The sequence below is a fragment of the Ambystoma mexicanum genome, chromosome 13 (assembly GCF_040938575.1).
Source record: "Ambystoma mexicanum isolate Mex_15411 chromosome 13, UKY_AmexF1_1, whole genome shotgun sequence".
In the NCBI taxonomy this organism is placed as follows: domain Eukaryota; kingdom Metazoa; phylum Chordata; class Amphibia; order Caudata; family Ambystomatidae; genus Ambystoma; species Ambystoma mexicanum.
In genome coordinates, this window is record NC_090938.1 from 746,248,442 (window position 1) to 746,536,799 (window position 288,358).

Genomic DNA, 288,358 nt, shown 5'->3' on the forward strand with positions numbered 1-288,358 from the left:
GAAGCATTCCAAATGCATGCTTAAAGAATGTTGATGGTAAATGTAACAGCAAGTGACTTTCATGTATTTATAAAGAGCATGTTTATTTGATGAATACTAATATTAGGCCCAGTGGAGCGGAAGAAAGAAGCAATTTTATAAAACGTGTTGTTCCTGCAGGAAGAATAACAAAAAGTAGTTTAGCAACCAACAATGAATTTACTTTTATGCCTATAATTTGCTGCATTAGCAAAACATATTTAGAGGCAAGCTTACACTTTCAAACATATATTGGGGCACGTTGAAATAGTTACTTCAAACATATGCCATTGTAGGAATATTAAGCCTTAATTGTAGTTCTGTTATGCATCTGGCTGGTTATCTTCTGAAGACTCAAAACTGACCTGGATTGTCCGAGTTTGCCTGGCTCTACGAGGCAGCTATTGGGTTAATTGGATAAGACTGAAATTCTCCCTGGTGAGGTCATGAAATCTGCCATTCGTTCCATTCAGACCAATGTAATGGAAAATATATTATGGGTAGTACATTTGGGGCAGGGTAGCAGTCTGATTGTATTGTGGACCTGTGTGTGCTTGTCTATGGTCACCCTGCAGTGCTGATATTAAAGATTTGACCCAACAACCTCACCAGAGATCGAGTTGCACATCTGTTTTCCGCAACAATTTTGGACCCTTTATTCTCAGATTTCATTGGCTGATAGGTGCCCCAGAGAAATCTCAGGTGAGCCCTTACCCGAGAGAAGGCAATATGATATGCCTTAATGGGCATCTTGCAGAAGGGAATGTCCGTGGTTCAGGGAGCCTTTGGTCAACTGAAGAATGAGCCCGTTTTCTTCATAGGACGGTTCAGTAAATATATAAAATTGCAATGCGTGTGTCTTTATTTGTTTTATTGGGTCTTTCTCTCGGAATAGTTATTCTGGGTCTGTCGGGACGAGTACTCTTAAAACCCCACTTGGGCAGGGGACAGTTGACTGTCAGTAGAATTAAGCACTTGCATCCATACACTATAGTCTAAAAGGGGTTTTCGTAGTGTTGCAAGTCCGTATTCTTGCAAGAATGTTTCCTAGTTAAATGTAAAAAATAAAAAAAGAGGTCCACACATAATACAAACCATCTGGACAGCCTCACACCTGTCCTGCAAGTCTCACCAAACATTATAACTGGGAATAGGTTGTGTAATAGGGCAGACAGCAGAGAATATCATACAGGTTCCAAAAGGTGACCAGTGTGAAAGAGCTTGTTGTCTACCCATCTACACTTCCCAAACCCAATTCATTTGTGCAGCCATAGTCCGGCTGCTTTGACATATGCGACTTTGGTGAACACTTTATTGCAGTTTCTGCTGAGTCACCTCAACTTCAGTGTTCTCTGGTGAAAGAGCCAGTGAGAGGGACACTTATTTAGGTTGCCCCAGTTCCAGTGGCTTTTGTAAAGGAGACCCTAGTGAAAGACACTTGTCCTTTTACTAGTTTTCTATTTCGGTTCGGTCTAGGCTAGCAATGGGATCTGATCAGGCTCATCTATCTTTTGCCCTTATTTGAGTGAAACCCTCGTCTCCTTCCCTACACCGCCCGTGACATAGATCATGTCTCGACACAATAGCATGGGGCACAGTAAATGAGCTGGTGCCGGGTTTGGCAGTGTCTCGCCGCTATAGCATGGGGCATTGCAAAGAGCGGCACACACTTCCTCATGAGCAAGTCCTTGTCTTAACCCTGGGAGAACGGAAACAAGTCAGTTGAAGCAAGTGCCCCTCCCTCATAAAGGGAGTCCAGATTATTTTATGGACAGAAGTTATTCAGCCAAGATTTTTACTTGTATCAATGGCACTATTTTTCAAGGGGTGACATCACAATGCAATTCCCAGATGAAGGTACATTCAATCTTGATAAGATTGTCTCTCAGGGGAGCGCTAGAGTCCCTGTGATTGAAAGTCCACCAAAGACAGTGGAATGTTGAGAGGCTACGAAAAGACCCCCAAATGAAAGATCAGAGGCCTGAAGGAGGGAAATTCCAAGAACAGATGAAAGAGTTAAAAGCAGAACAAGAAAAACGTGTCAGTCCATAAAAGTAGAACAGACTTCAGTTGGCTTTATCTGCCACTCCAGGGGTATCTGTGATTAAAGGACTACTGCTCTACAGGAGTACAGTGATGGGTAGTGGCTTAACCTCCAACTCAACCCACACTATTAAACCAGCAGTTATACCAATGATAATGGTGAAAGAAACACAGCCTGAACGGTATACCTCCTTCCCCTCTTTGGTAACGCGGGCTGAAGACGGGCTATGTCTTCAGGAGGGGTGTGAGCCGATAGCAGTAGCAACCCAAACAGCTTTAGTGCAATAGTTCCAAAATAAAATAATGTCCAATCAAGGTTCTAATAAAAATAAGAGATAAAATGCAAACAACTTAATTAAAAACAATAAAAACGCCCCATGAAAATGAAACACAGAATGCAGAAATGTATGTGAAAGGGGCACCCTGAGTGGATAAGCAGGAGTGTTCAGGCAAGGATTTTTGTAAATGCCAATGTTTAAGGATACATTTTTGTAGAAAGAGGTAAAGGGGGGCTTAAAAGTCACGGAGGTCCTTTAAGGTGCACCAGGGGAAAGGGCCTCTTCAAACACCTATGTCTTCTGCTTTTGGGGGCTCAACAGTATTGAGCCAGGCTTCTAGGAGCTTCCTGAGGTGGCGATTCAGCATTGAGTCGGTTGACTCGGTCCAACACGTGGCGCTGTCCAAGCGGCAACAGGCATGTGGCACAAAGAAACTTGGGACAGGCAGGCGATGCCAGTGTAGCTCACTAGTAGAGAGACGCAGGAAAAAGGGCCCAGGGCTGATCTGTGACTTCTGGGAGATTCAGTACAAGGTCTTCAGGGGCAAGGTGAAGCCTTTCTTCTGCACCTCCCAACCAGGAAGGTTTGTAGAGGCGGCATTTGCAGGGGTGCTGGGTACCAGTGCCTCAGTTGCAGTAGGCCTTTCCCACACAGCAGTTCACCCATAATGTGCTTTTGGAATGGGTAAGGACAACAGCTTTCTTCTTCCTTGGACCGTCCTGTCTTCAACTCTTCAAAAAACTGTATCCCCAACAGAGGCCAGGCAAAATAATTATTTCAGGCTCCAAATACGAATCAAAGAATGAGGGGGTGTCCCTCTCCTTTTAAAAGGCAACATGTCACAGGGGATTCGTCTAAAGCAAGCCTGCTGTAAGGTGCCCAATCCTTGTTGTAACAAGCGATACTTGCCTTCTGATATCATACCCAGAGTGCCTAGCCTTCCAGAAATGTGGAGGGCTCAGTAGTAGAGAGCCCTAACAGAAATCAAGATGGTGGACCCCCTCTCACAGCCACCTCTCCCTTCTGGCTACTCTAACTCCACTCCTTAACAGTGGTCAATACCCTGGTGGTAATGTGGCTTTAGGTCAGTGATGCATTTGGAGTAATGATTCCTAGGAGATCTCCTGATGAGGATCCCTGAACCCTGAGAGTAAGGTGTTGCCCTGCCTCCAGGAGGATCAAAAGGCAAGATCCTGTCCATTGTTCCGCATGGCAGTCAGACCAGACAACTGTCCTTTCATAGACAAATGTGATATAAAATTGCTATGGCTGTATAAGTGTGTGCTTTTAGTAGTCAACATGCCCTAACCAGGCATAGCTTATAATTAAAGATCCACATGCTACCAGACTCACTAAAGCATACAATAATGAAGTTTGGAAAAATAGGTCCAGACGATTAAAAATCCACCTCTGCCTGCAGAAACCTTGTGTTCCAGCAGCTGTCGGGTATTAACATGTGCCATTTGATCCTGTCCTATGCCATTGCAGGCCTGGTGCTACTGGCGAGCAAGCCAAGATGCTGCCTCAACAAAGGCCCGTGTATGCACTATAGTTTTGCCATAGAGCATAACCTCCCTTTCAGAAACCAGGTTACCTGCATAATGTTATATACCTATCAAAAAGGCAAGGGCTTTCACACCCTTCCAGATGGCAATCCATCACAGAATCCCCACTGAAAGGATATCCTCAATCCGTACAATCCTGCTATATTAAATCATGTACCTGATTAGGAACCCAATCAGCCCCAAAAGGCGGCATCTACTTCGTCAATGCCATCCGGTGGATAGGTGCAATTATAGAGCCCAGATTTATCAGTCAATAAACCCCCTGCATATAGTCAATTCACCCCTATAAGATGTTGGGGAGGAGCTAGCGCTTTGGCTAGCACCTTCCTGCACCCCTCAAGCGCTTTACAATGAGGCAAGATTTCTCTAAGCACTATAGCACTGAGAAAGCTTTTTTCATGCAAATATAATCACCTACAGTCATGGCCAGCCACTAAATGAAAATAGTATTAAATATAAGGCACAAATAATTATTTAGCTAAATATATTAGTAAAACTGTTAAAGGGCTTAAAGCACACAGTGAATGCAGCCCGTTCTAAAAATAGAATGCATGCATTGCGTGGGGAACCGGCTAGCTCTAGCAGAAAGCACGAGGTAACTCAACAGTTGTTCCTGTCCATCACAAGCCAATGGAGACTAAAAAAGATTCAATGCATGACATACAGAGTACTAGGAAGACCAGGGTTTTTCGTAGGAATTACTGTGTTGAGAGAATGGCGGGAAGATGTGTTTATGTATGAATGTTTATAACATAGCATATTATGCTAAACAAGAGCGACGATGTATTCCTGCATAGGCAGCACAATGTTATGTAACTTGTCCCAAACGGAACCCAGCCATGCCAGAAGGAAGAACTGCAGCGTCCCTTTTAAGGAAGAAGAACAGTTTTGGATGAGCTCTGCCAGTATCCAGTGACCAAGTTGAAGAGTATAAAGGCGCCCGCTTGCCATTAAGTCTGCAGGAGCCAGCCATGGAAGACAGAATGCTGGTCGGAATAGCAGAGTTTTGCCATTCCCCTCAATCCTCATCTTTGTAAGGATTAAATTTTGTTATCTCTTGCAAGATAGACTCATGACCTTAATTCCCTAGAGGGGTGCATTTACTCTGGTTTGAGCGTGATCAGGGGGTACCACAAAATATTTAAGGGGTGCTCCTGTAAGTTGGGGTTCCCTTTCAAAGAACAATGGGAGGCTCTACTTTGCAATTGTTTCCAGCTATTGATGTAATATGCGATGGGTGGTTGATATCTAACTTTTGTGGCACCCCACCCGCAGCAGCAGTTCAACAACCTCTGCATACCCAAAGATCCATTGTCTACAGTGCCCTGCCATGCCCAGGGAAGCCCGCATCTGAGTAATCGTCATAGGCTTGAGCCCTTTAAGAGTGAATTTAGTGTGGTATTCAATACCCTAGGACGTTGTGCCCTAAATAATGTACTCTTTCTCTACATAGCTGCAACTTCAGTTTGGATGCTTTTGGCCCTAACTAGCTAATGCAGTAAACAATACTAAGGTATCTTGCTTACAAGCGTTGTAGGAGGGTGATGCTAGGAGTAGTTCATCTACATGCTGAATTAATACAGAGTGCCCTGAGAATTTCTTAACAAGGTCTTTCTTCAGCTGTTGATTGAACATGGTCAGAGATTCAGTGTTGCTCTAAGGAAGGCGAGTCCAAGTATACTGGATGGCATGATAACAAAAAGCAAACATGGATCTATTGTCTGGGTGGATCATTATATAGAGGCAAAAAGCAGAGCAGAGATTTACAAATGTAAAGTGTGTCGCTGTCTGTGGGATACAGGACAATATAGTCGCTGGATTTGATTCTAGCAGAAATAAGGATAGCACTAGTGAGTTTACAGCACAGAGATCTTACAGAAAGCATTAGGTGTCCTTTCCTGGCTCCCACACAGGGAGTATTGGATTGTCACAGGGGTTGTCTGGATTATAATTCTCTGTGTGGCAATCCCTGTTCCTGCTTTACATCGCAACTGATATTGGTGAATTCTGGGTAGTAGTTTGGATTGGTCAACTTCAATTTAGATGGGCTCTGCATCCCGAACACATCCCACATCATTATTGTGCACTGACCATAAGCAATAAGGGACCTGGGATAACGATTCAGTGAGCTCTAGAGACATAACTTCCTTTGGGTCTGTGTTAGGCAGAAACCTGTGCAGTTCCCTTGGGGAACACTGCAAAAGATTTAAGACTACAGGTAGAGCAGTAAACCCCTTTGGTAGCAGTCTGTACCACCCAGATTTACCTGGTAGCTGTGGCTGAGCAGTCAGACTTCTCTCAAGAAGAGTTAGGCAGTATGCAAAGTATACACAATATGTACCAACATACAATAGCACAAGCAAACACTGACCAGAGCTTGGTTTCAAAAGTATATAGTTATTTATTTAAAATACACATAAGTTAAAAACACTCTAGCAAAATATAGTAAACACTTCAAACACAGTTATAACGAAAGTAGATTCAATCCTTTCTCCTATCTAGACAACTCTAGGTTAACACCACTTAATTAAAACAGAGGTGAGTGCTTAACTTTAGATGACACTCTAGTAGTTTCCAAGAAAGGGAGAGAAAAAGCAGAAATGGGTTAAACACACCACTCTAAGGTCCAGAACACTTGCAATAGGCTCAAAGAAGCACAAAGTCACAGGTGAGCAAAAGTCACTAGGCAGGGCCCACTCTTAGAGTAGCCGGAGCAAAAATGTGCCCAAGATCACACTGTTATTAGGGATTCAAAGTCTTGCAAAGAGTTAGGAAGAGGTTAGAGTGGCTTAGAAAGTTTAGCCAGGGTGTCCCAGGCACTCCCAGGTTCGAAAGCCGGGGGCTAAATCTACCCCGTACAGTCGGTAGCAAGGGAAGCCAGGCGGAACACGGTACCTTAAGCGGAAAGGATCCTCCAGCGGTGGCAGTTGTTCCAGGCAGTGGCAGCAGGGCTCGACGTCGGTCAGGGGAGAAGAAGTTCTCGCTGAAGAGCAGAAGAAGAGGGTCGTTGCACTGCCCGGGAAGAAACCAGCCGCGGAGTCCTCCGGTTAAAGGGTTGTACCGACTTTCGTGGTTGGGGTAAAAGTGGTGGGGTTCCGGTTGCCGGGGTGCTTGGCACTGGCAAGGCGGCCACGAGATACCTCGAGAAGCGAAAAGAAGGCGAAAACTGGTTGTCCCCACCAGTCAAGGGAAGGAGCCACTCCGTTAAGAGTTCTCCTCGGTCGTCGGGAAAAGTGGTGAGACGGTTCAGCAGGGCTCCACCGGGTGGTGTCGTCGAAGCAGGTCGGCTCAGCTCTTCCCTCGTCGGATTCTTGGTCCTGTGGCGACTTCTGAAGTCCCAGTCCCCAAAGCCCTGCTTTTATGCAGTAAACCCCCATTCACCCAGCCTGGCTGTCACTCAAACATGCTAAGTGGTGAGCCGGGCGGCTCACCACTTGGGCCAATCAGGACGGAGTGCGACTTGAGTTACCAAGGTAACTCAGTCCAGGGTGCCTAAATCCCCCTCCACCCCTCCTAAGTACCCCAGACAGAGTGGCACCACTTTGGAGGGCTTCTGTGGAGAAGCCCGCCAAAAGTGGAACAAAGGGCTCCACTTTGGGTCAGAGCTACAGAGGCGAACACCAACGCCATTTTAGAATCAAGTTTTGGCAAAAAGTCCCAACCGGAGTTATAAAAATAAATATATAAACCGGCGGTATGTTTAAGGCTACCGTAAATAAATAATTAAATGTGTTAGCCTAAAACAATGGGAAATCCCATAGGGAAATATTCGCGGTCGAATATAAAAAGTAGTTTCCACTGCCACCAGCCAAAACTCGATCAGGGGGGACGGAGACGTGCCCCCTCGACTAACAGACCCTGGGGCAATCGAATTGCCCCAGCCAGTACGTCCACAATATGATGGTTTGTACTGGTTCTGTTCAGGATTCAAGACTAGCAAAGTCTTTGGTGACTTTACATGCCCTGGGAGACAGTAGTCAGTCCCAGGGTATGGAGTCTATGTTGGGGAGTCCCTAGGACACCCCTGGGTCACGGCACAGAGGGTGCTGTGTGACCCACATCACAAAAATACATGAGGCCCTATGGAGTAAAAGACCCCATAGCCCATTCAACACAAGGTTTAACCAAGAAAACACACTTCAACATGTCCAAGAGTGAGGGTAAAAGAGTCTCACTCTTGGCAGGAGAAAAAAATTAAACCCCAGAAATCCAGCAAAGCTGCTGGGGGACTCACTAGGTAGGGAAATTCAGCCTAAACAGAGAATTCTCCCTAACACTCGCCCCCCCCAGACTAAGGGACAGGAGGATTTAATCCACTCCTGGATGAACCTCATACCTCTAGTCGATGATATACATCCTAGAGAGTCCATCAGCATTTTGATGGTGACACCCTGACCTGTGCTCAATGGTGAAATCAAACCCTTGCAGGCAGATTGACCATCTCAATAGTTTTGGATTTTCCCCTTTCATTTGCATTAACCATCTCAAGGGTTGGTGGTCAGTCTGAATAACAAAAGTAGAACCATACAAGTATGGCCTAAACTTCTTCAGTGCCCACACAATAGCAAAGCATTCTCTTTCGATAGTTGCCCACCTTGTCTCAGGATCCTTCAGTTTTTCAAAGGCCTGATTGCACTCCTCATTCCATTTTACCTTTTTAGGGAATTTGGGAGAGGAGATTACATTCAGTGGAGAAGCTATGGTCCCATAGTTCTCAATGAAATTCCTGTAATATCCAGTGAGGCCTAAAAAAGCTCTCACTTGGGTTTGAGTAGTTGGTGTTGTCCAATTTTGCACAGCTTCAATCTTGCTGGGCAAAGGCCTTATTTCTCCACCTCCTACCTCATGTCCAAGGTAGACCACTTTACTTTGACCAATCTGGCACTTACTGGCTTTGATTGTCAAATGGGCCTGTTCCAGAGCCTGCAACACATGTCCTAGGTGGTTCACATGTTCTTCCCAGGAGTGGCTGAAGACTGCAATGTCATCCAAGTATGCCATGCAGAAATCTTCCATCCCAGCCAGAACTTGGTTCACCATCCTTTGGAATGTGGCAGGTGCATTTTTTAGTCCAAAAGGCATGACCTTAAACTGGTACAAGCCAACTGGGGTCGAAAATGCAGTTTTCTCCTTGGCATGGTCTGTCAGGGCTATTTGCCAATAGCCTGACGTCAGGTCAAATGTGCTGAGGTACTTGGCTGCACCAAGTTTATCCACCAACTCATCTGTCCTGGGCAAAGGGTGGGCATCAGTCTTGGTGACTGCATTTAGAGCTCTATAGTCCACACAGAATCTCAAGTCTTTGGATCCTGCCTTTGGTACTAACACCACTGGGCTAGACCATGGACTAGTAGAGGGCTCTATTACCCCGAGATCAAGCATCTTCTTGACCTCTCCTTTGATGTGGGCTCTGATATGTTCTGACATTCTGTATCCTCTGCTTTTGACTGGCAGACAGTCACCAGTGAGTATCTCATGCTGGCCCCAAGGGGTCAAGCCTGGTGACAGTGAGAACAGGGAGGCAAACTGATTTAACATAGATTTGCACTCCTCTTGTTGCTCAGGTGTCAGGTCTGAAGAGAGATTGACTCCTTCAACTTTTTCATCTAAAGGTACACCTCTGAGGAGATCAGGGAGAGATTCACTCTCTTCCTCCTCTGCAGCTGAAGCTAGAAGCAAGGCTCCTACATCAGGTCTGGAGATGTAGGCTTTTAGTCGGTTGGTGTGGAAGACTCTAGGAGCTTCCCTGGGTCTGCCCAGATCCACCAGATAGTTGACCTCTCCAAGTTTTCCCACGACCTTGAAGGGTCCCATCCATTTGTCTTGCAAGGCCCTCTGCCTTGTTGGGAGCATAACTAGAACTAGCTGGTCTTGAGTAAACTCAACCATGTTAGCCTTCTGGTCGTGCCAATGTTTGACCAGGGCTTGACCAGCTTTCAAGTTGTCACTTGCTTCTGCCATCATGTGTGACATTCTCCTCCGGAGACCTATCACATAGTCAGTCACTCTGACTGGCTTGAGGGGAGGAGCACCTTCCAACCCCTCCTTAATCAGGGCCAATGGACCTCTGACTGGATGGCCATAGAGAAGCTCAAAGGGAGAATAACCTACTCCCTCCTGAGGGACTTCTCTATAAGCAAAGAGAAGGCATGGCAGTAGAAGGTCCCACTTTTTCTTAAGGGGTTCTTCCAAAGCACCTATCATGCTCTTCATGGTTCTGTTAAACCTTTCAACCAACCCGTTTGTCTGAGGGTGGTAGGCGGTTGAGAACTTGTAGGTAACTCCACAGGTTTTCCACATGGCCTTCATGTAGTGGGACATAAAGTTTGACCCCCTGTCAGAGATTACCTCCTTAGGAAACCCAACCCTGGTAAAAATACCAAGGAGGGCCTTAGCCACAGCCGGAGCTGTAACAGTCCTCATAGGAATGGCCTCAGGGTACCTAGTAGCATGGTCTACTACAACAAGGATAAACCTGTTGCCTGAGGAGGTTGGAGGATCAAGGGGACCAACAATGTCAATCCCTACCCTCTCAAATGGGACTCCCACAACTGGGAGAGGCACTAAAGGTGCCACATTCTTGGAACCAACCTTACCAGAAGTCTGGCAGGTATGGCAGCTCTTACAATATCTATCTACTTCGGCCCCCATCTTTGGCCAATAAAAGTAGAGTGAGAGCCTTTCCTTGGTCTTCTTGAAACTCAAGTGGCCAGCCAAAGGTATCTCATGGGCTAGTTGTAAGAACTGTTGTCTGTTTTCTTGTGGGACTACAAGGCGTTTGTAGTCTCCAGGTTCAGACTCAGTGGGTTCACTGTAGAAGAGGCCATCTTCCCAGTGCAACCTATACTTCCCAGGCTCTTGCCCATCAGCTTGAGAAGCTGCCTGGTGGCGGAGACCTTCCAGAGTTGGACATTCTCTTTGCCCCTTACGAAAAGCTGCCCTGCTAGGCCCACCTTCTGCCAGTAAAGACTGCAGCTCAGGATGGTCCTCAGGGTCCAAATCTCCAATAAGGTTGGGGCCTCCTTCTAGCTCTTCCTCAGAGTCTAGCTCAACCACACAGGGTTGTACCTCCCTCTCAGCCTCAGCTGGAGGGGGAGTTACAGGTGTAACTTTGGACAACCTAGGGGAAGTCCTTGTTGGAAGCACTGGAGTGCTTGCTGCTGGCTTTTTCCTAGGAGTCTTGGGTTGCCCCTTTGCTCCTGATCTGGTAGTTACTGCAGTAAGTTGCTCCAGTGGTAGAGGAGTGATTTCTGTCATCATCTCCTGAGATAACCCTCTCAGGGTTTTCTCCCTTGCAGGTTTTGTGAGTTCCTGGAACCTTTTGCTAGGAGGTCTGGGGGTATGAGATACAACTCCAAGAGCTTTGAGGTCATTACCCAACAGAACCCTACCTGGCACTTCACATTGTACACTGACAGGTATTTTTACAGCCATATCATTACATTGGATGAGAACTGGTAACTGGGGACACATCTGCACAGGCCCACCAGCTAACTTGGTGAGGCATTTGGGTGCCTTAGCAACATCCTCTGCCTTGAAAAATGATTCATCCACCACAGTTATGCTGGCTCCAGTGTCCCTAATGGCAGGAGTCTCCTGACCATTCACCTGGACACTGTCCTTATAATACTCTTTAGTATTATCTGGGATAGAGTTATAGACATCTAGATTCTGTTGCTCCCACAACCCCAGAGAGACTAAAGAAACACTAGCTGAGACTCCAGTGGGTTCATCAGCTAGTAATAGAAAGTTTCCACTTGCCATATGTACTTCCTCTTCTGGAGCGAAGGCTAAGGAGGCAAGCTGGACCCCTGAAGGTTTACCCTTACATCTGGGATCTCCTTTCACATGGTCAGTAGCCTTACAAACAAAGCATGAGCCAAAGGCTCGCTGGAATGGAGGCTTGTTCTGACCTCCTTCTGGTCTGGGACCAGAAGGTACACTAGCCTGATTTGGTTTCCCTTGTGGCTTACCCTTATAGTTTTGTTTGGGGCCCTCTTTGGAATTTGTAGTATTAGAATTCTCTTTGGAGTCCTTCTTAGACTGTTTTTCCCCATCCTTCTTCTGAGTTACCCCAGAATCCTTGTGAGTGGCCCTGTTGGCAACCCACAAGTCAGCAGCCTTAGCTAGTTTCCGGGAATCCAATTCCCTGGAATCAGCCAAGTGTTGTCTGAGCTCAGGAGAGCAGGCATCATAAATAGTCTCCAACATAAACAAATTCTTCATACCTTCATAAGTGTTCACCTTGTAACCCTTAATCCATCCCTCTAAGTTTTTCAAACATTCACTCACCCAGGTAGCCCAAGGGGTACCATCATGCTTTTTGAGGTTCCTAAACCTCTTAAGATACTGGGAAGGGGTTTTCCCAAACCTAGCTATCAAAGCTAGTTTCACACATTCATAGTCCTTCCTATCCTCCTCCCCCATCTCCATTACCACATCAGTTGCAACAGGGGGAAGCCTAGAGAACAACCAGGTGAGTAAGTCATTTCCTGTGATGTTCTGGAGCCCATGATTATATTCAAACAGAGACAACCAATCCAACACATCCAACTTAGGCTCATACATACCAACCAATTCTTTAGGCATCCGGGGTCTTTTAGGACTGGAACTTCTAGAGGAGCCAGAGAGAGAAACATTCTCAACAGATAATTTCTTCATTTCTAAGTCATACTTGAGCTCCATTTCCCTTAGCCTTAGTTCTTTGTCAGTTTGAGCATTAAGTTTCTTATACTCCAATTCTAGCTTCATTTTCTCCAGTTCAAAGTACTGAGGACTAAATGTGGGACCTGGTAAAGGTCCAGTAGGCACAGCAGGTAGAGCAGGCAGAGGCCTAGGGGGGACAGTTACAACAGCCTCACCCTCCTCTTCTGACTCTTCCTCAGAATCATCAACATTTTGCTCCATGTTAATTTCAACACTGTCATCTACAGTTGCTGGAGTGGTAGGTTCCTCTGAACCATCACCCAGACTTTGGTTAGCTAACAATCTTTCAATCAGCTCCATTTTCTTGCCCTTAGTCAGGAGATCCTTATGTTTACAGAGCACTCTTAAACAATCAGCAGTTTTGGCTGCAAGGGACTCTTGACTATAGCTTTCTATAACTGACATGTTAGAGGTTTTACTTTTTCAGTGCTAAGCTTTGTGGTTAGTTGCACTAAGGTATCTAAAGCACAATAAAATGTATACTCAATACAAATCCCACCGCTGCCACCAGTGTTAGGCAGAAACCTGTGCAGTTCCCTTGGGGAACACTGCAAAAGATTTAAGACTACAGGTAGAGCAGTAAACCCCTTTGGTAGCAGTCTGTACCACCCAGATTTACCTGGTAGCTGTGGCTGAGCAGTCAGACTTCTCTCAAGAAGAGTTAGGCAGTATGCAAAGTATACACAATATGTACCAACATACAATAGCACAAGCAAACACTGACCAGAGCTTGGTTTCAAAAGTATATAGTTATTTATTTAAAATACACATAAGTTAAAAACACTCTAGCAAAATATAGTAAACACTTCAAACACAGTTATAACGAAAGTAGATTCAATCCTTTCTCCTATCTAGACAACTCTAGGTTAACACCACTTAATTAAAACAGAGGTGAGTGCTTAACTTTAGATGACACTCTAGTAGTTTCCAAGAAAGGGAGAGAAAAAGCAGAAATGGGTTAAACACACCACTCTAAGGTCCAGAACACTTGCAATAGGCTCAAAGAAGCACAAAGTCACAGGTGAGCAAAAGTCACTAGGCAGGGCCCACTCTTAGAGTAGCCGGAGCAAAAATGTGCCCAAGATCACACTGTTATTAGGGATTCAAAGTCTTGCAAAGAGTTAGGAAGAGGTTAGAGTGGCTTAGAAAGTTTAGCCAGGGTGTCCCAGGCACTCCCAGGTTCGAAAGCCGGGGGCTAAATCTACCCCGTACAGTCGGTAGCAAGGGAAGCCAGGCGGAACACGGTACCTTAAGCGGAAAGGATCCTCCAGCGGTGGCAGTTGTTCCAGGCAGTGGCAGCAGGGCTCGACGTCGGTCAGGGGAGAAGAAGTTCTCGCTGAAGAGCAGAAGAAGAGGGTCGTTGCACTGCCCGGGAAGAAACCAGCCGCGGAGTCCTCCGGTTAAAGGGTTGTACCGACTTTCGTGGTTGGGGTAAAAGTGGTGGGGTTCCGGTTGCCGGGGTGCTTGGCACTGGCAAGGCGGCCACGAGATACCTCGAGAAGCGAAAAGAAGGCGAAAACTGGTTGTCCCCACCAGTCAAGGGAAGGAGCCACTCCGTTAAGAGTTCTCCTCGGTCGTCGGGAAAAGTGGTGAGACGGTTCAGCAGGGCTCCACCGGGTGGTGTCGTCGAAGCAGGTCGGCTCAGCTCTTCCCTCGTCGGATTCTTGGTCCTGTGGCGACTTCTGAAGTCCCAGTCCCCAAAGCCCTGCTTTTATGCAGTAAACCCCCATTCACCCAGCCTGGCTGTCACTCAAACATGCTAAGTGGTGAGCCGGGCGGCTCACCACTTGGGCCAATCAGGACGGAGTGCGACTTGAGTTACCAAGGTAACTCAGTCCAGGGTGCCTAAATCCCCCTCCACCCCTCCTAAGTACCCCAGACAGAGTGGCACCACTTTGGAGGGCTTCTGTGGAGAAGCCCGCCAAAAGTGGAACAAAGGGCTCCACTTTGGGTCAGAGCTACAGAGGCGAACACCAACGCCATTTTAGAATCAAGTTTTGGCAAAAAGTCCCAACCGGAGTTATAAAAATAAATATATAAACCGGCGGTATGTTTAAGGCTACCGTAAATAAATAATTAAATGTGTTAGCCTAAAACAATGGGAAATCCCATAGGGAAATATTCGCGGTCGAATATAAAAAGTAGTTTCCACTGCCACCAGCCAAAACTCGATCAGGGGGGACGGAGACGTGCCCCCTCGACTAACAGACCCTGGGGCAATCGAATTGCCCCAGCCAGTACGTCCACAATATGATGGTTTGTACTGGTTCTGTTCAGGATTCAAGACTAGCAAAGTCTTTGGTGACTTTACATGCCCTGGGAGACAGTAGTCAGTCCCAGGGTATGGAGTCTATGTTGGGGAGTCCCTAGGACACCCCTGGGTCACGGCACAGAGGGTGCTGTGTGACCCACATCACAAAAATACATGAGGCCCTATGGAGTAAAAGACCCCATAGCCCATTCAACACAAGGTTTAACCAAGAAAACACACTTCAACATGTCCAAGAGTGAGGGTAAAAGAGTCTCACTCTTGGCAGGAGAAAAAAATTAAACCCCAGAAATCCAGCAAAGCTGCTGGGGGACTCACTAGGTAGGGAAATTCAGCCTAAACAGAGAATTCTCCCTAACAGTCTGAATCTAGGGACGGGGCCCCCTGAAGTGTACCTGACACAGCCTTGGTAATACTGCCAGAGATGTCCAGGAATACTCTGTCTGAAGTGTAAAAGATAACATATTTCAGTTTGCAGAGAAGGTCAATGCCTGAAAAACCGGCCATTGCAGAAGGACTTAGCAAGAAAGCATGCTTGCCCGTGATAGGACCCAAGGTAATTGATACTGGTTCAGTAACATGGTGTGGGACTGGAGTGTTGGAAATACCCACTGTATTAATCATAGTACACGACAGAGGGACAACTGGACAACAATCGGATTAGGCAGACGTTCCATCTCATATCTACCACACATGAAATGGATTGCCCTTCAATTGTACACTTTGCATAGGGACTTTCCTGATCTACAGGTATCGATTCATGATGAGTTTTCCTCTTGGGCTCTCCACGTTCCGATCATCTTGGGCAGCAGGCCATACATTGCTCGAGGTAAATCATAGCACATCCGGGTTAGGGAATCGGGTGGATTTAGGAGTAGGGGTGAAAAGTTCTTTTGGGGCCTGTTAGGGAACTCAGTTTTCCAGAGGCTCTCCTGCTTACAATAATTACAGACTGTGAGGCTCACAAATCTGCTACTCTGGGGATCCTGTACAACACCTTGTCCTCTCCCTCGGATGCTTATTTTCCACATCCTCTGGGCAACCCATTTCCCCTTTTGTTCCCGTTAGGGCCTTGAAAGGGATGAAACCCCTCCTCTACGCATTCCCAGGTAAACTAGCAGCAGGGGCATCACGTCTCGCTCAAACCTTACCATCCAATCCTAACATGAAAACACTCAGTCCACACCCTGCTCCCATGCACGTCCAACTCACAGAACCTCAACCACATTCCTCTTATCACTACCCACATGCCACCTCCAAAACACACATGCAAACTCATGCTCATCAATGCTCATTCTGTAGTACCAAATGCAGTAGACATTGCTGACCTCATCACCACCCAACTTCGATGCACATTTTATCACAGAGACATGTTTTACCCCCACCTCTTCGCACATCCTGTACTACTCCCGACAGGTTACAGCATGCAACTCAACAGTGCTACAACTGTTGACTAAAATCGAGGCCAACCTGTAAAGTCAATTATAACATTTATTGGAACGTAAAATACTATTTTGACTTGTGAGCGTGTTGCAATCCAGTTTTATGTGCAAGATTGTGCATTCTTGCCAGCTGGCAGCTACTGAAGACCCTCTTGACCTCTCCCAAACCCAGGACAGAGTTTACAAATATAAAGTACTCTCAGGACGGGGGTGGGACAGAACACCCAATTCCGGGACAGTCCCGACAAAGACTGGAAGTCTGGTCACTCTAAATAAGAGTCATTTTGGGAGGCGGATTAGAGAGAGAGTGACTAGGGGAGGGACCTCACCTCAGTGCACAGACTCAAAAGGGAGAAGGGGAGAGAGGGTGAGAGGAAAGAGAAAATACATTGCATACTACAGACATCGTGGCCCCCGAGTGAGAGGGGGTGGAAAGACAGGGAGGGAGTGTGAGACGGGGACAGTCTCAGAGAGAAACACAGAGATAGGGAGAGACAGAGCGGTAAAGAGAGACAAGGGCATAGAGAGCGACACACACAGGTAGACAGAGACAGACATGAAGAGACAGGAACACACACAAGCGCACACACACTCTTTCTCTCATAAAAAAAAACAACGGCACAAAGCACTGGGGGCTGTTTGGTAACGAGAGCATTTCTTGCCATCAGAAGTGTCATGGGAAGTGCCTTATTTCTTGTTTTATTCCAAGGTAACACGATTCATTGTATACACTGCCCGGGTTATACTTGGTCCTGTAAACTTGAGAAAGTGCTACAGAGGCAGGTGTGAGGAGGCTGGTGATGAGCCCAAGTGTGTAACCTGTGAGAGATCAAGTAAAATTGAGCAATTTGTGAGTACCGGCTCACCAGAAACAGCAGAGATGAGCCAAGCCTTAAATGTTTTAAACATTCCTGAAAAAAACACTGCTTTTGACAAGAAACAAACCAAAATCATGTCTGTATGGATGTTTCCGGGTTAGAGGAGTGCTGATCTCTAAGAACTAGAAATCCAATACACAGCCACAAACCCTTCCCATGCTCAAGACAGAATTCTGCCCCCAACCACCCCCTCCTATGGTGACTTCACAAATAAAGAATGACAAAAAGGGTGTAGAAAAAAAGAGAATAACCCATGTGGAAATGACATCACAACTCAAATGTAACTATGCAACATTGAGATGACACTGCAGTGACAATACACACCGTTTCATCAGGCTCAGAAAGGCGTCAGACATTTTAGACATTGCTTCTTTTAACCCTATTCAAAACATGTCCCTGTTGCTGCTTATAGCTTTCAATATTGTATAAAATGGATGACACCATGCAATCGCTTATGTTCAATCAAAAGAATATTTATTTATTGGCTAGTTATTGGTTTGTTTGAATTTCACATATTGGCAAACATCCAGCATAGGAAAGCAGGATAATATTAATCATTTTTAATAAATCGTATATACCAGGATAGAATGATAGTTTGAAGAGGATGAATTTGTCATCTCCAGCTTCTTTCATACTGCTCCGCAGACTTCTCTCAATTATTGTTATCCTTTATTCATTTCCCCACAAGCATTGTCAATGAAACGGAAACTCTGGTCTCCCTGAAGAGGGAACATGTGAAGTAAATGTTTTGGAAAATTGATTTGATCAGGACGCCATGTTTTCTCTTTGATGGAGAACCTCCTCTCGCGGAATGGCAAGGCATGTTCTCCCAGGATGGGACACCCACCTCTGTCGCCATGGACACCAAGTTTACTCATCACAGACGCCTTGTTCTCTGCGGAGGAATATTAAAGACAAAATGCAACCATTTTAGGATCAGTGAAGCAATGGCAGGAACACATCTTTATACTTTAACTACTTTTAGAATATTTCCATTCTAGTTCTGCATGTTAAGAAGAGCCTTGCCTTAAAAATATAAATGTATGTTTCTTGTGAATGAGGATAGTCAGTGCTCTAATACTTTGCTTATGCACACTATGGAATTGCGTTCCAATCCATTCTAGGCAAAATGTGTTGCAAATGCATTTCCTGCAACATCAGTACACCCAAGATTTTATAAGATACTTCGATAATCACATTTTATTGGCCACCCGGATAACGGAGATGAAGTCCATAGCTTCTCTGGAACGATGAACATACAGATATCCAGAGTAAGGACTGCATTATAAATCAACATGTGGAAAATTCTTGCAAGCTACTTCCCCTGGCGATTCTGCATAATTTGCATGGTTTTATAACATAATATGGGGACTTTGGCTAACTGTCTATTGAGACATAGACATAAAAGATATCCGTGAATATCATGTGACCTCTCCAGCATATCTGGAATCGAGCTTGCCCGCTCTAGTGTAGCGGCTCAGACATGGAGATGGACACAGGAACATTTCATTTCATGAGCGTCACAGAAGTGCGCACGTTGGAATGAAGGAACGAGAAAGAGGGCTGTGGATTGACATGAGGAACAGGGATGCAGATATCACTACTTGTAGCGCGAGATGCAATAAGCACATTCACACGAGCATGTCGTGTACACTCTGTGCTTAAGCTATAAGGGTGAATTCTACAGTCTTTGGCATTTTTGAATTACAGACATGGCTATGACCAAATTAAGAAATCTTGAAAGTTAGAATATATCAAAAAACATGTCAATGATATACATAGGTTTTCTTGAAGCTGCCGGAAGACGGTTAAGGGGACCGAAACATGTACCCGGAGTGGCATGATATACTGTGGTAGTCATTAAGGAGTTTTTTTATTTATTGAATGGGCTAAAATTAATGGATCATCAAATCAAAGATGATAAAATGAACAGCTGGATGAATAGACCGGAACATCACGCTAAGAGTGTTAACCCCCTATGCTAGGGTACTCTATGCATAACCTTGTACCCCATATGTGATTTCTTTAGGGAAAGTGCACATAGGTGTGCCAGTCATTGCTAGGTTTGCATGGCATGCACATGTACAGGCTTTACAGCTAAACTATCCCCCCCCGCATCAGAGGTACGAAGGTCCAGATTTTGCTGTTAGATCGATGATTTATCCAACATTGAACAGACTGACAAAAACTCCTTTAAACAACCATAGACACTGGATACAGACTATACTAAAAACCAATGTAACCCTTCAAGTGTCCTTAGTACCTGGGTATAAACACGAAAAGAGGGGTCTTGATTTGCTACAACATATATGGCATACATTACTTACCATAATTGTATTTCTGATGCTTGTATCTGCTTAGATTCACATGCTTTGGATAGGTCGACATCTAGTGGTTAGTGTGGAGTATTGCATTACTTGTTTTCGAAGTTCGAAAAGGGACGTCGACAGGGCGCGTCTGTAATACTATCCCTAGTGTGACATACACTGTACACATGGTTCTTCATGCGTCAAGGTCCTCAGATTGTTTGTTTCTGACAGGAGGGAGCATGAAATGTGTATGCGAGTACAGGAAGGTAAAGAAAGGTGTAAGATGTCTATGTTCTTTCAACTCCTAAGAGGAGAGGAAGGGTGGGCACATGTGAATCTAAGCAGAGACGCATCAGAAAGACAATTACAGGTATTTAATATTTGTCTTCTGAGGCTTGTGGATCTGCTTAGAATCACATGCGTTGCATAGACTAGTGAGCAGTACCTGGAGAAAGAGGTGGGTTTTAGATACAGCAGCAAAATGTCAGCACCGCTTACCCCACCTGAGAATCACTCCTTGTATGAGTATCCACACAGTAATGTTGCTTGAAAGTGTGAACTGAACTCCATGTTGTTGCTTTGCAAATGCCTCCAATGGCACATTTGCAATGAAAGCCAGAGTACCACCGGTACCTCGAGTTGAGTGTGTTCTGGGTTTAAATGGCAAACTGTTCTTGGACAGAGAGTAGCAGAATTGGTTCAATTTACAATCCATCTTGAAATCACTGATTTAGAAACAGGATCCCCCTTCTCTTCCTGCAGCTAAGGAGACAAAGAATTGATCTGTCTTCGTTAATGGCTTGGTCTCATCTAGATAGTAGATTACTGCCCTTCCCTCTCTGCCAGGTTTTTGCGGGTTTTGAAAGAACGCTGGAAGTTCTATTGACTGATTAATATGAAATTTGGAAATAAATTAACAGCACTATCTTTATGAAAGAGCTTGCAGTTCCCAGACTCTTCTTATTGAAGTGATGGCTATTATAAAAGCATTCTTATAGGTGAGGGCCTTAAGACTAACCTTGTGTATAGGCTCAAAGGGGGGCCCATAAGCTTAGAAAGGATTACATTTAAGTCCCACCCTAGGGGCGGTGTTGAAATTGGGTGATACAGTCTTTTGAACCCCTATATGAAAGCTTTAACCACGGAAACCCTCCAACAAGATACATTGCTGTGTGAGGTGTCCTCCTGGCTGCTCCCCCCTCACAGCGCCAAGATACCCTTGGGTGACCGAGCGCTTAATAAATACTATTAAGGTATGCTGAGAACGCGGCTAGATGGACTTTAAGAGAGTTAAACACTAACCCCGATTCCAATAAATACAGCAGGTAGTGTATTATATTAGAAGGTGAACAGCCAATGGGGTTGACATTACTTGCAACATAACACAAAGTGTTTCCACTTGTTGAAATTACAATGCCTTGTGTTCGGTTTACGTGCTTCCTTTAAGATGTCCATGCATCTTTGAGGTAAGTTTAAATGTCCAAGCTCTATGACCTCAGGAGCAAAGCAGCCACATTCAGTGCTTGAGGCTGTGGATGGAGGTTTGACCCCCGATGCTGGGACATGTTGAAAGAGATCTGCAGTTTGACTGGTGGGAGAAGGGACATTTTGAGCAGGTGTGAGAACCATGTTTGATGTGCCCACATTGGAGCTATTAGGATCATTTTGAGATGTTCCTGGTGCATCTTGTGAACTATTTTGTTGAGAAGAAGTGTTGGGGTGGGGGGAAAGCGTACACACATTTTCCAGACCAACTGATCTACAGTGCGTTCCCCTTGGACTCCGTTTGGGGAAACCTGGATGCGCAATCGTGGCATTTTGCATTCTCTTGTGTTGTGAAGAGATCCATGTCTGGATGCCCCCAGTCTTTGAAGACGTTGTGTTGAATGTTTGAGTGCAACTCCCATTCATGTTCAGTGGGAAGCTACATGTTTCTGCTTAACACGTCTACTAGACAGTTGCGTTCCCCTGGAACATGTTGTAATAGGAGGAAGATGCTCTTGTTGAGAGGCAAATTCCAAATCGTCTAAGCAAGTTTGGACAGACTTGGAGAGTGTGTTCCTCCCTGTTTATGTAAAACATGGCTGTTGTGCTGTTCGTGAGGACTAAAACGGTCTTCCCTGACAGTTGGTGTTGAAATACTTGAAGGGCTTTGAACACCACTAACGATTCTAGAAGGTTGATATGCTGTTTTGACATCAATTGTGTCCACACGATGTGCACTGTCTGATGGAGATAATGTGCTCCCCACCCTGAACGTGATGCGTCTGTTGTTAGAGTGGCTTCCACTGCAGGGTTGAGAAAGTTTGCCCTTTAATCATTTTTCTATGGACCACCACTGCAGAGCCTGGACTACAGCTTGCGAAACGACCCCAAGATCGTCCCAGGGACTATTTGCTTGAAACCTATGGTTCGGCAGCCACTCTTGTATTGGACGCATGTGCAACTTTGCGTGTGGCACTAGAAAGATACAGGACGCCATCATTACAAGGCGGCGCATTGCCTTTCGAACAGTTATCTGACGACCGGCTGTATAATGAGGACATTGAAGCAGTATGTTTTGGACCCTCTAGTTGGAGGGAAAGACTAAGGAGTCTTCGGTTTGAATTATTGCACCCAGGAACTCTTATTTGGCTGGGGACGAGACTTGACTTCTTCTCATCGTTTGAAAACCCCAACTGAAATACAAGGTGCATTGGGTCCAGAGTGTGCTGCAGACATATCTGTGGTGTTCCTCCTGTTATGAGCCAGTCGTCTAGATAAGGGTACACTGGGATGGATTGCCTGTGTAAGTGAGCTGCCACCACTGCCAGTACTTTTGTGAATACCTGAGGTGCTGAGGCAATGCTGAAGGGTAGCACTTTGAACTGGTAGTGAGTGGACCCTACCTTATGTGGTTTGACATATCTGTTTGCTGGACGCAGGTCTAACACAGGGTGCATAGTTGAGTCCTCCTTTGGTACAAGGAAGTACACTGAATACATACTCTTTTTTACCTCGTGTAAGGGATCCAGCTCTATTGCTCCTTTTTCAAAAGAAACTATTTCTGTCTGGAGTATCAACTGATGCTCTTGCGACATCTGGATCTTGGCAGATGGCAGCACGTTTTTTTCAGAAATTTTATGGAGTAGTCTTTGGACATGGTTGACAGCACCCACTGGTCTGTTGTGATTCCCTCCCATGCGTAGGCGAATTGTGAAATGCAACCCCCTACTGAGGAACCATGGGAGGGAACCTGAATGTATTTGTCATTGCTTACAAGGGGCTGAAGAGCCTCTGAGGCTGCACTTCTACCCCAGACTTCCCCCTCCTACCCCCCCCCATCTATAACACCTTTGAAAGGAGGACTGAAAGGGTGTTGTCTGTGCCTAAGATGAGTACCACGGGGAAAATGTAGACCCATGCCCAAAATGGGATTGCGATGTTCTTGGATACGGAATCTAATTGTTCTTGAATAATATCCCATTGGGCTCTATTGTAGCTGGCAATTACTGTTGTGTTGTTTGCTATTCTAGTTTGGTATCCCGCCGAGGGTGCAATCTTTTTATCTAAAGCATAGAGCTATATCCGGGGGAGCTTCCGCTGTTGACAACGGCTATCAGCTCTCTCCATGTTGGTGACAACCATGGAATCAACCATGGAATCTAGTTTTAAATGCCCCCTAATTCACAATGTCTGAAGGTGTTGGTTTAAAGCTTTTTTCAATTCTAGGATGGACAGCTCTAGTGAGTGGGTGAGTTGTTAAAGATGGTAAAACCTGTTTTTTTATTGATTGTAATAAAGGGTTATATTGCCCCACAGACTCTTCATCTACGCATCTTCTTCAAATTCGTGAGTTTGAATTTTAAAGGGGTCTGTGGCTTTTTAAGCAGATCATTGAGTAAGATTTGGTCAACTATGGGTGAGTTTGCAACGGGTTCATCTGGGACATCGGGTGATTACTGTAAGTAATCATCTGGGTCATTGTACATTGATCCTCAATGAAAACATCACCATCAATATTATTGACACTATGTGAATGTGTTTGTGACACTCTCTACCATGGGTGTTTTTACTGGGGGTTCTCTTGCTCTCATGGAAACATACATTTCTTTGATGGGGTGTTTTTCAAGAAAGTCAACAAAGGAAGACACCCTGACCATGGTTTCTTCAAAACGTTGTTTGGTCCATGTGCCTGTTTTGGGGGTTTTATGTAAAGGAAACACTATTGCCTGTGGATTAACATTGTGGGAATCCTCATGTAAAGCATCAGATAGGCCTGATGAAGCCTTGTATTGTGTGGTCTTCGAAACGCTTTCTGTTGGTTTCAACAGTGGTTTTGGTGTACCGACAATGGTTTCAGTGCCTGCTTCGGTGCGAGCATATGTCAAACCGTGATAGTTCAGGGTTTTAGGCACGGTAACCGTTATGCCCGGTGTCCGTTTATTCTTCGAGTCATGCGCCCAACCTGAGGGTCTAGGCGCAGCGTACGTCTGACGCATCGAGTCAGTAGCACTGGAAATGCTGTTTGGTACCGGGGGGTCAACCTTTGAGGGTTTTGTTGAGGTGTTGCTGGGAGTTGTGTGTTTAACGTGCTTGTGTGTACCCCGTGTTTGTGTCTGAGTGCTTTTGTCACCAGGTGTTGCCTCCACAGCAGAGCGCTGAGCTGGGGACGAGCATGCAGGAGTCTGCCGACTCCTACACAGTGTCTTCGGCATCACTAAAGGCGCCGTAGCTGCCGGTTCTCCCTCTGACTCCTCTGCTCTGGTGGGGCAATCTGACCAGGCCTCAGCCTGCATGCCAAGCCAAAAACAAGTAATTCAATACTCTGCACTAACCACTAGATGTCAGCCTATTGCAGAGAATCCTACGGATCACCAACTAAAACCCTATATAGAGTCTTGTCCCAGGTGGCCAGGAGGGCAGCTGCTTCCTGATCCCAATCCTGGGGGTGTTGTACTGTGGGAGGATCACCTGGGTGGAGACCAGGCCTAGGGAAGTGGGGAGATTGTGCAAGGTGAGACACAGTATTTTTCCTTTGAGAGGAACATTAGTGATCCAGACACACAGGAGTAATTGGCCCATTGCCATTTTTATACATCTCAATCGTCTATTGAAGATTGTAAGGAACTCATGGTGGCAACAGTAAAGACAGACACAAGTGAATATGCTTCAAGGGTGTTTATTTTAACAGTATGCAGGTTGGAAAAACGCCTAATCTAACCTAAAGCTAAGATGGGAGCAAGCTTTGACCATCAAATTAATAATAAGGCAGTCCTTGTGAAGTCTGGGCAAAACAAAAGGGCCTATACTACACAACCTATTGCCAGTCCTTGCAACTAATATAGAAAGAGTGTGGGATAAGAGCTACAATAAAGAAAAGAAGTGTTCTCAAATGATAGTCAGCATGTGCTAGCCAGGGGACACCCTTCCCCACGTTTTGAGCACGGGATAAGGTGGCACTTCTGAGCACAGCACAAACTCGAGCTTTCCCCAGCATGAGTTGACAGTTCTGCTTTCAAGCTATCAGGCTTTTCCGATGGTCTCTTGGCACAAAAGCCCCCTTCCTTCGAGGACCTGATGTATTGCACAAACTTAAATTTCCTTTCAAACGATCGTTAGGGGAGAGTGGTTCACCCCTGAGTCCCCCTCTTCAGTGCGAAGATGTCTCTCGATTTTCAGCCTCCCTCAGTCGGGTTCACTGTGGCTATTGCTTTACTCATTTTCTCCTTTAATATTCTCCAGTCTTTTAGGTGACAACTTCACCTATGGATCTCCCTCGGCCAGGCTCAGATCCCTTCTTGACTGTTCGCCTCCCTCTGTTAGGACAACACTTGTTCCTATTGTATTCACAGGCCTTAATGTCTTTTTAAACAACACTCCGTGGATATTTCACCGCCTTCCTCAGTCGGGTTCACTACGGCCAATCACACAGAGTTCCTTCTACCTTCTTTCTGCTTTGCTGGTCAAAGACTTTCGACTGTACAGAGAATTTGACAAGACCCCTGTATGACTACTTTGACCCCTCTGGTTAAATCCCCCCTAAGACCTTCTGGTATAGGTAGTTCGGGATTTACCAGTGTCTCGAGTGAGCATTCACGTGGTGCTGGACCCCTCTTGTAGCTGGTTTTCCCTTAACGTTAAATGTTCTTTGAACTTACCTTCTTTAGCCACTTTGCAACTTTCATTCAACACAGTTCGGTTTCTTATTTGCTCTCCTCTCGACTCACCGACTGTGATGAATTGCTTGGCTTCTTTGGCATCCGGAGTAAAGGACGGTACCATGGTAGCAGGCCCCTCTCGCTGTCCTGCTTAGGTAGGCTCTGTGTACTGTTGACATCTGCCGCCACACACAATAGCTAGTTTCCGCTGCCTTATAGTTCTGTGGAGGGAGGTTTTGCGGGTCTGAATTGGAAAGGGCAAGGTCGCTTCTCTCCTTGTTGCCCCTTCGATGTTCGCCGCCTTTCTCCTCCTCTTGAATTACCGTGCTGCAATAGCTGTTTCATTGTGCGGTCACCCTTGCTCGTACTCTGCTCTTGTGCTCCACATTTTATCCCTGTGGGAAAGGGCCATCAGGTGTGTGTGTGTGTGTTTCTGGTCAATTGCCTGACTTTGCCTGACCCTTGTGTTGGGACATGTTAGATAAACGGCTCTGGTGTTAGTCCATTGTCTTTCGTAGTGTGTGAAAGAGTTTGTGTCAGAAAAGGGGGGGCAGTGTTTCGGGACATCCTACGTGGTAGGATGGGGAAAGGTGTTGAAGGAAGGGGGTTACCGCATCTCACCCATCGGTGTCCCACTCCCCGGGGACACCTGGAGGACAGATCCCAGGGACTAGCTAGGGAGACGCCTTCAGGTTTTTCACAGGATGAAAAGGTAAAATCTGAAGGAGTAATTCCACTTCGTGTTCAACCCAAGCCCATCTGAGGGACATAAAAGGCTGCAGCTTTTTTGCCCCTTTTGTTCCCCAAAGGACTAAATCCCATAATTCTTCTCTTCATAATATCTGGGGAAGAAAGTCCATTTAAATCCATGTGAAGAATTATAGAAATTGAATTTTCTAAAAATAAACTAGAAGTCCCAGAATCCCTCAGGACTGAGAAGAAGAGGGCTGAAGAGGCAGGCAGGTGTCCAGTTCAGGCAGGCAAGCCTAATGGTTCTAAACAAGGTTAGGGAATTATTCCTGAGGGCCTATACCTGAAACCAATTAGCCCATCTGAGGGGCATAAAAGGCTGCAGCAGGGAGGACCAGTAGAAAGAAGCTGGGGCAGGAGCTGGATGGTCGGCAGTAGCAGAAGTAGAAGTAGAAGAAGCGGAGCATGCAGTCAGCAGTTCACAAGGAAGTGTGACCACAACAGGGACGCTGGACTAGAGAGGAGGCAGATTTCACCTGCAGAGTTGGTCCTGTGCTTGCAGACCTTATATAGCTCCGATAACACTGGAAGGGAGTGCATGCAAATGGCAGTCTTTCAAGGTGCGCCTTATTGCTGTGAATGCAGAGCTGAAGTTGCCGTGATTCCCAAGGCCCGTGTGCATAAGCAAGCCGAGGGAAACTGATGCGTAGGAGTCTCTCCATTGATGAGGCCGGATCGGAGACACCCGTGCAGCAGAGGGGTGTGGATCCCGAGAGAGCCCACAGAAGTAGCAGGAGAAGAAGCACAGTCGGGAAGCAGCAGCAGCCAGCAATCGTATTTAGGAGTCTGAAAGAGAAGCTCCATACTTCCAAACAGAAGAATTTCCTTGCCAGTAACTGCAACCAACTTTAATTGTACTTGTGCTGTCATCTAAGTGAGTGAATGTTAACCACATAACTGGGAGGTCTTTTCTTAAGGGGAAAGTCACATGCGCTGATATAGAAAGTTTGCTTATAGTGACAGCCTTTCTTTCCCTAAAATCAGTATTACTTTGTTGCTGGGTGGTCGCGTGTCTCCAGTTAATACGCAGAACGTCATTGGCAGCCTGACTCAAATAAAACAGACTTTCCTAAAGTGTTGCAAACAACATTTTCAAAGCCCGCACATGAGACAATGTTTCCAATACCTTGGAGACTGAGTGCTGACCGAAAGATGGGAACGAGTCTCCCCTTTAAAGTGGCAGTTCGAGAGGGAAATTAAATAGTGTGTGCCTTATTTCATTTCTAGATTAACATATATATCATGCAACACATTAAAACCTGAAGTAGCAGTTGTAGAAAAAGTTGAGGCTGAAGCCAGAGCAAGTATTACCCAAGCCTATAGAGCGAACTCTATGGAAGTAAAAACCTTCTCTCCAAAGAATGATACACCACTGTTCTGAAGTTGTTATCCTCATCTGCCCTAAACATTGTGCTCCTATCTTTTATTTGTTTATTCGATAATGTGGTGCATGAGGTTAGGGCAAATTCAGCCTCTTTGAATGAAATTCGTACTCTTCTATTGGCTTCAAGAATACAGGCTTTCGAATCCCCGAACGACTTGTCCTCGGGCTGCGGTGCTAAGGAGGTGGCCCAGGTGCCAATCCTTTCACCCAATTCCCCTCAAAGAAGCTCTAAATCGCCTGGTGACAAAGCCTCCATTATCATTATGGATAGTGAACCAACCACCTCGGCAAAACATCGGTTTTCAAGCAACAAGAAAAAAAACAAAAATCATCAAGGGGTCCTCCCGCCATAGGAACCAAGGGTTGAGGAAATACCAGAGAACCCTATTTTGGGATGAGAGTTTCCATTCTGGATATGGCAATTTCCAGAAACAGACAGCACTCGACTTCTAAAAAAGGTGTTACTCGGTCGCCTCCTAAATCCTTAGTCCGGGAATGTGGAAAAACGAAACCAGTGACCAAATTGATTCCTACCAACGTAGTGGAAAATGGACCATCTGTAATACACAACGGCACGGTCCGGCAGCCAGGACCGAGGAAAAAAACGGAAGGGAACTTTCGAAAAAGCTCCTCAATTAGAGCTAAGGCAAGAGACCACTATGCCTATCGGGGTATCTTGAAATCCTCAACAAATCCAGGTGGGCGCTCTCATTCCATCCTTCGTTCTACTGCTAACTGCAATGAGAAAGAAGGACCCGTGAGATTTTCAGAGGCTTATAAATCTACATCTCATCCAAACACCGCAGCATCCACTTTTAAGGATGATGCTTCTTCTGCAATATTCAGAACTGGTCAATCCCCAACTCACTAGGATTCTACGCAAGGGCTGTATGAGAACTAGAAATCTAGGCGAAGTGATCCTGGTTAAGTTGATTTCTCAGCCAGCCCCCTGACTCCGCTGTACTTGGATTCAGTTCTCGGGATGACTGGTCTATTCCATTAAGTAGAAAGGCTGCTGTCGCTCCTCTCTTCTATTCCGGAATTGTCGTCGATATTATCGTCAGATATTACATTTATTCATCTTTTTGACAGAAGTCAGTTGGGTAGATGTGAGGTTTACTTCCATTCGAAGTTGATAGAAACCCTGGTATTCCAACATCAGGAGGACTTTTTTCTTAATGGATTTGATTGCTACTAAAAAAAACAGCTATTCTGGAGGGCGCACACAAACACAATCTGTCGATAAAATGTCACTTTGAATATGATCGTCAGTGGCGCTTGCATAGGCTCCGGCCTGGCGCTGGTTGGGGATGGCTTCCAGACACCTTGCCACCCGTCCCAGCTGTCAGACCCGGATCCTAGGACTTCAATCTTATGCTGGAATACTCGGGGACATCAATCATGTTTACATGCGCATCACTCTTCTTCTTGGGTTGATTTTGATATCATAATGTTGCAAGAAACCTGGCTCTTAGAAATGCCAGGTATTGACAGTCGAATGACATGCATTAATTACCGTAATAGCATTTCTGATGATTGTATCTGCTTAGATTCACATGCTGTGCATATGGTCCGACATCCAGTGGTAACCACAGAGTATTGCATCATGTATTTCGGGGACGTCGGCATAGGCATGTCTGTAACACTATCCCTATCGTGATGTGTAGTCTACCCAAAATCCCTCACGCGCTGAGGTCCCTCTGATTGTATTTTCTCTGCCATGAGGGAGCCCAAGGCTATAGTGAGTGAGTACATAAAGAGAGAAAGTAGTAAGACGTCTATGTTCCTTCCACCCCAAGCGGGGAGGTAGGGAGGGCGCATGTGAATCTAAGCAGATACAATCATCAGAAATGCTATTACGGTAAGTAATGCATGTCTTCTGATGCTTGTTAATCTGCTTAGAATCACATGCTGTGCATAGACTAGCGAGCAGTACCCGGAGTTGGAGGTGGGTTGTGAGAAGGAACAGTAGAGAAAAGATGTCTTACTGCTTGTCCCACCTGAGAAAAAGACCTAGAATGAGTGTCTAGGCAATAGTGTTTTGTAAAGGTGTGTACAGAACTCCAGGTTGTCGCTTTGCAAATGGACTCTAGGGGAACATTTGCAATGAATGCTATGGATGCCCCAGTGCCCCAAGTAGAATGTGCTCTAGGCTTGAAGGGCAGTTCTCTCTTAGCAAGAGTGTAACATAGTGTGATGCATTTGACAATCCACCTTGAGATAGCTGATTTAGAGACAGGATCCCCCTCTCTACCAGCTGCCACTGACTCAAAAAACTGGTTTGTTTTCCTCAGTGGTTTAGTTCTTTCCAGGTAGAACATGACTGCCCTGCGCACATCTAGTGTGTGTAGGCTTCTTTCGGCCATGCTAGTGGGATTCTAGAAAAAGGTAGGTAGTTCAATCGATTGGTTCACATGGAACTTCGAGATACATTTAGGCGTGAATCTCAGATGAGTGCGCAGAACTACCTTATCCCCGTGGACTGTAACAAAGGGGTCTAGCACAGAAAGGGCCTGTAGGTCGCTAACCCTTCTGATAGAAGTGATAGCCACTAGGAAGGCCGTCATATAAGTAAGGTCTTTTAGACTTGCGTTATGCATTGGCTCAAAGGGAGCTCCCATGAGCCTGGTTAAAACCACATTTAGATCCCATCCAGGAGCTGGGTGAGAAATGGGAGGATAAATACTCTTAACCCCTTCCATGAAGGCCTTAATCACCAGTATTTTCCACCACGACACCTTTTGTTGTGATGTGGTGTAGGCTGAAAGAGCAGCCAGATGAACCTTCAGGGAATTGAAGACCAACCCTGTGTCCAACAAATGGGTTAGGTACAGCACAATGTGTGTGGGTGAGCAATCGATGGGATTGACGCCCTTGGTATTACACCAGATAACAAAACTTTTCCATTTGCTGGCATAGCAATAACGAATGTTAGGTTTTCTGGCTTCCCCGAGTATGTCCATGCACCTCTGAGGGAGCGGTAGATGTCCAAACTCTATGACCTGAGGAGCCAGGCTGCTAAGTTCAGAGTTTGTGGGCATGGGTGTAGGGTCTCTCCCCTGCCCTGAGACAACATGTTGTACGGGCAGGATAGTTTTACTGGTGGGGAGAGGGACATTTCCATTAGATGAGCGAACCAGGGTTGGCGGGCCCACATGGGGGCCAACAGTATCATGGTAAGTGGTTCCTGGTGCATCTTGTGCACTATCCTGTTGAGAAGGGGAGTCGGGGGGGGTGGGGGGGAAAGCGTAGACAAATTTACCTGACCATGTTATCCAGAGACCGTTCCCCTTGGAGCGGTTCTGGAGGTACCTGGAGGCGTAGTCTTGGCATTGGGCGTTCTCCTGAGTCGCGAACAGGTTGATCTCTGGGAAGCCCCATTCTGCGAAGACGTTGGACACGATGTCTTCGTGCAGACGCCATTCATATTCTATGGGCAGAGGGAAATCTCTGCTGAGCACGTCTGCCAGAAGATTGAGTTCCCCTGCAACATGTTGGGACAACAGAAACATCTTGTGTTTGAGAGCCCACATCCAAATGTTTTGGGACAGCTTGGATAGCCCTGGAGAGTGAGTGCCCCCCTGTTTGTTCAGGTAATTCATGGCTGTAGTGCTGTCTGTAAGATTCAGCACTGTCTTCCCTTGTAGTTGCATCTGAAAAGCCTTTAATGCCTTGGACACCGCTAATAGCTCCAGTAAGTTTATATGATTGGACGCTACTCGTGGGGACCACACACCATGCGCTGTCTGCTGAAGCAGGTGAGCCCCCCCACCCCATGAGAGATGAGTCTGTCGTGAGAGTGGCTTCCACTGCAGGGGTGGTGAAGGTTTTGCCCTTCAGAAGGTTTTCCCTTGACCACCACTGCAGAGAGAACGAGGGCTGGCGAGACAACTACCAGATCTTCCCATTGTCCGCTGGCCTAACACCACTGGCTGTTGAGCCACTCTTGCATGGGACGCATGCACAGCCGTGCGTGGGGAACCAAGTATATGCATGACACCATCATTCCTAGCGAACGCATGGCTTTGCAAACCATCACCTCCTGACTGGCTACATATTGAGGGATCTGAAAAAGCATGTTCTGAACCCTCTCGGAGGGGAAGACGAGGCCGTCTTTCGTCCGGATTAGAGCTCCCAGAAATTGTTTTATTTTACTGGGGACTAAACTGGATTTTTTCTCGTTGATAGAGAAACTCAGACTGAACAGAAGGTCTACGGTCTTTTGGGTGTTCAAAAAGCATGTGTCGTACGCATCCCCTGTTATGAGCCAGTCTTCGAGGTAAGGGTAAACTGGGACGGACAGTCTGCGCAGGTGTGCTGCTGCTACTGGCAGGACTTTAGTAAACACCCTTGGCGCCGAAGCGATGCCGAAGGGCAGCACTTTGAATTGGTAATGCCTGTCCTCTATCATGAACCTTAGATATTTCCTGTGCGCTGGCAACATTGAAATATGAAAGTATGCATCTTTCATGTCCAATCTTGCCATGTAGTCCCCCTGTTTCAACGGTTTAGGACGATTTTCCCGAATAAAAATGGTCGCAATGACCAAAAGTTCTAATAGTGCTACCACCAAAGGTTCGAACACCAAAAGTTCGAACCTTTGGTGGTAGCATTGTAAAAAAAAAAAAAAAAAAGAAAACAGGGTCTGCGGGGGTGTCCCCCGCATCGCCCCACTCACTATACTTTATGGTATAGTGAGCGGGGGCTGCGGGGGACACCCCGCAGCCTTCCGTTTAAAAAAAAAAAAGAAAAAAGAAAAGGACCCTGCACCGCCGGTTCCCGATCACAGATGTTAAAAGGGAATTGGCGCTGCAGGAACCCAGCGTGAAGATGAAGGTAAGTGGGGTTTGTTTATGTTGGGGGTGTGGGTGTGCTGAGGGTGTGGTTGTGAGAATGTATGCGTGTTCGCATGAGAAACGTGCAAACTTTTGGTAGTTCGCACCTTTCTCATGCAGACGTTTTGCCCGCGGGCAAATCACTTGGATTCGTTTCAACAGTGGGATCACCTCCTGTAGCGTTACCATGCGAAACCTCTGAGGTTTTATGCACTTGTTCGCTGGGCGCAAGTCTAGAACTGGGTGCATGGTGAGGTCCTTTTTGGGGTACAAGGAAGTACACTGAATAAATACCCTTGTTTACCTGAAGAATAGGGACGGCTTCTATGGCGTCCTTTCCCAGCAGCGCTTCCACCTCTTGATTCAGGATCTCCAGATGGTCCGGTGAGAGGCGCCGTGAGCGCAGTGGTCTGAATTGTGGAGGTTGGCCGAATTCCACGCAGTACCCGTGGGCGACCATCTTTATGACCCATTGGTCTGAAGTTATCCCCTCCCATGCCCTGAGGAAAGATGTTTAGCACCCCCCGACATGGGAGGTGTTAGGGAGAATTCTCTGTTTAGGCTGAATTTCCTAACCTAGTGAGTCCCCCAGCAGCTTTGCTGGGTTTTTGGGGTTTATTTCTCCTGCCAAGAGTGAGACTCTTTTTATCCCACTCTTGGACATGATTTGAGGTGTTCCTTTGACTATGTTTGTGTTTTATGGGCTTTGGGGTCTTTTACTCCATAGGGTTTCATGTGGTTTTGCTATGTGTGTTACAAAGCGCCCTCCGTGCAGTAACACAGGGATGTCATAGTGGCTCCCAAACAGACTCCATACCCTGGGACTGACTACTGTCTCCCAGGGCATGTAAAGTCACCATTGGCTTTACTAGTCCCAAATGACCAACAGAACCAGTACAAACCATCCTATTGTGGACGTACTGGTAGGGGCAATTCGATTGCCCCTGGGTCTGTTGTTCGAGGGGGTACTGTCCCGTCCCCCCTCATCGAGTTTTGGCTGGTGGCAGTGGATACTACTCTTTATATTCGACCGCGAATATATTCCTATGGGATTTTCCCATTGTTCGAGACTAATACTTTTTTACATAGCCTCTAACAAACCACCGTTTTTTTTATTTAATATTAATTCACCGGTTGGTATTTTTTGCCAGAACTCTGTTTTAAAATGGCGTTTGTGTTCGCCTCTGTAACTCCAAACCAAAGGTCAAGCCCTTTGTTCCACTTTTAGCAGGCTTCTACACAGAAGCCCTCCAAAGTGGTGCCACTCTGTCTGGGTACCACAGGGGTTGTGGGAGGGGGTTTAGGCACCCTGGACTGAGTTGCATCGGCAACTCAAGTCGCACTCTTGTGTGATTGGCCCAAGTGGTGAGCATGTTTGATTGACAGCTAAGCTGTGTGAATGGGGGTTTTCTGCATAAAAGCAGGGCTTTGGGGACTGGAACTTCAGACAACACCACAGGACCAAAGAATCCAAAGAGGGAGAAGCTAAGCCGACCTGCAACGACGACACCATCGGTGGAGCCCTCCTGAACCGACTCACCACTTCTTCCAACGACAGAGGAGATCTTCAATCCGAAGAGTCTTCTTCCTTTGACTGGTGAGGATAACCAGTTTGCCCGCCTTTTCGTCTGCCTGGAACCCCTCATGGCCGCCTTGCCAGTGCCCAGCACCCCGGCAACCGGGATACCACGTTTGCACCACTACCGCGAAAAAGGGTAGTACCTTTTCACCGGAGAACTCCGCGGCTGGCTTCTTCCCAGGCAGTGCAACGACCTTCAGCTTTCACCCAAGTCGAGATCTTCTCTTCATCTGGACATCGCCACGACTTGCACCCGCTGCCAGGAACAACTACCACCGCTGGAGGATTCTCTCCACTTTCAAGGTACTTTGTCCGCCTAGCCTCCCTCGCTCCGGTTTGTGTGGGGTGTCTCTTAAATCCTCAACTTACCACTTGGGTTGGCCATAGGCTGACTAACTGAACTTTTCTGAATTGAACTCATTCCTTTTCGAACTCTCTGCAAGACTTTACCAGCCTTTTAAACTGCGTGATCTTGGGCACATTTGTGTCTTACTCTCTCCAAGAGGGAGCTGAGCCTCTAAACTTTTTGCTCATCAGTAGACTTTGACTTTCCTGCCTTGCTACGAACTTCTAAAGTGTTGTGTTGCGTGCTGTTCTAATTTCTGCCTTTTCCCTCCCTTTTTTGATAACTTATTGGAGTGCCATATTTAGTTAAGCGCTCACCTCTGTCTGAAAATAAGTGGTGTTAACTAAGACTTGTCTGATAAGGACTAAGGGAGGTGTATATATTTCTAAGTGACTGTGTTTGGAACTTGCTTGACATATTAGTGTTAGTGTATTTTACAAGTGTGTTTTTAAATAAATAATTATATACTTTATACCTAAGCTCTGGTCAGTGTTTGCTTGTGCTACTGTATCCTTATACCTAATGAGTATACTCTATATACTGTCTAACTCTTCTTGAGAGAAGTCTGGCTGCTCAGCCACAGCTACCAGGTAAAACTGGGTAGTACAGACTGCTACCAATTGGGTTTACTGCCAACACCTGTAGTCCTAAGCCTTTTGCAGTGGTCCCTAAGGGAACTGCACAGATTTCTGCCTAACACTGGTGTATAGCGGTGGGATTTGTATTGAGTATACATTCTAGTGTGCCTATAGATACCTTAGTGCAACTAACCACAAAGCTTAACACTAAAAAGTTTATTTTCTGAAAAAACCTGTCTACTATGGAAACTTATAGTCAAGAGTCCCTTGCTACAAAAACTACTGATTGTCTAAGAGTTCTCTGTCAGCATAAAAATCTCCTGACTAAAGGCAAGAAAATGGAGCTAATAGAAAGGTTGTTAGCAAACCAAAGTCTGGATGGTGGTTCAGAGGAACCTACCACTCCAGCAAATGTAGATACCAGTAATGATATTGATATTGATCAAAGTATTGATAACCTTGAGTCAGAGCCAGAAGAGGAGGGTGAGGCGGGTGAAACTGTCCCCCTAGGCCTCTGTCTGCTCTGCCAGCTGTACCTACTTGACCCTTACCAGGTCCCACATGTAATCCTGCATATTTTGAACTAGAAAAAATGAAGCTTGAATTAGAATTCAAAAGAATTAATGCTCAAACAGAACAACGGCACCAAGAACTAAGGCTCAGAGAAATGGAGCTTAACCATGCACTTGAAATGAAAAAAATTGTCTGTTGAGAATGCTTCTCTCTCTGGCTCCTCTAGAAGTTCCAGTCCCAAAAAACCACAGATGCCAAAGGAGTTGATTGGTATGTATGAGCCTAAATTGGATGTGTTGGATTGGTTGAGTTTGTTTGAATATAATCATGGGCTCCAGGACATCACAGGTAATGCTTTACTTACCTGGTTGTTCTCTAGGCTTCCCCCTGTTGCAACTGATGCAGTAATGGAGTTGGGGGAGGAGGATAGAAAGGATTATGAATGTGTGAAGCTAGCTTTAATAGCTAGATTTGGGAAGACCCCTTCCCAGTATCTTAAGAGCTTTAGAACCTCAAAAAGCATGATGGTACCCCTTGGGCTACCTGGGTGAGTGAAGGGTTGAAAAACCGAGGGATGGATTAAGGGTTACAAGGTGAACACTTATGAGGGAATGAAGAATCTTTTTATGTTGGAGTCAATTTATGATGCCTGCTCTCCTGAGCTCAGACAGCACTTGGCTGATTCAAAGGAATTAGATTCCAGAAAACGAGCTAAGGCTGCTGACTTGTGGGTTGCCAACAGGGCTACTCACAAGGATTCTGAGGCTACTCAGAAGAAGGATGAGGGGAAACAGCCTAAAAAGGACTCCAAAGAGAATTCTAATAATTCCAATCCCAAAGAGGGCCCCAAACAGAACCATAAGGGTAAGCAACAAGGGAAACCTAGTGTACCTTCTGGTGTCAAACCAGAAGGAGGTCAGAACAAGCCACCATTCCAGAAAGCATTTAGTAAATGTTTTGTTTGTGGTTCTACTGACCATGTGAAAGGAGATCCCAGATGTAAGGGTAAACCTTCAGGGGTCCAGCTTGTCTCCTTAGCCTTCGCTCCAGAGGAAGAAGTACAAATGGCAAGTGGAAACATTCTACTACTGGCTGATGAACCCATTGGAGTCTCAGCCAGTGTTTCTTTAGTGTCTCTGGGTTTGTGGGAACAACAGAATTTAGATGTCTATAATTCTATCCCAGATAATACTAAAGGAGTATTATAAGGACAGTGTCCAGGTGAATGGTCAGGAGACTCCGGCTATTAGGGACACTGGGGCCAGCATAACTGTGGTGGACAAATCTTCTTTTCAGGCTGAGGATGTTGCTAAGGCACCCAAACGCCTCACCAGGTTAGCTGGAGGGCCTGTGCAGATGCTTCCCCAATTACCAGTTCTCATCCAGTATAATGACATGACTGTGAAGATACCTGTCAGCATACAAAGTGGGGTACCAGGAAGGGCTCTGTTGGGTAATGACTTGAAGACTCTTGGAGTTGTGTCACGTACCCCCAGACCTCCTAGTAAAAGGTTACAGGAGCTAACCAGACCTGCAAGAGAGAGGACCATGAGGGGTACTCTCCAGGAGATGATGAAGAAGGATATCACTCCTACTCCACCGGAGTTGCAACTTGCTATAACAGAAAAACCTGAAGCAAAGTGGAAACCTAAAGCTTACAGAACCTCTAAACCAGCAACCAGCACTCCGGTGCTGCCAACCAAGACTTCTCCTAGGTTGTCCAAAGTTACACCTGTAACTCCCCCTCCAGCTGAGGCTGAGAGGGTGGTACAACCCTGTGTGGTTGAACTAGACTCTGAGGAAGAGCTAGTGGAAGGCCAGGAACTCATTAGAGATCTGGATCCTGTTGACCATCCTGAGCTGCAGTCTTTACTGGCAGAAGGTGGACCCAACAGGGCAGACTTCATGAAGGGACATAGAGAATGTCCAACTCTGGAAGGTCTTCGCCACCAGGCAGCTTCTCAGGCTGACGGGCAAGAGCCTGGGAAGTATAGGTTGCACTGGGAAGATGGCCTCTTCTACAGTGAACCGACTGAGTCTGCACCTGGAGACTACAAACGACTTGTAGTGCCCCAAGGGAACAGACAACAGTTCTTGCAACTAGCCCATGAGATTCCTTTGGCTGGTCACTTGAGTTTTAAGAAGACTAAGGAAAGGATCTCTCTCTACATTTATTGGCCAAAGATGGGGGCTGAAGCAGATAAGTACTGCAAGAGCTGCCACACCTGCCAGACTTCTGGTAAGGTTGGCTCCAAGAATGTGGCACCTTTAGTGCCTCTCCCAGTTGTGGGAGTCCCATTTGAGAGAGTAGGGATTGACATTGTTGGTCCCCTTGATCCTCCAACCTCCTCAGGCAACAGGTTTATACTTGTTGTAGTAGACCATGCTACTAGGTACCCTGAGGCAATTCCTATGAGGACTGTTACAGCTCCGGCTGTGGCTAAGGCCCTCCTTGGTATTTTTACCAGGGTTGGTATTCCTAAGGAGGTAATCTCTGACAGGGGGTCACATTTTATGTCCCACTCCATGAAAGCCATGTGGAAAACCTGCAGAGTTACTTACAAGTTCTCAACAGCTTACCACCCTCAGACAAATGGGTTGGTTGAAAGGTTCAACAGAACTATGAAGAGCATGATAGGTGCTTTAGAGGACCCACCTTCTACTGCCATGCCTTCTCTTTGCTTATAGAGAAGTCCCTCAGGAGGGAGTAGGTTATTCTCCCTTTGAACTTCTTTATGGCCATCCAGTCAGAGGTCCATTGGCCCTGATTAAGGCGGGGTTGGAGAGTGCTCCTACCCCCAAGCCAGTCAAAGTGATTGACTACGTGATAGGTCTCTGGAGGAGAATGTCACATATGATGGCAGAAGCTAGTGATAACCTGAAGGCTAGTCAAGCTTTGGTCAAGCACTGGCATGATGCCATGCCAGTGCTCAGCCACAGCTACCAGGTAAAACTGGGTAGTACAGACTGCTACCAATTGGGTTTACTGCCAACACCTGTAGTCCTAAGCCTTTTGCAGTGGTCCTTAAGGGAACTGCACAGGTTTCTGCCTAACAGGAGGGGACCTGGATCTGATGGTCATTTCTGACCAGAGGCTGCGGCTCCTCTAGGGTTGGGGCCTCTGGCTTTGCCGCGACGCTGACCCCTTGGTGGGTAGTATGCAGGGCTTCCTGATGTTTGTCCAGCATTAATGTTTCCTGTGGTGTAGTAGTTCTGACTTGCATGGGACTGCCCTCGAAAGGACCGACGGGAATTACCTCCCCTTTGGGGGGGAAGGTTTTTGAGTAATTTGTTGCAAAGAGTCTCATGCTCTTTTATGGCTGTTTCTAGGGCCTCATCGGCCACCTTCCCGAAGAGGTTCGTTTCTTCAATGGGTTTGTTGATGAGAGCGGCCTGTGTATCAGGCTTAAAACCCGAGTTACGAAGCCTAGTGTGCTGCTTAAGTAAAGTGCCCTGGGCCAGAGACCTGCCTGCTGTTTCAGCCGTGTCCAGAGTCTTTTTTATTACATTCTGGTTTACTTTTCTGCCTTCGGCCACAATGGTGAGAAGCTTGGACCTGACGGGTTCTGGGACCTCCTGGAGACCTTCCTGTACTAGGTTCCACTGAGCATCAGCATAACTCGCCAGCAGCGTAGTGTTATTCGCTATGCGTGTGGTATATGCAGCAGCCGAGGTGACCTGCTTACCTAAGGCATACAACCTCTTGGATTCTCTATCCGGAGGCGCCTCCCCCGTAGCAAGGGGTACTCCTGCCCGTTTCCGGGTGGCAGTCACTACCAGGGAATCGGGGGTGGCATGACCTTTGATGTATTGAGGGTCCGAAGGAGCTGGCCAAAATAATTTTTCTAATCTTGGGTTCACTGCACGGGTCTGAGCTAGTGACACCAGGGAGGGGGCCCATCTTCTTTTAACAGAATTAAGGAGGGGAATGGCCTGGCTTGAGGGAGGTTTCTCCTTGAGAATGTCTTCTACAAAATCCTGCTCAGGTACCGCCTCTTGAGTAGTGATTTGAAAGTGATCAGCTGCCTTCCTTAACATGGCATTGAAGTCCATTTGGTCGACTACAGGCGAGGCCTGGAGAGCCGGGGTGGACGGAGGAGAATCCAGGCACAGAACATCAGTGTCCTGATCTTGTTGGGGGGAGCGTCCATGGGTCCGTCCCCACTTGCTGGGTTTCTTCCCAATTGTCCGTGGCATCCGCCTGGTCCTCATTGTAGCCCTGCAGGAAGGAAGGTTCTTCATCTTCACTGTAAATGTCCTGATAAGTATCCATCTGAACGATGTCTTCATGATGGACGGGGACAGAGGGCTGATCTTCTTGGAAAAGTGAAGCAGATTCAAGATTAGGTTCTCCACAAGATCTTTTCGGGGAAGGATGTTCAGAAAAATGGATAATTTTTTCAAGACGATCCATACACCCTTCAAATTTCTCCCTTGTCCACTTAGAGGAACCAGAAGGGCTTACGGGTGGAAAAACGTCGTCTTCCGCCCTTTGACGCTGAAATTTGTCACTCAGGGTGTTGGAAAGAGGCTCTTGACTGTCCTCATAAGTCTCGCGAGAATCAGGGCACCATGGCATATCTATAGATTTGTCTGCGGCCTGCCCCATGTTTTTCAACGGAACAGGTATAAGCCCAACCGCCGAAGTAATTCTTGCGATACAGTGTTCGATTATCACCGAATCGGCATGAGTTAGTCGGTCCGGAGGCCCATCGGTAGATTTACCGCCTACCGTGGCGTTAGAGAGCCTAGAGGTCGGTTTTTCGCCTTGAGGCCTAGTCGTAATTTTTGGGCCTACCGGGCTTTTCGGGACCATCGGAGTGTCGAAATTCTGCGCTTCGATGTGTAAACCTGATTTAGGGCTAGCGGGCTTGTTTGTTTTGGAATGCCCAGTCGCAAAACGCTGCTGCGGATGCGGGGAAGGCTGTTGATCTGAACGATCAGAGGAATCAGCCGACATTTTCGACAGCCCTGCTGGCGCTTTCACCTTTTTCGATGTACCCGCCAAAATAGGTGGAGGGGTGGTGTGTTTAGTGTAATGCGTTCTTTGAATGCCCCTGTAGCGAGACTAGTGTCAGACCTTGAAGGGTCAGGGACGGGCGTGGCAGACCTAGAAGTGTCGCCTTGAGGTCTATGACACCCACAACAGATGTTTAGTCATCAGAGGTGCCCCTGTCACTTTTCGTCGGTTGTGGCGGTGGAGGGTCTTAGGCTCCTTAAGGGTCTTAGGCCGAAGGAGTTTACAAGCCGCATACTGCTTCTCGTCGTGATCTAAGGGGAGACAGGAGTTGCACGTCCTGTGTTCGTCCTTCCACGGGTATCTGACCCTACACTTAGGGCAGAAGCTAAAAGGAGTCCTTTCCATAGCAAAAGGGAAAGATGACCGGACCTAGAGGGTATAGAGGGGGAAAGAGGAAAGACATAACGAAAATATGGCCACCCGACCCCACTCTCCCTACTGTGAAGGCCGGCCAGAGGCCCGGCCACGTGGATGCTTCAGCCGCCGGATCTTAGGCGCCGAAATCCACCGCCGTAGACAAATCCCCTGCAGTCTTCGTCAAAGTTGTTCCTGCCGTCGAAGTGACTTAACGGGGAATAACCAACACGTCGGTTTAAGATAAACAATGTCTCTTATGTAAGAGCTCCGCTATAGGGCGACCAATTATCTGGGGGAAAAAAACAATCTGAGGGATTTCGTCGCGTGAGGGATTTTGGGTACACTACACATCACGATAGGGATAGTGTTACAGACACGCCTATGCCGACGTCCCCTTTCGGTCCCCGAAAGACAAGATGCAATACTCTGCGGTTACCACTGGATGTCGGACCATATGCACACCATGTGATTCTAAGCAGATTAACAAGCATCAGAAGGTTAATTACAAATCAGCTAGGAAAGGGAAATGAGGCCGACCTAAAGGAGGGCTGTTGACTGCAATCAGAGTTAGTTGTGGTCGCTCGATCAAGAACTGGTGTTGTAAATCAGAGGCCTTATTGGCAACAGAACTAATTGATAAATCCGGTCCAACTAAAATACATTTTTTGATTATCAACATCTATTTTAACTCGATTTTCTCTCCAATTGAGGGGCTATTAGAGGACTTAGACAATCTACTCCAGGATTGTATCAGCTTACCATCTTAGTGGTAAGGGCTCCAGAGATACACACGGTAGGGCCTGGTCATCTTTGTTTTCAAGATGGGGATTCAGCCAAACAAACTTACTTTTTAATGGTCGCTGGGCAAAAACACCTACTTTAAAATACTTTTCCAGAATCAACACAAAGCTAGTAGATACTCTTTAAAGATGCTTTTTAGACACTTCCTACAACCGGAGGTGACTTCACTAGGACAGTAATGGCATTTATACATCACTAGTACATTTTGTAGATTCTGGGGTTTGTAGAAAGGAAAGGTTAAGGGAAGGAAAAAGCTTAAACAGTTTCTCAGAGCATGTGAGCACTTCAATCTTTCAATGACGTCTAGATAAAAACCTTTCCCAGCAATAATAGTTAAAACCCAAGTTATCACCTATGAGGGACAGGAAGTATCAAAGTCAAATGGACTAGAGGAGTCTGCAGGGAGCCAGGACAGCCAAAGTCAACTGGAGCAGTGTCTATGGAGCTGAGGCACTTCTTAGATAGCAAAGTCTTGCACAAAGTTAGAGAGTTTGTTGAAGAAAAATCACTGTAGGGTCACAAGCTGTTATACTTGTGAAGGGTAGAGCTGAAATCAACTCTAGCAAGGTAGCTACTGCAAGTCGCAACTGAGAAGAGTAAAGCTAAAGACACTGAGGTAAGTACCCCAAGTCAGAACAGTACCTTTGGTTAGAAGAAGAGTGGTCCAGCTGGCTTCTGTCTGGTTTCAGCTATGCAGATCCTGGGTTCCTGGGCCCCAGTCATGGGGACAAGAGGGAGGACTTTGGAGGACTCCTGCGGCAGCAATTCAGAGGTCGGCGGCAGCTATGGGCTCTTTTCAGGTCAGCGGCACTTTGCGGTTTCAGCGCACGGTAAACGGCACCACTGCGGATCTTGGATACCAGTTGGGCTTCCTTCACTTCTTGAGTACTGCACTCTGGTGAGGGGACTTGAGCTCTGGTTGCCCTGCTTCTGGAGGGTCCTGGGGAGACTCCTGGAGCTTCTGGCCGGATCACAGACGTTGCACTCGACTACGGATTTCTCGACCCCTGGCACTCGGGTTCCTGTAGCAGCGAAGAAGTACAGCCAGTCGGGGAAGATGGTCCAGTGGAGTTCGTCTCGGGGTTAATTGGTCCCACTAACCCAAGGGAAGAAGTCGTCCCTTCCGGAGCTTCTCTTGTCGATTAGAAAAAGGAGTGTCAGCACAGCAGCAGGGCTTCACCCGGCAATTCAAAGGTCCAGGAGGATGCAGCAAGCTTCGCTCACGGTTTCTTCGTCGGGTTGTTCTTCCCAGTGGTCGACTGTCTTCAGTCCCAAAACCCTCGCCTTTTAAGCAGGTTTCTCCCAATCAGGAATGGGTGCATTCAGGCATTCCTAAAGACAAAATACAGGGGTGTTTCGGGAACCTCCCTCACTTCCTGTTCTTCCAGGCACACTGGAGCCAGTGGCAGGTTTCAGTACTGAAGCCCGCCAAAGGCAAAATTAACAAAGGGCTCAAACCTGGCTTGGCGCGCAGAGTAAAACCCAAGAAAGACCTCACAAACAGAAAATGGCGAAAAAAGAAGACCGGGCCATTTTGACAAAATGGTCACCCATGGGTGCTATACTGCAGCTGAGTATTCACCCTGCGGTAGGAAAACACAATGGTAGGAAAATTAAACCACTGCCACCAGCCATTTAAAGTAGTGAGGGTAACATAAAAAAGTTACATGAGTAGGTGGGAAAAGGGGCCACTAAGTAACCCCCCATCACTCCACAGAAGATGGTGTGTGCTTGACCTACAAAGATAAAAAAGGTAGGTAAAGTAAATTTCAGTTTACTATTCTTGGGAACTGTAGTTCACACAAGAAAAGGTATTTAAACCTTATGAGAAATCTAAAGGATTTCTCTGTGACACTGCACTGAAGGTGCTGCGTCACCATACAAAAAGTAGATGACTATGGAGTTTGTCAGACTCCAAAAACAAGTATAGACACACGTCTACAATTTACACTTGAAATTGGTGATCCTAATGTACACTATCTAGACGTACAAACAGTGATTAATGGGAACAGGATCGATACCACACTTTACACAAAAAAGACTGATCGCAACAATCTCCTTCACCGTATGAGCTTTCACCCTCCGAATATGTTACGCAATTTACCTTTTGGTCAAATGCTAAGAATAAAAAGGATTGTTAGCAATCCAGAAGATTGCGAGAGACAATTGGAATATCTTAAAGAAAGATTGAAAGAAAGAGGTTACCCTGAATCAGATTTGCAAGCAGCAACTGTCAAGACAGGAACAATGACCAGAGAAGAATTGCTCACACAAAGAAAAGAAAAGACTACACCTGAACTTGTTTTCGTCACTACATATGCTATACAAAGTAACAAAATAAAAGACATCATTCGGAGCAGGTGGAATGTCCTGACGAGTGACTCCCGAATTAAGGATCTGTTCCCACAACCACCTATTTTTGCTTACAAGAGAAGCAACAACTTACGGAATATGCTGGTGAACACAAGAGGTAAAGACTCGACCAGAAAACCAGATAAACACCCTGGTACTTATCCTTGCATGAGTTGCAACAATTGTAACAATGTGATGAAGGGAAACACAATAATGCATCCTAAAACTGGCGCAAAAATTAAGTTGAGGTTCCATGCTACTTGTTTGTCAGAGAACGTTGTCTATGCTATTAGATGCCCTTGTAGCATCTATTATGTAGGAGAAACAGCACGGAAAATAAGGATAAGAATAAATGAACATAAATCGTGCATCCGCAATAACAACATGACTTCGGCTGTGGCCAGACATTTTAAAGCAAAAGGACATTCTCTCGCACAATTGAGATATGCAGTATTGGAGGTGTTACCCACGAAAAAATATAACAGAGATATGAAGAAATGGAGGGCACAGCAAGAAGCTTTTTGGATTGATAAATTGGACGCTCTTGCTCCTGATGGAATTAACGAGGAGTTTGATTTGAGTTGCTTCCTATGAGAATGTTTTCATTTTTGAGATGCTATAAATGTGTTAGAACTCTTTGAAAGTCCAGGCTAGCATATATATCCTACTCTCGCATTTTTATTCTTGATCTTATCACTTTTTTTCTTTTTTTTTTTCTTTTCTTTATTGTATTACGTGCACGTGACAAGCAAGTAGTCATTTTTCTTCTTCTTTTTCTTTTCTTCTTTTTTTTCGCTTTTATATATTGAAGACTCATCACTATATCAGTTTGGTTAAGTATAGATTTTATTTTATGTAAGGAGATTTTTTCTGAATTTTGTAAGCTATATTTCAGAATTAGAACGCATTGATTTATGTGTTAATCCTAAATTAGATGATTTAGGTAGTGTTACGATGCACATTTGAATTTTCACTAATATTTACTCTAGATAGGTAGCGAACACACCACTCTAATATGGCCGCCATATTCGGTTGACCTAGCAAAGGTACTATTACCATGGGGACCCATGGTTACCTTTAAACAACATTAGATATTCATGGAAACGCGCGTTTCTGAGTTTGATTTGAGTTGTTTTCTATGTGAATGTTTTCGTTTTTTGAGATGCTATAATTATGTGTTAGAATTCATTGAAAGTCCAGGCTAATATATATATCCTATTCTCGCATTTTCATTTTTTGATCTTACCACTTTTTTTCTGTATTGTACTACATGCACGTGACAAGCGAATAGTCATTTTCCTTTTTATCCCTTTTCTTTCCTTTTTTTTGCATTTGTATATTGAAGACTCATCACTATATCAGCTTGGTCAAGTATAGTTTTAATTTTATTTTATTTTATTTTATGTAAGGATATTTTTCCTAAATTTTATAAGCTATATCTCAGAATCAGAATGCATAGATTTAAGTGTGAATTCTAAATTAGATGATTTAGGTAGTGTTATGATGCACATTCGAATTTCCACTAACATTCACTTTAGATAGGTAGCGAACACACCACTTTAACATGGCCGCCATATTTGGTTGACTTAGCAAAGGTATTATCACCATGGGGTTCCCATGGTAACCTTTGAAAAACACTAGATATTTAGTGAGACGCGCGTTTCTGCGGTTTCACCGTGTATTGAGACGAGTTTGTATACAGCACTAGGTAAGCTTGTGCCTACAGCCGTAAGGATGATAACTAGAGTAGACCTAGAGTACCACCTAATGGATACATATATTTGCAGATTGTTGTTTCGAGAATTGTTCGTGTCAGAGGAATTACTGCGATCTCTGCTAGCGAACGCGCAGCCATTTTTGGAGGCTTCATTTTTTTACAGGGAGACCAGGTCAGTGTATATATCAGTTCCCTAGCATTATGTCTAAGTGATGTGACTCTGGGTAATGACTAAATGACATTTCTGTTTTCTCTCCATTGGTATGGTTATACGCTTAATTTCTCAACATTCCAATTTTCCGTACGTATATTTAATATCTTATCTGGTTTGTGCACTGATGGGTATGAAATGGTGGCACATTTTATTGGTGATGCATATTTACGTTTCTTTTACATGTGGGATTAATGTTCTGGAAATGCGGTATTTATTGACTGCTATGTTTCGCACTTCCGTGCATACTTGCCAACCGTGACTATGGACTTGATATTGCTTGTTTGATAATTCTTTTTGGTATTTTCGTGACTTCAACTTGTGTGACTTATGACTATATACAGGCCCTGATGAAGGATCTAGTCCGAAATGCATTGGCCTATCCCAGAAAGCATTTGCATTAAGAAGAAATATTAATTGATGACATTTGTTTGTTTTTTTGTTCGAATAAACAGTATATATATAATATAAGCATTTTTGCATCAGATTGTGAGTACTAGTGAGATGGTTTTTTGACTCACTGAAAATAAGCCACTTTGCAGTGGACATAGGAGTGCAGCCCGCACCGCTGGCCTCACGGCCAAGGTCTTTGAACATTGTCCAAAAACAAAGGAAACACATAATCCAAATCAGGTCAAAACACATGAGAGAGTGAGAAAAAGGGGTCACTCACTCCAGGGTTAAAAATAAAAAGTCCTTAAGTCCAGCAAAAGAGCTGGGGGTTTCTAAGGTGGGAGCAATTAAGCACAAAAATGAAAATTCTCCCCAACATGGGATTTCAAACCAATTCTTTAAAGACAACGCCCCTTTGTGGGCTGACATCTTTTTTAGACTATTCCCCCACATTTCGGCTGGTGCAAATTGTCCTGCCTTCTGGAACAAAGCTATTATAGCCCCAATCTTCAAATCTGGGACGAGAACAGATCCAGCAAATTACCGTTCAATAGCCCTAATTGATTAATCGGGAAAGGTATTTGCTAAAATAACCTTGAAAGATCTCACAAAGTGGGTTGAGAGCAAGAATCTGTTAAACCCTTTGCAAAACGGGCTCAAGAAAGGGGTGGGGCATTGATAAGTGCCCTGGCACTGTCTACCTGCACCTCGGCAGAATTTTTTGTAAATCCCTATATGTCGCAGTATTAGATCTAACCACAGCGTTCAATAACATCGATATAGCCAGCCTCGCTGCCCGAGAACGATGATGAGCTAAAAAACTGGAACTGGATCCCGGTCGCGTTGACAAAATCCAATAGAAAAAATTAACGCCAGGCCGCTCCAGCTAAATCAACAATTAGCTGTGGATCATGGAACACACGAGGATACAAACATCTTTTCCAACAGGAGTGGATGAAAGGGCTAGGAATTATATGTCTCCAGGAAACCTGGATGATCGATCCTCCCATTTCTGATGCATATGACATCTGTTTTAACCCAGCCATTAAAAACGAGAAAGGAAGACCGATGGCTGGCTTAATCACGATGGTCAAGAAAGAGCTAGGATACAGGATAACTGAAGCTACAAATGTAAATGCGTACATACAAGTGATCCATATGTCCAAACAAGATGAAGATCAAAGGGCTATAGATTCAATCCATCTTATTAACATCTACTGGCAACATAAAATAATGAAGCCAACATGCTTTATTGACATGATAACGCAATTGCTCGATGAAATCAATGAGCAAGTTGATTCGGCTAATATTGTACTCTGTGGTGACTTAAACATCAAGTGCATAGAAGATAACAAACACATCAGCGTACAGGAGCGAGTCTACCATAGCTAAGCAATGGTGTATAGAGATGGAAGCACGAAAGATGCATATGCTAAATGGAAACAGGCCAGGGGATATACCAGCTAACATGACCTGGAGAAGAGACAATCAGAAATCCATTTTAGACTACTTCTTTGTATCTGAGACTTTGCATTGGAGAATAAAGACCATGCAAATCCATGAAAAGCAAGAAAGCGACCACAACTTGTTGGAAATAACTCTGACTGATATAACTTCAGAACCCCGAGCTTACTGGAAACATGATGTTGTCATTGATTCCACAAGATTACGTCTGAAGCTTGAGGATTCCGATGTTAAAGACTATACAGCAATGTACAAATACGAAAAAGATGTACTGGAATATATGATCATATTCTCGCTCAATTCAAGGAAAAAAATCATGGCCTTAAAAGATCAGGCTTTGTACCAAAACATACATTTGATCTAGAAATTCTAAAACAAAAACGCAAAATGAGATCTCAAATACGAGCTATGCAAATAACGAATACTCCAGAAAAACAAACAAAAAAAACCAACACATTATGCAAATGTACAAAAATTGGTTACAGTACCATAAATCGATCGTGAAGCAAGGCAATGCTGAAATGATGTTATTAAAGCTCGATAAAACAAACACCCGAGACTTCTGAAGTGTAATTAACCAACATAGTACCTCTCAACAAGCAATCATGACAAATGCAGTAAAAGAAAAAGACTGGATAACTCATTACACCACCGTATACAGTAAAAAAGAAAATGCAAAAGAGCTAAAATTCGCACCCGTAACATCGTGGGATTTAACCTTTGATCATGATGAGATCCTAACAATCATTAAAAATCTAAATCTCTCAAGAGCTCCGGGCCCAGATGGGCTTAGCAATCACATATTAAAACAGAATCCGGATGAATGGGCCAGTTTCTGTCATGTACTTATTTGCGACTTCATGCTGTACCCCGAAATCCTGGAAAGGTGCTATTGTAGTCCCTATCTTCAAAAAGGGAGATAGAAGCAATCTGAAGGACTACTGTCCAATAGCACTTTTAGATGTCTTGGGAAAGGTATATGCAACAATGCTAACACGTAAATTAAATCAATGGATCCACACTACAAACCAACTGGACCCAAGACAGACAGGATTCGTGAAAGGAGTCGGATGTGCCTTGAATTTGCTAATTGTAAACATTCTAAAAATGGAAATGATAAGATCGGGCAAAAAAATATACATCGCTGTCATAGATTTTGCTCATGCTTTTGATAGCATTCCTCGAGAAAAGGTATGGGCCAAATTACACGCTTGGAAATGTCCCATAAATCTTCTATTGGCAATACGGGAACTGCACACTGAAACTAATATACAGATTAGACTTGACAGAGCTGGTAAATTATCGGATTCTATACCTACACATTGTGGAGCTAAGCAGGGATGCCCATTGGCATCCATAATTTTCAATTTATTTCTTTCTGACATAGATGTCACTCTTGTTCACATCCAGTCATTTCTACCAAAAATAAATGGTCAGCAAATAAGCCGTCTTCTCTATGCGGATGATCTAATTTTATTAGATCTTACTTCTATAGGCCTGCAAAGAAAACTAAATGCCATAGAGAGATATTTTCAAACTAAGGGACTTACCATCAACACGACAAAATCTGAAATTCTCGTGCTAGAAAATCTTAGAGGCAGAAACAAAGGCAGAGTATTTAAATTCCGCTGGTCATTAGAAAAGACGTTCCTTCAAAACACACCATCAACAAGATACTTAGGAATGATCATCAATTCAAGTATTAATGACGCACCTTGGATTGCTAGTGTTAAATCTAAATGCCAACAATTGGCAAATCGAGCATGCATCATCCACAAAAAACATGGACAATACTCACTCCTCCCAGCCTTGGCGTTTTACAAACAAAAAGCAGTTCCAGCACTCATATGGAGCAGAATGTGCATTTGGCGCCCCATGGCAGCTGTGGAATTCCCTTGAAAATACCTTTTGGACTAAGGTCCTTCATTTACCCCAAGGAACTCCGACGGCGTGCATCAGATACGAACTTGGGCTAATATCAATCCACGCCAGAATCTGTTGGAACACACTAAATCTCTATTCGAAAATAACTAACATAAATACTCATATCCAATTTGAGATTTTAAAAAATATTGAAAACTCCAAGGAACAAAATGTGCTAACATCATGGCTAGAGAGTTGCAAGATGATTTTGAAGAATCTTGATACTGATACTGAAACCTTACACACTAACCCAAACTTGGTAAAAAAATACCTATGGAGAAGTGACTGGATCGTAACAGAAGATAAAAGAAGAACTCACAAATTGATGGAAAATGTACCATATGAAAAACGAGCATATAATGAAATTCCAAACTACCTAAAATTATTTCCAGAGGCTCGGCGACGAGATCTGTACTTTAAATTCAAACTGAACCTATTTAAGACACTAGAGCGAAAAAGTTTATGGCAGAAAAATAAAAACATGCCAAAGAGCTGCAGATTCTGTGGACTATGTGAGGAGACTTTAAAACATCTTACTTTGTTATGCACAGCCCTCAGAAAGGAACGAACTAGCTGTCTTGGAGACTTGATCACAAAAAGACCTTTTTTAAATGCTGATGATTGGTGGCAAATTTAGTTTGATGAGACAGAAAGGAAATTTTGCCCTTACCTTTTTTATAGACATTGTGGAAATTAAATGAAATAACTTTGAAAAGGAAATTGCCTGAGTAAACGGCCGAAAAAAACTGTTGAGCAAAAATGCAACAATCTGCTGAATGGAAATGTTTTATGTTATGTTGATTGGATTTGATGATGTAATCATATTTTAAAGGTTTGTAAAAAACCATATAAAATAAAAAAAATAAAAATAGCCATCCTTTGGGAGAAGCTAGAGAAGTGGGGTATTTGCCAAGGACTTCTGCCAATGATTCAGCTACTCTATAGTAATAACTCCCTAAGGGTAAGGCTAAACACGCAGGGAGATCTATCTAGTTCTATTGCTGTTACCAGAGGGGTCCGCCAAAGGTTGTGTGCTCGGCCCCATTCTCTTTAATCTTTTCATGGAGGATTTATGGAAGGAGTCTTTGTCATGGGAAGGGCACGCGCCAAAATGGAGTGAGCTAGGGGCACATTTTATTAATAGATTATACTCCCACTAGCCTACAAAGAATTTTGGACGCGGTATACAGTTACATGGAGAGGAACCATGCCGAAATGTGGGGGAATAGTCCAAACAACCATCTAAAAATGAACCCTCAGAAGTCTTTAGTTCTGGCATACTCAACAAAGCATAAGCCAAAAGCTTATTCCTGGAACCTGAACCAGTCCAAAATTGTACAAGTTACCACCGCAATCTAAGGTATGCGCTCTCGTCAAAAATAAATTCCAGCTGGAAAGAGATAGAATGACGACTAAACTTGGGTTCGGTATCACTCTTATGTAGGCCCTATGGAGTAAACTCTGTGCTTTCTCCTCGCTGCTACTGATTGAATTGTATAAACTAAACATTGTCGCAACGGTTGAGAATTGATGCCTTTTCTTAATAGAACCTTTTTTGAAAGACTGGAAGGGAAGGTTTGGAAGACCGTTCTAGCCCTCCCAAATTCTACACCTATAGGTGCCATCAGGTTGGAACTGGGCCTCACATCTTGGTGGGCCCAGTACATAAAAAGATGCTTGTCCTTGCACTCAAAAATAATGGCAGCCGATGGAAATTCCCTTTGCTCTTATATGAAAGATCTGCTAAAGGGCAAATTGTCCCACCCTTCATTCTTGTTTAGGTTTCACAAGAGATGCGTGAACTTAGCCAGCATGATCTCACTTGCTCCCTCAGATAGTGATTATGTAAAAAAGAGGAAGATCATTGTTTGGCACGGAATCAACGACCACAACGACCTAAACAGATAGGTATTGTTCAAAGAAAACCACCATTTGTTCACACCATCACGCAAGTTGAGATCCTACTAGCAGAAGCTCCCCTCCAAAAAATTGTGATCTCTACCTTAAGTTTCCCCTCAATGCCTTTCCTACTTTTGGAAGCTATAGGGCCAAAGCTGGGGATACCAAGAGATATGTGGGGGTGCCGGATGAGCAGCTTAGTTCCACTCAAATCATTGCCCCATCTGGTATTAGAGTGCCCCTTCTTTTTGGACCTGAGAACTAGTTACTTGGGGGGCTTCTTACAATGAACGGCCCTAGTCCTGATCAAATACCTATGGGTAAGGCTAATGCTGATCTCGAATGAAGCCTTAAAAACTGCTTTGACAACACTCATTGAAAAAATAAAATAAAATGTAAGGTCTGAAGAGTAGAATGGCTGAGGGGGAAGCAGCTTGGAGGGAAATATGGGATTAATTGTATGCCGAATGACAGAACTTACACCGAGAACGCCCGGCTAACTAAATTTCAAATTGTGATCAAGTAGATGAAATTTTGTGTACATTTGGTTGTATTATTTCATTTTATCCATTTGTTTTTATCTACTTACATAAATTAGGATAAGGGGCTACTAAGTAACCCCCCAGCACTAAACATACAATGGTGTGTGCTGGATCTACAAAGAGACAAAGAGAAAAGTTAAGGAAAGTCAATTTCACTTTACTATTCTTGGGAACTGTAGTTCACCCAAGAAAAGGTATTTAAACCTTAAGAGAAATCTAAAGGATTTATCTGTGACACTGAACTAAAGGTGCTGTGTGTCACCATGCAAAAAGCAGATGCCTATGGAGTTTGTCAGACTCCAAAAACAGTGAAAACACAAAATCCAAATCAGGTAGAAACACATGCGAGAGTGAGAAAAAAGTAGTTCGCCGACTCGTATTATAGAAGTGATAGCGATAAGAAAAGAAGTTTTTGTAAGTTAAATGCTTTATACTGGCTTTGTGCATCGGTTCAAAGGGTGGACCCATGAGTTTTGGGAGTACAACATTAAGGTCCCAACCAGGTGGTGGATTTGAGATGGAGAGAATATAGTATTTTAACTCCTTCCATGAATGCTTTGATTACTGGTACTTTCCACCAGGATACCTTGCTTTGAGATGTAGTGTAAGCAGAGAGTGATGCTAAGTGTACCTTGAGAGAATTAAAGGCTAGACCTGAGTCTAGAAGGTAGACATATAATGCACTGTGTGCGATGGAGAAGAGTCAACTGGATTGATGTTACGGGACTTGCACCAAATGACAAATCTCCTCCACTTGTTAAAATAACAGTGGCTTGTGTTGGGTTTCCGTGCCTCTTTTAGAACATCCATACACCTTTGTGGAAGATTTCAGTGCTCAAACTATGACTTCAGGAGCCAGGCTGGAGCCAGGCTGCATGTTGAATGTGTACGGAGGTTTGATTGGTTTGCACGTTGCTAGTTTGAGTAGGTTTGGAAACCATGGTTGTCAAGCCCATATTGGAGCTATCAGAATTAGTGGGACTTGTTCTTGGTGCATTTTGTGCACTATTTTGTTCAGGATTGGTGTTGGTGGAAAAGCGTAAGCACATTTCCCTGACCAACTCATCCCCAGGGTGTTCCCTTTGGATCTTGGTTGGGGAAACCTGGATGCGAAGTCTGGGAATTGTGTGTTTTTGTTTATTGCGAAAAAGTCTAGAGGTGAATGTCCCCATTGGGTGAAGCCATTGTTTAAAATATCTTTGTGAATTTGTCACTCGAGTTCTGCGGGGAGTTGTAGACTTCGGCTCAGTGTGTCTGCTAGTAAATTGTGTTCCCCTGGAACATGTTGCGACACTAGGTAAATGTTTCATTTGAGAGACCACTTCCAAATCTTTTGTGCTAACCTCGACAAACTTCGAGAGTGTGTCCCGCCTTGTTTATTCGGATAGAACATGGCAGTACTACTGTCCGTGAGGACAAGAACTGTTTGTCTTGCTAAGTGCTGTTGAAAAGCTTAAAGGGCTTTGAGGACTGCCATCAACTCTAGTAGGTTTATGTGTTTTTTTGCTGTTTGTGTCCACACGCCTTGTGCAGTATGATGAAGGTAATGAGCCCCCCAACCCGAGAGTGATGAGTCTGTTGTGAGAGTGGCTTGTACTGGTGGTTTGCGAAAAGGTTTCCCTTTTAACATGGTCAAACAACCACTAGGTTGTCCCACTGACCTGAGACCATTGTTGTGTGATAATCAAATTCTGCTACCCCTAACTGGCAACTATCTAGATGACTCCCACGTTCTAAATTCAATCTACTCTAACATCCAGGCTTGGATGAACAACAACGGCCTCTGTCTAAATGACGAAAAGACAGACCTTGATGGTCTGGCCACCATCAGTCTTAAGAAACCTCCCCCCATAAAATGCCAACTTCAGTATTGACAATCTACAGATTCCAGTCTCCTCCTTGGTAAAGACCATAGCGGTTTACCCGGATTCCTCACTCTCCTTGACGTGTCAGGTTAACGCCATCGCGACAACTGCTGCCTACACAACGAAGCTCATTAATGCGACCAGACCTTTCCTGGCTCCAGGCCTTACCATTGCGAGGGCCATCGTCGGAGCCAGACGGGATTACTGCTATGCCCTCTTTGCTGGCACCTCCTCTCTAACATTCACAAACTACAAGTCATCCAGAACAATGCCAGCCGTGCGGCCCTCAATAGCCCCAAAAGAGACCACATCTCAGAAGAAAGAATGAATTCCCACTGGCTGCCAGTTAAGGAAAGGATTATCTTTAAAACTCTTTCGCACTAATGCCCGTCGAACTCTGCACCACCGTACCTCGCACAAAGCTCTGCTAAAGCCCATTCCACCAGACCCATCAGAAGAGTTTATGCCCACCACAGACTTGTCTTATTTAAATTCAAGCTAGCCGGGGGGTGAGGTGAGGGGTACCAGCGTCCCTTCCGTTGCCATTCATCAATGGAACTCTGTTAGGGAGAATTTACATTTTAGTGTTTAATTCCTCCCTCCTTAGAGACCCCCAGCTCTTTTGCTGAACTTTGGGACTTTTTACTTTTATCCTTGGAGTGAGTGAGCTCTTTTTCTCCCTCGCCCAGGTGTTTTAATCTGATTTGAACTGAGAAGTCTTTTGGATTTTTCTCAAGGTTTAAATACCTTCTCTTGGATAAACTACTGTTTCCAAGAGCAGTATAGTGAAATTGACTTTACTTACCTTTTTGTAACTTTGTAGACCCAGCACACACTATCTTACATAAGAGTGTTGTAGGAGTTACTTAGTATCCCCTTTGTCTACTTTCTCATGTAACATTTTTATGTTATCCTTTCTACAATTATTGGCTGGTGGCAGTGGTTTACTTGTTCCTACCATTGTGCGCGTTTACCGCAGGCTGAATCCTCAGCTGCAGTATTGCACCCATGGGTGCCCATTTTGTCAAAATTGCCCGGGCTTCTTTTTTAGCCATTTCTTGTTGTAAAGGTCCCTCTTGAGATTTACTCTGCACGGCAAACCAGGTTTGGTCCCTTTGTTCATTTTGTCTTTGGCAGGGTTCACTGCGGAAGCCCGCTTCTGGCTCCAGCGTGTCTGGCAGGGCAGGAAGCAAGGTAGGATCCCGAATCTCCCTGTGCTTAGTCTCGTTGGTTACCAGAATGCACCCCAAGGTGATTGGTTGCCTAGCTGTCCTTGCTGGACAGCCAACCTGCTGTGTAAGTGACAGCTAGGGTGCGAATGAATGGGAGAAACATGCATAAAAGGCGAGGTCTTTTGCAAGGAAGGCAGAGTCGACCACTGGACGAAGGAATCCAAAGAACATGATGGAAGAGAAGCTTGCTGTAACTCCTGGAACGTTGGTTTGCCCGGTGAAGCCCTGCTGCATTGCTAAAGCTCTGAATTCTGATTGACAAGGGAAGCCCTGCAAGGACGACTTCTCCCCTTGGGTTGGTGGGACCAATCAGCCCCAAGACGAGCTCGACTGGAACCCCTCTCTCTGCTGGCTGTACTTTCATTGCTGCTGCAGGAACCGAGTGCCAGGGGACAGGAACACCAGAATAGAGTGCATCCTTTATAAGTCAGACCCAAGCTACAGGAGGATCCTCCGGACGCCCTCGAAGCAGGACTAACCAAGCCTGAGCCACCTCAACAGAGTGCTGGACCCCAGAATCGAGGAAAGTCCACAATGTATCTGAGAACCAAGGTGGTGCCATTTGCGAGTAGCTGAAACTGCTAAGTGCTGCTGATCTGAAGTGTGCCCATTGCTGCCACCGACCTTCAAACCGCAGTGCAGGAGTCCCCAGACGTCCTCCCTTTTGTCCCCACAACTGAGGCCCAGGAACAACGGGATCTGCAGGAACTACAACGGGAACAGAAGCCAGCTGGAACCTTTTCTTCAGACTCAAGGTACTGTGAACTAAGGGAACTTACCTCTTGTTGTGTGTAGCCTGCTTGCTCTCAGTTGAGACTCGCATTTGCTACCTTTTGCAGAATTGCTTGCAGCTTTGCCCTTCACAAGCCTCCCAGCTTGTGGCCCAACAGTGATTTCTTTTCAACAAACTATCTTTAACATTGTGCAAGCCTTTTGTGCTAATCTTCAAGAAGAGCCTCAGCTCTCCTAGACTTTGCTCAATTGACATTGGCTGTCCTGGCTCCCTGAAGACTCTTCTTACCCTCTGACTTTGCGTTTAACTGTCCCTCCAAAAAGTCATACATTCTTTACTTGTATAGATGGGAAAGGCTTAACCTGCATTGTATTGGGGGATACTAAAAGTGCTTTCCTGTTTGAGAAACTTGTTAACCATTGTTTCCTCCCCTAACCTTTTTCCTTTTGACAGCAAACTCAGTATTGCTTTAAATGTACAAGTGATATATTAATGTCCACAGTGTCCTAACTATTGAAGTCACCTCAGGGTGTAGGAAGTGTCTGTGTGCCATCCCAAAAGGGTATCTACTTATTTACTGAAACTGAGAGTGTGTATTTTTGAAGTATATTTAAGTGTTGCATATTGCTCCCTTCTAAAGAAGGCTTATTTTAAAACTGACTGTTAAATTAATTAATAATTATTTTACCAAGAAACTTTGCGTATAAGTGTTATTTGAATACATGTCACCGTGAATCTCTATGTTGCAACCCTACAGCTCACATTGACCCCCCTTGAGATAAGCCTGGCTGCTCAGTCACTCTACCAACCTGTGTAGTACAGGCCTATACCAAAGGTTGGGTTACTTATTGCCAAGAGGACAAGGTTGGTGTAGTCCCCCACAGGGTTATTATATACACATCTTGCCTAACAAACTCTCAAACTTATTCGGCCTTCGGGAAAAGCTCTGAAAACTTGGCTTTTCACCTAGCGCCACTGACACTATTTTACTTGTTATCCGGTTTTCGGCCCTCCTGCCTGTCCATACTGTAAGAGTACCTGGTTGTAACAGCACCTCGATGCCCACAGGTTTGTGCGCTTAATAAATGTAAAAATAAATAAATAGTTTCCCTACCCACTCTTGCATTGGGCACACGCGCAGCCGGCCGTGTGGAACAAGATGAATGCATGAAGCCATCATCCAAGCAGGTGCATTGCCTTGCGCACGGTTATCCGATGACCGGCTATGTAGTGAGGTACTTGAAAAAGCATGTTTTGTACTCTCTCGTTTGAAGGGAAGACCCAACTCCTCTTGAGACTTTATAAATGCTCCTAGGAATTGTTTTATTTGACTGGGGACAAGACTTGATTTTCTCTCGTTGATGGAGAACCCTAATTTGAACAACAGATATTGTGCTTTGGGTGTTTTTACCAACTTTACTCAATTGGGGAGTCAGCAGTAGGCTGGTCCTTGTCTTCTGGGGATGCCATTATATATATCCGGATCGTCATCGAACTGGTCTTGTGTATATTGGTCATCTTGTGAGATTTGATCACTTTGATGAGAAGGGTCAATAACGTACAGGCCGTCTGAAGTGTCCTGACTAAGAAAAGGTTGGTTTGTGGAGGTGCTAGGCTGAGAGCTGTCTAGCCTATGTACTTTAGAAGGTGGTTCCCCACTACCTTGTGGTGTTCCAGTACCCTGTTGTCCGAATTTTTCTTGGTGCCGGTCCATAAAATCTACAAAGTATGAAATCGTGTTCATAACCTTCTTTCTGTGGTCCACTCTCTTGGAAAAGGGTTGTGTCCAGAGGGTGAGGGTTGTGGCTGAGATGCAGGTTTACCATGTTGTAATGCTTCTGTTAATGTGTCTTGAGAGGGTGTGTAACGGGTTTCTTGAGAATATCTGAAATCTGGACAATTTCAATGTTTTACTTTAAAGAAGTGTCTTGGGGACATGTTTTATTCTTAACTGTTGTATTTTCGACAGGCCTAAACTCTGCGTCAAAGATATATGTTTCAACGTTTGTTCTTCCGCGCATGAAAGAAGGGCCTTTTTTGGAGCAGTGTCGGTAACTGGCCTACTCAACGCATGTTTGGGAGTTTTGTCTTGCAGTGATCACGAGTGCGAGGACGCAGTGGACAATGAGTGTTTGGAACTTTCTTTCGCCCTCAACACTGTGTGGCCATGTTTTACCGATGACGTGGCCGTCGTATGGCTCGGGGTTGTGCGTTTAGTCTGGTGATGGTTATGTGTGCTTTTACCGCCGGGGATTGTCTCCATCAGAGGGCCGCCGGCCTGCTTACCGGAGTCATTTCGAAAAGATTTTTAGGGGGATATCCAGTAGGGAAATGGGTCTGTAACATTTAAGGTTGTCCACCGCACCCTTTTTGAAAAGGAGGACAATAATCCCACACCTCCCGAGTGCCGGCACTTTGGCACCCTCCGAACAGTTTGCCCAGAACCGGTGCCCACCACTCTGGGGAACACAAAGAAATATCTGAGGTCAACCCATTTGGGCCTGCGGCTTTGCCGAGTTTCATTTAACCAATTGCCCCTAGAACTTCAGCATTCGAGAACTTTATATCTCCAACAGACTCTCCCACTTTGCCCCCTGCATCACTTCGAGACTTATCGAAAAAGAACCTGTGAAAATGCGCCATCCAGGTATCCTTGGCGATCGCACCTCCATCGGATCTCAGACCCATGTCGATACCCTCCGCGACCAGTTTCCAAAAGTTTATGGCCATTATTAGAAACCATTGTTGCCAGAAGGTGCCACTGGGTCTCTATAGAGGGAACGTGCACTGGGATGTCATTGCTTCGAGGCAGAGGAGCCTCTAGTACCGGAGGCTCTTCCTCTACCTCTAGCCCTTCTATAGACCCTTTGAAAATTGAATTGATAAGGAGTGGACTGAACCTGGGAATTACCCCAGGATGAGGACTGTCCCCGATTGGATCCCTGTGAACGTGGGTATCATTGGTTGCAAAAAGAGTAGTGTGTATTAAACACCCCCATTGTATAAAAGGTTTCTAGGTGATTTGACCCAATGACTATGTTTTCATGTTCTTCTTTTGCACTCTTTAGTGTATCATCGACAGATTTACCAAACAGGACATTTGGCTTGATGGGCATCCAAGGTAGCCTGGGTTTCCAATTTGAAACCGGATTGACGAAGCCATGCATGGCGTTTTATAAAAGTTTGTTCCGCTATAATGCGTCCAGCATTGTCTGCTGCGTCCAAGTTATTTTTTAAGATGCAGCTGGCAACCAGTTTACCATCAGAGACTGACTTTAATATTTGTGTTTTTAAAGGTTCTGGGATGTTGTCACGTTCGCCGTGTTCCAGCGATGGCAATTATAACTGGACAATAGGGTTGTATTGTTGGCGATGCATGTTTGGTACGCTGCCGATGTTGCCACTTTCCTGCCCATAGTGTATATCTTCTTACTCTCCTTGTCAGGGGGGCCTCTGCGGATGCTAATGGGGTGCCAGCCCTTTTCCTTGTGTTTCTTGCCAGCAAGGAGTCCGGTTTTATTTGTCCTCTTATGTAGAGGGTATCTGTTGGAGCAGGTTTAAGACAATGTTCAATCCTAGTATTAACAGCTCTGGTTAAAGCGGGAGTAAGTAAAGACGGGTGAATTCGTCTTTCCACAGATTGGAGCAAGGGAATGAACTGTGTTACTGCTCTTATCTCTCAAAATGTCATCCACGAAATCTGCATCTTGCAGGGCTTCTTGAGTATCAATTTGAAACTGTTGGGCGGCTTTAATTAGAAGGTCATTGTACTACATTAGATTGTCTATCGGGGAATCAGCAATTTGCTAGTCTTGGTCCTCTGGAGACGGTAATAGATATAAATCTGGGTCATCGTAATCATAAAATTGGTCTTGGGTGTATTGGTTGTCCTGCGAGTACTGATCACCCCGCTGTGGAGAAGAGGGGGGGTCATGAAGTATAAATCACCAGAGGTGTCTTGATTAGGACTAGGTATGGCCTGGGCTGAAGTAGTATTTGGCTCAGAAGTGTTTAACCTTTGTTCCCCACTACCCTGCAGGTTTGAGAATTCTTCTGGGTGTCTGGCCATGAAGGCTACAAAGCATGAAATACGTTTCATGACTTTTTCAAATTTGTCTGTAGTCCACTCAGTGGATCTTGGTAATGGGATTGACCCTAAAGGAGAGGGTTCTGGGCAAGAGGCATGTTTCTCCTGATGTAAAGTCTCTGTTAAAGTTGTTTTAGAAGGCGTTTAAGGTTTGTCCTTTGACGTGACCTCAACAGGGTTCTAAATAATTAAGAGTTTAGTTTCATGAAACATTTTCAGGAGATGTTTTAACTGCTATTATTGCATTTTAGACCTGCCAAAGCCTAGCGTTGAGAGTTTAACTTTCGGCATTTGTTCTTATACGCTCAAAATAAAGGATTTTTTTTTTTTAGGAGCATTGTCAGTAATGGGCTTATTTGGCATCTGTTTTGAAATGTTGTAGTTCGGTGATCACGAGTGCGAGGACCCAGAGGACAAAGGACGCTTAGTGGAAAAGGTTTTTTCCCTCTCTTTCGAAACCGCGTGGCTGTGTGTTCCAGGCGATGTAGTCTGTGTACGGCTAGGGGTTGTGTGCCTAGTGTGATGATGGCTGTGGGTGCTCTTGTTATGTTATCGAGTTTTATAGAGTGCTCATTCACCCAAGGGCATATTGGCGCTAAGGGGCATCCAGAAGACAGCCAACACCAATCTAAAAAAGTAGCGTCTTAAGCAGATGTCTGAATTCCAAATGGTAACAGGTACAGCTGAGTGCGAGAGGCAGACCATTCCACAATTTACCAGCAGCAGTAGAAAATGTCTGGCCTCCCACTCGAGAAAGACAGAGCCTAGGTATCACCACCAGGCAGGCATTGGCAGAGCGAAGGTCACCACCGCGCGGTAAGGGACAAATCTGTCCCAAAGATAGTCTGCTCCCTGCTGATAAAAAGCTTGATGAGCTAAGCAGAGCCTTAAATTCAATGCCCCTGGCCACCGGAAGCCAGTGAAGTGAACCCAGGACTGGCAAAATAAGAGAGTACCATAGGTCGAGTTTGTAGCAATTCAAGCTGCTAGGTTTTGCAATACCTGGAGACGGTGGATCAGTCCCACAGGTTGAGCCAAAAACAAAGCATTACAACAATCCAGTCGGCTAAGCACAAGCAGCCACTACTGGAGGACGGAGGCGACTAGGCAAAAACGGTGGAACCCTCCGTAGTATCCTCAGATGAAAATGGCCAGCTTTACAAACTGTGCCTACCAGACGGGCCATAGAAAGAGTAGAAGAAAGGGCAACCCTCAGGTTTTTCACCACAGTCACTGGAAAAGGACAATTACCCAATGCAGGAGGCAAAAGCGAAGGAGTCCAAAGAGTAGGATTAGGGGGAGAACCCACCACCAAGACCGACGTCTTGTCCCCATTCAGTTTCAGCCAATTGCTGTTCACCCACTCCCCAACAGCTGTCAGGCACCGACGCAACTATCACGACCCCTCCAACGGATTAAGATTGTCATGAACCTGTATTTGGGTGTCGTCGGCATATGAGTAGCACCTGAGGCGAAAAGAGCATTCGAGACAGACAAGAGGCTGAATATAGATGTTAAAAACCATAGGGGACAAGGCAGAGCCCTGAGGAACGCCATAGGATAGCGCGTGAGAAGGGGAAGAAAAAGGAAGGAGGTAAAGCGATTGGAAAGGAAAGAGGTAAACCAAGCCAGAACGGACCAGGAGAGGCCCGCCTAGGCCATGCCAGACTGCAGGATGGAGTGGTTGACAGGGTCAAAAGCCGCTGAAAGATCTAACAAAATTAGGGCACCCACACCCCCGCTGTCTACCAGCCTGGCCATATCATCAACCACAGATACCAGAACACTCTCGGTACCACGCCCCAGACGGAACGCTGACTGGAAGGGGTCCAAGAACCCAGAAGATTCCAAGAAGAAAGAAGAGGAGAAACCAGAGCTTCAAGTAGCTTCATAACAAGGTAGGAGAGCGATAGGATGAAAGTTAGCGGGGACTAAAGGATCCATTGCCGGTTTTTCCCCAAGAGAAGAATAGCCACCGCTTGTTTAAGCTCCAGCGGGATATGTCCAGATTGACAAGACAGATGGACTGCTTGCGATACCTGTCTGACTATACCAGACATGATGTCTTTAAGCACCTCAGGTGGGATAGGATCCGAAGGGGCTGTGGATTTTGAGTGCATCATAGTCTGACCCACTATTTCATCCAAAAATAAAGGGAAATCAGACCAAGTGTGAAGTGTATCCACCATTACAGGCACTGAGTAGCTACACATAGCAGATTGCTGGGCCAATTGGATATTGGCGCGTGGCAATTTTAGTGACAAATTATAAAGCTAGTGCGTCACTGAGCACCTGCGAGGGCAGTACTGAGGGCAAAAGATTAGTGGTGGAGGATGGGGACCTGACCACTGTAAAGAGCTCTTGGGGCTGATTAAGGGCCTTTTCACATTGTAAGAGTATAGTGGCCCTGTTCAATAGCTATATGGTAGCCTGTAATAAGTTGACGATAAGTCACTTTTGCCAGTGACCCATATGAGTGACGCAATTTGCGTTCTGCCTGTCTCCACTTGAGATGGGCAGATTTCAGATCATCAGATAACAAGGGTTTAGAGGGGCGCCTACAAAGTTGAATAGATGTGAGAGGGGCCACAACGTCAGCCGCTGCCCTGAGAAATTCTGTTAGTAAGGAGAAATCCACAGAAGTGTTAACATTGCACTGTGAATTAAGAATAGATGCAAAAATGTTGCGATCTGCTCGGCGCCAGTTTCACTGCCAGGCAGTGACAGGCGGAATTTTTAACAGAGGAGAGGGCAGTTTGAGCAAAAAAGGAACTAATTAATCGTCAGACCAGACCACCGGTCCAGCAGAGGAGGTAGAGATAGACTCATCAGACAGGACTAAGTCGAGAGTGTTACCCAGAACACGTGTGGACTCATTAATAGCTTGGTGAAGACCGAGATCAGATAACAGCTCAAAACAATGGGTGACAATAGGAGGGCGGGGCTGATTAAATGTAATGTTAAAATCACCAACGACAGTGAATGTGTTTATTTTACCTGAGGTTTGGCTATTAGTTCAAGAAAAGGTTTAAGAAACCCTGTATGGGAGCCAGGGGGCCTATATACAATAAGGAAGTGCCAAAAGAGTGTTGCTGATATCGTGAAACAGATCAGCAAAGCTTCCATATCAATGTCTTGCACTAGTGGGGTCTGGGATGGTTGAAGATCAGATTTAAACATCATTGCCACCCCACCTCCCGGGTGGGCTGGCATTCTATCCAAGTGAATGATTTTGTAATGATCCGACAGCACATTATTTTTTTTATTTTATTTATTTGTTAAACGCCCAAACCCTTGGGTATCACGGCGGTGTTACAGACATCTTACAGGAAAATTCAAACAGTGTTCCAATAACTTCCAGTGAGACACTGGTACAAGGATACATAGGTTAAAACATTACATGGTCACTTTCATTATATACAATTTCTAGTTCACTATATACCAAATCCCTATATACAAATATACAATTTCTGGTGACAGTCAACTGGGGAGGCATCAACCTGGGCCTGAGAGGGTCGATATTTGATCACGTGTAGTTTTACTAGTATTGGTTGAATAGCCAGGTTTTTAGTGCTTTTTTAAAGCACTGGAAGGATTCTTCATTTTGTAATTTAATTGGAAGCTCGTTCCAAAGTTTCGGGGCCATGACTAGGAAGCTGCTGCCTCCTGCTCTGGAACTTTTGAACCGGGAGACAGCAAGGGGCGACTCATTGTTAGATCTGAGCGCTCTGTTGGAGGCTTTTTTGCTTAATGAGTTATTTAAGTAGATAGGCGCTTTGTTGGTAAGGCATTTATGGGTGGTACACAGTGATTTGAAGATGATGCTAGCCTTAATGGGTAGCCAAAGAGTCTCCCTCCTGATGTTAGATATATGGTCAAATGTTTTGATTCCTAAGGCTGCTCGTAGCGCTTTATTTTGCATTAACTGTAGTTTCCCTAGGTTGGCATTGGAGGTCCCTTATCGGAGTATGTTACAATAGTCCAGTTTGGATAGAATTAGGGCTCTGGCTAGGGTGATACAGTTAGTGGGTGTAAGGAACTGGTGGCTCAGGGCAATCAGTTTGGAGGTGTAGGATGTAGACGACGATAACGCGCTTACATGTCTAGTCATAGTTAGATCGGCATCTAAATATACACCTACTGTTTTGACCTGTTTTGATACTGAAATCAGAGAACCATCAATGTTGATTGATGAGTAGTCTGGGTGGAGAGCATTGATTTTGGCTTGGGAGCCCACAATGGGAATGTCCGTTTTCTCATCGTTGAGGCAAAGACTATTGAAAGCCACCCAATTATGGATTATTGCGTAAATCCTATTGATGGTTATCGTATCCTGGGCATAGTCCCCTGAGAGCGGTATAAGGATCTGGGTGTCATCTGCGAAGTTGGTGTAGATGACACCCATGGCGTCCAGAGCCGAGAAGAGAAGTTTAGTGTAGGCATTATATAGTGTGGGAGAGAGGCAGGACCCTTGGGGTACTCTTATGGGGACTGGTATGGGGTTGGCTGCCCCTTTACCAATGCTTACTCTAGAAGTGCGTTCGGCTAGGAAAGATTTCACCCATAGGGTGGCATCCTTAGAAAAACAAATACCCTCAGCTAGTGTAGCACATCATTTATTGTGGTCCACTAAGTCGAATGCTGCAGATAAATCTAACAGCAGTAATATACAGAGTTTACCTGAATCCCTGATGGTATCTATCTGGATTTTCAGGTCCAGGAGAGCCGTTTCTGTGCTGTGGTTGGGCCTGAACCCCGATTGTCTGGCTCCAAGGAGATGGTTTTGTTCAAGGTGTGTTTAAATTTGATTATAAGCTATTCAATAATCTCGAGTAAAAACGGTACCGTTGTTATTGGTCAGTAGTTGGTGGGAACTGTAGGATCCAGAGAAGGGTTTGTTTAGTAATGGGGTTACCCACGCTTCTTTTATGCTTGCCGGGACTGTATTTGTTTTAAATGAGGCGTTCACAAAGTTTGTGAGAATAGGGACAAGGAGGGGGGCGCATAGTTTAACTAGGTGGGCTGGGAAGCGATCCCCTTTACAGTTAGAGGCTTTTAGTTTGGAGATCGTATCTGCCACTATGGCTTCAGTCACTGGAGTGAATTGGAATTGCAGGTTCGCATGTTCCTTAGTTTTAGTGAGATTGGTATTAGGAACATTTTTGCCAGTTAGGATTTTTGTTTTTGTGCAGATTTTGTTTTGGAGTAGCTCAATTTTGGATGCTAAAGCATTTTGGATGGTAGTGCACCACTCCTTACTGGAGTTGGCAGGAGTAGTGGTTGGGGTTGAGTTTTCCAATTCTTTGAGAACAGAAAAGAGATCTTTAGAATTGGAGGAGGCGTTGCTAATGTGTGTGTTATATACCTTAGCTTTGTGAGATATAATTGCAGCTTTGTATGTTTTGTTGGATTCTATAGTGGGAGATTTTTGGTTGATATTTTCAAGCGCTCTTTTTGTTCGTCTTAGCGAAACAAATTCTTCATTAAACCAAAAACGTGTGCGTTTGTCTGCACGTCGTGTTTTGGTTGTTAGAGGTGCTACCGAGTCGATAGTGGTGGTGGGACACCTAAGGTAGGTCTCTGCCAGCTGATTGGGGTTGTTGTTTATGACTAAAATGGATGGCAATGAATCGGTTATAATGGGGGCTAGATTCTCAGCTGTTAGCTTGCGAATATTTCTGGTTTCATAGGTATCCGTTGCCTTGGTCATTACAGGGCTAATCTCCTTCCTAGTAAGGGAGAAGTTGATGCTATGGTGGTCAGTCCAGTCAAGGGGAACAATTGACTCGATGGATATTTTAGAGTTGAGCGTAAGTATCCAATCCAATGTTCGACCTTTGTTATGGGTGGGGGCATTCCCCAGCTGTGTAAAGTTCCTATCTTTGAGTGCAGTGTGTAGGGCTTCTGCTTTAGGGTCCTGCTGATCATTAAATCCTAGATTAATACATTATGCAGCACCGGTGCACCAGCTGCAGTAAGCCAAGTCTTTGTGAGACACATTAAGTCAGGGAAATAGTCAACTAATACATCATGAACGTGGGCCGCATGGGCTACTAAAGAGCGTGTGTTGGATAAAATAACCTTGAGAGTAGGACCTACCACTTTCAAACAAATCAGAGAAGCATCAACAGTATGGGTCCAATTCAATGGAAACAAGGTATCAGCTGGGGCGAGAGCTAAGATATTTTTCTGCTTAAGTCTAGCAGCAAGTGCCATGTCCTGCCTGTCCGATACCCAGACACATTTGCCTTAAGCGTGCCTTAGGCGCGCTCAAGGTGCGCCCGCTGCGCCTGTGCTCTTGTCGCCAGGTGTTGTCTCCATCACAGGGCCACCAGCCTGCTTGCCGGAGGCGGGGACTAGCACATGGGAGCTAACGGAATCCCCATCGTCTTCGGCATTACTATGTGCGCCAATGCTGCCTTGATCGCCGTCGGACGCTTCTGCCTGCATGGCGTGGGCTGTCCAATGTTTAGTGCGGCGGTACTTCAACGTTTTGGGTTTGAAAAGCTTACAAGACTAAGTGTTTTTCTGCATGGTCTCTAGGGAGACAATGATTGTAGACACAGTACATGTTCTTTCAGGGATATTTGCGGTTTCAGGACGGACTAAATTTAAAAGGTTTATTTTCCATGTTTAATGTGAAAGGCAGCTTGACGATTAGTGGAAAGTGGTGGAATGGTAAAAGGCATTCTATAGATAAAAGAGTAAATGTCCACCCCCCACTTTCCCTGCTACAACAGGCTGGATCTTGGTGATGGTCTGGTGTAGGCCGCAGTCAGCGGTTGTCCAGAGACAAAGATCTCCTGTCAAAGGTGGTAACTGCAGCTGTCTGTCTAAGGTCGCTGAAGACTGGTTGTTGAGCGATGGCCGAACAAATATCAAACGGCTATTATATCTGTATAACTTTATAATAATGCCGTTAGCCAAGAACTCCACAACACGCAACAGATTATGATGGTGGAAAAAAAACAATCCAAGGGATCTAGACACGTGAAGGACCATGGGTACAGTAGACGTCACACTAGGGATAGTATTACAAACACACCCAGTCGACATCCCTTTTTGAATTTTGAAAAAAAGTCATGCAATACTTCGCGACTACCACTAGATGTCGGCTTATAATTATCATGCGATTCTAAGCAGATCCACAAGCTTCAGAAATATATTTGAGATACATTTCTCACCTTAATTGTATTCCTTGTGCTTGTATCTGCTTAGATTCACATGCTCTGCATAGTCTGACATCTAGTTGTAGTCGCACAGTATTACAAGATTTGTTTTGGAAACTCGAAAACGGACGTCGACAGGGCGTGTTAGTAATACTATCCCTAGTGTGATGTGTACTGCACCCATGGTCCTTCATGTGTCGCGGCCCCTCAGATTGTTTGTTTCTGACATGAGGTTGCCTGAAGTGTAGAGCGAGTATAGATGTGATAAAACAGAAACGGTGATAACTCAGAAGAAAATCTACTTCAGTAGAAGGCGCCTTGAAACACTTCAGTAGAAGGCGCCTTGAAACACTTGTGTATAGGCGCGTTATAAATGCCATATCATATCAGTAGGGGAGGAAGGGTGGGTGCATGTGAATCTAAGCAGATACAAGCACTAGAAATATGATTACGGTGAGAAATGCATCCCTTCCGGAGCTTGTGGATCTACTTAGATCACATGCTCTGCATAGATTAGCGAGCAGTATCTGGAGAAGGAGGTGGGAAGTGAGAAGGTAAAGCAGCAAAGCTGTTTTAGAACCGCTTGTCCCACCTGTGAATCTGCTTTAGAGTGAGTGTGTTAGGGAGAATTCTCATTTCTATGCTAATTCGCTTCAACCTTAGAGACCCCCAGCACTTTTGCTGGACTTTAGGTCTTTTTAATTTTAACCCTGGAGCGAGTGAGCTGTTTTTCTCACTCTCTCATGAGTTTTGATCTGATTTTGATTATGAGTTTCCTTTGTTTTTGGAGTCTAAAAAACTCCATAGGCATCTACTTTTTGTATGGTGAGACACAGCACCTTCAGTGCAGTGCCACAGAAAAATGTTTAAATACCTTTTCTTGTGTAAACTACTGTTACCAAGAATAGTAAAGTGAAATTGACTTTACTTACCTTTTTTCTTTGTAGGTCCTGCACACCCCATTTTATGTGGAGTTTTGGGGGGTTACTTAGTAGCCCCTTTTCCTACTTACTCATATAAAAAATGTTATGTTACCCTCACTACTTTAAATGGCTGATGGCAGTGGTTTAATTTTCCTACCATTGTGCTTTTCTACAGCAGGCTGAATCCTCAGCTGTAGTATAGCACCCATTGGTGACCATTTTGTCAAAATGGCCCCGGTCGTCTTTTTTCGCCATTTTCAGTCTGTGCGGTCTTTCTTGGGGTTTACTCTGCACGACCAACCAAGTTTGAGCCCTTTGTTCATTTTGCCTTTGGCGGTCTTCAAAACTGAAACCCGCCTCTGGCTTCAGTGTGTCTGGGAGGGCAGGAAGTGATGGAGGTTCCCGAAACTCCCCTGTCCTTTGTCTTTAAGAATGCCTGAATGCACCCAATCCTGATTGACTGGCTAGCTGTTCTTGCAGGACAGCCACCCTGCTCTTTGAGTGAAACCGGCTTAAAGGCGAGGGTTTTGGGACTGAAGACAGAGTCGACCACTGGGAAGAACAACCTAATGAAGAAACCGTGAACAAAGCTTGCTGCATCCTCCTGGACCGTTGAACTGCCCAGTGAAGTCCTGCTGCTGTGCTGACACTCCTTTTTCTGATCGACAAGAGAAGCTTTGGAAGGGACGACTTCTTCCCTTGGGTTAGTGAGACGAACTAACCCTGAGACGAACTCCACTGGACCATCTTCCCCGTCTGGCTGTACTGTTCTGACTTGGGGTACTTACCTCAGTGTCTATAGCTTGCTTTTCTCAGTTGAGACTTGCAGTAGCTACTTTGCTAGAGTGGATTTCAGCTCTACTCTTCACAACTGTAACAGCTTGTGACCCTACAGTGATTTTTCTTCAACAAACTCTAACTTTGTGCAAGACTTTTACTATCTAAGAAGTGCCTCTGCTCTATAGACTTTGGCTGTCCTGGCTCCCTGCAGACTCTTCTACTCCATTTGACTTTGATACTTACTGTACTATAAATCATAGGGCACCTGGCGGGGTCCCGATTTACCCAGGTGGGTATACGTATCATAAACAAATAATCAGGATGAGGAGATCCAATACAGAGACACAAAAGTGGTGTGTGTGTGTGTTTATTATGTAATCACACAGGAAGTAGTTAGTGGCTCAACAATTTACTTTACATTTCTTCCGATAAGCACGAAAGATGGTTGAAACAAACGAACGGACAAAGTTAGTTATACAGTAGTAACACAAATAGGTGTCGGCCTCTGGAGTGTAGAGGTCAAAACTACATTGGGATACATGTTTCCTTACAGATCGAGGGGGGTACAAGAACCCGCTGGTACAGGAAAAACACGAGCCTGAGACTGGGGATGGTTTGAGGCGTGGTAAACAAAAAGTGCACACAACAATCTTTGAATATGACATACAAAGTAGTGATACAGTTGTGTCATGTAGTTCGACACAGGGTGTGTTTCGGCCAAAGAGAGTGGCTCAGTTAGAGCCTGTCTTTATGCTGGCCTTTGTCAGGAAAAGGCACCGGTCGGTTAAAAACGGTTTAAATATAACCGTTGAATGGAAACACTTCTAGAAAACAACCAGTGCTCCGTAAACATGGCACCATCATGGCCGTCAACACCCTCCCCAGGTGTCTGACCCTCAAGTAACACCTAAAGACACTCTAGCTCACCCATCATGGGTCCTGCCTCCTCTCGGAGGGAGCACTACAGATACCACCTTCATCATTGGGTTCATCAATACATCATTCATGGATTTTCAGCCACAGCACCGAGACTACAGCAACAGTAATTGATTTCACTTATGTCCCCTGAGAGCACCGGAGACCCAAAGTGAAAGCCACAGCAGGCAGAAACACACGCGGTTGTGTTGGAAAACGCTGCGGTTTTTCTTTCCAAGTTTCTCAGGCTCCTCCGAGCCGGAGGAGCCTGAGAAACTTGGAACGAAAAACCGCAGCGTTTTCCAACACAATAACGTTGTATTTATGTTACAACGTTTTTAAAGCTGCAGTTTTATTTCTAAGTTTTCCGGGCTCCTCCAGCCCGGAAAACTTAGAAAAAAACCCACAGCTAGTGCTTATTTTTTGTAAAAAAAATAAATAGCACTTACCGAGATTCAGCTGCAGCTTTCCTGCTCTGGTCTCCGGTCCGCGTCCTCCGAGTCCCGGCACTAATGAAGGGAAAGCCACCCAGCGGTAGACTTTGTTTACTACAGCTGGCTGGCTTTTCCTTCATTAGTGCCGCAAAAGCCAGCACAGGAGGGCCTCCATTTCACAAAATGGCGGCGCCCCTGTGCTTGCTTTTTCGAATTTTGAGCTTGAATAGCTCAAAATTTTACATAGGCAGTTTTAAAACGGAGGATGCTAGTATTTTTTAATGTGGCCTATCTATTTTTGAAATAAAATTTTATACTAGACTATCCCTTTAAATACCTTTTCTTGTGTTAACTACTGTTCCGAAGAATAGTAAAGTGAAATTGACGTTACTTAACTTTTCTCTTTGTAGGTCCAGCACACCCCATCTTATGTGGAGTGCTGGGGGGTTACTTACTAGTACCTTTTCCTACTTACTCATGTAAAAAAATGTATGTTACCCTCACTACTTAATGGCTGATGGCAGTGGTTTAATTTTCCTACCATTGTGCTTTTCTACCGCAGGTTGAATCCTCAGCTGCAGTATAGCACCCATGGGTGACCATTTTGTCCAAAGGGCCCCGGTCCTCTTTTTTTGCCATTTTCTGTTTGTGAGGTCTTTCTTGGGTTTTACTCTGCGCTCGAAAACAGATTTGAGTCCTTTGTTCGTTTTTTCTTTGGCGGCTTGAGCACTGAAACCCGCCTCTGGCTCCAGTGTGTCTGGAAGGGCAGGAAGTGAGGGAGGTTCCCGAAACTCCCCTGTCCTTTGTCTTTAGGAATGCCTGAATGCACCCCGTCCTGATCGGCTGGCACAGCCACCCTGCTGTTTGTGTGACTCATGTCCTATGTGGTGAAGTACGTAGATTAATGTGTGGTATCATTAAGTGACAGATTGATTGATATGAACACTAATGAGCTATTGACTTACAACAAATTATGTAAGTAGCGGAACCAGGGAAGCTATAACCATCCTTGGAGAAGCTACGTGTCATTTTCATTTCTGTGATTTTACTTCAGTCGATGCCACAAGTACATGTACGTTAGAACAGGAAATATAAATGCACATCTTTAATTTTCGCGCATTATTCCTGAATCCCCTTCATGTTAGAGTCTGTGTTTGAAGGCAGGGCAGGCAGCAGGCCGTGGTAATTGGATATGCTGTAAATTTTGCATTGGGTACAATTCAAAATTATATTAATTCAAAGATTGATAAAGCGCAATAATAGGACGTACACAAATACCTGCATTTAAGATATTCTATGGTAACCTATGCAACCATAACTCGTGCCCCCAGATGCACTGCTCACACCAACACCCATGCCAAAGATGACATCACACATGGCATCATCAATGACATCACTCATTTCTAACAATCTAGACAAAGCCCTGGCACATGGGTGTGTTTAGGGTATTGTTACCAATATATGATGGGTGTAGGTCAGCCTCTCATGAATAGTTCATGTACCACAAAATGTACTTATTCAAACAGACACTGTGTGGATAATATAGCAATCTAACAATCCATGAATATAGGCAATGATCCAGCATGGATTAGACGAGTAGATCCAGATCTGGTGGATTAGAAGTCCAAGCCTATCAGGACCTTGAGTGACGTTACACTTGGAGCCAAGGGCCGAGTATACAGGAATTACTAGACACATGGGTGGATAATACAGCAATCTAACAATCCATGAATATAGGTGGACTAGACAAGTAGATCCAGATCTGGTGGATTAGAAGCCTAAGCCTATTAGGACCTTGAGTGACGTTACACTTGGAGCCAAGGGCTGAGTATACAGGAATTACTAGACACATGGGTGGATAATACAGCAATCTAACAATCCATGAATATAGGCAATGGGTCCAGCATGGACTAGACAAGTAGAGTAGGTCCAGATCTGGTGGATTAGAAGTCCAAGCCTATCAGGACTTTGAGTGACGTTACACATGGAGCCAAGGGCCGAGTATACAGGAATTACTAGACGCGTGGGTGGATAATACAGCAATCTAACAATCCATGGATATAGGCAATGGGTCCAGCATGATATGATATGATGTGGCATTTAGAACGCACCTGTCCACAAGTGTTTCTAGGCGCGACAAGACCAGGAGGGGGAAACAAGGGAGGGCAAATTGCCTTGTGTCATTCAGATCGCGCAAGTGCGGGGAAGAGAAATGGGGAGAAGTGCCAGGGGGAGGGGAAGGGGGGAGTGCAGTTAACTCAAGTGCAGCCAGCGTGTGGCTCATAAGTGCAGAGAGAAGGGACTGTAGGGTTGCAGATACAGACCCTTAAGTGCCGGGGAGCACGGAGGCAGTGCGAGGGCAACAGGACATGCAGGAGCCTGGGCCAGAGTTCAGAGGGTGACCAGGTGACCAGTGCATGGAGCAGTCAGGTGCATCAGCTGGGAAGAGGAAGAGAGAAAGCAGAAGCGAAAAGGAAGGTCTTGAGTTGCTTCCGGAACCTGAGGTGGTTCTGCTCAAGTTTGTGAGAGGCAGGGAGGCTGTTCCAGAGGGAGGCCCCAGCCGAAGAGATAGATCTGCCCCCAACTCTCTGCATGGACTAGATGAGTAGAGTAGCTCCAGATCTGGTGGATTAGAAGTCCAAGCCTATCAGGACCTTGAGTGACGTTACACTTGGAGCCAAGGGCTAAGTATACAGGGATTACTAGACACGTGGGTGGATGCGCACAGACAGGTAACATCTAGCAAGTGGGAAACCAATACTACAGCCAGCGAATTAATCTAAGATTAGTGTCAGTCATCACACAAATAAAAGATAAACTGTATTATCTGTCTGGGTCCTGTTATTGTTCCATGTATGTGCACCATGTGCTCAGGCCAAACCCCAAGGAAATTAACTTTGGAACATGCTGCAAGGTGAAGGCTTACATATATAGCACTTTCAAAGTATGACTGTCATGCTTGAATGCGGTACATCCAGGTAATGCTTTAGCTGCTTACTATGTGATGTCATCAGTGATGCCATTTGTGATGTCATCTTTGATGTTCTGGGTGTTATTCTGAGCAGTGCATGGTAGGGGCGCGAGTTATGGTTGCATAGCTTACGAGAACTGGTGAATTTCTTTGACTTTCCGATTTTGCGCTGTAACCATAACGTCCCTTTAACGTTGTTTTTCTGAATTTCAAAGATTTTTATGGGAGCAACTAAACCATAACGTCCCTTTAACGTTTCTTTCACTGCATATATCACGCAGACTGTTAATGTGATGAACTGGAGAAGATATAAGAAGTAAGTGAAGAAAGTAAGATAAGGCGGTAAAAGGAGCAAAGAGAAAAATTATCCAAGTTTTGTGCAAATGTTTAGAGAAGGGGAGATGGTCAGAGGTAAGTGCGAGTAGTTAGTAAAAGTATCTCAGAAAATAAAATAATAATTTGATAGTTGCCAAGAGTCAATAAATAGTGAGACATAAGTACAATGCAAACATAGAAAGGAACATATCATTGCACACATGAATGTGTATGTAGTTAGCGCAGCTGTCTAACAGGATTAAATAAAACAAATATAGAGCTGAAGACGATGTGGTTTGAAAAGATGTCACCAAGAAAGAGAACAGCAAAAAGAAAACTAGAAAACAGTTTTGAAATAAATACTAAGATGTGCTAAGACCTACCAATAGATGTAAATAAACCCTTCCTAAATGTGCCACTAGGGGTCAGTGTTGTCTGGGGAATGGAAGACTAGCAGTTACCGAGAAATCCCAGATCATGCACATTAAAAGGGGGAAAACCAGGTGGGGGGTCACAATAGAAGTCTAAATCAATTCATTAACAAAAGACCCCACTGTGCCTCCCAGCCCCCTCTCCTCCTGTGTAGACCACAAGTGAAATCTACCAAACCACAGGAGCCGCTCTAACGAGGCACCCGCCAAAACCCTTACCCCCTCCCGCACAAAAAAATATATATTACACGACCTCCATCAAAATAACAGTGCCCCTCCCTTTCAGATACAGGACAGTAACCCCAGCCCCTCTGGCCCACCCAAACAGAGGATAGTGCCCAAGCCCCCTCCCTCATCACCGCCCCCACTAAAAAGAGGCAAAAGTACCCGCACTTCTTAAATATTCCAGGACAGCGCCCGAACGCGCGAATCAAGTAACCCCCCCCCCCTTTATAAGAACTCCAGTTTCACCTCCCCCACCCCGTAGAAGTAAAGTGACAGATGAGCCCCCCTACAACGGACACTACAAGGGGGGCCCCGGGGGGAACGCGTAGCGTTTCCCCCCGGGGAGATTTTTGGCGCTGCACACGCCCAGCGAGTGGCCGTGGGAGGCAGAGTGCCTCCCGGGGTATTTAAGGGGCTCAGGGAAGGTTCGGGAGCCAGGCGACGGTTAGGGCTTGAAGATTGTCCCGCCCTCCCACCCCTTCATTTTGGGTTTAGGAATAGGTCTGTTTGAAGCCGAGAGAGGGTCCAGGGTACATTTTGGGGGGGGTTTTTGCTAGAGGTAGGGGTGGTAGTTTTTTGTGACAGGTCAGGGCAGTGCGAAGATGTGATGTGATTTCAGTTGCTGATGTGGCAGGTCAGGCTGGCTGCAGGTCAGAGGAAAGGGGGAGATTGGTGTAGAGGGGAGTATAATGGGGTTGGAGTGTTCGGGGCGCCGGGGGCATGGCCCCTTTTGATGTGAGGGGAGGGAAGCACAATGGGGAATGACACGGGAAAGGAGGGGGTGGCGCTGTTTGCACAAGCAGGTCACCCCGGGGGAGCAGGTATTGAGCCTGGAGGGGCATGGCCCCTGGGAGAAAGCGGGACGCCTGGGAAAAGGGCAAGGAGACGGTAGGCTCCAAGGGGTAAGTAGGGAGGAGATAGATGAGTTATTTATTTAATTGTTGGGAAGATGAAAATGAAAATGGAGAATGTTTAATTATTTAATTGTTTGTTGTAATATTTATTTAGTTTGTTAGGCCATGGAGCCAGTTAAGCATTTTGAATTGTAAGCTTTGGCCTGTCACATTAAAGCGACCTTTTCCACTTTTAAATGAGTCTGGGTTTTTGTGCAGTAAGCCAAAAGGGCGAGCAGTGCCCCCCCGCCCCCAATAAAGACGAGCCACTGTTCCCACCCCATTATACACCGCTAGTGAGGGCCCCAATCTCTCCCCACAGACACCCCCCCTTTCCTGCAACCCCCTCACAGACACAGCCCCCCTTACCTGCAGCCCCCACCCCCACAGACACAGCCCCCCTTACCTGCATGCCCCACAGACACAGCCCCCCGCCCCCACAGACACAGCCCCACCCCCACAGACACAGCCCCCCTTACCTGCAGCCCCCATGCCCCACCCCCACAGACAGAGCCCCACCCCCACAGACACAGCCCCCTTACCTGCAGCCTCCCCGTGCTCCCCCCCCCCCCAGACACAGCCCCCTCTTACCTGCTGCCGGGTTCCACTGCTCTCAGTCCCCTCCGGCCCCCGGGAGGATCCGCAGCCCCCCCCCCCCCTCCATGTACTGAAGAAGGGCCGCAGGGTGCGGGGGAAGGAGGCCCCGGGGAAGGTGAAGAGCAGAGCCCGGCCCTGAGCATCGTAGACCGAGAGCCTGCCCGCCTCATAGTCCAGGAAGAAGCCCAGGACCCTGGGGGGAGCGCGGGGGGTCAGGGGGGTGGCAGGGGAGGTGAGAGCCTTGTATTTACCATCCCAGAGCCCCACTGCCCAGAGTCCTCCCTCAGGTGATAGTGTGAGCCGCTCCTTCCTGGGCACAGACTCATCACACACCCCCAGGACCCAGTCTCTGCTGCCCCCCACCTCCACCTCCCAGTAATGCCGCCCGGAGCTCAGCCCCTCCCTCCCCAGGACACTGGGGTATATAGTGAATCTCTGGGGGGTGTCGGGCAGGTCCTGGGCTCGGGGTCCCCATCTCACGCTTCTCCCGTCCGCGGACACGATGAGCCGGGGATGAGCGGTGCCAGGATCCAGAGTCACCTCACCTGCAAGAGAGAAGCCCGGCTCAGAAACCAGCCAATCACAGGGCGCCAACAGCCTGTCAATCACACCCACAGCGAGAGCTCAGCCAATCACAGCCTCCGATCACCAGACACCTGCAGACCCCGCCCACAGCCCAGGGGAATGCGGCTGTTCCTCGATTCTTCAATGAAACCCCAAGTGACCCCCAAATTCCAGAGATAACGGGGAGAGCTCCGCTCCACCCCCCCATCCCCACAATTCCCCATTCTCCACCTCCACCAGGCCCCTTCATCTCAGGCCCCAGGGGGTCTTCGGGTCGGCAAGGAATGGGGGGAGCGAGGGGGTGCGATGGAAACGAAGAAACAGAGAAGAACGCAAGAGACAGCCAGAGGAGAGAGCGAGAAAGGAAAGGAGAGGGACACAGAAGAGACAGGCAGAGAGGAGAGAGAGGGACACAGAAGAGACAGCCAGAGGAGAGAGCGAGAAAGGAAAGGAGAGGGACACAGAAGAGACAGGCAGAGAGGAGAGAGAGGGACACAGAAGAGACAGCCAGAGAGGAGAGAGAGGGACACAGAAGAGACACGCAGAGAGGAGAGAGAGGGACACAGAAGAGACAGCCAGAGGAGAGAGCGAGACAGGAAAGGAGAGGGACACAGAAGAGACAGGCAGAGAGGAGGGAGAGGGACACAGAAGAGACAGGCAGAGGGGAGAGAGAGGGACACAGAAGAGACAGCCAGAGAGGAGAGAGAGGGACACAGAAGAGACAGGCAGAGAGGAGAGAGAGGGAGAGGGACACAGAAGAGACAGGCAGAGAGGAGAGAGAGGGACACAGAAGAGACAGCCAGAGAGGAGAGAGAGGGACACAGAAGAGACAGGCAGAGAGGAGAGAGAGGGACACAGAAGAGACAGGCAGAGAGGAGAGAGAGGGACACAGAAGAGACAGCCAGAGAGGAGAGAGAGGGACACAGAAGAGACAGGCGGAGAGGAGAGAGAGGGACACAGAAGAGACAGGCAGAGAGGAGAGAGAGAGGCGGGTACAAGAGATCTGCAGGGAAAAGAGGGAGAGACGAGACAGCAGAGAAGAGACACTGACAGAACGGAGAGACAGACAGTAGAGAGACTCAGAAAGGTAGACTGAAAAACAAGCAGAGAGGAGACCGACTATGAATGTCGGATAGAAATAAAGAAATATTGCAGATTAAAGACAGAAAAGAGAGAGCAATAGCGACAGAGAGACACGAGACGGGAACCGCCGAAGATGCAGAGAGAGCGGAACATGGAGGAAAGGATGAGTGGAAGAGAGACACGTGAAGAGGAAGAGAGCAACATGGACATGATGGGAAGCAGAGAGAGGAAGAGAGGAGAGACAGTGAAGGGGAGAGAGAGGTGGTGGAACAGAGAGAGGCACTTATAATCCCTGTCACATTATTCAGAGAGTCCCCCCACCTCGCAGGCAGCCTCGTGATACAACAGAGTGAACTCCTGGAAAATCCCCCCAAATCCCCAAACCCCCTTCTCTTCTGACATCTTTACACACCTCACTCCCGGCCAGAGAGTGACCTGCAGCTCTGCCGAGCAAAGGAAGTGAAGGGGTGAAGAGAGAGCACAGAGACAGCCAAGAAAGAGACATGTAGTGACGGGAGATCAGAGACAGCGACAGACAAAGACTGGGAGAAAAAGACAGAGCAGGGCAGGCAGAGGTGAAAGAGGGGGAGACCGAGCAGAGATGCGCGAGAGAAACAATAGGAAAGACAGAGAGACAGACTAACACAGACAAACAGGAAAGATGGAGACAGACTAACCCAGAATAACAACAGAAAAGAGAGACAGACTAACAGAGAGAAGCAACAGGAACGAGAGAGACAGATCAACACAGAGAAACAACAGGAAAGAGACAAACTAGCACAGAGAAACAACAGGAGAGAGACAGACTAGCACAGAGAAACAACAGGAGAGAGAGACAGACTAACACAGAGAAACAACAGGAAAGAGAGAAAAGATGGAGAGAAGGTTGAGTGGGAGAGGAAGACAGAGGGGCCAGAGAGTGGGGAGAATGAAAGGGAGATAGGGGGATAATAGGAAAAGGCAGAGAAAAAGACATGCAGAGAGGAAATAGAGGAGCCGGTGATCAATAGGCAGACAGCAAGGGAGATAGAAATCCCAGCAGAGGGAGAGAGGCAGGGGGGATAGAGGGAAGGAGACAGAACACTAAAGAGGAGGGAGGGAAATGAAGAAATAAAGGTAGGACTGTCACCTTGGTGCCCCATCCACACCCCTCTGCACTCGTTTAGAGGAAAGACAGGCGTTTCTCTCGTGTTTTTAATGCAAATGCTGGATATTGCTTGAGATTCCAAAAGTGAGGGATTGGATGAAAGTATGAAATAAACCCAGAAGGGCAGAGAGAGAAACACAGCAAGAAAGAAAGATTAGCAGGCAGAGAGAAACACAGCAAGAAAGAAACAGGCAGAGAGAAACACAGCAAGAAAGAAAGATTAGCAGAGAAACACAGCAAGAGAGAAAGACAGGCAGAGAGAAACACAGCAAGAAAGACCCGCAGAGAGAAACACAGCAAGAAAGAACAATTAGCAAGCAGAGAAAGACAGCAAGAAAGAGAGACAGGCAGAGAGAAGCAGAGCAAGAAAGAGACAGGCAGAGAGAAACAAAGCAAGAAAGAGGCAGGCAGAGACAAACACAGCAAGAAAGAGGCAGGCAGAGAGAAACACAGCAAGAAAGAAAGACAGGCAGAGGGAAACACAGCAAGAAAGAGGCAGGCAGAGAGAAACGCAGCAAGAAAGAAAGACAGAGAGAAACGCAGCAAGAAAGAGGCAGGCAGAGAGAAACAAAGCAATAGGGCCCAGTAACGATTCTAAGGCAAGTATAGCTGCACCCACAGGGCCCTGAGGGTCCGGAGTTTGTTCTGTGGCCAGGACACTTTAGTTTTGAATCGTGCCCATATACTGCACTTGTTCCACGCTATTATCCCTCTACGATATTTATTGAGCAGTGTGCTGGTGGAAACGGAGTATGGCACGAGATATCATTTGGACGTATGGGATACGAGCGTGTGCCGGTGGAAACGGAGTATGGCACGAGATATCATTTGGACGTATGGGATACGAGCGTGTGCCGGTGGAAACGGAGTATGGCACGAGATATCATTGGACGTATGTGATATGAGCGTGTGCTGGTGGAAACGGAGTATAGCAGGAGATATCGTTTGGATTTATGGGATACGAGCGTGTTCTGGTGGAAACGGAGTATGGCACAAGATATTTGGATTTATGGGATACGAGCGTGTGCTGGTGGAAACGGAGTATGGCACGAGATATCATTTGGACGTATGGGATACGAGCGTGTGCCGGTGGAAACGGAGTATGGCACAAGATATTTGGATTTATGGGATACGAGCGTGTGCCGGTGGAAACGGAGTATGGCACGAGATATCATTTGGACGTATGGGATACGAGCGTGTGCTGGTGGAAACGGAGTATGGCACGAGATGTCATTGGACGTATGTGATATGAGCGTGTGCTGGTGGAAACGGAGTATGGCACAAGATATTTGGATTTATGGGATACGAGCGTGTGCTGGTGGAAACGGAGTATGACACGAGATATCATTTGGACGTATGGGATACGAGCGTGTGCCGGTGGAAACGGAGTATGGCACGAGATATCATTTGGACGTATGGGATATGAGTGTGTGCCGGTGGAAACGGAGTAGGGCACGAGATATCATTTGGACGTATGGGATATGAGTGTGCTGGTGGAAACGGAGTATGGCACGAGATATCATTTGGGCGTATGGGATATGAGCGTGTGCCGGTGGAAAGGGAGTATGACACGAGATATCATTTGGACGTATGGGATACGAGCGTGTGCCGGTGGAAACGGAGTATGGCACGAGATATCATTTGGACGTATGGGATTATTTTTATTTATTTATTTATTTGTTTATATAGCGCTAAAGCCCGCGGGCATCAGAACGCTAACAAATAGACAAAGACAACAATAAAGGTGACGGGACTAGACGGAAGAGATCTGAGTTAACTCAAAGTGGTTCTAGGTGTTTCTAGGTTTTACTTAAAAAGAAAAGTTTTCAGTTTTTTCCTGAAGATGAGGTAGTTGGGTTCAAGTTTAAGTAAGGTGGGTAGGTCGTTCCATTTCCCGATGACTATAGTCGGGAAAGCCTTACCAAGGCCCTGTTGTTTTTTAGTGGTTATGGTTTGTAATTTGCCTGTGTTTGATGATCTGAGGCTCCGGGATGGTTCATACCATTTAAAATGTTTCTTGAGGTAGGCCGGGGCTGTGCCGTAGAGGCAACGATGTACCATGGTAAGAGACTTGAAGGAGATTCTCTCCTCCATAGCCAGCCAGTGGAGGGCTTTCCTTTCTCCAGAGATGTGTTCTCTCCATGTTTTTCCAGTGATCGTTCTGATGGCGTTGTTTTGAATGATTTGGCATCTTTTCAGGCACTTGCTATTTGGGATACGAGCGTGTGCTGGTGGAAACGGAGTATGGCACGAGATGTCATTGGACGTATGTGATATGAGCGTGTGCTGGTGGAAACGGAGTATGGCACAAGATATTTGGATTTATGGGATACGAGCGTGTGCTGGTGGAAACGGAGTATGACACGAGATATCATTTGGACGTATGGGATACGAGCGTGTGCCGGTGGAAACGGAGTATGGCACGAGATATCATTTGGACGTATGGGATATGAGTGTGTGCCGGTGGAAACGGAGTAGGGCACGAGATATCATTTGGACGTATGGGATATGAGTGTGCTGGTGGAAACGGAGTATGGCACGAGATATCATTTGGGCGTATGGGATATGAGTGTGTGCCGGTGGAAAGGGAGTATGCACGAGATATCATTGTTTTGTGATAAATGGGAATATCATCCCAGTGAGCGATTCAGTTAAGACGCGTGGAGTCTTTTTTGATTCTCATCTTTCTTTCATATTTGAAATCCTCGTGCTCCTATCATGTGTACCACCTGCTGTGGCAGATTCGCCGCGACTTATCAGAGGCTAATAGGGCCCTGATTACAGCAGCCATAGTGAACACAAAGCTGGACTATTGCAACAGTCTCTTGGTGGGCACGTCTCAAGCAAATATTAAGAAGCTCCAGGTAACGCAGAATGGAGCGGTGCGTGCTGTTTGCGGCCTTGGCCACCATGCACAGTTCTCTGAATCCCGCAGTAGAATGCACTGGCTCCCAGTTGAGCAGCACATTCAGTTCAAGGGCTCTGTCCTAGTGTTTAAATGCCTGGCAGGTGAAGTCCTGCTGCATCTCTCCACTAGAGTGAAAAAAACTCCCATTAGACGGGTTCTCCATTCAAATAATAGGGTAACCTTGGATCAACCGCGTGTCATCCTAAAAAAGATCGGAGGGGCCGGATTTAATGCCTGGGCCCCCCCCCTCCCTTTGGAGCTCGCTCCCGCCAGACATTAGGGGATGCGTATCTACAATACATTTTAAAAAACGTTTGAAAACCTCTCTCTTTGACAGAAAAGCTGATTAATATGAACTTATGAGCGCAGGTTTCTCCCCAAGGGCTTGTCCCTCAAATGGAGTGGCCTAGCTCACCCTTGTTCTTCTCTTTATGTGTTCATGTTTGTAAGTCCTGTGAGCGCTCTGAGGCCTTTGGGCGAGTGGCGCCATATACATTTCTTTTAGATAGATAGATATGACAACGGGTTACCCGGCATTAAAGAATTAAACTTAAATAAAATCCCAGTTGCCCCCGAAGTTAACTATGAGGCTGGATTTCCAGCCCGTTCTGAGGGGGAAAAATCTCATTGGACTTGGCTGGCAAAATTGGTGGCTCTACACGGGGGGCCAGGCCCTTAGCACATGTCCCTGACCAAATGGCGAGTCTGCTCAGTTGGAACACACGCGGACATCACCATTTATTGGAGGGGGGTGTTACACTTTTCCGCCGCTGGTCATGGTGGCAGCACTGGCGACTATGCAGTGCAACATTCATGAATACACCCAACATGGCCGATAATCACGAGACGTTCCTGAATAGTCACGTGACTCCATATACGGATTACATCTTTGTTGCGAATTCCTGCTCATTGATACTTGACATGAGTGTGATCTTCAGATTGGAGAGCGATCACTTTCCGCTTCTAGTGAGTCTGAACTGACATGAAGCACCTCAGACTGTGTCAGCCGACAAGGAGCTTAGAGTCAATGCCGCCTTGAATCGTGTCTCACGGAACACACAAAATCTTTCTTCGATCCTGGCCCCTATGCGGTCGGCTCTGCTTGGATACAAAGAGGATTGCAAAGTAACTCCCCTCGAATGCTCTAAGACCTGCGCCATTAATGCCGTTATGGATTTTGCTGTCCTGATCCAGTCGGTTATTACTAATTTCCTCATTGAGAGGAACTCTAAGGCTCGTGTGTCTACTGCTGGGTCCCACAAACACTCGTTTGATAAGCAAACCACCATGAGGCGAAAGGAACTCTGTTCTCCTTAGAGAACTAGCTCGTAAGGAAAGACTGCTACAGAACATGCCTCACGGGTCAAAGAGGCCAATATTGTAAATGGTTGAGGCGCCGTAGATATGAACTGGAATGCCTTTGCTGGCGTTCATTGGTGGATTGTGCTATATCTAATGACACTCGCCAGTTTTGGAAGATCGTTGATGGCGATTCCCACGTGACAGGTGATTTCGTCAGCGTTTCGGAAACAGCTTGGGTTGATTTCATTGGCAACACCTTGGGGAGAGTTGCCACAGTGGATATAGTCGGGAGTGGTGCGACGATGGACACCCTCACAAACTTATCTGAGAATAAGTGGACTTACTCCAAGGGTCAGGCTGATGTTCTCAGCCTAATCGGGAGAAGTAAAACCTCCAGAGCACCCGGGCCGGATGGTATTTGTAGCACTCTGATCAAAGCCGATGCTACCCATTGGGCTAATGCCCTTCACTCGTTATTTTGCTGGATCACAGAAGCGCAATTGATTCCGCGATCCTAGCGGGACAGTACTATTGTGCCTATTTGGAAGAAGGGCAATAGGATTGATCCGAGCAATTACCGGCTGCTGGCCATGCTAGACACCCCATTAAAAAACTTCACTTGTCTCTTTATTGGAGGAATTGTGGAATTGGTTAGACAGCTTGAACCTAATACCGTTCCACCAAACTGGGGCCTGAGAACATCCACCAATTGCCTTGCACTGTTAACGGTGATCGAACAACCCTGGAGTATTCGTCGGAGAACAGTATATGTGGCATTTATAGACTACAGCGCTGCCTTCGACTCTGTTGATAGGCATAGGCTTTGGAATAAGCTGGCGAGTTGGAATATTCCAGCAGGTCTCCACTCTATGATAGTCGCACTTCACGATGGGACTAGAGTCAGAGTACGCCTGGACAAAGCAGGTAGGACATTGCGGTGGATTTAAACCTACCAGGGTTTAAAACAAGGATGCATACTAGGGCCCCTGCTCTACAATCTCTACAAGGCCGACATGGGATCGGCGCTGCATAACCCTACCTCTATCCTGCCTAAATTGGGGAATCTTTCACTACAATGGATGGGTTATGCGGGTGATATTGTCCTGCTCGACCTCACTCCTGTAGGGCTGCAGGCTGCTTTGTCTAAACTTAAGGAATATTCTGACCTGAACTCCTTGTCTATTAATCCTAATAAATCTAAAATCCTAAAATCCTAAAAGCCCAGCGTTTTGAATGGTACCTTGAAGAAAAAAAACTAGAGGTCGTCGACGAATATAAATATCTTGGAGTTGTGCTCGACAGGAGGTTAATCGGGGCATTCCATCTTGAGATACTTGAGGGGAAATGCGCCCAGGCCCTAGGGGGATTGTTCAAGATGGCCAGGGGTGGAGGGGGATATTCCCTCGGGATACTGGCACAATTGTATGTGGCCAGGATCCTACCTATACTCCTGTATGGCGCCGAGGTTTGGGCTTTTGGGAACATTGCGTCGCTAAGCAGATTGGAGAGTAAGCTTTTAAAGAAACTCTTTCGCCTTCCTGCGCGTGCTCCTGTAGAGCCGATTTACCTTGAACTCGAACTGGCCCCATGGGATGCGAGATTTCAGCTGTCTTGTGCTAACATCCACTGGAAACTGACTCCCTAAACTGGCAAGCTGAGATGAAAGACAGAGAGACCGGGAGAAACAAGCAGATATGATAGACAGGGAGAAACAAGTAGAGATGAGAGACAGCGAGACCTTGAGAAACAAGCAGAGATGAGAGACCGTGAGAAACAAGCAAAGATTTGTAAAATTTAAAATATAATTAATCTCCACTATTAAGAAAGTTAAACAGCCGTGGAGGAAAGGCTCATGTTGTAACCTACGAAAACGTACTCCAGCGGCACTAGCTCTGCTCTTTGCTCCCTACTTAGCCAATCTCACTCAGTACAAGTCTGCAGCTGATCTGCCAGGAATATATAATAAAATGATGACTAAAGTTGTTGATAGTTTAGCCCCTCAAAAACTAAGACCAGAAAGGTCTATTCCTTCAAAAATCTGGTATTCATCAGAAATACAAAATCTGAAAATTAAGAAACACAAGAAACTGTGGAAATGGCAGAAAACACAATCTGCTGTTGACAAATCCGACTATAGCTGTGCAGCTAAAGAGCACAAAGATGCTGTCTGCACCGCAAACAAATGCTCCTATGAGAAAAGAATTAAGACCGCCGCGTCAGACACAAGAGCACTTTTTAGGATTCTAAAAGAAGTGGAAGACCCCTGACCCATCAATGTTACAGTCGTGAACAACTCAGACTGGTGTACCCAAATTGAAAAGGCTATGGCTAGCAAGATCCTAATGATTAAAGAGAACATTGAAACCAAGCTTGCTCAATTGAATCCATCATCTGTTTCCGCTCATGTTCACCACCAATCACCCAAGATCAATCCTTTAACCTTTGTAGAAGTGACCGAAGAGGAGGTCCTGGGTATATTAAGAAGGCAAAACCCACCAGGTGTAGAGGAGACATCTGTCCGGCTAAAATGGTGAAAGCTTGTGCCCAGTTGCTTGCCCCTCTGATCACTAAATGTGTAAATGCATAATTTAAAGATATGTCAGTACCACGAGACGCCAAGCAAGCATGGATCACTCCTCTCTTGAAGAAGCCTACACTGGAACCATCTATAGCGGGCAATTATCGCCCGATTACTAACTCCCCCTTCCTTTTGAAGGTACTGGACAAAATAGCACATGGACAGATTCTGGCATTTCTGAGTGCACATGGCATACTAGGCCATAAACAATCAGGCTTCCGGAGTGCCCATAGCACTGAGTCCACCTTGTTGGACCTTAAATCTAACATTCTTCAATTCTATGAAAATGGCAAGACATCTCTGCTGATGCTGCTCGATCTGGCAGCCGCGTTTGACCTGGTAGATCATTCCATCTTAGTCAGCAGACTGCTAGAGCGGGCCTTTTTCTCCAAGGAAGCAGTCAACTGGGCCCTATGGTTTCTGTCAGACAGGACTGCTAAGGTTTTCCATGAGGAAGCTGTCAGAGGGACTGGCCCTGGAATGCGGAGTGCCACAGGGCGCGTGCCCATCTCCCACTCTCTTCAATCTATTCATGCTCACACTTTTTGATCAACTTGAAAAAGATGGTATCTGTTACGCTAACTATGCTGAGGGTACTCAGTGTCTCTTTCCACTTTCAGGTGATCACCTCACACTGAGATCATCAATGCAACATACAACCAAATTCACCTCTGGATGTTGCTTAGTGGCCTAGCCCTGAACAACTCGAAAACAGAGATCATAATCTTGGGCACTGGCCCTAAGCTTCGCCATCTTGATCAAGCCTACTCTTCCTTCCAAATCGCAGACTGTCTTCTACCTACCCTTCAGAAAGTGAAAACCTTGGGTGTTACCATTAACCAAGAACTCTCAATGAGGGCATATATCAGCTGCCTGGTGTCAAACGTGACGTAATACATCAAATTACTGGCACAAATCAGACCCTACTTGGATGTAACCAGCTGTGCCACTTTAGCCAGGGCTATCATCGGGAGCGCCTTGACTAGTGTGCCAGTACCTTACTGGGCGTTGGTAAAGGGGAGCTAAACAGTCTGCAAGTTGTTCAGAACAACGCAATGAGGGTTGTAGTAAGTCTGCCAGAACCGGATCATGTGTCACCAGACAGGAGAGCGTTACACTGGCTTCTTATAGCAAAGAGAGTCATGTTTTGCACGCTTTACATCTCAAACAGATGTTTTCCATTCTCGTCCCCGTCCCTATGGAACATCCTTCCGCTCGACCGGAGGCTATGTTCTAGCTTACCAAGTTTCAAACGAAACCTAAAAACATTCCTTTTGAATGAAGATTGAACCTTTGCCTGGCTTACCCTCCTCTGGCCCTCTTTGACTCCCTGCTATTTTGCGCTCCTATGCCTCAGGGCTCTTGTTCCAGCACTCTAGAAATAAAATAAATAAATAAAGATGAGAGACAGGGAGAAACAAGTAGAGATGAGAGACAGAGAGGCTGGGAGAAACAAGCAGAGATGAGCAACAGAGAGACCGGGAGAAACAAGCAGAGATGAGAGACAGAAAGACCGGGAGAAACAAGCAGAGGTGAGAGACTGAGATACCGGGATAAGCAAGCAGAGATGAGAGACAGGGAAAAACAAGTAGAGAAGAGAGAGAGAGACCGGGAGAAACAAGCAGAGATGAAAAACAAGTAGAGATGAGAGACAGAGAGACCGGGAGAAACAAGCAGAGATGAGAGACAGACCGGGAGAAACAAGCAGAGATGAGAGACAGACCGGGAGAAACAAGTAGAGATGAGCGACAGGGGGGTGGGAGAAACAGGCAGAGATGAGAGACAGGGAGAAACAAGTAGAGATGAGAGACAGAGAGAAACAAGAAGAGATGAGAGACAGGGAGAAACAAGCAGAGATAAGAGACAGAGAGACCAGGAGAAACAAGCAGAGATGAGAGACAGGGAGACCGGGAGAAACAAGCAGAGATAAGAGACAGAGAGACCAGGAGAGACAGGCAGAGATGAGAGACAGGGAGAAACAAGTAGAGATGAGAGACAGAGAGAAACAAGAAGAGATGAGAGACCGAGAGAAACGAGCGGAGATAAGAGACAGAGAGACCAGGAGAAACAAGCAGAGATGAGAGACAGGGAGAAATAAGCAGATATAAGAGACTGAGATACCGGGATAAGCAAGCAGAGATGAGAGACAGGGAAAAACAAGTAGAGATGAGAGAGAGAGACCGGGAGAAACAAGCAGAGATGAAAAACAAGTAGAGATGAGAGACAGAGAGACCGGGAGAAACAAGCAGAGATGAGAGACAGACCGGGAGAAACAAGCAGAGATGAGAGACAGACCGGGAGAAACAAGTAGAGATGAGCGACAGGGGGGTGGGAGAAACAGGCAGAGATGAGAGACCAGGAGAAACAAGCAGAGATGAGAGACAGGGAGACCGGGAGAAACAAGCAGAGATAAGAGACAGAGAGACCAGGAGAGACAGGCAGAGATGAAAGACAGGGAGAAACAAGTAGAGATGAGAGACAGAGAGAAACAAGAAGAGACGAGAGACCGAGAGAAACGAGCGGAGATAAGAGACAGAGAGACCAGGAGAAACAAGCAGAGATGAGAGACAGGGAGAAATAAGCAGATATAAGAGACAGAGAGACCAGGAGAAACAAGCAGAGGTGAGAGACCGGGAGAAACAAGCAGAGATGACAGACAGGGAAAAACAAGTAGAGATGAGAGACAGAGAGACCGAGAGACCGAGAGAAACAAGCAGAGATGAGAGACAGAGAGACCGGAAGAAACAAGCAGAGATGAGAAAAAAGTAGAAATGAGAGACAGAGAGACTGAGAGGAACAAGCAGATGAGAGACCGGGAGAAACAAGCAGAGATGAGACAGGGAGACCGGGAGAAACAAGCAGATATGAGAGACAGTTAGACCAGGAGAAACAAGTAGAGATGAGCGACAGGGGGGCGGGAGAAACAAGCAGAGATGAGAGGCAGAGAGACCAGGAGAAACAAGCAGAGATGAGAGACAGGGAGAAACAAGTAGGGATGAGAGACAGGGAGAAACAAGCAGAGATAAGAGGCAGAGAGACCAGGAGAAACAAGCAGAGATGAGAGACAGGGAGAAACAAGTAGGGATGAGAGACAGAGGGACCGGGAGAAACAAGCAGAGATGAGAGACCAGTAGAAACAAGTAGAGATGAGAGACAGAGAGACCGGGAGAAACAAGCATAGATGAGAAACAGATAAATGAGAGCGAGTGATGGGAGAATATGGACATAAAGAAAAAGCAGCAAGGGAAAAGTTGGAAAGAGGGATGATAAAGAGAATGAAAGAGAGAGAGAGTAAGGAAGAAAGACAGCGGGTCATTTTGCAAAACCCTGGATGAGAAAAAGTGTAAAGACAGGCATTACACATGAAATCCTTTCTTTTTTCCAATATGTGGGATTTTTTTGTTTGTTTTCAGGAGACTGGGGAACTGAACAAAATAACACTGTCCATCATATATCCTTGCTCCACCCCAAAACAGCACATGGTCTAACACCAGCACAGATTCCATGCTGGCATTAAACCAATGGATTCCTATGGACTCCGCCTGCTATTTACACCTGGTAAATGCCGGCGGATTCCACAGGAGCTCATTGTCAAGGACTCCTGCAATTGTTTAATGTGGGAGGCGATTACGCTCATTCCTTAAGCTTGGATAACTGTGTGATTATCGACAACGAGTCAAAGGAGTGATCAATCACTAATGAACCTGCTAACAAATAAAATAAGGGTAAAAAGAGCCAGAAGAAGGCGCCCAAGAAAAAGGCTCATACTAAATAGGATGATTTTAGCTGCAATCCAGCCTGAGCAACAAGCCTGGCTTGATTAATTCCAGCTGAATAGTTACTACCCTTGTGATCAGTGATCAGGGCTCATATGACACTCTACCATTAGAAGGAAATAAGACCAAAGTCTCCGCCTAACATCCTACTAAAAAACAAAACTACATCAAAAGGCTTCCAGCTGCTGAGTCCAATACTCTTTCTACTAGAGGTGTCTCCAGAAATAAAGACAACATCGGCAGGAACTCCTGTTCACCCTAAAAGCACTGGTTCATTTATACAGATTACAGAAACTATTAAGTGCCAACCATTACCAGAAGATTCCCACACTCTGCAAGACTTGGAAAACCCTTTTCAAGAGGACAATCATGGGATAACATCTAACGCCATTGCTTCAGACACGCAACCTAAACGGCTCCACCTAATATCCGTCCATGAGGAAAATGGCGTCGTTAAATAAGTAAATGGGAAGAGGGGCCTCTACCAACCTAATTCTAATTCGGATGCTGACTGCTTGGCCCTCAAAGTAAAGAGACGTTTTTATGTTAGTCAGGACTATTATCCAAATCGAACAACCATCTTCCATTTAGTCCATGACATCATTCCTCTGCGGTGTCTACAAACGGAGGACATCGTGATTGTTGACCTCATAGAAGACGTACTATGCTAGCGCAATAGTTTATTTTCACAATACCGCTGGACTAGATTGTGTCACGTCACATTATGCTATTTGGGAAAATTAGGTTAAAACTGTTCTATTGTTAAAGCTCCATCTAGAAAGTTTGGGCTGAATCTAGATAGGGGGGTACTGAAATCTAGTAGACCTGTTCCTTTGCTTTCAACTAGACCCCTAAATCAAAACTATCTCCCAGCTCACAAGCCAACGCTATTTCTGTCGCCATTGATGCTCTTGGGTTAAGACATGTTAGTGTTCACTCTCCCTTAGAAGAGAAAGAAGGGTTGGCTGCTACCAGCTGACAGTGGTTATCTTCAATTCTACAACCACAAAATCCACGCAGATCCTAGCCTGTCTTTTACCATTTTCTCCTGGAACACCCGAGGCTTCTCCCACTTCACTGAACCGGATGGTTTATTTGAGAACATCCCCAATTTCTGTGTAGTGGCATTACAGGAAACCTGGCTCCAGGATAACTTGGAAATCGGCGGCCGCCATTCCATTCAAACTATGGCCACAAGGGGACTCAAGGGTGACCAAAAGGAGGATTGATCATTAGTGTTGATAACACTTACCAAATCACCAAGATCAGCACTCCGGGCAACTAAGTGCTTGCTGCTATTATTAATTGGGTCCCGAAGTGTGGCAATACAACTTCTCTATTAATCATCAACATTTATGATTTACTCCCGAGGCTTTATCATGCTAAACGGTCTTTGGCCAGGCGTTTCGCCGGAGTATACCAGATTAACTGATAATAGTGCATCGACTATCGAGTAGGTCTTTGTAAACATCAACATGTACCCAAATGTGAAGATCTTAACAAGAAAAGAAAGGGACCACTTTCCCCTACTCTCCTACATACATTACACTGAGCCGGTTCATGATAGTGACCCTATCAGCAACATTACTATAAACCAAGGGTGAATTGGAATCCAGGTAATATCAAGGCCGTTTGCTTGATAAGCGATTTTGAATTATATTCACAAGCCACTTGCCGTGCAGAGGCCTTAATCAACCGCAGCATCGCTTTCCTGCGAGTTGCATTGCAGACGTGGGCCTGATTCAGAGGTGCATGTTAAAATGGAAAAGTGCTGTCACTCTAGGCCTGATTCAGAGATGCATGATAAAATGGAAAAGTGTCGTGTCTCAGTTGAATGACACATGTTTCCATGAAGAAATGGATTCTGATGTAATCCGAGAGTGGCGGCAATATATCAAGTCTGCCACTCCTGCAAAGCCGTGATTTACAGCCTAGCCTTGCCAACCACCTCATGTGCAAGGGGCTGGCAAGGACTGTATTCTGAAGTTTAGAGCACCCTTTCTGCACCAGCCTAAAGAGGCGTTAATTAACGGCACCCTGGAGGTGTTGTTAGTAATGAAAAGAGGCAGCATTCCTTACTGTTAGCTTTTTCGTAAAAAAATTCTAGGACTGTCTGAAATAAGTTTTCTTTTCAAGCTGCCAGCGCCACATTTTCTGCGTTACAGAAAGTGCTGCCGAGACTCTTCAAGCTCGCCGACACTTTCTGTACTGTAGAAATATGTCTTTTCTTTTTGCATTTTGACCAGAGGTGCTCTGCACACGGTAACCCGGCAGCGCTCCATCTGCACATATTTTACATGTTTTTTCATGTCTGCTGCCCGACATCTCTCCTCCACGCTTCCTATCACCCTCAGAATGCAGGTGGGAGGATTTGGGGGGGGATCTCGTATTACTGTTTCCTTTCCTATGACCAAGTGTCGCTGCAGGGGACTCAAGCTGCCTCAACTACTGGTGACTCTCTGTGACTCATGTTCCTTTCCTATGACCGAGCGTCACTGCAGGGGACTGTGGCTGCCTCGCCTAACAGTGACTCCTGAGATCCAGGAGGCCTCATGGAGGGTTAGAGTTTGGGATTTGTAAATCACAAGTACTCACGTTCACAGGATTTCACGTATCTCCAATCTGAAAGTAAGAAGAAAATTTAGGGTTTGTGAAATCAGACAAACCAGCGAGGCATTGAAGTATGTTAAATATATTTATTACCATTAATTAAACGTACCCATTTCTGCAGGAAATGTTTCTGTAGTAAAAGAAAAACAAGTGATGTATTAGATCCCAAACTTTTCTACTGTAAAACATAACCCAGCACTCCCTGCCCTTCCCCCAATGCCTCCTCTCAAGCTCCCACCACTGCACCCCCACTCCCTGCCCTTCCCATAATGCGTCCCCTCCATCTCCCACCACTGCACCCCCACTCCCTGCCCTTCGCTAATGCCTCCCCTCCAGCTCCCACCACTGCACCCCCACTCCCTGCCCTTCCCTAATGCCTCCCCTCCAGCTACCACCACTGCACCCCCACCACCTTGGGTGTCCATTGTCATGTTTTGGCTTTTCCTCCCTGGCACCCCATAGGGGAGGTCACACACCCACAGATCTCACTTTCTCAGAGCTTAACATTCTCAGCACACAGTAAAGGACCAGGGGAAAAGGGCATTAAGATCACAGATAATGTAGCCTCTTTATTGGATCAGGCATATCATGCCACTAAATCTGATAAAAAGGACCTCCTATTCTGAACCCAATACTGGCTCAGTGTCCTTGCAAGCAATACTTTGGGGGGATTTAAAAGTGACCCCCGAGGTATTGCATTACCCCCTACCTGTGCATCTCTCAAATCCGAACGATTGCAATTGACTGCATTGGGAGAGTAACTTCATGCATTGGAACAAACATACCCTATTACCCCAACACCACAAGACCTAAAGGTGTTGCCAAGTTTCAGGCTCAAGCCGACCGTGAGGCTAAATTATTATCTGAGCCGGTCCAAATCCAGAAGTCTGGGGAAGCCGATATGCCCGAGACAATGTTGGCCAGACTGTTGTGTCGCGAGTACGGTCAGACCTGTATTCAAACTATTCAGAGGCCAAGGGGTCCCTGATGCAGCGCTCTTAGGATATCATTCATGTCTTTATTGGCATTTTGGGGTTCTCTCTACTCTACTATAACCAGGAAACATGGTCTACTGAGGTGGTAAAGATACGATATTCAGAATCAGCCCTATGGAAAGATTCTCAGAGGCCACCCTATTCTGGTGAACAGGACGACACTATTGTCTAGCCAAACTCTATCAAGGTAGTGCGACTGGGCAGTAAGGCTTAGACTTGGGAGAGTGTGGGTGGTGATGGCTTTAATTAAGCACAGAATGTATACAAATGCACTACTATTTATTAGGCCTTGATCAATGAAAATCACAGGGAAGCAAAACTACTAACCGTACACTATCAACATATGTACATCCGTCATTACGACCTCCAACACATGGTATAGGGCGACAACAGCCCTTGCAGCCACGACTGCAGAACCGCTCAGTTTCCACTACAGGAAGGGAAGGGTCCAAGCCACACATATTCTACCGGATCTGTCTTTTCCTCACAATACTTCTGACCGAAATAAAATCTCTTTATTTTTGCAACACATTTTTTTAATGAAAGAAGTCTTTTGGCACGTCTCCTTTTAATATCAACAACCGTTTGGTTTATTTTTTCTGCATTATAATTTATTTTAAAGTTGTATTCCTCCCTTCTCTAAAGTAAAATGGTAAAAGACTGGTTAGCCTTTTATTGTCCCCTTCTAACTTCTCCCGCTCCCCTTCTTTAATGATTTGTGACAGTCCTTCCATTTATCCTTTTTTAGGAGTTATTTTGACTAACTAAATTGAATAATTATAATTTAATTTTCCAATTCATCTTTTTTCACACCACTACATATTTTGCTAGATTCGATGAGTTTTATGTAATGAGTTTTATGTACAAGTCAACGAGTGCATTATCAGTGAAATGTATATGCATTTAGTTTTTTCATCCAGTCATGGATGACCGGTTCATTTCTTATAATCGATTCCACAAAAAACATGGTTTTTGCTCGTCAGGAACCCCACCAATCAAATACTCATCCAATCAAACACTCATCCAATCATGGTTCATCCAATCAAACACTCATTCAATCATGGCTAGCTAACATGGACCTCGAAGAGTTAATGCCGAAGCTATCGCCAAGTGACAAAAATGCCCAGACGGCTTGGTAGCTACTAGCAGGACTGCACAAAATCAAATCTTTCTGGCCAGCCTCGGGATTCAGGGTTGCAGTAGTCCTCAGTTCTAGGCCACCTGGAAGTGGAAACCTACTCCTCTCTGACCTCCCCCCTCAACCCTCGCACCACACAAATCCTCGGCATCAAACAGTTTGACCACATTTCCCCCAACCTTTCTAACTGCTCAAATAATCTTTAAAATCGCCTTTATTACATACAAGGCTGTGGTAACCCAGCCACACCTGTACCCAGCCAAGGAACTGGTCACATTAGGAAGCCAGAGCAATTCCAGATGCCACACCCTGGCAAGACTGGAAATAAATAAATGCCCAAAAGCAAATGAACAGGAAGAGAAAGATCTCCCATTATGCGCCAGCACTGTGGCACACGATCCTAACCGCGCAGCACCATTATGCCTGCAGTTTACGAAAAGACTGAAGACCTTGCTATATAAGGAATTTCTCTAAAAACTCGGTGCACCAGGTAATAGCATTCAGGGTATGCAGCTCTCGGCACCTGGACTCAACCATTGTGACACTCCCCATTGCTTGCTATCATCTACCTGTGCGCTACACAAATACAAGAATACCGACATATTGGTTTTTCATTTAGCTGTGCATATTAACATGCATTTCAATTAAATAAGTGCGTTGAGATGGTTGGAAAAGCCTTCCCGATCAGCATCACCTCTTGGGTGGGCCTTGACTCATATCTACCTTTTAATTCTGTGAGCTTTTCCTGCAGGTGGGCATGTCGCGTGGTGCTCTGCAGCGTCGTCTCCATTCCAGCGGCATCTTCCTGGGGCTTCAGAGCCTTCACTTCACTGCACCTGAGAATTATAGAAAGATGCTGTATATAACCCTCAGCCTCCAGTGACAAGTGAGAGTAAGGGGGTCTAAATGCTGAGATAAGGGGGGGGGGAGAGAGACGCCAATCCTAAAGATGGGAAAGGAAGGCTCTGAATCAACATGCACGAAAGGCAGGGGGGGCACATCCCCCGTAAAACAGAGGGGTAGACAGCACCACATGTGTGATAAAAGAGAAACAAGAGACCGGCAGGGGAGTGAGGAAGGGCAAAGGAGCCACTACTGGGAGGCACATTCTGAATGAGAGACCCCCGGAGAGCAGAGTGTGGTCTGGGGAATCTCTACATTCTGACTGGGAGACCCCCGGGGAGGAGAGGGTGGGCTGGGGTATATCTACACTCTGAATGAGAGACCTCTGGAGAGGAGAGGGTGGGCTCAGGAATCTCGACATTCTGATACATTTTGAATGAGAGACCCCCAGGGAGGAGAGGGTGGGTTCGGGAATCTCTATATTCAGATACATTTTGAATGAGAGACCCCCAGGGAGGAGAGGGTGGGCTTGGGAATCTCTACATTCTAATACATTTTGAATGAGAGCCCTTAGCAGAGGAGAGGGTGGGCTCGGGAATCTATACATTAGGATATATTTTGAATGACAGCCCCCGGAGAGGAGAGGGTGGGCTGGGAAATCGCTACATTTGGATACATTCTGAATGAGAGACCCCAGGGGAGGAGAGGGTGGTGTGAGGAGTCAGAAATGAGAGTCGCATACAAGTCAGCCATGTTTTGGGTTAAAGACTTATTGAAAATAAAAGGGTTGGGAAAAGGCCCCTCTGACCCAGCACTAAGAGGAATTTACCTACCTAAAACCAAAACTAAAGATCTGTCTGAGTCAGGAAGTCAAAACAAACTGCGCAGTGTCCAAATCTCTATTCTGACCCTCACACTAAAACTAAACTCTATGGTGAAAAAGGGACTTGTCTTTAACCTTAAGTGATTTGAAAAAGTGTTAATAAAGTAAGAGGACTTAAATAAAAAGTGCCTTCAAGGATGACGTTCTTGACTCCAGAGGGTAATTCCCTTCCACTGGATTTTTCTTTACTCCTTGAGGGTGTTTCACACACAACTGTTCTTTGGGTCTTTCATTGCCACGTATAACACTTGCACAAAAACGGTTTGGTTTCAAAATCTCGGTTTCTCTCAAAAACAGTTCTTTGGGCCTCTTCTGGCCAAGCACAACATATGCACAATAACTCTTGGACTTTATAATTGTACTTTCTCTCCAGAACAACTGTTTGGGCCTTTTTTTGGCCAGGGCAGCACTTGCACACTTTACTTGTTTTACTTAACAATATTGGCTTCTTTCAGAACAGTTCTTTGGGCTTCTTTTGGCCAAGTACAATGCTTGCACACCAATTTTGTTCTACACACTTCAATTTGCCTGGCATACTCCCCTGCCAGGACCTCTGCGTTATACACTTGAGATTGCCTGGTGTACTCTCCTGCCAGGACTTCTACTTAATTGGGGCTTCTGCCTGTTCCAAAAGCTGCTTGTTTTTGATATTGGATAATGTATCTTCTTGATATATCATCTTCATTCTGCTCTTTTCATATTGACACTGTGTACATTTACACGTTAGAAAGGGGTTTATTTTCGATTTAAATGCCCTTTCCTACACATGTCATCTCTCTGCTTTCTCTCATGTATTGAACCTTCAATTGTTCGCTTTCGGCACTCTCGCTGACACGCCTCAGTGTCCCTGTTGCTCTCAGGAAGACTCACCGGTCTATGTAGGCGTTGGTTTCTCCTCTCGCGGGCAGCCGGTGAAGGAATCCCTGCAGACTCCCTCTCACGTTCTGCTTTCCTTCACTCGGCGGTCCTCCGTGGCTTCCACTCGACACACCTGCTGTGTTCTCGGCTCTGGTAAGCAGAATACTGCTGTTCACCAATGCCCAGGAATTCTTTACCAGCTCCAAGCATTCTCACAGCATCCCACGGCTTAGCAGTTCCTTCGTCCTCTGGTGGTGCACCGCCTGGCCCCACCATACCGGTTCTGGCTTCTCGTCTCTCCGCCTCGTGCAGAGAGGTGCACCGCTCTCTCGCCAGTCGCCACAGCAGCTGCCTTCCATTCTCAGTTTGGGATGCTTAAATTTCCCGGGCACAGGTGTGTGTCTGGAAACACTAGAGCGCTCACTAGGTTGGCAGTCTTTCCTATTCCACATTGCTCGATCTCCCTTCTTCGTCCCAGTACTTCGTGAACTCAGGGAATAGAAGTCCAATGATTTTGGAGGAGCATTAAAAGGTTTTGATGGTAAATCACTTTTGATGGACTGATAAGTGGAATTGAAAAAAGTAATTGCATCAGATTGGCAAGGTTGGTTCACAGATCTGATAAAAGGGGTTTCCCTGCTCTTCTTGGGAAAGGGAGTGTAAACATGGCAATATGCCATGAGGTTTTCAGAGTGCATCCTTCCTAGTCTGCGAGATGTGATCAGACTTTTTTATTCCTTATGCTGCCCTTAGTACTTGTTTTGCATGAGTTGTAGTTTGGCGAGGTTGGCCATTGAGCTTCCTAGCAATAGTACATTGCAATAATCCAATTTAGATAAAACCAATGCTCTGGCTAATGTGAGGCAGTTGGTTGGGGTCAGGAATTGGCGGCTTAACGCTATCAGTTTAGAAGTGTATGCGGTAGATGAAGAGAGGGTACTGATATATTTGGTCATCGTGAGGTTAGCGTCTAGGTAGACACCTAGTGTTTTGACTTGCTTGAGTACTGGAATTGGTGAGCCGTCTATATTGATAGAGGTGTAGTCCAGGTGAAGTGAAGCTATTTTGGTTGGTGATCCTACGATGAGAATTTCAGTTTTCTCATCGTTAAGACAGAGACTGTTTAATGCCATCCAGTTTTGGGTGATCGTGTAGATTTTGTTGATGACCAGGGTGTCCTGATCATAATTCCCTGAGATGGGTATACGGATATGGGTGCCATCTGCAAAATTGGTATAGATGATACCCATATCGTCAAGGGCAGAGAAGAAGAGCTTGGTGTATGCATTATACAATGTAGGGGAGAGGCATGAGCTCTGGGGGACTCCTATGAGCACTGGTATAGGATCAGCAGCTTCCTTGCCTATGGCCACTCTGGAAGTGCGTTCTGCCAGGAAAGATTTCACCCACATTGTGGCATCACTGGAAAAGTTAAAATCATTGGCTAACGAGGTGCAAAGTTTATCATGGTCCACAAGGTCAAATGCTGCAGAGAGGTCTAACAGCAGGAGGATGCAGAGTTTACCTGAATCTCTAATTGTGTCCATCTGGATTTTGAGGTCCAGGAGGGCCGTTTCCGTGCTATGGTTGGGCCTGAAGCCCGATTGTCTGGTTCCTAGCAGTTGGTTCTGTTCAAGGTGTGCTTGGATTTGTGTGTATGCTATTTTATCAATGAGTTTGAGTAGGAATGGTACCGTTGTTATTGGTCGATAGTTAGTAGGTACTGTGGGGTCCAGTGTTGGTTTTTTGAGGAGTGGGTTGACCCAGGCTTTTTTGATACTGGCTGCGACTGTATTAGAGTTAAAGGAAGAGTTGACAAAGTTGGTAATAGTGGGGGTGAGGGTACTTGCGCATGCTTTAACTAGTTTAGCTGGGACCCTATCGCCTTTGCAATTGGTAGCTTTGAGTTTGGTGATAGTGTTGAGTACTATTTCTTGTGAGACTGGGCTGAAATGAAAAGGAGGCATTGGATTATCGAGAGGGGTTGGTGAGGCGTTGGTGATTACGGAGTTTTTGTCTGCTAGAAGCAATCTTTTGGTGGTAGTTTTATTTTGTAGCAGCGTGATTTTGGCGGCGAGTGCGTCTTGAATAGTGGTGCACCATTCTTTGCTGGCCTTTTCTGTGGTGGTGTTGGGCGTTGAATTTTCTAATTCTCTGAGGATGGAAAGAGTTCTTTGGCATCAGAGGAGGCATTGTTTATACGTGAGTTGTAAGCGTTGGCTTTGTGGGATATTATGGCTGATTTATAGATTTTGTTTGAATCCTCGAAAGCTTTGGCGGAATCAGAGGTGGGATGTTTGTTGGAGGCATGTTCAAGAGAGCGTTTGGTTCTTCTTAAAGATGCTAGTTCTTCGTTGAACCAGAAGTGGGACCTTTTGTCCGTGCGGCATGTTTTACTTGTCATAGGTGCTACTTCGTCGATGGTAAGGGAGAGGCAGTTGTGGTAATAGTCTGCAATGATATTAGGATCATCACTGGTGACTGAGTTGGATAGCAGATTTTTTTGGAGGGTGGGGGTGAAGTTCTCTACAGTGAGCTTGCAGGGATTTCTGGTTTTGACGGTGTCCAGTAGTTTAGGTTTGGGAGGAGGGGGAGCATCAATCATGATGGTAAATGTTATAAAGTGATGGTCTGTCCAGCCAATTGGGGTGATAGAGTCAGTGGTTAGTCTAGTGTTTAAGGTCAGAATCCAGTCCAGAATTCTGCCCTTGATATGAGTGGGATCATTCACCATTTGGGTAAAGTTCATGTCTTTAAGAGCTGCTTGTAATATTGCAGCTTTGTGGTCTTGGTTGTCATTATATCCTAGGTTCAGGTCTCCAAGGATAATGCACTTTGTATTGGGTTTAATGAAGGGAGCGAGTAGAAGGGGATTATCTGTTTCTGGGTGACTATTTGAGCTAGGAGTTCTATATATCACTATGATATTGATAGTAGTTTTCTCATTTATGGAAAGCTTTGCGAGCAATAATTCATAACCTGAGATGTCTTCAATGGATATTGATCTGAGTTGTATGTTAGTCCTGGCTATAATGGCTACGCCTCCACCTATGGCATGTGTTCTATCCGATCCTAGGATGTTATAGTCAGGTGGTAAGGCCAAAGCAAGTAAAGGGCCTGAGGCTTGGTGAAGCCAAGATTCTGTGATTATCAGGAGATCCAGATTTTATTCAGTGATAAGATCATGTATTTCGATGGCATGGGCTCTTAGAGATCGAGCGTTGATAAGAGCGCTTTTGAAGTTGGATGGTGTCTCAGGCTTATCTATTTTGTCATTGTTAGGTGGTTGGCATTGAACCTCCTTGGGTGGGATGATCGAGGCCTGGGCATTACGTAACATTTGTTTTTTGCTAAGTATAGAGTAGTTGGACTTGCGTGGGTTGGGCGTTGTGATAGGGAGTGGGTAGTGATTGTGTTTTGGTGCGTGATCTGAGGCGAAATAATCTGGCACTGCCAACAATAGGGCTAGTATTGGGGTCTGCTGGGAGCTTAAGAGTGGAAGGGTGATTGGGTGCAAGGGTAAAGCTAGTTGCAAACGGAGGAGTGGATGGCAGGAACGGAGTTGGGCAGGGTATGGGGTGGTGTCTGGGGCATGCTAACCTAGATAATCCGTTTCTGAGGATCAATAGGTGATTACCTGTGCATAGAATGCTTTCTGGGACCACGTAGTATGGGAACATGGTGATAAATAACCAAACTAACATCACTATGTCTAGAGTGGGGTGATCCTATGAGGAGAAGTAGGTATGGCTATATTTGATATTCGTAAACTTAGCGTATGGTGTAAAGTTCAGGTGAGGTAAGGCAAGTGGGCTAGGACCGATAAGGTCTCAGGATTCTGAATTGTCAGGGTATACTAGATGCAGAGTGTCAACAATAGCGGTATTTGCAGGGCATGTTAAATGCAGTATATTAACCAAAAACAAAGAATCATGGTGTTGGCTAGAAGGCAATGCGAAGGTTGACTAATATGCAGTACAATATCAGCAGCACAAATATCAAGGTATGCTAGATGCAGAGTGTCAGCAATAGCAGTATTGTTAGGGCATCTTAAATGCAGTATATTAATCAAAACATAGAAACATGGAGGTGCAGTGAGTTGGCAGTAACGTAGTTAATGGGGTATGCTAGTTATGACAGTATATTCGGATCAGAGCATTAGTAGAGGCAAGATGATCTGGATGTAATATCCTTCCAATTAATGATTTAGATCAGTGGAGGGATCTGCGTAGACTACAGAGGGGCGAGGAGCTGTACCGCAGAGGAGACTAGGCAATTTACCAGGCTGTTACAAGTTTACATAGGCTAGTGCGGCATACAGGATGAGGATTAAATAAAAGCAGGTTGTGCTGAAGGGGGCAGTGCAGGTGGAGAGCAATGGTGTTTGTAATTTTAGAATCGATTATAAGGGTGTTCTGTCATACAACATTTCGATATCTGAGAAGAGGCACACGCTATTGTGCAGTACCTGAGTGTCTCGTAGTCCGGAGTGCATATGATGCAGTGTTTAGGTGCCGAAAGGCTAGATGAGGAGTTCCACAGACAAAATGCAGTGTGACGTGGCGTATAAGAGCGTCCTTGATACGGCCGTAGACAGACCAGAGACAGGCAAGCGCCTTATAGTGCGCGCCTTGGATTTGCGAGCCGGCTAACGCCTTCCAGCGATGACGCTGGGGTTAAAGGGGGAAGCTGGCCCAATCAGCGTGGCTTGCCGCAGTGCTTGTTGCTAGGCAGCGGCCCTAACAAAAATACATGCAGCCATTTTGCAGTAAGAAATCTTGTGTCTGCTAATGGCGGCGGCACCTTACCATTAGCTTGTCGGGTGGTTCACGGATGATACGAGTCAGCTGTTGAGGTCGCTGAAGGCTGATCTTCAGCCCGGATTGCCCAGGAAAGACAGGCTGCAGCTCAGTGCTGCTTAATGATTACTGGCGTGCTCCTCTCTGGGGGTGATGGTGAGAGGGCTCCTGCCCTCTCACGTCCTCGGTCGTTAGGATCAGGTAGCGGCTGCCGTGCCCTTGCCACATGAGAGGAGGTTACCACCAGGAGATCAGTGATGACTCAACCGGATTCATCACAGTGGGCTTGGGAATTTATACATCCTGATACATTTTGAATGAGAGACCCCCGGGGAGGAGAGGGTGGGCTCAGGGATCGCTACAGTCTGATACATTTTGAATGAGAGACCCCCCCCAGGGAGGAGAGACTGGGCTCAGGAATCTCTACATTCTTAATGAGACCCTCCGGGAGGAGAGGGTGGGCTCAGGAATCTCTACCTTTAGATGATAGATTCTGTGTGAGAGACCGCCGGGGAGCAGAGGGTGGACTCAGGGATATCTACATTCTGATGCATTTTGAATGAGAGACCCCCAGGGAGGACAGGGTGTTCTCGCAAATCTCTACATTCTGATACATTTTGAATGAGAGAACCCCAGGGATATCTACATTCTTATGCATTTTGAATGAGAGACCCCTGCGGATTAGAGGGTGGACTCGAGAATGTCTACACTCTGAATGAGAGACCCCCAGGGAGGAGAGAGTGGGGTTGGGAATCTCTACATTCTGATACATTTTGAATGAGCGACCCCCGGGAAGGAGAGAGTGGGCTCTGGAATATCTACGTTCGGATACATTTTGAATGAGAGACCCCCGGGGAGGAGAGGGTGGTGTGAGAAACCTGAAGGTGTCTCACTTATTTGTCCCCGGGGATCTGTCATCCAGGTGGCCAGGACGTGGCCATCGCTATGGGGTCCAGTTCCTGGGGATGGACCAGTGCAGGAGGATCACCTGGGTGAGGGGTCTTCGGGGAGTGGAAGTAGGACACTGAAGGGTGAGACGCGGTATCCACAGCCTCATGACACCTTTTCCCCAACCTACTCTGTAGGATATCTAAAAACTCAACCCCCGACCCCCTTTTTTGACACACACACTTTCTCGCAGACCGATTACCATGACAGACAAGGGACTAACAGCCATATACCTGACATGTCCCAACACAAGAGTCAGGCAGAGTCAGGCAATTGCCGCTAATTACACACACACCTGACTGCCCTTTCCCTTCCCCATAGGGATAAAAGGCAGAGCACGAGAACACACTCTAGGCAAGGCCAAAAGCATGAGGAAGCAGCGATTCCAAGACGGCAGTTCAAAAGAAGGAGAAAGGCGGCGAGACCTGAAAGGACGTCAAGGAGGGAGTTGCCTTTGCCCTTTTCATCCCAAACCCACAAAGCCTCTGACAAAAGAAATATAAGACTGGAATTGCAGCTGGCGAATGGTGTGACGGATGTCAGCGGTACATGGAACCCTCCTGCACTGATTGCCAAGGCGGGGAGACGAGGTTGCCATCGTGGTACCGTCCTTGACTCCAGCGGCAAAAGAAACACCAACGAGTTCAGCACAGCCGGTGAGTCGGATGAACCGGATAGGGGACCGGACTGTGTTAGGCGAAAGGTTGCAGTGGCAACATTAAGAAGATTAAAACTACAAAGCTCTTTTGTGATCGAACTTGGTACCAGTGATAGAATGGTCCGGCGTCACGTAGGCACTCGTTCGGAGGCCTCTGGCTGTTACCACCAGTCCTGAACAAAGAGACTGTGTTGAACGGAAAAGGTATAGAAACAACAAGTACCAAGACGCCATAGGGAAGGCCGACGTGAGGTGTCATGGTGGTCATACAAGTGTCCAGCCAAACCCCTTGTACAATCGAAAGTCCTTGACACGTTGATAAATGTTTAAGTATCCGAGGGAATTGTGAAACAGGCGTTTGCGCCCGACTGAGGGAAACGCTGTAGCAAACCCGTGGGTGTGTGAAACCCGCACTTGTCAGACACTAAGAGCGACCCAGCGAGACATGATTGCCCTTCAGAAGTCTCTGTGAGTGAAGTTGGCAAGTGCTTTGGAATTTCTGAGCCCAGATGAGGGGGACCTAAACTAGCTGGATGTTTAAAAAGACATTGAGACTCTCTGATATTACAGGTAAAGAGATTTCGATTGAAAATGCAGCAGATTGTGATGACAAACGTGAACCCGACTGAGGGATGTCCACAGTGAGTGGTTGGTCTGAGCCCGACTGAGGGAGGCTAACATTGTGAGAAGGATCGGAGCCCGGCTGAGGGGGATCCACGGGTGAAGAGTAATCGCACGACGTAAAGAGAAATAGAAGGAACTTTTATTTTGTCATTTTGTGATACATCAGGCCCTCTGAAGCCAGAGACTTTGCATGAAAGATTCTCGGACACAGACGGTCCTGATATAAAAAGAAAAGAAACTGTAACCTTGTGCTGGAGAAGCGCAGGAGTGTGCTGTGCTCACGAGTCCCGTCTTGCCCCATGCTAGAAAACGTTGGAAAGAGAGACCCCGGCAATAACATCTTGACTTATCATTTTGTGAACACTTTTCTTTCTTGTGAACATTATCCCACACATATTTTGTAACATAGCAGTAAGGATTGGCAATAGGTTTCTTGGTATAGGCCTTTTTTATTTGATTAGACTCCAGTTGGACAGTATTATTATCATTTGATGGCCATAGCTTGCTCCGATCTTAGATTTAGGTTTAGATAAGGCATTTATCTCACCCATTGTACAGTTTAATAAACACCCTTGAACTGTGATCACTTTTGTCTTTCTTGCTTTGATGCCATGCTTTTCTTTTTTTTCTTCTTCTTAATTAACGAACGCGTGGGCGGACCCACGCAGGCGCTTCCCCATCCAATTGGATGATGTGCACCTATCCACCATTCAGCATTCAACCAACGTAAAACTCACAATTCCTCCCACCGTCCTGTCTGCCTCACAAAATCCAACAACACACTACTCCTCCTCCTGCCACTCACCCCGTCACCTCCCAACAAAGCCTTCCCACTCAACTCAGCCACACCTTGCGCAGACAATCGAACCCTCATCAATTCTCTCTCTACAGCGTGTCTCTCACACCTAAACAGAAAATGTTCCACAGTCTCAGGCTCTCCACACACCGCACATTTCCTCGACTCTCGTTTCCCAACTCTAAACAGATATTCATTCAGCCCCACATGTCCTATTCTTAATCGATTCAGCATTACCTCCTCCCCCCTCCTCCATTCTAGACTTCCCGGATCCACCTTTACTGACACTTTCTCACGAATACCAAACATCCACCTACCTTTTACCCCACTCACCCACTTCATGCTTTTCTTTCAGTGGGCACAGGGATCTCTACATTCTGATACATTCTGAATGACAGGCCACCTGGGAGGAGAGGATGGGCTCGGGAATCTCTACATTCTCATACATTCTGAATGAGAGACCCCCGTAGAGGAGAGGGTGGGCTCGGGAATCTCTACATGATTCATTCTGAATGGGAGACGCCCGGGGAGGAGAGGGTGTGCTCAGGAATCTCTACATGATTCATTCTGAATGGGAGACGCCCGGGGAGGAGAGGGTGTGCTCAGGAATCTCTACATGATACATTCTGAATGGGAGACGCCCGGGGAGGAGAGGGTGGGCTCAGGAATTTCTACATGATACATTCTGAATGGGAGATGCCTGGGGAGGAGCGGGAGGGCTCGGGGATATCCACATTCTGATAGAATTGGGGGGTAAAGGAAGGATTGCCCCCTTTTGTATTGCTTCACTGTCATATCTTTATGTTTAAATACTAATGGCGAGATTTGGGGGGAGTCGACGTTTTTGTAAATTAAGTTTAAGTATATGAGGGCGAGATTTAGGCAAGTGATCATTTCAATACGACTTTTAGGGCAGGTGAGATTTTAGTAGGTGATTAAAAGACAGATCACTTTTTGACATATTTTTCATTGTATTTGTTTACTGCCTATTTTTCACTGAGGTGGAGGTTGCAAGGGGAGGGGTTGGCGGGCTCGGGGAACAGGGATATTAATGGGCATCCACCCATCTTTTACAGAAAGAAACAGTGAAAATCAAATCAGTGATGAAAAATGCCCGGTAAAAACACATGGAACCCACAGGGGTGGAATTTAACTTCACAATTCCTGGGATGAGAGCGGTTCTTTTAAAGATACCTCTCTCTTCCAAGTCATTCCCAGGAAAAAACTGCCAGGGACATTTTCATGGACACTAACAGGGAGAGCTTACTTCCAATTAACTATCTGAAGCGACAGGGAAAGTCTTAAGGGGCCACTAGATAACTTAGTGGCCTGCAGAGGACTATTTGTTAGAACCTCTGGCCCAAAGAAAGTGCTGTTAATAACAGTGGTACTGGAAGTAGTGTCTCTGATTCCAGTGGTAGGCTGGCTGTGCACTATAATGGAATGGACATACTAAGTATTGGAGGGAAATACCCCTCTCCCTATCCCCTTTCTGGGGCTTGACCCTCCCACATTAAGCAAAGCTGAAGACATCTCTGGGGTGTCTCCACAAGGGCAGGTCTCCCAGTGACCAGAGGCTATGCTTTAGGCACTCTGCTCATCAGGCTTTTTAGGGCAGCTAGGGTGACCTCTGGGGTGGACAGTTTTTCCACAGTCCCAGCAGGTGCTGGGGAGTCTGGGAATTACTGAGGAACCACCACTCACCTTTGAGTTAGTGGTGCCATCCTTCTTTTTGGACCCAGCCACAAGGGGTTACCCACTTCTACTTTGAGGCCCTGTAAGAAGGGAGAATGTTGGCCTGCCTTACCTGTCCCCTGATCACTGTGGTTAACTCTGTGAGAGACCCACAAGTCAGCCATCTTTGCTAGTTCCCTTGGATCGTTGATAATGGAATTAGCTAAGTGCTAATGCAAGTCAGGGAAGCAAGCATACAGGGGGTATATAGGGTTATACAGAAGGCGGGCCCTGCACTGTGAGCTTAGAGAGAGAGAGAGTGAAAGGCTTGCAAGGGGTAATGTAAAACCCACAGTCTCTATTTTTAAATCACACATAGAAATGCTAAAATTCCCAGAAGTTAAGATGGAGCCGGGGTCTGTAGTGTGTAATAAATGTGAGGAACAGAGGACATCCACCGGGATAAAAGTGAGTCCACATTGTGGGCACATCAAGGCAAGAGGAGACGTACCTGCTCAAGACACTCTTCACATCCTAGGGAGAGAAAGAGAAAGAGGACAAGATAAATAGTCATCCTACATTGTTCTAAACATTGATTTCCATTTTACAGAGACCCTGAACTGTGATTCAAGGAAGAGTTAGGCCGCTGCATTATCGAGTCTAGGAATCAGTTGAGCCTTCTGCGAGGTTTCTGGTCAGACAATGTTTGTGCTGGGAACTAGAGCCACTGAACTAAAGGTGGGGGGAGTAACATTCAGCTCAGACAAGTGGCCCAGAGCCTGACATTACTGGGATATTTGAGGTTGCACTTAGATGTAGTGACTGTCATACAAACAAGGCATTAACTGCGATTAGATGGCATCACTGAGAGGTCCTGAGGTCGCACTTTGCATCTGCAGAACCTACACAAATGGGAATGAACATGACATACAGTGGATTTACAGGCATGCCAGACACTAACTGGCATTAGAGGAGTTTGAAGCTGCACTTTGCATATGATGGCAACAACTGCACAAATGTGAGACTGCACATACGGCACTCAGCATTAGAGGGCATTTGGACTAGACTAGCTGTCATAATGCAGCATTCGCTGACCTAGCGATCTCTCTCTCTCTGCGTGCTGTCTCGCTGACAATTTCTCCCTAGATCCATGGTATGGTACAGGCTTTCTCTCCCTCTCTCTCTCTCTCTCTCGCTCTCTCTCTCTCCCCATCAGTGCTGTCTGTTTTTCTCTCACCCCATTTCCCATCGCTCTTGCTCGCTCTGTGTCTCTCTCTCTCTGCCTCCCCCTATCATTCCATCTCTCTTTCTCCTGGCTCTATCGCTGTAGCTTGCTCTCTGTCCTTTGCCAGCTCTGTGGGTGTGCCGCTCTCTTTCTCTTACTCTCTCTTCTCTCTCTCTTATCTCTCTCTTCTCTCTCTCTCCAGCTCTGTGGTTGTGCCACTCTCTGCAGGGTGGTGTGTCAGTGGGTGAGAGCAGTCTTTCATGCTGTCCCTCTCTCTCAGAGGTGTATTGTGAAGTGCACTCTCTTGGTTCTCTCTGTCTGGACAGTGTGGTGTGCTCACTGACAAGACAAGAGTTGCAGCCAGATATTTGTCAATTGAGCGAAGGTGCCACAGTATTTCACCCCATTCTGCCCTGCAGGGTAGGAGCAAAAGGTGAGACACCATCTCATTTCAGAATATCCCTTCATAATAGTAGAACAAGCATTAATAAAATATAGTGCCTTGAAGGGGATAAGCAAGTGATGTTCCTATATTGTATTCTGTGAGGATATGGCATACATTACTTAATGTAATCGTATTTCTGATGTTTGTACCTGCTTAGATTCACATGCTATGCATAGTCTGACATCTAGTGGTAGTTGCAGAGTATTGCATGACTTGTTTTCGAAATTCGAAACGGGACGTCGACTGGGCGTGTCTGTAAGAATATCCCTTGTGTGACATGTACTGTACCCATGGACGGGTATGCCCAGACGTGGGTCCCCTGCCTGCTGGGCCTAGAGACCCAGGCTACTCCTCACTGATGAGGCCTAACAAGGCCGAAACATGTTTGGGGATGCTTGTGGTCTCGTGCAGAAGGGATGTGACCTAGCAGTTCGGGCTGGACTGCCCCTTTTGGGGTGGGACCAAGCCTGATTTGCATATGGTCTTTCCCCTTCTGTAATGGCTTGGCAGGTGAAGAACGATGGTCTGGAGGGTTGCCCAGAGCAATGCCAGTGGTTAAGATTCATTCAAAACCTTCCAGCCATCACCTCTTTGTTTTCACTTCCACTTCTGCCTGGGTCACTTTATACCAGGACTTCCACTTCCACTTCTGCCTGGGACACTTTATACCAGGACTTCCACTTCCACCTCTGTCTGGGTCACCTTATACCAGGACTTCCACTTCTGCCTGGGTCACTTTATACCAGGATTTCCCCTTCGACTTCTGCCTGGGTCACTTTATACCAGGACTTCCACTTCAACTTCTGCCTGTGTCACTTTATACCAGGACTTCCACTTCCACTTCTGCCTGGGTCACTTTATACCAGGACCTCCACTTCCAATCTATCCTATGTTTTAGGATGCTCCGAGGTCCCAACTCCCCCACCCCCTCCTTTTTACAAAAACACTGGACAGAGGGTGACTGACAGTAACAACATCCACTTACACACATCATATTGGACCTGTTCCGCTAATCGGGTCAGGCAAATTCAGGCACTCGATGCCAAGTGCATACACCTGATACCTATTAGCTCTCCTCACATGAATAAAAGGCAGCACCCAAAGACACACTCTGAGCAAGGCAGAACACGAGTATGAGCAGGGCTTCTGGAAAGAAGGCAAGCCTACTGGAGCAGAACGACAGATCGAGGGACGGAAGCAGCGGGTCAGAAACCCCAAGAGTTCCTTACCAGAGGTCGTTGCCTCCGACAGGCCGCGGACAACACGTGCAGAAGGCCAGATCCCACAAGTGAAGATTGCATTTTGTTCAGAGCATGCTGGAGACCCTCTCAGAAGAGACGCTCACAGCCGGTGAGTTCGGAAAGCGATCTGAAAGACCGGTGTGTGTTAAGAGGTATTTGAAGTGGCAACATTTACCGCAAGTGGAGGCTGCGCGCGTGTGAATGAAACGCAAGGAAAGGCAGACCTCTGAATGAACTTTAAAGTGAACAAGTAGCTGCGAAGACAGCGATACTAAGGAACGGAGTGGTCTGGTGAAAGGAAGTAGCCCACTTGAAAGTCTCTGTTACAAGTGAACTGTTTGAAACATAAGCGTATGATCAGCAAAAGTGAAATAAAGAAGAGAACTCCCAGAGAAAGGGGGGAAAGTGAAAGTTGAACTGTGAACATTTAGTCGAAGTGGTCCTGCGACGGTCATAGTTAAATCCATCGCACAATCGGAAGTATTCGACTTGCTTGAATTGAAGAGACATTCTGAAAAGGAGTCCGAGCCCGACAGAGGGAGACCCAAAGTGAGACAAGCATGGGGAAGGGAACCCCATTGCTTGTTTGTGTGGAACTATATTCTGAAAAGGGGTCTGAGCCCGACAGAGGGTGACCCGAAGTGAGACAAGCTTGGGGAAGGGCGCTTCCTTGCTTGTTCGCGTTGAATTACATATGTTGAGGGGTCCAAGCCCGACAGAGGGAGACCCAAAGTGAGACAAGCTTGGGGAAAGGAGCCTCTTACTTCTTTGTGTTAATCTTTATTTTTTGTGAGTTCTGAGCCCGGCAGAGGGGGACCTTCGGGAACTGTTTTTGATGAAATCTTGTTTTGAAGCCAATGAAAAGAGACTTAAACGTGGAAGGCCAGGCGGGCCTCGATCGACGTGGTGAACTGTTTATTGTGATAGAAGCTGAGCCAGAGTGTGTCATCCTGCCTACAGGGACAGCCTTATTCCATGAGTTTTAACATGGGGAGGAGAGCTCGTTGAACCACACTTACTTATTTCAACATTGATTTTCCTTTCGCATACATTTCTTCTTTTTACACTTTTGTACAAAGAATAGGGCAGGCATTAGGTTTTGTTAACATAGGCCATTTTGATTTGACAGACTCCACTAGGACTGCGTTATTAATTATTTGATGGCCGAGACGACTCCCATCTTAGTTATAGGGCAGACTAGGAGTTTCTCCAACCCCAACCATTTCAATAAAGGTTTTACAAATTGTACCCATTGTGTCAGTGTCATACTTGTGATACCATGTCTCCCCAACAGCAAGCAATGTCTCTCTCCTGAACATCAACTTTCATATAGGTCCACTTTTCAACCACTCTTGTCTTTTTGTTAAGGCACAAGCCAAGTACTTTCAATTCAACCTCTATTGGCTTTGACAATGTTAGTTATGACTAGTTGCTGTTCCGTTCACACCATAGTCATTCATTTACAAGCTCTACCTTTAAAGATGTTATATTAGCCTCTTTTCCTCTGCTAGCAACAGTTATTCTCAAAAAAACCTTTACTTTAGCTTATTTTGGCTGAGGGCAAAGCTTATCCAACTCTTGGCTTATTGTAATGCTTGTTTTCTTTGGGTCGCAATATTGAGGTTTAACACTCGGTTTCACAGGATACAATGTTATTGTGACTTTACTCAGGTTTGGTCTTTGTGTTAAAATCACTTTTAGGCACACGCAACTATTATTAACTTTGTTAAAGCAGTCTTTTATAATGTTCAACACCTCCTTCGACAGCGTATTCGTCTATACGCGAGTGCTACAATTGTTGCACTCCATTGTCTGACACAATCCGGTCAGCTTCAGTCAATTTTACTCCCTTGCAAGTGAAAGCAACTGGTTACAGTTGCCTGCTTGACAATGCCTGAAGGCTTAAGAACACGCACAAACACTCACCGGCTTCTCGGCCCCTGTCACTGGCTGCTGGACTTCTACTACAGTGGTTTTCTCGTCCAGGCACACTTCCCTCAGCAAGCTGCCTTCGGTCCCACCACAGAGGCACAAAGTTCGGCTCAGCATGACCCCCTGGAGCACGCCAGCCTCCAGGCAGGGTCTGCTGCATGCTTCTTGCTGCGAAATCTCTCAAATCAGGTTAACAAGGGGGAAAACTTTCAAATCTTAAGCTTCCCGCTGTGCAACCTCTGCAATCAAGGCTTTGGGGGGAAAGGACCAACTCAGGGATAGTAACTGAAAAAATCCTGGTGTCCTTTATTTCCTCACACTTCTGTGGATTCTGCCAGCAACGTGCTTTCCTCTGCCACTTTCTACTGCCCCAGCTGCTTCTGCTGCAGCTACAACTGCTACTGCCCCTCCAGCCACAACCACGACTAATGGCCTGCACAAGAGAGAGCTTTTTAAGCCTCTCAGCCTCCCTCGGGTGTGCTGTTACGCCTAATTGCCTGCCCTTCAGGTCTGCATTGCTCTTCAGCCCATTTCTTCATCCAAGTACTCTTGGGATTATGCGACTTGGAGTCCCAAACAGCAATGTTAGTTCTAAATGGTGATTTTCTATTTTTGACTTTAGAACTATTTTGCTTATATATTTTTACAAATGCTTCATCCTGTTTCTTCACAGAAGGGAAAGGCAGTTCATGTAGGCCACCATTTAGAGGTTTCCTTTCTCTGTACCTTTGGGAGAAGGTTTTTTTGTTAGTTACTCCCTGTCCTGCTGCTGATACCTCTGTTCTAGCTCTGGGATCAGGCCCCTGTGGGTGGATTGCTGCTCTAGTTCTATAGGTTTCTGATCCCCTCTCACCTGCAGTAGATCCACGTCCTGCTGCTGGCACTTCCTCTCCAGCTCTGTGATCAGGTCCCTGTGGGTTCGTTGCTGCTTCTCCAGTCGGGTCAGTTTCTCCTGAATCTTCTTCATATTCTCCTCTTGCTCCTTCTCCAGTCTGCTGAGCAGCTGCTGTTTCTCCTTCTCCAGAAACTGCTTCAGATGCTCAAATGTACTAAGGATTCTCTCTCTCTGCTTCATAATGTTTCCCTTAAAAATAGATTTAAACAAACAATAAACACATATTATATGTCTGATTATTATATTAACTATCATAACATATTTTACATATAACACCTGTAGTGGTTCCCTCTCAATAACTCTTAAAATCATAAACCTAACACACATGAACTACTAATTGGCAATGATTATTTTTTATAAACCAGTTTTTATTACGTTTTTTCCATATTCCAACATTATTCCTCATATCCTTGTTCAAATAAACATTCTTTTTAGTGTTGACCATTCGTCCTATCCCATTCCTCCTTACTCTCCCTCATTTTACCCCCTCCTTCCCTTGCCCTCTATCCCCTGCCTCCCCCCTCTTGTAGTATCTTGTACCGATGTGCCCCTTCTCTCAGGCATCCATGTCCCATTTCCCCCATATCTTCGGACGCTTCCTCATGCCCCGCCCCTATTCCTGTACGTGATCTGCTCCATTCTGATGCAATGGTCCATTCCAATCTCTCAGTTTCCCAAAGTGGGCATTTCCTAGGTCTCCCATTTTGCCACTAGGTCCCTTTTTACCACCATCAATGGTATGTGTATTAGTGTCTCTTCCCCTTTACTTCCTTCAATCTACCCTCTTATATGCTTATATGCAGTAACATCATTTTAGGAATGTTCCTACTTCCCTTCTACATTTGAAACACCGGCCATGCGTTACTCTACCCCTGTTATGCAGTCTATCTCTGGAATGGTACACTCTGTGCAGAATGTTGTATTGTATGAGCCTCATCTTGGGTGATACATTAACCTCTCTTGTAGCCACTAGCGCTTCTATCTATTTTTCCTCCTCTATTGTTCCAGGGTCTCTTTCCCATCTCCCTTTCAGGTGTGACATGGGGGAGGGGGTGTTTTTATTTATGACTTGATATAGTGTGGTTATCCCTTTCCCCTCTATTTTATCCCTGAATAGATTAATCTCCGGGGGATGGGGGGTGTTTGGGGGAAGTCCAATTCCCCTTCAAATTGAGCTTGTACAGTGTGTTTTAGTCTCGTGTTTGTGAAGAATTCTTCCGGGTCCCAGTCCATATTTTTTTCCTGCATTGTTCGCAATGGGTTATCTCTTTATTATCCACTACATCTCCCAGTCTGCATATTTCCTTTTCCACCCAAAGTGGCTGCCTCCCTAGCTTTTGTATCTCTTTAATATTGGGATTTACCCACAGTGGGGACATTCTGGTAGCTTTCCCCTTCCATCCCATAGCGTGTGCGACTTCCTTCCTGATCTGCACCAATCTCGGTCCTGCTGGGGGGAGAGTACCCTCTTTAAGGGGGTTCAGCCTTCCATTCGCGACAGTTTCAGTCTCGTGTGAGCTAGATTACCCCCTCCAAATACCCACTCATTTGCTACCACCAGGTGGGCCGCCCAGTAGTATTTCCATATATCCGGCAGTCCTACCCCTCTGTCACATACCGCTTTTGAGAGCATCCGCAGGGCTATGCGTGGATTCTTGTCACCCCATAATAGTCCTCTAATTATAGCTTCGATCCTTGTGAACTGTGCCTTGGGTATTTTCACCAAAGTGTTCTGCAAGACATATAGCAGTCTAGGCAGTGCCATCATTTTTAATAAATTGACCCTTCCGAGCAGTGTTATAGGTAGGTTAGCCCAATGTTCAGCGTCTTCTTGTAGTCTGCGACTTATTGGTTCTAGATTATTTTTAAGAAACAAATGTTCATCCTTTTGCACTGTTATACCCAGATACTAAAATCCCCCTTGCTCCACCCGGAGGGGGCATTCCTCAGGGACTGCATCTTTCCCCCCTGTACTAGTATTTTGACTGATTCTCCCAGTTAACTCTCAAGACCGCAGTAAATTCCGAACTCCCGTATGGTATCCATTACCCTCTGGCCCGTTCTTCTGCGATCCCCTAGATATATCAAACGATTGTCTGCATATAGAGAGATTCTATCTTCCCAGTTCCTGAGCCATCGGAACCCTTGTATTGTTGGATCCGCTCTAATGCGCTCGGCTAGTGGTTCGATCGCTATGAGGAATAGCAGCAGCGACAGTGACATCCTTGTCTCATGCCCCTCTGGAGCGGGAAGATACGGGATGTGTGCCCATTCCCTCTAACTTTCGCGAGTGGTTGTGCATTTAGTAGTTTCTTCTATTTTATGAAGTTGGGGCCCAGGCCTACCTTTTCCATTGCTGCTCACAGGAATTCCCGTTGCACCAAACCAAAGACCTTCTCTAGTGCCATTATTGCGTGGGGACCCTCTAATGAGTCAGTAATACTAAAGTGTTATGTGCCCTTCTCATGTTCATCATTTTGCTCTTCCTGGAACAAAACCACATTGATCCGAGTTCATTAGCTTGCTTATTACCCCTACTAGCCTTGTTGCTAGTATCTTGGCTAGGACTTTTGCCTCTCCATTCAGCAAAGATATGGGACGGTACGAGGCACATTTATCGGTGGGTTTACCTTTTTTGTGTATTATCACTATTGTAGCCGTTCTCACGTCAGAGTGTGCCTTGTGCACAGCTTTCCATGAACATGTCCCACATTGGCTTGACCACCTTGTCTCCGATTCATTTCCATAATTCAGTCGGGATTCCATTTGGTCCTGGGGTTTCACGTAATTTATGCTCTTACTTGCCTCTTGTACTTCCTCCATCGTTATCTCAATATCCATTACTTGTCGCGTTTGTTCAGCTACCTGTGGCAGGTTTAACCCATCTAAGTATCTCCCAATTTCGATCCCTGTAGGCTCTGGGACCGCACTGTATAGCCCCTGGTAAAAATGTGCGAAGTCGTCTACTATTTTTTCCCCTTCCGTGTGGATTGTTCCCTCCTCATTACTGATGCCCCTAACCCATCTGGACTCCTCCTCCCTTTTCTCCAACCATGCAAGCATCCTTCCACATTTGGACCCGAGTTCATACACTCTGGCTTTCATGGCCCAGCATGCCTTTTTTGCCTCATCTGTCACCACTTCTTTGTATTGCCAAGCAACTTTTAGCATCTCTATTTTAGATTCTATTGCTTGTTCGTCTACGTGCCTCTATTCTGTCCTAGCCACCTCTTCTTCTAGTGTCTCCAGCTTTTCCTTTCTTTCTCTCCAATATCGCCTTATTGCCACCTCTGCCCTTCCCCTATTTACCGTTTTATACTTCCCAAAGTGTGCAGCCATTCTTCACTGTGCCCTCATTCAATTCAAAGTATGTCTCCGTACAGTCTTTCATCTCCTCCCGTATTGTCTCGATCCCTAGATAGTATGTGTTCAGTCTCCATTCCCTTTTCCCCTTCAGTTCCTCCCCTCTTATCGTAATATAGAGCGGGGCATAATCCAATATGCCTCTTGTCAGGTATTCCGCTTCTATTACCCTCCCGGTGATGGTACATTGAACCAAAAAGTAGTCTACGTGAGACATCGAGTCGTGTGCTGAGGAATAGTACGAGAATTGTCTTTTACCGGAGTGTAACCCTCTCCAGACATCCCGTAATCCTGTTGCCTACAAAAAGGTCACCAGCTTGGTGCGCGTCTACCCCCCGGGCGTTTCCCCCATCTGAGGACATCTATTCGCCCGTGAAGGACGTCAGTAAAGTCACCTCTCACTATGGTTACATTTGTGTTGCCAGCATCGCCTGTATTTTGTTAATTAAGTCTGGTTTTAATGGTGGAGGTGCGTACACGTTCAGTATGGTAATTGCTTCCCCCCATAATTCCCCCAGTCACTACCAAATATCGTCCTTCCCTTCTCTCTCTCCACTTGACCAACTGGAATGGAATGCTATGACTGATGTGGACTGCCACCCCGCTGGATCCTCTGTAGTATCCTTCATGTTCCACCAACGTGTATTGACCGCTGCCCAGAAACCTACACTCTGAGCCATCAAGTGCGTTTCCTGCAATAGTAATATGCAGGCTTTCTGCCTCATCAAATAGTTTGTCACCAGCCCCTCTCTTAATCTCATCATTTCGGCATTTCACAATCCTACATTCTCCTTGCATCGTTCCGTGTAGTGTCATTTGCCTCTGTGTTGTACTTTCCCAGGTGTGAGATCCCTTGCCTTGTTGTTAAGTCAAGATGTATACCGAACTGCATTTGTGCATGTCTAACTACCCATATTCTCTCGCTCCCTGCCGCTTGACCTCTCGAACAAACCCAACAACACCCCCCTCCCCCACCCTATACTTCCCCCCAACTTGAAGCATCTGTTGACCCCAAAACAACTATCGCTCGTCCCAACCCTTGATAGGGGCCTCGGGATTTGCAAGGGGGGCTATGCCTGCTGGCCGCTCTACCCGAAGTCTTGAATTTTACCCACTTGAGTTTGTTGCTTATTCACTGTTGTTGCTCTCATGCTCCCCCTTCCCACTCCACCCCCCTCCTGAGACCACATCAATGTCAATTATTTGCAGTCTATCTTGCATATATGCTGTTTCCTGACTTCCAACTGCTTTTCCCTTTTCCCTGAGGGGGCCATTTCTGTTCCTGCATTTTTGTTTTGCCCCTTCTGCTTTATCCATTGCTGCGGGCCGATTGTTTCTGTCCAGTCCCATGCATCAGTAGGGCGCGTGAAGAACCTAACTCCCTGAGGGGCGCAGTGTTGCTGGATAAATTGTGGCATACTTCATTTCTTTTCCCCCTAGCTACCTGTGCACCACGTCAAAGGATTGCTGCGCGTTTGGTACCACTTTGGTGAAGTCGGGGTATATTGCAATCCTTGCCCCATTATACTCTAGAGTTCCCTTCTTTCTTGCTGCTTGTAAGATTACATCTCGATCGCGGTAATTTAACAGTTTGGCAATGATTTGTCTTGGTGGGGCGCCTCGCAGTGGCTCCTCAGTTGGTACTATGTGCCCTTTCAATTGAGAAACAATTAGACAGCCCATGTGGTTCTTCCATCTGCTGCGTCCTTTTCTACATTTTTATCATGTCTCAACGGGGTCATAACATCTTCGACAGACGATATACGCTCTTCCGCTTCTCCTACTCGCGGCGCTGACACTTATGCAGGTACCATCTCCGGAGACTGACATCCAGACCTACTGCATCTATCCTTTGCTCCAGCTGTGTCTTTGCCTCGTGTACGGCTCTCAAGATTTCCTGGGTAGCCTGAGATTCTGCGTTTCCCCTGTCCTCCATTGTCGACTATGGTCTTGTCTCCGGTGCTTATTGTGTTTTGGGCCCTTCTGTCCTATATGCGTCAATCTTAGACTGATGGTTTGGTTTCTTGCCCTTATACTTATCCATTTTCATAATTGGGTGTAGCGTGGGTATCACTCTTTTGCCCGCTGTATAGTCTTCCAGAGAATTCCCTCCGCACTATGTCCTGCCCCGCTCCCTCTATCTCCTTTGTTGCTGTGCCTCCTGGTAATAGCGCCTTTTTCCAGCCCCTCTTATGCAGGGCTTCCCACGGCTCCCAGCGCCTGACGATGGGTTGTAGTAGCTAGTTGTGTTCCTTGCCGGTTGGCGCTGGGTACTGTGAGAAACCAGAAGGTGTCTCACCCGATAGTCCCCAGGGATCTCTCTCTCAGGTGGCCCGGTCACGGCTATCCCTTTTGGATCCAGACCCTGGGGGTGGGCCAGTGCGGGAGGATCATCTGGGTGAGGGGTCCTTGGGGAGTGGGACGCCTGATGGCGAGACGCGGTATCCCTTGCCCGCTAACACCTTTAACCCCTCCTAGCAGGTAGGATACCGGGGAACTTTAACTCCCTCCCCTTCCCTACACGAACACTGCTACACAAACTGCTCACTCTGGGAGAAAACAGACTAATACCCGAGCAATGTACCTGACCTGTCCGAATACCATGGTCAGGCAGAGTCAGGCAATTACCTTTGACAATACACACCTGACTTCAATTGAACCTCCCCACAAAGATAAAAGGCGGAGTACGAGAGCACACTTTGAGCGAGGCAAAGCACACAAAGGAGCGGTTCTTCCCAGGCAGCAACTGAGCCGATGGAGAGAGACGGCAGACCGAGAAAGGAGAACAAGGAAGGAGATACCCTTGATCTTTTTGACGAGTGAACGTTATACTCCTAGGAACTTGAAAGCAGCACGTGTAAGGCCAACAAGGGAAACCGAAGAATCCTGCATTGTGTGTCTGAGATATCCGAGGCCCGCCTGCATGAATGACTGAGTCGGGGAGGAGCAGCAGCCGCTGTGGTATCGTCCTTGGCTCCGAGATCAAAGCCGCAAACAGAGAAATCAACACAGCCGGTGAGTTGAAGGAAACTGTACGAGACCGGTCTGTGTTGAAACGAAGGTTGCAAGCAGCAACATTGTTCCCCGAAAGAGCAAACGTTGAAGCGTTTGATGAAAGACGCGGGTAAAGGCCAGACGGCTGATGAATTGTTTGAACATTTAATGTGAACTAAGATAAAAAATAGCAGAGTGGTCTGGCACCACGTGTGTGCTCAAACAAAGGTCTCTGACTGATGTATCCCACAAAGAAGTGGCAAAAGGAACTGTAATATGTCAATGTGAAAACGAAGAATAGAAATCAAATAAGAATGAATCAAAGTGGTCCTGCAAGGATATAAGTAAAATCCATTGCACAGTGGAAAGTCTTTGATTATGAATAAATGCATCAAGGTCTGAGACCGGCTGAGTGAGACCTATTGTGATTTTTTAGAACTGTGAAATAAGAAGAAAGCAAGAGTGCAAGGTCCGAGCCCGATCGAGGGAGACCTATTGTGAATCTGTGTATCAAAGGGGTCCGAGCCTGGCTGAGAGAGACCTAGGGTAAACAGTGCACCCGAGACTTTGTACGCGTGAGACTCCTGAAGAGAAAGTAACTTTGATGTTGTGTTTTGTATCCAAGCCATTTTACGAATGAGAGACTTTATTGGGAATGAGACTTTGTCGCAGAAGGCCCTGGTTTATATCCTGACCTGCATCCTCGTGCTGGAGAAGCCAGAATCTGTGCTAAGCTCGAGTGTGCCACCTTGCCCCGTGCTGAAAACGTGGGGAAGGGAAGCTAATTGACCGGCAGTCCTGAAATATTCTTACTTGAATACTCTTTCTTTTGCATACATCATTTTCCCACACCATTTGTATTTAGAAAAAGGGATTGGCAATAGGTGTATTAGCATAGGCCCTTTTGATTTTGAAAAGACTCCACTAGGACTGTGCTATTTTTACTTTGATGGTTGTAGCCTGCTCCCATCCTTACATTTAGGGTTAGATAGGCGTTCATCCAACCCATTGAAGTTCAATAAACACCCCTGAACTGTGATCACTTGTGTCTGTCTTCACTGTTTGATATCATGCCTTCCTTACAGTACCCAAGCCCACTGTAAGTATGGGTGGTTGTTATTAGTAGACCCGACCCCTCATTGGTGCTAGTGTCTGGCTGCTAGTGTACTGTGTCAGCTAGCGGTAGGTGGTAATCCATAGCTGGCTGTGGTTGTCGATGTGTTCCAGAGATACTGCAGTCTCTGGTTCTATAGTTCCGCTCCCAGGTGGGAATAGATGTGTTAGGAAGTCACGGACACTGACAGGAGTCGGACTCTGGGAGGGCGAGGTCCAGTTTGCTTCTGCAGGTAAACTTTCTGTTGTCACCGAGTCTCACTCCCTCAAAGCACTGTGAATGGAACTAAGCTTCAGGATTCAGGACTCTGTGATTCCAGGAGGGGTAGCTGGGGGGGGGGGAACTCTATCTCCCACCTCCACACAGAGGACTGTGTTGATATTCCAGCTCCAGCCTGGTTCCAGGCCCCTGTTCCCCTCTCTCTGTGTCCCAACCTACTGGTCCACTACTTTCAGCCTGAGCTCCTCCTCCCAGCCATTCCAGAGCTCACTCCGTTCACTCCTCCACAGGTCCTCCCCGACCTCCAGACTTCACCCACGTGTGCCACAAGGATTCACCTCCTCATCGATTTTGTTCCGAGGTTTAGCACTGCCGTTTTTGGTGCAAATACCTTTTGGGCCCTCAATCCCGGGGCGGGCGGCACTTCTCTGCTGCTACTCCATTTTCTGTGACACAGCACCCCCCGACCCCCAGATGGGCAATGATGTATCAGCTAATGGTCAGCAGACTGACAGTAACATTCTAGTTCATAGATTGTTCCTCTAGAAATGGCCGTCAAGTTCATGCAAGGACTGGGTGAGAGTACCGGTCTAGTCATTCCACTATTATGGATCAGAATGGGTGTTAGAGGGGCACAAATACCAGAACCTCTCTCTGTCTGGTTTAGAACATTGTTATTACCAATATGTGTACCCCTACAACTTTTTTCATTTGCACACATCCAGTTTCGCTGTGCTCAATAGTATGTGATCTCCCTCAGAGACAGTTGCTTGGTTGTTCCAGCAGCCGAATGAGATTGCTGGTCTAGCAGTGGGAATTCATCCTTGACGACAATTGCTTAGCTAGGGACATAAAATACTGGGTTTGTTCAAACGAGAAAATTCTTGGGAGGTGGAAATACTGGAGAATTCATGACGGACTGTGCCGTGATTATGGTAAGTAAGTAACTAGTTCAGTATTGTGGGTTTTTTGGCAATATGTGTCAATTTTAAGTAAATTAGATCGACAATAGGGGTAGTAACAGGTATACCTTTATCAACAGGCATGAAGTGAGGTTCAAACTGAATATCTATAACACAGAAAGTTTGATGGTCCTGTGACACAGAATTACGGTTCCATGTCATTTCATCGCGGGATGTTTTTTTGCAGGGTTTTTTACCGCATTTCTTTTTCTTGAAAAAACCCATCGAATTTTTGTTTTTATTATTTTGGGGGGGCGGGGGGTCCCCCCGAATCCCCCCATTTTCGAAAAAATTAGATGGGTTTTTTTGAAAAAAAATCGCGGTAAAAATATCCGCGAAAAAACATCCCGCGACGAAAGGACGTCGTACCAGAATTACTTACCCTAGTGCTGGGAATTCTAGACATGATCTCTTTCTAAATTAAATCCGACAAGAAAAAGAATAGTTATTTTTGACAACATTTTTTATATAAAAAATATGTTCAATGACTTTCAGATTGAAGAACTAATGCATTTCTAATGCTTGAGATCTATAAAATTAAGAAATAATCTTTGTGCAAGGATAAAAGCCAAGATAAAGACGTGACACTAAGGTATTTTTAAATTTTAAACTTTAAGATAAGGAGCGCTGTTCTTGAGTTATCAGCATCATTCGATCATATGACATATTCTTCATAAATTCATTATATGCTACAAAATTAATGGTAGCCCCTGTCATTTGTACTGAGGGGATTTACCATTATGGGACAATGATGGAGAGGATACTAAAATAGTAATCTCACCAGGAAAGGTAATTATAATCTCCTCAGAGATACATACCACATTGAAAATAAATAACAGTAATTTGAGATAATAACTCTCTCCCTTTTTTAAAATACTTTTGTCACCTGCAGATTTCTACAAAAAGGGTGTATGTGTGAACCCAGAATGTGAGGATAGAAGAAGCAGAAATGTTAAAATTGTAAAAAGAAAAATCAGCCTATCCATTACAATGCTCTGTTGAATCATTTGTGTGTTTACATAGCGTTGGAAATTATATATACTCCCAATGAATGTTCTGCAACAATGAGTTGTGAACTGAAACATGTTGAGGATTCTAAGAAACAAAGTTTCCAGGATATGGTCCCATTCTTGTGGATAAGCCTTAAACATTGCGTTTGATAGTCCATCTGGACCCGTTGCTCGTGAGTTAGTAGCTTTAGCTATAATCTCCAAGATGTCATCCAAGTCAAAGGAAAGTATCCACTCATGATTTGTCACCCTTTCCTTGAACATTGTCGTTACCAAAATCAAGGGTGAATAGTGCAATAAAATGGGCTACCCAGGTCTCGTCGGTTATGGGGTTAACTTGTAAAGCCACATGTTGTGTTTTATTCATAAAGTTTAACAGAAACCAAATCTCTGCACTGTTTTTGCTGGCAATAGCTGCCAACATGTGTTCAGCATCTCTTTGGGCTAAAATGCTCCTAGAGCCTCGCTACCAATTACCCTAAGTCTAAAGTTTGTGGGGTCTCTGGGGGGAATGGACCAGCAGCGGCTTCCATCATTATCGCTCCTGCTAAAATGGCTGAATCCAGATTGTCCGTAAACGTGATTAAGTGCTCACTTGTCACAGCATTCAAAGATTCATGGAAATCCACTGCTGGGTTTGATTGTGCTGGCACAACCCCTGTCAAAGATCCACGTGCTGCCATTTGAAGGAAGTTGCGAATGTCTGAGGATGGCCGCAGTAGAATAATCGGCGGGAAGGCACTTAGCGGTTGCAGCAGAGGCATCAATGGACAGTTAATTGTAGAATCAGTTGCAAGGCGAGGTGCTTGGAGCAACTTTGCCAGCCTTGTGCACTTCAATACATAGGCATAAGACCTATTCCCTATTAATTAAGTTATATTAGGTTAACAAAATAGTGGCCACTTACTCCTGTCTCTATACAAGGGTTGAAGTCAGAAGAGTGTTCTGTTTCAGTACGGTAAGGCCTTCGTAGGAGCTCTGCAGAAGCACCTCCCAGCCTAACAGCACTCCGAGTGCACTCTACGAGTGTACGCATGCGGGTGTGCGCGGCCCGCACCTTTTATGCAATCCCAGGTGCTTGTAGGCAGGATTTACAGCATCCAGTAGAAAAAATAAAGTCATTTGATAAAACAGCGATACAATGATTAAAAGCTCAGGGAGAGAAACATCTTCTTTCTCGCAGTCTCTGAAGTGATGCAACCAAACAGCACTCTGAGTGCAGTCTACAAGTGTTGGTTTCTCCCCTGCACCTGAAGGGCAGTGGGCCTGGAGGATGAGGTAGCCTTTGGCAGAGGGAGGTGGGGGGGAAGAGGCCAGGTATTGGGCCTGGAGGCAGCTTGGCATGTATCCTTTGGTAGATATGATGGGTTATTTATAACACGCTTAATACCCAGAGGTTTCTAAGCCCGGACCTGGGGATCGAACCTGTGTTGCTCCGTGTCGTCTTGCTTCCAAGGCGAGCACGTTGCCTCTGAGCTATCCTCCCGAGCTTGGGGGAGCTTGGGGCTTGGGCGTGCAGGGCAGTTGCCCTGAAGGCTGAGGTAGCTTGGCGTGTATCCTGTGGCAGTGTGAGCTGGAGCCGGGCGGCAGGGCAGTGGGCCTGGAGGCTGAGGTAGCTTGGTGTGTATCCTTGGCAGAGGGAGCTTTGAGATGGAGGCAGGGCAGTGGGCCTGGAGGCTGGGGTAGCTTGGTGTGTATCCATGGGCAGAGGGGCGGGGAGTGGACCTGGAGGTTGAGGTGGCTTGGCGTGTATCCTTTGGCAGAGGGGGTGCAGGGCAGTGGGACTGTTAGTGTAGAGTAGGCAGCACAATGACGGGGTGTGTGCTCTACTCTCTTAGTGGTGAGCGGGCACAGACAAGTGTGTGTCCTTTTTAGTTATACTCTTTTGGTGGGGGCAGGAAGCAATATTTTCTCTGGGCTCTGTCTCTCTCTCTCTGTATTTCTCCTGCTCCATACTGAAATGTGCTTCACAAAGTTATGTGTTGCTTGAAACGCCATCTCTCACTGGCTCTCTTGAAAGATGAAAACATTGCTCCAAATTTCTCTGTCATGCTTTCTTAATTTGTAGCACGTACCATGCATCCTATTTTAGTTTTTCATAAAAATATCTCTTATTATTTCGGTACTTACCATTCTTGTACACATCTCTCTTTACAGGGAACACATATCTAAAAAATTCTTTTATACACATTCATTTGGCCAGACAGAAAAAGGCCTTCAACATAACAGTTTATACAGTAAAAATAAAACATCTTTCTTAGACACAAAATCTGGACACTGTTGAATTACAGTGTCTTTTTCCAGTTCATTTCCTTAGTTGTATAGGGCCTACCAATTTAGAGCAGTGCTGGTGGTTGCTGTATAGAAAAGTCGACACAGTGTTTTTCGGCCGTCTCGTCACCAACGGTGGTGTATTAGATAAGCAGCCTTCATCAGGACGATGATGTGATTTTCAATTACACAAGCATATATGTATTGTGTCTTATTCAGTAGTGGCCTGTCCCGTTCTTTTAGCAGGTAGAAAACCCTATTATTGGGCGGAGTCCAAAAATGGAAAACAATGCGTCACCAATCTTAGGGAGGAAGACTGCAGCCACGAGTCTAAATGGTTGTGGGGATCCAGAATGCACGTCCCCGAGAATGGGAGTGAGTATCTTTTGGAGCCCGACACCTTTGTCACGCAAGCCCCTCCACCCCACTACAGGCTGTTGTCCCGAGAGCGATAGTCGCAGAACAGCAGCAGAAACAGTTGCAGGTGAAAGCAGCCCTTGAGAAGGCCGGTTGCAGGAAAGAGGGCGTGGGCAGCAGCACCAAGCAAACCCAGGCCTTCACTGTCAGAGCGCTGATGAAGAACTCTGTGGTGAGTGGTCCGCTACGTTTACCCACATCGGAGGCCACCGCCATATATGCTTCACATTGCAGGGAAATAAGAGGTGGATGCTCTGACAGGTGAAAGTGCAGCCTCAAATGGCTTCTTTGGGTGCAGTACGCCATGTTTTGGCATGAGCCTTTTGGCGCAACACTTAGGGCGCAGAGCCCCTTTCGCAGCAGCCAGATTGGCGCAAAAACAAATTTGGCGCTGGCCTAACAAACGGGCACAGGATAACAAACTGAATACGAACTGTGGGGTTCATAAATATATATATTGCCCCCACGAGGACAAGTTGTCCACGTATTGGGCAATAATGCCGTCCCTCGAGAGCAGTAATATCTCACATGTATGTACTTTAAATATCGAACATGTTTTTTATATATTGGCCCTTAGCCAAAATGCACTTCATCTTTGCACCTTTGCAGGGTTTGAAACTGAGATTCGATGAGAAGGAACTAAAACCAGCTCCTGGGTGTCGGGCATCACCTTGTAGGCAGGAGCACCGCAGGTGAACCAGGAGCTACCAGAGATGCTCCTTAAAATGTTTGTCCATTTTGTATGAACCATTGTGTTTGAATGTGTATTAGATGTGTTCTAATTCTTCTTTATTAACATTCTCAAATACTCAAAGTAAATGTCAGATTTACGTGTTTGGAAGGTACCAGTTTGCCCAAATGTAGCTCCTGGTAGATGTTGGTTTCAAGCTAACCAGGCCTTACTATGCTAGAAGCAGGATCTAAATAGCTTCCAGCTCCCCTCAATTTCGAACCCTGCCTTTGCATGAAAATGAAAAGCTGGAAAGAGCAATTGAGCTGAAAGCACCTAGGTCATGCCATCCAGTTGGCAGTGACGACGTGCATTTCAGATCCTAGGGTAAGTTTTCCCGGAGAGGTTTTCGCCTGACTGTCACTCCCTCCCGTATAGGGACGAGGCGTGCAGCAGGTCACTTGCAGATCTCTCGCGAAGCAGGACATTTTGGTGCGGCTGTTCTGCTCAGCATCCTGCATGCCAGGGCACCGCCACATTGATACGAAAGTCACTGCGCCAAAACATGCCGGTGCCTAACAGTCCCTGTGCCTGTCGGCTGTGCCCTAACGGCTGTGCCCTAACGGCTGCGCCCTAACGGCCGCGCCGAAACATCCTGCTTTGTCTGGGTGTGCCTTGCTGGTGGTGTGGTGTTGCTTTGTTGCCATCAAGTGGAAAAAAGTGTGAATTGATGTTACACAGACTTGCTAAGCATTATATACAGGATAATGTGAGGGTCAACCTCTGCACAGCAACGGAGGACCACTCCGTTACCAATGATAATGCCGGACACCGGTGCAGCGTGTAGACACGTCTTTATTTAACTTAACACTGAACTCCCCTTTCACCCCGGAATCCCTCCCTAGCCCTGCGTCACTTCCTTCCCCGCTTGGCCCAACGTGGCTCCTCCCCTAACCCAACAACAGCAATGGGCTGTGCTACGCTCCACAACATTACATCTCCCCCTTTTTAACACCATAGATAAACATTTTACCCCATCTCTTCAATCAGTCGATGGGGTTTTATGCAAAATCGCTGAGGGCGTCTCTCTTGTCCTGGCGCTGCTGCCTCAGGATCATCACCGGGTCTGGCAGCCTAGTCCCCTGAGTCTGAGCTATTCCGGTCAGCTCGGGTGGGGTACCACGTGTGCGTGTCTTCACCTGGGCATTTCCTGAAATGCGAGGTGTTTCATGTGATTGTCTTGCGAGACCCTCCTTGTGTCATCAGCATTGTTCCTCTCTTATGTGTTATGGCCAGCCATTCAGAGGCAAAAGTGGGATCTTCCTTCCGACCTCTAGGTTGTCGCACTACCACCTGGGCTCCCACCACTATGTTGTTTACCTTGGCTCCCCGCCTGGCATCAGCCCTGTCCTTAATTTTCTTTTTCTCCTCCCGATAACGGGCCCGGGCCGGTTATAGTGAGCTCTTGGGGAGAGTATACTGCTCTCCCAAACATGAGGTCAGCAGGACACACTCCTGTGGTGCTGGGCTCGGTGTGTCGGTACTCTCTGAGCAGCTGGTATAGGGTTTGTTCGAATGGGCTATTGGTGACGTTGGCCACCTGCAGAGATCGTTTGATGTTTGCCATGAATCGTACTGCAATTCAGTTGGCTTGTGGCCATAATGGTGTGATCCTCCTATGTTGAAAACCCATATACCTTGCAAAATTTGCAAAGTCCTGACTAGTAAATGGAGGACCATTGTTGAATTTGATGACTTTGGGGATTCCATCATATGTCGAGAGCATCTGATCCAGCACAGGTATGACACAGGTGGCAGATGTGGACTCAATCACCCGAAGGAGGGCGTGGTGGTCCGTGATGACTGAACGCTTTTCTGTAGAGAAACAAATGAAAATACTCACAGGCCCACACAAGGGCCAGGCTCCCTTTCTCGAGCCTGCAAGTATGCCTACTTTGTGTGCATGAGGCTCCGGCTGGCATATGTCACTATGTACGAGTTGTGTGGATTATTCTGGTCCTGTTGTGTCAGAATGGCACACAGGCCGACTGGGCTGGTGTCCACGACCACCTCTGTGGTTCTGTCAGTGTGGAAATAAGCCATGTTCCTCTGCCTTCAAAATGCTATTACGGATGTTCTCAAAGGCTTCCTGGCATTCCTTTGTCCTTTGAAACGCCTGGTCACATTTCATGAGGTGTCTCAGAGGCGTACTAATGGTGGCGTAGTCCTGCAGGTATCTTGAGCAATAGCTAGAAAGCCAGAGGAACGAGCGTAGCTCAGACACATTCTGCGGTCTCGAGGCGGTGTTGAGCGCTGCTACTTTGTCATGGTCAGGTCGCATGCCTCGTTCAGAAAAGAGGTGTCCGAAAAATCTTAATGAGCCCTTGCGGAACACGCATTTGTTTTTGATCATTGTCAGCCCCGCCACCTCAAGCGCTAAACATAGTCGGTACAGTACGGCATCATGTTCCTCTGTGGATCTTCCAAAGACCAGGACGTTATCCAAGTAATTTAAGCAGTTAGGGATGTCGTATGACCTTGTGAAATTCGTCCTGAAAGATTTTGTGTGCAGATGATATTCTGACACCGAGTCGTTTATATCAGAATAGGCCCATATGTATCAAGAATGTGGTGATGTATCCCGACTCAGGGACAATTTCTAGCTGGTGATATCCCTTTGTGAGTTCTAGTTTCGAGAACACCTTTGCTCCGTGGAGTAAGTGAACCATGTCTGTGATTCGAGGCACCTGATGTCTCTCTCTTTGTATTGCCTCATTTGCCCTTCTCATACCTACACATAGCCGGATGGACCCTTCGGCTGCTTTTTTGGGGACTGGAACTATGGGGGATACCCAGGGTGTGGGCTCTATGGCGGGTTCAATGGCGTGTTGGTCCAATAGTTTCTTGAGTTCGTCCTCCACCTGTTTCTGTATGTTGACTGATATGCCCCGATAGTGTTGGGCTATCGGCTAGACGTCGGGATCTATATGAAGTTGTATTTTGCAGTTTCTGAGCTTTTGCCGAGCCCTTTGAACAGTTTTGTGAATGTCCTTTCAATGTCCAAAAAGAGGTCAGGGCGCCCCTCTGCAAGAAAGAACACGGCATGATAACTTGTCCTGTGGGAATGTACCCACTCAGAATCTTCAGCCACATGTTTTACCTCACTGTACCTTTCACAAAGGAGGACTACCATTTGCATATCAGTCTTTGTCCTTCACTCTTGAGCAGTCCAGCACTGAAATGCTAGGCAATCCTCCTTTGAACAAGAGTACCAAACCAACAGCAACCCCAGACACGTGTTTCTGCTTAGTCCGGGCTCATCAGTGAGGTGGAGCTGTGCCTCTCTGAGGACAGTAAGCAAGGGGTTCACGTCTGGATAACTGTAGGTAACTTAGGGTGACCAACCCCAAGTTCCTTTTAACTTTAAAAAGAGGTCAGGGCGCCCCTCTGCATGAAAGAACACGGAATGATAACCTGTTCTGTGGGAATTAACCCACTCAGTCCGCAGCGACATGTTTTACCTCGCTGTACCTTTCACAAAGGAGGAATACCATTTGCATATCAGTCTTTGTCCCGCCCACTTGAGCAGTCCAGCACTGAAATGCTAGGCAATCCTCCTTTGAACAAGAGTACCAAACCAACAGCCACCCCAGACAGGTGTTTTCAACTGGTAGGGGACGTTTACCAGCCCCATGTCTACTGCGGTCTTGAAGCTGAGGATACACCCACTGTTGGTCTCTGTCTTGAGCACATGAAGCTGGAGGCGTGCTGCATGTGCTTTGCATGAGCAGACTGCTGAAATTACTCCTCTGCATGGCAGGGGTGTTGTGGACCCATACAGGTAGATGTCTATGGTCGAGGGTTAGCTTTGGGGGTGTGGGAGCCTGTTGTATGCCTCCACACTTAGGATGTTTACCATCGTCGATGAGGAACTCAGCAGGGATGTCATTAATGTGCATGATCAGTGTTGGGCTATGCTCCTTAGCCACATCATTGTTCAGTGTCCATATGTAGCCCTTTTTCCTCTGATCGTCTTTGGACGATAGAGAGTCACTGCTTGGCGCGGACATACTTTGATGTAGCGAACATGTCGCCTGGAGCGCCACTGTCTGTGTCCGTCAGATGCTGGTTGACTGCAGGGGTATGATCTGGTGCTCTTGAGGTCATCCAGCCTGTATCTTCTTGTCTCACTTCCAGTCCCGGCCTCGTGTGAGCTTGCCTGCGTGGCTCTCCACCTCTCTTACTATGGAATGGCATCCACAGCAGGTCTCTATGCTATTGTTCCATTATCTGTAACTTTCGGGTGACCCCTTATATCTCTGACCCCCATTTATGCTTTTTGCTACTTTCATAGGATGCCCCATGTCGGCTTTCCAGCTCATCCACCTGGCTGTGGATGTCTAATCTCTCCCGCCTCCAGCACTTCTCAGTGGATGTCTTGTATCTCTCCCCTCCAGCTCTGCTCCCCGTAATCTCAAGGGATGTCTTGTATCCCTCCCCTCCAGCTCTGCTCCCCGTACTCTCAGGGGTTGTCTCATATCTCTGCCCTCCAGCCCTGCTCACCGTACTCTCAGGGGATGTCTCGTATATCTCCCCTCCAGCTATGCTCTCTTCTGCTTCCTCACCTTGAATCAGCTGTTCTGCGCGCTCTGCACATTTGCGGTCCCTACTTCAGCTGAATCCGTGTTTCTCCCAAAGGTAAGCCACTGGGGCTCACATCTCCAGCATTGGCCCCAATATCATGCCAATAATTTAATTCTGTGTGCGAGCGCTACTGTTTCTGAATTGTTTGCCGTGGATGGAATGCTATGCATAATTGAAGTGCTTTGTTCACTATGGTCACGGAATGCCGTTTGACCGTTTAGCACTTGTTTTTTTAACCTGGTGCCTGACAATTCAAGGGCACCTCTGTTTCATCCCATATGGCCCTGTGGCACTCGGCCACATCCAAGATGGCGGCTCGCTTACTGCATTGAATCCTGCTGCATTGACTTCCTTCAGCGAGCCCGCCCCATTGGCTACTTCGTTTTCTTCTTCAACCATTGGGTGCACCAGCAGTGCGGAGCCGGCCCTTCCTCAAAGGCCTGCATCTAAGGCCACTGTCTTCTTCATGTCCACTACCAGAATGCTACTTGATGTATTTTCTTGTCACCCCTGCATTCAAACTTCCTTGACGCCGCGACCTCACTCTACCTTGAAATCTGGACTTCTATAACACTTCCTCCATAACTATGGGTGCATTCCCTACTCTTGGCACGTTTCTACCCCCTTGTGCCTCAGCCCCCCTCTCTGCTTGTCCCCCATGTTTGCACCTCTGATTACACTGCATGTTCACACCCACTTCTAACTTCTGTATCTGGGTGCTTTCCAAATTTTGCTGTGTTTTCATGTATTTAGCTTAATTCAAATTTGGCTGTGTTTTCATGCATTTAGCTTAATTCAGATTTGGCTATGTTTTCATGCATTTAGCTTAATTCAAATTTGGCTGTGTTTAAATGCATTTAGCTTAATTCAAATGTGGCTGTGTTTTCATGCATTTAGCTTAATTCAAATTTAGCTGTTTTCATGCATTTAGCTTAATTCAGATTTGGCTGTGTTTTCATGCATTTAGCATAATTCAAATCTGGCAGTGTTTTCATTCAGTTGGCTTAGTTGCAATCCTCTTTTTTGCCTATCCTTACCTCTCTTTCTATCCTTTTTCTCTAACTCCCCCTTCGTTGCCTGTATGCTTGCCTGTTGTATCTCGCCCCCCCGTTTGCTTAGATGTCTGCTTAATTAAATCCCTCTTCTTGCTGTCCCCTCATTTCTCCTCTCCCCCCTCCCTTCACTGTATCCTTAGCACTTACTATCAGAAATGTCGCCGAACTGTATGATAGCAGCTTGTTTGTCTCCTCCCCCCTCACTTGTTTTTTCCTCCCTCTCCCCCTCCAGCACTATCTGAATTGTCGTCAGGCTAAGTAGGATAGTTGCTTGTTTTGTTCTCCTTCTCCGTTTCCCCTCCCCCCACCTCTTGTTAAATTCTGGCACTACCAAAATTGTCATCAGGCCTAGTAAGGTAGCCGCTTGTCTGTCTCATTCTCCTTCCCACCCCCCCAGCCCCCTTATCACTGTCAAAAGCTCTTGCACTATCTGAAATGTCGCCAGGCCGAGTATGATAGTTAATTTCACATTCTTAATGTATCAAGGACTTATAAGAATGTCACTGTATTCTCCCTTGTTCCCTCCCTGCCTTGAAGCGCTTTGAAACACATTGTGTATAGGCGCTATATAAATAAACAATCAATTCAATTCAATACTCTCAGGGGATGTCTCCTATCTCACCCATCCAACACTGCTCCCTGTACTCTCAGGGGATGTCTCGCAATCTCACCCACCCAGCACTGCTCCATGGACTCTCGAAGGCTCCCTTGAGCCTCTCTGCCCTGAGCCGCTCTACACATATATGAAGCCATTGCTCTCACCTCAAGCTCGGATGCTTTCCTGCTTTCTTCCTCTACCCACTCCTGCAGGTCCTTCAGCTCTTGTTTCAGAAGCTCCATGTGGCTGTAAAGTTTATCCTACAAGAATAAAACCAGTTTGTTAGTCAAAAGATTTCCTGTAAATAAATAATCTACACAGACAACAAGACAGAAGGGTCCCAGGACAGCCTCGCTCTTTCCCTACACCTGTATATAGTCTATGAAGAAAGCCCCCTGTATTTTCTCTTAAGCACACTTACAGTCTACAATGTATGCTCCCTCAGACTCCCTGCTGCTCCCATAGGCTAATGGACAGTCTATAAAGAATGCTCCCTCAGGCTCCCAACTGCTCCCATAGGCTAATGGACAGACTATAAAGAATTCTCCCTCAGACTCCTAGCTTGCTTCTCCCACAGGTTAATGTATAGTCTATAACAGAGGTCTTCAAACTGTGGGGCGCGGCCCCATCCCAGAGGGGTGGCGGGGGGAGGGGGTGGCAAGAGCCCAGCATGAAATGTAAAAAAACAACTAAAAAAAAAATATATATTTTTTTTTGAGATTGGAGGAAATGGGCAGGGGCGGCTCACATGGTCGGACTGGACAATAAAACTGTCTCAGGCACCAATGAAAAAGCAGCCCACAGTTGCAAATGGATATTCATTCCTTTAGTCACAGACTGTTTGAATAGTACCCAAAGGGGTGTTTTTTGTTAAGCAAATTGTGATATTTAAAGAATTTTCATTCAGCAACAATGGTCAAAACTACCAGCTGCGTAGAGAAGTAACTCATCAAGCTGGCCCACAATGGCCAAAAAAAGGGCCGTTTTGACTGGCTTACACTAGCATTTTGCATTTTTGGTACGGGCATTGCCCTATTGCCCTATAGGCCAGTACGAACCTGGCGGCTCATCCATAATGGGCAAAGGGGCGTCCACCCAGTGGCCCCCCCACCCATTATGGAGGAGCCGAGGAGCCAGCCCAGTGAAACACTGAGCACTCCCTCGGCTGCTTTTTACAGCTGAGGGAGTGCTCCTGGGCTGGCTGAACTGTTTCCCTTTGACAGTTCAGTTCCCCAGCCATACATGCTCATTGAGCCATGCAAGGCTGGAGGCGTTTTGCTTCGCAAGCCTTCCATAGCTCATTGGAAATACTGGCTAGGGCACAGCATGTCTGTATGTGAGAGGAGGAGCTCCTGCGCCACCTCACACATACGGACAGAGCAAACTGGAGCAGGGCATTTCAGCACCCACGTGCAGGCCCCTGCAGAAGGTACGTTTATGTTCATTTATTTTTTATTTAAATATTTGTATGGATGCGTGTATGCTTGTGTTATGATTGAGTGTATGGTGATGGGTGCTTGTATGAATGATAGAGTGATTGTTGTGTGAATGTGCGTGTATTTGTGTGTGTGTGTATGTGTGTGCGTTTGTTTTGGTCCGTTGAGCTGATTTTGGCGAGTGGGGGGTAGTGGGGGGGAAGGAGGGTTGTACAACAAAGGCATTTTAAAAATGCCTTTTTTGCACAATCCCCTACCCAGCTGGCAAAATCAGCTCTCCTTCTGAGGTGCTGTGGAGCCCAGGGGATAGGAAAGGGATATTGTTTACTGGATATCTATCATAGATGTCCAGTCAAAAATATCATGCTTTCCCCCCTTGGCCCCCCATCGCCAATTGCAAACTGTTTGGCTTTTTTTTAAAGTATGCTCTAAAGTGCAACATTTTAACCCATTATTTAAAAATAATTCACGGTAGGGAAACCCCCCGAACCCCCCTTGATTGGTTCGGGCTCCCTCGCTACGCTCGGTCGCTATGGCATTTTCGTGGGGAATATTTATGATCCTCCACTTAAAAAATGTACCAGCTCCCACTGGTCCTCAGACTGTGTTGGGAACGGGGTGGGGGGAGCACAGGGACTGTGGTGGGAGCAGGAAGGGCAGGACCACTGGGATAGTGGTGGGAGCAGGGTGGGGAGAGCCCAGGGTCTGGGGTGGGGTGGGGAGAGCCCAGGAACTGGGTAGGAGTGGGATGAGGGAGACCAGCGACTGTGATGGAAGCAGGTGGGGGAGCCCAGGAACTATACTGGGAGTAGGGTGCGGTGACGGCGCGCAATAGTTCATAGCCATTTGTACATACTGCCCATTTGGCATTTTTGGGGGGGCCCGGCCTGCCCAAATTTTGCTCAGGGGGGGCCCAGGCCAAAAAAGTTTGAAGACCACTGGTCTATAAAGAATGCTCCCTCAGACTCCTTGCTGCTCCCATAGGCTAATGGAGTCTCTAAAGAATGCTCCCACAGACTCATAACTGCCCCCATAGGCTAATGCAGTCTATAAAGAATGCTCCCACAGACTCCTGGCTGCTCCCATAGGCTAATGTACAGTCTATAGAGAATGCTCTCTCAGACTCCTAGCTGCTCCCATAGGCTAATGTACAGCCTATAGAGAATACTCCCTCAGACTCCTTGCTGCCCCCATAGGCTAATGTAGAGTCTATAGAGAATGCTCCCTCAGACTCCTAGCTCCTCCCCATAGGCTAATGTACAGTCTATAGAGAATGCTCCCTCAGACTCCTAGCTGCTCCCATAGACTAATGTACATTCTATAGAGAATGCTCCCCTAGACTCCTAGCTCCTCCCCATAGGCTAATGTACAGTCTATAGAGAATGCTCCCTCAGTCTTCTAGCTGCCCCCATAGACTGGTTTACAATCCATAGCTCATCCATCTTGGAAGACACTCTGTTCATAGAGGTCCTAAGGTCATCAATCCTCATATCCTTTCCCCCATTAAATATGAATGTTGACACCACCCACGACACATATGTAACCTGATTTGAGATCCTTGACCTGCCACAAACACACCTGGTTCTCCTCAGCAGACCCTCCTACAGTGGGAGACTTATGGTCCTGGATATTGCACCCTCAGCAGGAGCACCCACAGAGAAGCTTGGGATGTCCACACATGGCACACGTGAGGTCATGTGTGAGGTCACATGCTGGGCACATGCCAGGTTACGTGCATTGCAATGATCAGAGAGTGAAGGTTAAGCAGAAACCTTAACATTGGGTGAAGGGGGGCATGGGGTGGGGGGCTGAAGTCGAGTAGCACCAGCCTCGCATGGGATGGGGCTGCGCCCCAGGGCTGGGTCCAACCATTGCCCATCTGCAGAGAGCTCGCCATTGGATGAAGTGGGGGGCTGCAGTCGAGCAAGAGGACTGGAGTCAGAAGAGGGCTGGAGTCAAAAGAAGGGAGATTTTAGGGGTTAATTGGGGGAACAGCCTCCATTTATGTATTTCCTTAAAAGAAGGGCCTCATTAGAAGTGAACCCACACCTAAAATCTGCTGCTTTGACATGGAGTTAATACTAGCATGTAAAGCGGCAGCAACTGTCCTTGCAGAATTACTGCATGTCCTGTGGGATTCCATAATGGGGAATAGCAGCAGCTGTGCAGTGTATTACTGACCAAGACATACCACACACACACCCTGTACTCTGTGGCAGCCTCCACACAGCACCTTAGGTTCTATCCATGGCATGTGTACTCTCTGGGTGCGGGGGCATCGTGGGACATGTGGTTCCTGTCTGGTCACACATGCAATTTTGAAGTGACCGCCGGTAAGGAAATGAATAGTACAAAGGGCAGCGGGTAAATAACTTTAATATATATTAAGTATATTTATTATATATGTATATATATATATATGGAGGAGGGAGACAGTGAGTCCGGCAGCAGGGGCTCGTAGCTGTTGAAATGCGAACAGCGTTCCCCATTCCAAATGATGATGTCACTCTCGTCTGCGGCACGCTCGCAGCACGCTCCCAGCACGCTCCCAGCACGCTCTCCCAGCACGCTCTCAGCCTGGGTTGCTGCATTGTTTGTCGACCTCTGTTTTCTTCTATGGTAGTGCGGATGCTACCAATTTGTACATTTGGTCAGCCTTATTCTGTGGCAACCCTTTGGTCCCAAGCTTGCTATATGAACATTGTGTGGTCTTGGGCATCTTACTATAGACGACACTGTGACCTTTGTGAGCTTAGACCCTTCACATAATATACACAGTGTGCCTTAGGCTGCCTCCTAAATTGGACAAACAGCGTGCACCCTAAGGTCACAGACCCATCTAATGCACACTGTGGTACTTTGGACAGACTCTTTGATTCCTGCCCTTTTACATACTCTACTTGTGCTCCTGGGCACCCTTATGAGGGGGCAGGGAGGGTGCCTTTTGCCACCAGTCAAGTCACACACAGTGTGCTCTTGGGCCCTTCTTTATAGGACACACTGTGTGATCTCTATGCTGCAGAGATACCTGGCACACACTCAGGTGTGTGGTTCTCTTCACTGTGCAGCTGCACGTGCTGGACCTCCTCCTTTAGGGGTTCACTGTGACTATAATGAGTGCCATCATACCCACAACGTTACCCATCTTCCTCTGGGAGGCTGGCCCCCACTATACTCCTCGATCTACATACAGCACACATACTGTGTAATCCTGGACGCCAGTGTCTGGAATGGGAAGCATTATGCACGTCCTCCTTTCGCCCCAGAGCTATAGTGCAAACTACGCAGACCTACAGCACACACACCTTGTACTCCTGGGCAGCCTCTGGAATGGGGAGCACCGTGTGAGAACCCCACCCTCCACCCAACCCCATGTCCCTATAACACACATACACCTTGTACTCCTGGACAGGCGCTGGAATGAAGAGCACTGTGTGAGAACATGCCCATGTCCCTATAGCACACTTACCTTGTACTCCTGGGCAGCCTCTAAAATGGGGAGCACTGTGTGAGGCTTATGATCACGTGACATGCTGCACACCACACAGATGGGTCTCTGGTCATCCTCGCAGAAGAGTTTCAGTTTCTCTTCATGTTCTCGGCACATATTCTCCTCCTGGGGGGTGTTGCTGGGGGCCTGAAGCTGTTTGGCTATTTCCACCATGTTCCCCAGCTGCCTGATGGGTCGGAGGGTTTTGCTCTGTGAGGTTTCCCTGCACTGAGGGCAGGGGAAGTTTGCCTCCAGTCCCTCCCAGCACTGAGTGATGCAGGACAGGCAGAAGGCATGTCCGCACTCCCCAGACACCGGCTCTGTGAAGTATTCCAGGCATATGGAGCAGGTGGCCTCCTCCTTCAGGCTCTGGAGCTGGGCGGCTGCGGCCATGTTCCTGCTCAGATGCAAACAAAAAAAACAAGTGATGTTAAGTTTCGTTTCTCATCAAAGCCCATGAAGGGGGCGTGTCAGTCACTTCTCCTTCCTTATACACCCTGGAGGAGTGTGAGGTCTTTACTGGCTGTGGGACACGCCCATCAAGCTGGGCGGGCGTGTCCTCAGTAGAGCAGGCACTGGTATGGACTTGGAACAACAAGAGACCTTGGAAAATGCTGTAGATTCCTCTCCTCCCCTCCCCCAATTACACCGAGCAGGCAAGAGCAATCCCTGTAAAGGGGAGGATTTCGAGGGATTCCCCCTGCAGAAAGCTTTTAAAATGCAGTTTCAACCAATTTTTTCAAGCACATTTTTCCATATTGGGATTTTCCTATAACGTCTTCTTTTTGTTGGTGTGTTTTCAAGCGCCGTGAGTTGTAGAGCTGCTTCGGAGCACTGTAACACTGCATAGCACCTTGAAGCACATTTGCCTCATGTTATCTTCTTTATTGTGTGCCACTTTCTTTTGCAAATGGTGTGTGGTCACAAATTGTGCGTCTGCCACAGTTTTTCCTGATTCCACTTCCGAGGTAATCCAATAAGCGACCCGGGCAGCAATGCCAGAGGCAGGATGTATTTCCATGCAGCTGCGACCCGGGCAGCAATGGTAGAGGCAGGATGTATTTCCATGCAGCTGCAACCGAGGCAGCAATGCTAGAAGGTGGATGTATTCCCATGCAGCTGCGACCCAGGCAGCGATGCTAGAGGCAGGATGTATTCCAATGCAGCTGTGACCCAGGCAGCAATGCTAGAGGCAGGATATATTTTCATGCAGCTGCGACCCAGGCAGCAATGCCAGAGGCATGATGTATTCCCAGGCAGCAATGCCAGAGGCAGGATGTATTCCCATGCAGCTGCGATCTGGGATTCAATGATAGAGGCAGGATGTATGTCCATGCAGCTGTGACCCAGGCAGCAGTGCTAGAGGCAGGATGTATTCCCATGCAGCTGTGACCCAGGCAGCAATGCTAGAGGCAGGATGTATTCACATGCAGCTGCGACCCAGGCAGCAATGCTAGAGGCGGGATGTATTTCCATGCAGCTGCAACCGAGGCAGCAATGCCAGAGGCAGGATGTATTCCAATGCAGCTGCGACCAAGGCAGCAATGCCAGAGGCAGGATATATTTTCATGCAGCTGCGACCCAGGCAGCAATGCCAGAGGCATGATGTATTCCCATGCAGCTGCGATCCGGGATTCAATGATAGAGGCAGGATGTATTCCCATGCAGTTGTGACCCGGGCAGCATGATAGAGGCCGGATGTATTCCTATGCAGCTGCGACCCAGGCAGCAATGCTAGAGACGGGATGTATTCCCATGCAGTTGTGACCCGGGCAGCATGATAGAGGCCGGATGTATTCCTATGCAGCTGCGACCCAGGCACCAATGCTAAAGGCGGGATGTATTTCCATGCAGCTGGCACCTGGGCAGCAATGCTCGGTTCTACTTTATTTCGCAGCGGTATTTTTCATCGCAGGTTTTTTCATCGCCGTTTTTATTTTAAAAAACTCATCGGTTTATTATTATTTTTTTTGGGGGGGGGTTACCCCCACAAATCCCCCTTTTTTTTTTTTTATTCCTTTACACCCCAAACCATATATTTAATTTTTTAACCACCCCCCAAAAAAAAAAAAAAACGAATTTTTTATCGAAATAAAAAGGGCGATGAAAAAGCATGCGATGAAAAATACCACGGTGTAATGCGTGTTTACCCAATGCTAGAGGCGGGATGTATTCCCATGCAGCTGCGACCCATGCAGCAATGCTAGAGGCGGGATGCATTCCCATGCAGCTGCGACCCAGGCAGCGGTGCTAGAGGCAGGATCTATCCCCATAGAGCTGCGATCCAAGCAGCAATGCTAGGAGCAGGATGTATTTGTATTTTGTATTCATTTTATTTGTAAAGCGCTCCTGGCCCTGGGGCAGCTGGGCGCATACATATCCAGTTACACAACATATGAGAACATTTTTACAAGTTACAGCGTTAAATATAAGTGTAGGATAAAAAAAGGTTACAGAAACACTTGTATATTGACAGTGGTACACAGTATACTCATTCAATACATAGTATTTAGAAGGAAGTACAATCAGAGAGTATAGTGGGGAGTTACTCATGTAATGGCAAGCCTTCTGAAATCTCTATAAGGAAGTTAGGCTATCGCTGAGTCCAAGTCCTGAAGGCAGCGTTTAGTATTGCACTTGAATAAATGGAAGGAAGGTTCTGATCTGAGGGAGGCAGGGAGCGTGTTCCATAACTTGGACGCCAGAACTGGGAAACTAGCACCCCCTGAGTTTTGAAGTTTAAATCTCGGTATGGACCTCTTGTGAACTTGGGCAGCTCTAAGTGGTCTCGAGGACGTTTGTGAAGAAAGTTGGTTGGTAAGGTAGGCTGGAGCGAGGTTAGCCCTAGCTTTGTGTATTAGAGCAAGTGTTTTAAGTGAAATTCTGTGCTTAACTGGTAGCCAGAGCAAGTTGCGTCTGGTGTCAGAAATATGAACCTTCTTCGGGATGTTGAGGGCTGCCCTGATGGCATTATTTTGAATTACTTGTAACTTGTTGATGTTTTTTTGGCTAGTCCCTAAGTAAAGGGCGTTACAGTAATCCATTTTGGACAAAACTAAAGTTCTGGCAAGTGTGATGCAGTTAGGTGTAGTGGTGAAAGGCCTGCAAGCGGTGATTCATTTGCAGGTGTATGCAGATGATGTTACTACCGCGTTTGTTTGGCTGGAGAAGGATAGGGTGGCGTCCAAGTAGATGCCAAGTGTTTTGGTGTTGTTAGAGACGGTAATGGTGTTGCCATCTATAGTAAAGGATTTAAAGGCAGTGTTCAGTTTGTTCAGTTTAGCGTGAGTACCAAGGATTAGCAGCTCAGTTTTATCGCCATTTAGACAAAGTCTGTGTTGCGCCATCCATGCTTGTATCACTGAGTAGATTTCATTTGCGCCATCCATGCTTGTATCACTGAGTAGATTTCATTAACAGTTTTGCTGTCAGTTGTATAGTCTCCAGTGATGGGAATGAGTATCTGGGTGTCGTCTGCATAAGTAGTATACGTAACACCCAGATTGTCAAGGATGTCGAAGAGAGGCTTCGTAAAGACATTGTAAAGCTTAGGGGAAACACATGAACCTTGCGGGACCCCACAAGGTACAGGGGAGGGTTCAGCGGAGTCGGTGGGAGAGAAGACCCTCATAGTTCTGTTAGCCAGGAAGGAGCTAATCCATGTAGTGGCTGAGTCAGAAAAATGTGCTGCTGTTTTCAAATGGTGGCAGAGCGTTTGATCATTGACCTAATCAAAAGCTGCTGAAAGGTCAAGCAGTAGTAGGAGGGCTAGTTTGCCATTGTCTTTTAAGGCTTGGATTTGTGGGGTGAGATCGATCAAGGCAGTTTCCGTGCCGTGTCTTGGTCGGAAACCGGATTGCCTGAGTCCCAGCAAGTTGTTGGATTTGAGGTAAGCCTGAATTTGCAGGTAAGCAGCTCGGTCCAATATTTTTAGTAAAAAGGGCACCGTTGTGATGGGCCTATAGATGGACGGGTTGGCGGGGTCAAGAGTAGGTTTTTTGATTAGAGGGATGACCCAAGCGTCTTTTAGGTTATCAGGCACTACTCCAGTTTTGAATGAGGCGTTGATAAAGTTAGTGATGAATGGCGCAAGGTCATGTGCAGATGCTTTGATAATAGGAGCAGGGCAGGAGTCACCTTGGCAATTAGATGGCTTAAGTTTCCTAATGATGTTTTCCACTTCCCAAGTTGACAAAGGTGAGAAGCTAAATTGTTTACAAGCGAACTCAGAGGTGGTGGTCTTGTTAGGATGTTGTTTGTAATCCGGATCAGAAAGTAGCATGCATTTTTTAGCATTAATTTTAGATTGTAGCAGAGATATTTTATCCAGGAGAGCCTTCTGGATGTTAGTATACCATAGGGCATTTGTGATACATTTGTCAATGGGGGCGATGGGAGATTCCATTTCTTTTAGAATCTTAAACAGTTCTTTTGTATTTGATTCAGCTTGTATGATACGTTTGTTGTAGGTGTCTTTTTTAGCAAGGATAATGGCCTCTTTGTAGTTGGACGATGCTATGGTCAGTGCACTCTTATTGGTTGCAGAAGGACACCTTTTCCAGTGTGCTTCTGCAGTTCTCTTTGTTTTGCGCAGCTCCCTTAAGTTTGGGGTGAACCAGGAATTCAGGTGACGTTGAGGTTTAGGTTTATGCAATTTTAAAGGGGCGATGGTATTTAATGCTTTCAGTATTGACTGATTATATGTGTCCACTAGGACTGTAGGGTCTGAAGAGGATGTATTATTGAGGAGGGGAAGTATTAGAGGGAGGAGTTTATCAGTAGTGATGTCTTTCTTATTCCTAGTGATGGTGGCTGGGGCAATGTTTGGTGTGGGACATAGTGTGGTGGCTTTGAAAGAGAAGGTTATTTTATGGTGATCGGACCAGATACAAGGTACGTTGGATAAAAGATCAATAGTGCAATTAAGGTTAGTAGTCAAGGGTTCTTCCTTTGTTATGTGTGGGCTCGTGAATGTTATGGGCATAACCAAAATCTGATAGAGCATTGGCCAAGTGAAGGGTGTTGGTATTCAAGGGGTCATTGAACCCTAAATTGAAGTCACCAAATAGGATACGTTGCGAGTTAGGTTTGACATTAGTCGATGGACACAATGTCCTCAGGGAATGTAGAAATGGGTCCTGGTGGTCAGTAGATAAGATGCACTGTTGCTGTGTGGTTAGGTGATAAAGGTAATTTGATGGATAGAGATTCAGCAGAAGGGATTTGTAAGTCGTGAATAAAGCAGCACCTACCCCCACCTCCGTCATCTTCATAACTTGCTGCCAGACTCAATATTGCCACCCACCACCGATTGAGCTTGACAAATCCGCCAGTCTACTGTGTCCGTTATTTTAAGCTCTACTTGACCCGCCTTTAAGACCACTCGGCTAAGTTCGTTACGTCCTACTCTGTAAACACTGTTGCCATAACCGATGTGCCGCTGTCCAATAATCGACTTTGTATTTTCTATCTACTGTTCTCCCGCCATATGACTGATCTGGTCCACATATGTATGTTGCTAAGGATGCCGTACTGCATCTTATTCTAAAGGTGTGACTTTTTATTTTCTAATATGTTACTTCTTACTGCTATCTAGCTCTGCAACCCCTGTAGTTAACATTGAGAATGAGAATGAGTGAATGCTGAGTGAGTCACCACGCGCTACTCTGTCAATGACTTTTCCTACTACTGTGATTTGTATTATCTGTCTGCCTAGGTTGTAACGTTACTATCACTGTCTGCATACCTAGTTATTCACTTAGGTTGGTCTGTAGATCACTAATACGCCAACCTCACATCTGTATGTTTATACCTGATTGGTACCTCCTATTCTTGAATATTGTGTCTCTTGCTTCTGAATAGTCTTCATTGGCCATTACTACACTGCTTTATCCGCCGTCCCTACTTGCACCTAGCTCTTCAGAGGCGGGATGTATTTCCATGCAGCTGCGACCCAGGCAGCAATGCTAGAGGCAGGATGTATTCCCATGCAGCTGCGACCCAGGCAGCAATGCTAGAGGCAGGATGTATTTCCAGGCAGCTGTGCAGAAATAGAGAAACTGGCAGAGTATCACTGTCCCAAAAATGTGGCCGCCAAGCACAAAAACATCAGGGTTTTTATAGGGTTTTACACAATGATGCTTATACAGAAAAGTCAGTAAGATATTACATTAACGATGAACTTCCTAACAGATCACCGTTGCCACTTCGGAGGGCTTGGTTTCGCAGCTGCTTATGAGACCTGCACTATTTGCTCGGCCTATCCACATGATACAGACCACCATTGACAGCGGATCCTACCATTACATGCAACAAGACCTCATCCGGGGTCTAGCATCCATGTGATCCCAGTTCTGCGTCTCAGGCACCTAAACATGCCTTCTTTGGTGATGTCTAACACATCACTGGGCGCACCAGCACCCCGGGCAGAGGCTAATGTCCTGCTTGCATTGCCTTGTGGGCTTTCCTGTATATACTAAATAATCCCACATCTCGCTGCGCGACCTCTTCAAACATGGCTGTGATTTTGCTCTCCCTGTCGCTCATGTACATTCAGGGCCTCTCAGAAATAAAATATTGTCTGTTTCAACAGCGTCCCCATATGTGTGCTCTAAGCACAACCCTCCCAAATATTTTATTTCATTCATTGCATTTTCTTGTGTAATGGGGTAAGGGACCTGACCCTGTCAGGAGGGGATGTTGGCCCCTCTCAGCCTGGGGTGGGAGGCCTACCAGGGTTTCACCAGGGCCAGTCCTACCTCATAGGTGGACTGTGAGAGCTGGGAGGGTCCCTGTCCCTTCCACATGTGCCAGCATGTCTGAAATGAGTACCACCTTTTCTTGATCCATACCTGTATTGCACAATCTACTGGACAGTCTTTCTTTTCGTCCCATAGCAATACCTTTCCCAGAAGGCAAAGTGATGGAAGAAAGAACGAGCAACCCAACCCGGAGACAGACAGCGAGAAATGATGAACTGGCGGAGCATTCCCCGCAATAAAGTGACAATTCCAGTGCAACACAGACCTGCATTCTACCTTCAACAGGACTGTGGAGTGGCCCGCACCTTGAAGTGGCGATCCCAGCGCCCTGTGCACCACAGACACTCACTTTCCCTGCAACAGGAACGCAGAGTGAAGCGGCGATCCCAGTGCTCTACGTGCCAGAGACATTAAATGCACCTGCAATGGTAACAAGGAGCAGTCCATACAGCCAAGCGGCTTTCACAATTCTCATCCCATTACAAACTGGGACAGTTCCTTTGTTGAAAGTAGGCCGCCATTCCTGAATACTGGCGGACCTGTGTTCAAAAAGTGGGTGGGTCTTAACACCCATTATATGTCTTTGCTTAACTGTAATCCCACCCCTGGAGGGAGGAAAGACAGCAGTTGGCCCAGGGAACAAGCTCTGGAAGTGACCCAATGGAGGGGGAAGGAGGAGGATAAAAAAGGTACCAAGAAACTGGACGGTGTGGTTTGTTCGGATGAGGCCAAGGGAGGAAAAGGAGGACCAAAAGACAAAGTGGAGGAAGGAGAGTGCAGAGGAGACTGTAGAAAGATTGCTGAAGTGTGCAAGGTGAGGTATTTGTTGGTGAGAAAGAGTGGCACTTGGGTGCGAGTGTGCGTTCAAGGCGCGAGAGTGAGACTATCAGAGAAGGGTTGAGTGAGAGTGAATAAGAAGGTGACTGGGGGAGTGAAAGGAGAGTGACTGTAGGAAAAGGTGTGAGTGGAGTGAGAGTCATAGTAGTTGGGGAGGGGAGAGTAGTAGTATTGTGGAGAGTAGTGATAGAAAGGAGGAGGAGAACAGGAGTAGCAAGAAAAAAATTAGTAGGACAGAAGGGAGGAGAGAGAGAGAGGAAGAGACAAAGGAGAGTGGAAGAAATGGGGGGAGAGTAGGAGGTAAGGCGAGAAAGGATAGAACATCATGGCCAGGAGCACAAGGGCGTGAAAGGAAAAGACCAAGTGGGATCCGAGTGTCTGGAAGGCATCTCTTCTTGTAGAAATGTTATTGTATGACCTTGGTTAGGTTTCACCTAGATTGTTGGCAGTTAGATGGAAAGGGTGTTTGCACTTAGACCATCACAAGCAGGCAGGCAGAATGTGAGGCAGTAGGGGTCACCGATCTCTAGAGGCCATCCTGGGGTTCAAGGACATCTGAGCTAAACAGAAAACCGCCTGCACCAGGTGAGAGAGAGAGGGAAGGCCCTTAGCAATCCTGTTTGCACTTTCTGTCTACTTTATCTACTATAAACAACTCTGTCTCATACGTTTACAGGTATCCCTTGGTAAATACACCTTGCAGCTTTCAGATCCTCACGTGTTCCCTTTTTTTAACCAACATTTCAGGCTTTTTTGAGTTGCATCTTGCGGTGTAAATGTTTTGCAACACAGTCAAAGCGTTATCAGGTATCACCTGCTGAGGGGACATTTTGAAAGACCTGTGGTATTTAGCATTATACTGATGTATAAACATCTGTAAGACTTCTTTGTAAATGTAGGCATTGCTTCTGATAAATTACGCCAAAGTATGCTTTTTAAGTTTCTATTAAAGTGTTTGATTATAGGGGCCTTGACGTCGGCATGCGTCTCTATGTGCTATATGTCAGGTTTCTTTAGCAAGGCTCTAAATTACTTGTTCAAAAACTCTTTAAGGGCTTCAGTCTGTACTTTAACGGGAATCCGTCCCTGTTTGAAAATTAATTTGAAGCATTAGTCAAGGCGATACCCATTGTGTCTTTCAGAATCTCTGCAAAGGAATACTTGGATAAGACATCTATGGCTGTCCATATATGGTTATAACCGTTGTTATGTTTTGCTGATTTGCTCAAATCAATTAAACCTGCTTGAAATTGATGTTTTAAAACCCCAATTATTGTAGCCCTGCAGGGATAATGCCTTCTAGTGGGTTATGCAATGTGTAAGAATCCTGCCTTCATAACCACTCTAGGGGTTCTATGCCCCTGTAGCTACCCACTAACTCTGCATGGTAGTAGATTGCGCATAACAGCGTGTCTGACATCTTCCTCGCCCAGCAATAAATCCACACGAGACGTTTCACACTTTAAGACTTTTATTTTATTACATTTTCTCAGAAGTATACAAGTTTGCATTCTTTAGGATTCAGGGTTATATTTTGTGATAGATGCAGTGGCTTCTTTTTTGACAGTTTTATAAAAGACCCCCCAATCATTCCTTTTGTAGGCCTGGCTAAATAAGACACTAGTAGCATTCAGCAGATTGTGCAATCAATACTGGTACAACAAATGCCCATTGACCTTTCACCCACATGCCCCGCATGGATAGGGCCCGCCGTTTTGTTATATGTCTTCAGGCAATAAAACGACCTTGATCCAAAAAACACGTTCTATAAAAAATAAATTGAATTAACTTTCATATAAAAAGAAATTAAATATTAATATCAAAAAGTAATAACTATTCAATCATTTTATTTAAACATACATTTTCTATTAAAAAGAAATAGAAAATGGCTGGGGCGGGTCATCATGCCTTTGGGGTCATCCCTCTAGGGACCACCTGTCACGTTTGATGAACGGTATCCCTATATACTATTTTGGTACATTGGAGTTCCACAATCTCCAGTCTTCCGATTACAATCCACAAGTCTCTCTTCATTGGTGGAAGGCTCCCCACGTAACGACTTGATTCTCTAGGAACTTGCAATTCACATATGTCTCAATGGACCACCCAGTCCCATCTGTATCTCTCCCACATCCCGCCATTATACAATACATTAGAGCACACGTCGCTGGAACATGCCCACACCCATTGAAGACACACCTCCCTGTCTCGCTGTTGTAGTGTCATTTGGAAAGCTTCCATGCTTTCCTCAAGGGCCTTAGCATCACTGAGACTCCCGAATCGTCATGTAATGCTATAGGCTGGGACAGGTGCTTGACGTCATCACAGATTGATCTCAGCTGTTCATCCAGGTAATCTTGCACTGCTCTGTAAACGATGCCCTGCTTGATCCTTTGTGCTGAAATTGTGATTTTGAATATTAGACTTGTTAACACTGTTTGCGTGATACTGCTTATATCCCCAATGACATGTACTTCTAAATCTTGTATCTATATTGGGCATTTGCAATCCTGTGATTAATCATTTTGCTTTCTCTAATTCCCCCAATCATTTCTCATGCATTGTTCTGCTGTACAGATTCCAGGCACAATTGATAGTAAATTGGCCCTGTCCCAGAGTAGACCTTCGAGGATTCTCTGCTTTTCAGCATCAGCATGTCCTTCTGCTGCACCAGTTGTATTGCTGCTCCTGTAGAACCATTAGGAAAATAAGATGTCATTTGAAAGTGTAAGATTGGCAAGAAGAACTGCACAGAGCCAAGGGCTGTACTTAGGATTGTCCATCTCTCTAGACTTGTTCCTTTGTTTAAGGTTCTAGAAGGGTGTCTAAGGCTTAATCAAAATTGCCCATTTCAAATGTTTTGTCTTTAGGCGTAGAAGAAGTATTCACTGGATGACAGTTTTTACACAGTGGATGTTTATTGTGAAAAAGGTCAGACCAGGGAATTAGGTTAACAAAGTGTTTCATTAATAAATATGCACAGGATTGGCCAAAATAAACAAATATGATCTGAATGAAAGAATAAATGTAACGTTTGTCAGGGTGGTTCTTCTGCTCAGTGGGGGGGGGGGGTGCTTTGGGAAAGCTTTTCCTCAAGGAAGTGTCTCTCTTGAAGTGAAGGGTCACAATGAAAAGCCTGCCAGTGCCTAGTAAGTGGCTACTAAGTCGAGGCAAATCTACACCACACTTGTGAGTTCAAAGTCCCCTGTTTTCACAGGTTCCCACACCCTATTTCCCCCATTTCTCAGGGTCACTTCTCCTTGGTTCTCAGACACTTGTGCTAGTCCCATACTTGGAGCCTATGAGTGGAATCTGTAATGGAGGCTATGAGGGAAGAGCCTTCCCAGAAGGATTGGAGCCAGAGGATTACAGGAGGCTTCCCTACCTTTGGGACAGGGTTCTTGCTAGGTCCCTCCCTCTCGGTCAAGGTTCTGCTCCTTCAGCCACCTACTCCAATCTCTATCTTCTCCAATGGGCCTTGCCTCACGCCTTGCACTCACAAAGCTTCTCACCTGGTTACCTGCCTTCCTTGGTGTACCCCTCTTGCTTCACATGGCTCTGTACTAGCTCCACTAGTCCTTTCTTTGGCATTGACTTCACCTGTTCAGTTCTGTCTACTGTCTCCTTGAGGTTACCCAAAGTTACCCAAAGTTCACCGTCACTTTTCTCAGTCACAACCTCCTTTCCTCTCTGAAGTTTCTCCACTTCTCCCCTTCTTTCAACCCATTCTATACTTCCTTTTTTCTTTCCTTACCTATCCCTCATCACTTTTGTCTTGCTGCAGCTGTCGATTCTGCTCCCCACCTTCTTATCCCCTTTGAGCATCTCTTTCAACTCTTTCGGTATGTCCCCTAGAACAATTCAGGCTTATCAATTCCTTGTTATCTCCCTCCTTCACACCCTTGAGCATCCCCCTTTAAAGTAATTCCAAATCACCAGTTCTCTACTATCCCCCTCTTCTTTATCACTTTGGGCACCTCCTTCACCTCTTTGGGTACCGTTTTCCCCCCACTCATCTGGGACCTCATCCTCCTGGCCCTCCAGGCCATTCTTCTCCCAACCTCCTTGACCTTTTCCTCTGCAACCTTCTGGGTCTTGCTCCTTCCAGCCCACTGGGTCTCTGGGTCTATTTGTCAATGTGATGGATCTCCGCAGAAATGGAACTCCTGTAACAATCATTGGGCACTCATACCCAAGTTTGTAGATGCAATAACAATGGTCCAGGACATATGATAGTGTGGTCTCTGTGGTGAAATAAACATTTGAGGTAGCCTTACTGACATCCTCACGTGTGTACAGCACAGTGTTGGGGCCATGTGTAGGCAGTGCTGGGGGTGGGTCTGTGTGCAGTTATAAAGGTGATGTGTGTGTATGCAGTGCTAAGTGTGACATGTGTGAAATTCTAGGGGTGGTATATGTGCACAGTGCTGGGGTGGTGTCTGCACTGTGCTGATATTAGTGTGTCTTCATACAGAACAATGCAGTGCTGGGGAAAGACAATGCATGTGGTGCTAAAAGTTGTTTGCGTGTGCAATAAACTACTGGGGCAGTGTGTGCAGTGCAAGAGGCTGTGAGTGTGTCTGTGTGTAGGTGTGTAGAGTGCAGTGATGCAATGTGTGCAGAGCAGTGTTGGGCTTGCGTGCCCGAATTTAGGGCAGGGATGGTGTGATTACAGGACTGGATACAGTGTGCAGAGCAGTGTTGGGACCATGGATCTTCGTGCATTGTGGAGATGGTGTGAGTGTAGAGCAGTGTGGGGCTGCAGGCATGTCTTCAGTGCATTAGGGTGTTATGAGTGCAGAGGAGTGTGGGTGTGTAGTGGGCTGGGTTTTATGTCCAGTGTGTGTGTGTGAGAGTGTGGTGGTGTGTATGATATCATATATCATATCATATGATATGGCATTTATAATGTGCCGATACACAAGTGTGACGAGGCAAGGGAGGGGAAACAGAGGGAAGACAGACAGCGATCCTACTAGGCCAGGTGACATTGAGATTGCGCAAGTGCATTGGAGGGGCGAAGGGGAAAAGTGCAGGGGGGAATGGGGAGGGGGCAGTGCAGTACATAGGAAAACAGTAGAAAAGTGTGGCCAGCTGGTGGCAAGTGCAAGGGTAAGTGCAGACATCAGGGGTCAAGTGCTAGTAGGAGCTGTAGGGATGCAGAAACAGTCCCCGAGTACAAGGATTGCCAGGGGGCAGTGTAGGTGTGCAACTGGCGGGGAGGGGACCTGGGCTCGAGATCAGAGGGTAGCCAGGTAACTAGGGCAGTTACAGATTCAGCCAGCAGATCAGCAGGGGAGAGGAGGAGAGAAAGCAGAAGCAAAGAGGAAGGTCTTTAGGTGCTTCCGGAACCAGCGATGGTTCTCGTCAAGTTTCAGAGAGGCAGGGAGGCTGTTCCACGGGGAGGCCCAGTGGAGTAACTTTGCTGAATATGTTGGGGGGGACATGACATCTGAAGAAAAGGTGCCCCAGCCAAATGAATGGGGACAAAATGGTGTGCCACGAAAGTTGGGGGGAAACAAACACCCACGCCCCCCCCTAAAATTAGGCCAATGGGGAGGCCCCAGCAGAAGAAAGAGATCTACCACCAGCTCGTTGCTTGGAGAAGCGACTGACCCTGAGGGAGTTGGAGGCGGATGAGCAAAGAGCTTGAGAAGGAAGATATGTAGGAAGAGAGAGTTGAAGGTATTGAGGTCCCAGAAGGCATTGTGGACAATGCAGAGGGTTTTGAACTTAATCCTTGCAGCCACTGGGAACCAGTGCAGAGATTTCAGTCCTGGAGAGATACGATCCCTGGGCTTGAGGCCAAGGACAAGCCTCGCAGTTCTGTTTTGGATGAGTTGCAGAGGGCGGAGCGTAGAGGAAGGCAGATTTAGAAAGAGGCTGTTGCAGTAGTCCAGCCTAGAGAGAACCAGAGCTCTGGAGACAGTGAGCTTCTGGGGGAAGGAGAGGAAAGGAAGAATACCGCTGAGGAGGTGCAGCTGGTAGTTTGACTTCTTAGAGACGTCAGAGATGTGAGGAGAGAAGGAGAGTGTGGAGTCGAAGATGACCGGGAGGTTTTTAGCCTCACAGGTGGGAGCAGGAAGAGGGCCAAGAGAGGCAGGGTTGCACACTGCGCAGGGTAGCACATTGTGGGCATGCAGTGCAGTGGGGTGGTGTGTATGCACAGTGCTGCATTGGGTGTATACAGAGTGCTGGGTGGTGTGCAGTGCAGTGGTGTGCATTTGCAGTGCTGCGTGGGGTGCATACGCAGTGATGGGACGTGCTGCCTATGCAGATCTGGCATGTTTATTGCCAAAGCATGCTTGGGCATATGCTGTGCCTGCTTCATACTTTACAATTAAAGGAGTTTCTTAATGTTGACCACATCTCAGAATATATGTCCTTTCAATGTACCCAATTAATCAACAAGAAATGCGTTCAAGTGCCTGTCTCACACCAAAATTAAAAACAAGCATTGGAAATGCCAACAGTTTGGACATTTGTGTAGGCATGGAAAATGCCCTTGCCAGTGACTGCTGTAGTGGTATTAACTTGTCATTGATGGAAGCAGGTGCAAAATGGTGTGAATACCTGGGCATATAATAGCAATACTTGATAAATGCCTAATACTTCTACAGAAGCCAAATATGTTGGCTTGGCCAATGCTTGTTTTTAATGGGACTTCAGTGAAGGACATGCACAGTGCTTATAAATCGAGTGGCTGAATGCAGACTTGGTTAAGACATTTGTATTACAACAGTTGCATGTTTACAGCTCCATTGAAGTAATTGGGCCTCATTACGAGGTGGGCGGTAAGGGGTTAATGGCGCCGCTAAAGGCCCCGGAGCCGTTAACCCCATACCTCCCTATTACGAGGTCCCCTTGCGGGACCCGCTCTGGACATCTGGTTTTACCAGACGTCCTTAGCGGGTCCCGCGAGGGGGGCACCATGCTAACAACGGGCCCGTCATTAACGGGCCCGTTGTTAGCATGCTACCCATTCCCATTGCGCCCTATGGGGGCACAAATGGGGATGGTCGGGGTCCGGGTTCCCTTAATGGGGAAATACCGGTCCTTCCAAAGTTGGAATGGTCCGGTATTTCCCCATTCAGGGAACCCGGACCCGAGTTTGGAGGCAGCCATGCCCGGGCATGGCTACATCCAAACTCGTAATGAGGCCCATTAAGTATCAGAAGACTGCTTTGAACAAACACTGGCAGGCCCTCCGAGTGCCTAGTTTGATGGTACAGCTCGATTAAAGTGAGCTCAAAGAGATCCCATGATGAGGTTATTTGGGTGAGGAGGGGCAGGAACTGGGTTGGAATGGCCATGTTCGGTGAGTGCGGTGTAGAGAGCCTTATTGCCTTAAGGCCACAAGGCGGAGGAACGAGTTGGTGCTGTGGTGAGTACATGTTCATTAAAAACACTGAAAACTGAAGTGTATGGGCTAAGAAGTAACCCGGTGCGTTCGGGTAAAGGCTTGCGTAGCCCTCCAGCGGTTTCACGACAGAACACTGATGCCCCATGTTCCAAGAAGGACAAATGGACAGTACCCCCGACATGCAACCCCAAAACACTGCTTTTCTTGGCATGGCAAGCCAAGCTTTGGAAGGAGGCACTCTCCCCGCCTCTCCAAAGCCATGACATCTCACCTGTGCTTGCTACTAACCTGTCACCACTTGTTGACATTAATAACTCTTTGCTGAACCTGTGTCTGGGGCTCCAAAGGCACCATGGGTGGCATTGAGGTGGCAAACAAATCATCAGCTCATTTTGACAATATCATCGGCACTAATCTCTCTGCCACCCCGGATCTTGGAATCATTGCTTCGCCTTCTGTTTCCTCGGATAGCGATGAGGTCTCTTCATCGTTTTCATCAGGGTTTACTCACCATGAGACCTCGCTGCCATCTCCCTCATTCACCATGAGACCTCGCTGCCATCTCCCTCACTCACCTTGAGACCTCGCTGCCATCTCCCTCATTCACCATGAGACCTCGCTGCCATCTCCCTCACTCATCATGAGACCTCGCTGCCATCTCCCTCATTCACCATGAGAGCTCGCTGCCATCTCCCTCACTCATCATGAGAGCTCGCTGCCATCTCTCTCATTCACCATGAGAGCTCGCTGCCATCTCCCTCACTCACCATGAGACCTCGCTTCCATCTCCCTCACTCACCATGAGACCTCGCTGCCACCTCCCTCACTCATCATGAGAACTCACTGCCATCTCCCTCACTCACCATGAGACCACGCTGCCATCTCCCTCATTCACCATGAGACCTCGCTGCCACCTCCCTCACTCACCATGAGACCTCGCTGCCATCTCCCTCATTCACCATGAGACCGCGCTGCCATCTCCCTCACTCACTATGAGACCTCGCTGCCATCTCCCTCATTCACCATGAGACCTCGCTGCCACCTCCCTCACTCACCATGAGACCTCGCTGCCATCTCCCTCATTCACCATGAGACCTCGCTGCCACCTCCCTCACTCACCATGAGACCGCGCTGCCATCTCCCTCACTCACCATGAGACCTCGCTGCCATCTCCCTCACTCGCCATGAGACCTCGCTGCCACCTCCCTCACTCACCATAAGACCTCGCTGCCATCTCCCTCACTCACCATGAGACCTCGCTGCCATGTCCCTCACTCACCATGAGACCTCGCTGCCATCTCCCTCATTCACCATGAGACCTCGCTGCCATCTCCCCCATTCACCATGAGACCTCGCTGCCATTTCCCTCATTCACCATGAGACCTCGCTGCCATCTCCATCATTCACCATGAGACCTCGCTGCCATTTCCCTCATTCACCATGAGACCTCGCTGCCATGTCCCTCATTCACCATGAGACCTCACTGCCATCTCCCTCACTCACCATGAGACCTCACTGCAATCTCCCTATTTAACCATGAGACCTCACTGCCATCTCCCTCATTCAGCACTATAGCTTCTACAGTCAACGCCATGTTTGTGTTGTGTTCATAGATAGCTAAGGAGCAGACTGATATTAAGCGAATCCTTGCCAAGGTAGTGGACGTTATATTGAGCAACTGTGTTGGGGATCCGGCCTTGAACTCCAGTATGTTGGATCAGAGAGGCCTGACTCCACTACCTCTACAACGAGTCCCTCATTCACCTAATCCATCTAATCAGCCCGGTGCCAGTACTTGGGATACAAATGAATTAATTTCTATGCCAACGAACACTAGGGCAGACGACAAGTCCGTTATTGCACACCTCAGGCCCTAGATATGCGGGTTCAGAAGCAGGCACACCTCAGGCCCTAAATATGCGGGTTCAGAAGCAGGCACACCTCGGGCCATATATATGCGTGTTCAGAAGCAGGCACCCCTCAGGCCCTAAATATGCGGGTTCAGAAGCAGGCACACCGCAGGCCCATAATATGCGGGTTCAGAAGCAGGCACACCTCGGCCCTGGATATGCGGTTTCAGAAACGGGCGCACCTCGGGCCCTAGATATGTGGGTTCAGAAGCAGGCGCAGCTCGGCCCTAGATATGCGGGTTCAGAAGCGAGCGCACCTCGGGCCCTAGACATGCGGGTTCAGAAGCAGGCACACCTCGGGCCCTAGATATGCGGGTTCAGAAGCAGGCACACCCTGGGCCCTAGATATGCAGGTTCAGAAGCAGGCACACCTTGGGCCCTAGATATGCGGGTTCAGAAGCAGGCACCCCTCGGGCCTAGATATGCGGGTTCAGAAGCAGGCACACATCGGGCCTAGATATGCGGGTTCAGAAGCAGGCACACCTTGGGCCCTAGATATGCGGGTTCAGAAGCAGGCACACCCTGGGCCCTAGATATGTGGGAGAAGCAGGCACACATCAGGACCTAGATATGCAGGTTCAGAAGCAGGCACATCTCGGCCCTAGATATGTGGGTTCAGAAGCAGGCGCACCTCGGGCCCTAGATATGCGGATTCAGAAACAGGCACACCTTGGGCCCTAGATATGCGGGTTCAGAAGCAGGCACATCTCGGCCCTAGATATGCGGGTTCAGAAGCAGGCGCACCTCGGGCCCTAGATATGCGGGTTCAGAAGCGGGCGCACCTCAGGCCCTAGATATGCGGGTTCAGAAGCAGGCGCACCTCGGGCCCTAGATATGCGGGTCCAGAAGCAGGCGCACCTCGGGCCCTAGATATGCGGGTTCAGAAGCAGGTGCACCTCGGGCCCTAGATATGTGGGTTCAGAAGCAGGCGCACCCTGGGCCCTAGATATGCGGATTCAGAAACAGGCACACCTTGGGCCCTAGATATGTGGGTTCAGAAGCAGGCGCACCATGGGCCCTAGATATGCGGGTTCAGAAGCAGGCACATCTCGGCCCTAGATATGCGGGTTCAGAAGCAGGCGCACCTCGGGCCCTAGATATGCGGGTTCAGAAGCAGGCGCACCTCGGGCCCTAGATATGCGGGTTCAGAAGCGGGCGCACCTCAGGCCCTAGATATGCGGGTTCAGAAGCAGGCGCACCTCGGGCCCTAGATATGCGGGTTCAGAAGCGGGCGCACCTCAGGCCGTAAATATGCAGGTTCAGAAGCAGGCACACCTCGGGCCCTAGATATGCGTGTTCAGAAGCGGGCCCACCTCAGGCCCTAGATATGCGGGTTCAGAAGCAGGCACACCTCGGGCCCTAAATATGCGTGTTCAGAAGCAGGCACACCTCAGGCCCTAAATATGCAGGTTCAGAAGCAGGCACACCTCGGGCCCATAATATGCAGGTTCAGAAACGGGCGCACCTCAGGCCGTAAATATGCAGGTTCAGAAGCGGGCGCACCTCGGGCCCTAGATATGCGGGTTCAGAAGCAGGCACACATCGAGCCCATAATATGCAGGTTCAGAAGCGGGCGCACCCTGGGCCCTAGATATGCGGGTTCAGAAACAGGCACGCCCTGGGTCCTAGATATGCGGGTTCAGAAGCAGGCACACCTTGGGCCCTAGATATGCGGGTTCAGAAGCAGGCACACCTCGGGCCCTAGATATGCGGGTTCAGAAGCAGGCACACCTTGGGCCCTAGATATGTGGGTTCAGAAGCAGGCGCAACTCGGGCCCTAGATATGCGGCTTCAGAAGCAGGCACACCTCGGGCCCTAGATATGCGGATTCAGAAGCAGGCACACCCTGGGCCCTAGATATGCGGGTTCAGAAGCAGGCGCACCTCGGGCCCTAGATATGCGGGTTCAGAAGCAGGCACACCTCGGGCCCTAGATATGCGCGTTCAGAAGCAGGCACACCCCTAGATATGCGGTTTCAGAAGTATGCGCACCTCGGGCCCTAGATATGCGGGTTCAGAAGCAGGCACACCTCGGGCCCTAGATATGCGTGTTTAGAAGCAGGCACACCTCAGGCCCTAAATATGCAGGTTCAGAAGCAGGCACACCTCGGGCCCATAATATGCAGGTTCAGAAGCGGGCGCACCTCAGGCTGTAAATATGCGGGTTCAGAAGCAGGCACACCTCGGGCCCTAGATATGCGGGTTCAGAAGCGGGCGCACCTCGGGTCCTAGATATGCGTGTTCAGAAGCGGGCCCACCTCAGGCCCTTGATATGCGGGTTCAGAAGCAGGTACACCTCTGGCCCTAGATATGTGAGTTCAGAAGCGGGCGCACCTCGGGCCCTAGATATGCGGGTTCAGAAGCAGGCACACATTGAGCCCATAATATGCAGGTTCAGAAGCGGGCGCACCTCGGGTCCTAGATATGCGTGTTCAGAAGCAGGCGCACCTCGGGCCCTAGATATGCGGGTTCAGAAGCAGGCGCACCCTGGGCCCTAGATAAGCGAGTTCAGAAGCAGGCGCACCTCGGGCCCTAGATATGCGGGTTCAGAAGCAGGCACACCCTGGGCCCTAGATATGTCGGAGAAGCAGGCACACATCAGACCCTAGATATGTGGGTTCAGAAGCAGGCACACATCGGGCTTAGATATGTGGGTTCAGAAGCAGGCGCACCTCGGGCCCTAGATATGCGCGTTCAGAAGCAGGCACACCTCGGCCCTAGATATGCGGGTTCAGAAGCAGGCACACCTCGGGCCCTAGATATGCGTGTTCAGAAGCAGGCACACGTCAGGCCCTAAATATGCGGGTTCAGAAGCAGGCACACCTCGGGCCCATAATATGCAGGTTCAGAAGCGAGCGCACCTCAGGCCGTAAATATGCGGGTTCAGACGCAGGCACACCTCGGGCCCTAGATATGCAGGTTCAGAAGCGGGCGCACATCGGGCCCTAGATATGCGGGTTCAGAAGCAGGCACACCTCGGGCCCTAGATATGTGGGTTCAGAAGCGGCCGCACCTCGGGCCCTAGATATGCGGGTTCAGAAGCGGGCACACCTCAAGCCCTAGATATGCGGGTTCAGAAGCAGGCGCAACACGGGCCCTAGATATGCGGGTTCAGAAGCAGGCGCACCTCGAGCCCTAGATATGCGGGTTCAGAAGCGGGCGCACCTCAGGCCCTAGATATGCGGGTTCAGAAGCAGCCGCACCTCGGGCCCTAGATATGCGGGTTCAGAAGCAGGCGCACCTCGGCCCTAGATATGCGGGTTCAGAAGCAGGCGCACCCTGGGCCCTAGATATGCGGGTTCAGAAGCGGGCGCACCTCGGGCCCTAGATATGCGGGTTCAGAAGCAGGCACACCCTCTGCCCTAGATATGTGCGTTCAGAAGCAGGCACACCTCGGGCCCTAGATATGCGAGTTCAGAAGCAGGCGCACCTCGGGCCCTAGATATGCGGGTTCAGAAGCAGGCACACCCTGGGCCCTAGATATGCGAGTTCAGAAGCAGGCGCACCCTGGGCCCTAGATATGCAGGTTCAGAAGCAGGCACACATCAGGTCCTAGATATGTGGGTTCAGAAGCAGGCACACCCTGTGCCCTAGATATGCGGGTTCAGAAGCAGGCACATCTCGGCCCTAGATATGTGGGTTCAGAAGCGGGCACACCCTGGGCCCTAGATATGCGGGTTCAGAAGCAGGCACACCTCGGCCCTAGATATGCGGATTCAGAAGCAGGCACACCCTGGGCCCTAGATATGCGGGTTCAGAAGCAGGCGCACCTCGTGCCCTAGAAATGCGGGTTCAGAAGCAGGCGCACCTCGGGCGCTAGATATGCGGGTTCAGAAGCAGGTGCACCTCGGGCCCTAGATATGTGGGAGAAGCAGGCACACATCAGACCCTAGATATGCAGGTTCAGAAGCAGGCACACATCGGGTCCTAGATATGTGGGTTCAGAAGCAGGCACACCCTGTGCCCTAGATATGCGGGTTCAGAAGCAGGCACATCTCGGCCCTAGATATGTGGGTTCAGAAGCAGGCGCACCTCGGGCCCTAGATATGCACGTTCAGAAGCAGGCACACCTCGGCCCTAGATATGCGGATTCAGAAGCAGGCACACCCTGGGCCCTAGAAATGCGGGTTCAGAAGCAGGCGCACCTCGGGCGCTAGATATGCGGGTTCAGAAGCAGGCGCACCTCGTGCCCTAGAAATGCGGGTTCAGAAGCAGGCGCACCTCGGGCGCTAGATATGCGGGTTCAGAAGCAGGTGCACCTCGGGCCCTAGATATGTGGGAGAAGCAGGCACACATCAGACCCTAGATATGCAGGTTCAGAAGCAGGCACACATCGGGTCCTAGATATGTGGGTTCAGAAGCAGGCACACCCTGTGCCCTAGATATGCGGGTTCAGAAGCAGGCACATCTCGGCCCTAGATATGTGGGTTCAGAAGCAGGCGCACCTCGGGCCCTAGATATGCACGTTCAGAAGCAGGCACACCTCGGCCCTAGATATGCGGATTCAGAAGCAGGCACACCCTGGGCCCTAGAAATGCGGGTTCAGAAGCAGGCGCACCTCGGGCGCTAGATATGCGGGTTCAGAAGCAGGCGCACCTCGTGCCCTAGAAATGCGGGTTCAGAAGCAGGCGCACCTCGGGCGCTAGATATGCGGGTTCAGAAGCAGGCGCACCTCGGGCGCTAGATATGTGGGTTCAGAAGCAGGCACACCTCGGGCCCTAGATATGCGTGTTCAGAAGCAGGCACACCTCGGGCCCATAATATGCAGGTTCAGAAGCGAGCGCACCTCAGGCCGTAAATATGCGGGTTCAGAAGCAGGCACACCTCGGGCCCTAGATATGCAGGTTCAGAAGCAGGCACACCTCGGGCCCTAGATATGCGAGTTCAGAAGCAGGCGCTCCTCGGGCCCTAGATATGCGGGTTCAGAAGCAGGCACACCCTAGGCCATAGATATGCGGGTTCAGAAGCAGGCACACCCTGGGCCCTAGATATGCGGGTTCAGAAGCAGGCACACCTCGGGCCCTAGATATGCAGGTTCAGAAGCAGGCACACATCGGGCCTAGATATGTGGGTTCAGAAGCAGGCGCACCCTGTGCCCTAGATATGCGGGTTCAGAAGCAGGCACATCTCGGCCCTAGATATGCGGGTTCAGAAGCAGGCGTACCTCGGGCCCTAGATATGGGGGTTCAGAAGCGGGCGCACCTTGGGCCCTAGATATGCGGGTTCAGAAGCAGGCACACCTCAGGCCATGGATATGCGGGTTCAGTGCAGGCACACCCTGGGCCCTAGATATGTGGGTTCAGAAGCAGGCACACATCAGGCCCTAGATATGTGGGTTCAGAAGCAGGCACACCTCAGGCCATGGATATGCGGGTTCAGTGCAGGCACACCCTGGGCCCTAGATATGCGGGTTCAGAAGCAGGCACATCTCGGCCCTAGATATGTGGGTTCAGAAGCAGGCGCACCCTGGGCCCTAGATATGCGGGTTCAGAAGCAGGTGCACCTCGGGCCCTAGATATGCGTGTTTAGAAGCAGGCACACCTCAGGCCCTAAATATGCAGGTTCAGAAGCAGGTACACCTGGGGCCCATAATATGCAGATTCAGAAGCGGGCGCACCTCAGGCCGTAAATATGCGGGTTCAGAAGCAGGCACACCTCAGGCCCTAGATATGCGGGTTCAGAAGCGGGCGCACCTCGGGCCCTAGATATACGTGTTCAGAAGCGGGCGCAACTCAGGCCGTAAATATGCGGGTTCAGAAGCAGGCGCACATCGGGCCTTAGATATGCGGGTTCAGAAGCGGGCGCACCTCAGGCCGTAAATATGGGGGTTCAGAAGCAGGCACACCTCGGGCCCTAGATATGTGAGTTCAGAAGCGGGCGCACCTCGGGCCCTAGATATGCGGGTTCAGAAGCAGGCACACATCGAGCCCATAATATGCAGGTTCAGAAGCGGGCGCACCCTGGGCCCTAGATATGCGGGTTCAGAAGCAGGCACACCCTGGGCCCTAGATATGCGGGTTCAGAAGCAGGCACACCTTGGGCCCTAGATATGTGGGTTCAGAAGCAGGCGCACCTCGGGCCCTAGATATGCGGGTTCAGAAGCAGGCGCACCTCGGGCCCTAGATATGTGGGTTCAGAAGCAGGCGCACCCTGGGCCCTAAATATGCGGGTTCAGAAGCAGGCACACCTTGGGCCCTAGATATGTGGGTTCAGAAGCAGGCGCAACTCGGGCCCTAGATATGCGGGTTCAGAAGCAGGCACATCTCGGCCCTAGGTATGCAGGTTCAGAAGTATGCGCACCTTGGCCTTAGATATGCGGGTTCAGAAGCAGGCACACCTCAGGCCCTAAATATGCAGGTTCAGAAGCAGGTACACCTCGGGCCCATAATATGGAGGTTCAGAAGCGGGCGCACCTCAGGCCCTAGATATGCGGGTTCAGAAGCGGGCGCACCTCAGGCCGTAAATATGCGGGTTCAGAAGCAGGCACACCTCGGGCCCTAGATATGTGAGTTCAGAAGCAGGCACACATCGAGCCCATAATATGCAGGTTCAGAAGCAGGCACACCCTGGGCCCTAAATATGCAGGTTCAGAAGCAGGCACACCCTGGGCCCTAGATATGCGGATTCAGAAACAGGCACACCCTGGGCCCTAGATATGCGGGTTCAGAAGCAGGCACACCTTGGGCCCTAGATATGTGGGTTCAGAAGCAGGCGCACCCTGGGCCCTAGATATGCATGTTCAGAAGCAGGCACATCTCGGCCCTAGATATGCGGGTTCAGAAGCAGGCGCACCTTGGGCCCTAGATATGTGGGTTCAGAAGCGGGCGCACCCCGGGCCCTAGATATGTGAGTTCAGAAGCAGGCGCACCTCGGGCCCTAGATATGCGGGTTCAGAAGTAGGCACACCCTGGGCCCTAGATATGCGGGTTCAGAAGCAGGCACATCTCGGCCCTAGATATGTGGGTTCACAAGCAGGCGCACCTCGGGCCCTAGATATGCACATTCAGAAGCAGGCACACCTCGGCCCTAGATATGCGGGTTCAGAAGCAGGCACACCTTGGGCCCTAGATGTGTGGGTTCAGAAGCAGGTGCACCTCGGGCCCTAGACATGTGGGTTCAGAAGCAGGCGCACCCTGGGCCCTAGATAAATCGGAGAAGCAGGCACACCTCGGCCCTAGATATGCGGGTTCAGAAGTAGGCGCACCTCGGCCCTAGATATGCGGGTTCAGAAGTAGGCACACCTCGGGCCCTACATATGCGTGTTCAGAAGCAGGCACACCTCGGGCCCATAATATGCAGGTTCAGAAGCGGGCGCACCTCAGGCCGTAAATATGCGGGTTCTGAAGCAGGCACACCTCGGGCCCTAGATATGCGGGTTCAGAAGCGGGCGCACATCGGGCCCTAGATATGCGGGTTCAGAAGCAGGCACACCTCGGGCCCATAATATGCAGGTTCAGAAGCGGGCGCACCTCAGGCCATAAATATGCGGGTTCAGAAGCAGGCACACCTCGGGCCCTAGATATGCGGGTTCAGAAGCGGGCACACCTCAAGCCCTACATATGCGGGTTCAGAATCAGGTGCACCTCGGGCCCTAGACATGTGGGTTCAGAAGCAGGAACACCCTGGGCCCTAGATAAATCGGAGAAGCAGGCACACCTCGGCCCTAGATATGCGGGTTCAGAAGCAGTTGCACCTCGGGCCCTAGATATGCAGGTTCAGAAGCAGGCACACCCTGTGCCCTAGATATGCGGGTTCAGAAGCAGGCACATCTCGGCCCTAGATATGTGGGTTCAGAAGCAGGCGCACCTCGGGCCCTAGAAAATGCACGTTCAGAAGCAGGCACACCTCGGCCCTAGATATGCGGGTTTAGAAGCAGGCACACCTCGGGCCCTAGATATGTGGGTTCAGAAGCTGGCGCACCCTGGGCCCTAGATATGCGGGTTCAGAAGCAGGCGCACCTCGGGCCCTAGATATGCGCGTTCAGAAGCAGGCACACCTCGGCCCTAGATATGCGGGTTCAGAAGTAGGCGCACCTCTGGCCCTAGATATGTGGGTTCAGAAGCAGGCACACCTCGGGCGCTTGATATGCGGGTTCAGAAGCAGGTGCACCTCAGGCCCTAGACATGCGGGTTCAGAAGCAGGCGCACCCTGGGCCCTAGATATGTCGGAGAAGCAGGCACACATCAGACCCTAGGTATGTGGGTTCAGAAGCTGGCGCACCCTGGGCCCTAGATATGCGGGTTCAGAAGCAGGCGCACCTCGGGCCCTAGATATGCGCGTTCAGAAGCAGGCACACCTCCGGCCCATAATATGCAGGTTCAGAAGCGGGCGCACCACGGGCCGTAAATTTGCGGGTTCAGAAGCAGGCACACCTCGGGCCCTAGATATGTGGGTTCAGAAGCGGGCGCACCCTGGGCCCTAGATATGTGTGTTCAGAAGCAGGCGCACCTCGGGCCCATATATGCAGGTTCAGAAGCGGGCGCACCTCAGGCCGTAAATATGCGGGTTCAGAAGCAGGCACACCTCGGGCCCTAGATATGTGGGTTCAGAAGCGGGCGCACCTCGGGCCCTAGATATGCGGGTTCAGAAGCGGGCGCACCTCAGGCCCCAGATATGCGGGTTCAGAAGCAGGCGCACCTCGGCCCTAGATATGCGGGTTCAGAAGCAGGCACACCTCGGGCCCTAGATATGCGAGATCAGAAGCAGGCGCACCTTGGGCCATAGATATGCGGGTTCAGAAGTAGGCACACCCTGGGCCCTACATATCCGGGTTCAGAAGCAGGTGCACCTCGGGCCCTAGATATGCGGGTTCAGAAGCAGACCCACCCTAGGCCCTAGACATGCGGGTTCAGAAGCAGGCACACCCTGGGCCATAGATATGCGGGTTCAGAAGCTGGCGCACCTCGGGCCCTAGATATGCGGGTTCAGAAGCAGACGCACCTCAGGCCCTAGATATGCGGGTTCAGAAGCAGGCGCACCTCGGCACTAGATATGCGGGTTCAGAAGCAGGCGCACCCTCGGCCCTAGATATGCGGGTTCAGAAGCAGGCACACCCTGGGCCCTAGAAATGTGCGTTCAGAAGCAGGCACACCTCGGGCCCTAGATATGCGAGTTCAGAAGCAGGCGCACCTCGGGCCCTAGATATGCGGGTTCAGAAGCAGGCGCACCTCGGGCCCTAGATATGCGGGTTCAGAAGCAGGCACACCTTGGGCCCTAGATATGCGGGTTCAGAAGCAGGCACACCCTGGGCCCTAGATATGTGGGAGAAGCAGGCACACATCAGGCCCTAGATATGCAGGTTCAGAAGCAGGCACACATTGGGCCTAGATATGTGGGTTCAGAAGCAGGCACACCTCGGGCCCTAGATATGCGAGTTCAGAAGCAGGCGCACCTCGGGCCCTAGATATGCGGGTTCAGAAGCAGGCGCACCTCGGGCCCTAGATATGCGGGTTCAGAAGCAGGTGCACCTCGGGCCCTAGATATGTGGGAGAAGCAGGCACACATCAGACCCTAGATATGCGGGTTCAGAAGCAGGCACACCTCGGGCCCTAGATATGCGGGTTCAGATGCGGGCGCACCTCAGGCCCCAGATATGCGGGTTCAGAAGCAGGCGCACCTCGGCCCTAGATATGCGGGTTCAGAAGCAGGCGCACCCTGGGCCCTAGATATGCAGGTTCAGAAGCGAGCGCACCTCGGGCCCTAGATATGCGGGTTCAGAAGCAGGCACACCTCGGGCCCTAAATATGCAGGTTCAAAAGCAGGCACACCCTCAGCCCTAGATATGCGGGTTCAGAAGCAGGCACACCTCGGGCCCTAGATATGCGAGATCAGAAGCAGGCACACCCTAGGCCCTAGATACGCGGGTTCAGAAGCAGGCACACCCTAGGCCCTAGATATGCGGGTTCAGAAGCAAGCACACCTCGGGCCATAGATATGCGGGTTCAGAAACAGGCGCACCCTGGACCCTAGATATGTGGGTTCAGAAGCAGGCGCACCTCGGGCCGTAGATATGCGGGTTCAGAAGCAGGCGCACCTCGGGCGCTAGATATGCGGGTTCAGAAGCAGGTGCACCTCGGGCCCTAGACATGCGGGTTCAGAAGCAGGCGCACCCTGGGCCCTAGATATGTCGGAGAAGCAGGCACACATCAGACCCTAGATATGTGGGTTCAGAAGTAGGCACACCTCGGGCCCTAGATATGTGGGTTCAGAAGCGGGCGCACCTCGGGCCCTAGATATGCGGGTTCAGAAGCGGGCACACCTCAAGCCCTAGATATGCGGGTTCAAATCCGGCGCACCTCGGGCCCCAGATATGCGGGTTCAGAAGCAGGCGCACCCTGGGCCCTAGATATGCGTGTTCAGAAGCAGGCGCACCACAGGCCGTAAATATGCGGGTTCAGAAGCAGGCACACGTCAGGCCCTAAATATGCGGGTTCAGAAGCAGGCACACCTCGGGCCCTAGATATGCGGCTTCAGAAGCAGGCGCACCTCGGGCCCATATATGCAGGTTCAGAAGCGGGCGTACCTCAGGCCGTAAATATGCGGGTTCAGAAGCAGGCACACCTCGGGCCCTAGATGTGGGTTCAGAAGCGGGCGCACCTCAGGCCCTAGATATGCGGGTTCAGATGCGGGCGCACCTCAGGCCCCAGATATGCGTGTTCAGAAGCAGGCACACGTCAGGCCCTAAATATGCGGGTTCAGAAGCAGGCACACCCTAGGCCCTAGATATACGGGTTCAGAAGCAAGCACACCTCGGGCCATAGATATGCGGGTTCAGAAGCAGGTGCACCTCGGGCCCTAGATATGCGGGTTCAGAAGCAGGCGCACCCTGGGCCCTGGATATGCGGGAGAAGCAGGCACACATCGGGCCTAGATATGCGCGTTCAGAAGCAGGCACAACTTGGGCCATAGATATGCGGGTTCAGAAGCAGGCACACTCTGGGCCCTAGATATGCGGGTTCAGAAGCAGGGGCACCTCGGGCCCTAGATATGCGGGTTCAGAAGCGGGCGCACCTCGGGCCCTAGATATGCGGGTTCAGAAGCAGGCACACCTTGGGCCCTAGATATGCGGGTTCAGAAGCAGGCACACCCTGGGCCCTAGATATGTGGGAGAAGCAGGCACACATCAGGCCCTAGATATGCAGGTTCAGAAGCAGGCACATCTCGGCCCTAGATATGTGTGTTCAGAAGCAGATGCACCACAGGCCGTAAATATGCGGGTTCAGAAGCAGGCACACCTCGTGCCCTAGATATGCGGCTTCAGAAGCAGGCGCACCTCGGGCCCATATATGCAGGTTCAGAAGCGGGCGCACCTCAGGCCGTAAATATGCGGGTTCAGAAACAGGCACACCTCGGGCCCTAGATATGTGGGTTCAGAAGCGGGTGCACCTCGGGCCCTAGATATGCGGGTTCAGAAGCGGGCGCACCTCAGGCCCCAGATATGCGGGTTCAGAAGCAGGCACACCTCGGCCCTAGATATGCGGGTTCAGAAGCAGGCTCACCCTGGGCCCTAGATATGCGGGTTCAGAAGCAGGCGCACCTCGGGCGCTAGATATGCGGGTTCAGAAGCAGGTGAACCTCGGGCCCTAGACATGCGGGTTCAGAAGCAGGCGCACCCTGGGCCCTAGATATGTCGGAGAAGAAGGCACACATCAGACCCTAGATATGTGGGATCAGAAGCAGGCACACATCGGGCTTAGATATGTGGGTTCAGAAGCAGGCGCACCCTGGGCCCTAGATATGCGGGTTCAGAAGCAGGCGCACCTCGGGCCCTAGATATGCGCGTTCAGAAGCAGGCCCACCTCGGGCCCTAGATATGCGTGTTCAGAAGCAGGCACACGTCAGGCCCTAAATATGCGGGTTCAGAAGCAGGCACACCTCGGGCCCATATATGCAGGTTCAGAAGCGGGCGCACCTCAGGCCGTAAATATGCGGGTTCAGAAGCAGGCACACCTCGGGCCCTAGATATGAGGGTTCAGAAGCGGGCGCACATCGGGCCCTAGATATGGGGGTTCAGAAGCAGGCACACCTCGGGCCCATAATATGCAGGCTCAGAAGCAGGTGCACCTCGGGCCCTAGATATGAGGGTTCAGAAGCGGGCGCACATCGGGCCCTAGATATGCGGGTTCAGAAGCAGGCACACCTCGGGCCCATAATATGCAGGCTCAGAAGCAGGTGCACCTCGGGCCCTAGATATGTGGGATCAGAAGCGGGCGCACCTCGGGCCCTAGATAGGCGGGTTCAGAAGCGGGCACACCTCAAGCCCTAGATATGCGGGTTCAGAAGCAGGCGCACCACAGGCCGTAAATATGCAGGTTCAGAAGCGGGCGCACCTCAGGCCGTAAATATGCGGGTTCAGAAGCAGGCACACCTCGGGCCCTAGATATGCGGGTTCAGAAGCGGGCGCACCTCGGGCCCTAGATATGCGGGTTCAGAAGCGGGCGCACCTCAGGCCCCAGATATGCGGGTTCAGAAGCAGGCGCACCTCGGCCCTAGATATGCGGGTTCAGAAGCAGGCGCACCCTGGGCCCTAGATATGCGGGTTCAGAAGCAGGCACACCCTGGGTGCTACATATCCGGGTTCAGAAGCAGGTGCACCTCGGGCCCTAGATATGCGGGTTCAGAAGCAGGTGCACCCTGGGCCCTAGATATGTGGGAGAAGCAGGCACACATCAGACCCTAGATATGCAGGTTCAGAAGCAGGCACACCTTGGGCAATAGATATGCGGGTTCAGAAGCAGGCACACCTCGGGCCCTAGATATGCGAGATCAGAAGCAGGCGCACCTTGGGCCCTAGATATGCGGGTTCAGAAGCAGGCACACCCTAGGCCCTAGATATGCGGGTTCAGAAGCAAGCACACCTCGGGCCATAGATATGCGGGTTCAGAAGCAGGCACACCCTGGGCCCTACATATCTGGTTTCAGAAGCAGGTGCACCTCGGGCCCTAGATATGCGGGTTCAGAAGCAGGCGCACCCTGGGCCCTAGATATGTGGGAGAAGCAGGCACACATCAGACCCTAGATATGCGGGTTCAGAAGCAGGCACACATCGGGCCTAGATATGTGGGTTCAGAAGCAGGCCCACCCTAGGCCCTAGATATGCGGGTTCAGAAGCAGGCACACCTTGGGCCATAGATATGCAGGTTCAGAAGCAGTCACACTCTGGGCCCTAGATATGCGGGTTCAGAAGCAGGCGCACCTCGTGCCCTAGATATGTGGGTTCAGAAGCAGGCGCACCTCAGGCCCTAGATATGCGGGTTCAGAAGCAGGCGCACCTCAGGCCCTAGATGTGCGGGTTCAGAAGCAGGCGCACCCTGGGCCCTAGAAATGTGCGTTCAGAAGCAGGCACACCTCGGGCCCTAGATATGCGAGTTCAGAAGCAGGCGCACCTCGGGCCCTAGATATGCGGGTTCAGAAGCAGGCACACCTTGGGCCCTAGATATGCGGGTTCAGAAGCAGGCACACCCTGGGCCTTAGATATGTGGGAGAAGCAGGCACACATCAGGCCCTAGATATGCAGGTTCAGAAGCAGGCACACATCGGGCCTAGATATGCGGGTTCAGAAGCAGGCACATCTCGGCACTAGATATGTGTGTTCAGAAGCAGGCACACCTCGGGCCCTAGATATGCGTGTTCAGAAGCAGACGCACCACAGGCCGTAAATATGCGCGTTCAAAAGCCGGCACACCTCGGGCCCTAGATATGCGGCTTCAGAAGCAGGCGCACCTCGGGCCCATATATGCAGGTTCAGAAGCGGGTGCACCTCAGGCCGTAAATATGTGGGTTCAGAAGCAGGCACACCTCGGGCCCTAGATGTGGGTTCAGAAGCGGGCGCACCTCGGGCCCTAGATATGCAGGTTCAGAAGCGGGCGCACCTCAGGCCCCAGATATGCGGGTTCAGAAGCAGGCGCACCTCGGCCCTAGATATGCGGGTTGAGAAGCAAGCGCACCCTGGGCCCTAGATATGCGGGTTCAGAAGCGAGCGCACCTCGGGCCCTAGATATGCGGGTTCAGAAGCAGGCACACCTCGGGCCCTAAATATGCAGGTTCAAAAGCAGGCACAACCTCAGCCCTCGATATGCGGGTTCAGAAGCAGGCGCACCTTGTGCCCTAGATATGCAGGTTCAGAAGCAGGCACACCTCGGGCCCTAGATATGCGGGTTCAGAAGCAGGCGCACCCTGGGCCCTAGATATGTGGGAGAAGCAGGCACACATCAGACCCTAGATATGCGGGTTCAGAAGCAAGCACACCTCGGGCCATAGATATGCGGGTTCAGAAGCAGGCACACCCTGGGCCCTACATATCCGGGTTCAGAAGCAGGTGCACCTCGGGCCCTAGATATGCGGGTTCAGAAGCAAGCACACCTCGGGCCATAGATATGCGGGTTCAGAAGCAGGCACACCCTGGGCCCTACATATCCGGGTTCAGAAGCAGGTGCACCTCGGGCCCTAGATATGCGGGTTCAGAAGCAGGCGCACCCTGGGCCCTAGATATGTGGGAGAAGCAGGCACACATCAGACCCTAGATATGCGGGTTCAGAAGCAGGCACACATCGGGCCTAGATATGTGGGTTCAGAAGCAGGCCCACCCTAGGCCCTAGATATGCGGGTTCAGAAGCAGGCACACCTTGGGCCATAGATATGCGGGTTCAGAAGCAGGCACACTCTGTGCCGTAGATATGCGGGTTCAGAAGCAGGCGCACCTCGGGCCCTAGATATGCGGGTTCAGAAGCAGGCGCACCTCGGCCCTAGATATGCGGGTTCAGAAGCGGGCGCACCTCGGGCCATAGATATGCGGGTTCAGAAGCAGACACACCTCGGGCCCTAGATATGCGGGTTCAGAAGCAGGCACACCCTGGGCCCTAGATATGTGCGTTCAGAAGCAGGCACACATCGGGCTTAGATATGTGGGTTCAGAAGCAGGCACACCTCGGCCCTAGATATGCGGGTTAAGAAGCAGGCACGCCTCGGGCCCTAGATATGCGGGTTCAGAAGCGGGCGCACATCGGGCCCTAGATATGCGGGTTCAGAAGCAGGCACACCTCGGGCCCATAATATGCAGGTTCAGAAGCGGGCGCACCTCAGGCCATAAATATGCGGGTTCAGAAGTAGGCACACCTCGGGCCCTAGATATGTGGGTTCAGAAGCGGCCGCACCTCGGGCCCTAGATATGCGGGTTCAGAAGCAGGCGCACCACGGGCCCTAGATATGCGGGTTCAGAAGCAGGCACACCTCGGGCCCTAGATATGCGTGTTCAGAAGCAGGCGCACCACAGGCAGTAAATATGCGGGTTCAGAAGCAGGCACACCTCGGGCCCTAGATATGCAGGTTCAGAAGCAGGCACACCTCGGGCCCTAGATATGCGAGTTCAGAAGCAGGCGCTCCTCGGGCCCTAGATATGCGGGTTCAGAAGCAGGCACACCCTAGGCCCTAGATATGAGGGTTCAGAAGCAGGCACACCTCAGGCCATAGATATGCGGGTTCAGAAGCAGGCACACCCTGGGCCCTAGATATGCGGGTTCAGAAGCAGGCACACATCGGGCCTAGATATGCGGGTTCAGAAGCAGGCACACCTTGGGCCCTAGATATGCGTGTTCAGAAGCAGGCACACACTGGGCCCTAGACATGTGGGAGAAGCAGGCACACATCTGGCCCTAGATATGCAGGTTCAGAAGCAGGCACACATCGGGCCTAGATATGTGGGTTCAGAAGCAGGCGCACCCTGTGCCCTAGATATGCGGGTTCAGAAGCAGGCACATCTCGGCCCTAGATATGCGGGTTCAGAAGCGGGCGCACCTTGGGCCCTAGATATGCGAGTTCAGAAGCAGGCGCACCTCGGGCCCTAGATATGCGGGTTCAGAAGTAGGCACACCCTAGGCCCTAGATATGCGGGTTCAGAAGCAGGCGCACCTCGGGCCCTAGATATGAGGTTTCAGAAGCTGGCGCACCTCAGGCCCTAGATATGCGGGTTCAGAAGCAGACGCACCTCAGGCCCTAGATATGCGGGTTCAGAAGCAGGCGCACCTCGGCACTAGATATGCGGGTTCAGAAGCAGGCGCACCCTCAGCCCTAGATATGCGGGTTCAGAAGCAGACGCACCACAGGCCGTAAATATGCAGGTTCAGAAGCAGGCACACCTCGGGCCCTAGATATGCGGCTTCAGAAGCAGGCGCACCTCGGGCCCATATATGCAGGTTCAGAAGCAGGCGCACCTCGGGCCCTAGATATGTGGGTTCAGAAGCGGGCGCACCTCGGACCCTAGATATGCGGGTTCAGAAGCGGGCGCACCTCAGGCCCCAGATATGCGGGTTCAGAAGCAGGCGCACCTCGGCCCTAGATATGCAGGTTTAGAAGCGAGCGCACCTCGGGCCCTAGATATGCGGGTTCAGAAGCAGGCACACCTCAGGCCCTAAATATGCAGGTTCAAAAGCAGGCACACCCTCAGCCGTAGATATGCGGGTTCAGAAGCAGGCACACCTCGGGCCCTAGATATGCGGGTTCAGAAGCAGGTGCACCTCGGGCTCTAGATATGCGGGTTCAGAAGCAGGCGCACCCTGGACCCTAAATATGTGGGAGAAGCAGGCACACATCAGACCCTAGATATGCGGGTTCAGAAGCAGGCACACCCTGGGCCCTAGATATGCAGGTTCAGAAGCGGGCGCACCTCGGGCCCTAGATATGCGGGTTCAGAAGCAGGCACACCTCGGGCCCTAGATATGCGGGTTCAGAAGCAGGCACACCCTGGGCCCTAGATATGTGCGTTCAGAAGCAGGCACACCTCGGGCCCTAGATATGCGAGTTCAGAAGCAGGCGCACCTCGGGCCCTAGATATGCGGGTTCAGAAGCAGGCACACCCTGGGCCCTAGATATGCGGGTTCAGAAGCAGGCACACACTGGGCCCTAGATATGCGGGTTCAGAAGCAGGCGCACCTCCGGCCGTAGATATGCGGGTTCAGAAGCAGGCGCACCTCGGGCCCTAGACATGCGGGTTCAGAAGCAGGCGCACCCTGGGCCCTAGATATGTCGGAGAAGCAGGCACACATCAGACCCTAGATATGTGGGTTCAGAAGCAGGCACACATCGGGTTTTGATATGTGGGTTCAGAAGCCGGTGCACCCTGGGCCCTAGATATGCGGGTTCAGAAGCAGGTACATCTCGGCCCTAGATATGCGGGTTCAGAAGCAGGCGCACCTCTGGCCCTAGATATGCGGGTTCAGAAGCAGGCACACCTCGGGCCCTAGATATGCATGTTCAGAAGCAGGCACACGTCAGGCCCTAAATATGCGGGTTCAGAAGCAGGCACACCTCGGGCCCATAATATGCAGGTTCAGAAGCGGGCGCACCTCAGGCCATAAATATGCGGGTTCAGAAGTAGGCACACCTCGGGCCCTAGATATGTGGGTTCAGAAGCGGGCGCACCTCGGGCCCTGGATATGCGGGTTCAGAAGCGGGCACACCTCAAGCCCTAGATATGAGGGTTCAAATCCGGCGCACCTCGGGCCCCAGATATGTGTTTTCAGAAGCAGGCACACCTCAGGCCCTAGATATGCGTGTTCAGAAGCAGGCGCACCACAGGCCGTAAATATGCGGGTTCAGAAGCAGGCACACCTCGGGCCCTAGATATGCAGGTTCAGAAGCAGGCACACCCTAGGCCCTAGATATGTGGGTTCAGAAGCAGGCACACCTCAGGCCATAGATATGCGGGTTCAGAAGCAGGCACACCCTAGGCCCTAGATATGCGGGTTCAGAAGCAAGCACACCTCGGGCCCTAGATATGCGGGTTCAGAAGCAGGCGCACCTCGGGCCCTAGATATGGGGGTTCAGAAGCGGGCGCACCTTGGGCCCTAGATATGCGGGTTCAGAAGCAGGCGCACCTCGGCAAAGATATGCGGGTTCAGAAGCAGGCGCACCTCGGGCCCTAGATATGGGGGTTCAGAAGCGGGCGCACCTTGGGCCCTAGATATGCGGATTCAGAAACAGGCACACCCTGGGCCCTAGATATGCGGGTTCCGAAGCAGGCACACCTCGGGCCATAGATATGCGGATTCAGAAGCAGGCACACCCTGGGCCCTAGATATGCGGGTTGAGAAGCAGGCGCACCTCGTGTCCTAGATATGCGGGTTCAGAAGCAGGCACACATCGGGCGCTTGATATGCGGGTTCACAAGCAGGTGCACCTCGGGCCCTAGACATGCGGGTTCAGAAGCAGGCACACATCGGGCTTAGATATGCGGGTTCAGAAGCAGGCGCACCCTGGGCCCTAGATATGCGGGTTCAGAAGCAGGCGCACCTCGGGCCCTAGATATGCGGGTTCAGAAGCAGGCACACCTCGGCCCTAGATATGCGGGTTCAGAAGTAGGCGCACCTCTGGCCCTAGATATGTGGGTTCAGAAGCAGGCACACCTCGGGCCCTAAATATGCGGGTTCAGAAGCAGGCACACCTCCGGCCCAAAATATGCAGGTTCAGAAGCGGGCGCACCTCAGGCCGTAAATATGCGGGTTCAGAAGCAGGCACACATCGGGCCCTAGATATGCGGGTTCAGAAGCAGGCACACCTCGGGCCCATAATATGCAGGTTCAGAAGCGGGCGCACCTCAGGCCATAAATATGCGGGTGCAGAAGTAGGCACACCTCGGGCCCTAGATATGTGGGTTCAGAAGCAGGCGCACCCTGGGCCCTAGATATGTGTGTTCAGAAACAGGCACACCTCGGGCCCTAGGTATGCGTGTTCCGAAGCAGGCGCACCACGGGCCATAAATATGCGGGTTCAGAAGCAGGCACACCTCAGGCCCTAGATATGCGGCTTCAGAAGCAGGCGCACCTCGGGCCCATATATGCAGGTTCAGAAGCGGGCGCACCTCAGGCCGTAAATATCCGGGTTCAGAAGCAGGCACACCTCGGGCCCTAGATATGTGGGTTCAGAAGCGGGCGCACCTCGGGCCCTAGATATGCGGGTTCAGAAGCGGGCGCACCTCAGGCCCCAGATATGCGGGTTCAGAAGCAGGCGCACCTCGGCCCTAGATATGTGGGTTCAGAAGCAGGCACACCTCGGGCCCTAAATATGCAGGTTCGAAAGCAGGCATGCCCTCAGCCCTAGATATGCGGGTTCAGAAGCAGGCGCACCCTGGGCCCTAGATATGTGGTAGAAGCAGGCACACATCAGACCCTAGATATGCGGGTTCAGAAGCAGGCGCACCCTGGGCCCTAGATATGTGGGAGAAGCAGGCACACATCAGACCCTAGATATGTGGGTTCAGAATCAGGCGCCCCTCGGGCCCTAGATATGAGGTTTCAGAAGCTCGCGCACCTCAGGCCCTAGATATGCGGGTTCAGAAGCAGATGCACCTCAGGCCCTAGATATGCGGGTTCAGAAGCAGGCGCACCTCGGCACTAGATATGCGGGTTCAGAAGCAGGCGCACCCTCAGCCCTAGATATGCGGGTTCAGAAGCGGGCGCACATCGGGCCCTAGATATGCGGGTTCAGAAGCAGGCACACCTCGGGCCCTAGATATGCGGGTTCAGAAGCAGGCACACCCTGGGCCCTAGAAATGTGCGTTCAGAAGCAGGCACACCTCGGGCCCTAGATATGCGGGTTCAGAAGCAGGCTCACCCTGGGCCCTTGATATGCGGGTTCAGAAGCAGGCACACATTGGGCCCTAAATATGCAGGTTCAGAAGCAGGCGCACCTCGGGCCCTAGATATGTGGGTTCAGAAGCGGGCGCACCTCGGGCCCTAGATATGTGTGTTCAGAAGCAGGCACACCTTGGGCCCTAGATATGCGTGTTCAGAAGCAGACACACCACAGGCCGTAAATATGCAGGTTCAGAAGCACGCACACCTCGGGCCCTAGATATGCGGCTTCAGAAGCAGGCGCACCTCGGGCCCATATATGCAGGTTCAGAAGCAGGCGCAGCTCGGGCCCTAGATATGTGGGTTCAGAAGCGGGCACATCTCGGCCCTAGATATGTGTGTTCAGAAGCAGGCACACCTTGGGCCCCAGATATGCGGGTTCAAAAGCAGGCACACCTCGGGCCCTAAATATGCAGGTTCAAAAGCAGGCACACCCTCAGCCCTAGATATGCGGGTTCAGAAGCAGGCACACCTCGGGCCCTAGATATGCGGGTTCAGAAGCGGGCGCACCTCAGGCCCCAGATATGCGGGTTCAAAAGCAGGCACACCTCGGGCCCTAAATATGCAGGTTCAAAAGCAGGCGCACCTTGGGCCCTAGATATGCGGGTTCAGAAGCAAGCACACCTCGGGCCATAGATATGCGGGTTCAGAAGCAGGCACACCCTGGGCCCTACATATCCGGGTTCAGAAGCAGGTGCACCTCGGGCCCTAGACATGCGGGTTCAGAAGCAGGCGCACCCTGGGCCCTAGATATGTGGGTTCAGAAGCAGGCACACATCGGGTTTAGATATGTGGGTTCAGAAGCCGGCGCACCCTGGGCCCTAGATATGCGGGTTCAGAAGCAGGTACATCTCGGCCCTAGATATGCGGGTTCAGAAGCAGGCGCACCTCGGGCCCTAGATATGCGGGTTCAGAAGCAGGCACACCTCGGCCCTAGATATGCGGGTTCAGAAGTAGGCGCACCTCTGGCCCTAGATATGCGGGTTCAGAAGCAGGCACACCTCGGGCCCATAATATGCAGGTTCAGAAGCGGGCGCACCTCAGGCCGTAAAAATGCGGGTTCAGAAGCAGGCACACCTCGGGCCCTAGATATGCGGGTTCAGAAGCGGGCGCACATCGGGCCCTAGATATGCGGGTTCAGAAGCAGGCACACCTCGGGCCCATAATATGCAGGTTCAGAAGCGGGCGCACCTCAGGCCATAAATATGCGGGTTCAGAAGTAGACACACCTCGGGCCCTAGATATGCGGGTTCAGAAGCGGGCACACCTCAGGCCATTAATATGCGGGTTCAAATCCGGCGCACCTCGGGCCCCAGATATGCGGGTTCAGATGCAGGCGCACCTCGGGCCCTAGATATGCGGGTTCAGAAGCAGGCGCTCCTCGGGCCCTAGATATGCGTGTTCAGAAGCAGGCACACCTCAGGCCATAGATATGTGGGTTCAGAAGCAGGCACACCCTGGGGCCTAGATATGCGGGTTCAGAAGCAGGCGCACCTCGGGCCCTAGATATGCAGGTTCAGAAGCAGGCATACATCGGGCCTAGATATGCGGGTTCAGAAGCAGGCACACCTTGGGCCCTAGATATGCGGGTTCAGAAGCAGGCGCACCTCGGGCCCTAGATATGGGGGTTCAGAAGCGGGCGCACCTTGGGCCCTAGATATGCTGGTTCAGAAGCAGGCGCACCTCGGCAAAGATATGCGGGTTCAGAAGCAGGCGCACCCTGGGCCCTAGATATGCGGGTTCAGAAGCGGGCGCACCTCGGGCCCTAGATATGCGGGTTCAGAAGCAGGCACACCTCGGGCCCTAGATATGCGAGTTCAGAAGCAGGCGCACCTCGGGCCCTAGATATGCGGGTTCAGAAGCAGGCACACCCTAGGCCCTAGATATGCGGTTCAGAAGCAGGCACACCCTGGGCCCTAGATATGTGGGAGAAGCAGGCACACATCAGGCCCTAGATATGTGGGTTCAGAAGCAGGCGCACCCTGTGCCCTAGATATGCGGGTTCAGAAGCAGGCGCACCTCGGGCCCTAGATATGCCGGTTCAGGAGCAGGCACACCTTGGGCCCTTGATATGCCGTTCAGAAGCAGGCACACCCTGGGCCCTAGATATGTGGGAGAAGCAGGCACACATCAGGCCCTAGATATGTGGGTTCAGAAGCAGGCGCACCCTGTGCCCTAGATATGCGGGTTCAGAAGCAGGCACATCTTGGCCCTAGATATGTGGGTTCAGAAGCAGGCGCACCTCGGGCCCTAGATTTGCGCGTTCAGAAGCAGGCACACCTCGGCCCTAGATATGCGGGTTCAGAAGCAGGCACACCTCGGGCCCTAGATATGTGGGTTCAGAAGCAGGCGCACCCTGGGCCCTAGATATGCGGATTCAGAAACAGGCACACCCTGGGCCCTAAATATGCAGGTTCAGAAGCAGGCACACCTTGGGCCCTAGATATGTGGGTTCAGAAGCAGGCGCAACTCGGGCCCTAGATATGCGGCTTCAGAAGCAGGCACACCCTGGGCCCTAGATATGCGGGTTCAGAGGCAGGCACAACTTGGGCCCTAGATGTGTGGGTTCAGAAGCGGGCGCACCTCGAGCCCTAGATATGCGGGTTCAGAAGCGGGCGCACCTCAGGCCCCAGATATGCGGGTTCAGAAGCAGGCGCACCTCGGCCCTATATATGCGGGTTCAGAAGCAGGCGCACCCTGGGCCCTAGATATGCGGGTTCAGAAGCAGGCGCACCTCGGGCCCTAGATATGCGGGTTCAGAAGCAGGCACACCTTGGGCCCTAGATATGCGGGTTCAGAAGCAGGCACACCCTGGGCCCTAGATATGTGGGAGAAGCAGGCACACATCAGGCCCTAGATATGCAGGTTCAGAAGCAGGCACACCTCGGGCCCTAGATATGCGGGTTCAGATGCGGGCGCACCTCAGGCCCCAGATATGTGGGTTCAGATGCAGGCACATCTCGGCCCTAGATATGTGTGTTCAGAAGCAGGCGCACCTCGGGCCCTAGATATGCAGGTTCAGAAGCGAGCGCACCTCGGGCCCTAGATATGCGGGTTCAGAAGCAGGCACACCTCGGGCCCTAAATATGCAGGTTCAAAAGCAGGCACACCCTCAGCCCTAGATATGCGGGTTCAGAAGCAGGCACACCTCGGACCCTAGATATGCGAGATCAGAAGCAGGCGCACCTTGGGCCCTAGATACGCGGGTTCAGAAGCAGGCACACCCTAGGCCCTAGATATGCGGGTTCAGAAGCAGGCACACCTCGGGCCCATAATATGCAGGTTCAGAAGCGGGCGCACCTCAGGCCGTAAAAATGCGGGTTCAGAAGCAGGCACACCCTCAGCCCTAGATATGCGGGTTCAGAAGCAGGCACACCTCGGGCCCTAGATATGCGAGATCAGAAGCAGGCACACCTCGGGCCCTAGATATGCATGTTCAGAAGCAGGCACACGTCAGGCCCTAAATATGCGGGTTCAGAAGCAGGCACACCTCGGGCCCATAATATGCAGGTTCAGAAGCGGGCGCACCTCAGGCCGTAAAAATGCGGGTTCAGAAGCAGGCACACCTCGGGCCCTAGATATGCGGGTTCAGAAGCGGGCGCACCTCGGGCCCTAGATATGCGGGTTCAGAAGCGGGCACACCCTGGGCCCTAGATATGCGTGTTCAGAAGCAGGCGCACCACAGGCCGTAAATATGCGGGTTCAGAAGCAGGCACACCTCGGGCCCTAGATATGCAGGTTCAGAAGCAGGCACACCTCGAGCCCTAGATATGCGGGTTCAGAAGCAGGCGCTCCTCGGGCCCTAGATATGCGTGTTCAGAAGCAGGCACACGTCAGGCCCTAAATATGCGGGTTCAGAAGCAGGCACACCTCGGGCCCTAGATATGCGGCTTCAGAAGCAGGCGCACCTCGGGCCCATATATGCAGGTTCAGAAGCGGGCGCACCTCAGGCCGTAAATATGCGGGTTCAGAAGCAGGCACACCTCGGGCCCTAGATGTGGGTTCAGAAGCGGGCGCACCTCAGGCCCTAGATATGCGGGTTCAGATGCGGGCGCACCTCAGGCCCCAGATATGCGTGTTCAGAAGCAGGCACACGTCAGGCCCTAAATATGCGGGTTCAGAAGCAGGCGCACCTCGGGCCCTAGATATGCGGGTTCAGAAGCAGGCACACCCTAGGCCCTAGATATACGGGTTCAGAAGCAAGCACACCTCGGGCCATAGATATGCGGGTTCAGAAGCAGGTGCACCTCGGGCCCTAGATATGCGGGTTCAGAAGCAGGCGCACCCTGGGCCCTAGATATGCGGGAGAAGCAGGCACACATCGGGCCTAGATATGCGCGTTCAGAAGCAGGCACAACTTGGGCCATAGATATGCGGGTTCAGAAGCAGGCACACTCTGGGCCCTAGATATGCGGGTTCAGAAGGAGGGGCACCTCGGGCCCTAGATATGCGGGTTCAGAAGCGGGCGCACCTCAGGCCCTAGATATGCGGATTCAGAAGCAGGCACACCCTGGGCCCTAGATATGCGGGTTCAGAAGCAGGCATACCCTGGGCCCTAGATATGCGGGTTCAGAAGCAGGCGCACCTCGGGCCCTAGATATGCGGGTTCAGAAGCAGGCACACCTTGGGCCCTAGATATGCGGGTTCAGAAGCAGGCACACTCTATGCCCTAGATATGCGGGTTCAGAAGCAGGCACATCTCGGCCCTAGATATGTGTGTTCAGAAGCAGATGCACCACAGGCCGTAAATATGCGGGTTCAGAAGCAGGCACACCTCGGGCCCTAGATATGCGGCTTCAGAAGCGGGTGCACCTCGGGCCCATATATGCAGGTTCAGAAGCGGGCGCACCTCAGGCCGTAAATATGCGGGTTCAGAAACAGGCACACCTCGGGCCCTAGATATGTGGGTTCAGAAGCAGGTGCACCCTGGGCCCTAGATATGTGGGTTCAGAAGCAGGCGCACCTCGGGCCGTAGATATGCGGGTTCAGAAGCAGGCGCACCTCGGGCCCTAGATATGCGGCTTCAGAAGCGGGTGCACCTCGGGCCCTAGATATGCGTGTTCAGAAGCAGGCACACGTCAGGCCCTAAATATGCGGGTTCAGAAGCAGGCACACCTCGGGCCCATATATGCAGGTTCAGAAGCGGGCGCACCTCAGGCCTTAAATATGCGGGTTCAGAAGCAGGCACACCTCGGGCCCTAGATATGAGGGTTCAGAAGCGGGCGCACATCGGGCCCTAGATATGCGGGTTCAGAAGCAGGCACACCTCGGGCCCATAATATGCAGGCTCAGAAGCAGGTGCACCTCGGGCCCTAGATATGAGGGTTCAGAAGCGGGCGCACATCGGGCCCTAGATATGCGGGTTCAGAAGCAGGCACACCTCGGGCCCATAATATGCAGGCTCAGAAGCAGGTGCACCTCGGGCCCTAGATATGTGGGATCAGAAGCGGGCGCACCTCGGGCCCTAGATATGCGGGTTCAGAAGCGGGCACACCTCAAGCCCTAGATATGCGGGTTCAGAAGCAGGCGCACCCTGGGCCCTAGATATGTGTGTTCAGAAGCAGGCACACCTCGGGCCCTAGATATGCGTGTTCAGAAGCAGGCGCACCACAGGCCGTAAATATGCAGGTTCAGAAGCGGGCGCACCTCAGGCCGTAAATATGCGGGTTCAGAAGCAGGCACACCTCGGGCCCTAGATATGCGGGTTCAGAAGCGGGCGCACCTCGGGCCCTAGATATGCGGGTTCAGAAGCGGGCGCACCTCAGGCCCCAGATATGCGGGTTCAGAAGCAGGCGCACCTCGGCCCTAGATATGCGGGTTCAGAAGCAGGCGCACCCTGGGCCCTAGATATGCGGGTTCAGAAGCAGGCACACCTCGGGCCCTAAATATGCAGGTGCAAAATCAGGCACACCCTCAGCCCTAGATATGCGGGTTCAGAAGCAGGCACACCTCAGGCCCTAGATATGCGAGATCAGAAGCAGGCGCACCTTGGGCCCTAGATATGCGGGTTCAGAAGCAGGCACACCCTAGGCCCTAGATATGCGGGTTCAGAAGCAAGCACACCTCGGGCCATAGATATGCGGGTTCAGAAGCATGCACACCCTGGGAGCTACATATCCGGGTTCAGAAGCAGGTGCACCTCGGGCCCTAGATATGCGGGTTCAGAAGTAGGTGCACCCTGGGCCCTAGATATGTGGGAGAAGCAGGCACACATCAGACCCTAGATATGCAGGTTCAGAAGCAGGCACACCTTGGGCAATAGATATGCGGGTTCAGAAGCAGGCACACTCTGGGCCCTAGATATGCGGGTTCAGAAGCAGGCGCACCTCGGGCCCTAGATATGCGGGATCAGAAGCAGGCGCACCTCGGCACTAGATATGCGGGTTCAGAAGCAGGCGCACCCTGGGCCCTAGATATGCGGGTTCAGAAGCGGGCACACATGGGCCCTAAACATGCAGGGTCAAAAGCAGGCACACCCTCAGCCCTAGATATGCGGGTTCAGAAGCAGGCACACCTCGGGCCCTAGATATGCGAGATCAGAAGCAGGCGCACCTTGGGCCCTAGATATTCGGGTTCAGAAGCAAGCACACCTCGGGCCATAGATATGCGGGTTCAGAAGCAGGCACACCCTGGGCCCTACATATCTGGTTTCAGAAGCAGGTGCACCTCGGGCCCTAGATATGCGGGTTCAGAAGCAGGCGCACCCTGGGCCCTAGATATGTGGGAGAAGCAGGCACACATCAGACCCTAGATATGCGGGTTCAGAAGCAGGCACACATCGGGCCTAGATATGTGGGTTCAGAAGCAGGCCCACCCTAGGCCCTAGATATGCGGGTTCAGAAGCAGGCACACCTTGGGCCATAGATATGCAGGTTCAGAAGCAGGCACACTCTGGGCCCTAGATATGCGGGTTCAGAAGCAGGCGCACCTCGTGCCCTAGATATGCGGGTTCAGAAGCAGGCGCACCTCAGGCCCTAGATGTGCGGGTTCAGAAGCAGGCGCACCCTGGGCCCTAGAAATGTGCGTTCAGAAGCAGGCACACCTCGGGCCCTAGATATGCGAGTTCAGAAGCAGGCGCACCTCGGGCCCTAGATATGCGGGTTCAGAAGCAGGCACACCTTGGGCCCTAGATATGCGGGTTCAGAAGCAGGCACACCCTGGGCCTTAGATATGTGGGTTCAGAAGCAGGCACACCTCGGGCCCTAGATATGTGGGTTCAGAAGCAGGCACACCCTGTGCCCTAGATATGTGGGTTCAGAAGCAGGCACACCTCGGGCCCTAGAGGTGGGTTCAGAAGCGGGCGCACCTCGGGCCCTAGATATGCAGGTTCAGAAGCGGGCGCACCTCAGGCCCCAGATATGCGGGTTCAGAAGCAGGCGCACCTCGGCCCTAGATATGCGGGTTAAGAAGCAAGCGCACCCTGGGCCCTAGATATGCGGGTTCAGAAGCGAGCGCACCTCGGGCCCTAGATATGCGGGTTCAGAAGCAGGCACAACCTCAGCCCTAGATATGCGGGTTCAGAAGCAGGCTCACCTTGTGCCCTAGATATGCAGGTTCAGAAGCAGGCACACCCTAGGCCCTAGATATGCGGGTTCAGAAGCAAGCACACCTCGGGCCATAGATATGCGGGTTCAGAAGCAGGCACACCCTGGGCCCTACATATCCGGGTTCAGAAGCAAGCACACCTCGGGCCCTAGATATGCGGGTTCAGAAGCAGGCGCACCCTGGGCCCTAGATATGTGGGAGAAGCAGGCACACATCAGACCCTAGATATGCGGGTTCAGAAGCAGGCACACATCGGGCCTAGATATGTGGGTTCAGAAGCAGGCCCACCCTAGGCCCTAGATATGCGGGTTCAGAAGCAGGCACACCTTGGGCCATAGATATGCGGGTTCAGAAGCAGGCACACTCTGTGCCCTAGATATGCGGGTTCAGAAGCAGGCGCACCTCGGGCCCTAGATATGCGGGTTCAGAAGCAGGCGCACCTCGGCCCTAGATATGCGGGTTCAGAAGCGGGCGCACCTCGGGCCATAGATATGCGGGTTCAGAAGCAGACACACCTCGGGCCCTAGATATGCGGGTTCAGAAGCAGGCACACCCTGGGCCCTAGATATGTGCGTTCAGAAGCAGGCACACATCGGGCTTAGATATGTGGGTTCAGAAGCAGGCACACCTCGGCCCTAGATATGCGGGTTAAGAAGCAGGCACGCCTCGGGCCCTAGATATGCGGGTTCAGAAGCGGGCGCACATCGGGCCCTAGATATGCGGGTTCAGAAGCAGGCACACCTCGGGCCCATAATATGCAGGTTCAGAAGCGGGCGCACCTCAGGCCATAAATATGCGGGTTCAGAAGTAGGCACACCTCGGGCCCTAGATATGTGGGTTCAGAAGCGGCCGCACCTCGGGCCCTAGATATGCGGGTTCAGAAGCGGGCACACCTCAAGCCCTAGATATGCGGGTTCAGAAGCAGGCGCACCACGGGCCCTAGATATGCGGGTTCAGAAGCAGGCACACCTCGGGCCCTAGATATGCGTGTTCAGAAGCAGGCGCACCACAGGCAGTAAATATGCGGGTTCAGAAGCAGGCACACATCGGGCCCTAGATATGCAGGTTCAGAAGCAGGCACACCTCGGGCCCTAGATATGCGAGTTCAGAAGCAGGCGCTCCTCGGGCCCTAGATATGCGGGTTCAGAAGCAGGCACACATCGGGCCTAGATATGTGGGTTCAGAAGCAGGCGCACGCTGTGCCCTAGATATGCGGGTTCAGAAGCAGGCACATCTCGGCCCTAGATATGCGGGTTCAGAAGCAGGCGCACCTCGGGCCCTAGATATGGGGGTTCAGAAGCGGGCGCACCTTGGGCCCTAGATATGCGAGTTCAGAAGCAGGCGCACCTCGGGCCCTAGATATGCGGGTTCAGAAGTAGGCACACTCTAGGCCATAGATATGCGGGTTCAGTGCAGGCACACCCTGGGCCCTAGATATGCGGTTCAGAAGCAGGCGCACCTCGGGCCCAAGATATGCAGGTTCAGAAGCAGGCACACATCGGGCCTAGATATGCGGGTTCAGAAGCAGGCACACACTGGGCCATAGATATGCGGGTTCAGAAGCAGGCGCACCTCGGGCCCTAGATATGAGGTTTCAGAAGCTGGCGCACCTCAGGCCCTAGATATGCGGGTTCAGAAGCAGACGCACCTCAGGCCCTAGATATGCGGGTTCAGAAGCAGGCGCACCTCGGCACTAGATATGCGGGTTCAGAAGCAGGCGCACCCTCAGGCCCTAGATATGCGGGTTCAGAAGCAGGCGCACCTCAGGCCCTAGATATGCGGGTTCAGAAGCAGACGCACCTCAGGCCCTAGATATGCGGGTTCAGAAGCAGGCGCACCTCGGCACTAGATATGCGGGTTCAGAAGCAGACGCACCACAGGCCGTAAATATGCAGGTTCAGAAGCAGGCACACCTCGGGCCCTAGATATGCGGCTTCAGAAGCAGGCGCACCTCGGGCCCTAGATATGCGGGTTCAGAAGCAGGCGCACCTCGGCCCTAGATATGCAGGTTCAGAAGCGAGCGCACCTCGGGCCCTAGATATGCGGGTTCAGAAGCAGGCACACCTCGGGCCCTAAATATGCAGGTTCAAAAGCAGGCACACCCTCAGCCATAGATATGCGGGTTCAGAAGCAGGCACACCTCGGGCCCTAGATATGCGGGTTCAGAAGCAGGTGCACCTCGGGCTCTAGATATGCGGGTTCAGAAGCAGGCGCACCCTGGACCCTAAATATGTGGGAGAAGCAGGCACACATCAGACCCTAGATATGCGGGTTCAGAAGCAGGCACACCTTGGGCCATAGATATGCGGGTTCAGAAGCAGGCACACCCTCAGCCCTAGATATGCAGGTTCAGAAGCAGGCGCACCCTGGGCCCTAGATATGCAGGTTCAGAAGCGGGCGCACCTCGGGCCCTAGATATGCGGGTTCAGAAGCAGGCACACCTCGGGCCCTAGATATGCGGGTTCAGAAGCAGGCACACCCTGGGCCCTAGATATGTGCGTTCAGAAGCAGGCACACCTCGGGCCCTAGATATGCGAGTTCAGAAGCAGGCGCACCTCGGGCCCTAGTTATGCGGGTTCAGAAGCAGGCACACCCTGGGCCCTAGATATGCGGGTTCAGAAGCAGGCACACACTGGGACCTAGATATGCGGGTTCAGAAGCAGGCGCACCTCGGGCCGTAGATATGCGGGTTCAGAAGCAGGCGCACCTCGGGCGCTAGATATGCGGGTTCAGAAGCAGGTGCACCTCGGGCCCTAGACATGCGGGTTCAGAAGCAGGCGCACCCTGGGCCCTAGATATGTCGGAGAAGCAGGCACACCTCGGGCCCATAATATGCAGGTTCAGAAGCGGGCGCACCTCAGGCCATAAATATGCGGGTTCAGAAGTAGGCACACCTCGGGCCCTAGATATGTGGGTTCAGAAGCGGGCGCACCTCGGGCCCTGGATATGCGGGTTCAGAAGCGGGCACACCTCAAGCCCTAGATATGAGGGTTCAAATCCGGCGCACCTCGGGCCCCAGATATGTGTGTTCAGAAGCAGGCACACCTCAGGCCCTAGATATGCGTGTTCAGAAGCAGGCGCACCACAGGCCGTAAATATGCGGGTTCAGAAGCAGGCACACCTCAGGCCATAGATATGCGGGTTCAGAAGCAGGCACACCCTAGGCCCTAGATATGCGGGTTCAGAAGCAAGCACACCTCGGGCCCTAGATATGCGGGTTCAGAAGCAGGCGCACCTCGGGCCCTAGATATGGGGGTTCAGAAGCGGGCGCACCTTGGGCCCTAGATATGCGGGTTCAGAAGCAGGCGCACCCTGGGCCCTAGATATGCGGATTCAGAAACAGGCACACCCTGGGCCCTAGATATGCGGGTTCAGAAGCAGGCACACCTCGGGCCATAGATATGCGGATTCAGAAGCAGGCACACCCTGGGCCCTAGATATGCGGGTTGAGAAGCAGGCGCACCTCGTGCCCTAGATATGCGGGTTCAGAAGCAGGCGCACCTCAGGCGCTTGATATGCGGGTTCAGAAGCAGGTGCACCTCAGGCCCTAGACATGCGGGTTCAGAAGCAGGCACACATCGGGCTTAGATATGCGGGTTCAGAAGCAGGCGCACCCTGGGCCCTAGATATGCGGGTTCAGAAGCAGGTACATCTCGGCCCTAGATATGCGGGTTCAGAAGCAGGCGCACCTCGGGCCCTAGATATGCGGGTTCAGAAGCAGGCACACCTCGGCCCTAGATATGCGGGTTCAGAAGTAGGCGCACCTCTGGCCCTAGATATGTGGGTTCAGAAGCAGGCACACCTCGGGCCCTAGATATGCGTGTTCAGAAGCAGGCACACGTCAGGCCCTAAATATGCGGGTTCAGAAGCAGGCACACCTCCGGCCCAAAATATGCAGGTTCAGAAGCGGGCGCACCTCAGGCCGTAAATATGCGGGTTCAGAAGCAGGCACACATCGGGCCCTAGATATGCGGGTTCAGAAGCAGGCACACCTCGGGCCCATAATATGCAGGTTCAGAAGCGGGCGCACCTCAGGCCATAAATATGCGGGTGCAGAAGTAGGCACACCTCGGGCCCTAGATATGTGGGTTCAGAAGCGGGCGCACCTCGGGCCCTAGATATGCGGGTTCAGAAGCGGGCACACCTCAAGCCCTAGATATGCGGGTTCAGAAGCAGGCGCACCCTGGGCCCTAGATATGTGTGTTCAGAAACAGGCACACCTCGGGCCCTAGGTATGCGTGTTCAGAAGCAGGCGCACCACGGGCCGTAAATATGCGGGTTCAGAAGCAGGCGCACCTCGGGCCCATATATGCAGGTTCAGAAGCGGGCGCACCTCAGGCCGTAAATATGCGGGTTCAGAAGCAGGCACACCTCGGGCCCTAGATATGTGGGTTCAGAAGCAGGCGCACCTCGGGCCCTAGATATGCGGGTTCAGAAGCGGGCGCACCTCAGGCCCCAGATATGCGGGTTCAGAAGCAGGCGCACCTCGGCCCTAGATATGTGGGTTCAGAAGCAGGCACACCTCGGGCCCTAAATATGCAGGTTCGAAAGCAGGCATGCCCTCAGCCCTAGATATGCGGGTTCAGAAGCAGGCGCACCCTGGGCCCTAGATATGTGGGAGAAGCAGGCACACATCAGACCCTAGATATGCGGGTTCAGAAGCTCGCGCACCTCAGGCCCTAGATATGCGGGTTCAGAAGCAGACGCACCTCAGGCCCTAGATATGCGGGTTCAGAAGCAGGCGCACCTCGGCACTAGATATGCGGGTTCAGAAGCAGGCGCACCCTCAGCCCTAGATATGCGGGTTCAGAAGCGGGCGCACATCGGGCCCTAGATATGCGGGTTCAGAAGCAGGCACACCTCGGGCCCTAGATATGCGGGTTCAGAAGCAGGCACACCCTGGGCCCTAGAAATGTGCGTTCAGAAGCAGGCACACCTCGGGCCCTAGATATGCGGGTTCAGAAGCAGGCTCACCCTGGGCCCTTGATATGCGGGTTCAGAAGCAGGCACACATTGGGCCCTAGATATGCGTGTTCAGAAGCAGATGCACCACAGGCCGTAAATATGCAGGTTCAGAAGCACGCACACTTCGGGCCCTAGATATGCGGCTTCAGAAGCAGGCGCACCTCGGGCCCATATATGCAGGTTCAGAAGCAGGCGCACCTCGGGCCCTAGATATGTGGGTTGAGAAGCGGGCGCACCTCGGGCCCTAGATATGTGTGTTCAGAAGCAGGCACACCTTGGGCCCTAGATATGCGTGTTCAGAAGCAGACACACCACAGGCCGTAAATATGCAGGTTCAGAAGCACGCACACCTCGGGCCCTAGATATGCGGCTTCAGAAGCAGGCGCACCTCGGGCCCATATATGCAGGTTCAGAAGCAGGCGCAGCTCGGGCCCTAGATATGTGGGTTCAGAAGCGGGCACATCTCGGCCCTAGATATGTGTGTTCAGAAGCAGGCACACCTTGGGCCCCAGATATGCGGGTTCAAAAGCAGGCACACCTCGGGCCCTAAATATGCAGGTTCAAAAGCAGGCACACCCTCAGCCCTAGATATGCGGGTTCAGAAGCAGGCACACCTCGGGCCCTAGATATGCGGGTTCAGAAGCGGGCGCACCTCAGGCCCCAGATATGCGGGTTCAAAAGCAGGCACACCTCGGGCCCTAAATATGCAGGTTCAAAAGCAGGCGCACCTTGGGCCCTAGATATGCGGGTTCAGAAGCAAGCACACCTCGGGCCATAGATATGCGGGTTCAGAAGCAGGCACACCCTGGGCCCTACATATCCGGGTTCAGAAGCAGGCACACATCGGGCCCTAGACATGTGGGTTCAGAAGTCGGCGCACCCTGGGCCCTAGATATGCGGGTTCAGAAGCAGGTACATCTCGGCCCTAGATATGCGGGTTCAGAAGCAGGCGCACCTCGGGCCCTAGATATGCGGGTTCAGAAGCAGGCACACCTCGGCCCTAGATATGCGGGTTCAGAAGTAGGCGCACATCAGGCCCTAAATATGCGGGTTCAGAAGCAGGCACACCTCGGGCCCATAATATGCAGGTTCAGAAGCGGGCGCACCTCAGGCCATAAATATGCGGGTTCAGAAGTAGGCACACCTCGGGCCCTAGATATGTGGGTTCAGAAGCGGGTGCACCTCGGGCCCTAGATATGCGGGTTCAGAAGCGGGCACACCTCAAGCCCTAGATATGAGGGTTCAAATCCGGCGCACCTGGGGCCCCAGATATGCGGGTTCAGATGCAGGCGCACCTCGGGCCCTAGATATGCGGGTTCAGAAGCAGGCGCTCCTCGGGCCCTAGATATGCGTGTTCAGAAGCAGGCACACCCTAGGCCCTAGATATGTGGGTTCAGAAGCAGGCACACCTCAGGCCATACATATGCGGGTTCAGAAGCAGGCACACCCTGGGGCCTAGATATGCGGGTTCAGAAGCAGGCGCACCTCGGGCCCTAGATATGCAGGTTCAGAAGCAGGCATACATCGGGCCTAGATATGCGGGTTCAGAAGCAGGCACACCTTGGGCCCTAGATATGCGGGTTCAGAAGCAGGCGCACCTCGGGCCCTAGATATGGGGGTTCAGAAGCGGGCGCACCTTGGGCCCTAGATATGCTGGTTCAGAAGCAGGCGCACCTCGGCAAAGATATGCGGGTTCAGAAGCAGGCGCACCCTGGGCCCTAGATATGCGGGTTCAGAAGCGGGCGCACCTCGGGCCCTAGATATGCGGGTTCAGAAGCAGGCACACCTCGGGCCCTAGATATGCGAGTTCAGAAGCAGGCGCACCTCGGGCCCTAGATATGCGGGTTCAGAAGCAGGCACACCCTAGGCCCTAGATATGCGGTTCAGAAGCAGGCGCACCTCGGGCCTAGATATGCCGGTTCAGAAGCAGGCACATCTTGGCCCTAGATATGTGGGTTCAGAAGCAGGCGCACCCTGTGCCCTAGATATGCGGGTTCAGAAGCAGGCACATCTTGGCCCTAGATATGTGGGTTCAGAAGCAGGCGCACCTCGGGCCCTAGATTTGCGCGTTCAGAAGCAGGCACACCTCGGCCCTAGATATGCGGGTTCAGAAGCAGGCACACCTCGGGCCCTAGATATGTGGGTTCAGAAGCAGGCGCACCCTGGGCCCTAGATATGCGGATTCAGAAACAGGCACACCCTGGGCCCTAAATATGCAGGTTCAGAAGCAGGCACACCTTGGGCCCTAGATATGTGGGTTCAGAAGCAGGCGCAACTCGGGCCCTAGATATGCGGCTTCAGAAGCAGGCACACCCTAGGCCCTAGACATGCGGGTTCAGAAGCAGGCACACCTCGGGCCCTAGATATGCGGATTCAGAAACAGGCACACCCTGGGCCCTAGATATGCGGGTTCAGAGGCAGGCACAACTTGGGCCCTAGATGTGTGGGTTCAGAAGCGGGCGCACCTCGGGCCCTAGATATGCAGGTTCAGAAGCGAGCGCACCTCGGGCCCTAGATATGCGAGTTCAGAAGCAGGCGCACCTCGGGCCCTAGATATGCGGGTTCAGAAGCAGGCACACCCTAGGCCCTAGATATGCGGGTTCAGAAGCAGGCACACCCTGGGCCCTAGATATGCGGGTTCAGAAGCGGGCGCACCTCGGGCCCTAGATATGCGGGTTCAGAAGCAGGCACACCTCGGGCCCTAGATATGCGGGTTCAGAAGCAGGCACACCCTGGGCCCTAGATATGCGGGTTCAGAAGCAGGCACACCTCGGGCCCTAGATATGCGAGTTCAGAAGCAGGCGCACCTCGGGCCCTAGATATGCGGGTTCAGAAGCCGGCACACCCTGGGCCCTAGATATGCGGGTTCAGAAGCAGGCGCACCCTGGGCCCTAGATATGTCGGCGAAGCAGGCACACATCAGACCCTAGATATGTGGGTTCAGAAGCAGGCACACATCGGGTTTAGATATGTGGGTTCAGAAGCCGGCGCACCCTGGGCCCTAGATATGCGGGTTCAGAAGCAGGTACATCTCGGCCCTAGATCAGCGGGTTCAGAAGTAGGCGCACCTCTGGCCCTAGATATGCGGGTTCAGAAGCAGGCACACCTCGGGCCCTAGATATGCATATTCAGAAGCAGGCACACGTCAGGCCCTAGATATGCGGGTTCAGAAGCAGGCACACCTCGGGCCCTAGATATGCATATTCAGAAGCAGGCACACGTCAGGCCCTAAATATGCGGGTTCAGAAGCAGGCACACCTCGGGCCCTAGATATGCGGGTTCAGAAGCGGGCGCACATCGGGCCCTAGATATGCGGGTTCAGAAGCAGGCACACCTCGGGCCCATAATATGCAGGTTCAGAAGCGGGCGCACCTCAGGCCATAAATATGCGGGTTCAGAAGCAGGCACACCCTGGGCCCTAGATATGCGGGTTCAGAAGCAGGCGCACCTCGGGCCCTAGATATGCAGGTTCAGAAGCAGGCATACATCGGGCCTAGATATGCGGGTTCAGAAGCAGGCACACCTTGGGCCCTAGATATGCAGGTTCAGAAGCAGGCACACATTGGGCCTAGATATGTGGGTTCAGAAGCAGGCGCACCCTGTACCCTAGATATGCGGGTTCAGAAGCAGGCACATCTCGGCCCTAGATATGCGGGTTCAGAAGCAGGCGCAACTCGGGCCCTAGATATGGGGGTTCAGAAGCGGGCGCACCTTGGGCCCTAGATATGCGGGTTCAGAAGCAGTCGCACCTCGGCAAAGATATGCGGGTTCAGAAGCAGGCGCACCCTGGGCCCTAGATATGCGGGTTCAGAAGCAGGCACATCTCGGCCCTAGATATGTGGGTTCAGAAGCAGGCGCACCCTGTGCCCTAGATATGCGGGTTCAGAAGCAGGCACATCTCGGCCCTAGATATGCGGGTTCAGAAGCAGGTGCAACTCGGGCCCTAGATATGGGGGTTCAGAAGCGGGCGCACCTCGGGCCCTAGATATGCGGGTTCAGAAGCAGGCACACCTCGGGCCCTAGATATGCGGGTTCAGAAGCAGGCACACCCTGGGCCCTAGATATGCGGGTTCAGAAGCAGGCACACCTCGGGCCCTAGATATGCGAGTTCAGAAGCAGGCGCACCTCGGGCCCTAGATATGCGGGTTCAGAAGCAGGCACACCCTAGGCCCTAGATATGCGGTTCAGAAGCAGGCGCACCTCGGGCCCTAGATATGCGGGTTCAGAAGCAGGCACACCCTGGGCCCTAGATATGTGGGAGAAGCAGGCACACATCAGGCCCTAGATATGCAGGTTCAGAAGCAGGCACACATCGGGCCTAGATATGTGGGTTCAGAAGCAGGCGCACCCTGTGCCCTAGATATGCGGGTTCAGAAGCAGGCACATCTTGGCCCTAGATATGTGGGTTCAGAAGCAGGCGCACCTCGGGCCCTAGATATGCGCGTTCAGAAGCAGGCACACCTCGGCCCTAGATATGCGGGTTCAGAAGCAGGCGCACCTCGGGCCCTAGATATGTGGGTTCAGAAGCAGGCGCACCCTGGGCCCTAGATATGCGGATTCAGAAACAGGCACACCCTGGGCCCTAAATATGCAGGTTCAGAAGCAGGCACACCTTGGGCCCTGGATATGTGGGTTCAGAAGCAGGCGCAACTCGGGCCCTAGATATGCGGCTTCAGAAGCAGGCACACCCTAGGCCCTAGACATGCGGGTTCAGAAGCAGGCACACCTCGGGACCTAGATATGCGGGTTCAGAAGCAGGCACAACTTGGGCCCTAGATGTGCGGGTTCAGAAGCAGGCACACCTCGGGCCATAGATATGCGGATTCAGAAGCAGTCACACCCTGGGCCCTAGATATGCGGGTTCAGAAGCAGGCGCACCTCGTGCCCTAGATATGCGGGTTCAGAAGCAGGCGCACCTCGGGCGCTAGATATGTGGGTTCAGAAGCAGGTGCACCTCGGGCCCTAGACATGCGGGTTCAGAAGCAGGCGCACCCTGGGCCCTAGATAAGTCGGAGAAGCAGGCACACATCAGACCCTAGATATGCGGGTTCAGAAGCAGGCGCACCTCGGGCCCTAGGTATGCGCGTTCAGAAGCAGGTACACCTCGGCCCTAGATATGCGGGTTCAGAAGTAGGCGCACCTCTGGCCCTAGATATGCGGGTTCAGAAGCAGGCACACCTCGGGCCCTACATATGCGTGTTCAGAAGCAGGCACACGTCAGGCCGTAAATATGCGGGTTCAGAAGCAGGCACACCTCGGGCCCTAGATATGCGGGTTCAGAAGCGGGCGCACATCGGGCCCTAGATATGCGCGTTCAGAAGCAGGCACACCTCGGGCCCATAATATGCAGGTTCAGAAGCGGGCGCACCTAAGGCCATAAATATGCGGGTTCAGAAGTAGGCACACCTCGGGCCCTAGATATGTGGGTTCAGAAGCGGGCGCACCTCGGGCCCTAGATATGCGGGTTCAGAAGCGGGCACACCTCAAGCCCTCCATATGCGGGTTCAGAAGCAGGCACACTCTGGGCCCTAGATATGCGGGTTCAGAAGCAGGCACACCCTGGCCCCTAGATATGCAGAGTTCAGAAGCAGGCGCAACTCGGGCCCTAGATATGCGGGTTCAGAAGCAGGCACACTCTGGGCCCTAGATATGCGGGTTCAGAAGCAGGCACACCCTGGCCCCTAGATATGCAGAGTTCAGAAGCAGGTGCACCTCGGGCCCTAGATATGCGGGTTCAGAAGCAGGCACACCTTGGGCCCTAGATATACGGGTTCAAAAGCAGGCACACCCTGGGCCCTAGATATGTGGGAGAAGCAGGCACACATCAGGCCCTAGATATGCAGGTTCAGAAGCAGGCACACATCGGGCCCTAGATATGCACGTTCAGAAGCAGGCACACCTCGGCCCTAGATATGCGGGTTCAGAAGTAGGCGCACCTCTGGCCCTAGATATGCGGGTTCAGAAGCAGGCACACCTCGGGCCCTAAGTATGCATGTTCAGAAGCAGGCACACGTCAGGCCCATAATATACAGGTTCAGAAGCGGGCGCACCTCAGGCCGTAAATATGCGGGTTCAGAAGCAGGCACACCTCGGGCCCATAATATGCAGGTTCAGAAGCGGGCGCACCTCAGGCCATAAATATGCGGGTGCAGAAATAGGCACACCTCGGGCCCTAGATATGTGGGTTCAGAAGCGGGCGCACCTCGGGCCCTAGATATGCGGGTTCAGAAGCGGGCACACCTCAAGCCCTAGATATGCGGGTTCAGAAGCAGGCGCACCTCGGGCCCTAGATATGCGTGTTCAGAAGCCGGCACACCTCGGGCCCTAGATATGCGTGTTCAGAAGCAGGCGCACCACAGGCCATAAAAATGCGGGTCAGAAGCAGGCACACCTCGGGCCCTAGATATGCGGCTTCAGAAGCGGGCGCACCTCAGGCCCCAGATATGCGGGTTCAGAAGCAGGCGCACCTCGGCCCTAGATATGTGGGTTCAGAAGCAGGCGCACCCTGGGCCCTATCTATGCGGGTTCAGAAGCGAGCACACCTCGGGCCCTAGATATGCGGGTTCAGAAGCAGGCACCCCTTGGGCCCTAAATATGCAGGTTCAAAAGCAGGCACACCCTCAGCCCTAGATATGTGGGTTCAGAAGCAGGCACACCTCGGGCCCTAGATATGCGAGATCAGAAGCAGGCGCACCTTGGGCCCTAGATATGTGGGTTCAGAAGCAGGCACACCCTAGGCCGTAGATATGCGGGTTCAGAAGCAAGCACACCCTGGGCCCTACATATCCGGGTTCAGAAGCAGGTGCACCTCGGGCCCTAGATATGCGGGTTCAGAAGCAGGCGCACCCTGGGCTCTAGATATGTGGGAGAAGCAGGCACACATCAGACCCTAGATATGCGGGTTCAGAAGCAGGCCCACCCTAGGCCCTAGACATGCGGGTTCAGAAGCAGGCACACCTTGGGCCATAGATATGCGGGTTCAGAAGCAGGCACACTCTGGGCCCTAGATATGCGGGTTCAGAAGCAGGCGCACCTCGGGCCCTAGATATGCGGGTTCAGAAGCAGACGCACCTCAGGCCCTAGATATGCGGGTTCAGAAGCAGGCGCACCTCGGCACTAGATATGCGGGTTCAGAAGCAGGCGCACCCTCGGCCCTAGATATGCGGGTTCAGAAGCAGGCGCACATCGGTCCCTAGATATGCGGGTTCAGAAGCAGGCACACCTCGGGCCCTAGATATGCGGGTTCAGAAGCAGGCACACCCTGGGCCCTAGAAATGTGCGTTCAGAAGCAGGCACACCTCGGGCCCTAGATATGCGAGTTCAGAAGCAGACGCACCTCGGGCCCTAGATATGCGGGTTCAGAAGCAGGAACACCCTGGGCCCTAGATATGCTGGTTCAGAAGCAGGCACACCCTGGGCCCTAGATATGCGGCTTCAGAAGCAGGCGCACCTCGGGCCCTAGATATGCGGCTTCAGAAGCAGGCTCACCTCGGGCCCATATATGCAGGTTCAGAAGCGGGCGCACCTCAGGCCGTAAATATGCGGGTTCAGAAGCAGGCACACCTCGGGCCCTAGATATGTGGGTTCAGAAGCGGGCGCACCTCGGCCCTAGATATGCGGGTTCAGAAGCAGGCACACCCTAGGCCCTAGATATGCGGGTTTAGAAGCAAGCACACCTCGGGCCATAGATATGCGGGTTCAGAAGCAGGCACACCCTGGGCCCTAAATATCCGGGTTCAGAAGCAGGTGCACCTCGGGCCCTAGATATGCGGGTTCAGAAGCAGGCGCACCTCGGGCCCTAGATATGCGGGTTCAGAAGCGGGTGCACCTCAGGCCCTAGATATTCGGGTTCAGAAGCAGGTGCACCTCAGGCCCTAGATATGCGGGTTCAGAAGCAGGCGCACCTCGGCCCTAGATATGCGGGTTCAGAAGCAGGCGTACCCTGGGCCCTAGATATGCGGGTTCAGAAGCGGGCGCACCTCGGGCCCTAGATATGCGGGTTCAGAAGCAGGCACACCTCGGGCCCTAGATATGCGGGTTCAGAAGCAGGCACACCCTGGGCCCTAGATATGTGCGTTCAGAAGCAGGCACACCTCGGGCCCTAGATATGTGAGTTCAGAAGCAGGCGCACCTCGGGCCCTAGATATGCGGGTTCAGAAGCAGGCACACCCTGGGCCCTAGATATGCGGGTTCAGAAGCAGGCACACCCTGGGCCCTAGATATGCGGGTTCAGAAGCAGGCGCACCTCGGGCCCTAGATATGCGGGTTCAGAAGCAGGCGCACCTCGGGCCCTAGATATGCGGGTTCAGAAGCAGGCGCACCTCGGGCCCTAGACATGCGGGTTCAGAAGCAGGCGCACCCTGGGCCCTAGATATGTCGGAGAAGCAGGCACACATCAGACCCTAGATATGTGGGTTCAGAAGCAGGCACACCCTGGGCCCTAGATATGCGGGTTCAGAAGCAGGTACATCTCGGCCCTAGATATGCAGGTTCAGAAGCAGGCGCAACTCGGCCCTAGATATGCGGGTTCAGAAGTAGGCGCACCTCTGGCCCTAGATATGCGGGTTCAGAAGCAGGCACACCTCAGGCCATAGATATGCGGGTTCAGTGCAGGCACACCCTGGGCCCTAGATATGTGCGTTCAGAAGCAGGCACACCTCGGGCCCTAGATATGCGAGTTCAGAAGCAGGCGCACCTCGGGCCCTAGATATGCGGGTTCAGAAGCAGGCACAACCTAGGCCCTAGATATGCGGGTTCAGAAGCAGGCACACCTCGGGCCCTAAGTATGCATGTTCAGAAGCAGGCACACGTCAGGCCCATAATATACAGGTTCAGAAGCGGGCGCACCTCAGGCCGTAAATATGCGGGTTCAGAAGCAGGCACACCTCGGGCCCATAATATGCAGGTTCAGAAGCGGGCGCACCTCAGGCCATAAATATGCGGGTGCAGAAATAGGCACACCTCGGGCCCTAGATATGTGGGTTCAGAAGCGGGCGCACCTCGGGCCCTAGATATGCGGGTTCAGAAGCGGGCACACCTCAAGCCCTAGATATGCGGGTTCAGAAGCAGGCGCACCTCGGGCCCTAGATATGCGTGTTCAGAAGCCGGCACACCTCGGGCCCTAGATATGCGTGTTCAGAAGCAGGCGCACCACAGGCCATAAAAATGCGGGTCAGAAGCAGGCACACCTCGGGCCCTAGATATGCGGCTTCAGAAGCGGGCGCACCTCAGGCCCCAGATATGCGGGTTCAGAAGCAGGCGCACCTCGGCCCTAGATATGTGGGTTCAGAAGCAGGCGCACCCTGGGCCCTATCTATGCGGGTTCAGAAGCGAGCACACCTCGGGCCCTAGATATGCGGGTTCAGAAGCAGGCACCCCTTGGGCCCTAAATATGCAGGTTCAAAAGCAGGCACACCCTCAGCCCTAGATATGTGGGTTCAGAAGCAGGCACACCTCGGGCCCTAGATATGCGAGATCAGAAGCAGGCGCACCTTGGGCCCTAGATATGCGGGTTCAGAAGCAGGCACACCCTAGGCCGTAGATATGCGGGTTCAGAAGCAAGCACACCCTGGGCCCTACATATCCGGGTTCAGAAGCAGGTGCACCTCGGGCCCTAGATATGCGGGTTCAGAAGAAGGCGCACCCTGGGCTCTAGATATGTGGGAGAAGCAGGCACACATCAGACCCTAGATATGCGGGTTCAGAAGCAGGCCCACCCTAGGCCCTAGACATGCGGGTTCAGAAGCAGGCACACCTTGGGCCATAGATATGCGGGTTCAGAAGCAGGCACACTCTGGGCCCTAGATATGCGGGTTCAGAAGCAGGCGCACCTCGGGCCCTAGATATGCGGGTTCAGAAGCAGACGCACCTCAGGCCCTAGATATGCGGGTTCAGAAGCAGGCGCACCTCGGCACTAGATATGCGGGTTCAGAAGCAGGCGCACCCTCGGCCCTAGATATGCGGGTTCAGAAGCAGGCGCACATCGGTCCCTAGATATGCGGGTTCAGAAGCAGGCACACCTCGGGCCCTAGATATGCGGGTTCAGAAGCAGGCACACCCTGGGCCCTAGAAATGTGCGTTCAGAAGCAGGCACACCTCGGGCCCTAGATATGCGAGTTCAGAAGCAGGAACACCCTGGGCCCTAGATATGCTGGTTCAGAAGCAGGCACACCCTGGGCCCTAGATATGCTGGTTCAGAAGCAGGCACACCTCGGGCCCTAGATATGCGGGTTCAGAAGCAGGAACACCCTGGGCCCTAGATATGCTGGTTCAGAAGCAGGCACACCCTGGGCCCTAGATATGCGGCTTCAGAAGCAGGCGCACCTCGGGCCCTAGATATGCGGCTTCAGAAGCAGGCTCACCTCGGGCCCATATATGCAGGTTCAGAAGCGGGCGCACCTCAGGCCGTAAATATGCGGGTTCAGAAGCAGGCACACCTCGGGCCCTAGATATGTGGGTTCAGAAGCGGGCGCACCTCGGCCCTAGATATGCGGGTTCAGAAGCAGGCACACCCTAGGCCCTAGATATGCGGGTTTAGAAGCAAGCACACCTCGGGCCATAGATATGCGGGTTCAGAAGCAGGCACACCCTGGGCCCTAAATATCCGGGTTCAGAAGCAGGTGCACCTCGGGCCCTAGATATGCGGGTTCAGAAGCAGGCGCACCTCGGGCCCTAGATATGCGGGTTCAGAAGCGGGTGCACCTCAGGCCCTAGATATTCGGGTTCAGAAGCAGGTGCACCTCAGTCCCTAGATATGCGGGTTCAGAAGCAGGCGCACCTCGGCCCTAGATATGCGGGTTCAGAAGCAGGCGTACCCTGGGCCCTAGATATGCGGGTTCAGAAGCGGGCGCACCTCGGGCCCTAGATATGCGGGTTCAGAAGCAGGCACACCTCGGGCCCTAGATATGCGGGTTCAGAAGCAGGCACACCCTGGGCCCTAGATATGTGCGTTCAGAAGCAGGCACACCTCGGGCCCTAGATATGTGAGTTCAGAAGCAGGCGCACCTCGGGCCCTAGATATGCGGGTTCAGAAGCAGGCACACCCTGGGCCCTAGATATGCGGGTTCAGAAGCAGGCACACCCTGGGCCCTAGATATGCGGGTTCAGAAGCAGGCGCACCTCGGGCCCTAGATATGCGGGTTCAGAAGCAGGCGCACCTCGGGCCCTAGATATGCGGGTTCAGAAGCAGGCGCACCTCGGGCCCTAGACATGCGGGTTCAGAAGCAGGCGCACCCTGGGCCCTAGATATGCGGGTTCAGAAGCAGGTACATCTCGGCCCTAGATATGCAGGTTCAGAAGCAGGCGCAACTCGGCCCTAGATATGCGGGTTCAGAAGTAGGCGCACCTCTGGCCCTAGATATGCGGGTTCAGAAGCAGGCACACCTCAGGCCATAGATATGCGGGTTCAGTGCAGGCACACCCTGGGCCCTAGATATGTGCGTTCAGAAGCAGGCACACCTCGGGCCCTAGATATGCGAGTTCAGAAGCAGGCGCACCTCGGGCCCTAGATATGCGGGTTCAGAAGCAGGCACAACCTAGGCCCTAGATATGCGGGTTCAGAAGCAGGCACACCTCAGGCCATAGATATGCGGGTTCAGTGCATTCACACCCTGGGCCCTAGATATGCGGTTCAGAAGCAGGCGCACCTCGGGCCCTAGATATGCAGGTTCAGAAGCAGGCACACATCGGGCCTAGATATGCGGGTTCAGAAGCAGGCACACCTTGGGCCCTAGATATGCGGGTTCAGAAGCAGGCACACCCTGGGCCCTAGATATGTGGGAGAAGCAGGCACACATCAGGCCCTAGATATGCAGGTTCAGAAGCAGGCACACATCGGGCCTAGATATGTGGGTTCAGAAGCAGGCGCACCCTGTGCCCTAGATATGCGGGTTCAGAAGCAGGCACATCTCGGCCCTAGATATGTGGGTTCAGAAGCAGGCGCACCTCGGGCCCTAGATATGCGGGTTCAGAAGCGGGTGCACCTCAGGCCCTAGATATGCGGGTTCAGAAGCAGGTGCACCTCAGGCCCTAGATATGCGGGTTCAGAAGCAGGCGCACCTCGGCCCTAGATATGCAGGTTCAGAAGCAGGCGTACCCTGGGCCCTAGATATGCGGGTTCAGAAGCAGGCACACCTCGGGCCCTAGATATGCGGGTTCAGAAGCAGGCACACCCTGGGCCCTAGATATGTGCGTTCAGAAGCAGGCACACCTCGGGCCCTAGATATGCGGGTTCAGAAGCAGGCGCACCTCGGGCGCTAGATATGCGGGTTCAGAAGCAGGTGCACCTCGGGCCCTAGACATGCGGGTTCAGAAGCAGGCGCACCTCGGGCCCTAGATATGTGGGTTCAGAAGCAGGCACACATCGGGCTTAGATATGTGGGTTCAGAAGCAGGCGCACCCTGGGCCCTAGATATGCGGGTTCAGAAGCAGGTACATCTCGGCCCTAGATATGCGGGTTCAGAAGCAGGCGCAACTCGGGCCCTAGATATGCGCGTTCAGAAGCAGGCACACCTCGGCCCTAGATATGCGGGTTCAGAAGTAGGCGCACCTCTGGCCCTAGATATGCGGGTTCAGAAGCAGGCGCACCTCGGGCCCTAGATATGCGTGTTCAGAAGCAGGCACACCTCGGGCCCATAATATGCAGGTTCAGAAGCGGGCGCACCTCAGGCCATAAATATGCGGGTGCAGAAATAGGCACACCTCGGGCCCTAGATATGTGGGTTCAGAAGCGGGCGCACCTCGGGCCCTAGATATGCGGGTTCAGAAGCGGGCACACCTCAAGCCCTAGATATGCGGGTTCAGAAGCAGGCGCACCTCGGGCCCTAGATATGCGTGTTCAGAAGCCGGCACACCTCGGGCCCTAGATATGCGTGTTCAGAAGCAGGCGCACCACAGGCCATAAAAATGCGGGTCAGAAGCAGGCACACCTCGGGCCCTAGATATGCGGCTTCAGAAGCGGGCGCACCTCGGGCCCTAGATATGCGGGTTCAGAAGCAGGCACACCTCGGGCCCTAGATATGCGGGTTCAGAAGCAGGCACACCCTGGGCCCTAGATATGTGCGTTCAGAAGCAGGCACACCTCGGGCCCTAGATATGTGAGTTCAGAAGCAGGCGCACCTCGGGCCCTAGATATGCGGGTTCAGAAGCAGGCACACCCTGGGCCCTAGATATGCGGGTTCAGAAGCAGGCACACCCTGGGCCCTAGATATGCGGGTTCAGAAGCAGGCGCACCTCGGGCCCTAGATATGCGGGTTCAGAAGCAGGCGCACCTCGGGCCCTAGATATGCGGGTTCAGAAGCAGGCGCACCTCGGGCCCTAGACATGCGGGTTCAGTAGCAGGCGCACCCTGGGCCCTAGATATGTCGGAGAAGCAGGCACACATCAGACCCTAGATATGTGGGTTCAGAAGCAGGCGCACCCTGGGCCCTAGATATGCGGGTTCAGAAGCAGGTACATCTCGGCCCTAGATATGCAGGTTCAGAAGCAGGCGCAACTCGGCCCTAGATATGCGGGTTCAGAAGTAGGCGCACCTCTGGCCCTAGATATGCGGGTTCAGAAGCAGGCACACCTCAGGCCCTAGATATGCGGGTTCAGAAGCAGGCACACCTCAGGCCATAGATATGCGGGTTCAGTGCATTCACACCCTGGGCCCTAGATATGCGGTTCAGAAGCAGGCGCACCTCGGGCCCTAGATATGCAGGTTCAGAAGCAGGCACACATCGGGCCTAGATATGCGGGTTCAGAAGCAGGCACACCTTGGGCCCTAGATATGCGGGTTCAGAAGCAGGCACACCCTGGGCCCTAGATATGTGGGAGAAGCAGGCACAGATCAGGCCCTAGATATGCAGGTTCAGAAGCAGGCACACATCGGGCCTAGATATGTGGGTTCAGAAGCAGGCGCACCCTGTGCCCTAGATATGCGGGTTCAGAAGCAGGCACATCTCGGCCCTAGATATGTGGGTTCAGAAGCAGGCGCACCTCGGGCCCTAGATATGCGGGTTCAGAAGCAGGCGCACCTCGGGCCCTAGATATGCGGGTTCAGAAGCAGGCACACCCTGGGCCCTAGATATGCGGGTTCAGAAGCAGGCACACCCTGGGCCCTAGATATGCGGGTTCAGAAGCAGGCGCACCTCGGGCCCTAGATATGCGGGTTCAGAAGCAGGCGCACCTCGGGCCCTAGATATGCGGGTTCAGAAGCAGGCGCACCTCGGGCCCTAGACATGCGGGTTCAGAAGCAGGCGCACCCTGGGCCCTAGATATGTCGGAGAAGCAGGCACACATCAGACCCTAGATATGTGGGTTCAGAAGGAGGCGCACCCTGGGCCCTAGATATGCAGGTTCAGAAGCAGGCGCAACTCGGCCCTAGATATGCGGGTTCAGAAGTAGGCGCACCTCTGGCCCTAGATATGCGGGTTCAGAAGCAGGCACACCTCAGGCCATAGATATGCGGGTTCAGTGCAGGCACACCCTGGGCCCTAGATATGTGCGTTCAGAAGCAGGCACACCTCGGGCCCTAGATATGCGAGTTCAGAAGCAGGCGCACCTCGGGCCCTAGATATGCGGGTTCAGAAGCAGGCACACCTCAGGCCATAGATATGCGGGTTCAGTGCATTCACACCCTGGGCCCTAGATATGCGGTTCAGAAGCAGGCGCACCTCGGGCCCTAGATATGCAGGTTCAGAAGCAGGCACACATCGGGCCTAGATATGCGGGTTCAGAAGCAGGCACACCTTGGGCCCTAGATATGCGGGTTCAGAAGCAGGCACACCCTGGGCCCTAGATATGTGGGAGAAGCAGGCACACATCAGGCCCTAGATATGCAGGTTCAGAAGCAGGCACACATCGGGCCTAGATATGTGGGTTCAGAAGCAGGCTCACCCTGTGCCCTAGATATGCGGGTTCAGAAGCAGGCACATCTCGGCCCTAGATATGTGGGTTCAGAAGCAGGCGCACCTCGGGCCCTAGATATGCGCGTTCAGAAGCAGGCACACCTCGGCCCTAGATATGCGGGTTCAGAAGCAGGCGCACCTCGGGCCCTAGATATGTGGGTTCAGAAGTAGGCGCACTCTGGGCCCTAGATATGCGGATTCAGAAACGGGCACACCCTGGGCCCTAGATATGTGGGAGAAGCAGGCACACATCAGGCCCTAGATATGCAGGTTCAGAAGCAGGCGCACCTCGGGCCCTAGATATGTGGGTTCAGAAGTAGGCGCACTCTGGGCCCTAGATATGCGGATTCAGAAACAGGCACACCTCGGGCCCTAGATATGTGTGTTCAGAAGCAGGCACACCTCGGGCCCTAGATATGCGTGTTCAGAAGCAGATGCACCACAGGCCGTAATATGCGGGTTCAGAAGCAGGCACACCTCGGGCCCTAGATATGCGGCTTCAGAAGCAGGCGCACCTCGGGCCCATATATGCAGGTTCAGAAGCGGGCGCACCTCAGGCCGTAAATATGCGGGTTCAGAAGCAGGCACACCTCGGCCCTAGATATGCGGGTTCAGAAGCAGGCGCACCCTGGGCCCTAGATATGCGGGTTCAGAAGCGAGCGCACCTCGGGCCCTAGATATGCGGGTTCAGAAGCAGGCACACCTCGGGCCCTAAATATGCAGGTTCAGAAGCAGGCACACCTCGGGCCCTAGATATGCGAGATCAGAAGCAGGCGCACCCTAGGCCCTAGATATGCGGGTTTAGAAGCAAGCACACCTCGGGCCCTAGATATGCGGGTTCAGAAGCGGGTGCACCTCAGGCCCTAGATATGCGGGTTCAGAAGCAGGTGCACCTCAGGCCCTAGATATGCGGGTTCAGAAGCAGGCGCACCTCGGCCCTAGATATGCGGGTTCAGAAGCAGGCGTACCCTGGGCCCTAGATATGCGGGTTCAGAAGCAGGCACACCTCGGGCCCTAGATATGCGGGTTCAGAAGCAGGCACACCCTGGGCCCTAGATATGTGCGTTCAGAAGCAGGCACACCTCGGGCCCTAGATATGCGGGTTCAGAAGCAGGCGCACCTCGGGCGCTAGATATGCGGGTTCAGAAGCAGGTGCACCTCGGGCCCTAGACATGCGGGTTCAGAAGCAGGCGCACCTCGGGCCCTAGATATGTGGGTTCAGAAGCAGGCACACATCGGGCTTAGATATGTGGGTTCAGAAGCAGGCGCACCCTGGGCCCTAGATATGCGGGTTCAGAAGCAGGTACATCTCGGCCCTAGATATGCGGGTTCAGAAGCAGGCGCAACTCGGGCCCTAGATATGCGCGTTCAGAAGCAGGCACACCTCGGCCCTAGATATGCGGGTTCAGAAGTAGGCGCACCTCTGGCCCTAGATATGCGGGTTCAGAAGCAGGCACACCTCGGGCCCTAGATATGCGTGTTCAGAAGCAGGCACACGTCAGGCCCTAAATATGCGGGTTCAGAAGCAGGCACACCTCGGGCCCATAATATGCAGGTTCAGAAGCGGGCGCACCTCAGGCCGTAAATATGCGGGTTCAGAAGCAGGCACACCTCGGGCCCTAGATATGCGGGTTCAGAATCGGGCCCTAGATATGCGGGTTCAGAAGAAGGCACACCTCGGGCCCTAGATATGCGGCTTCAGAAGCAGGCACACCTCGGGCCCATAATATGCAGGTTCAGAAGCGGGCGCACCTCAGGCCATAAATATGCGGGTTCAGAAGCAGGCACACCTCGGGCCCTAGATATGTGGGTTCAGAAGGGGGCGCACCTCGGGCCCTCGATATGCGGGTTCAGAAGCGGGCACACCTCAAGCCCTAGATATGCGGGTTGAGAAGCAGGCGCACCTCTGGCCCCATATATGCGGGTTCAGAAGCAGGCGCACCCTGGGCCCTAGATATGTGTGTTCAGAAGCAGGCACACCTCAGGCCCTAGATATGCATGTTCAGAAGCAGGCGCTCCTCGGGCCCTAGATATGCGGGTTCAGAAGCAGGCACACCCTAGGCCCTAGATATGCGGGTTCAGAAGCAGGCACACCTCAGGCCATAGATATGCGGGTTCAGAAGCAGGCACACCCTGGGCCCTAGATATGCGGGTTCAGAAGCAGGCGCACCTCGAGCACTAGATATGCAGGTTCAGAAGCAGGCACACCCTGGGCCCTAGATATGCGGGTTCAGAAGCGGGCGCACCTCGGGCCCTAGATATGCGGGTTCAGAAGCAGGCACACCTCGGGCCCTAGATATGCGGGTTCAGAAGCAGGCGCACCTCGGGCCCTAGATATGGGGGTTCAGAAGCGGGCGCACCTTGGGCCCTAGATATGCGGGTTTAGAAGCAGGCGCACCTCGGCCCTAGATATGCGGGTTCAGAAGCAGGCGCACCCTGGGCCCTAGATATGCGGGTTCAGAAGCGGGCGCACCTCGGGCCCTAGATATGCGGGTTCAGAAGCAGGCACACCTCGGGCCCTAGATATGCGGGTTCAGAAGCAGGCACACCCTGGGCCCTAGATATGTGCGTTCTGAAGCAGGCACACCTCGGGCCCTAGATATGTGAGTTCAGAAGCAGGCGCACCTCGGGCCCTAGATATGCGGGTTCAGAAGCAGGCACACCCTGGGCCCTAGATATGCGGGTTCAGAAGCAGGCACACCCTGGGCCCTAGATATGCGGGTTCAGAAGCAGGCGCACCTCGGGCCCTAGATATGCGGGTTCAGAAGCAGGCGCACCTCGGGCGCTAGATATGCGGGTTCAGAAGCAGGTGCACCTCGGGCCCTAGACATGCGGGTTTAGAAGCAGGCGCACCCTGGGCCCTATATATGTCGGAGAAGCAGGCACACATCAGACCCTAGATATGTGGGTTCAGAAGCAGGCACACATCGGGCTTAGATATGTGGGTTCAGAAGCAGGCGCACCCTGGGCCCTAGATATGTGGGTTCAGAAGCAGGTACATCTCGGCCCTAGATATGCGGGTTCAGAAGCAGGCGCAACTCGGGCCCTAGATATGCGCGTTCAGAAGCAGGCACACCTCGGCCCTAGATATGCGGGTTCAGAAGTAGGCGCACCTCTGGCCCTAGATATGCGGGTTCAGAAGCAGGCACACCTCGGGCCCTAGATATGCGTGTTCAGAAGCAGGCACACGTCAGGCCCTAAATATGCGGGTTCAGAAGCAGGCACACCTCGGGCCCATAATATGCAGGTTCAGAAGCGGGCGCACCTCAGGCCGTAAATATGCGGGTTCAGAAGCAGGCACACCTCGGGCCCTAGATATGCGGGTTCAGAATCGGGCCCTAGATATGCGGGTTCAGAAGAAGGCACACCTCGGGCCCTAGATATGCGGCTTCAGAAGCAGGCACACCTCGGCCCCATAATATGCAGGTTCAGAAGCGGGCGCACCTCAGGCCATAAATATGCGGGTTCAGAAGCAGGCACACCTCGGGCCCTAGATATGTGGGTTCAGAAGGGGGCGCACCTCGGGCCCTCGATATGCGGGTTCAGAAGCGGGCACACCTCAAGCCCTAGATATGCGGGTTGAGAAGCAGGCGCACCTCTGGCCCCAGATATGCGGGTTCAGAAGCAGGCGCACCCTGGGCCCTAGATATGTGTGTTCAGAAGCAGGCACACCTCAGGCCCTAGATATACATGTTCAGAAGCAGGCGCACCACAGGCCGTAAATATGTGGGTTCAGAAGCAGACACACCTCGGGCCCTAGATAGGCGCGTTCAGAAGCAGGCGCTCCTCGGGCCCTAGATATGCGGGTTCAGAAGCAGGCACACCCTAGGCCCTAGATATGCAGGTTCAGAAGCAGGCACACCCTGGGCCCTAGATATGCGGGTTCAGAAGCAGGCGCACCTCGAGCACTAGATATGCAGGTTCAGAAGCAGGCACACCCTGGGCCCTAGATATGCGGGTTCAGAAGCGGGCGCACCTCGGGCCCTAGATATGCGGGTTCAGAAGCAGGCACACCTCGGGCCCTAGATATGCGGGTTCAGAAGCAGGCACACCCTGGGCCCTAGATATGCGTGTTCAGAAGCAGGCACACCTCGGGCCCTAGATATGCGAGTTCAGAAGCAGGCGCACCTCGGACCCTAGATATGCGGGTTCAGAAGCAGGCACACCCTAGGCCCTAGATATGCGGGTTCAGAAGCAGACACACCTAAGGCCATAGATATGTGGGTTCAGTGCAGGCACACCCTGGGCCCTAGATATGCGGTTCAGAAGCAGGCACACATCGGGCCTAGATATGCGGGTTCAGAAGCAGGCACACCTTGGGCCCTAGATATGCGGGTTCAGAAGCAGGCACACCCTGGGCCCTAGATATGTGGGAGAAGCAGGCACACATCAGGCCCTAGATATGCAGGTTCAGAAGCAGGCACACATCGGGCCTAGATATGTGGGTTCAGAAGCAGGCGCACCCTGTGCCCTAGATATGCGGGTTCAGAAGTAGGCACACCTTGGGCCCTAGATATGCGGGTTCAGAAGCAGGCACACCTTGGGCCCTAGATATGCGGGTTCAGAAGCAGGCACACCCTGGGCCCTAGATATGTGGGAGAAGCAGGCACACATCAGGCCCTAGATATGCAGGTTCAGAAGCAGGCACACCTCGGCCCTAGATATGCGGGTTCAGAAGCAGGCGCACCTCGGGCCCTAGACATGTGGGTTCAGAAGTAGGCGCACCCTGGGCCCTAGATATGCGGATTCAGAAACAGGCACACCCTGGGCCCTAAATATGTGGGTTCAGAAGCAGGCACACCTTGGGCCCTAGATATGTGGGTTCAGAAGCAGGCGCAACTCGGGCCCTAGATATGCGGCTTCAGAAGCAGGCACACCCTAGTCCCTAGACATGCGGATTCAGAAGCAGGCACACCTCGGGCCCTAGATATGCGGATTCAGAAGCAGGCACACCCTGGGCCCTAGATATGCGGGTTCAGAAGCAGCCGCACCTCGGGCCCTAGTTATGCGGGTTCAGAAGCAGGTGCCCCTCGGGCCCTAGATATGCAGGTTCAGAAGCAGGCACATCTCGGCACTAGATATGTGGGTTCAGAAGTAGGCGCACCTCGGGCCCTAGATATGCGTGTTTAGAAGCAGGCACACCTCAGGCCCTAAATATGCATGTTCAGAAGCAGGTACACCTCGGGCCCATAATATGCGGGTTCAGAAGCGGGCGCACCTCGGGCCCTAGATATGCGTGTTCAGAAGCGGGCCCACCTCAGGCCCTAGATATGCGGGTTCAGAAGCAGGCACACATCGAGCTCATAATATGCAGGTTCAGAAGCGGGCGCACCCTGGGCCCTAGATATGCGGATTCAGAAACAGGCACACCCTGGGCCCAAGATATGCGGGTTCAGAAGCAGGCACACCTTGGGCCCTAGATATGTGGGTTCAGAAGCAGGCGCACAATGGGCCCTAGATATGCGGGTTCAGAAGCAGGCACATCTCGGCCCTAGATATGCGGGTTCAGAAGCAGGCGCACCCTGGGCCCTAGATATGTGTGTTCAGAAGCAGGCACACCTCAGGCCCTAGATATGCATGTTCAGAAGCAGGCGCACCACAGGCCGTAAATATGTGGGTTCAGAAGCAGGCACACCTCGGGCCCTAGATAGGCGCGTTCAGAAGCAGGCACACCCTAGGCCCTAGATATGCGGGTTCAGAAGCAGGCACACCTCAGGCCATAGATATGCGGGTTCAGAAGCAGGCACACCCTGGGCCCTAGATATGCGGGTTCAGAAGCAGGCGCACCTCGAGCACTAGATATGCAGGTTCAGAAGCAGGCACACCCTGGGCCCTAGATATGCGGGTTCAGAAGCGGGCGCACCTCGGGCCCTAGATATGCGGGTTCAGAAGCAGGCACACCTCGGGCCCTAGATATGCGGGTTCAGAAGCAGGCGCACCTCGGGCCCTAGATATGGGGGTTCAGAAGCGGGCGCACCTTGGGCCCTAGATATGCGGGTTTAGAAGCAGGCGCACCTCGGCCCTAGATATGCGGGTTCAGAAGCAGGCGCAACCTGGGCCCTAGATATGCGGGTTCAGAAGCGGGCGCACCTCGGGCCCTAGATATGCGGGTTCAGAAGCAGGCACACCTCGGGCCCTAGATATGCGGGTTCAGAAGCAGGCACACCCTGGGCCCTAGATATGTGCGTTCTGAAGCAGGCACACCTCGGGCCCTAGATATGTGAGTTCAGAAGCAGGCGCACCTCGGGCCCTAGATATGCGGGTTCAGAAGCAGGCACACCCTGGGCCCTAGATATGCGGGTTCAGAAGCAGGCACACCCTGGGCCCTAGATATGCGGGTTCAGAAGCAGGCGCACCTCGGGCCCTAGATATGCGGGTTCAGAAGCAGGCGCACCTCGGGCGCTAGATATGCGGGTTCAGAAGCAGGTGCACCTCGGGCCCTAGACATGCGGGTTTAGAAGCAGGCGCACCCTGGGCCCTATATATGTCGGAGAAGCAGGCACACATCAGACCCTAGATATGTGGGTTCAGAAGCAGGCACACATCGGGCTTAGATATGTGGGTTCAGAAGCAGGCGCACCCTGGGCCCTAGATATGCGGGTTCAGAAGCAGGTACATCTCGGCCCTAGATATGCGGGTTCAGAAGCAGGCGCAACTCGGGCCCTAGATATGCGCGTTCAGAAGCAGGCACACCTCGGCCCTAGATATGCGGGTTCAGAAGTAGGCGCACCTCTGGCCCTAGATATGCGGGTTCAGAAGCAGGCACACCTCGGGCCCTAGATATGCGTGTTCAGAAGCAGGCACACGTCAGGCCCTAAATATGCGGGTTCAGAAGCAGGCACACCTCGGGCCCATAATATGCAGGTTCAGAAGCGGGCGCACCTCAGGCCGTAAATATGCGGGTTCAGAAGCAGGCACACCTCGGGCCCATAATATGCAGGTTCAGAAGCGGGCGCACCTCAGGCCGTAAATATGCGGGTTCAGAAGCAGGCACACCTCGGGCCCTAGATATGCGGGTTCAGAATCGGGCCCTAGATATGCGGGTTCAGAAGAAGGCACACCTCGGGCCCTAGATATGCGGCTTCAGAAGCAGGCACACCTCGGCCCCATAATATGCAGGTTCAGAAGCGGGCGCACCTCAGGCCATAAATATGCGGGTTCAGAAGCAGGCACACCTCGGGCCCTAGATATGTGGGTTCAGAAGGGGGCGCACCTCGGGCCCTCGATATGCGGGTTCAGAAGCGGGCACACCTCAAGCCCTAGATATGCGGGTTGAGAAGCAGGCGCACCTCTGGCCCCAGATATGCGGGTTCAGAAGCAGGCGCACCCTGGGCCCTAGATATGTGTGTTCAGAAGCAGGCACACCTTGGGCCCTAGATATGCGGGTTCAGAAGCAGGCACACCCTGGGCCCTAGATATGTGGGAGAAGCAGGCACACATCAGGCCCTAGATATGCAGGTTCAGAAGCAGGCACACATCGGGCCTAGATATGTGGGTTCAGAAGCAGGCGCACCCTGTGCCCTAGATATGCGGGTTCAGAAGCAGGCACACCTCGGCCCTAGATATGCGGGTTCAGAAGCAGGCGCACCTCGGGCCCTAGACATGTGGGTTCAGAAGTAGGCGCACCCTGGGCCCTAGATATGCGGATTCAGAAACAGGCACACCCTGGGCCCTAAATATGTGGGTTCAGAAGCAGGCACACCTTGGGCCCTAGATATGTGGGTTCAGAAGCAGGCGCAACTCGGGCCCTAGATATGCGGCTTCAGAAGCAGGCACACCTCGGGCCCTAGATATGCGGATTCAGAAGCAGGCACACCCTGGGCCCTAGATATGCGGGTTCAGAAGCAGCCGCACCTCGGGCCCTAGTTATGCGGGTTCAGAAGCAGGTGCCCCTCGGGTCCTAGATATGCAGGTTCAGAAGCAGGCACATCTCGGCACTAGATATGTGGGTTCAGAAGTAGGCGCACCTCGGGCCCTAGATATGCGGGTTCAGAAGCAGGCACACCTCGGGCCCTAGATATGCGTGTTTAGAAGCAGGCACACCTCAGGCCCTAAATATGCATGTTCAGAAGCAGGTACACCTCGGGCCCATAATATGCGGGTTCAGAAGCGGGCGCACCTCGGGCCCTAGATATGCGTGTTCAGAAGCGGGCCCACCTCAGGCCCTAGATATGCGGGTTCAGAAGCAGGCACACATCGAGCTCATAATATGCAGGTTCAGAAGCGGGCGCACCCTGGGCCCTAGATATGCGGATTCAGAAACAGGCACACCCTGGGCCCAAGATATGCGGGTTCAGAAGCAGGCACACCTTGGGCCCTAGATATGTGGGTTCAGAAGCAGGCGCACAATGGGCCCTAGATATGCGGGTTCAGAAGCAGGCACATCTCGGCCCTAGATATGCGGGTTCAGAAGCAGGCGCACCTCGGGCCCTAGATATGCGGGTTCAGAAGCGGGCGCACATCAGGCCCTAGATATGCGGGTTCAGAAGCAGGCGCACCTCGGGCCCTAGATATGCGGGTTCAGAAGCAGGCGCACCGCGGCCCTAGATATGCGGGTTCAGAAGCGGGCGCACCCCGGGCCCTAGATATGCGGGTTCAGAAGCATGCACACCTTGGGCCCTAGATATGCGGGTTCAGAAGCAGGCACACCTCGGGCCCTAGATATGCGAGTTCAGAAGCAGGCGCACCTCGGGCCCTAGATATGCGGGTTCAGAAGTAGGCACACCCTGGGCCCTAGATATGCGGGTTCAGAAGCAGGCACACCCTGTGCCCTAGATATGCGGGTTCAGAAGCAGGCACATCTCGGCCCTAGAAATGTGGGTTCAGAAGCAGACGCACCTCGGGCCCTAGATATGCAGGTTCAGAAGCAGGCACACCTCGGCCCTAGATATGCGGGTTCAGAAGCAGGCACACCTCGGGCCCTAGATATGTGGGTTCAGAAGCAGGTGCACCCTGGGCCCTAGATATGCGGATTCAGAAACAGGCACACCCTGGGCCCTAGATATGCGGGTTCAGAAGCAGGCACACCTTGGGCCCTAGATGTGCGGGTTCAGAAGCAGGCACACCTCGGGCCATAGATATGCAGATTCAGAAGCAGGCACACCCTGGGCCCTAGATATGCGGGTTCAGAAGCAGGCGCACCTCGTGCCCTAGATATGCGGTTTCAGAAGCAGGCGCACCTCGGGCGCTAGATATGAGGGTTCAGAAGCAGGTGCACCTCGGGCCCTAGACATGCGGGTTCAGAAGCAGGCGCACCCTGGGCCCTAGATATGCGGGTTCAGAAGCAGGTACATCTCGGCCCTAGATATGCGGGTTCAGAAGCAGGCGCACCTTGGGCCCTAGATATGCACGTTCAGAAGCAGGCACACCTCGGCCCTAGATATGCGGGTTCAGAAGCAGGCACACCTCGGGCCCTAGATATGCACGTTCAGAAGCAGGCACACCTCAGGCCCTAAATATGCAGGTTCAGAAGCAGGCACACCTCGGTCCCATAATATGCAGGTTCAGAAGCGGGCGCACCTCAGGCCGTAAATATGCGGGTTCAGAAGCAGGCACACCTCGGGCCCTAGATATGTGGGTTCAGAAGCGGGCGCACATCGGGCCCTAGATATGCGGGTTCAGAAGCAGGCACACCTCGGGCCCTAGATATGTGGGTTCAGAAGCGGGCGCACCTCGGGCCCTAGATATGCGGGTTTAGAAGCGGGCACACCTCAAGCCCTACATTTGCGGGTTCTGAAGCAGGCACACCCTGGGCACTAGATATGTGCGTTCAGAAGCAGGCACACCTCGGGCCCTAGATATGCGAGTTCAGAAGCAGGTGCACTTCGGGCCCAAGATATGCGGGTTCAGAAGCAGGCACACCTTGGGCCCTAGATATGCGGGTTCAGAAGCAGGCACACCCTGGGCCCTAGATATGTGGGAGAATCAGGCACACATCAGGCCCTAGATATGCAGGTTCAGAAGCAGGCACACATCGGGCCTAGATATGCGGGTTCAGAAGCAGGCACATCTCGGCCCTAGATATGTGGGTTCAGAAGCAGGCGCACCTCGGGCCCTAGATATGCACGTTCAGAAGCAGGCACACCTCGGCCCTAGATATGTGGGTTCAGAAGCAGGCACACCTCGGGCCCTAGATATGCGGGTTCAGAAGCAGGCGCACCCTGGGCCCTAGATATGCGGATTCAGAAGCAGGCACACCTTGGGCCCTAGATGTGCGGGTTCAGAAGCAGGCACACCTTGGGCCATACATATGCGGATTCAGAAGCAGGCACACCCTGGGCCCTAGATATGCGGGTTCAGAAGCAGGCGCACCTCGTGCCCTAGATATGCGGGTTCAGAAGCAGGCGCACCTCGTGCCCTAGATATGCGGGTTCAGAAGCAGGTACATCTCGGCCCTAGATATGCGGGTTCAGAAGCAGGCGCACCTCGGGCCCTAGATATGCGCGTTCAGAAGCAGGCACACCTCGGCTCTAGATATGCGGGTTCAGAAGCAGGCACACCTCGGGCCCTAGATATGCGTGTTCAGAAGCAGGCACACGTCAGGCCCTAAATATGCGGGTTCAGAAGCAGGCACACCTCGGGCCCATAATATGCAGGTTCAGAAGCTGGCGCACCTCAGGCCGTAAATATGCGGGTTCAGAAGCAGGCACACCTCGGGCCCTAGATATGCGGGTTCAGAAGCGGGCGCACATCGGGCCCTAGATATGCGGGTTCAGAAGCAGGCACACCTCGGGCCCATAATATGCAGGTTCAGAAGCGGGCGCACCTCGGGCCCTAGATATGCGGGTTCAGAAGCGGGCACACCTCAAGCCCTAGATATGCAGGTTCAGAAGCAGGCGCACCTCGGGCCCTAGATATGCAGGTTCAGAAGCAGGCGCACCCTGGGCACTAGATATGTGTGTTCAGAAGCAGGCACACCTCGGGCCCTAGATATGCGGCTTCAGAAGCAGGCGCACCTCGGGCCCATATATGCAGGTTCAGAAGCAGGCGCACCTCAGGCCGTAAATATGCGGGTTCAGAAGCAGGCATACCTCGGGCCCTAGATATGTGGGTTCAGAAGCGGGTGCACCTCGGGCCCTAGATAGGCAGGTTCAGAAGCGGGCGCACCTCAGGCCCCAGATATGCTGGTTCAGAAGCAGGCGCACCTCGGCACTAGATATGCGGGTTCAGAAGCAGGCGCACCCTGGGCCCTAGATATGCGGGTTCAGAAGCAAGCGCACCTCGGGCCCTAGATATGCGAGTTCAGAAGCAGGCGCACCTCGGGCCCTAGATATGCGGGTTCAGAAGTAGGCACACCCTGGGCCCTAGATATGCGGGTTCAGAAGCAGGCACACCCTGTGCCCTAGATATGCGGGTTCAGAAGCAGGCACATCTCGGCCCTAGAAATGTGGGTTCAGAAGCAGACGCACCTCGGGCCCTAGATATGCACGTTCAGAAGCAGGCACACCTCGGCCCTAGATATGCGGGTTCAGAAGCAGGCACACCTCGGGCCCTAGATATGTGGGTTCAGAAGCAGGTGCACCCTGGGCCCTAGATATGCGGATTCAGAAACAGGCACACCCTGGGCCCTAGATATGTGGGTTCAGAAGCAGGCACACCTTGGGCCCTAGATGTGCGGGTTCAGAAGCAGGCACACCTCGGGCCATAGATATGCAGATTCAGAAGCAGGCACACCCTGGGCCCTAGATATGCGGGTTCAGAAGCAGGCGCACCTCGTGCCCTAGATATGCGGTTTCAGAAGCAGGCGCACCTCGGGCGCTAGATATGAGGGTTCAGAAGCAGGTGCACCTCGGGCCCTAGACATGCGGGTTCAGAAGCAGGCGCACCCTGGGCCCTAGATATGTCGGAGAAGCAGGCACACATCAGACCCTAGATATGTGGGTTCAGAAGCATGCGCACCCTGGGCCCTAGATATGCGGGTTCAGAAGCAGGTACATCTCGGCCCTAGATATGCGGGTTCAGAAGCAGGCGCACCTTGGGCCCTAGATATGCGCGTTCAGAAGCAGGCACACCTCGGCCCTAGATATGCGGGTTCAGAAGCAGGCACACCTCGGGCCCTAGATATGCACGTTCAGAAGCAGGCACACCTCAGGCCCTAAATATGCAGGTTCAGAAGCAGGCACACCTCGGTCCCATAATATGCAGGTTCAGAAGCGGGCGCACCTCAGGCCGTAAATATGCAGGTTCAGAAGCAGGCACACCTCGGGCCCTAGATATGTGGGTTCAGAAGCGGGCGCACATCGGGCCCTAGATATGCGGGTTCAGAAGCAGGCACACCTCGGGCCCATAATATGCAGGTTCAGAAGCGGGCGCACCTCAGGCCATAAATATGCGGGTTCAGAAGTAGGCACACCTCGGGCCCTAGATATGTGGGTTCAGAAGCGGGCGCACCTCGGGCCCTAGATATGCGGGTTTAGAAGCGGGCACACCTCAAGCCCTACATTTGCGGGTTCTGAAGCAGGCACACCCTGGGCACTAGATATGTGCGTTCAGAAGCAGGCACACCTCGGGCCCTAGATATGCGAGTTCAGAAGCAGGTGCACTTCGGGCCCAAGATATGCGGGTTCAGAAGCAGGCACACCTTGGGCCCTAGATATGCCGGTTCAGAAGCAGGCACACCCTGGGCCCTAGATATGTGGGAGAATCAGGCACACATCAGGCCCTAGATATGTGGGTTCAGAAGCAGGCACACCTCGGGCCCTAGATATGCGGGTTCAGAAGCAGGCGCACCCTGGGCCCTAGATATGCGGATTCAGAAGCAGGCACACCTTGGGCCCTAGATGTGCGGGTTCAGAAGCAGGCACACCTTGGGCCATACATATGCGGATTCAGAAGCAGGCACACCCTGGACCCTAGATACGTGGGTTCAGAAGCAGGCACACCTCGGGCCCTAGATATGCGAGTTCAGAAGCAGGTGCACTTCGGGCCCAAGATATTTGGGTTCAGAAGCAGGCGCACCCTGGGCCCTAGATATGCGGGTTCAGAAGCAGGCACACCTCGGGCCCTAGATATGCGAGTTCAGAAGCAGGTGCACTTCGGGCCCAAGATATTTGGGTTCAGAAGCAGGCGCACCCTGGGCCCTAGATATGCGGGTTCAGAAGCAGGCGCACCTCGGGCCCTAGATATGCGCGTTCAGAAGCAGGCACACCTCGGCTCTAGATATGCGGGTTCAGAAGTAGGCGCACCTCTGGCCCTAGATATGCGGGTTCAGAAGCAGGCACACCTCGGGCCCTAGATATGCGTGTTCAGAAGCAGGCACACGTCAGGCCCTAAATATGCGGGTTCAGAAGCAGGCACACCTCGGGCCCATAATATGCAGGTTCAGAAGCTGGCGCACCTCAGGCCGTAAATATGCGGGTTCAGAAGCAGGCACACCTCGGGCCCTAGATATGCGAGTTCATAAGCGGGCGCACATCGGGCCCTAGATATGCGGGTTCAGAAGCAGGCACACCTCGGGCCCATAATATGCAGGTTCAGAAGCGGGCGCACCTCGGGCCCTAGATATGCGGGTTCAGAAGCGGGCACACCTCAAGCCCTAGATATGCGGGTTCAGAAGCAGGCGCACCTCGGGCCCTAGATATGCGGGTTCAGAAGCAGGCACACCCTGGGCACTAGATATGTGTGTTCAGAAGCGGGCACACCTCGGGCCCTAGATATGCGTGTTCAGAAGCAGGCGCACCACAGGCCGTAAATATGCGGGTTCAGAAGCAGGCACACCTCGGGCCCTAGATATGCGGCTTCAGAAGCAGGCACACCTCGGGCCCATAATATGCAGGTTCAGAAGCGGGTGCACCTCGGGCCCTAGATAGGCAGGTTCAGAAGCGGGCGCACCTCAGGCCCCAGATATGCTGGTTCAGAAGCAGGCGCACCTCGGCACTAGATATGCGGGTTCAGAAGCAGGCGCACCCTGGGCCCTAGATATGCGGGTTCAGAAGCAAGCGCACCTCGGGCCCTAGATATGCGGGTTCAGAAGCAGGCACACCTCGGGCCCTAAATATGCAGGTTCAAAAGCAGGCACACCCTCAGCCCTAGAAATGCGGGTTCAGAAGCAGGCACACCTCGGGCCCTAGATATGCGAGATCAGAAGCAGGCGCACCTTGGGCCCTAGATATGCGGGTTCAGAAGCAGGCACACCCTAGGCCCTAGATATGCGGGTTCAGAAGCAAGCTCACCTCGGGCCATAGATATGCGGGTTCAGAAGCAGGCACACCCTGGGCCCTACATATCCGGGTTCAGAAGCAGGTGCACCTCGGGCCCTAGATATGCGGGTTCAGAAGCAGGCGCACCCTGGGCCCTAGATATGTGGGAGAAGCAGGCACACATCAGACCCTAGATATGCGGGTTCAGAAGCAGGCACACATCGGGCCTAGATATGCGGGTTCAGAAGCAGGCACACCTTGGGCCAAAGATATGCGGGTTCAGAAGCAGGCCCACTCTGGGCCCTAGATATGCGGGTTCCAAAGCAGGCGCACCTCGGGCCCTAGATATGCGGGTTCAGAAGCGGGCGCACCTCAGGCCCTAGATATGTGGGTTCAGAAGCAGGCGCACCTCAGGCCCTAGATATGCGGGTTCAGAAGCAGGCGCACCTCGGCACTAGATATGCGGGTTCAGAAGCAGTCGCACCCTGGGCCCTAGATATGCGGGTTCAGAAGCGGGCGTACATCGGGCCCTAGATATGCGGGTTCAGAAGCAGGCACACCTCAGGCCCTAGATATGCGGGTTCAGAAGCAGGCACACCCTGGGCCCTAGAAATGTGCGTTCAGAAGCAGGCACACCTCGGGCCCTAGATATGCGAGTTCAGAAGCAGGCGCACCTCGGGCCCTAGATATGCGGGTTCAGAAGCAGGCACACCCTGGGCCCTAGATATGCGGTTTCAGAAGCAGGCACACCCTGGGCCCTAGATATGTGGGTTCAGAAGCAGGCACACCCTGGGCCCTAGATATGTGGGAGAAGCAGGCACACATCAGGCCCTAGATATGCAGGTTCAGAAGCAGGCACACATCGGGCCTAGATATGCGTGTTCAGAAGCAGACGCACCACAGGCCGTAAATATGCGGGTTCAGAAGCAGGCGCACCCTGGGCCCTAGATATGCGGGTTCAGAAGCAGGCGCACCTCGGGCCCTAGATATGCGGGTTCAGAAGCAGGCACACCTTGGGCCCTAGATATGTGGGTTCAGAAGCAGGCACACCCTGTGCCCTAGATATGCGGGTTCAGAAGCAGGCACATCTCGGCCCTAGATATGTGTGTTCAGAAGCAGGCACACCTCGGGCCCTAGATATGCGTGTTCAGAAGCAGACGCACCACAGGCCGTAAATATGCGGGTTCAGAAGCAGGCACACCTCGGGCCCTAGATATGCGGCTTCAGAAGCAGGCGCACCTCGGGCCCATATATGCAGGTTCAGAAGCGGGCGCACCTCAGGCCGTAAATATGCAGGTTCAGAAGCAGGCACACCTCGGGCCCTAGATGTGGGTTCAGAAGCGGGCGCACCTCAGGCCCTAGATATGCGGGTTCAGAAGCGGGCGCACCTCAGGCCCCAGATATGCGGGTTCAGAAGCGGGCACACCTCAAGCCCTCCATATGCGGGCTCAGAAGCAGGCACACCCTGGGCCCTAGATATGCAAGTTCAGAAGCAGGCGCACCTCGGGCCCTAGATATGCAAGTTCAGAAGCAGGCGCACCTCGGGCCCTAGATATGCGGGTTCAGAAGCAGGCACACCCTGGCCCCTAGATATGCGGAGTTCAGAAGCAGGTGCACCTCGGGCCCTAGATATGCGGGTTCAGAAGCAGGCACACCCTGGGCCCTAGATATGTGGGAGAAGCAGGCACACATCGGGCCTAGATATGTGGGTTCAGAAGCAGGCACACCCTGTGCCCTAGATATGCGGGTTCAGAAGCAGGCGCACCTCGGGCCCTAGATATGCACGTTCAGAAGCAGGCACACCTCGGCCCTAGATATGCGGGTTCAGAAGCAGGCACACCTCGGGCCCTAGATATGCGGGTTCAGAAGCAGGCACACCTTGGGCCCTAGATGTGCGTTTTCAGAAACAGGCACACCTCGGCCCTAGATATGCGGGTTCAGAAGTAGGCGCACCTCTGGCCCTAGATATGCGGGTTCAGAAGCAGGCACACCTCGGGCCCTAAGTATGCATGTTCAGAAGCAGGCACACGTCAGGCCGTAAATATGCGGGTTCAGAAGCAGGCACACCTCGGGCCCTAGATATGCGGGTTCAGAATCAGGCACACCTCGGGCCCATAATATGCAGGTTCAGAAGCGGGCGCACCTCAGGCCATAAATATGCGGGTGCAGAACTAGGCACACCTCGGGCCCTAGATATGTGGGTTCAGAAGGGGGCGCACCTCGGGCCCTAGATATGCGGGTTCAGAAGCGGGCACACCTCGGGCCCTAGATATGCGGGTTCAGAAGCAGGCGCACCCTGGGCCCTAGATCTGCGTGTTCAGAAGCAGGCACACCTCGGGCCCTAGATATGCGTGTTCAGAAGCAGGCGCACCACAGGCCGTAAATATTCGGGTTCAGAAGCAGGCACACCTCAGGCCCTAGATATGTGGGTTCAGAAGCGGGCGCACCTCGGGCCCTAGAAATGCGGGTTCAGAAGCGGGCGCACCTCAGGCCCCAGATATGCGGGTTCAGAAGCAGGCGCACCTCGGCCCTAGATATGTGGGTTCAGAAGCAGGCACACCTCGGGCCCTAGATATGCGAGATCAGAAGCAGGCGCACCTTGGGCCCTAGATATGCGGGTTCAGAAGCAGGCACACCCTAGGCCCTACATATCCGGGTTCAGAAGCAAGCACACCTCGGGCCATAGATATGCGGGTTCAGAAGCAGGCACACATCGGGCCTAGATATATGGGTTCAGAAGCAGGCCCACCCTAGGCCCTAGACATGCGGGTTCAGAAGCAGGCACACCTTGGGCCATAGATATGCGTGTTCAGAAGCAGGCACACTCTGGGCCCTAGATATGCGGGTTCAGAAGCAGGCGCACCTCGGGCCCTAGATATGAGGGTTCAGAAGCAGGCGCACCTCAGGCCCTAGATATGCGGGTTCAGAAGCAGACGCACCTCAGGCCCTAGATATGCGGGTTCAGAAGCAGGCGCACCTCGGCACTAGATATGCGGGTTCAGAAGCAGGCGCACCCTCGGCCCTAGATATGCGGGTTCAGAAGCAGGCGCACATCGGGCCCTAGATATGCGGGTTCAGAAGCAGGCACACCCTGGGCCCTAGAAATGTGCGTTCAGAAGCAGGCACACCCTGGGCCCTAGATATGTGGGAGAAGCAGGCACACATCAGGCCCTAGATATGCAGGTTCAGAAGCAGGCACACATTGGGCCTAGATATGTGGGTTCAGAAGCAGGCACATCTCGGCCCTAGATATGTGTGTTCAGAAGCAGGCACACCTCGGGCCCTAGATATGCGTGTTCAGAAGCAGATGCACCACAGGCCGTAATATGCGGGTTCAGAAGCAGGCACACCTCGGGCCCTAGATATGCGGCTTCAGAAGCAGGCGCACCTCGGGCCCATATATGCAGGTTCAGAAGTAGGCGCACCTCAGGCCGTAAATATGCGGGTTCAGAAGCAGGCACACCTCGGGCCCTAGATATGTGGGTTCAGAAGCGGGCACACCTCGGGCCCTAGATATGCGAGATCAGAAGCAGGCGCACCTTGGGCCCTAGATATGCGGGTTCAGAAGCAGGCACACCCTAGGCCCTAGATATGCGGGTTCAGAAGCAAGCACACCTCGGGCCATAGATATGCGGGTTCAGAAGCAGGCACACCCTGGGCCCTACATATCCGGGTTCAGAAGCAGGTGCACCTCGGGCCCTAGATATGCGGGTTCAGAAGCAGGCGCACCCTGGGCTCTAGATATGTGGGAGAAGCAGGCACACATCAGACCCTAGATATGCGGGTTCAGAAGCAGGCACACATCGGGCCTAGATATATGGGTTCAGAAGCAGGCCCACCCTAGGCCCTAGACATGCGGGTTCAGAAGCAGGCGCACCTCGGCCCTAGATATGCGGGTTCAGAAGCAGGCGCACCTCGGCCCTAGATATGCAGGTTCAGAAGCAGGCGCACCCTGGGCCCTAGATATGCGGGTTCAGAAGCGGGCGCACCTCGGGCCCTAGATATGCGGGTTCAGAAGCAGGCACACCTCGGGCCCTAGATAGGCGGGTTCAGAAGCAGGCACACCCTGGGCCCTAGATATGTGCGTTCTGAAGCAGGCACACCTCGGGCCCTAGATATGTGAGTTCAGAAGCAGGCGCACCTCGGGCCCTAGATATGCGGGTTCAGAAGCAGGCACACCCTGGGCCCTAGATATGCGGGTTCAGAAGCAGGCACACCCTGGGCCCTAGATATGCGGGTTCAGAAGCAGGCGCACCTCGGGCCCTAGATATGCGGGTTCAGAAGCAGGCGCACCTCGGGCGCTAGATATGCGGGTTCAGAAGCAGGTGCACCTCGGGCCCTAGACATGCGGGTTTAGAAGCAGGCGCACCCTGGGCCCTATATATGTCGGAGAAGCAGGCACACATCAGACCCTAGATATGTGGGTTGAGAAGCAGGCACACCCTGGGCCCTAGATATGCGGGTTCAGAAGCAGGTACATCACGGCCCTAGATATGCGGGTTCAGAAGCAGGCGCACCTCGGGCACTAGATATGCGCGTTCAGAAGCAGGCACACCTGGGGCCCTAGATATGCGGGTTCAGAAGCGGGCGCACATCGGGCCCTAGATATGCGGGTTCAGAAGCAGGCACACCTCGGGCCCATAATATGCAGGTTCAGAAGCGGGCGCACCTCAGGCCATAAATATGCGGGTTCAGAAGTAGGCACACCTCAGGCCCTAGATATGTGGGTTCAGAAGCGGGCACACCTCAAGCCCTAGATATGCGGGTTCAGAAGCGGGCGCACCTCGGGCCCTAGATAAGCGGGTTCAGAAGCGGGCGCACCTCAGGCCGTAAATATGTGGGTTCAGAAGCAGGTACACCTCTGGCCCTAGATATGTGAGTTCAGAAGCGGGCGCACCTCGGGCCCTAGATATGCGGGTTCAGAAACAGGCACACATTGAGCCCATAATATGCGGGTTCAGAAGCAGGCACATCTCGGCCCTAGATATGCGGGTTCAGAAGCAGGCGCACCTCGAGCCCTAGATATGCGGGTTCAGAAGCGGGCGCACCTCAGGCCCTAGATATGCGGGTTCAGAAGCAGCCGCACCTCGGGCCCTAGATATGCGGGTTCAGAAGCAGGCGCACCTCGGCCCTAGATATGCGGGTTCAGAAGCAGGCTCACCCTGGGCCCTAGATATGCGGGTTCAGAAGCGGGCGCACCTCGGGCCCTAGATATGCGGGTTCAGAAGCAGGCACACCCTCTGCCCTAGATATGTGCGTTCAGAAGCAGGCACACCTCGGGCCCTAGATATGCGAGTTCAGAAGCAGGCGCACCTCGGGCCCTAGATATGCGGGTTCAGAAGCAGGCACACCCTGGGCCCTAGATATGCGAGTTCAGAAGCAGGCGCACCCTGGGCCCTAGATATGCGGGTTCAGAAGCAGGCACACCTTGGGCCCTAGATATGCGGGTTCAGAAGCAGGCACACCCTGGGCCCTAGATATGTGGGAGAAGCAGGCACACATCAGGCCCTAGATATGCAGGTTCAGAAGCAGGCACACATCGGGTCCTAGATATGTGGGTTCAGAAGCAGGCACACCCTGTGCCCTAGATATGCGGGTTCAGAAGCAGGCACATCTCAGCCCTAGATATGTGGGTTCAGAAGCGGGCACACCCTGGGCCCTAGATATGCGGGTTCAGAAGCAGGCACACCTCGGCCCTAGATATGCGGATTCAGAAGCAGGCACACCCTGGGCCCTAGATATGCGGGTTCAGAAGCAGGCGCACCTCGTGCCCTAGAAATGCGGGTTCAGAAGCAGGCGCACCTCGGGCGCTAGATATGCGGGTTCAGAAGCAGGTGCACCTCGGGCCCTAGATATGTGGGAGAAGCAGGCACACATCAGACCCTAGATATGCAGGTTCAGAAGCAGGCACACATCGGGTCCTAGATATGTGGGTTCAGAAGCAGGCACACCCTGTGCCCTAGATATGCGGGTTCAGAAGCAGGCACATCTCGGCCCTAGATATGTGGGTTCAGAAGCAGGCGCACCTCGGGCCCTAGATATGCACGTTCAGAAGCAGGCACACCTCGGCCCTAGATATGCGGATTCAGAAGCAGGCGCACCTCGGGCGCTAGATATGCGGGTTCAGAAGCAGGCGCACCTCGGGCGCTAGATATGTGGGTTCAGAAGCAGGCACACCTCGGGCCCTAGATATGCGTGTTCAGAAGCAGGCACACCTCGGGCCCATAATATGCAGGTTCAGAAGCGAGCGCACCTCAGGCCGTAAATATGCGGGTTCAGAAGCAGGCACACCTCGGGCCCTAGATATGTGGGTTCAGAAGCGGCCGCACCTCAGGCCCTAGATATGCGGGTTCAGAAGCAGGCACACCTCGGGGCCATAATATGCAGGTTCAGAAGCGGGCGCACCTCAGGCCATAAATATGCGGGTTCAGAAGTAGGCACACCTCGGGCCCTAGATATGTGGGTTCAGAAGCGGCCGCACCTCAGGCCCTAGATATGCGTGTTCAGAAGCAGGCGCACCACAGGCAGTAAATATGCGGGTTCAGAAGCAGACACACCTCGGGCCCTAGATATGCAGGTTCAGAAGCAGGCACACCTCGGGCCCTAGATATGCGAGTTCAGAAGCAGGCGCTCCTCGGGCCCTAGATATGCGGGTTCAGAAGCAGGCACACCCTAGGCCATAGATATGCGGGTTCAGAAGCAGGCACACCCTGGGCCCTAGATATGCGGGTTCAGAAGCAGGCACACCTCGGGCCCTAGATATGCAGGTTCAGAAGCAGGCACACATCGGGCCTAGATATGTGGGTTCAGAAGCAGGCGCACCCTGTGCCCTAGATATGCGGGTTCAGAAGCAGGCACATCTCGGCCCTAGATATGCGGGTTCAGAAGCAGGCGTACCTCGGGCCCTAGATATGGGGGTTCAGAAGCGGGCGCACCTTGGGCCCTAGATATGCGGGTTCAGAAGCAGGCACACCTCAGGCCATGGATATGCGGGTTCAGTGCAGGCACACCCTGGGCCCTAGATATGCGGGTTCAGAAGCAGGCACACCCTGGGCCCTAGATATGTGGGTTCAGAAGCAGGCACACATCAGGCCCTAGATATGTGGGTTCAGAAGCAGGCACACCTCAGGCCATGGATATGCGGGTTCAGTGCAGGCACACCCTGGGCCCTAGATATGTGGGTTCAGAAGCAGGCGCACCCTGTGCCCTAGATATGCGGGTTCAGAAGCAGGCACATCTCGGCCCTAGATATGTGGGTTCAGAAGCAGGCGCACCCTGGGCCCTAGATATGCGGGTTCAGAAGCAGGTGCACCTCGGGCCCTAGATATGCGTGTTTAGAAGCAGGCACACCTCAGGCCCTAAATATGCAGGTTCAGAAGCAGGTACACCTGGGGCCCATAATATGCAGATTCAGAAGCGGGCGCACCTCAGGCCGTAAATATGCGGGTTCAGAAGCAGGCACACCTCAGGCCCTAGATATGCGGGTTCAGAAGCGGGCGCACCTCGGGCCCTAGATATACGTGTTCAGAAGCGGGCGCAACTCAGGCCGTAAATATGCGGGTTCAGAAGCAGGCGCACATCGGGCCTTAGATATGCGGGTTCAGAAGCGGGCGCACCTCAGGCCGTAAATATGGGGGTTCAGAAGCAGGCACACCTCGGGCCCTAGATATGTGAGTTCAGAAGCGGGCGCACCTCGGGCCCTAGATATGCGGGTTCAGAAGCAGGCACACATCGAGCCCATAATATGCAGGTTCAGAAGCGGGCGCACCCTGGGCCCTAGATATGCGGGTTCAGAAGCAGGCACACCCTGGGCCCTAGATATGCGGGTTCAGAAGCAGGCACACCTTGGGCCCTAGATATGTGGGTTCAGAAGCAGGCGCACCTCGGGCCCTAGATATGCGGGTTCAGAAGCAGGCGCACCCTGGGCCCTAGATCTGCGTGTTCAGAAGCAGGCACACCTCGGGCCCTAGATATGCGTGTTCAGAAGCAGGCGCACCACAGGCCGTAAATATTCGGGTTCAGAAGCAGGCACACCTCAGGCCCTAGATATGTGGGTTCAGAAGCGGGCGCACCTCGGGCCCTAGAAATGCGGGTTCAGAAGCGGGCGCACCTCAGGCCCCAGATATGCGGGTTCAGAAGCAGGCGCACCTCGGCCCTAGATATGTGGGTTCAGAAGCAGGCACACCTCGGGCCCTAGATATGCGAGATCAGAAGCAGGCGCACCTTGGGCCCTAGATATGCGGGTTCAGAAGCAGGCACACCCTAGGCCCTACATATCCGGGTTCAGAAGCAAGCACACCTCGGGCCATAGATATGCGGGTTCAGAAGCAGGCACACATCGGGCCTAGATATATGGGTTCAGAAGCAGGCCCACCCTAGGCCCTAGACATGCGGGTTCAGAAGCAGGCACACCTTGGGCCATAGATATGCGGGTTCAGAAGCAGGCACACTCTGGGCCCTAGATATGCGGGTTCAGAAGCAGGCGCACCTCGGGCCCTAGATATGAGGGTTCAGAAGCAGGCGCACCTCAGGCCCTAGATATGCGGGTTCAGAAGCAGACGCACCTCAGGCCCTAGATATGCGGGTTCAGAAGCAGGCGCACCTCGGCACTAGATATGCGGGTTCAGAAGCAGGCGCACCCTCGGCCCTAGATATGCGGGTTCAGAAGCAGGCGCACATCGGGCCCTAGATATGCGGGTTCAGAAGCAGGCACACCCTGGGCCCTAGAAATGTGCGTTCAGAAGCAGGCACACCCTGGGCCCTAGATATGTGGGAGAAGCAGGCACACATCAGGCCCTAGATATGCAGGTTCAGAAGCAGGCACACATTGGGCCTAGATATGTGGGTTCAGAAGCAGGCACATCTCGGCCCTAGATATGTGTGTTCAGAAGCAGGCACACCTCGGGCCCTAGATATGCGTGTTCAGAAGCAGATGCACCACAGGCCGTAATATGCGGGTTCAGAAGCAGGCACACCTCGGGCCCTAGATATGCGGCTTCAGAAGCAGGCGCACCTCGGGCCCATATATGCAGGTTCAGAAGTAGGCGCACCTCAGGCCGTAAATATGCGGGTTCAGAAGCAGGCACACCTCGGGCCCTAGATATGTGGGTTCAGAAGCGGGCACACCTCGGGCCCTAGATATGCGAGATCAGAAGCAGGCGCACCTTGGGCCCTAGATATGCGGGTTCAGAAGCAGGCACACCCTAGGCCCTAGATATGCGGGTTCAGAAGCAAGCACACCTCGGGCCATAGATATGCGGGTTCAGAAGCAGGCACACCCTGGGCCCTACATATCCGGGTTCAGAAGCAGGTGCACCTCGGGCCCTAGATATGCGGGTTCAGAAGCAGGCGCACCCTGGGCTCTAGATATGTGGGAGAAGCAGGCACACATCAGACCCTAGATATGCGGGTTCAGAAGCAGGCACACATCGGGCCTAGATATATGGGTTCAGAAGCAGGCCCACCCTAGGCCCTAGACATGCGGGTTCAGAAGCAGGCGCACCTCGGCCCTAGATATGCGGGTTCAGAAGCAGGCGCACCTCGGCCCTAGATATGCGGGTTCAGAAGCAGGCGCACCCTGGGCCCTAGATATGCGGGTTCAGAAGCGGGCGCACCTCGGGCCCTAGATATGCGGGTTCAGAAGCAGGCACACCTCGGGCCCTAGATAGGCGGGTTCAGAAGCAGGCACACCCTGGGCCCTAGATATGTGCGTTCTGAAGCAGGCACACCTCGGGCCCTAGATATGTGAGTTCAGAAGCAGGCGCACCTCGGGCCCTAGATATGCGGGTTCAGAAGCAGGCACACCCTGGGCCCTAGATATGCGGGTTCAGAAGCAGGCACACCCTGGGCCCTAGATATGCGGGTTCAGAAGCAGGCGCACCTCGGGCCCTAGATATGCGGGTTCAGAAGCAGGCGCACCTCGGGCGCTAGATATGCGGGTTCAGAAGCAGGTGCACCTCGGGCCCTAGACATGCGGGTTTAGAAGCAGGCGCACCCTGGGCCCTATATATGTCGGAGAAGCAGGCACACATCAGACCCTAGATATGTGGGTTCAGAAGCAGGCACACCCTGGGCCCTAGATATGCGGGTTCAGAAGCAGGTACATCACGGCCCTAGATATGCGGGTTCAGAAGCAGGCGCACCTCGGGCACTAGATATGCGCGTTCAGAAGCAGGCACACCTGGGGCCCTAGATATGCGGGTTCAGAAGCGGGCGCACATCGGGCCCTAGATATGCGGGTTCAGAAGCAGGCACACCTCGGGCCCATAATATGCAGGTTCAGAAGCGGGCGCACCTCAGGCCATAAATATGCGGGTTCAGAAGTAGGCACACCTCAGGCCCTAGATATGTGGGTTCAGAAGCGGGCACACCTCAAGCCCTAGATATGCGGGTTCAGAAGCGGGCGCACCTCGGGCCCTAGATAAGCGGGTTCAGAAGCGGGCGCACCTCAGGCCGTAAATATGTGGGTTCAGAAGCAGGTACACCTCTGGCCCTAGATATGTGAGTTCAGAAGCGGGCGCACCTCGGGCCCTAGATATGCGGGTTCAGAAACAGGCACACATTGAGCCCATAATATGCGGGTTCAGAAGCAGGCACATCTCGGCCCTAGATATGCGGGTTCAGAAGCAGGCGCACCTCGAGCCCTAGATATGCGGGTTCAGAAGCGGGCGCACCTCAGGCCCTAGATATGCGGGTTCAGAAGCAGCCGCACCTCGGGCCCTAGATATGCGGGTTCAGAAGCAGGCGCACCTCGGCCCTAGATATGCGGGTTCAGAAGCAGGCTCACCCTGGGCCCTAGATATGCGGGTTCAGAAGCGGGCGCACCTCGGGCCCTAGATATGCGGGTTCAGAAGCAGGCACACCCTCTGCCCTAGATATGTGCGTTCAGAAGCAGGCACACCTCGGGCCCTAGATATGCGAGTTCAGAAGCAGGCGCACCTCGGGCCCTAGATATGCGGGTTCAGAAGCAGGCACACCCTGGGCCCTAGATATGCGAGTTCAGAAGCAGGCGCACCCTGGGCCCTAGATATGCGGGTTCAGAAGCAGGCACACCTTGGGCCCTAGATATGCGGGTTCAGAAGCAGGCACACCCTGGGCCCTAGATATGTGGGAGAAGCAGGCACACATCAGGCCCTAGATATGCAGGTTCAGAAGCAGGCACACATCGGGTCCTAGATATGTGGGTTCAGAAGCAGGCACACCCTGTGCCCTAGATATGCGGGTTCAGAAGCAGGCACATCTCAGCCCTAGATATGTGGGTTCAGAAGCGGGCACACCCTGGGCCCTAGATATGCGGGTTCAGAAGCAGGCACACCTCGGCCCTAGATATGCGGATTCAGAAGCAGGCACACCCTGGGCCCTAGATATGCGGGTTCAGAAGCAGGCGCACCTCGTGCCCTAGAAATGCGGGTTCAGAAGCAGGCGCACCTCGGGCGCTAGATATGCGGGTTCAGAAGCAGGTGCACCTCGGGCCCTAGATATGTGGGAGAAGCAGGCACACATCAGACCCTAGATATGCAGGTTCAGAAGCAGGCACACATCGGGTCCTAGATATGTGGGTTCAGAAGCAGGCACACCCTGTGCCCTAGATATGCGGGTTCAGAAGCAGGCACATCTCGGCCCTAGATATGTGGGTTCAGAAGCAGGCGCACCTCGGGCCCTAGATATGCACGTTCAGAAGCAGGCACACCTCGGCCCTAGATATGCGGATTCAGAAGCAGGCGCACCTCGGGCGCTAGATATGCGGGTTCAGAAGCAGGCGCACCTCGGGCGCTAGATATGTGGGTTCAGAAGCAGGCACACCTCGGGCCCTAGATATGCGTGTTCAGAAGCAGGCACACCTCGGGCCCATAATATGCAGGTTCAGAAGCGAGCGCACCTCAGGCCGTAAATATGCGGGTTCAGAAGCAGGCACACCTCGGGCCCTAGATATGTGGGTTCAGAAGCGGCCGCACCTCAGGCCCTAGATATGCGGGTTCAGAAGCAGGCACACCTCGGGGCCATAATATGCAGGTTCAGAAGCGGGCGCACCTCAGGCCATAAATATGCGGGTTCAGAAGTAGGCACACCTCGGGCCCTAGATATGTGGGTTCAGAAGCGGCCGCACCTCAGGCCCTAGATATGCGTGTTCAGAAGCAGGCGCACCACAGGCAGTAAATATGCGGGTTCAGAAGCAGACACACCTCGGGCCCTAGATATGCAGGTTCAGAAGCAGGCACACCTCGGGCCCTAGATATGCGAGTTCAGAAGCAGGCGCTCCTCGGGCCCTAGATATGCGGGTTCAGAAGCAGGCACACCCTAGGCCATAGATATGCGGGTTCAGAAGCAGGCACACCCTGGGCCCTAGATATGCGGGTTCAGAAGCAGGCACACCTCGGGCCCTAGATATGCAGGTTCAGAAGCAGGCACACATCGGGCCTAGATATGTGGGTTCAGAAGCAGGCGCACCCTGTGCCCTAGATATGCGGGTTCAGAAGCAGGCACATCTCGGCCCTAGATATGCGGGTTCAGAAGCAGGCGTACCTCGGGCCCTAGATATGGGGGTTCAGAAGCGGGCGCACCTTGGGCCCTAGATATGCGGGTTCAGAAGCAGGCACACCTCAGGCCATGGATATGCGGGTTCAGTGCAGGCACACCCTGGGCCCTAGATATGCGGGTTCAGAAGCAGGCACACCCTGGGCCCTAGATATGTGGGTTCAGAAGCAGGCACACATCAGGCCCTAGATATGTGGGTTCAGAAGCAGGCACACCTCAGGCCATGGATATGCGGGTTCAGTGCAGGCACACCCTGGGCCCTAGATATGTGGGTTCAGAAGCAGGCGCACCCTGTGCCCTAGATATGCGGGTTCAGAAGCAGGCACATCTCGGCCCTAGATATGTGGGTTCAGAAGCAGGCGCACCCTGGGCCCTAGATATGCGGGTTCAGAAGCAGGTGCACCTCGGGCCCTAGATATGCGTGTTTAGAAGCAGGCACACCTCAGGCCCTAAATATGCAGGTTCAGAAGCAGGTACACCTGGGGCCCATAATATGCAGATTCAGAAGCGGGCGCACCTCAGGCCGTAAATATGCGGGTTCAGAAGCAGGCACACCTCAGGCCCTAGATATGCGGGTTCAGAAGCGGGCGCACCTCGGGCCCTAGATATACGTGTTCAGAAGCGGGCGCAACTCAGGCCGTAAATATGCGGGTTCAGAAGCAGGCGCACATCGGGCCTTAGATATGCGGGTTCAGAAGCGGGCGCACCTCAGGCCGTAAATATGGGGGTTCAGAAGCAGGCACACCTCGGGCCCTAGATATGTGAGTTCAGAAGCGGGCGCACCTCGGGCCCTAGATATGCGGGTTCAGAAGCAGGCACACATCGAGCCCATAATATGCAGGTTCAGAAGCGGGCGCACCCTGGGCCCTAGATATGCGGGTTCAGAAGCAGGCACACCCTGGGCCCTAGATATGCGGGTTCAGAAGCAGGCACACCTTGGGCCCTAGATATGTGGGTTCAGAAGCAGGCGCACCTCGGGCCCTAGATATGCGGGTTCAGAAGCAGGCGCACCTCGGGCCCTAGATATGTGGGTTCAGAAGCAGGCGCACCCTGGGCCCTAAATATGCGGGTTCAGATGCAGGCGCACCTCGGGCCCTAGATATGTGGGTTCAGAAGCAGGCGCACCCTGGGCCCTAAATATGTGGGTTCAGAAGCAGGCGCAACTCGGGCCCTAGATATGCGGGTTCAGAAGCAGGCACATCTCGGCCCTAGGTATGCAGGTTCAGAAGTATGCGCACCTTGGCCTTAGATATGCGGGTTCAGAAGCAGGCACACCTCAGGCCCTAAATATGCAGGTTCAGAAGCAGGTACACCTCGGGCCCATAATATGGAGGTTCAGAAGCGGGCGCACCTCAGGCCCTAGATATGCGGGTTCAGAAGCGGGCGCACCTCAGGCCGTAAATATGCGGGTTCAGAAGCAGGCACACCTCGGGCCCTAGATATGTGAGTTCAGAAGCAGGCACACATCGAGCCCATAATATGCAGGTTCAGAAGCAGGCACACCCTGGGCCCTAAATATGCAGGTTCAGAAGCAGGCACACCCTGGGCCCTAGATATGCGGATTCAGAAACAGGCACACCCTGGGCCCTAGATATGCGGGTTCAGAAGCAGGCACACCTTGGGCCCTAGATATGTGGGTTCAGAAGCAGGCGCACCCTGGGCCCTAGATATGCATGTTCAGAAGCAGGCACATCTCGGCCCTAGATATGCGGGTTCAGAAGCAGGCGCACCTTGGGCCCTAGATATGTGGGTTCAGAAGCGGGCGCACCCCGGGCCCTAGATATGTGAGTTCAGAAGCAGGCGCACCTCGGGCCCTAGATATGCGGGTTCAGAAGTAGGCACACCCTGGGCCCTAGATATGCGGGTTCAGAAGCAGGCACATCTCGGCCCTAGATATGTGGGTTCACAAGCAGGCGCACCTCGGGCCCTAGATATGCACATTCAGAAGCAGGCACACCTCGGCCCTAGATATGCGGGTTCAGAAGCAGGCACACCTTGGGCCCTAGATGTGTGGGTTCAGAAGCAGGTGCACCTCGGGCCCTAGACATGTGGGTTCAGAAGCAGGCGCACCCTGGGCCCTAGATAAATCGGAGAAGCAGGCACACCTCGGCCCTAGATATGCGGGTTCAGAAGTAGGCGCACCTCTGGCCCTAGATATGCGGGTTCAGAAGTAGGCACACCTCGGGCCCTACATATGCGTGTTCAGAAGCGGGCGCACATCGGGCCCTAGATATGCGGGTTCAGAAGCAGGCACACCTCGGGCCCATAATATGCAGGTTCAGAAGCGGGCGCACCTCAGGCCATAAATATGCGGGTTCAGAAGCAGGCACACCTCGGGCCCTAGATATGCGGGTTCAGAAGCAGGAACACCCTGGGCCCTAGATAAATCGGAGAAGCAGGCACACCTCGGCCCTAGATATGCGGGTTCAGAAGCAGTTGCACCTCGGGCCCTAGATATGCAGGTTCAGAAGCAGGCACACCCTGTGCCCTAGATATGCGGGTTCAGAAGCAGGCACATCTCGGCCCTAGATATGTGGGTTCAGAAGCAGGCGCACCTCGGGCCCTAGAAAATGCACGTTCAGAAGCAGGCACACCTCGGCCCTAGATATGCGGGTTTAGAAGCAGGCACACCTCGGGCCCTAGATATGTGGGTTCAGAAGCTGGCGCACCCTGGGCCCTAGATATGCGGGTTCAGAAGCAGGCGCACCTCGGGCCCTAGATATGCGCGTTCAGAAGCAGGCACACCTCGGCCCTAGATATGCGGGTTCAGAAGTAGGCGCACCTCTGGCCCTAGATATGTGGGTTCAGAAGCAGGCACACCTCGGGCGCTTGATATGCGGGTTCAGAAGCAGGTGCACCTCAGGCCCTAGACATGCGGGTTCAGAAGCAGGCGCACCCTGGGCCCTAGATATGTCGGAGAAGCAGGCACACATCAGACCCTAGGTATGTGGGTTCAGAAGCTGGCGCACCCTGGGCCCTAGATATGCGGGTTCAGAAGCAGGCGCACCTCGGGCCCTAGATATGCGCGTTCAGAAGCAGGCACACCTCCGGCCCATAATATGCAGGTTCAGAAGCGGGCGCACCACGGGCCGTAAATTTGCGGGTTCAGAAGCAGGCACACCTCGGGCCCTAGATATGTGGGTTCAGAAGCGGGCGCACCCTGGGCCCTAGATATGTGTGTTCAGAAGCAGGCGCACCTCGGGCCCATATATGCAGGTTCAGAAGCGGGCGCACCTCAGGCCGTAAATATGCGGGTTCAGAAGCAGGCACACCTCGGGCCCTAGATATGTGGGTTCAGAAGCGGGCGCACCTCGGGCCCTAGATATGCGGGTTCAGAAGCGGGCGCACCTCAGGCCCCAGATATGCGGGTTCAGAAGCAGGCGCACCTCGGCCCTAGATATGCGGGTTCAGAAGCAGGCACACCTCGGGCCCTAGATATGCGAGATCAGAAGCAGGCGCACCTTGGGCCATAGATATGCGGGTTCAGAAGTAGGCACACCCTGGGCCCTACATATCCGGGTTCAGAAGCAGGTGCACCTCGGGCCCTAGATATGCGGGTTCAGAAGCAGACCCACCCTAGGCCCTAGACATGCGGGTTCAGAAGCAGGCACACCCTGGGCCATAGATATGCGGGTTCAGAAGCAGGCGCACCTCGGGCCCTAGATATGAGGTTTCAGAAGCTGGCGCACCTCAGGCCCTAGATATGCGGGTTCAGAAGCAGACGCACCTCAGGCCCTAGATATGCGGGTTCAGAAGCAGGCGCACCTCGGCACTAGATATGCGGGTTCAGAAGCAGGCGCACCCTCGGCCCTAGATATGCGGGTTCAGAAGCAGGCACACCCTGGGCCCTAGAAATGTGCGTTCAGAAGCAGGCACACCTCGGGCCCTAGATATGCGAGTTCAGAAGCAGGCGCACCTCGGGCCCTAGATATGCGGGTTCAGAAGCAGGCGCACCTCGGGCCCTAGATATGCGGGTTCAGAAGCAGGCACACCTTGGGCCCTAAATATGCGGGTTCAGAAGCAGGCACACCCTGGGCCCTAGATATGTGGGAGAAGCAGGCACACATCAGGCCCTAGATATGCAGGTTCAGAAGCAGGCACACATTGGGCCTAGATATGTGGGTTCAGAAGCAGGCACACCTCGGGCCCTAGATATGCGAGTTCAGAAGCAGGCGCACCTCGGGCCCTAGATATGCGGGTTCAGAAGCAGGCGCACCTCGGGCCCTAGATATGCGGGTTCAGAAGCAGGCACACCTTGGGCCCTAGATATGCGGGTTCAGAAGCAGGCACACCTCGGGCCCTAGATATGCGGGTTCAGATGCGGGCGCACCTCAGGCCCCAGATATGCGGGTTCAGAAGCAGGCGCACCTCGGCCCTAGATATGCGGGTTCAGAAGCAGGCGCACCCTGGGCCCTAGATATGCAGGTTCAGAAGCGAGCGCACCTCGGGCCCTAGATATGCGGGTTCAGAAGCAGGCACACCTCGGGCCCTAAATATGCAGGTTCAAAAGCAGGCACACCCTCAGCCCTAGATATGCGGGTTCAGAAGCAGGCACACCTCGGGCCCTAGATATGCGAGATCAGAAGCAGGCACACCCTAGGCCCTAGATACGCGGGTTCAGAAGCAGGCACACCCTAGGCCCTAGATATGCGGGTTCAGAAGCAAGCACACCTCGGGCCATAGATATGCGGGTTCAGAAACAGGCGCACCCTGGACCCTAGATATGTGGGTTCAGAAGCAGGCGCACCTCGGGCCGTAGATATGCGGGTTCAGAAGCAGGCGCACCTCGGGCGCTAGATATGCGGGTTCAGAAGCAGGTGCACCTCGGGCCCTAGACATGCGGGTTCAGAAGCAGGCGCACCCTGGGCCCTAGATATGTCGGAGAAGCAGGCACACATCAGACCCTAGATATGTGGGTTCAGAAGCAGGCACACCTCGGGCCCTAGATATGCATGTTCAGAAGCAGGCACACGTCAGGCCCTAAATATGCGGGTTCAGAAGCAGGCACACCTCGGGCCCATAATATGCAGGTTCAGAAGCGGGCGCACCTCAGGCCGTAAAAATGCAGGTTCAGAAGCAGGCACACCTCGGGCCCTAGATATGCGGGTTCAGAAGCGGGCGCACATCGGGCCCTAGATATGCGGGTTCAGAAGCAGGCACACCTCGGGCCCATAATATGCAGGTTCAGAAGCGGGCGCACCCCAGGCCATAAATATGCGGGTTCAGAAGTAGGCACACCTCGGGCCCTAGATATGTGGGTTCAGAAGCGGGCGCACCTCGGGCCCTAGATATGCGGGTTCAGAAGCGGGCACACCTCAAGCCCTAGATATGCGGGTTCAAATCCGGCGCACCTCGGGCCCCAGATATGCGGGTTCAGAAGCAGGCGCACCCTGGGCCCTAGATATGCGTGTTCAGAAGCAGGCGCACCACAGGCCGTAAATATGCGGGTTCAGAAGCAGGCACACGTCAGGCCCTAAATATGCGGGTTCAGAAGCAGGCACACCTCGGGCCCTAGATATGCGGCTTCAGAAGCAGGCGCACCTCGGGCCCATATATGCAGGTTCAGAAGCGGGCGTACCTCAGGCCGTAAATATGCGGGTTCAGAAGCAGGCACACCTCGGGCCCTAGATGTGGGTTCAGAAGCGGGCGCACCTCAGGCCCTAGATATGCGGGTTCAGATGCGGGCGCACCTCAGGCCCCAGATATGCGTGTTCAGAAGCAGGCACACGTCAGGCCCTAAATATGCGGGTTCAGAAGCAGGCACACCCTAGGCCCTAGATATACGGGTTCAGAAGCAAGCACACCTCGGGCCATAGATATGCGGGTTCAGAAGCAGGTGCACCTCGGGCCCTAGATATGCGGGTTCAGAAGCAGGCGCACCCTGGGCCCTAGATATGCGGGAGAAGCAGGCACACATCGGGCCTAGATATGCGCGTTCAGAAGCAGGCACAACTTGGGCCATAGATATGCGGGTTCAGAAGCAGGCACACTCTGGGCCCTAGATATGCGGGTTCAGAAGCAGGGGCACCTCGGGCCCTAGATATGCGGGTTCAGAAGCGGGCGCACCTCAGGCCCTAGATATGCGGGTTCAGAAGCAGGCACACCCTATGCCCTAGATATGCGGGTTCAGAAGCAGGCGCACCTCGGGCCCTAGATATGCGGGTTCAGAAGCAGGCACACCTTGGGCCCTAGATATGCGGGTTCAGAAGCAGGCACACCCTGGGCCCTAGATATGTGGGAGAAGCAGGCACACATCAGGCCCTAGATATGCAGGTTCAGAAGCAGGCACATCTCGGCCCTAGATATGTGTGTTCAGAAGCAGATGCACCACAGGCCGTAAATATGCGGGTTCAGAAGCAGGCACACCTCGTGCCCTAGATATGCGGCTTCAGAAGCAGGCGCACCTCGGGCCCATATATGCAGGTTCAGAAGCGGGCGCACCTCAGGCCGTAAATATGCGGGTTCAGAAACAGGCACACCTCGGGCCCTAGATATGTGGGTTCAGAAGCGGGTGCACCTCGGGCCCTAGATATGCGGGTTCAGAAGCGGGCGCACCTCAGGCCCCAGATATGCGGGTTCAGAAGCAGGCACACCTCGGCCCTAGATATGCGGGTTCAGAAGCAGGCTCACCCTGGGCCCTAGATATGTGGGTTCAGAAGCAGGCGCACCTCGTGCCCTAGATATGCGGGTTCAGAAGCAGGCGCACCTCGGGCGCTAGATATGCGGGTTCAGAAGCAGGTGAACCTCGGGCCCTAGACATGCGGGTTCAGAAGCAGGCGCACCCTGGGCCCTAGATATGTCGGAGAAGAAGGCACACATCAGACCCTAGATATGTGGGATCAGAAGCAGGCACACATCGGGCTTAGATATGTGGGTTCAGAAGCAGGCGCACCCTGGGCCCTAGATATGCGGGTTCAGAAGCAGGCGCACCTCGGGCCCTAGATATGCGCGTTCAGAAGCAGGCCCACCTCGGGCCCTAGATATGCGTGTTCAGAAGCAGGCACACGTCAGGCCCTAAATATGCGGGTTCAGAAGCAGGCACACCTCGGGCCCATATATGCAGGTTCAGAAGCGGGCGCACCTCAGGCCGTAAATATGCGGGTTCAGAAGCAGGCACACCTCGGGCCCTAGATATGAGGGTTCAGAAGCGGGCGCACATCGGGCCCTAGATATGGGGGTTCAGAAGCAGGCACACCTCGGGCCCATAATATGCAGGCTCAGAAGCAGGTGCACCTCGGGCCCTAGATATGAGGGTTCAGAAGCGGGCGCACATCGGGCCCTAGATATGCGGGTTCAGAAGCAGGCACACCTCGGGCCCATAATATGCAGGCTCAGAAGCAGGTGCACCTCGGGCCCTAGATATGTGGGATCAGAAGCGGGCGCACCTCGGGCCCTAGATAGGCGGGTTCAGAAGCGGGCACACCTCAAGCCCTAGATATGCGGGTTCAGAAGCAGGCACACCTCGGGCCCTAGATATGCGTGTTCAGAAGCAGGCGCACCACAGGCCGTAAATATGCAGGTTCAGAAGCGGGCGCACCTCAGGCCGTAAATATGCGGGTTCAGAAGCAGGCACACCTCGGGCCCTAGATATGCGGGTTCAGAAGCGGGCGCACCTCGGGCCCTAGATATGCGGGTTCAGAAGCGGGCGCACCTCAGGCCCCAGATATGCGGGTTCAGAAGCAGGCGCACCTCGGCCCTAGATATGCGGGTTCAGAAGCAGGCGCACCCTGGGCCCTAGATATGCGGGTTCAGAAGCAGGCACACCCTGGGTGCTACATATCCGGGTTCAGAAGCAGGTGCACCTCGGGCCCTAGATATGCGGGTTCAGAAGCAGGTGCACCCTGGGCCCTAGATATGTGGGAGAAGCAGGCACACATCAGACCCTAGATATGCAGGTTCAGAAGCAGGCACACCTTGGGCAATAGATATGCGGGTTCAGAAGCAGGCACACCTCGGGCCCTAGATATGCGAGATCAGAAGCAGGCGCACCTTGGGCCCTAGATATGCGGGTTCAGAAGCAGGCACACCCTAGGCCCTAGATATGCGGGTTCAGAAGCAAGCACACCTCGGGCCATAGATATGCGGGTTCAGAAGCAGGCACACCCTGGGCCCTACATATCTGGTTTCAGAAGCAGGTGCACCTCGGGCCCTAGATATGCGGGTTCAGAAGCAGGCGCACCCTGGGCCCTAGATATGTGGGAGAAGCAGGCACACATCAGACCCTAGATATGCGGGTTCAGAAGCAGGCACACATCGGGCCTAGATATGTGGGTTCAGAAGCAGGCCCACCCTAGGCCCTAGATATGCGGGTTCAGAAGCAGGCACACCTTGGGCCATAGATATGCAGGTTCAGAAGCAGGCACACTCTGGGCCCTAGATATGCGGGTTCAGAAGCAGGCGCACCTCGTGCCCTAGATATGTGGGTTCAGAAGCAGGCGCACCTCAGGCCCTAGATATGCGGGTTCAGAAGCAGGCGCACCTCAGGACCTAGATGTGCGGGTTCAGAAGCAGGCGCACCCTGGGCCCTAGAAATGTGCGTTCAGAAGCAGGCACACCTCGGGCCCTAGATATGCGAGTTCAGAAGCAGGCGCACCTCGGGCCCTAGATATGCGGGTTCAGAAGCAGGCACACCTTGGGCCCTAGATATGCGGGTTCAGAAGCAGGCACACCCTGGGCCTTAGATATGTGGGAGAAGCAGGCACACATCAGGCCCTAGATGTGGGTTCAGAAGCAGGCACACATCGGGCCTAGATATGTGGGTTCAGAAGCAGGCACACCCTGTGCCCTAGATATGCGGGTTCAGAAGCAGGCACATCTCGGCACTAGATATGTGTGTTCAGAAGCAGGCACACCTCGGGCCCTAGATATGCGTGTTCAGAAGCAGACGCACCACAGGCCGTAAATATGCGCGTTCAAAAGCCGGCACACCTCGGGCCCTAGATATGCGGCTTCAGAAGCAGGCGCACCTCGGGCCCATATATGCAGGTTCAGAAGCGGGTGCACCTCAGGCCGTAAATATGTGGGTTCAGAAGCAGGCACACCTCGGGCCCTAGATGTGGGTTCAGAAGCGGGCGCACCTCGGGCCCTAGATATGCAGGTTCAGAAGCGGGCGCACCTCAGGCCCCAGATATGCGGGTTCAGAAGCAGGCGCACCTCGGCCCTAGATATGCGGGTTGAGAAGCAAGCGCACCCTGGGCCCTAGATATGCGGGTTCAGAAGCGAGCGCACCTCGGGCCCTAGATATGCGGGTTCAGAAGCAGGCACACCTCGGGCCCTAAATATGCAGGTTCAAAAGCAGGCACAACCTCAGCCCTCGATATACGGGTTCAGAAGCAGGCGCACCTTGTGCCCTAGATATGCAGGTTCAGAAGCAGGCACACCTCGGGCCCTAGATATGCGGGTTCAGAAGCAGGCGCACCCTGGGCCCTAGATATGTGGGAGAAGCAGGCACACATCAGACCCTAGATATGCGGGTTCAGAAGCAGACACACCTCGGGCCCTAAATATGCAGGTTCAAAAGCAGGCACACCCTAGGCCCTAGATATGCGGGTTCAGAAGCAAGCACACCTCGGGCCATAGATATGCGGGTTCAGAAGCAGGCACACCCTGGGCCCTACATATCCGGGTTCAGAAGCAGGTGCACCTCGGGCCCTAGATATGCGGGTTCAGAAGCAGGCGCACCCTGGGCCCTAGATATGTGGGAGAAGCAGGCACACATCAGACCCTAGATATGCGGGTTCAGAAGCAGGCACACATCGGGCCTAGATATGTGGGTTCAGAAGCAGGCCCACCCTAGGCCCTAGATATGCGGGTTCAGAAGCAGGCACACCTTGGGCCATAGATATGCGGGTTCAGAAGCAGGCACACTCTGTGCCGTAGATATGCGGGTTCAGAAGCAGGCGCACCTCGGGCCCTAGATATGCGGGTTCAGAAGCAGGCGCACCTCGGCCCTAGATATGCGGGTTCAGAAGCGGGCGCACCTCGGGCCATAGATATGCGGGTTCAGAAGCAGACACACCTCGGGCCCTAGATATGCGGGTTCAGAAGCAGGCACACCCTGGGCCCTAGATATGTGCGTTCAGAAGCAGGCACACATCGGGCTTAGATATGTGGGTTCAGAAGCAGGCACACCTCGGCCCTAGATATGCGGGTTAAGAAGCAGGCACGCCTCGGGCCCTAGATATGCGGGTTCAGAAGCGGGCGCACATCGGGCCCTAGATATGCGGGTTCAGAAGCAGGCACACCTCGGGCCCTAGATATGCGTGTTCAGAAGCGGGCGCACCACAGGCAGTAAATATGCGGGTTCAGAAGCAGGCACACCTCGGGCCCTAGATATGCAGGTTCAGAAGCAGGCACACCTCGGGCCCTAGATATGCGAGTTCAGAAGCAGGCGCTCCTCGGGCCCTAGATATGCGGGTTCAGAAGCAGGCACACCCTAGGCCCTAGATATGAGGGTTCAGAAGCAGGCACACCTCAGGCCATAGATATGCGGGTTCAGAAGCAGGCACACCCTGGGCCCTAGATATGCGGGTTCAGAAGCAGGCACACCTCGGGCCCTAGATATGCAGGTTCAGAAGCAGGCACACATCGGGCCTAGATATGCGGGTTCAGAAGCAGGCACACCTTGGGCCCTAGATATGCGTGTTCAGAAGCAGGCACACACTGGGCCCTAGACATGTGGGAGAAGCAGGCACACATCTGGCCCTAGATATGCAGGTTCAGAAGCAGGCACACATCGGGCCTAGATATGTGGGTTCAGAAGCAGGCGCACCCTGTGCCCTAGATATGCGGGTTCAGAAGCAGGCACATCTCGGCCCTAGATATGCGGGTTCAGAAGCGGGCGCACCTTGGGCCCTAGATATGCGAGTTCAGAAGCAGGCGCACCTCGGGCCCTAGATATGCGGGTTCAGAAGTAGGCACACCCTAGGCCCTAGATATGCGGGTTCAGAAGCAGGCGCACCTCGGGCCCTAGATATGAGGTTTCAGAAGCTGGCGCACCTCAGGCCCTAGATATGCGGGTTCAGAAGCAGACGCACCTCAGGCCCTAGATATGCGGGTTCAGAAGCAGGCGCACCTCGGCACTAGATATGCGGGTTCAGAAGCAGGCGCACCTCGGCACTAGATATGCGGGTTCAGAAGCAGACGCACCACAGGCCGTAAATATGCAGGTTCAGAAGCAGGCACACCTCGGGCCCTAGATATGCGGCTTCAGAAGCAGGCGCACCTCGGGCCCATATATGCAGGTTCAGAAGCAGGCGCACCTCGGGCCCTAGATATGTGGGTTCAGAAGCGGGCGCACCTCGGACCCTAGATATGCGGGTTCAGAAGCGGGCGCACCTCAGGCCCCAGATATGCGGGTTCAGAAGCAGGCGCACCTCGGCCCTAGATATGCAGGTTCAGAAGCGAGCGCACCTCGGGCCCTAGATATGCGGGTTCAGAAGCAGGCACACCTCAGGCCCTAAATATGCAGGTTCAAAAGCAGGCACACCCTCAGCCGTAGATATGCGGGTTCAGAAGCAGGTGCACCTCGGGCTCTAGATATGCGGGTTCAGAAGCAGGCGCACCCTGGACCCTAAATATGTGGGAGAAGCAGGCACACATCAGACCCTAGATATGCGGGTTCAGAAGCAGGCACACCTTGGGCCATAGATATGCGGGTTCAGAAGCAGGCACACCCTCAGCCCTAGATATGCAGGTTCAGAAGCGGGCGCACCTCGGGCCCTAGATATGCGGGTTCAGAAGCAGGCACACCCTGGGCCCTAGATATGCAGGTTCAGAAGCGGGCGCACCTCGGGCCCTAGATATGCGGGTTCAGAAGCAGGCACACCTCGGGCCCTAGATATGCGGGTTCAGAAGCAGGCACACCCTGGGCCCTAGATATGTGCGTTCAGAAGCAGGCACACCTCGGGCCCTAGATATGCGAGTTCAGAAGCAGGCGCACCTCGGGCCCTAGATATGCGGGTTCAGAAGCAGGCACACCCTGGGCCCTAGATATGCGGGTTCAGAAGCAGGCACACACTGGGCCCTAGATATGCGGGTTCAGAAGCAGGCGCACCTCCGGCCGTAGATATGCGGGTTCAGAAGCAGGCGCACCTCGGGCCCTAGACATGCGGGTTCAGAAGCAGGCGCACCCTGGGCCCTAGATATGTCGGAGAAGCAGGCACACATCAGACCCTAGATATGTGGGTTCAGAAGCAGGCACACATCGGGTTTTGATATGTGGGTTCAGAAGCCGGTGCACCCTGGGCCCTAGATATGCGGGTTCAGAAGCAGGCGCACCTCTGGCCCTAGATATGCGGGTTCAGAAGCAGGCACACCTCGGGCCCTAGATATGCATGTTCAGAAGCAGGCACACGTCAGGCCCTAAATATGCGGGTTCAGAAGCAGGCACACCTCGGGCCCATAATATGCAGGTTCAGAAGCGGGCGCACCTCAGGCCATAAATATGCGGGTTCAGAAGTAGGCACACCTCGGGCCCTAGATATGTGGGTTCAGAAGCGGGCGCACCTCGGGCCCTGGATATGCGGGTTCAGAAGCGGGCACACCTCAAGCCCTAGATATGAGGGTTCAAATCCGGCGCACCTCGGGCCCCAGATATGTGTTTTCAGAAGCAGGCACACCTCAGGCCCTAGATATGCGTGTTCAGAAGCAGGCGCACCACAGGCCGTAAATATGCGGGTTCAGAAGCAGGCACACCTCGGGCCCTAGATATGCAGGTTCAGAAGCAGGCACACCCTAGGCCCTAGATATGTGGGTTCAGAAGCAGGCACACCTCAGGCCATAGATATGCGGGTTCAGAAGCAGGCACACCCTAGGCCCTAGATATGCGGGTTCAGAAGCAAGCACACCTCGGGCCCTAGATATGCGGGTTCAGAAGCAGGCGCACCTCGGGCCCTAGATATGGGGGTTCAGAAGCGGGCGCACCTTGGGCCCTAGATATGCGGGTTCAGAAGCAGGCGCACCTCGGCAAAGATATGCGGGTTCAGAAGCAGGCGCACCCTGGGCCCTAGATATGCGGATTCAGAAACAGGCACACCCTGGGCCCTAGATATGCGGGTTCCGAAGCAGGCACACCTCGGGCCATAGATATGCGGATTCAGAAGCAGGCACACCCTGGGCCCTAGATATGCGGGTTGAGAAGCAGGCGCACCTCGTGCCCTAGATATGCGGGTTCAGAAGCAGGCGCACCTCGGGCGCTTGATATGCGGGTTCACAAGCAGGTGCACCTCGGGCCCTAGACATGCGGGTTCAGAAGCAGGCACACATCGGGCTTAGATATGTGGGTTCAGAAGCAGGCACACATCGGGCTTAGATATGCGGGTTCAGAAGCAGGCGCACCCTGGGCCCTAGATATGCGGGTTCAGAAGCAGGCGCACCTCGGGCCCTAGATATGCGGGTTCAGAAGCAGGCACACCTCGGCCCTAGATATGCGGGTTCAGAAGTAGGCGCACCTCTGGCCCTAGATATGTGGGTTCAGAAGCAGGCACACCTCGGGCCCTAAATATGCGGGTTCAGAAGCAGGCACACCTCCGGCCCAAAATATGCAGGTTCAGAAGCGGGCGCACCTCAGGCCGTAAATATGCGGGTTCAGAAGCAGGCACACATCGGGCCCTAGATATGCGGGTTCAGAAGCAGGCACACCTCGGGCCCATAATATGCAGGTTCAGAAGCGGGCGCACCTCAGGCCATAAATATGCGGGTGCAGAAGTAGGCACACCTCGGGCCCTAGATATGTGGGTTCAGAAGCAGGCGCACCCTGGGCCCTAGATATGTGTGTTCAGAAACAGGCACACCTCGGGCCCTAGGTATGCGTGTTCAGAAGCAGGCGCACCACGGGCCATAAATATGCGGGTTCAGAAGCAGGCACACCTCGGGCCCTAGATATGCGGCTTCAGAAGCAGGCGCACCTCGGGCCCATATATGCAGGTTCAGAAGCGGGCGCACCTCAGGCCGTAAATATCCGGGTTCAGAAGCAGGCACACCTCGGGCCCTAGATATGTGGGTTCAGAAGCGGGCGCACCTCGGGCCCTAGATATGCGGGTTCAGAAGCGGGCGCACCTCAGGCCCCAGATATGCGGGTTCAGAAGCAGGCGCACCTCGGCCCTAGATATGTGGGTTCAGAAGCAGGCACACCTCGGGCCCTAAATATGCAGGTTCGAAAGCAGGCATGCCCTCAGCCCTAGATATGCGGGTTCAGAAGCAGGCGCACCCTGGGCCCTAGATATGTGGGAGAAGCAGGCACACATCAGACCCTAGATATGCGGGTTCAGAAGCAGGCGCACCCTGGGCCCTAGATATGTGGGAGAAGCAGGCACACATCAGACCCTAGATATGTGGGTTCAGAATCAGGCGCCCCTCGGGCCCTAGATATGAGGTTTCAGAAGCTCGCGCACCTCAGGCCCTAGATATGCGGGTTCAGAAGCAGATGCACCTCAGGCCCTAGATATGCGGGTTCAGAAGCAGGCGCACCTCGGCACTAGATATGCGGGTTCAGAAGCAGGCGCACCCTCAGCCCTAGATATGCGGGTTCAGAAGCGGGCGCACATCGGGCCCTAGATATGCGGGTTCAGAAGCAGGCACACCTCGGGCCCTAGATATGCGGGTTCAGAAGCAGGCACACCCTGGGCCCTAGAAATGTGCGTTCAGAAGCAGGCACACCTCGGGCCCTAGATATGCGGGTTCAGAAGCAGGCTCACCCTGGGCCCTTGATATGCGGGTTCAGAAGCAGGCACACATTGGGCCCTAAATATGCAGGTTCAGAAGCAGGCGCACCTCGGGCCCTAGATATGTGGGTTCAGAAGCAGGCACACCTTGGGCCCTAGATATGCGTGTTCAGAAGCAGACACACCACAGGCCGTAAATATGCAGGTTCAGAAGCACGCACACCTCGGGCCCTAGATATGCGGCTTCAGAAGCAGGCGCACCTCGGGCCCATATATGCAGGTTCAGAAGCAGGCGCAGCTCGGGCCCTAGATATGTGGGTTCAGAAGCGGGCACATCTCGGCCCTAGATATGTGTGTTCAGAAGCAGGCACACCTTGGGCCCCAGATATGCGGGTTCAAAAGCAGGCACACCTCGGGCCCTAAATATGCAGGTTCAAAAGCAGGCACACCCTCAGCCCTAGATATGCGGGTTCAGAAGCAGGCACACCTCGGGCCCTAGATATGCGGGTTCAGAAGCGGGCGCACCTCAGGCCCCAGATATGCGGGTTCAAAAGCAGGCACACCTCGGGCCCTAAATATGCAGGTTCAAAAGCAGGCGCACCTTGGGCCCTAGATATGCGGGTTCAGAAGCAAGCACACCTCGGGCCATAGATATGCGGGTTCAGAAGCAGGCACACCCTGGGCCCTACATATCCGGGTTCAGAAGCAGGTGCACCTCGGGCCCTAGACATGCGGGTTCAGAAGCAGGCGCACCCTGGGCCCTAGATATGTGGGTTCAGAAGCAGGCACACATCGGGTTTAGATATGTGGGTTCAGAAGCCGGCGCACCCTGGGCCCTAGATATGCGGGTTCAGAAGCAGGTACATCTCGGCCCTAGATATGCGGGTTCAGAAGCAGGCGCACCTCGGGCCCTAGATATGCGGGTTCAGAAGCAGGCACACCTCGGCCCTAGATATGCGGGTTCAGAAGTAGGCGCACCTCTGGCCCTAGATATGCGGGTTCAGAAGCAGGCACACCTCGGGCCCATAATATGCAGGTTCAGAAGCGGGCGCACCTCAGGCCGTAAAAATGCGGGTTCAGAAGCAGGCACACCTCGGGCCCTAGATATGCGGGTTCAGAAGCGGGCGCACATCGGGCCCTAGATATGCGGGTTCAGAAGCAGGCACACCTCGGGCCCATAATATGCAGGTTCAGAAGCGGGCGCACCTCAGGCCATAAATATGCGGGTTCAGAAGTAGACACACCTCGGGCCCTAGATATGCCGGTTCAGAAGCGGGCACACCTCAGGCCATTAATATGCGGGTTCAAATCCGGCGCACCTCGGGCCCCAGATATGCGGGTTCAGATGCAGGCGCACCTCGGGCCCTAGATATGCGGGTTCAGAAGCAGGCGCTCCTCGGGCCCTAGATATGCGTGTTCAGAAGCAGGCACACCTCAGGCCATAGATATGTGGGTTCAGAAGCAGGCACACCCTGGGGCCTAGATATGCGGGTTCAGAAGCAGGCGCACCTCGGGCCCTAGATATGCAGGTTCAGAAGCAGGCATACATCGGGCCTAGATATGCGGGTTCAGAAGCAGGCACACCTTGGGCCCTAGATATGCGGGTTCAGAAGCAGGCGCACCTCGGGCCCTAGATATGGGGGTTCAGAAGCGGGCGCACCTTGGGCCCTAGATATGCTGGTTCAGAAGCAGGCGCACCTCGGCAAAGATATGCGGGTTCAGAAGCAGGCGCACCCTGGGCCCTAGATATGCGGGTTCAGAAGCGGGCGCACCTCGGGCCCTAGATATGCGGGTTCAGAAGCAGGCACACCTCGGGCCCTAGATATGCGAGTTCAGAAGCAGGCGCACCTCGGGCCCTAGATATGCGGGTTCAGAAGCAGGCACACCCTAGGCCCTAGATATGCGGTTCAGAAGCAGGCACACCCTGGGCCCTAGATATGTGGGAGAAGCAGGCACACATCAGGCCCTAGATATGTGGGTTCAGAAGCAGGCGCACCCTGTGCCCTAGATATGCGGGTTCAGAAGCAGGCGCACCTCGGGCCCTAGATATGCCGGTTCAGGAGCAGGCACACCTTGGGCCCTTGATATGCCGTTCAGAAGCAGGCACACCCTGGGCCCTAGATATGTGGGAGAAGCAGGCACACATCAGGCCCTAGATATGTGGGTTCAGAAGCAGGCGCACCCTGTGCCCTAGATATGCGGGTTCAGAAGCAGGCACATCTTGGCCCTAGATATGTGGGTTCAGAAGCAGGCGCACCTCGGGCCCTAGATTTGCGCGTTCAGAAGCAGGCACACCTCGGCCCTAGATATGCGGGTTCAGAAGCAGGCACACCTCGGGCCCTAGATATGTGGGTTCAGAAGCAGGCGCACCCTGGGCCCTAGATATGCGGATTCAGAAACAGGCACACCCTGGGCCCTAAATATGCAGGTTCAGAAGCAGGCACACCTTGGGCCCTAGATATGTGGGTTCAGAAGCAGGCGCAACTCGGGCCCTAGATATGCGGCTTCAGAAGCAGGCACACCCTGGGCCCTAGATATGCGGGTTCAGAGGCAGGCACAACTTGGGCCCTAGATGTGTGGGTTCAGAAGCGGGCGCACCTCGAGCCCTAGATATGCGGGTTCAGAAGCGGGCGCACCTCAGGCCCCAGATATGCGGGTTCAGAAGCAGGCGCACCTCGGCCCTATATATGCGGGTTCAGAAGCAGGCGCACCCTGGGCCCTAGATATGCGGGTTCAGAAGCAGGCGCACCTCGGGCCCTAGATATGCGGGTTCAGAAGCAGGCACACCTTGGGCCCTAGATATGCGGGTTCAGAAGCAGGCACACCCTGGGCCCTAGATATGTGGGAGAAGCAGGCACACATCAGGCCCTAGATATGCAGGTTCAGAAGCAGGCACACCTCGGGCCCTAGATATGCGGGTTCAGATGCGGGCGCACCTCAGGCCCCAGATATGTGGGTTCAGATGCAGGCACATCTCGGCCCTAGATATGTGTGTTCAGAAGCAGGCGCACCTCGGGCCCTAGATATGCAGGTTCAGAAGCGAGCGCACCTCGGGCCCTAGATATGCGGGTTCAGAAGCAGGCACACCTCGGGCCCTAAATATGCAGGTTCAAAAGCAGGCACACCCTCAGCCCTAGATATGCGGGTTCAGAAGCAGGCACACCTCGGACCCTAGATATGCGAGATCAGAAGCAGGCGCACCTTGGGCCCTAGATACGCGGGTTCAGAAGCAGGCACACCCTAGGCCCTAGATATGCGGGTTCAGAAGCAGGCACACCTCGGGCCCATAATATGCAGGTTCAGAAGCGGGCGCACCTCAGGCCGTAAAAATGCGGGTTCAGAAGCAGGCACACCCTCAGCCCTAGATATGCGGGTTCAGAAGCAGGCACACCTCGGGCCCTAGATATGCGAGATCAGAAGCAGGCACACCTCGGGCCCTAGATATGCATGTTCAGAAGCAGGCACACGTCAGGCCCTAAATATGCGGGTTCAGAAGCAGGCACACCTCGGGCCCATAATATGCAGGTTCAGAAGCGGGCGCACCTCAGGCCGTAAAAATGCGGGTTCAGAAGCAGGCACACCTCGGGCCCTAGATATGCGGGTTCAGAAGCGGGCGCACCTCGGGCCCTAGATATGCGGGTTCAGAAGCGGGCACACCTCAAGCCCTAGATATGCGGGTTCAAATCCGGCGCACCTCGGGCCCCAGATATGCGGGTTCAGAAGCAGGCGCACCCTGGGCCCTAGATATGCGTGTTCAGAAGCAGGCGCACCACAGGCCGTAAATATGCGGGTTCAGAAGCAGGCACACCTCGGGCCCTAGATATGCAGGTTCAGAAGCAGGCACACCTCGAGCCCTAGATATGCGGGTTCAGATGCGGGCGCACCTCAGGCCCCAGATATGCGTGTTCAGAAGCAGGCACACGTCAGGCCCTAAATATGCGGGTTCAGAAGCAGGCGCACCTCGGGCCCTAGATATGCGGGTTCAGAAGCAGGCACACCCTAGGCCCTAGATATACGGGTTCAGAAGCAAGCACACCTCGGGCCATAGATATGCGGGTTCAGAAGCAGGTGCACCTCGGGCCCTAGATATGCGGGTTCAGAAGCAGGCGCACCCTGGGCCCTAGATATGCGGGAGAAGCAGGCACACATCGGGCCTAGATATGCGCGTTCAGAAGCAGGCACAACTTGGGCCATAGATATGCGGGTTCAGAAGCAGGCACACTCTGGGCCCTAGATATGCGGGTTCAGAAGCAGGGGCACCTCGGGCCCTAGATATGCGGGTTCAGAAGCGGGCGCACCTCAGGCCCTAGATATGCGGATTCAGAAGCAGGCACACCCTGGGCCCTAGATATGCGGGTTCAGAAGCAGGCATACCCTGGGCCCTAGATATGCGGGTTCAGAAGCAGGCGCACCTCGGGCCCTAGATATGCGGGTTCAGAAGCAGGCACACCTTGGGCCCTAGATATGCGGGTTCAGAAGCAGGCACACTCTATGCCCTAGATATGCGGGTTCAGAAGCAGGCACATCTCGGCCCTAGATATGTGTGTTCAGAAGCAGATGCACCACAGGCCGTAAATATGCGGGTTCAGAAGCAGGCACACCTCGGGCCCTAGATATGCGGCTTCAGAAGCGGGTGCACCTCGGGCCCATATATGCAGGTTCAGAAGCGGGCGCACCTCAGGCCGTAAATATGCGGGTTCAGAAACAGGCACACCTCGGGCCCTAGATATGTGGGTTCAGAAGCAGGTGCACCCTGGGCCCTAGATATGTGGGTTCAGAAGCAGGCGCACCTCGGGCCGTAGATATGCGGGTTCAGAAGCAGGCGCACCTCGGGCCCTAGATATGCGGCTTCAGAAGCGGGTGCACCTCGGGCCCATATATGCAGGTTCAGAAGCGGGCGCACCTCAGGCCGTAAATATGCGGGTTCAGAAACAGGCACACCTCGGGCCCTAGATATGTGGGTTCAGAAGCAGGCGCACCCTGGGCCCTAGATATGTGGGTTCAGAAGCAGGCGCACCTCGGGCCCTAGATATGCGCGTTCAGAAGCAGGCCCACCCTAGGCCCTAGATATGCGGGTTCAGAAGCAGGCACACCTCGGGCCCTAGATATGCGTGTTCAGAAGCAGGCACACGTCAGGCCCTAAATATGCGGGTTCAGAAGCAGGCACACCTCGGGCCCATATATGCAGGTTCAGAAGCGGGCGCACCTCAGGCCTTAAATATGCGGGTTCAGAAGCAGGCACACCTCGGGCCCTAGATATGAGGGTTCAGAAGCAGGCACACCTCGGGCCCATAATATGCAGGCTCAGAAGCAGGTGCACCTCGGGCCCTAGATATGAGGGTTCAGAAGCGGGCGCACATCGGGCCCTAGATATGCGGGTTCAGAAGCAGGCACACCTCGGGCCCATAATATGCAGGCTCAGAAGCAGGTGCACCTCGGGCCCTAGATATGTGGGATCAGAAGCGGGCGCACCTCGGGCCCTAGATATGCGGGTTCAGAAGCGGGCACACCTCAAGCCCTAGATATGCGGGTTCAGAAGCAGGCGCACCCTGGGCCCTAGATATGTGTGTTCAGAAGCAGGCACACCTCGGGCCCTAGATATGCGTGTTCAGAAGCAGGCGCACCACAGGCCGTAAATATGCAGGTTCAGAAGCGGGCGCACCTCAGGCCGTAAATATGCGGGTTCAGAAGCAGGCACACCTCGGGCCCTAGATATGCGGGTTCAGAAGCGGGCGCACCTCGGGCCCTAGATATGCGGGTTCAGAAGCGGGCGCACCTCAGGCCCCAGATATGCGGGTTCAGAAGCAGGCGCACCTCGGCCCTAGATATGCGGGTTCAGAAGCAGGCGCACCCTGGGCCCTAGATATGCGGGTTCAGAAGCAGGCACACCTCGGGCCCTAAATATGCAGGTGCAAAATCAGGCACACCCTCAGCCCTAGATATGCGGGTTCAGAAGCAGGCACACCTCAGGCCCTAGATATGCGAGATCAGAAGCAGGCGCACCTTGGGCCCTAGATATGCGGGTTCAGAAGCAGGCACACCCTAGGCCCTAGATATGCGGGTTCAGAAGCAAGCACACCTCGGGCCATAGATATGCGGGTTCAGAAGCATGCACACCCTGGGAGCTACATATCCGGGTTCAGAAGCAGGTGCACCTCGGGCCCTAGATATGTGGGTTCAGAAGTAGGTGCACCCTGGGCCCTAGATATGTGGGAGAAGCAGGCACACATCAGACCCTAGATATGCAGGTTCAGAAGCAGGCACACCTTGGGCAATAGATATGCGGGTTCAGAAGCAGGCACACTCTGGGCCCTAGATATGCGGGTTCAGAAGCAGGCGCACCTCGGGCCCTAGATATGCGGGATCAGAAGCAGGCGCACCTCGGCACTAGATATGCGGGTTCAGAAGCAGGCGCACCCTGGGCCCTAGATATGCGGGTTCAGAAGCGGGCACACATGGGCCCTAAACATGCAGGGTCAAAAGCAGGCACACCCTCAGCCCTAGATATGCGGGTTCAGAAGCAGGCACACCTCGGGCCCTAGATATGCGAGATCAGAAGCAGGCGCACCTTGGGCCCTAGATATGCGGGTTCAGAAGCAGGCACACCCTAGGCCCTAGATATTCGGGTTCAGAAGCAAGCACACCTCGGGCCATAGATATGCGGGTTCAGAAGCAGGCACACCCTGGGCCCTACATATCTGGTTTCAGAAGCAGGTGCACCTCGGGCCCTAGATATGCGGGTTCAGAAGCAGGCGCACCCTGGGCCCTAGATATGTGGGAGAAGCAGGCACACATCAGACCCTAGATATGCGGGTTCAGAAGCAGGCACACATCGGGCCTAGATATGTGGGTTCAGAAGCAGGCCCACCCTAGGCCCTAGATATGCGGGTTCAGAAGCAGGCACACCTTGGGCCATAGATATGCAGGTTCAGAAGCAGGCACACTCTGGGCCCTAGATATGCGGGTTCAGAAGCAGGCGCACCTCGTGCCCTAGATATGTGGGTTCAGAAGCAGGTGCACCTCAGGCCCTAGATATGCGGGTTCAGAAGCAGGCGCACCTCAGGCCCTAGATGTGCGGGTTCAGAAGCAGGCGCACCCTGGGCCCTAGAAATGTGCGTTCAGAAGCAGGCACACCTCGGGCCCTAGATATGCGAGTTCAGAAGCAGGCGCACCTCGGGCCCTAGATATGCGGGTTCAGAAGCAGGCACACCTTGGGCCCTAGATATGCGGGTTCAGAAGCAGGCACACCCTGGGCCTTAGATATGTGGGTTCAGAAGCAGGCACACCTCGGGCCCTAGATATGTGGGTTCAGAAGCAGGCACACCCTGTGCCCTAGATATGTGGGTTCAGAAGCAGGCACACCTCGGGCCCTAGAGGTGGGTTCAGAAGCGGGCGCACCTCGGGCCCTAGATATGCAGGTTCAGAAGCGGGCGCACCTCAGGCCCCAGATATGCGGGTTCAGAAGCAGGCGCACCTCGGCCCTAGATATGCGGGTTAAGAAGCAAGCGCACCCTGGGCCCTAGATATGCGGGTTCAGAAGCGAGCGCACCTCGGGCCCTAGATATGCGGGTTCAGAAGCAGGCGCACCTTGTGCCCTAGATATGCAGGTTCAGAAGCAGGCACACCCTAGGCCCTAGATATGCGGGTTCAGAAGCAAGCACACCTCGGGCCATAGATATGCGGGTTCAGAAGCAGGCACACCCTGGGCCCTACATATCCGGGTTCAGAAGCAAGCACACCTCGGGCCCTAGATATGCGGGTTCAGAAGCAGGCGCACCCTGGGCCCTAGATATGTGGGAGAAGCAGGCACACATCAGACCCTAGATATGCGGGTTCAGAAGCAGGCACACATCGGGCCTAGATATGTGGGTTCAGAAGCAGGCCCACCCTAGGCCCTAGATATGCGGGTTCAGAAGCAGGCACACCTTGGGCCATAGATATGCGGGTTCAGAAGCAGGCACACTCTGTGCCCTAGATATGCGGGTTCAGAAGCAGGCGCACCTCGGGCCCTAGATATGCGGGTTCAGAAGCAGGCGCACCTCGGCCCTAGATATGCGGGTTCAGAAGCGGGCGCACCTCGGGCCATAGATATGCGGGTTCAGAAGCAGACACACCTCGGGCCCTAGATATGCGGGTTCAGAAGCAGGCACACCCTGGGCCCTAGATATGTGGGTTCAGAAGCAGGCACACCTCGGCCCTAGATATGCGGGTTAAGAAGCAGGCACGCCTCGGGCCCTAGATATGCGGGTTCAGAAGCGGGCGCACATCGGGCCCTAGATATGCGGGTTCAGAAGCAGGCACACCTCGGGCCCATAATATGCAGGTTCAGAAGCGGGCGCACCTCAGGCCATAAATATGCGGGTTCAGAAGTAGGCACACCTCGGGCCCTAGATATGTGGGTTCAGAAGCGGCCGCACCTCGGGCCCTAGATATGCGGGTTCAGAAGCGGGCACACCTCAAGCCCTAGATATGCGGGTTCAGAAGCAGGCGCACCACGGGCCCTAGATATGCGGGTTCAGAAGCAGGCACACCTCGGGCCCTAGATATGCGTGTTCAGAAGCAGGCGCACCACAGGCAGTAAATATGCGGGTTCAGAAGCAGGCACACATCGGGCCCTAGATATGCAGGTTCAGAAGCAGGCACACCTCGGGCCCTAGATATGCGAGTTCAGAAGCAGGCGCTCCTCGGGCCCTAGATATGCGGGTTCAGAAGCAGGCACACATCGGGCCTAGATATGTGGGTTCAGAAGCAGGCGCACGCTGTGCCCTAGATATGCGGGTTCAGAAGCAGGCACATCTCGGCCCTAGATATGCGGGTTCAGAAGCAGGCGCACCTCGGGCCCTAGATATGGGGGTTCAGAAGCGGGCGCACCTTGGGCCCTAGATATGCGAGTTCAGAAGCAGGCGCACCTCGGGCCCTAGATATGCGGGTTCAGAAGTAGGCACACTCTAGGCCATAGATATGCGGGTTCAGTGCAGGCACACCCTGGGCCCTAGATATGCGGTTCAGAAGCAGGCGCACCTCGGGCCCAAGATATGCAGGTTCAGAAGCAGGCACACATCGGGCCTAGATATGCGGGTTCAGAAGCAGGCACACACTGGGCCATAGATATGCGGGTTCAGAAGCAGGCGCACCTCGGGCCCTAGATATGAGGTTTCAGAAGCTGGCGCACCTCAGGCCCTAGATATGCGGGTTCAGAAGCAGGCGCACCTCGGCACTAGATATGCGGGTTCAGAAGCAGGCGCACCCTCAGGCCCTAGATATGCGGGTTCAGAAGCAGGCGCACCTCAGGCCCTAGATATGCGGGTTCAGAAGCAGACGCACCTCAGGCCCTAGATATGCGGGTTCAGAAGCAGGCGCACCTCGGCACTAGATATGCGGGTTCAGAAGCAGACGCACCACAGGCCGTAAATATGCAGGTTCAGAAGCAGGCACACCTCGGGCCCTAGATATGCGGCTTCAGAAGCAGGCGCACCTCGGGCCCATATATGCAGGTTCAGAAGCAGGCGCACCTCGGGCCCTAGATATGCGGGTTCAGAAGCAGGCGCACCTCGGCCCTAGATATGCAGGTTCAGAAGCGAGCGCACCTCGGGCCCTAGATATGCGGGTTCAGAAGCAGGCACACCTCGGGCCCTAAATATGCAGGTTCAAAAGCAGGCACACCCTCAGCCATAGATATGCGGGTTCAGAAGCAGGCACACCTCGGGCCCTAGATATGCGGGTTCAGAAGCAGGTGCACCTCGGGCTCTAGATATGCGGGTTCAGAAGCAGGCGCACCCTGGACCCTAAATATGTGGGAGAAGCAGGCACACATCAGACCCTAGATATGCGGGTTCAGAAGCAGGCACACCTTGGGCCATAGATATGCGGGTTCAGAAGCAGGCACACCCTCAGCCCTAGATATGCAGGTTCAGAAGCAGGCGCACCCTGGGCCCTAGATATGCAGGTTCAGAAGCGGGCGCACCTCGGGCCCTAGATATGCGGGTTCAGAAGCAGGCACACCTCGGGCCCTAGATATGCGGGTTCAGAAGCAGGCACACCCTGGGCCCTAGATATGTGCGTTCAGAAGCAGGCACACCTCGGGCCCTAGATATGCGAGTTCAGAAGCAGGCGCACCTCGGGCCCTAGTTATGCGGGTTCAGAAGCAGGCACACCCTGGGCCCTAGATATGCGGGTTCAGAAGCAGGCACACACTGGGCCCTAGATATGCGGGTTCAGAAGCAGGCGCACCTCGGGCCGTAGATATGCGGGTTCAGAAGCAGGCGCACCTCGGGCGCTAGATATGCGGGTTCAGAAGCAGGTGCACCTCGGGCCCTAGACATGCGGGTTCAGAAGCAGGCGCACCCTGGGCCCTAGATATGTCGGAGAAGCAGGCACACCTCGGGCCCATAATATGCAGGTTCAGAAGCGGGCGCACCTCAGGCCATAAATATGCGGGTTCAGAAGTAGGCACACCTCGGGCCCTAGATATGTGGGTTCAGAAGCGGGCGCACCTCGGGCCCTGGATATGCGGGTTCAGAAGCGGGCACACCTCAAGCCCTAGATATGAGGGTTCAAATCCGGCGCACCTCGGGCCCCAGATATGTGTGTTCAGAAGCAGGCACACCTCAGGCCCTAGATATGCGTGTTCAGAAGCAGGCGCACCACAGGCCGTAAATATGCGGGTTCAGAAGCAGGCACACCTCAGGCCATAGATATGCGGGTTCAGAAGCAGGCACACCCTAGGCCCTAGATATGCGGGTTCAGAAGCAAGCACACCTCGGGCCCTAGATATGCGGGTTCAGAAGCAGGCGCACCTCGGGCCCTAGATATGGGGGTTCAGAAGCGGGCGCACCTTGGGCCCTAGATATGCGGGTTCAGAAGCAGGCGCACCCTGGGCCCTAGATATGCGGATTCAGAAACAGGCACACCCTGGGCCCTAGATATGCGGGTTCAGAAGCAGGCACACCTCGGGCCATAGATATGCGGATTCAGAAGCAGGCACACCCTGGGCCCTAGATATGCGGGTTGAGAAGCAGGCGCACCTCGTGCCCTAGATATGCGGGTTCAGAAGCAGGCGCACCTCAGGCGCTTGATATGCGGGTTCAGAAGCAGGTGCACCTCGGGCCCTAGACATGCGGGTTCAGAAGCAGGCACACATCGGGCTTAGATATGTGGGTTCAGAAGCAGGCACACATCGGGCTTAGATATGCGGGTTCAGAAGCAGGCGCACCCTGGGCCCTAGATATGCGGGTTCAGAAGCAGGTACATCTCGGCCCTAGATATGCGGGTTCAGAAGCAGGCGCACCTCGGGCCCTAGATATGCGGGTTCAGAAGCAGGCACACCTCGGCCCTAGATATGCGGGTTCAGAAGTAGGCGCACCTCTGGCCCTAGATATGTGGGTTCAGAAGCAGGCACACCTCGGGCCCTAGATATGCGTGTTCAGAAGCAGGCACACGTCAGGCCCTAAATATGCGGGTTCAGAAGCAGGCACACCTCCGGCCCAAAATATGCAGGTTCAGAAGCGGGCGCACCTCAGGCCGTAAATATGCGGGTTCAGAAGCAGGCACACATCGGGCCCTAGATATGCGGGTTCAGAAGCAGGCACACCTCGGGCCCATAATATGCAGGTTCAGAAGCGGGCGCACCTCAGGCCATAAATATGCGGGTGCAGAAGTAGGCACACCTCGGGCCCTAGATATGTGGGTTCAGAAGCGGGCGCACCTCGGGCCCTAGATATGCGGGTTCAGAAGCGGGCACACCTCAAGCCCTAGATATGCGGGTTCAGAAGCAGGCGCACCCTGGGCCCTAGATATGTGTGTTCAGAAACAGGCACACCTCGGGCCCTAGGTATGCGTGTTCAGAAGCAGGCGCACCACGGGCCGTAAATATGCGGGTTCAGAAGCAGGCGCACCTCGGGCCCATATATGCAGGTTCAGAAGCGGGCGCACCTCAGGCCGTAAATATGCGGGTTCAGAAGCAGGCACACCTAGGGCCCTAGATATGTGGGTTCAGAAGCGGGCGCACCTCGGGCCCTAGATATGCGGGTTCAGAAGCGGGCGCACCTCAGGCCCCAGATATGCGGGTTCAGAAGCAGGCGCACCTCGGCCCTAGATATGTGGGTTCAGAAGCAGGCACACCTCGGGCCCTAAATATGCAGGTTCGAAAGCAGGCATGCCCTCAGCCCTAGATATGCGGGTTCAGAAGCAGGCGCACCCTGGGCCCTAGATATGTGGGAGAAGCAGGCACACATCAGACCCTAGATATGCGGGTTCAGAAGCTCGCGCACCTCAGGCCCTAGATATGCGGGTTCAGAAGCAGACGCACCTCAGGCCCTAGATATGCGGGTTCAGAAGCAGGCGCACCTCGGCACTAGATATGCGGGTTCAGAAGCAGGCGCACCCTCAGCCCTAGATATGCGGGTTCAGAAGCGGGCGCACATCGGGCCCTAGATATGCGGGTTCAGAAGCAGGCACACCTCGGGCCCTAGATATGCGGGTTCAGAAGCAGGCACACCCTGGGCCCTAGAAATGTGCGTTCAGAAGCAGGCACACCTCGGGCCCTAGATATGCGGGTTCAGAAGCAGGCTCACCCTGGGCCCTTGATATGCGGGTTCAGAAGCAGGCACACATTGGGCCCTAGATATGCGTGTTCAGAAGCAGACGCACCACAGGCCGTAAATATGCAGGTTCAGAAGCACGCACACTTCGGGCCCTAGATATGCGGCTTCAGAAGCAGGCGCACCTCGGGCCCATATATGCAGGTTCAGAAGCAGGCGCACCTCGGGCCCTAGATATGTGGGTTGAGAAGCGGGCGCACCTCGGGCCCTAGATATGTGTGTTCAGAAGCAGGCACACCTTGGGCCCTAGATATGCGTGTTCAGAAGCAGACACACCACAGGCCGTAAATATGCAGGTTCAGAAGCACGCACACCTCGGGCCCTAGATATGCGGCTTCAGAAGCAGGCGCACCTCGGGCCCATATATGCAGGTTCAGAAGCAGGCGCAGCTCGGGCCCTAGATATGTGGGTTCAGAAGCGGGCACATCTCGGCCCTAGATATGTGTGTTCAGAAGCAGGCACACCTTGGGCCCCAGATATGCGGGTTCAAAAGCAGGCACACCTCGGGCCCTAAATATGCAGGTTCAAAAGCAGGCACACCCTCAGCCCTAGATATGCGGGTTCAGAAGCAGGCACACCTCGGGCCCTAGATATGCGGGTTCAGAAGCGGGCGCACCTCAGGCCCCAGATATGCGGGTTCAAAAGCAGGCACACCTCGGGCCCTAAATATGCAGGTTCAAAAGCAGGCGCACCTTGGGCCCTAGATATGCGGGTTCAGAAGCAAGCACACCTCGGGCCATAGATATGCGGGTTCAGAAGCAGGCACACCCTGGGCCCTACATATCCGGGTTCAGAAGCAGGCACACATCGGGCCCTAGACATGTGGGTTCAGAAGTCGGCGCACCCTGGGCCCTAGATATGCGGGTTCAGAAGCAGGTACATCTCGGCCCTAGATATGCGGGTTCAGAAGCAGGCGCACCTCGGGCCCTAGATATGCGGGTTCAGAAGCAGGCACACCTCGGCCCTAGATATGCGGGTTCAGAAGTAGGCGCACCTCTGGCCCTAGATATGCGGGTTCAGAAGCAGGCACACCTCGGGCCCTAGATATGCATGTTCAGAAGCAGGCACACATCAGGCCCTAAATATGCGGGTTCAGAAGCAGGCACACCTCGGGCCCATAATATGCAGGTTCAGAAGCGGGCGCACCTCAGGCCATAAATATGCGGGTTCAGAAGTAGGCACACCTCGGGCCCTAGATATGTGGGTTCAGAAGCGGGTGCACCTCGGGCCCTAGATATGCGGGTTCAGAAGCGGGCACACCTCAAGCCCTAGATATGAGGGTTCAAATCCGGCGCACCTGGGGCCCCAGATATGCGGGTTCAGATGCAGGCGCACCTCGGGCCCTAGATATGCGGGTTCAGAAGCAGGCGCTCCTCGGGCCCTAGATATGCGTGTTCAGAAGCAGGCACACCCTAGGCCCTAGATATGTGGGTTCAGAAGCAGGCACACCTCAGGCCATACATATGCGGGTTCAGAAGCAGGCACACCCTGGGGCCTAGATATGCGGGTTCAGAAGCAGGCGCACCTCGGGCCCTAGATATGCAGGTTCAGAAGCAGGCATACATCGGGCCTAGATATGCGGGTTCAGAAGCAGGCACACCTTGGGCCCTAGATATGCGGGTTCAGAAGCAGGCGCACCTCGGGCCCTAGATATGGGGGTTCAGAAGCGGGCGCACCTTGGGCCCTAGATATGCTGGTTCAGAAGCAGGCGCACCTCGGCAAAGATATGCGGGTTCAGAAGCAGGCGCACCCTGGGCCCTAGATATGCGGGTTCAGAAGCGGGCGCACCTCGGGCCCTAGATATGCGGGTTCAGAAGCAGGCACACCTCGGGCCCTAGATATGCGAGTTCAGAAGCAGGCGCACCTCGGGCCCTAGATATGCGGGTTCAGAAGCAGGCACACCCTAGGCCCTAGATATGCGGTTCAGAAGCAGGCGCACCTCGGGCCTAGATATGCCGGTTCAGAAGCAGGCACACCTTGGGCCCTTGATATGCCGGTTCAGAAGCAGGCACACCCTGGGCCCTAGATATGTGGGAGAAGCAGGCACACATCAGGCCCTAGATATGTGGGTTCAGAAGCAGGCGCACCCTGTGCCCTAGATATGCGGGTTCAGAAGCAGGCACATCTTGGCCCTAGATATGTGGGTTCAGAAGCAGGCGCACCTCGGGCCCTAGATTTGCGCGTTCAGAAGCAGGCACACCTCGGCCCTAGATATGCGGGTTCAGAAGCAGGCACACCTCGGGCCCTAGATATGTGGGTTCAGAAGCAGGCGCACCCTGGGCCCTAGATATGCGGATTCAGAAACAGGCACACCCTGGGCCCTAAATATGCAGGTTCAGAAGCAGGCACACCTTGGGCCCTAGATATGTGGGTTCAGAAGCAGGCGCAACTCGGGCCCTAGATATGCGGCTTCAGAAGCAGGCACACCCTAGGCCCTAGACATGCGGGTTCAGAAGCAGGCACACCTCGGGCCCTAGATATGCGGATTCAGAAACAGGCACACCCTGGGCCCTAGATATGCGGGTTCAGAGGCAGGCACAACTTGGGCCCTAGATGTGTGGGTTCAGAAGCGGGCGCACCTCGGGCCCTAGATATGCAGGTTCAGAAGCGAGCGCACCTCGGGCCCTAGATATGCGAGTTCAGAAGCAGGCGCACCTCGGGCCCTAGATATGCGGGTTCAGAAGCAGGCACACCCTAGGCCCTAGATATGCGGGTTCAGAAGCAGGCACACCCTGGGCCCTAGATATGCGGGTTCAGAAGCGGGCGCACCTCGGGCCCTAGATATGCGGGTTCAGAAGCAGGCACACCTCGGGCCCTAGATATGCGGGTTCAGAAGCAGGCACACCCTGGGCCCTAGATATGCGAGTTCAGAAGCAGGCGCACCTCGGGCCCTAGATATGCGGGTTCAGAAGCCGGCACACCCTGGGCCCTAGATATGCGGGTTCAGAAGCAGGCGCACCCTGGGCCCTAGATATGTCGGCGAAGCAGGCACACATCAGACCCTAGATATGTGGGTTCAGAAGCAGGCACACATCGGGTTTAGATATGTGGGTTCAGAAGCCGGCGCACCCTGGGCCCTAGATATGCGGGTTCAGAAGCAGGTACATCTCGGCCCTAGATCAGCGGGTTCAGAAGTAGGCGCACCTCTGGCCCTAGATATGCGGGTTCAGAAGCAGGCACACCTCGGGCCCTAGATATGCATATTCAGAAGCAGGCACACGTCAGGCCCTAGATATGCGGGTTCAGAAGCAGGCACACCTCGGGCCCTAGATATGCATATTCAGAAGCAGGCACACGTCAGGCCCTAAATATGCGGGTTCAGAAGCAGGCACACCTCGGGCCCTAGATATGCGGGTTCAGAAGCGGGCGCACATCGGGCCCTAGATATGCGGGTTCAGAAGCAGGCACACCTCGGGCCCATAATATGCAGGTTCAGAAGCGGGCGCACCTCAGGCCATAAATATGCGGGTTCAGAAGCAGGCACACCCTGGGCCCTAGATATGCGGGTTCAGAAGCAGGCGCACCTCGGGCCCTAGATATGCAGGTTCAGAAGCAGGCATACATCGGGCCTAGATATGCGGGTTCAGAAGCAGGCACACCTTGGGCCCTAGATATGCAGGTTCAGAAGCAGGCACACATTGGGCCTAGATATGTGGGTTCAGAAGCAGGCGCACCCTGTGCCCTAGATATGCGGGTTCAGAAGCAGGCACATCTCGGCCCTAGATATGCGGGTTCAGAAGCAGGCGCAACTCGGGCCCTAGATATGGGGGTTCAGAAGCGGGCGCACCTTGGGCCCTAGATATGCGGGTTCAGAAGCAGTCGCACCTCGGCAAAGATATGCGGGTTCAGAAGCAGGCGCACCCTGGGCCCTAGATATGCGGGTTCAGAAGCAGGCACATCTCGGCCCTAGATATGTGGGTTCAGAAGCAGGCGCACCCTGTGCCCTAGATATGCGGGTTCAGAAGCAGGCACATCTCGGCCCTAGATATGCGGGTTCAGAAGCAGGTGCAACTCGGGCCCTAGATATGGGGGTTCAGAAGCGGGCGCACCTCGGGCCCTAGATATGCGGGTTCAGAAGCAGGCACACCTCGGGCCCTAGATATGCGGGTTCAGAAGCAGGCACACCCTGGGCCCTAGATATGCGGGTTCAGAAGCAGGCACACCTCGGGCCCTAGATATGCGAGTTCAGAAGCAGGCGCACCTCGGGCCCTAGATATGCGGGTTCAGAAGCAGGCACACCCTAGGCCCTAGATATGCGGTTCAGAAGCAGGCGCACCTCGGGCCCTAGATATGCGGGTTCAGAAGCAGGCACACCTTGGGCCCTAGATATGCGGGTTCAGAAGCAGGCACACCCTGGGCCCTAGATATGTGGGAGAAGCAGGCACACATCAGGCCCTAGATATGCAGGTTCAGAAGCAGGCACACATCGGGCCTAGATATGTGGGTTCAGAAGCAGGCGCACCCTGTGCCCTAGATATGCGGGTTCAGAAGCAGGCACATCTTGGCCCTAGATATGTGGGTTCAGAAGCAGGCGCACCTCGGGCCCTAGATATGCGCGTTCAGAAGCAGGCACACCTCGGCCCTAGATATGCGGGTTCAGAAGCAGGCGCACCTCGGGCCCTAGATATGTGGGTTCAGAAGCAGGCGCACCCTGGGCCCTAGATATGCGGATTCAGAAACAGGCACACCCTGGGCCCTAAATATGCAGGTTCAGAAGCAGGCACACCTTGGGCCCTGGATATGTGGGTTCAGAAGCAGGCGCAACTCGGGCCCTAGATATTCGGCTTCAGAAGCAGGCACACCCTAGGCCCTAGACATGCGGGTTCAGAAGCAGGCACACCTCGGGACCTAGATATGCGGGTTCAGAAGCAGGCACAACTTGGGCCCTAGATGTGCGGGTTCAGAAGCAGGCACACCTCGGGCCATAGATATGCGGATTCAGAAGCAGTCACACCCTGGGCCCTAGATATGCGGGTTCAGAAGCAGGCGCACCTCGTGCCCTAGATATGCGGGTTCAGAAGCAGGCGCACCTCGGGCGCTAGATATGTGGGTTCAGAAGCAGGTGCACCTCGGGCCCTAGACATGCGGGTTCAGAAGCAGGCGCACCCTGGGCCCTAGATAAGTCGGAGAAGCAGGCACACATCAGACCCTAGATATGCGGGTTCAGAAGCAGGCGCACCTCGGGCCCTAGGTATGCGCGTTCAGAAGCAGGTACACCTCGGCCCTAGATATGCGGGTTCAGAAGTAGGCGCACCTCTGGCCCTAGATATGCGGGTTCAGAAGCAGGCACACCTCGGGCCCTACATATGCGTGTTCAGAAGCAGGCACACGTCAGGCCCTAAATATGCGAGTTCAGAAGCAGGTACACCTCGGGCCCATAATATGCAGATTCAGAAGCGGGCGCACCTCAGGCCGTAAATATGCGGGTTCAGAAGCAGGCACACCTCGGGCCCTAGATATGCGGGTTCAGAAGCGGGCGCACATCGGGCCCTAGATATGCGGGTTCAGAAGCAGGCACACCTCGGGCCCATAATATGCAGGTTCAGAAGCGGGCGCACCTAAGGCCATAAATATGCGGGTTCAGAAGTAGGCACACCTCGGGCCCTAGATATGTGGGTTCAGAAGCGGGCGCACCTCGGGCCCTAGATATGCGGGTTCAGAAGCGGGCACACCTCAAGCCCTCCATATGCGGGTTCAGAAGCAGGCACACTCTGGGCCCTAGATATGCGGGTTCAGAAGCAGGCACACCCTGGCCCCTAGATATGCAGAGTTCAGAAGCAGGCGCAACTCGGGCCCTAGATATGCGGGTTCAGAAGCAGGCACACTCTGGGCCCTAGATATGCGGGTTCAGAAGCAGGCACACCCTGGCCCCTAGATATGCAGAGTTCAGAAGCAGGTGCACCTCGGGCCCTAGATATGCGGGTTCAGAAGCAGGCACACCTTGGGCCCTAGATATACGGGTTCAAAAGCAGGCACACCCTGGGCCCTAGATATGTGGGAGAAGCAGGCACACATCAGGCCCTAGATATGCAGGTTCAGAAGCAGGCACACATCGGGCCCTAGATATGCACGTTCAGAAGCAGGCACACCTCGGCCCTAGATATGCGGGTTCAGAAGTAGGCGCACCTCTGGCCCTAGATATGCGGGTTCAGAAGCAGGCACACCTCGGGCCCTAAGTATGCATGTTCAGAAGCAGGCACACGTCAGGCCCATAATATACAGGTTCAGAAGCGGGCGCACCTCAGGCCGTAAATATGCGGGTTCAGAAGCAGGCACACCTCGGGCCCATAATATGCAGGTTCAGAAGCGGGCGCACCTCAGGCCATAAATATGCGGGTGCAGAAATAGGCACACCTCGGGCCCTAGATATGTGGGTTCAGAAGCGGGCGCACCTCGGGCCCTAGATATGCGGGTTCAGAAGCGGGCACACCTCAAGCCCTAGATATGCGGGTTCAGAAGCAGGCGCACCTCGGGCCCTAGATATGCGTGTTCAGAAGCCGGCACACCTCGGGCCCTAGATATGCGTGTTCAGAAGCAGGCGCACCACAGGCCATAAAAATGCGGGTCAGAAGCAGGCACACCTCGGGCCCTAGATATGCGGCTTCAGAAGCGGGCGCACCTCAGGCCCCAGATATGCGGGTTCAGAAGCAGGCGCACCTCGGCCCTAGATATGTGGGTTCAGAAGCAGGCGCACCCTGGGCCCTATCTATGCGGGTTCAGAAGCGAGCACACCTCGGGCCCTAGATATGCGGGTTCAGAAGCAGGCACCCCTTGGGCCCTAAATATGCAGGTTCAAAAGCAGGCACACCCTCAGCCCTAGATATGTGGGTTCAGAAGCAGGCACACCTCGGGCCCTAGATATGCGAGATCAGAAGCAGGCGCACCTTGGGCCCTAGATATGCGGGTTCAGAAGCAGGCACACCCTAGGCCGTAGATATGCGGGTTCAGAAGCAAGCACACCCTGGGCCCTACATATCCGGGTTCAGAAGCAGGTGCACCTCGGGCCCTAGATATGCGGGTTCAGAAGCAGGCGCACCCTGGGCTCTAGATATGTGGGAGAAGCAGACACACATCAGACCCTAGATATGCGGGTTCAGAAGCAGGCCCACCCTAGGCCCTAGACATGCGGGTTCAGAAGCAGGCACACCTTGGGCCATAGATATGCGGGTTCAGAAGCAGGCACACTCTGGGCCCTAGATATGCGGGTTCAGAAGCAGGCGCACCTCGGGCCCTAGATATGCGGGTTCAGAAGCAGACGCACCTCAGGCCCTAGATATGCGGGTTCAGAAGCAGGCGCACCTCGGCACTAGATATGCGGGTTCAGAAGCAGGCGCACCCTCGGCCCTAGATATGCGGGTTCAGAAGCAGGCGCACATCGGTCCCTAGATATGCGGGTTCAGAAGCAGGCACACCTCGGGCCCTAGATATGCGGGTTCAGAAGCAGGCACACCCTGGGCCCTAGAAATGTGCGTTCAGAAGCAGGCACACCTCGGGCCCTAGATATGCGAGTTCAGAAGCAGACGCACCTCGGGCCCTAGATATGCGGGTTCAGAAGCAGGAACACCCTGGGCCCTAGATATGCTGGTTCAGAAGCAGGCACACCCTGGGCCCTAGATATGCGGCTTCAGAAGCAGGCGCACCTCGGGCCCTAGATATGCGGCTTCAGAAGCAGGCTCACCTCGGGCCCATATATGCAGGTTCAGAAGCGGGCGCACCTCAGGCCGTAAATATGCGGGTTCAGAAGCAGGCACACCTCGGGCCCTAGATATGTGGGTTCAGAAGCGGGCGCACCTCGGCCCTAGATATGCGGGTTCAGAAGCAGGCACACCCTAGGCCCTAGATATGCGGGTTTAGAAGCAAGCACACCTCGGGCCATAGATATGCGGGTTCAGAAGCAGGCACACCCTGGGCCCTAAATATCCGGGTTCAGAAGCAGGTGCACCTCGGGCCCTAGATATGCGGGTTCAGAAGCAGGCGCACCCTGGGCCCTAGATATGTGGGAGAAGCAGGCACACATCAGACCCTAGATATGCGGGTTCAGAAGCAGGCGCACCTCGGGCCCTAGATATGCGGGTTCAGAAGCGGGTGCACCTCAGGCCCTAGATATTCGGGTTCAGAAGCAGGTGCACCTCAGGCCCTAGATATGCGGGTTCAGAAGCAGGCGCACCTCGGCCCTAGATATGCGGGTTCAGAAGCAGGCGTACCCTGGGCCCTAGATATGCGGGTTCAGAAGCGGGCGCACCTCGGGCCCTAGATATGCGGGTTCAGAAGCAGGCACACCTCGGGCCCTAGATATGCGGGTTCAGAAGCAGGCACACCCTGGGCCCTAGATATGTGCGTTCAGAAGCAGGCACACCTCGGGCCCTAGATATGTGAGTTCAGAAGCAGGCGCACCTCGGGCCCTAGATATGCGGGTTCAGAAGCAGGCACACCCTGGGCCCTAGATATGCGGGTTCAGAAGCAGGCACACCCTGGGCCCTAGATATGCGGGTTCAGAAGCAGGCGCACCTCGGGCCCTAGATATGCGGGTTCAGAAGCAGGCGCACCTCGGGCCCTAGATATGCGGGTTCAGAAGCAGGCGCACCTCGGGCCCTAGACATGCGGGTTCAGAAGCAGGCGCACCCTGGGCCCTAGATATGTCGGAGAAGCAGGCACACATCAGACCCTAGATATGTGGGTTCAGAAGCAGGCACACCCTGGGCCCTAGATATGCGGGTTCAGAAGCAGGTACATCTCGGCCCTAGATATGCAGGTTCAGAAGCAGGCGCAACTCGGCCCTAGATATGCGGGTTCAGAAGTAGGCGCACCTCTGGCCCTAGATATGCGGGTTCAGAAGCAGGCACACCTCAGGCCATAGATATGCGGGTTCAGTGCAGGCACACCCTGGGCCCTAGATATGTGCGTTCAGAAGCAGGCAGACCTCGGGCCCTAGATATGCGAGTTCAGAAGCAGGCGCACCTCGGGCCCTAGATATGCGGGTTCAGAAGCAGGCACAACCTAGGCCCTAGATATGCGGGTTCAGAAGCAGGCACACCTCAGGCCATAGATATGCGGGTTCAGTGCATTCACACCCTGGGCCCTAGATATGCGGTTCAGAAGCAGGCGCACCTCGGGCCCTAGATATGCAGGTTCAGAAGCAGGCACACATCGGGCCTAGATATGCGGGTTCAGAAGCAGGCACACCTTGGGCCCTAGATATGCGGGTTCAGAAGCAGGCACACCCTGGGCCCTAGATATGTGGGAGAAGCAGGCACACATCAGGCCCTAGATATGCAGGTTCAGAAGCAGGCACACATCGGGCCTAGATATGTGGGTTCAGAAGCAGGCGCACCCTGTGCCCTAGATATGCGGGTTCAGAAGCAGGCACATCTCGGCCCTAGATATGTGGGTTCAGAAGCAGGCGCACCTCGGGCCCTAGATATGCGGGTTCAGAAGCGGGTGCACCTCAGGCCCTAGATATGCGGGTTCAGAAGCAGGTGCACCTCAGGCCCTAGATATGCGGGTTCAGAAGCAGGCGCACCTCGGCCCTAGATATGCGGGTTCAGAAGCAGGCGTACCCTGGGCCCTAGATATGCGGGTTCAGAAGCAGGCACACCTCGGGCCCTAGATATGCGGGTTCAGAAGCAGGCACACCCTGGGCCCTAGATATGTGCGTTCAGAAGCAGGCACACCTCGGGCCCTAGATATGCGGGTTCAGAAGCAGGCGCACCTCGGGCGCTAGATATGCGGGTTCAGAAGCAGGTGCACCTCGGGCCCTAGACATGCGGGTTCAGAAGCAGGCGCACCTCGGGCCCTAGATATGTGGGTTCAGAAGCAGGCACACATCGGGCTTAGATATGTGGGTTCAGAAGCAGGCGCACCCTGGGCCCTAGATATGCGGGTTCAGAAGCAGGTACATCTCGGCCCTAGATATGCGGGTTCAGAAGCAGGCGCAACTCGGGCCCTAGATATGCGCGTTCAGAAGCAGGCACACCTCGGCCCTAGATATGCGGGTTCAGAAGTAGGCGCACCTCTGGCCCTAGATATGCGGGTTCAGAAGCAGGCGCACCTCGGGCCCTAGATATGCGTGTTCAGAAGCAGGCACACCTCGGGCCCATAATATGCAGGTTCAGAAGCGGGCGCACCTCAGGCCATAAATATGCGGGTGCAGAAATAGGCACACCTCGGGCCCTAGATATGTGGGTTCAGAAGCGGGCGCACCTCGGGCCCTAGATATGCGGGTTCAGAAGCGGGCACACCTCAAGCCCTAGATATGCGGGTTCAGAAGCAGGCGCACCTCGGGCCCTAGATATGCGTGTTCAGAAGCCGGCACACCTCGGGCCCTAGATATGCGTGTTCAGAAGCAGGCGCACCACAGGCCATAAAAATGCGGGTCAGAAGCAGGCACACCTCGGGCCCTAGATATGCGGCTTCAGAAGCGGGCGCACCTCGGGCCCTAGATATGCGGGTTCAGAAGCAGGCACACCTCGGGCCCTAGATATGCGGGTTCAGAAGCAGGCACACCCTGGGCCCTAGATATGTGCGTTCAGAAGCAGGCACACCTCGGGCCCTAGATATGTGAGTTCAGAAGCAGGCGCACCTCGGGCCCTAGATATGCGGGTTCAGAAGCAGGCACACCCTGGGCCCTAGATATGCGGGTTCAGAAGCAGGCACACCCTGGGCCCTAGATATGCGGGTTCAGAAGCAGGCGCACCTCGGGCCCTAGGTATGCGGGTTCAGAAGCAGGCGCACCTCGGGCCCTAGATATGCGGGTTCAGAAGCAGGCGCACCTCGGGCCCTAGACATGCGGGTTCAGTAGCAGGCGCACCCTGGGCCCTAGATATGTCGGAGAAGCAGGCACACATCAGACCCTAGATATGTGGGTTCAGAAGCAGGCGCACCCTGGGCCCTAGATATGCGGGTTCAGAAGCAGGTACATCTCGGCCCTAGATATGCAGGTTCAGAAGCAGGCGCAACTCGGCCCTAGATATGCGGGTTCAGAAGTAGGCGCACCTCTGGCCCTAGATATGCGGGTTCAGAAGCAGGCACACCTCAGGCCCTAGATATGCGGGTTCAGAAGCAGGCACACCTCAGGCCATAGATATGCGGGTTCAGTGCATTCACACCCTGGGCCCTAGATATGCGGTTCAGAAGCAGGCGCACCTCGGGCCCTAGATATGCAGGTTCAGAAGCAGGCACACATCGGGCCTAGATATGCGGGTTCAGAAGCAGGCACACCTTGGGCCCTAGATATGCGGGTTCAGAAGCAGGCACACCCTGGGCCCTAGATATGTGGGAGAAGCAGGCACAGATCAGGCCCTAGATATGCAGGTTCAGAAGCAGGCACACATCGGGCCTAGATATGTGGGTTCAGAAGCAGGCGCACCCTGTGCCCTAGATATGCGGGTTCAGAAGCAGGCACATCTCGGCCCTAGATATGTGGGTTCAGAAGCAGGCGCACCTCGGGCCCTAGATATGCGGGTTCAGAAGCAGGCGCACCTCGGGCCCTAGATATGCGGGTTCAGAAGCAGGCACACCCTGGGCCCTAGATATGCGGGTTCAGAAGCAGGCACACCCTGGGCCCTAGATATGCGGGTTCAGAAGCAGGCGCACCTCGGGCCCTAGATATGCGGGTTCAGAAGCAGGCGCACCTCGGGCCCTAGATATGCGGGTTCAGAAGCAGGCGCACCTCGGGCCCTAGACATGCGGGTTCAGAAGCAGGCGCACCCTGGGCCCTAGATATGTCGGAGAAGCAGGCACACATCAGACCCTAGATATGTGGGTTCAGAAGGAGGCGCACCCTGGGCCCTAGATATGCAGGTTCAGAAGCAGGCGCAACTCGGCCCTAGATATGCGGGTTCAGAAGTAGGCGCACCTCTGGCCCTAGATATGCGGGTTCAGAAGCAGGCACACCTCAGGCCATAGATATGCGGGTTCAGTGCAGGCACACCCTGGGCCCTAGATATGTGCGTTCAGAAGCAGGCACACCTCGGGCCCTAGATATGCGAGTTCAGAAGCAGGCGCACCTCGGGCCCTAGATATGCGGGTTCAGAAGCAGGCACACCTCAGGCCATAGATATGCGGGTTCAGTGCATTCACACCCTGGGCCCTAGATATGCGGTTCAGAAGCAGGCGCACCTCGGGCCCTAGATATGCAGGTTCAGAAGCAGGCACACATCGGGCCTAGATATGCGGGTTCAGAAGCAGGCACACCTTGGGCCCTAGATATGCGGGTTCAGAAGCAGGCACACCCTGGGGCCTAGATATGTGGGAGAAGCAGGCACACATCAGGCCCTAGATATGCAGGTTCAGAAGCAGGCACACATCGGGCCTAGATATGTGGGTTCAGAAGCAGGCTCACCCTGTGCCCTAGATATGCGGGTTCAGAAGCAGGCACATCTCGGCCCTAGATATGTGGGTTCAGAAGCAGGCGCACCTCGGGCCCTAGATATGCGGGTTCAGAAGCAGGCACACCTCAGGCCATAGATATGCGGGTTCAGTGCAGGCACACCCTGGGCCCTAGATATGTGCGTTCAGAAGCAGGCACACCTCGGGCCCTAGATATGCGAGTTCAGAAGCAGGCGCACCTCGGGCCCTAGATATGCGGGTTCAGAAGCAGGCACACCTCAGGCCATAGATATGCGGGTTCAGTGCATTCACACCCTGGGCCCTAGATATGCGGTTCAGAAGCAGGCGCACCTCGGGCCCTAGATATGCAGGTTCAGAAGCAGGCACACATCGGGCCTAGATATGCGGGTTCAGAAGCAGGCACACCTTGGGCCCTAGATATGCGGGTTCAGAAGCAGGCACACCCTGGGCCCTAGATATGTGGGAGAAGCAGGCACACATCAGGCCCTAGATATGCAGGTTCAGAAGCAGGCACACATCGGGCCTAGATATGTGGGTTCAGAAGCAGGCTCACCCTGTGCCCTAGATATGCGGGTTCAGAAGCAGGCACATCTCGGCCCTAGATATGTGGGTTCAGAAGCAGGCGCACCTCGGGCCCTAGATATGCGCGTTCAGAAGCAGGCACACCTCGGCCCTAGATATGCGGGTTCAGAAGCAGGCGCACCTCGGGCCCTAGATATGTGGGTTCAGAAGTAGGCGCACTCTGGGCCCTAGATATGCGGATTCAGAAACGGGCACACCCTGGGCCCTAGATATGTGGGAGAAGCAGGCACACATCAGGCCCTAGATATGCAGGTTCAGAAGCAGGCGCACCTCGGGCCCTAGATATGTGGGTTCAGAAGTAGGCGCACTCTGGGCCCTAGATATGCGGATTCAGAAACAGGCACACCTCGGGCCCTAGATATGTGTGTTCAGAAGCAGGCACACCTCGGGCCCTAGATATGCGTGTTCAGAAGCAGATGCACCACAGGCCGTAATATGCGGGTTCAGAAGCAGGCACACCTCGGGCCCTAGATATGCGGCTTCAGAAGCAGGCGCACCTCGGGCCCATATATGCAGGTTCAGAAGCGGGCGCACCTCAGGCCGTAAATATGCGGGTTCAGAAGCAGGCACACCTCGGCCCTAGATATGCGGGTTCAGAAGCAGGCGCACCCTGGGCCCTAGATATGCGGGTTCAGAAGCGAGCGCACCTCGGGCCCTAGATATGCGGGTTCAGAAGCAGGCACACCTCGGGCCCTAAATATGCAGGTTCAGAAGCAGGCACACCTCGGGCCCTAGATATGCGAGATCAGAAGCAGGCGCACCCTAGGCCCTAGATATGCGGGTTTAGAAGCAAGCACACCTCGGGCCATAGATATGCGGGTTCAGAAGCAGGCACACCCTAGGCCCTAGATATGCGGGTTTAGAAGCAAGCACACCTCGGGCCATAGATATGCGGGTTCAGAAGCAGGCACACCCTGGGCCCTAAATATCCGGGTTCAGAAGCAGGCGCACCCTGGGCCCTAGATATGTGGGAGAAGCAGGAACACATCAGACCCTAGATATGCGGGTTCAGAAGCAGGCACACCTTGGGCCATAGATATGCGGGTTCAGAAGCAGGCACACTCTGGGCCCTAGATATGCGGGTTCAGAAGCAGGCGCACCTCGGGCCCTAGATATGCGGGTTCAGAAGCGGGTGCACCTCAGGCCCTAGATATGCGGGTTCAGAAGCAGGTGCACCTCAGGCCCTAGATATGCGGGTTCAGAAGCAGGCGCACCTCGGCCCTAGATATGCGGGTTCAGAAGCAGGCGTACCCTGGGCCCTAGATATGCGGGTTCAGAAGCAGGCACACCTCGGGCCCTAGATATGCGGGTTCAGAAGCAGGCACACCCTGGGCCCTAGATATGTGCGTTCAGAAGCAGGCACACCTCGGGCCCTAGATATGCGGGTTCAGAAGCAGGCGCACCTCGGGCGCTAGATATGCGGGTTCAGAAGCAGGTGCACCTCGGGCCCTAGACATGCGGGTTCAGAAGCAGGCGCACCTCGGGCCCTAGATATGTGGGTTCAGAAGCAGGCACACATCGGGCTTAGATATGTGGGTTCAGAAGCAGGCGCACCCTGGGCCCTAGATATGCGGGTTCAGAAGCAGGTACATCTCGGCCCTAGATATGCGGGTTCAGAAGCAGGCGCAACTCGGGCCCTAGATATGCGCGTTCAGAAGCAGGCACACCTCGGCCCTAGATATGCGGGTTCAGAAGTAGGCGCACCTCTGGCCCTAGATATGCGGGTTCAGAAGCAGGCACACCTCGGGCCCTAGATATGCGTGTTCAGAAGCAGGCACACGTCAGGCCCTAAATATGCGGGTTCAGAAGCAGGCACACCTCGGGCCCATAATATGCAGGTTCAGAAGCGGGCGCACCTCAGGCCGTAAATATGCGGGTTCAGAAGCAGGCACACCTCGGGCCCTAGATATGCGGGTTCAGAATCGGGCCCTAGATATGCGGGTTCAGAAGAAGGCACACCTCGGGCCCTAGATATGCGGCTTCAGAAGCAGGCACACCTCGGGCCCATAATATGCAGGTTCAGAAGCGGGCGCACCTCAGGCCATAAATATGCGGGTTCAGAAGCAGGCACACCTCGGGCCCTAGATATGTGGGTTCAGAAGGGGGCGCACCTCGGGCCCTCGATATGCGGGTTCAGAAGCGGGCACACCTCAAGCCCTAGATATGCGGGTTGAGAAGCAGGCGCACCTCTGGCCCCAGATATGCGGGTTCAGAAGCAGGCGCACCCTGGGCCCTAGATATGTGTGTTCAGAAGCAGGCACACCTCAGGCCCTAGATATGCATGTTCAGAAGCAGGCGCTCCTCGGGCCCTAGATATGCGGGTTCAGAAGCAGGCACACCCTAGGCCCTAGATATGCGGGTTCAGAAGCAGGCACACCTCAGGCCATAGATATGCGGGTTCAGAAGCAGGCACACCCTGGGCCCTAGATATGCGGGTTCAGAAGCAGGCGCACCTCGAGCACTAGATATGCAGGTTCAGAAGCAGGCACACCCTGGGCCCTAGATATGCGGGTTCAGAAGCGGGCGCACCTCGGGCCCTAGATATGCGGGTTCAGAAGCAGGCACACCTCGGGCCCTAGATATGCGGGTTCAGAAGCAGGCGCACCTCGGGCCCTAGATATGGGGGTTCAGAAGCGGGCGCACCTTGGGCCCTAGATATGCGGGTTTAGAAGCAGGCGCACCTCGGCCCTAGATATGCGGGTTCAGAAGCAGGCGCACCCTGGGCCCTAGATATGCGGGTTCAGAAGCGGGCGCACCTCGGGCCCTAGATATGCGGGTTCAGAAGCAGGCACACCTCGGGCCCTAGATATGCGGGTTCAGAAGCAGGCACACCCTGGGCCCTAGATATGTGCGTTCTGAAGCAGGCACACCTCGGGCCCTAGATATGTGAGTTCAGAAGCAGGCGCACCTCGGGCCCTAGATATGCGGGTTCAGAAGCAGGCACACCCTGGGCCCTAGATATGCGGGTTCAGAAGCAGGCACACCCTGGGCCCTAGATATGCGGGTTCAGAAGCAGGCGCACCTCGGGCCCTAGATATGCGGGTTCAGAAGCAGGCGCACCTCGGGCGCTAGATATGCGGGTTCAGAAGCAGGTGCACCTCGGGCCCTAGACATGCGGGTTTAGAAGCAGGCGCACCCTGGGCCCTATATATGTCGGAGAAGCAGGCACACATCAGACCCTAGATATGTGGGTTCAGAAGCAGGCACACATCGGGCTTAGATATGTGGGTTCAGAAGCAGGCGCACCCTGGGCCCTAGATATGCGGGTTCAGAAGCAGGTACATCTCGGCCCTAGATATGCGGGTTCAGAAGCAGGCGCAACTCGGGCCCTAGATATGCGCGTTCAGAAGCAGGCACACCTCGGCCCTAGATATGCGGGTTCAGAAGTAGGCGCACCTCTGGCCCTAGATATGCGGGTTCAGAAGCAGGCACACCTCGGGCCCTAGATATGCGTGTTCAGAAGCAGGCACACGTCAGGCCCTAAATATGCGGGTTCAGAAGCAGGCACACCTCGGGCCCATAATATGCAGGTTCAGAAGCGGGCGCACCTCAGGCCGTAAATATGCGGGTTCAGAAGCAGGCACACCTCGGGCCCTAGATATGCGGGTTCAGAATCGGGCCCTAGATATGCGGGTTCAGAAGAAGGCACACCTCGGGCCCTAGATATGCGGCTTCAGAAGCAGGCACACCTCGGCCCCATAATATGCAGGTTCAGAAGCGGGCGCACCTCAGGCCATAAATATGCGGGTTCAGAAGCAGGCACACCTCGGGCCCTAGATATGTGGGTTCAGAAGGGGGCGCACCTCGGGCCCTCGATATGCGGGTTCAGAAGCGGGCACACCTCAAGCCCTAGATATGCGGGTTGAGAAGCAGGCGCACCTCTGGCCCCAGATATGCGGGTTCAGAAGCAGGCGCACCCTGGGCCCTAGATATGTGTGTTCAGAAGCAGGCACACCTCAGGCCCTAGATATACATGTTCAGAAGCAGGCGCACCACAGGCCGTAAATATGTGGGTTCAGAAGCAGACACACCTCGGGCCCTAGATATGCGGGTTCAGAAGCAGGCACACCCTAGGCCCTAGATATGCGGGTTCAGAAGCAGGCACACCCTGGGCCCTAGATATGCGGGTTCAGAAGCAGGCGCACCTCGAGCACTAGATATGCAGGTTCAGCAGCAGGCACACCCTGGGCCCTAGATATGCGGGTTCAGAAGCGGGCGCACCTCGGGCCCTAGATATGCGGGTTCAGAAGCAGGCACACCTCGGGCCCTAGATATGCGGGTTCAGAAGCAGGCACACCCTGGGCCCTAGATATGCGTGTTCAGAAGCAGGCACACCTCGGGCCCTAGATATGCGAGTTCAGAAGCAGGCGCACCTCGGACCCTAGATATGCGGGTTCAGAAGCAGGCACACCCTAGGCCCTAGATATGCGGGTTCAGAAGCAGACACACCTAAGGCCATAGATATGTGGGTTCAGTGCAGGCACACCCTGGGCCCTAGATATGCGGTTCAGAAGCAGGCACACATCGGGCCTAGATATGCGGGTTCAGAAGCAGGCACACCTTGGGCCCTAGATATGCGGGTTCAGAAGCAGGCACACCCTGGGCCCTAGATATGTGGGAGAAGCAGGCACACATCAGGCCCTAGATATGCAGGTTCAGAAGCAGGCACACATCGGGCCTAGATATGTGGGTTCAGAAGCAGGCGCACCCTGTGCCCTAGATATGCGGGTTCAGAAGCAGGCACACCTCGGCCCTAGATATGCGGGTTCAGAAGCAGGCGCACCTCGGGCCCTAGACATGTGGGTTCAGAAGTAGGCGCACCCTGGGCCCTAGATATGCGGATTCAGAAACAGGCACACCCTGGGCCCTAAATATGTGGGTTCAGAAGCAGGCACACCTTGGGCCCTAGATATGTGGGTTCAGAAGCAGGCGCAACTCGGGCCCTAGATATGCGGCTTCAGAAGCAGGCACACCCTAGTCCCTAGACATGCGGATTCAGAAGCAGGCACACCTCGGGCCCTAGATATGCGGATTCAGAAGCAGGCACACCCTGGGCCCTAGATATGCGGGTTCAGAAGCAGCCGCACCTCGGGCCCTAGTTATGCGGGTTCAGAAGCAGGTGCCCCTCGGGCCCTAGATATGCAGGTTCAGAAGCAGGCACATCTCGGCACTAGATATGTGGGTTCAGAAGCAGGCACACCTCGGGCCCTAGTTATGCATGTTCAGAAGCAGGTACACCTCGGGCCCATAATATGCGGGTTCAGAAGCGGGCGCACCTCGGGCCCTAGATATGCGTGTTCAGAAGCGGGCCCACCTCAGGCCCTAGATATGCGGGTTCAGAAGCAGGCACACATCGAGCTCATAATATGCAGGTTCAGAAGCGGGCGCACCCTGGGCCCTAGATATGCGGATTCAGAAACAGGCACACCCTGGGCCCAAGATATGCGGGTTCAGAAGCAGGCACACCTTGGGCCCTAGATATGTGGGTTCAGAAGCAGGCGCACAATGGGCCCTAGATATGCGGGTTCAGAAGCAGGCACATCTCGGCCCTAGATATGCGGGTTCAGAAGCAGGCGCACCCTGGGCCCTAGATATGTGTGTTCAGAAGCAGGCACACCTCAGGCCCTAGATATGCATGTTCAGAAGCAGGCGCACCACAGGCCGTAAATATGTGGGTTCAGAAGCAGGCACACCTCGGGCCCTAGATAGGCGCGTTCAGAAGCAGGCGCTCCTCGGGCCCTAGATATGCGGGTTCAGAAGCAGGCACACCCTAGGCCCTAGATATGCGGGTTCAGAAGCAGGCACACCTCAGGCCATAGATATGCGGGTTCAGAAGCAGGCACACCCTGGGCCCTAGATATGCGGGTTCAGAAGCAGGCGCACCTCGAGCACTAGATATGCAGGTTCAGAAGCAGGCACACCCTGGGCCCTAGATATGCGGGTTCAGAAGCGGGCGCACCTCGGGCCCTAGATATGCGGGTTCAGAAGCAGGCACACCTCGGGCCCTAGATATGCGGGTTCAGAAGCAGGCGCACCTCGGGCCCTAGATATGGGGGTTCAGAAGCGGGCGCACCTTGGGCCCTAGATATGCGGGTTTAGAAGCAGGCGCACCTCGGCCCTAGATATGCGGGTTCAGAAGCAGGCGCAACCTGGGCCCTAGATATGCGGGTTCAGAAGCGGGCGCACCTCGGGCCCTAGATATGCGGGTTCAGAAGCAGGCACACCTCGGGCCCTAGATATGCGGGTTCAGAAGCAGGCACACCCTGGGCCCTAGATATGTGCGTTCTGAAGCAGGCACACCTCGGGCCCTAGATATGTGAGTTCAGAAGCAGGCGCACCTCGGGCCCTAGATATGCGGGTTCAGAAGCAGGCACACCCTGGGCCCTAGATATGCGGGTTCAGAAGCAGGCACACCCTGGGCCCTAGATATGCGGGTTCAGAAGCAGGCGCACCTCGGGCCCTAGATATGCGGGTTCAGAAGCAGGCGCACCTCGGGCGCTAGATATGCGGGTTCAGAAGCAGGTGCACCTCGGGCCCTAGACATGCGGGTTTAGAAGCAGGCGCACCCTGGGCCCTATATATGTCGGAGAAGCAGGCACACATCAGACCCTAGATATGTGGGTTCAGAAGCAGGCACACATCGGGCTTAGATATGTGGGTTCAGAAGCAGGCGCACCCTGGGCCCTAGATATGCGGGTTCAGAAGCAGGTACATCTCGGCCCTAGATATGCGGGTTCAGAAGCAGGCGCAACTCGGGCCCTAGATATGCGCGTTCAGAAGCAGGCACACCTCGGCCCTAGATATGCGGGTTCAGAAGTAGGCGCACCTCTGGCCCTAGATATGCGGGTTCAGAAGCAGGCACACCTCGGGCCCTAGATATGCGTGTTCAGAAGCAGGCACACGTCAGGCCCTAAATATGCGGGTTCAGAAGCAGGCACACCTCGGGCCCATAATATGCAGGTTCAGAAGCGGGCGCACCTCAGGCCGTAAATATGCGGGTTCAGAAGCAGGCACACCTCGGGCCCTAGATATGCGGGTTCAGAATCGGGCCCTAGATATGCGGGTTCAGAAGAAGGCACACCTCGGGCCCTAGATATGCGGCTTCAGAAGCAGGCACACCTCGGCCCCATAATATGCAGGTTCAGAAGCGGGCGCACCTCAGGCCATAAATATGCGGGTTCAGAAGCAGGCACACCTCGGGCCCTAGATATGTGGGTTCAGAAGGGGGCGCACCTCGGGCCCTCGATATGCGGGTTCAGAAGCGGGCACACCTCAAGCCCTAGATATGCGGGTTGAGAAGCAGGCGCACCTCTGGCCCCAGATATGCGGGTTCAGAAGCAGGCGCACCCTGGGCCCTAGATATGTGTGTTCAGAAGCAGGCACACCTCAGGCCCTAGATATACATGTTCAGAAGCAGGCGCACCACAGGCCGTAAATATGTGGGTTCAGAAGCAGACACACCTCGGGCCCTAGATAGGCGCGTTCAGAAGCAGGCGCTCCTCGGGCCCTAGATATGCGGGTTCAGAAGCAGGCACACCCTGGGCCCTAGATATGCGGGTTCAGAAGCAGGCGCACCTCGAGCACTAGATATGCAGGTTCAGAAGCAGGCACACCCTGGGCCCTAGATATGCGGGTTCAGAAGCGGGCGCACCTCGGGCCCTAGATATGCGGGTTCAGAAGCAGGCACACCTCGGGCCCTAGATATGCGGGTTCAGAAGCAGGCACACCCTGGGCCCTAGATATGCGTGTTCAGAAGCAGGCACACCTCGGGCCCTAGATATGCGAGTTCAGAAGCAGGCGCACCTCGGACCCTAGATATGCGGGTTCAGAAGCAGGCACACCCTAGGCCCTAGATATGCGGGTTCAGAAGCAGACACACCTAAGGCCATAGATATGTGGGTTCAGTGCAGGCACACCCTGGGCCCTAGATATGCGGTTCAGAAGCAGGCACACATCGGGCCTAGATATGCGGGTTCAGAAGCAGGCACACCTTGGGCCCTAGATATGCGGGTTCAGAAGCAGGCACACCCTGGGCCCTAGATATGTGGGAGAAGCAGGCACACATCAGGCCCTAGATATGCAGGTTCAGAAGCAGGCACACATCGGGCCTAGATATGTGGGTTCAGAAGCAGGCGCACCCTGTGCCCTAGATATGCGGGTTCAGAAGCAGGCACACCTCGGCCCTAGATATGCGGGTTCAGAAGCAGGCGCACCTCGGGCCCTAGACATGTGGGTTCAGAAGTAGGCGCACCCTGGGCCCTAGATATGCGGATTCAGAAACAGGCACACCCTGGGCCCTAAATATGTGGGTTCAGAAGCAGGCACACCTTGGGCCCTAGATATGTGGGTTCAGAAGCAGGCGCAACTCGGGCCCTAGATATGCGGCTTCAGAAGCAGGCACACCCTAGTCCCTAGACATGCGGATTCAGAAGCAGGCACACCTCGGGCCCTAGATATGCGGATTCAGAAGCAGGCACACCCTGGGCCCTAGATATGCGGGTTCAGAAGCAGCCGCACCTCGGGCCCTAGTTATGCGGGTTCAGAAGCAGGTGCCCCTCGGGCCCTAGATATGCAGGTTCAGAAGCAGGCACATCTCGGCACTAGATATGTGGGTTCAGAAGTAGGCGCACCTCGGGCCCTAGATATGCGGGTTCAGAAGCAGGCACACCTCGGGCCCTAGATATGCGTGTTTAGAAGCAGGCACACCTCAGGCCCTAAATATGCATGTTCAGAAGCAGGTACACCTCGGGCCCATAATATGCGGGTTCAGAAGCGGGCGCACCTCGGGCCCTAGATATGCGTGTTCAGAAGCGGGCCCACCTCAGGCCCTAGATATGCGGGTTCAGAAGCAGGCACACATCGAGCTCATAATATGCAGGTTCAGAAGCGGGCGCACCCTGGGCCCTAGATATGCGGATTCAGAAACAGGCACACCCTGGGCCCAAGATATGCGGGTTCAGAAGCAGGCACACCTTGGGCCCTAGATATGTGGGTTCAGAAGCAGGCGCACAATGGGCCCTAGATATGCGGGTTCAGAAGCAGGCACATCTCGGCCCTAGATATGCGGGTTCAGAAGCAGGCGCACCTCGGGCCCTAGATATGCGGGTTCAGAAGCGGGCGCACATCAGGCCCTAGATATGCGGGTTCAGAAGCAGGCGCACCTCGGGCCCTAGATATGCGGGTTCAGAAGCAGGCGCACCGCGGCCCTAGATATGCGGGTTCAGAAGCGGGCGCACCCCGGGCCCTAGATATGCGGGTTCAGAAGCATGCACACCTCGGGCCCTAGATATGCGGGTTCAGAAGCAGGCACACCTCGGGCCCTAGATATGCGAGTTCAGAAGCAGGCGCACCTCGGGCCCTAGATATGCGGGTTCAGAAGTAGGCACACCCTGGGCCCTAGATATGCGGGTTCAGAAGCAGGCACACCCTGTGCCCTAGATATGCGGGTTCAGAAGCAGGCACATCTCGGCCCTAGAAATGTGGGTTCAGAAGCAGACGCACCTCGGGCCCTAGATATGCAGGTTCAGAAGCAGGCACACCTCGGCCCTAGATATGCGGGTTCAGAAGCAGGCACACCTCGGGCCCTAGATATGTGGGTTCAGAAGCAGGTGCACCCTGGGCCCTAGATATGCGGATTCAGAAACAGGCACACCCTGGGCCCTAGATATGCGGGTTCAGAAGCAGGCACACCTTGGGCCCTAGATGTGCGGGTTCAGAAGCAGGCACACCTCGGGCCATAGATATGCAGATTCAGAAGCAGGCACACCCTGGGCCCTAGATATGCGGGTTCAGAAGCAGGCGCACCTCGTGCCCTAGATATGCGGTTTCAGAAGCAGGCGCACCTCGGGCGCTAGATATGAGGGTTCAGAAGCAGGTGCACCTCGGGCCCTAGACATGCGGGTTCAGAAGCAGGCGCACCCTGGGCCCTAGATATGTCGGAGAAGCAGGCACACATCAGACCCTAGATATGTGGGTTCAGAAGCAGGCGCACCCTGGGCCCTAGATATGCGGGTTCAGAAGCAGGTACATCTCGGCCCTAGATATGCGGGTTCAGAAGCAGGCGCACCTTGGGCCCTAGATATGCGCGTTCAGAAGCAGGCACACCTCGGCCCTAGATATGCGGGTTCAGAAGCAGGCACACCTCGGGCCCTAGATATGCACGTTCAGAAGCAGGCACACCTCAGGCCCTAAATATGCAGGTTCAGAAGCAGGCACACCTCGGTCCCATAATATGCAGGTTCAGAAGCGGGCGCACCTCAGGCCGTAAATATGCGGGTTCAGAAGCAGGCACACCTCGGGCCCTAGATATGTGGGTTCAGAAGCGGGCGCACATCGGGCCCTAGATATGCGGGTTCAGAAGCAGGCACACCTCGGGCCCTAGATATGTGGGTTCAGAAGCGGGCGCACCTCGGGCCCTAGATATGCGGGTTTAGAAGCGGGCACACCTCAAGCCCTACATTTGCGGGTTCTGAAGCAGGCACACCCTGGGCACTAGATATGTGCGTTCAGAAGCAGGCACACCTCGGGCCCTAGATATGCGAGTTCAGAAGCAGGTGCACTTCGGGCCCAAGATATGCGGGTTCAGAAGCAGGCACACCTTGGGCCCTAGATATGCGGGTTCAGAAGCAGGCACACCCTGGGCCCTAGATATGTGGGAGAATCAGGCACACATCAGGCCCTAGATATGCAGGTTCAGAAGCAGGCACACATCGGGCCTAGATATGCGGGTTCAGAAGCAGGCACATCTCGGCCCTAGATATGTGGGTTCAGAAGCAGGCGCACCTCGGGCCCTAGATATGCACGTTCAGAAGCAGGCACACCTCGGCCCTAGATATGTGGGTTCAGAAGCAGGCACACCTCGGGCCCTAGATATGCGGGTTCAGAAGCAGGCGCACCCTGGGCCCTAGATATGCGGATTCAGAAGCAGGCACACCTTGGGCCCTAGATGTGCGGGTTCAGAAGCAGGCACACCTTGGGCCATACATATGCGGATTCAGAAGCAGGCACACCCTGGGCCCTAGATATGCGGGTTCAGAAGCAGGCGCACCTCGTGCCCTAGATATGCGGGTTCAGAAGCAGGCGCACCTCGGGCGCTAGATATGCGGGTTCAGAAGCAGGTGCAACCTGGGCCCTAGATATGTCGGAGAAGAAGGCACACATCAGACCCTAGATACGTGGGTTCAGAAGCAGGCACACATCGGGCTTAGATATGTGGGTTCAGAAGCAGGCGCACCCTGGGCCCTAGATATGCGGGTTCAGAAGCAGGTACATCTCGGCCCTAGATATGCGGGTTCAGAAGCAGGCGCACCTCGGGCCCTAGATATGCGCGTTCAGAAGCAGGCACACCTCGGCCCTAAATATGCGGGTTCAGAAGCAGGCACACCTCGGGCCCATAATATGCAGGTTCAGAAGCTGGCGCACCTCAGGCCGTAAATATGCGGGTTCAGAAGCAGGCACACCTCGGGCCCTAGATATGCGGGTTCAGAAGCGGGCGCATATCGGGCCCTAGATATGCGGGTTCAGAAGCAGGCACACCTCGGGCCCATAATATGCAGGTTCAGAAGCGGGCGCACCTCGGGCCCTAGATATGCGGGTTCAGAAGCGGGCACACCTCAAGCCCTAGATATGCAGGTTCAGAAGCAGGCGCACCTCGGGCCCTAGATATGCAGGTTCAGAAGCAGGCGCACCCTGGGCACTAGATATGTGTGTTCAGAAGCAGGCACACCTCGGGCCCTAGATATGCGGCTTCAGAAGCAGGCGCACCTCGGGCCCATATATGCAGGTTCAGAAGCAGGCGCACCTCAGGCCGTAAATATGCGGGTTCAGAAGCAGGCATACCTCGGGCCCTAGATATGTGGGTTCAGAAGCGGGTGCACCTCGGGCCCTAGATAGGCAGGTTCAGAAGCGGGCGCACCTCAGGCCCCAGATATGCTGGTTCAGAAGCAGGCGCACCTCGGCACTAGATATGCGGGTTCAGAAGCAGGCGCACCCTGGGCCCTAGATATGCGGGTTCAGAAGCAAGCGCACCTCGGGCCCTAGATATGCGAGTTCAGAAGCAGGCGCACCTCGGGCCCTAGATATGCGGGTTCAGAAGTAGGCACACCCTGGGCCCTAGATATGCGGGTTCAGAAGCAGGCACACCCTGTGCCCTAGATATGCGGGTTCAGAAGCAGGCACATCTCGGCCCTAGAAATGTGGGTTCAGAAGCAGACGCACCTCGGGCCCTAGATATGCACGTTCAGAAGCAGGCACACCTCGGCCCTAGATATGCGGGTTCAGAAGCAGGCACACCTCGGGCCCTAGATATGTGGGTTCAGAAGCAGGTGCACCCTGGGCCCTAGATATGCGGATTCAGAAACAGGCACACCCTGGGCCCTAGATATGTGGGTTCAGAAGCAGGCACACCTTGGGCCCTAGATGTGCGGGTTCAGAAGCAGGCACACCTCGGGCCATAGATATGCAGATTCAGAAGCAGGCACACCCTGGGCCCTAGATATGCGGGTTCAGAAGCAGGCGCACCTCGTGCCCTAGATATGCGGTTTCAGAAGCAGGCGCACCTCGGGCGCTAGATATGAGGGTTCAGAAGCAGGTGCACCTCGGGCCCTAGACATGCGGGTTCAGAAGCAGGCGCACCCTGGGCCCTAGATATGTCGGAGAAGCAGGCACACATCAGACCCTAGATATGTGGGTTCAGAAGCAGGCGCACCCTGGGCCCTAGATATGCGGGTTCAGAAGCAGGTACATCTCGGCCCTAGATATGCGGGTTCAGAAGCAGGCGCACCTTGGGCCCTAGATATGCGCGTTCAGAAGCAGGCACACCTCGGCCCTAGATATGCGGGTTCAGAAGCAGGCACACCTCGGGCCCTAGATATGCACGTTCAGAAGCAGGCACACCTCAGGCCCTAAATATGCAGGTTCAGAAGCAGGCACACCTCGGTCCCATAATATGCAGGTTCAGAAGCGGGCGCACCTCAGGCCGTAAATATGCAGGTTCAGAAGCAGGCACACCTCGGGCCCTAGATATGTGGGTTCAGAAGCGGGCGCACATCGGGCCCTAGATATGCGGGTTCAGAAGCAGGCACACCTCGGGCCCATAATATGCAGGTTCAGAAGCGGGCGAACCTCAGGCCATAAATATGCGGGTTCAGAAGTAGGCACACCTCGGGCCCTAGATATGTGGGTTCAGAAGCGGGCGCACCTCGGGCCCTAGATATGCGGGTTTAGAAGCGGGCACACCTCAAGCCCTACATTTGCGGGTTCTGAAGCAGGCACACCCTGGGCACTAGATATGTGCGTTCAGAAGCAGGCACACCTCGGGCCCTAGATATGCGAGTTCAGAAGCAGGTGCACTTCGGGCCCAAGATATGCGGGTTCAGAAGCAGGCACACCTTGGGCCCTAGATATGCGGGTTCAGAAGCAGGCACACCCTGGGCCCTAGATATGTGGGAGAATCAGGCACACATCAGGCCCTAGATATGTGGGTTCAGAAGCAGGCACACCTCGGGCCCTAGATATGCGGGTTCAGAAGCAGGCGCACCCTGGGCCCTAGATATGCGGATTCAGAAGCAGGCACACCCTGGACCCTAGATACGTGGGTTCAGAAGCAGGCACACATCGGGCTTAGATATTTGGGTTCAGAAGCAGGCGCACCCTGGGCCCTAGATATGCGGGTTCAGAAGCAGGCGCACCTCGGGCCCTAGATATGCGCGTTCAGAAGCAGGCACACCTCGGCTCTAGATATGCGGGTTCAGAAGTAGGCGCACCTCTGGCCCTAGATATGCGGGTTCAGAAGCAGGCACACCTCGGGCCCTAGATATGCGTGTTCAGAAGCAGGCACACGTCAGGCCCTAAATATGCGGGTTCAGAAGCAGGCACACCTCGGGCCCATAATATGCAGGTTCAGAAGCTGGCGCACCTCAGGCCGTAAATATGCGGGTTCAGAAGCAGGCACACCTCGGGCCCTAGATATGCGAGTTCATAAGCGGGCGCACATCGGGCCCTAGATATGCGGGTTCAGAAGCAGGCACACCTCGGGCCCATAATATGCAGGTTCAGAAGCGGGCGCACCTCGGGCCCTAGATATGCGGGTTCAGAAGCGGGCACACCTCAAGCCCTAGATATGCGGGTTCAGAAGCAGGCGCACCTCGGGCCCTAGATATGCGGGTTCAGAAGCAGGCACACCCTGGGCACTAGATATGTGTGTTCAGAAGCGGGCACACCTCGGGCCCTAGATATGCGTGTTCAGAAGCAGGCGCACCACAGGCCGTAAATATGCGGGTTCAGAAGCAGGCACACCTCGGGCCCTAGATATGCGGCTTCAGAAGCAGGCACACCTCGGGCCCATAATATGCAGGTTCAGAAGCGGGTGCACCTCGGGCCCTAGATAGGCAGGTTCAGAAGCGGGCGCACCTCAGGCCCCAGATATGCTGGTTCAGAAGCAGGCGCACCTCGGCACTAGATATGCGGGTTCAGAAGCAGGCGCACCCTGGGCCCTAGATATGCGGGTTCAGAAGCAAGCGCACCTCGGGCCCTAGATATGCGGGTTCAGAAGCAGGCACACCTCGGGCCCTAAATATGCAGGTTCAAAAGCAGGCACACCCTCAGCCCTAGAAATGCGGGTTCAGAAGCAGGCACACCTCGGGCCCTAGATATGCGAGATCAGAAGCAGGCGCACCTTGGGCCCTAGATATGCGGGTTCAGAAGCAGGCACACCCTAGGCCCTAGATATGCGGGTTCAGAAGCAAGCTCACCTCGGGCCATAGATATGCGGGTTCAGAAGCAGGCACACCCTGGGCCCTACATATCCGGGTTCAGAAGCAGGTGCACCTCGGGCCCTAGATATGCGGGTTCAGAAGCAGGCGCACCCTGGGCCCTAGATATGTGGGAGAAGCAGGCACACATCAGACCCTAGATATGCGGGTTCAGAAGCAGGCACACATCGGGCCTAGATATGCGGGTTCAGAAGCAGGCACACCTTGGGCCAAAGATATGCGGGTTCAGAAGCAGGCCCACTCTGGGCCCTAGATATGCGGGTTCCAAAGCAGGCGCACCTCGGGCCCTAGATATGCGGGTTCAGAAGCGGGCGCACCTCAGGCCCTAGATATGTGGGTTCAGAAGCAGGCGCACCTCAGGCCCTAGATATGCGGGTTCAGAAGCAGGCGCACCTCGGCACTAGATATGCGGGTTCAGAAGCAGTCGCACCCTGGGCCCTAGATATGCGGGTTCAGAAGCGGGCGTACATCGGGCCCTAGATATGCGGGTTCAGAAGCAGGCACACCTCAGGCCCTAGATATGCGGGTTCAGAAGCAGGCACACCCTGGGCCCTAGAAATGTGCGTTCAGAAGCAGGCACACCTCGGGCCCTAGATATGCGAGTTCAGAAGCAGGCGCACCTCGGGCCCTAGATATGCGGGTTCAGAAGCAGGCACACCCTGGGCCCTAGATATGCGGTTTCAGAAGCAGGCACACCCTGGGCCCTAGATATGTGGGTTCAGAAGCAGGCACACCCTGGGCCCTAGATATGTGGGAGAAGCAGGCACACATCAGGCCCTAGATATGCAGGTTCAGAAGCAGGCACACATCGGGCCTAGATATGCGTGTTCAGAAGCAGACGCACCACAGGCCGTAAATATGCGGGTTCAGAAGCAGGCGCACCCTGGGCCCTAGATATGCGGGTTCAGAAGCAGGCGCACCTCGGGCCCTAGATATGCGGGTTCAGAAGCAGGCACACCTTGGGCCCTAGATATGTGGGTTCAGAAGCAGGCACACCCTGTGCCCTAGATATGCGGGTTCAGAAGCAGGCACATCTCGGCCCTAGATATGTGTGTTCAGAAGCAGGCACACCTCGGGCCCTAGATATGCGTGTTCAGAAGCAGACGCACCACAGGCCGTAAATATGCGGGTTCAGAAGCAGGCACACCTCGGGCCCTAGATATGCGGCTTCAGAAGCAGGCGCACCTCGGGCCCATATATGCAGGTTCAGAAGCGGGCGCACCTCAGGCCGTAAATATGCAGGTTCAGAAGCAGGCACACCTCGGGCCCTAGATGTGGGTTCAGAAGCGGGCGCACCTCAGGCCCTAGATATGCGGGTTCAGAAGCGGGCGCACCTCAGGCCCCAGATATGCGGGTTCAGAAGCGGGCACACCTCAAGCCCTCCATATGCGGGCTCAGAAGCAGGCACACCCTGGGCCCTAGATATGCAAGTTCAGAAGCAGGCGCACCTCGGGCCCTAGATATGCAAGTTCAGAAGCAGGCGCACCTCGGGCCCTAGATATGCGGGTTCAGAAGCAGGCACACCCTGGCCCCTAGATATGCGGAGTTCAGAAGCAGGTGCACCTCGGGCCCTAGATATGCGGGTTCAGAAGCAGGCACACCCTGGGCCCTAGATATGTGGGAGAAGCAGGCACACATCGGGCCTAGATATGTGGGTTCAGAAGCAGGCACACCCTGTGCCCTAGATATGCGGGTTCAGAAGCAGGCGCACCTCGGGCCCTAGATATGCACGTTCAGAAGCAGGCACACCTCGGCCCTAGATATGCGGGTTCAGAAGCAGGCACACCTCGGGCCCTAGATATGCGGGTTCAGAAGCAGGCACACCTTGGGCCCTAGATGTGCGTTTTCAGAAACAGGCACACCTCGGCCCTAGATATGCGGGTTCAGAAGTAGGCGCACCTCTGGCCCTAGATATGCGGGTTCAGAAGCAGGCACACCTCGGGCCCTAAGTATGCATGTTCAGAAGCAGGCACACGTCAGGCCGTAAATATGCGGGTTCAGAAGCAGGCACACCTCGGGCCCTAGATATGCGGGTTCAGAATCAGGCACACCTCGGGCCCATAATATGCAGGTTCAGAAGCGGGCGCACCTCAGGCCATAAATATGCGGGTGCAGAACTAGGCACACCTCGGGCCCTAGATATGTGGGTTCAGAAGGGGGCGCACCTCGGGCCCTAGATATGCGGGTTCAGAAGCGGGCACACCTCGGGCCCTAGATATGCGGGTTCAGAAGCAGGCGCACCCTGGGCCCTAGATCTGCGTGTTCAGAAGCAGGCACACCTCGGGCCCTAGATATGCGTGTTCAGAAGCAGGCGCACCACAGGCCGTAAATATTCGGGTTCAGAAGCAGGCACACCTCAGGCCCTAGATATGTGGGTTCAGAAGCGGGCGCACCTCGGGCCCTAGAAATGCGGGTTCAGAAGCGGGCGCACCTCAGGCCCCAGATATGCGGGTTCAGAAGCAGGCGCACCTCGGCCCTAGATATGTGGGTTCAGAAGCAGGCACACCTCGGGCCCTAGATATGCGAGATCAGAAGCAGGCGCACCTTGGGCCCTAGATATGCGGGTTCAGAAGCAGGCACACCCTAGGCCCTACATATCCGGGTTCAGAAGCAAGCACACCTCGGGCCATAGATATGCGGGTTCAGAAGCAGGCACACCCTGGGCCCTACATATCCGGGTTCAGAAGCAGGTGCACCTCGGGCCCTAGATATGCGGGTTCAGAAGCAGGCGCACCCTGGGCTCTAGATATGTGGGAGAAGCAGGCACACATCAGACCCTAGATATGCGGGTTCAGAAGCAGGCACACATCGGGCCTAGATATATGGGTTCAGAAGCAGGCCCACCCTAGGCCCTAGACATGCGGGTTCAGAAGCAGGCACACCTTGGGCCATAGATATGCGGGTTCAGAAGCAGGCACACTCTGGGCCCTAGATATGCGGGTTCAGAAGCAGGCGCACCTCGGGCCCTAGATATGAGGGTTCAGAAGCAGGCGCACCTCAGGCCCTAGATATGCGGGTTCAGAAGCAGACGCACCTCAGGCCCTAGATATGCGGGTTCAGAAGCAGGCGCACCTCGGCACTAGATATGCGGGTTCAGAAGCAGGCGCACCCTCGGCCCTAGATATGCGGGTTCAGAAGCAGGCGCACATCGGGCCCTAGATATGCGGGTTCAGAAGCAGGCACACCCTGGGCCCTAGAAATGTGCGTTCAGAAGCAGGCACACCCTGGGCCCTAGATATGTGGGAGAAGCAGGCACACATCAGGCCCTAGATATGCAGGTTCAGAAGCAGGCACACATTGGGCCTAGATATGTCGGGTTCAGAAGCAGGCACATCTCGGCCCTAGATATGTGTGTTCAGAAGCAGGCACACCTCGGGCTCTAGATATGCGGCTTCAGAAGCAGGCGCACCTCGGGCCCATATATGCAGGTTCAGAAGTAGGCGCACCTCAGGCCGTAAATATGCGGGTTCAGAAGCAGGCACACCTCGGGCCCTAGATATGTGGGTTCAGAAGCGGGCACACCTCGGGCCCTAGATATGCGAGATCAGAAGCAGGCGCACCTTGGGCCCTAGATATGCGGGTTCAGAAGCAGGCACACCCTAGGCCCTAGATATGCGGGTTCAGAAGCAAGCACACCTCGGGCCATAGATATGCGGGTTCAGAAGCAGGCACACCCTGGGCCCTACATATCCGGGTTCAGAAGCAGGTGCACCTCGGGCCCTAGATATGCGGGTTCAGAAGCAGGCGCACCCTGGGCTCTAGATATGTGGGAGAAGCAGGCACACATCAGACCCTAGATATGCGGGTTCAGAAGCAGGCACACATCGGGCCTAGATATATGGGTTCAGAAGCAGGCCCACCCTAGGCCCTAGACATGCGGGTTCAGAAGCAGGCGCACCTCGGCCCTAGATATGCGGGTTCAGAAGCAGGCGCACCTCGGCCCTAGATATGCGGGTTCAGAAGCAGGCGCACCCTGGGCCCTAGATATGCGGGTTCAGAAGCGGGCGCACCTCGGGCCCTAGATATGCGGGTTCAGAAGCAGGCACACCTCGGGCCCTAGATAGGCGGGTTCAGAAGCAGGCACACCCTGGGCCCTAGATATGTGCGTTCTGAAGCAGGCACACCTCGGGCCCTAGATATGTGAGTTCAGAAGCAGGCGCACCTCGGGCCCTAGATATGCGGGTTCAGAAGCAGGCACACCCTGGGCCCTAGATATGCGGGTTCAGAAGCAGGCACACCCTGGGCCCAAGATATGCGGGTTCAGAAGCAGGCGCACCTCGGGCCCTAGATATGCGGGTTCAGAAGCAGGCGCACCTCGGGCGCTAGATATGCGGGTTCAGAAGCAGGTGCACCTCGGGCCCTAGACATGCGGGTTTAGAAGCAGGCGCACCCTGGGCCCTATATATGTCGGAGAAGCAGGCACACATCAGACCCTAGATATGTGGGTTCAGAAGCAGGCACACATCGGGCTTAGATATGTGGGTTCAGAAGCAGGCGCACCCTGGGCCCTAGATATGCGGGTTCAGAAGCAGGTACATCACGGCCCTAGATATGCGGGTTCAGAAGCAGGCGCACCTCGGGCACTAGATATGCGCGTTCAGAAGCAGGCACACCTCGGCCCTAGATATGCGGGTTCAGAAGTAGGCGCACCTCTGGCCCTAGATATGCGGGTTCAGAAGCAGGCACACCTCAGGCCCTAGATATGCGTGTTCAGAAGCAGGCACACGTCAGGCCCTAAATATGCGGGTTCAGAAGCAGGCACACCTCGGGCCCATAATATGCAGGTTCAGAAGCGGGCGCACCTCAGGCCGTAAATATGCGGGTTCAGAAGCAGGCACACCTCGGGCCCTAGATATGCGGGTTCAGAAGCGGGCGCACATCGGGCCCTAGATATGCGGGTTCAGAAGCAGGCACACCTCGGGCCCATAATATGCAGGTTCAGAAGCGGGCGCACCTCAGGCCATAAATATGCGGGTTCAGAAGTAGGCACACCTCAGGCCCTAGATATGTGGGTTCAGAAGCGGGCACACCTCAAGCCCTAGATATGCGGGTTCAGAAGCAGGCGCACCTCGGGCCCCAGATATGCGGGTTCAGAAGCAGGCGCACCCTGGGCCCTAGATATGTGTGTTCAGAAGCAGGCACACCTCAGGCCCTAGATATGCGTGTTCAGAAGCAGGCACACGTCAGGCCCTAAATATGCGGGTTCAGAAGCAGGCACACCTCGGGCCCATAATATGCAGGTTCAGAAGCGGGCGCACCTCAGGCCGTAAATATGCGGGTTCAGAAGCAGGCACACCTCGGGCCCTAGATATGCGGGTTCAGAAGCGGGCGCACATCGGGCCCTAGATATGCGGGTTCAGAAGCAGGCACACCTCGGGCCCATAATATGCAGGTTCAGAAGCGGGCGCACCTCAGGCCATAAATATGCGGGTTCAGAAGTAGGCACACCTCAGGCCCTAGATATGTGGGTTCAGAAGCGGGCACACCTCAAGCCCTAGATATGCGGGTTCAGAAGCAGGCGCACCTCGGGCCCCAGATATGCGGGTTCAGAAGCAGGCGCACCCTGGGCCCTAGATATGTGTGTTCAGAAGCAGGCACACCTCAGGCCCTAGATATGCGTGTTCAGAAGCAGGCTCACCACAGGCCGTAAATATGCGGGTTCAGAAGCAGGCACACCCTAGGCCCTAGATATGCGGGTTCAGAAGCAGGCACACCCTGGGCCCTAGATATGCGGCTTCAGAAGCAGGCGCACCTCGGGCCCATATATGCAGGTTCAGAAGCGGGCGCACCTCAGGCCGTAAATATGCAGGTTCAGAAGCAGGCACACCTCGGGCCCTAGATGTGGGTTCAGAAGCGGGCGCACCTCAGGCCCTAGATATGCGGGTTCAGAAGCGGGCGCACCTCAGGCCCCAGATATGCGGGTTCAGAAGCGGGCACACCTCAAGCCCTCCATATGCGGGCTCAGAAGCAGGCACACCCTGGGCCCTAGATATGTGCGTTCAGAAGCAGGCACACCTCGGGCCCTAGATATGCAAGTTCAGAAGCAGGCGCACCTCGGGCACTAGATATGCGGGTTCAGAAGCAGGCACACTCTGGGCCCTAGATATGCGGGTTCAGAAGCAGGCACACCCTGGCCCCTAGATATGCGGAGTTCAGAAGCAGGTGCACCTCGGGCCCTAGATATGCGGGTTCAGAAGCAGGCACACCTTGGGCCCTAGATATACGGGTTCAAAAGCAGGCACACCCTGGGCCCTAGATATGTGGGAGAAGCAGGCACACATCAGGCCCTAGATATGCAGGTTCAGAAGCAGGCACACATCGGGCCTAGATATGTGGGTTCAGAAGCAGGCACACCCTGTGCCCTAGATATGCGGGTTCAGAAGCAGGCACATCTCGGCCCTAGATATGTGGGTTCAGAAGCAGGCGCACCTCGGGCCCTAGATATGCACGTTCAGAAGCAGGCACACCTCGGCCCTAGATATGCGGGTTCAGAAGCAGGCACACCTCGGGCCCTAGATATGCGGGTTCAGAAGCAGGCACACCTTGGGCCCTAGATGTGCGTTTTCAGAAATAGGCACACCTCGGCCCTAGATATGCGGGTTCAGAAGTAGGCGCACCTCTGGCCCTAGATATGCAGGTTCAGAAGCAGGCACACCTCGGGCCCTAAGTATGCATGTTCAGAAGCAGGCACACGTCAGGCCGTAAATATGCGGGTTCAGAAGCAGGCACACCTCGGGCCCTAGATATGCGGGTTCAGAATCAGGCACACCTCGGGCCCATAAT

The 288,358-nt window shown here is 52.1% G+C and overlaps 1 protein-coding gene across 1 annotated transcript; it reads right to left on the minus strand.

Annotated features, from left to right (window-relative positions):
• Positions 1–17,651: 17,651 nt before the first annotated feature.
• On the minus strand, positions 17,652–136,478 carry LOC138521890 (E3 ubiquitin-protein ligase TRIM39-like). Its single transcript, XM_069635053.1, has 6 exons — positions 136,027–136,478; positions 131,286–131,381; positions 111,763–111,993; positions 106,578–106,600; positions 94,707–94,819; positions 17,652–18,094 (listed from the first exon to the last, which is right to left on the minus strand). The coding sequence occupies exons 1-6, from the start codon at positions 136,438–136,440 to the stop codon at positions 17,862–17,864; spliced, it is 1,110 nt and encodes a 369-aa protein (XP_069491154.1). The 5' UTR covers positions 136,441–136,478; the 3' UTR covers positions 17,652–17,861.
• Between the last annotated feature and the right edge of the window lie 151,880 nt (positions 136,479–288,358).

Coding starts and splice junctions, on each gene's coding strand:
- LOC138521890 (XM_069635053.1), bottom strand. CDS start 136,440: ATGGCCGCAGCCGCCCAGCTCCAGAGCCTGAAGGAGGAGGCCACCTGC. Junction 111,994..131,285: donor GGAAAGCATCCGAGCTTGAG/GTGAGAGCAATG, acceptor TCTATTTTTAAG/GGAAACATTATGAAGCAGAG. Junction 106,601..111,762: donor AGGACGTGGATCTACTGCAG/GTGAGAGGGGAT, acceptor TTCTCTCCCTAG/GATGTGAAGAGTGTCTTGAG.